General features: G+C 41.8%; 1 long non-coding RNA gene across 2 annotated transcripts; it reads left to right on the top strand.

Annotated features, from left to right (window-relative positions):
- Positions 1-91,798: 91,798 nt before the first annotated feature.
- LOC146862279 (uncharacterized) lies at positions 91,799-219,642 on the top strand. Of its 2 annotated transcripts, none has more exons than XR_014978407.1 (4): positions 91,799-91,859; positions 120,464-120,566; positions 213,599-213,687; positions 219,540-219,628. It is a non-coding gene; the product is annotated as an uncharacterized LOC146862279 (long non-coding RNA). The 2 variants fall into 2 exon arrangements; XR_014978408.1 differs by lacking the exon at positions 120,464-120,566 and adding an exon at positions 213,980-214,074 and having other exon boundaries at positions 91,802-91,859; positions 219,540-219,642.
- Positions 219,643-288,358: the final 68,716 nt, after the last annotated feature.

Genomic DNA, 288,358 nt, shown 5'->3' with positions numbered 1-288,358 from the left:
AACACGCCCTGGGGCGCGTTAAAGTTGGGGAATTAATTCCTCTTCAATCCTGAGGGTCCCTGGGTTCCAACTAGCCCACTAGGTACCTCCAGTAAGTGCCACAGAGCTGCGTTGCAGAGAGGTGTAAAAAGGAGCGTGGCCTGGACCACCTCTCTGCAACGCAGCCCTGTGGCGCTTACTGGAGGTACCTGGTGGGCTAGTTGGCCCCCAGGGACCCTCAGGATTGAAGAGGAATTAATTCCCCAACTTTAAACGCGCCCCAGGGCGTGTTTGCACACATGTCACCTCAGGCCCCTCCCCCTCCCTTCACCACTGTGCAAACGCACCCGGTGGCGCATTTTAAGTTGGGGAATTAAGTCCCTTGGAATCCTGAGGGTCCCTGGGGTCCATTCAGCCCATTAGGTACCTCCAGTAAGTGCCACAGAGCTGTGTTGGAGAGAGGTGTAAAACGGGGCATGGCCTGGACCACCTCTCTGCAGCGCAGGCTTGTGGCGCTTACTGGAGGTACCTGGTGGGCTAGTTGGCCACAGGGGCCCTCAGGATTGAAATGGGAATTAATTTCCTAACTGAAAACGCGCCACAGGGCGTGTTTCCACACATGTCACCTCAGGCATTGCCCCCTCCCTTCACCACTGTGCAAACGCACCCTGTGGCGCATTTTAAGTTGGGGGATTACGTCCCCTTGAATCCTGAGGGACCCTGGGGTCCAACTAGACCACCAGGTACCTCCAGTAAATGCCACAGAGCTGTGCTGCAGAGAAGTGTAAAAAGGGACGTGGCCTGGACCACCTCTCTGCCACGCAGCACAGTGGCGCTTACTGGAGGTACCTGGTGGGCTAGTTGCCCCCCAGGGATTCTCAGGATTGAAGAGGAATTAAGTCCACAACTTCAAACGCTCCACAGGGCGTGTTTGCACACATGTCACCTCAGGCCTTGCCCCCTCCCTTCACCACTGTGCAAACGCATCCCATGGCGCATTTTAAGTTGGGGGATTACGTCCCCTTGAATCCTGAGGGTCCCTGGGGTCTAACTAGCCCACTAGGTACCTCTAGTAAGTGCCACAGAGCTGCATTGCAAAGAGGTGTAAAAAGGGGCGTGGCATGGACCACCTCTCTGCAACGCAGCGCAGTGGCACTTACTGGGAGCACCTGGTGGGCTAGTTGGCCCCCAGGGACTCTCAGGATTGAAGAGGAATTACTTCCCCAACTTTAAACGCACCCCAGGGCGTGTTTGCACACATGTCACCTCAGACCCCTCCCCCTCCCTTCACCACTGTGCAAACGCACCCGGTGGCGCATTTTAAGTTGGAGAATTAAGTCCCTTGGAATCCTGAGGGTCCCTGGGGACCAACCAGCCCATTAGGTACCTCCAGTAAGTGCCACAGAGCTGTGTTGGAGAGAGGTGTAAAAAGGGACGTGGCCTGGACCACCTCTCTGCAACGCAGCACAGTGGCGCTTACTGAAGGTACCTGGTGGGCTAGTTGGCCCCCAGGGACTCTCAGGATTGAAGAGGAATTAAGTCCCCAACTTCAAACGCTCCACAGGGCGTGTTTGCACACATGTCACCTCAGGCCTTGCCCCCCCTCCCTTTACCACTGTGCAAACACACCCCGTGGCCCATTTTAAGTTAGGGGATTATGTCCCCTTGAATCCTGAGGGTCCCTGGGGTCCAACTAGCCCACTAGGTACCTCTAGTAAGTGCCACAGAGCTGCATTGCAAAGAGGTGTAAAAAGGGGCGTGGCCTGGACCACCTCTCTGCAACGCAGCGCAGTGGCGCTTACTGGAAGCACCTGGTGGGCTAGTTGGCCCCCAGGGACTCTCAGGATTGAAGAGGAATTAATTCCCCAACTTTATAACGCGCCCCAGGGCGTGTTTGCACACATGTCACCTCAGGCCCCGCCCCCTCCCTTCACCACTGTGCAAACACGCCCCGTGGCACGTTTTAAGTTAGGGGATAAAGTCCCCTTGAATCCTGAGGGTCCCTGGGGGCCAACTAGCCCACTAGGTACCTCCAGTAAGCACCACAGAGCTGTGTTGCAGAGAGGTGTAAAAAGGGGCGTGACCTGGACAACCTCTCTGCAACACAGGCCTGTGGCGCTTACTGAAGGTACCTGGTGGGCTAGTGGGCCCCCAGGGGCCCTCTAGATTGAAGGGGAATTAATTCCCCAACTTAAAATGCGCCACAGGGCGTGTTTGCACACGTCACCTCAGGCCCCACCCCCTCCCTTCACCACTGTGCCAACGCATCCCGTGGGGCATTTTAAGTTGGGGGATAAAGTCCCCTTGAATCCTGAGGGTCCCTGGGGTCCAACTAGCACATGAGGTACCTCCAGTAAGCGCCACAGAGCTGCATTGCAGAGAGGTATAAAAAGGGGCGTGGCCTGGACCACCTCTCTGCAACGCAGCGCAGTGGCGCTTACTGGAAGCACCTGGTGGGCTAGTTGGCCCCCAGGGACTCTCAGGATTGAAGAGGAATTAATTCCCCAACTTTAAACGCGCCCCAGGGCGTGTTTGCACACATGTCACCTCAGGCCCCTCCCTTCACCACTGTGCAAACGCACCCGGTGGCGCATTTTAAGTTGGGGAATTAAGTCCATTGGAATCCTGAGGGTCGCTGGGGCCCAACCAGCCCATTAGGTACCTCCAGTAAGTGCCACAGAGCTGTGTTGGAAAGAGGTGTAAAAAGGGGTGTGGCCTGGACCACCTCTCTGCAGTGCAGGCCTGTGGTGCTTACTGGAGGTACCTGGTGGGATAGTTGGCCCCCAGGGGCCCTCAGGATTGAAATGGGAATTAATTTCCTAACTGAAAATGCGCCACAGGGCGTGTTTCCACTCAAGTCACCTCAGGCCCCGCCCCCTGCCTTCACCACTGTGCAAACGCACCCTGTGGCGCGTTTTAAGTTGGGGGATAAAGTCCCCTTGAATCCTAAGGGACCCTGGGGTCCAACTAGACCACCAGGTACCTCCAGTAAATGCCACAGAGCTGCGTTGCAGAGAAGTGTAAAAAGGGACGTGGCCTGGACCACCTCTCTGCAACGCAGCACAGTGGCGCTTACTGGAGGTACCTGGTGGGCTAGTTGGCCCCCAGGGACTCTCAGGATTGAAAAGGAATTACGTCCCCAACTTCAAACGCTCCACAGGGCGTGTTTGCACACATGTCACCTCAGGCCTTTCCCCCTCCCTTCACCACTGTGCAAACGCACCCCGTGGTGCATTTTAAGTTGGGGGATTACGTCCCCTTGAATCCTGAGGGTCCCTGGGGTCCAACTAGCCCACTAGGTACCTCTAGTAAGTGCCACAGAGCTGCATTGCAAAGAGGTGTAAAAAGGGGCGTGGCCTGGACCACCTCTCTGCAACGCAGCGCAGTGGCGCTTACTGGAAGCACCTGGTGGGCTAGTTGGCCCTCAGGGGTCCTCCGGAGTGAAAGGGAATTAATTCCCCAAATTAAAATGCGCCACAGGGCGTGTTTGCACACATGTCCCCTCAGGCCCCGCCCCCTCCCTTCACCACTGTGCAAACACGCCCCGTGGCACGTTTTAAGTTAGGGGATAAAGACCCCTTGAATCCTGAGGGTCCCTGGGGTCCAACTAGCCCATGAGGTACCTCCAGTAAGCGCCACAGAGCTGCATTGCAGAGAGGTATAAAAAGGGGCGTGGCCTGGACCACCTCTCTTCAACGCAGGCCTGTGGCGCTTACTGGAGTTACCTGGGACCCCCAGTATTGAAGCGGAATTAAATCCCCAACTGAAAACCTGCCACAGGGCGCGTCTTTTTCTTAATTTTTTTTTTTAAGAAGGGGAGCTGTGTGGCCCCCCTTCCTTTCCTATTTTTTGGGCCCTGGGGACCACATATCCAGGGCCTGACCCTTATCTTTTTATTTTTTTTCCAAAATGGAAGGGGGCTGGGTGGCCCCCCTCCTCAGGCCATTTATGGCCCCTGGGACCCCAACCCCGGGGCCGTTCTTTGCGTGTTTTTTTAAAAAAATGTTTATTATTGGGGAGTGGGCCATGTGGCCTCCCTCCCGGGTCTCTCCTTGCCCTGGGGACCCAATTCCCGGGGCCTGGCCTCTCGTTGGGGACCATGGGGGGGGCCGGCATTGCTTTTTCACACGGGGAGCTGCTGACATGCAGCTCCCCGTGTGGAAAAGCAATCTGGTTTGGAGTTTGGAAGAGAGAGCAGGTTTCCTGCTCTCTCTTCCAAAATCCAAACCACAGTTTGCTATGGCAGGGCAGGAGGTGCGAGGCTCCCGCCCCTGCCATAGCAAACAGCAGTGTCCCAGGGGTGGGCTCCCCGGGACACTGCAGGAGCTGGCCCTGGGGGTGGCGGTCCTCAGGGCCATCATGGGCTCCAGGAGCCCATCCAATGCACAGCCCTGGGGAGGTGGTGGTTCTACCGAGTCACAAGATGGCTACCAACATTTTCTGGTTTGGAGTGTTGACAGCCAATTGGAATAAAGCTCGTGGTCGGGAGGGTCCGCCGATCCACCGCGGCCATAGATATCGAAACTTTTATTTGTTGATTTTCTCAGCAACTACTGAATGGATTTACACCATTTAACAAAAAGAGTTCTTTCTCAAACAAGGGCTACCTTTTTGCCAAATTTGGTGTAAATCCGTTCAGCAGTTCGGGCTGTAGCCGGGTCTAAAGTTTCCTATGGGAAATTGATTTTCCGACCTCTTTTTTTAAAATTTCTCAGGAACTACTGAACAGATTTACACCATTTAACACAAAGAGTTCTTTCTGAAACAAGGGCTACCTTTTTGACAAATTTGGTGTAATTCCATTCAGCAGTTCGGGCTGTAGCCGTGTCTAAAGTTTCCTATGGAAAATGACATGGAGAAAACACGTTTTGGAACCCCCCTTTTTTCACGGCCCCCGCTTGCCGAATCACCCCGAAGCTTTCAAGATAGGAGCTGACCGGAGCGCCTCACGAGTTTAGAAAATTTCGCAAAGATTCGTCAACCGGCACCAAAGTTATTGGGAAAATAAAAAACACTTTTCCTATGGAAACTAGGTCCTAACTATAACTACCTATTGGCAACTGCCAGTAGGTAATAGCTCTACATATATATATATATATATATATATATATATATATATATATATATATATATATATATATATATATATATATATATATATATATATATATATATATATATATATATATATATATATATATATATATATATATATATATATATATATATATATATATATATTCAGTGAAAAAACCAAAGGTTTCACACACGTTATAGTTAGGAATTAGCATTTAAAAAACCTTAGAAATTCAGTGAAAAAGCCATAGGTTTCACACATGTTATAGTTAGCTGGACATTTTACTCGTAAAAAACCAATGAAATTCCCCCGTTATAGTTAGTTCAGCTAACTATAACTCGCGCGCCCGCAATGAACTGCTGATGACGTCACATATTACATCACTCATGACATGGTCAGTGACATCACTCATGACATCACTGATGACATCTCAAATGACATCACTGATGACCTCACTGATGACATCATCCAGTGAATGTGTGTTTTTCTGAAAATTAAATATGTTTTATATATGTATATCTCAAGGTTGATGGAAGAATAAATGGGTATATTACTGTCTAAATGGATGATTTCTTTTTGAAAAATTGATTATGTAACTGACTGATTAAGTGTATCATAGTGAATACATGGCTTAGTGAGTAATGTTTAAATATATAAATATCTGTATCATTTTTTCACTTTGTGTATAAGTGGCTGCATGGGTTGGTGAGTAGCTACATGGGTGTCTATATAGGTTATTAGTTGGTTTTTTGAGTATCAGTCTGAGTGTCTGCATGGTTCGGTGGGGGGTATGACGTAGTGCATAGGTGCATGAATGAGTGACTCACTGTTTGTATGTGTTGAACAGAGCATGTGTGCAGGACTGCATGGGTGGATGAGTGTGTGTATGGGTGTGTTAGTGAGTGAATGACTGTCTCAATAGTGTCTTTATGAGTAACTACATATGTTTAAAACTAGTATATGTGACTATTGGTTTATATATGTGAGTATATGTGAGAGTGAGAGATTGAAAGAGTTCCTGTATGAATAAGTATGTATTTCCATAAGTGATTGTTTAAAAGACTAAGTATGTGTAAGTTTCCGTAGAAGTAAGTGTGGTGGTGTGTGTATAACTGTATATGCAAGTAAATGTATGTTTGATTCTTTATTAGCATGAGTGACTATGTGTGTGAGTAGCTCTATGGATGAGTGGCATTGTGTTACAGGATGTATAGGTGTATGAGTACATATGATAAGTGAGTACATGTATGAGTGACTGTATTGGACTGTTGGTGAATGAGTGGATGTGTATGTGGATCTTAGAATTACTGAAGAGGTTGTTGTAACTGTTATTGGTATGTCCATTGTTTTGTAAATTTTAGTCTCTATTTTTGAATGTGTGTATCAAAGGTTTTATTAGGGGAAGAGGAGGTCTGCCACTCTATCACAAGGATGATGTCATCAGTGAGGTCATCAGTGATGTCATTTGAGATGTCATCAGTGATGTCATGAGTGATGTCACTGACCATGTCATGAGTGATGTAATATGTGACGTCATCAGCAGTTCATTGCGGGCGCGCGAGTTATAGTTAGCTGAACTAACTATAACGGGGGAATTTCATTGGTTTTTTACGAGTAAAATGTCCAGCTAACTATAACATGTGTGAAACCTATGGTTTTTTCACTGAATTTCTAAGGTTTTTTAAATGCTAATTCCTAACTATAACGTGTGTGAAACCTTTGGTTTTTTCACTGAATTTCTAAGGTTTTTTAAATGCTAATTCCTAACTATAACGTGTGTGAAACCCATGGTTTTTTCAGTGAATTTGCAAGGTTTTTTAAATGCTAATTCCTAACTATAACGTGTGTGAAACCCATGGTTTTTTCAGTGAATTTGCAAGGTTTTTTAAATGCTAATTTTTTTTTTTCTTCTATTTTTTCTAACATATTTTTATTTTAATTTTCTTACCTTTTATAAAGACTATGATTAAATTTTTAAAATTCTTAAATATGTTTTTTTTAATATATTTTTTAAAATAAACATGTAAAATTTATTTGCAGTACTTTTTTTCTATTTTTTTTTTTATTTTTTTAGTACGCGTACCGTAAGCTCACGGTAAGCGTACGGTATACGCAACGTCCGTAATTTTCCTACGCTGCTTGCGTATAGTTACGCAATTTGCGTAGCCGCGCGTACTCCGCGTGGGACGCGTACGCGTGTACGCTACACGCGCACGTTACGCGGAAGTGCCGGGAGTGACTGTTATGCGCATGCGCGCAAGCGCGTGTCTTTTTTACGCGCATGCGCACTTTTGCCGTAAGCGTACCGTAAGCGTACCGTAAGCGTACGGTAGGTCATGTGATCATGAAACACAACTTTTGATTGGTTGAAACTACTTTCAGTTCTAGAACTCTCCTACACCACACCCATTCCCCTCATTTCTGCTTGTGATCCCTTGGGAGAAGGAGCTGGTTTGTCTTTGGGATACGATGGCAGAAGAGCAGAGCTCTTCTGAGAGTGAGGCTAGCACTAGCAGCACTGTCTTGAGGCAGAGATCGAGGAAACAAAAGCCCTCTTATGTATGGGATTATTTTACTTTTCCTGAAGGCCAGCAAAAGGTAAATGCACCCTTAGTGACTTGTAAGCTGTGTAAGCGTGTACTTTCTAGAGGTAATCCTAACAGGAAGTATTCCTTTGGGAATCACACCATGAAGAGACACCTCCAGGATGTACACAGAAGGACACATGGTCATCTTTTTGGAGGTAACTCTTCAGAAAGACAAGCCAGTACATCCACAGCAGCTCATCCTGAACCATCATCTGCAGGGCTGACTCCTTCTTCTGCAGGTCAGGTGAGCCCTTCATCTGTGGGGGGAGAATCTCCTTTTGCTGGCCCTCTGGAAATCAACCCTCGATTTCGGAAGGTTGATATTCGATGCACATTTTGTCAAGATCTAATTTGCTATAGGGAGACCAGTGTTTCCCTAGTGAACAACAAAATAGATCAACACATTTGTCGCTTTGAATAATTTTCCCATGCTTCCTTTCCTCTGTCCCTGCATGAACACAACGGTTCTTTTAAGAGCCAACCTTATCTTTCATCTTTTTTTTTACATATGTTTTTAAAAACTTTTTTTTATTTTTTTTTACCGTACGCGTACGGTGCGCGTACTTTTTTTTTTTTTTTTAAAAAAAAACACTAAAAATCAATAAACACATTACAAGGTCCTTGAGAGACTACAATTATTATTATTGACTTACCATACTCACTGAAAAAATATTTATTCATTTGTTTTTTTTAAAAATAGTTTTAAAAATGTTTGTAGTTTTCGAAAATTTTCTATATCTATCTGGAAAAAAAGAAAAAAGTATTAATATTTTTAAAACATTTTATAATACAGTACACATATTTACATTTTTTTCCATAAAATATTTTTGCCTTATTTTTGCTGTTTTCAGAATATATTGCATTTCACTATAAATTGTGAAAGCAATTGCATTCATCATTTTACAGCGGGCAAAAAAAAATAACAATCACAAAGATTGTATTAAAAAAGCCCTGATTCTTTTTTTACTTAAACTTAACATTATAGAAATGCATAATATTCTAAAAAAATATCATCTAATACCAATACTTATTTCTTTAAAATACCGTCTGATATGTTTGTTTCAGAAGTATAATCACAATATTATATCTCAAATAACTCCAAAATACATCTGATTTCATTTCCTTTAGACCAAATAGTAATTTTAAAATTCTTTTTTGATTAAATTTCCAATGGTAATCCAATAAAATTCTAAAGTTTTATTTGTACAGATCTCACCGATTCTCTGTAACAATTCCTTTATTGTATTTAAATATATTACTACATTTCTTTTCACAATAGTCACAAAACGAAATTTCTATGCCAATTTGAATGCACACTAACTGCTCTTTTTTTTGGGCAAGTGAAAATCACTTTTACAAACTGTCACATTATGAAACCACTTTTCAGATTTTTTAAAAAGCCCATGTCCAGACTGCTACACTACAGCAAGGGCAACCAGCCTTAGTGATGCTGAATGTATTTGCATTACAGACTGAAACCTGAAAACCCCACTCGCTTGTAAATACTGTGCATGACTATACATGGCAAGCACATGGGTGTGTGCTAAGACTCTGCTTCTTCCCCCAAAAATTCGCTCCCCCTTTCCATCTAATGCAACTGTGAAATCACCAGAGCAAGACGCAATAAATCTCTGCCTATAATTCCTCTCTGCACACAGAGTCATGTTTTCACATTAGTCCCAAAACGAAATTTCTTTGCCAATTTGAAAGCACACTTACTGCTCTTTTTTTTTTCGGGGCAAGTGAAAATCACTTTTACAGACTGACACATTATGAAACCACCATGTGTAACTACAACAAAAACAATTTCCATTTCTATTATTCATTTCTTAAGTTACCACATACATCCCCTCTCAAACTGTAAACTCACCTTTAAAATTAGTTAGTTGTGAAAGAAATGTGACACTCAAACAGCAGATTATCAGAGCCAGGATCTCTGTTGTGTTCACCTCTCTCCTCTCAGCAGAACCAGATAATGGCAAACTTTCCCTCTATTTTTCCACACATATACTTGTAAGTTTCAAATCTCAGTGCTTCCCCCTTTTTTTCAAATGTAATCACACATTTCTATTGGTTGAAAACCAACCCTTTTCCAAAAGTACCCTTCCCCCAACTTGACTTCTGCCTAGTACCCTTCCCCCAACTTGACTTCTGCCTGCTACCATAGCAACAGCTCATGGAACACTGCTGTGTTGAGTTAGGTCAGAAGTTCGCCAAACAATGTTTCAATTCCACAGAGCAAGAGTGCTTGACTTTTCAAACCTAACAGCAAATCCATAGTACTGTTCTTTGGTAACACATTTTTCTGTACCAATACAAAACATGCTTCTATTAATTTACACATACAGCCTAGTTTTTATTCTAGAATGGTATGAAACAGCCAATCAGTTCTTTTTTTTATAAAAAAAATATGTTTGCCTCCATTTCCAAACTGTCTTTCATTTCTTTTTACCATTCTACTGAATTTCACCTCCTGAGTGCATCCATTTCTCCTTTGAAGATGTTCACAGTGTGGATTGTAGGGCACAGCTATGTCTTCTGGAGTGAAAAGTATGCAGAGAAAACAGATATGGTGAGAGACCTTGCTTTGCCAAATGTAGACATTAAATGGATTGGTCAGAGAGGGTTAAAGTGGCACCAATTGATGCCATTGGTGAAATCCTTCATGCAAATCCAACACCCTGACCTCATAATAGTGCACTGTGGTGGCAATGACCTAGGCACTTTGACTGGGGTAGGTCTGGAAATGCTTATGAAGGACACCTTTGCACAACTGTTTTCACTTTTCCCTAAAACTGCCTTTGTCTTTTCTAACATATGCCAAAGGCAAAAATGGAACTGGTCCAATCATTTTTGTCTGCAGATTGACAAAGCAAGAAAGCACGTCAACAAATCTGTTTCTGCTTTCCTCCGTGACTATGGTATGGGTGCCATTTACCACAACAACTTGCGTTATGACATGCAAGACATTTATAGAGGAGATGGTGTGCACTTCAATGATGAAGGGAACAGAGTCTTCCTCTTGAACCTTAGACTCTGCATCGGTACTTACTTGTAGGTACCACTAAAAAAATGACTTCATAAACACAACAGCTCTTTTTAGAGCTCCCTAATTTCTAAACTCTTAAATCTGCTTTTCATTTATCTATTTTTATTTTTTTACCGTACGCTTACCGTAAGCTTACCGTACGCGTACCCCGTGATTTTTTTTAAAATCAATAAATGTTTTTTTTGTACTTTTCTGTCCTTCTTTGACCCCCTTACAAATGTTAGGGGGTCTGTAACTCTCCTCATTGCCCCCTTTCCTTGTTTTCACTCTTTTTTTTCAGAGTGAAATACACAAAATGGCGGCCGCCGCTTCCTGGTTTCGGCCGATTCGAATGTTTACTAAGATCTAACAGCCAATCAGAATCGCGCTCGCGCACGCCGCCGTACGCTTACCGTAAGCGTACGGTAAGCGTACCGTAAGCGGGCTCAGATATATATATTGATTTAAAGGCTATTTTCTCAGAATCTACTGAACAGATTTACACCAAACTACAAAAGGCACTTCCTTGACCTAGGGACTACCTCTCTGCCAAATTTTGAGTAATTCTGTTCAGCCGTTCGGGCTGTAGCTCGTTCTAAAGGTCCTATGGAAAAATGCATGGGGAAAACGCGTTTTGGGACCCCCCTTTTATCTCAGCCCCCGCTTGACGGATCCCCCCGAGACTTTCAGGGTAGGAGCGGAGCGTAGCGCCCCACCTATTTTGAGAAATTTGCGAGGATTCGTCGACCGGCGCCAAAGTTATTCAAAATAGAATGTTGAGGTTTTCCTATGGAAACGTGGTCCTAACTATAACTACCTACTGGCGACCGCCAGTAGGTAATATATATATATATATATATATATATATATATATATATTCAATGAAAAAACCATAGGTTTCACACACGTTATAGTTACGGATTAGTATTTAAAAAACCTTGCAAATTCACTTAAAAAACCATAGGTTTCACACATGTTATAGTTAGCTGGACATTTCACTCGTAAAAAACCAATGAAATTCCCCCGTTATAGTTAGTGCAGGCAACTATAACTCACGTGACCGCAATCCTCTGCTGATGACGTCAGATATTACATCACTGTATTTAGACACTTATTTACCCATGTCTTCTTCCATTAATGTTTAGCTATACATATATTACAAATATTTATTTTTCATAAAGACACATATGTCATCAGTGATGTAATATCTGACGTCATCAGCAGAGGATTGCGGTCGCGTGAGTTATAGTTGCCTGCAATAACTATAACGGGGGAATTTCATTGGTTTTACGAGTGAAATGTCCAGCTAACTATAACATGTGTGAAACCTATGGTTTTTTAAGTGAATTTGCAAGGTTTTTTAAATACTAATTCATAACTATAACGTGTGTGAAACCTATGTTTTTTTCAGTGAATTTGTAAGTTTTTTTAAATGCTAAGTTATGTATTTATTATTATTTTTTTTTCAGGTTTTTCACCGTGCGTGCACCGTGCGCGCACGGTGCCCTTCGCGCACCGTGCGCGCGCTGTGGGCGCTCGACCACCCACAGTTCGGCGTGCGCGCTCCGTGCGCGCACCTCGTGAGTTTTTAAAAAAGACAAAAAATTGTTTTTTTCGCCCTTGGGGGTCCTTCTGTGACCCCCTGACCAAGGCTAGGGGGTCAGGAACTGTCCACTCTGCCCCCTTTTCACGTTCTCCACCTTTTTTTTTCACTCCCTCAGACTGCGAGAGACAAAATGGCGGTCGACACTTCCTGGTTTCGACCGATTCGAATGTTTACCGACATCTAACAACCAATCAGAATTGCACTCGCGCACGGCAGGGTGCGCGCACAGTGCGCGCACGGTGCGCGCGTGTAGATATTGATATGCTTTTAAATGCTATTTTCTCAGGAAATACTGAACAGATTTACACCAGACCTGCAAAAGGCACTTCCTTGACCTTATGGCTACCGCTCTGCCAAATTTCACGTAATTCTGTTCAGCCGTTCGGGCTGTAGCTGCGACTAAAGGTCCTATGGAAAAATGCATGGGGAAAACGCGTTTTGGGTCCCCCCTTTTTCTTGGTTCCCGCTTGACGAATCACCCCGAGACTTTCAGGGTAGGAGCTGAACGGAGCGCCCCATTAGTTTTGAAAATTTCGCGAGGATTCGTCAACCAGCGCCAAAGTTATTCAAAATAGAATTTTGAGATTTCATATGGAAACTAGGTTGTAACTATAACTATCTACTGGCGACCGCCAGTAGATTATATATATATATATATATATTCACTGAAAAAACCATGGGTTTCACACACGTTATAGTTAGGAATTAGCATTTAAAAAACCTTAGAAATTCACTGAAAAAACCATAGGTTTCACACACGTTATAGTTAGGAATTAGCATTTAAAAAACCTTAGAAATTCAGTGAAAAAACCATAGGTTTCACACATGTTATAGTTAGCTGGACATTTTACTCGTAAAAAACCAATGAAATTGCCCCGTTATAGTTAGTTCAGCTAACTATAACTCACGCGCCCGCAATGCACTGCTGATGACGTCACATATTACATCACTCATGACATGGTCAGTGACATCACTCATGACATCACTGATGACATCTCAAATGACATCACTGATGACCTCACTGATGACATCATCCAGTGAATGTGTGTTTTTCTGAAAATTAAATATGTTTTATATATGTATATCTCAAGGTCGATGGAAGAATAAATGGGTATATAATGGTCTAAATGGATGATTTGTTTTTAAAAAATTGATTGTGTAACTGACTGATTAAGTGTATCTCTCACTTTGTGTATAAGTGGCTGCATGGGTTGGTGAGTAGCTACATGGGTGTCTATATAGGTTAGTAGTTGTTTTTTTGAGTATCAGTCTGAGTGTCTGTATGGTTCGGTGGGGGGTATTACGTAGTGCATAGGTGCATGAATGAGTGACTCACTGTTTGTATGTGTTGAAGACAGCATGTGTGCAGGACTGTATGGGTGGATGAGTGTGTGTATGGGTGTGTTAGTGAGTGAATGACTGTCCCAATAGTGTCTTCAGGAGTAACTACATATGTTTTAAACTAGTATATGTGACTATTGGTGTATATATGTGAGTATATGTGAGAGGGACAGATTGAAAGAGTTCCTGTATGAATAAGTATGTGTTTCTATAAGTGATTGTTTAAAAGACTAAGTATGTGTAAGTTTCCGTAGAAGTAAGTGTGGTGGTGTGTGTATAACTGTATATGCAGGTGAATGTATGTTTGATTCTTTATTAGCATGAGTGACTATGTGTGTGAGTAACTCTATGGATGAGTGGCATTATGTAACAGGATGTATAGGTGTATGAGTACATATGATGAGTGAGTACATGTATGAGTGACTGTATAGGACTGTTGGTGAATGAGTGGATGTGTATGTGGATCTTAGAATTACTGAAGAGGTTGTTGTAACTGGTATTGGTATGTCCATTGTTTTGAAAATTTTAGTCTCTATTTTTGAATGTGTGTATCAAAGCTTATATTAAGGTGAGAGGAGGTCTGCCACTCTATCACAAGGATGATGTCATCAGTGAGGTCATCAGTGATGTCATTTGAGATGTCATCAGTGATGTCATGAGTGATGTCACTGACCATGTCATGAGTGATGTAATATGTGACGTCATCAGCAGTGCATTGCGGGCGCGTGAGTTATAGTTAGCTGAACTAACTATAACGGGGCAATTTCATTGGTTTTTTACGAGTAAAATGTCCAGCTAACTATAACATGTGTGAAACCTATGGTTTTTTCACTGAATTTCTAAGGTTTTTTAAATGCTAATTCCTAACTATAACGTGTGTGAAACCTATGGTTTTTTCAGTGAATTTCTAAGGTTTTTTAAATGCTAATTCCTAACTATAACGTGTGTGAAACCCATGGCTTTTTCAGTGAATTTGCAAGGTTTTTTAAATGCTAATTCCTTACTATAACGTGTGTGTAACCCATGGTTTTTTCAGTGAATTTGCAAGGTTCTTTAAATGCTAATTTTTTTTTTTATTCTTCATTTTTTTCAAACATATTTTTAATTTAATTTTCTTTCATTATATAAAGACTATGCTTAAATTTTTAAAATCCTTCAATATTTTTTTTTAATATATTTTTTAAAATAAACGTAAAATTTATTACCAGATTTTTTTTTTTTTTTTTTTTTTTTTTTTTTTTAGTACGCGTACGGTAAGCTCACGGTAAGCGTACGGTTTACGCAACGTCCGTAATCTATCTACGCTGCTTGCGTATAGTTACGCAATTTGCGTAGCCGCACGTACTGCGCGTGGGACGCGTGCGCGCTTATGCCACACGCGCACGTTACGCGGAAGTGCCTGGGAGTGACTGTTATGCGCATGCGCGCAAGCGCGTGTCTTTTTTACGCGCACGCGTACTTTTTGCCGTAAGCGTACCGTAAGCGTACCGTAAGCGTACGGTAGGTCATGTGATCTTGAAACACAACTTTTGATTGGTTGAAACTACTTTCAGTTCTAGAACTCTCCTACACCACACCCATTCCCCTCATTTCTGCTTGTGATCCCTTGGGAGAAGGAGCTGGTTTGTCTTTGGGATACGATGGCAGAACAGCAGAGCTCTTCTGAGAGTGAGCCTAGCACCAGCAGCACTGTCTTGAGGCAGAGATCGAGGAAACAAAAGCCTTCTTATGTTTGGGATTATTTTACTTTTCCAGAAGGCCAGCAAAAGGTGAATGCACCCTTAGTTACTTGCTGTCTGTGTAAGCGTGTACTTTCTAGAGGTAATCCTAACAGGAAGTATTCCTTTGGGAATCACACCATGAAGAGGCACCTCCAGGATGTACACGGAAGGACACATGGTCATCTTTTTGGAGGTAACTCTTCAGAAAGACGAGCCAGTACATCCACAGCAGCTCAGCCTGGACCATCATCTGCAGGGCTGACTCCTTCTTCTGCAGGTCAGGTGAGCCCTTCATCTGTGGGGGGAGAATCTCCTTTTGCTGGCCCTCTGGAAATGAACCTTCGATTTCGGAAGGTTGATATTCATTGCACATTTTGTAAAGGTCTAATTTGTCATAGGGAGACCAGTGTTTCCCTAGTGAACAACAAAATAGATCAGCACATTTGTAGCTTTGAATGATTTTCCCATGCTTCCTTTCCTCTGTCCCTGCATGAACACAACGGTTCTTTTAAGAGCCAACCTTATCTTTCATCTTTTTTTTACATATGTTTTTTAAAACCTTTTTTTTTTTTTTTTACCGTACGCGTACGGTGCGCGTACCTTTTTTTTATTTTTTAAAAAAAACACTAAAAATCAATTATCACATTACAAGGTCCTTGAGAGACTACAATTATTATTATTGACTTACCATACTCACTCCAAAAAATATTTATTCATTTGTTTTTTTAAAAAATAGTTTTAAAAATGGTTGTAGTTTTCGAAAATTTTCTATATCGATCTGAAAAAAAAGAAAAAAGTATTAATATTTTTTTAACAATTTATAATACAGTATACATATTTACATTTTTTTCAAAAAAATATTTTTGCCTTATTTTTGCTGTTTTCAGAATATATTGCATTTCACTATAAATTGTGAAAGCAATTGCATTCATCATTTTACAGCGGGCAAAAAAAAATAACAATCTCAAAGATTGTATTAAAAAAGCCCAGAATCTCTTCTCACTTAAACTTATCATTACAGAAATGCATATTATTCTAAAAAAATATCATCTAAAAACAATACTTATTTCTTTAAAATACCGTCTGATATGTTTGTTTCAGAAGTATAATCACAATATTATATCTCAAATAACTCCAAAATACATCTGATTTCATTTCCTTTAGGCCAAATAGTATTTTTTTTTTTTTTTTTGGAATAAATTTCCAAGGGAAATCCATTAAAATTCTAAAGTTTAATCTGTCCAGATCTCACCGATTCTCTGTAACATTTTGGTTCACGAAAATTTTTTGAATAATTTATTTAGTCCACAATAGAATTGCTTACTTTTCCACATGGCCAAATAGTAATTTTTTAAATCATTTTTGAAAAAATTTCCAATGGCAGTCCAATAGCATTCCAAAATTTAAAATGTGCAGAAGTTACCGATTATCTATAAATTATTGGTTTTTCAAAATTGCATTAAAAATTTAAAAAGTCCACATTACAATTGGTTATCTTTCCTTTAGGCCAAATGATAATTATAAAAATATTTTTTCTACAAAATTGCAATGGTAATCCAGTAAAATGGTAAAATTATTTTGTCCAGATCTTGCCAAGTCTCTCTAAAATTTAGGTTTCAGGAAGATTAGATAGGAATTTGCTAAATCAAAAGGCAAACGTTGTTTGAAAATCAATTGGGAATCATTACACAGTGTCCAGCCTTTTCACATTTTAGATAAACTGTGTAATGTCCAGAAGTAACAGTAGGTCCATCATGGAAAATTATTGCAACAGTTACAAAAGTTTTTCCTGAAATTGATAATTGCTGTCCTGTAAACTTCTTTATTAAAGTATCCAATTTTGAACCATCAGCTCTACATCGTTGCATCATTAAAATTACATACTGTCCGTATTCCCTTAAAATTAATGATGAAAACATGTCAGAATTACACTCACCACATTTCATGCTATGATTAGCATCTTTAACTAATTTTGCAAAAGTGACTGTTTTACTCTCTGGCAATGTCAAATAAATAAACCTTTCATTATCAACAATAGAGCCACATATATTATAACAATTATCACAACTATGTTCCCATTTATAAGAGAGACCAAAAAAAATGTCAATGGGAACTCCTTCTTCTTCCACTACCTGAAGAAAATACATCAAAAATTCGTGTGCATCTTGCTGTTCATTTTGTGAAAACTGTGTTCGTCCTGAACATACATCTAAAAGTTTTCTAATGTCAGTAGCACTTTCTATTTGAGTTTTATCTTTACTCAGCTTTTGAAAAAGGAGACTCAGCTCTGAACAGAATCTTTTTCCCTGATTTACTATTATCTGCTCTTGCAAACTTTCCAGATAAAATGCAACATTCAGCACTACATTTGCGTAGCAGTTGACACCAGAGCTATTTTCAAAATGACATCCTACAACCTGTTCTTCATTTTCCTTTTTCTTTTTGCTTGCAATTACATCACTCCTCTTTTTTTTCCTCTTCTCTACATCTTCATTACAGATATTCTCATTTCTCCTTTTACGAGAAACTACACGTTTCTCCAACACAGGATACTGACCTAAATGAGGAGCATAGCTTCTTCTTAATCTATTATACTCCTTTACACAGTTTGTATCAGCACTAACTTTTGAGTCATCAAAGTCTATCATGAATAAACCTGATAATGTTTTGACTCGTGACAAAGCTACATATGCCATACCTTCTTTGAACACAGTTGAACCAATGTTCACAAATGCACAATCTACAGTCAATCCTTGAGACTTGTGGATAGTTACAGCATATGCTAGTGAAAACGGAAACTGCTTCCTACGTACATATAAGTCTTTCACAAGCATAAAACGAACTGTACAACGACAAATATCTTTAACTTCATCTATCTGATCAAATTTTATCTGTAAACATTCAATTCCTTCTTTTTTCTGATAATTAATAAAACCCACAACTCTTCCCATCGCTCCATTCACTAAGCCTTTCTCAACATCCAAATTTCTCCTTAAAAACACTCTACAGTTCATGCAAACGTATAGATTTTTTTCTAATCCTGCTGTTTTGGAGATGTTCTTCTCTAGTGAGTCCAATTTATTTTTCAGTTTGCCTGTTACTGTGACAGTAATTCTTCCATCCTCAATTTTGTCCACTGCTTCCAATTTCCTGATGTCTTCCTTTTCCAATTTCAAAAGCTCCTCATTAAATATTGAGCATTCACGTAGAGTTGGCATTAAGCAGATGACACTTTTGTTTTCTGCAATATTCTTGTATATTTTCTCTGCAACTATTTCTTCCTTTGGAAATAAATTATGTAGCAGCCGACTCTGTAATGCTTTTTTCCCAACTTCTGTGAGTAGTCCAATCCTGATATCTTTCAGAATACTTCCATATTCTTCATCGTTTGCTTGCCTCATATTAGTTGTAAGTTCCTTGTACTCAAAGAAGGACCAAATATTTGTATTTCCAATGCTTCCCAATGACTTCTTCGTGTCTTCATGTGTCACAGTATTAAACACTGGTTGTCCTTTAACTGGAGTAAGTTGCAAAAGATCCCCAAAAACTATGACGTGTTTTCCACCAAATAACACGTCATAGTCTGTCTTCAAAATTTGCTGCATTCTTAAATGCACAAAGGCAAGCATTAAGTTTGATACCATGCTCACCTCATCAATAATGAGAACTTGCATCTTCTTCAATACTCTTGAAACTTCCAAGGATGCTTCTCCAGTTAGCTTGTTGAATTGTATTTTGTTCTCATGCTCCACTGGTAACATTAGCAAACGATGTAAGGTGATTCCTTTTATGTTATATGCTGCTAACCCAGTTGGAGCAGTAACCACACAAGACAAAGTAGAATCCGTTTTTTGCTTTAGGTAGCTTCTGATGACTTTAATTAGGAAACTTTTTCCAGTGCCAGCTTGTCCGCTTACATACATCCTGATTGGATGAAATGATGTGCATGAGCACTCTTTTTTGATATGTAGAAATCCGTGATCAATTTTGTTTTTGATCTCTTCATAAATTTGTTGCTGCTCTTGATTCAGTTGTCTTTCCAAATTTTCTAAGTCTATAAATTCTTCTTGACCTTGATTCATAGCCGTTTCCACTTCATTCATGGCTATTGATGCTTCATTTTCAACGATTGGTTGTCCTAGGGGATCTTGACTGTATGTTCCTGAACTTTGGCTGTCCTGAGAACTGTCTCTAGCTATTTCTGCTGCAATTGTAGTTTCCTGTTCAATTTCTTCATTTAACATTTGCAGATAAGTTGAGAATGTACTGCATTGTATGCTGTCTTTGCAAGCATTAAAAGAATCTTCATAGCTCTGGAATTCTCCCAGTAGTTCATCCTCTGTACGCCATGGTTTAAACAACTGTAAAAGAGCCAAGTAGTAAAATTCTTTCTTGTCGGTAGTGTCGCAACTCAGCTTCCGGTGATTTATCAAACTTCCTTTGGTTTGCTTCACCAAACATCCTTCTTCACCAACAACTTTATATTTTCCACTGTTGATGTCTTCTGCAGCTTTCCGTGAATAAATGTAGTTCTGTAACACTTCATACAGACACATGTTCTCCAGATGATGACTTCTCTTGGGATAATATGTGTCCAACATGTTTGTTTTCAATATATCTGTACTTTCTGGGTCATTCTCAGCCAAATATTCAATTTCTCCAACAGATTTCAGTACCCGATTTCTCATTGCTGCAAGGCCTAAACTTGCCCAAATTATTCTTCTTGACTTCGAGTAGAGACTTGCAGAAGATAACCTATCTGAACATTCGTAGGATCCAATTTCTCGATGCGATAACATCTTCAAACTGAAACTGTACAGCTTCTTACTGACAGTCTTCTCGTGAGAAATCTCTTCCCACATTTCCTTCAATTCTGTTTTTTCTGATTTCGTAATGTAAGACGTTACATATCGAGCAACAGCAATGGAATTGTCAGCAACATACTGTATATCCATGTTAGCGTTCCACATGGATAAAATGACTGGGTTGTAGTCATTTATATTTTTTGATTCTTCTTTTCTTTTAAGGTTGTAGGTATTCTTAGGTGATTTTCTTGTGATACTATGTCTCACAGCTGACATAAAACTGTTGACTCTTCCATTTGAAAGAACAGGTCTAGGAAATCCAAATCGACATTTAGTGTAGTATTTTTCTTTGCTCTTGTATTTCCGTCGACAGTATTTTCCACACCGATGACTTTGGAAACGTAGAACTTGCTCCTTTAACTTGTTCTCTTCTGTGCTTTTAGGTATAGCACATGTTGCATATTCTTCAATGTAAGATAACACTGCTTCATCAGTATCTGTTCCAAACTTTGGGGCATCCTTGATCCACAGCAGCATATGAATATGAGGAGCACCTCTTGCCTGGTACTCTTTTCTCCAAAAGAAATCCACTACTTCTCCAAGGGGTGGATTTTTTTTATTGCAGATGAAGGACATCATAGCCTCGAATCTATGATTGAAATATCTGCAAACATTAACCGGATCCAATGAGCACAGTTCTCCTGCTGTCTTGTATTCGATGTTTTTAATGTTTGAATTGGCCTCTCGTAGAAAATCCAGTAAATCATCCCAAGCGTACTCGGCACAGCTTAGGGTAAGGAACCATGTTGGTGTTCCTAAATTGCGTAACATGCATTTTAGTTCACCATGGCGTCGGTACCAATATTCATTTGTCCCACGCTGACAAGCCATCAGATTGATCAGTTGTGTTTCCAAATGATCATCTCGGTGCTGCACTTTCTCCATAAAATCCTTAGCAGACACATTTTGTAAATGTACTCCACTTTTTAAAATGTGATTTACTGCATAAGACAGTGCAGACAAGTCGCTTTCAAATAAAAGATGGAACAAATAAGGAATACTTTGTCGAAATCTGGGATCTTCAGCATATAGTCTTGTAGTTCGATACTCTGAAGCTGGAATCTGTTCTGGACGTTCATCGTATCGTCCTCCTTTTCCTTTAGGAAACAGCTGGGGAAAACATCGAGCTTCCAAGCTCTCCTCCCATACACTCACGGGATTTCCTTTTGCTTTCTTCATCTGAAAGAGATCAAAATTGTCTCCCATAACTTCTTTCGAATGGAGAGGATGTATGCTAAAATGTTCATAAATTTCTTCTTCCTTTGACTTGTCCACTTTTTCAATTTGTCCAGTTGGTGTTTCTGTGTCTCCTTGTAAATCTTCTTCTTCTTCTTCTTCTTCTATATAAATTGATTCATACCATTTGTTATTTTTTTTCAAATACAAATTTGCTCTTTGTACTTTCCGCACATCTACCAGCTCCTGCCAAATCTTCTTATTCTTTGTAGGTACACCATTAACCAGAATAATTAATGGTTCAGTTTCCAAAGTATCCGCATCAATAGTTTCCATATTTTTTTTCAAATCCAAGGGCAAATACACCACTCTACCTTTTAAACCTCTCAGTAAATCTGAAGGAGGTAATTTACCAGTTTTGGGCTCCATACGTACTATGGTCTGGAACGGATGAACACATTGAATGAGTATAGACTCATATGTATTTAATTCAGAAAGTTCAGCAGGAATAGCATCCAATTCTAAATTATTATGTACAGCTCTGGTCGGCATTCTATTTTCCTCTAACTTGTTATAACAGTATTTACAAATACGCTGATCTTCACCCAATTCAAAACAATTTTCTAGAAATATATATGTGGCAAAATCCTTCCACTTATAATTATCTTCATTTTCACTCTTTCTGTAGAGATCAACATTCCTAGTTTGTTTTCTATAATGAGTTCTGCGGCAACAAATACAAGTAAAATTTGGTCTTTCATTAGAGACTATTGCAAATTTTGTTATGTGATCATTAAATGTGTTACTTACAGAGGGTTCTACATTGTCTTCCACTTCTGCCTCATTTACTGTGTCCTTCTCTGCACTGTTTTGTTCAGGACCAAAGTAACAAAACTGAATTTCATCAACAACCTTCTCTACATCTGATACCGTTCCTCGGAACAGAGCCCTATTCAATTCATTTAACTTTATTGCTGGACTTTTGGCAAAATACAACTGTCTCACAAACTTTCTCATTCCAGTATGATGAACAGCCAGCATCCTAAAATGATGGAAAACACTATTGCACACTTTTCTAGATAGACAAGCAAGAGAATGACCCTGCAAACCAGTATTCTCTCTCACTCTGCATGGATCCAGACTTTGAAGCACCTTAATCTTTTGTTTTACACTTTTTTTACTATATTCTCTTAGAAACTCTCGAAATCTGTCAATAGATTCCTGACGCACAGTGCAAATACTACTACAATTCCAAGTGTACACTGGGGCTTTAGGACGTCTCCCCATTGCCTCATCTGCCATCACTTGTACCTCATCTCTTGGAACCATTATCTCCTTCTCCATTATGCAACCATTTTTTACTTCGTATGAACGACCTCTGGTGTCAACTGCATGCAGCAAACTATTACTTTGAAAATAGCTCTCTTCATTAAAAAAAGGTTCACTACTTGAACTATGCATCCACTTTCCTAAAAACACTTTACAAAAGTTTGTTCTATTCACTACTCTTTTGCTTTTGCTTTGTGATTTCAGTACATTAACCATTTTATCTAATGTACGCATCCTATTCAAAATTAATATGAATAGTTTCCTTTTTAATTCTAATGCTTTTGCTGCAATGGCTTCAATTTCTTTTTTTCTCTTGTAATATTTAGCCTTTTGCTTATATTTCTTTATATCCTTTATCAAATTGGACATAACTCTTCTCTGAAACATTTTTCTACGTATCTCTTTAAATGCTGTTTTTCTGTTTATGTTAAACTTTTCAATTGCAGAAGGTATATTTGCATTAACAAAATTCTCTATTTTTTGCTGTTCTCTATGTTTTGTTACATTTTTCCGAGAACAGATATTTTGTACATTTTTCTTTGTTTTGAATATTTTGTTTAGAAATTGTTTTTTTTGCTTACCAGAAGATTTTTTCTTTTTCCCAACATCAGCATCTTCTACTAACTTTGGTCCTCCAGTTGTCTTCAAATATAGTTTTTTTTTTAGCGTTTTTTGAACTCGAGATTTTGTAGGCATCTTAAATTTTGTTCACTGTTCTTCAGCAATACCTGAAAAAAACTAAAAAAAAAATCTGTTATTGTATTTAAATATATTACTACATTTCTTTTCACAATAGTCACAAAACGAAATTTCTTTGCCAATTTGAATGCACACAAACTGCTCTTTTTTTTGGGCAAGTGAAAATCTCTTTTACAAACTGTCACATTATGAAACCACTTTTCAGATTTTATAAAAAGCCCATGTCCACAGTGCTACACTCCACCAAGGGCAACCAGCCTTAGTGATGCTGAATGTATTTGCATTACAGACTTAAACCAGAAAACCCCACTGGCTTGTAAATACTGTGCATGACTATACACGGCAAGGACATGGGTGTGTGCTAAGCCTCTGCTTCTTCCCCCAATAATTCGCTCCCCCTTTCCATCTAATGCAACTGTGAAATCACCAGAGCAAGACGCAATAAATCTCTGCCTATAATTCTTCTATGCACACAGAGTCATGTTTTCACATTAGTGCCAAAACGAAATTTCTTTGCCAATTTCAAAGCACACTTACTGCTCTTTTTTTTTCGGGCCAAGTGAAAATCTCTTTTTACAATTTGAAATCACTTTTACAGACTGACACATTATGAAACCACTATTTTTGATTTATTTAATTGCACGTGTCCAAGCTGTTTTTTTTTCAGACCACCACCATGTGCATTCTCTGTGACTGCCTACACTCCAGCAAGGGCAACCAGCCTTAGTGATGCTGAATGTATTTGCATTACAGACTTAAACCTGAAAACCCCACTGGCTTGTAAATACTGTGCATGACTATACACGGCAAGGACATGGGTGTGTGCTAAGCCTCTGCTTCTTCCCCCAATAATTCGCTCCCCCTTTCCATCTAATGCAACTGTGAAATCACCAGAGCAAGACGCAATAAATCTCTGCCTATAATTCTTCTATGCACACAGAGTCATGTTTTCACATTAGTGCCAAAACGAAATTTCTTTGCCAATTTCAAAGCACACTTACTGCTCTTTTTTTTTCGGGCCAAGTGAAAATCTCTTTTTACAATTTGAAATCACTTTTACAGACTGACACATTATGAAACCACTATTTTTGATTTATTTAATTGCACGTGTCCAAGCTGTTTTTTTTTCAGACCACCACCATGTGCATTCTCTGTGACTGCCTACACTCCAGCAAGGGCAACCAGCCTTAGTGATGCTGAATGTATTTGCATTACAGACTTAAACCTGAAAACCCCACTGGCTTGTAAATACTGTGCATGACTATACACGGCAAGGACATGGGTGTGTGCTAAGCCTCTGCTTCTTCCCCCAATAATTCGCTCCCCCTTTCCATCTAATGCAACTGTGAAATCACCAGAGCAAGACGCAATAAATCTCTGCCTATAATTCTTCTATGCACACAGAGTCATGTTTTCACATTAGTGCCAAAACGAAATTTCTTTGCCAAATTCAAAGCACACTTACTGCTCTTTTTTTTTCGGGCCAAGTGAAAATCTCTTTTTACAATTTGAAATCACTTTTACAGACTGACACATTATGAAACCACTATTTTTGATTTATTTAATTGCACGTGTCCAAGCTGTTTTTTTTTCAGACCACCACCATGTGCATTCTCTGTGACTGCCTACACTCCAGCAAGGGCAACCAGCCTTAGTGATGCTGAATGTATTTGCATTACAGACTTAAACCTGAAAACCCCACTGGCTTGTAAATACTGTGCATGACTATACACGGCAAGGACATGGGTGTGTGCTAAGCCTCTGCTTCTTCCCCCAATAATTCGCTCCCCCTTTCCATCTAATGCAACTGTGAAATCACCAGAGCAAGACGCAATAAATCTCTGCCTATAATTCTTCTATGCACACAGAGTCATGTTTTCACATTAGTGCCAAAACGAAATTTCTTTGCCAATTTCAAAGCACACTTACTGCTCTTTTTTTTTCGGGCCAAGTGAAAATCTCTTTTTACAATTTGAAATCACTTTTACAGACTGACACATTATGAAACCACTATTTTTGATTTATTTAATTGCACGTGTCCAAGCTGTTTTTTTTTCAGACCACCACCATGTGCATTCTCTGTGACTGCCTACACTCCAGCAAGGGCAACCAGCCTTAGTGATGCTGAATGTATTTGCATTACAGACTTAAACCTGAAAACCCCACTGGCTTGTAAATACTGTGCATGACTATACACGGCAAGGACATGGGTGTGTGCTAAGCCTCTGCTTCTTCCCCCAATAATTCGCTCCCCCTTTCCATCTAATGCAACTGTGAAATCACCAGAGCAAGACGCAATAAATCTCTGCCTATAATTCTTCTATGCACACAGAGTCATGTTTTCACATTAGTGCCAAAACGAAATTTCTTTGCCAATTTCAAAGCACACTTACTGCTCTTTTTTTTTCGGGCCAAGTGAAAATCTCTTTTTACAATTTGAAATCACTTTTACAGACTGACACATTATGAAACCACTATTTTTGATTTATTTAATTGCACGTGTCCAAGCTGTTTTTTTTTCAGACCACCACCATGTGCATTCTCTGTGACTGCCTACACTCCAGCAAGGGCAACCAGCCTTAGTGATGCTGAATGTATTTGCATTACAGACTTAAACCTGAAAACCCCACTGGCTTGTAAATACTGTGCATGACTATACACGGCAAGGACATGGGTGTGTGCTAAGCCTCTGCTTCTTCCCCCAATAATTCGCTCCCCCTTTCCATCTAATGCAACTGTGAAATCACCAGAGCAAGACGCAATAAATCTCTGCCTATAATTCTTCTATGCACACAGAGTCATGTTTTCACATTAGTGCCAAAACGAAATTTCTTTGCCAATTTCAAAGCACACTTACTGCTCTTTTTTTTTCGGGCCAAGTGAAAATCTCTTTTTACAATTTGAAATCACTTTTACAGACTGACACATTATGAAACCACTATTTTTGATTTATTTAATTGCACGTGTCCAAGCTGTTTTTTTTTCAGACCACCACCATGTGCATTCTCTGTGACTGCCTACACTCCAGCAAGGGCAACCAGCCTTAGTGATGCTGAATGTATTTGCATTACAGACTTAAACCTGAAAACCCCACTGGCTTGTAAATACTGTGCATGACTATACACGGCAAGGACATGGGTGTGTGCTAAGCCTCTGCTTCTTCCCCCAATAATTCGCTCCCCCTTTCCATCTAATGCAACTGTGAAATCACCAGAGCAAGACGCAATAAATCTCTGCCTATAATTCTTCTATGCACACAGAGTCATGTTTTCACATTAGTGCCAAAACGAAATTTCTTTGCCAATTTCAAAGCACACTTACTGCTCTTTTTTTTTCGGGCCAAGTGAAAATCTCTTTTTACAATTTGAAATCACTTTTACAGACTGACACATTATGAAACCACTATTTTTGATTTATTTAATTGCACGTGTCCAAGCTGTTTTTTTTTCAGACCACCACCATGTGCATTCTCTGTGACTGCCTACACTCCAGCAAGGGCAACCAGCCTTAGTGATGCTGAATGTATTTGCATTACAGACTTAAACCTGAAAACCCCACTGGCTTGTAAATACTGTGCATGACTATACACGGCAAGGACATGGGTGTGTGCTAAGCCTCTGCTTCTTCCCCCAATAATTCGCTCCCCCTTTCCATCTAATGCAACTGTGAAATCACCAGAGCAAGACGCAATAAATCTCTGCCTATAATTCTTCTATGCACACAGAGTCATGTTTTCACATTAGTGCCAAAACGAAATTTCTTTGCCAATTTCAAAGCACACTTACTGCTCTTTTTTTTTTTCGGGGCAAGTGTAAATCACTTTTACACACTGACACATTATGAAACCACCATGTGTAACTACAACAAAAACAATTCCCATTTCTATTATTCATTTCTTAAGTTACCACATACATCCCCTCTCAAACTGTAAACTCACCTTTAAAATTAGTTAGTTGTGAAAGAAATGTGACACTCAAACAGCAGATTATCAGAGCCAGGATCTCTGTTGTGTTCACCTCTCTCCTCTCAGCAGAACCAGATAATGGCAAACTTTCCCTCTATTTTTCCACACATATACATGTAAGTTTCAAATCTCAGTGCTTCCCCCTTTTTTTCACATGTATTCACACATTTCTATTGGTTGAAAACGAACCCTTTTCCAAAAGTACCCTTCCCCCAACTTGACTTCTGCCTAGTACCCTTCCCCCAACTTGACTTCTGCCTGCTACCATAGCAACAGCTCATGGAACACTGCTGTGTTCAGTTAGGTCAGAAGTTCGACACACAATGTTTCAATTCCACAGAGCAAGAGTGCTTGACTTTTCAAACCTAACAGCAAATCCATAGTACTGTTCTTTGGTTACACATTTTTTTGTACCAATACAAAACATGCTTCTATTAATTTTCACATACAGCCTAGTTTTTATTCTGGAATGGTATGAAACAGCCAATCAGTTCTTTTTGTTTTAAAAAAATATGTATGCCTCCATTTCCAAACTGTCTTTCTTTTCATATTGCCATTCTACTGAAAGACACCTCCTGAGTGCATCCAGTTCTCCTTTGAAGATGTTCACAGTGTGGATTGTAGGGCACAGCTATGTCTTCTGGAGTGAAAAGTTTGCAGAGAAAACAGATATGGTGAGAGACCTTGCTTTGCCAAATGTAGACATTAAATGGATTGGTCAGAGAGGGTTAAAGTGGCACCAATTGATGCCATTGGTGAAATCCTTCATTCAAATCCAACACCCTGACCTCATAATAGTGCACTGTGGTGGCAATGACCTAGGCACTTTGACTGGGGTAGGTCTGGAAATGCTTATGAAGGACACCTTTGCACAACTGTTTACACTTTTCCCTAAAACTGCCTTTGTGTTTTCCAACATATGCCAAAGGCAAAAATGGAACTGGTCCAATCATTTCTGTCCACAGATTGACAAAGCAAGAAAGCACGTCAACAAATCTGTTTCTGCTTTCCTCCGTGACTATGGTATGGGTGCCATTTACCACAACAACTTGCGTTATGACATGCAAGACATTTATAGAGGAGATGGTGTGCACTTCAATGATGAAGGGAACAGAGTCTTCCTCTTGAACCTTAGACTCTGCATCGGTACTTACTTGTAGGTACCACTAAAAAAATGACTTCATAAACACAACAGCTCTTTTTAGAGCTCCCTAATTTCTAAACTCTTAAATCTGCTTTTCATTTATTTATTTTTATTTTTTTTACCGTACGCTTACCGTAAGCTTACCATACGCGTACCCCGTGATTTTTTTTAAAATCAATAAATGTTTTTTTTGTACTTTTCTGACCTTCTTTGACCCCCTTACAATTGTTAGGGGGTCTGTAACTCTCCTCATTGCCCCCTTTCCTTGTTTTCACTCTTTTTTTTCAGAGTGAAATACACAAAATGGCGGCCGCCGCTTCCTGGTTTCGGCCGATTCGAATGTTTACTAAGATCTAAGAGCCAATCAGAATCGCGCTCGCGCACGCCACCGTACGCTTACCGTAAGCGTACGGTAAGCGTACCGTAAGCGGGCTCAGATATATATATTGATTTAAAGGCTATTTTCTCAGAATCTACTGAACAGATTTACACCAAACCTACAAAAGGCACTTCCTTGACCTAGGGACTACCTCTCTGCAAAATTTTGAGTAATTCTGTTCAGCCGTTCGGGCTGTAGCTCGTTCTAAAGGTCCTATGGAAAAATGCATGGGAAAAACGCGTTTTGGGACCCCCCTTTTATCTCAGCCCCCGCTTGACGGATCCCCCCGAGACTTTCAGGGTAGGAGCGGAGCGTAGCGCCCCACCTATTTTGAGAAATTCGCGAGGATTCGTCGACCGGCGCCAAAGTTATTCAAAATAGAATGTTGAGGTTTTCCTATGGAAACGTGGTCCTAACTATAACTACCTACTGGCGACCGCCAGTAGGTAATATATATATATATATATATATATATATATATACATATACATGTATATATATATATATATATTATTCTCCAAATTGCCCAAGCATACCTGGAAGCACTCAGCTGCTGTTGTGAAAACCGGAGGTTTTATTTTCAGTTCATGGCGGCCAGCAGTTTCATTCCGGCATTATAGTCTCTATGCCGACGCGTTTCGAGAAATTACATCTCTTCTTCATGGGCAAATGCATTGAAGTTATGACGGAAAGTCCAGCATGCCTTAAATTAGTATCCCGCCCTTAGTGGGTGTGGCTGGTGCCCAGGAGCATGCTGGAACTCGTAGTTCAGACCCTAAGTGGGCTCCGATAACTTCTTGACAAATGTAAATTTTATACCCTGAGTAGGGCTCCGGATGTGTCCCTGGCCATGTTAAGCCACAACAGTAGTGCCGCAACGGTGAGGAATCGTTCCCACCTCGGCTTCTCATATGGTTAGAGATGGTTCACTCCAACGCGGTCGCCAGTAGATAATTATAGTTAGGACCTATTTTCCATAGGAAATCCGCAACATTCTATTCCCAATAAGTCTGGCACCGGTTGACGAATCTTCGCGAAATTTTCCAAACTTTTGGCCAGCTCCGCTCCACTCCTACCCTTAAAGTTTCGTGTTGATTCGTCAAGCAAGAGATGAGAAAAAAGGGGGTCCCAAAACGCGTTTTCCCCATGCAATTTCCCATAGGATCTGTTGTTGCAGCTACAGCCCGAACCGCTGAACAGAATTACACCAAATTTGGCAAAGAAGTAGTCCTCAGTTCAGACTCGTGACTGTTGCATAAATGGTGTGAATCCGTTCAGTAGTTCCTGAGAAAATTAGAGTTAAAATTACCAGTATATCTATGGCCGGCGAGGATCCGCGGACCCTAACCGCACCGTAAACGCACCCTCCCCGAACCGAGCGCGCACCCTCCCGATCGCGCGCTGAATGCTAATTGGCTGTCGAGTGTCTGTCTACATCCGAAACCAGGAACTGTTCGCAGCCATTTTCTGTCTCGGTAGAAGCGAGGCTGAAGAAGCAAGGGGAATAAGTGTGTAAAACATATAAAGGGGGCAGAGTGGAAATACTCTGATCCTCTAGAGGTGTTTAGGGGGTCCCAGAAGGACCCCTGGGGCCCCGTTTAAAAAAAAAAACAGCGGAATGCGAGCATGGTGCACCCATTCTACCGCGTTTGGTGCACGGATCCTCCGGCGTTGGGTGCGCGGATCCAAGGAAAAAAATTTGAAAAATGACAAGAAATCATTGGTTGTATGACAACTTTCTACACTGAAATGTAGGGTGTATATTTCTGTTTTTTAAAGGCATGATTCTTATTGGTTAACAAAAACTGATTGTAAGGAACATTATATATGATAAGCTGATATGTTGAAAAGTCAAGCACACTTGCTATCTTGTTTAGCAACATTGTGTGCTGAACTTGTGACCTGTGTGCTCAGTGCAGTGTTCCATGATCTGTTTCTATGGTAACAGGCAGAAGGCAGATTGGGGGAAGGGTTGAAATGTATTTCATTTGGAAAGGGTTGAAATGTTTAACCAATAGAAATGTGTGTTTGCTTTTGAATTTATGTGTGAAGGATTGTGATTTGATGTTTGCATGTTTGTGTGTGGAAAATGAAAGGGAAACTTTTTCATTCTTTGTTTTTGCTGAGAGGTGCACAGTGCAGAGATTCTGTAAAAGAAAATCTGGTGTGTGACTGATATACTTCTTAATCTACAAAACAACTTGAAAGGTGAGTTATTTAATTGTGAGGGGATGTATGCAGATTATTTTGATTTTAATCAGACTGATGTATTTCTCCTGCTAATTTGTAGGGAGTACTTTTTTTCTCTACAATCGTATTGACAGTGTGTGTGCATGTAGAAACCATTCTGTGATAAGCATTTGTGTTTTTCATGTGTTTGCAGACAGATAACTGTGCTGTTTTTATATTTTGGTAGAATTAGAAACCAGTCATTATTTATGAATTTGTGAAATGAGTTATGTTTCTATATTAAAATGTAGTACTCCTTCTAGATGAAGAAATGTGTTTTGGTATAGTGCAAGGGATAGTGTTGTTTGTCTAGAATCACACAGTGAGTATGTGTGCACTTGGGAACCACTGTGAGAGAAGCATTTGTTAACATTGTGTATTTGCTGACAGATAACTGTTTTAAAACCTGTCATGTTGTCAAGTTTTAGTAGCATTAGAAGCCAGTCTTTGCTTATGCATTGATAACATAAGTCATGCTTTGACACTAATGTGCTGTACTTTCATATGTAGATTTTGTGTAGTCTCCTTACCCCTTGCACAGTAGTGAATGAGTTTTGGTAAGCTGCTAGGGATAGTGTTGCTTGTCTAGAATCACACTGTGAGTCTGTGTGCATTTGGGAACCACTGTGAGAGAAGTATGTGGTAATATCGTGTATTTGCTGACAGATAACTGTTTTAAAACCTGTCTTGTTGTCAAGTTTTAGTAGCATTAGAAGGCAGTTTTTGCTTATGCGTTGATTAAATGAGTTAGGCTTTGACACAAAAGTGCAGTCCTGAAATATGTAGATTGTGTGCAGTTCCCTTACCACTTCCACAGTAGTGAATGATTTTTGGTAAACTCCTAGGTATAGTGGTTGTTGTCTAGAATTACACTGTGAGTCTGTGTGCATTTGGGAACCACTGTGAGAGAAGCATTTGGTAACATTGTGTATTTGGTGACAGATAACTCTTTTAAAACCTGTCATGTTGTCAAGTTTTAGTAGCATTAGAAGCCAGTCTTTGCTTATGCATTGATAAAATGATTCATGCTTTTACACTAATGTGCTGTACTTTAATATGTAGATTGTGTGCAGTTCCCTTATCACTTCCACAGTAGTGAATGATTTTTGGTAAACTCCTAGGTATAGTGGTTGTTGTCCAGAATCACACTGTGAGTCTGTGTGCATTTGGGAACCACTGTGAGAGAAGCATTTGGTAACATTGTGTATTTTCTGGCAGATAACTCTTTTCTGTCAGTTCCCAAGTACTTATGCAGTGAGCCAGACACACATAGACTGATTCCAATGCCTATTCACTATGCATGCAGGCCTCTAACCACCTACACAGTTGTCTTTCACACCTTCAATTCCCCAGTCAGTATTCATACACTTCTAGCAAACACCCTGTCACTCACCCAGCGTGTCTCCTTATAGTACTGTAATCATTCAGTCAGTTAGCATGTAGTCTTTTAGTGAGGTAGGCTTTAGGGCATGAACTGCTTCAAAGTAGTATGCACTATGCATGTAGTGTTTTAACCATCGTCACACTTGTGGTTCAGGGCTATAGTTTCTTAGTCAGTTTTTATATCAAATGTGTTTGTACAGTAATGGAATAGTATACACTTGAAAGTTATTAATATACATTTATTTGTGATTCTTTTTTACAGATACAGAACAGGAGTGTTTCTTATCTGTTTGCACTCTTCTCGTGCAAGATTGTTTGGATGAAGGGTCCTTCGGTGTTTCATCATACTTGCCGTGCCGTACGAGTATTTCTTGTTAGGATCCCCTTGCAACAGAACTCTTTTACATATCTTGCACGTGACCAAGGTGGCAATGATCTTTGTTTGCCCCTCGGGAAAAGTAAAAAATTTCCACACCACTGAAGGAAAACGTTGTGGGCGTGGTGCGTCCTCCAAAAATTCATCCTTAGATTCAGGGAATATTTTAAAGCGACAACATTTAGAGTTTTTGTAAGTTAAACTTATAAAATGTTGTTAGCTGTAAGGATTTTATATATCTGTGATTTGTATCTTGTGGTATTTTGTTGAGAATAGCATGTTGAGTTTTTTTTAACAATCTTTTTGATTGTTTTTTTTTTTGCCCGCTGTTAAGTGATGAGTACGATTGAAATCACTATTTTTAGTGAAATTTAATATATTCTGAGAACAGCAAAAAAGGCAAACAAATTACTTTGTGGAAATTATGCTATGTTGCAAAAAATGTATTATTACATGTTATAATTTTTTTTTCTTTGCTTTCACAGATCCAAATTTAAAAATAAGCAATTTATATGAATTTAGATTGCAATGAAAATCTGAAAAAATGTATACCATTTTTTATTGCTATTACTGTGAAGGTAAGTTTAACTAAGTCTCAATATGCAGAATGAGGAGGTCTGCAAGAAGCTACAAAGTTGAAACACGTTTCTAAAAATAATCTGTTTATACCTATGTAGTTTTGAAATCTGACCATAATCAGATATCATGTAACCTGCAAAAAAAGAGATTTGAGGGGTTCATAATATTTCCCATTGTAGCTATTGAAGGACCGCAATTATTTCAATCATTCTTCTTTGAACATCTTTGCAGACAAAACTCTGTGCTTACCTTCTATCATTCGCAAGGAATTTTTAAACTGGAAATTTGTCACTTGTTGTAACATAGTTATTGCGCAAAACACTCTTTCATATTTACAAAGAGAGGAAAAGGCACTCTATGCACTTTTTATACTCCATGTAAATACAACCTCATCATGCACACCAGTTTGCGTTGAAAGGGTGTTCTATAAGTGTTATTGTGCATGATTGCACTGAATACTCATAGAACAAGACACATGTCTGGATTTGTCAGAAATCATAAAACTCGATTTGTTTGTGAATGCTGCACCATTCTAAAATTGGTGTAGGAAAGCACAACAAGGAGAATTGTTTTCATTTCTCCACATTTTTACATCTTCAATGCATGCTAAAATGCTCAGCATACATTGAAGGAGAAAAATGTCTTTACTGATTGTTTTTGTGCAGGAAGATGTGTCTTCCTGCACGAAAACAAACAGCACATGACACAGATATCCTTGCACTATGGTGCAAGGGTGCCTGTGTCACCACATGGCTGCAGTTAAAGCAGCCATGCAGAGAGAAGCATAGATTTGCAACATATTTATGTACATATGTTGCATCCCTGTGCATCGGAACTACTACAGCTCACTGTAGTTAATGAGGTTACTGTGTGATGCTGCAGCACTTCCTCATAGTTCTGCACTCATACATTCACCATAGGCTACTAATGCATTAGTTCAGTCAATTACGTACTACACATACATTCATCTAAACTTTCACAGACAAACAAAAAAATATAGCTCTTTTTTTAAACCAGGAAAGTTAGTTCTTAGAAGAACTTTTTTTTTCTTCTTTTTTGTTTTTTAAATTTTTTGTACTTTTTGGAACAATTTTGTTATTTTTTTGTTTTTTTCAAAATGAAAAAAAGACAACAGGAGGAACAAAACAGTCAACTTCTGCAAAAAAACAAAAAACACAAGTTTAGCACTTGTGGTTTTGCTGCGCTAGGCAGATTAGTTCAATTGACTGCTCACCGTAACAGTAGTTTGTTGCATTTAATGCAACTCATTTTTAGTTTTCCAAATTCTGGACGTATGTCCGGGTGAGTGCTCGATGGTGATGCTGCAGAAGTGCTTGCCACTGCTGGCTGAGGCTGCTGTCGGAGTCTTTTGCATTCCTGCTTGGCCAGGTTCATGGGATGCAGAGTCTTCAGGTGTTTTATAATACTCGCAGTCCCACAAGAGTATTTTTTTGATGGATCTTCTCTGGAAAGCACTCTTTGACATATTTTACATGTCACTTTAGTTGAATTAGTTTTATTTTGTCCTTCTGGGAAGGTAAAAAGTTTACACACCACAGAGGTGTATCTTTCTGTGCGTGGAGGTTCCACAACAAATTCCTCATCGGACGAATGGTCTGATTCTGATTGTGGCTGCTGTGCAGAAGCCATTGTCTTCAGAAAAATTGCAGCTGTGGAAATCTTCCCAAAAAAGTTTCTTCTAGTTCTAAGGTGTGAGATGTTCCTCCAAAGAAGCTCAAAGAAGAATGATTGAAACAGGTGGGGTCTTTCAATAGTTAGAATAGGAAGTGTAATGAACCAATCAAATCTCTTTTTTTGCAGGTCACATGGGATCCGCGCACCCTACGCTTACGCATCACGCACCCAGCATGCATTGGCGAAATTCAATTAAAAAGAAATATAGGATTAGATGTAAAAATATATTACTTTTAAGACTAGTTTAGAGTTTGTCTTCAATTAATATTCACATGAAATACATATATATATATATTTTTTTAAATGTTAAATATTTTGCCGGATCCGCGCACCCATCGCGTCATACACGCATATGACGCAACGCAGAAGCGCGCATGCATCGCGTTACGTACATCGTCCGTGTCGCGTATAGGCTTGGAGTCATGTACCTGTCGCATTGGAAACACGTACCCAACGCATACCGTGCGCGGATGCTTTCACGTAGGGATCGAGAACGGTGCGCATAGGGTGTGCGAATCGCACCTAGAAAAGCATTAATTCACACACTTGTACACCCACTCATTCTTCAACAGACCTTTCCCTATATATATTAAACATATTAAAACTGTACAGAAACACATACTCACTGGATGATGTCATGAGTGATGTCATTTGAGATGTCATCAGTGATGTCATGAGTGATGTCACTGACCATGTCATGAGTGATGTAATATGTGACATCATCAGCAGTGCATTGCGGGGGCGCGAGTTATAGTTAGCTGAACTAACTATAACGGGGGAATTTCTAGGGTTTTGTACGAGGGAAATGTCCAGCTAACTATAACGCCCCTAAAACCTATGGTTTTTTTCTGTGAATATATATATATATATATGTATATATATATATATATATATATATATATATCTATAAAGAAAGTCTTCTCCCTCGAAACGCGTTTCGAGTGCGCAGCACCCTTGGTCAGTGAACAAGGGTGCTGCGCACTCGAAACGTGTTTGACGAACGGCTGACTGAGGAATAAAAGCATTTATCCAACCGCACACGGCTTCGTTTTTCTTCCGTATACAGGGGAGAAGACTTTCTTTATTTGATAGAGACCGGCTTCCGTGCGGTCCATTGGCAACGAAGCAACTCTCGCTCAGGTGGAGGCACTTCATATACGGAAGACTCTAAGGCATATATATATATATATATATATATATATATATATATATATATATATATATATATCTCCTCGAAATCCAACTAATTCGGAAGAATCGTGCTGCTGGACCTTCCGAAAGCAGGAAACGGACACCAACTTGTGCTTAATTACTTTTATTACCCGCAGTAGATGCCGCCATGACGCGTTTCGGGCCTGTAAGCCCTTGATCACATGACATGCCTGTGGCTTTTTTTCTTTTTTTATACAGTGTTAGTGAACCATAGAGCATGAAGACAGACTATGCGATGATGTTGCCACCAAAATCATGACATAAGCATAATGCTTGCAAAACATGCGAACAAAAGGGCCAGTTATATGTTTAAATTCCAACACAATACTGCATGTCCGACATACTTGTTGAGTATAACATGATCCATTATTTGATGCTCAATACGTGCACATAATCAAACGTGACTTTACAAGGAATGCCTAATATGCATCTTGAATGTACCCAACTACATATATATATATATATATATATATATATATATATATATATATATATATATATATATATATATATATATATATATATATATATATATACATTTCATTGCAAGTATCCCATATGGTGAACTTTTGAGATTGAAAAGGATCTGTAGCACTGAAGAAGAATTTAACAAATTGCACATCAGATTCCCTGGAAAGGTTCAGACAAAGAGGGTATAGCGAAAAAAACACTTAAGGAAGCAACCCATAAAGCAACACTTAGATCCAGGGACTCTCTTCTGAACAAAAGTGGTGCCATACAAGGGATGAGCAAGGAAACCAATGAAAAACTAGACGCACCAAGGTTAATTACTACATATAGCCAACAACAGAGGCAAGTAAAGGAAATTATAAGTAAGAATTGGCCCATTTTATTAACTGATGGGGTACTGGCACCTTTTCTACCTACAGCACCCACTCTCACTTTTAGAAAAGCAAAATCGATGAGGACAGAACTTGTTAAAAATAGTCCAGAAACAGTTACCAACACAATATGGTTGAATCCTAAATTAGGCTTCTACAAGGGCTGTACATGTAGAGCCTGTAAATTTGGTAAAAACACTACTCACTATACTGTTCCCTTAAGTCCTCATCAAAGAGAGATAAGAGGCCATTTTACTTGCCGCACTGAATTTGCGATATATGTTCTTACTTGTACCTGCGGTTTAAACTATATAGGAAGCACTAAACTTGCAGTGCATATGCGTATCCTACAGCACCTTCGTGCTATTGTGAACAATGATATCAATTACCCTGTAGCACGTCATTTTAAGGCAATACACCACAATGATCTTAGTTGCCTTAAATACTATGTAGTAGCTGCCATCCCGGTACCTTCACGAGGTGGTAACAGAGAGCTCATGCTTAGGAAAATTGAAACACATTTGATTATGGAATTTGACAGCAAGGCCCCGAATGGACTTAATACTACAGAAGACCTGCATTATTATCTGTAAAATTTCTGAAGATTATGTTCCCATCGTTATTTGGTACAACGTATGTAATCATTATAACCAGATGAACTATCGAGACACATATCCATTTTAATTGGTAGTTTGTGAACGAGTAGGCTTCAGGTCTTATTCATCACCCTGTTCAATTACCATCTTATAATCACACAGATTGTTTTTACATGAAAAAAAAAATTTGTATAAAAAAAATCCCATAAAAATGAAACCTAGTTAGAAGTGTATTTTTTAGAAGTGTTTTTTAGATATATATTAATTTTAATATTATCTTTCATAACACTGGTATTTATTCAGCACATCATTTGCACTTTAGACTCGAGAGTAGGTCTCTCTAGTTCGTTATTTGCACATCATTTGCACTTTAGACTTGAGAGTAGGTCTCTCTAGTTCGTTATTTGCACAACATATAGGGCTGCAATGTATTAACTTGAAATGAATATAATGTCATAGTAATCTAGAGATATACAGTTAACAATTAGAGCTCCATAGTACATAAGCCTTCTTTATACTTGGCACGATTCTATTGGCAGTATTAGTATTACACATAGTTTAGCCGTGTTTCCTTCATACTAGTTGTTTTGAGTATTTTCTTGCATCGGGGATAAAAGAATCAGCTATGAGCAGTAATGTTTACCATACAATGCCATTGCATTTATGGTAATTATTTGGTACATTAGTGTATTAAGCCGGGTCTGGTGGCTCAGTGGACTAATGCGTCTGCTGCAGGGGCCTGTGTTCGACCTCATGGTCACAGGTTCAAATACCGGCGGGTCCACTCAGCCTTTCATCCATCTGAGGTCGATAAAATGAGTACCATTGAGTTGGGTAACAATAAACATCTGTTATTCAGCACCAAGATACCCGTAGTGGTGAACGTGCGCTTTACAAATACACGTTTTATGTTTGTTATTTGTATATCCATGTTTCGTTTCCCAAGACCATACACACAATTGTTATGATCTTACTTTATTTTAGAAACAAGTATAACTCTCTGACAACATATATGCCAATTTAAGATATTGTGCTCTCTATACAGTGCTAGATTCATGTTGACTATTTAATATATTCTCATGCCAATAGATATACTGCAAAAACTGTGCATTTACGCCGTTTTAGAAATACCTCTCAATGACATAATGTGATTTATATCTCTTATTTATAATTTATTGGTCATAATATTCTATTTATTCAATTTTAGAATTGTCACCTTTTTATTGCTATATCAAATAATATTCCAATGCAATAAATGTAGCATTATTTTGCACATTAGATGGTGTATACGCATAGTATGTCTTCTATGTTTATAGGGATCATGTGACACTAGTAGGTGGTATTTAAAAAACAATGGCAAACACATTTCCTCATGTGATCAAGGCTGCTGTGTCAGTCGAAATGCGTTATGACTACAATGTGAGCAATAAAGAATCTCGCCATACCAAAAAGAGGAGTTTGTGCTGTCTTTTCATCGCCCGTGTGGAAGTTGGAAATCGGCATTACAGTTTTATATATATATATATATATATATATATATATATATATATATATATATATATATATATATATATATATATATATATATATATATTTTTTTTTTTTACACAAGGATTGTTGCGAACTTCCGCTCTCCCTCCTATCGACGCCGGTGCCTGCCTCAGTCGCAACTCCGTTTTAAATATTTCAATGTGGATCAATCCAAGCCATCTCAATGAATAATCCAGCGGCACACCCAGGACAAAACAATAAGTTTTATTATTGTTTCAAGCGAACAGAACTACGCGTTTCGGCGAAGCCTTTGTCAAGTTGTTGACCCCTGCCCAAATTCCCTTAGAAATACAGGTCAAGGTTGATGGATAGTGAGAAAATACTATCGCGATCCAACACTTACATTTAGTACATTATCCTCATATTGATCAAAATAACGCATTGTAATATTCATGATCGTATTCAAAAATCCAACAATTAAAGGAAAATAATCAATTACCCTTTTCAAATACTCTCTCACTCAGAACTCGAACTCATATACCCCGAATGTACTAAATGATAGATAGTGAAAAAATACTTCCGAATTCGACAATTTCACTATTACAGTTGTGTGTGTTTACAATATTCACAATAATTCTGTAATTTCTAAAACATGTTGCTGATTATAAAACTAGGCATTGAATGATATTTCCTAAACTAATCCAACAATGAGAAATTCGTAATATTGTCAATTGATCATATTATACCATGTCTCGCTAGTGGCTCAATTTTATGCATACAACTAGGACGAGGAAAACCAAATACATGCCCATGACGTATATCTAATATATTATGTAGACATTCATCGTGAATCCTATACATATAGAATTAAATCGGACATGTCAAAATATCGATAATCCCTGCTAGATAAAGTGGGCATGGGTCCAAACTCAACCTGGTGTTAAGTGCATAAATATTTAACGGGTAATGTACCCCCACAATATTTGAGACAATTTCATTATGATGACAAATATGCCTATTTATGCACTTAACACCAGGTTGAGTTTGGACCCATGCCCACTTTATCTAGCAGGGATTATCGATATTTTGACATGTCCGATTTAATTCTATATGTATAGGATTCACGATGAATGTCTACATAATATATTAGATATACGTCATGGGCATGTATTTGGTTTTCCTCGTCCTAGTTGTATGCATAAAATTGAGCCACTAGCGAGACATGGTATAATATGATCAATTGACAATATTACGAATTTCTCATTGTTGGATTAGTTTAGGAAATATCATTCAATGCCTAGTTTTATAATCAGCAACATGTTTTAGAAATTACAGAATTATTGTGAATATTGTAAACACACACAACTGTAATAGTGAAATTGTCGAATTCGGAAGTATTTTTTCACTATCTATCATTTAGTACATTCGGGGTATATGAGTTCGAGTTCTGAGTGAGAGAGTATTTGAAAAGGGTAATTGATTATTTTCCTTTAATTGTTGGATTTTTGAATACGATCATGAATATTACAATGCGTTATTTTGATCAATATGAGGATAATGTACTAAATGTAAGTGTTGGATCGCGATAGTATTTTCTCACTATCCATCAACCTTGACCTGTATTTCTAAGGGAATTTGGGCAGGGGTCAACAACTTGACAAAGGCTTCGCCGAAACGCGTAGTTCTGTTCTTTTGAAACAATAATAAAACTTATTGTTTTGTCCTGGGTGTGCCGCTGGATTATTCATTGAGATGGCTTGGATTGATCCACATTGAAATATTTAAAACGGAGTTGCGACTGAGGCAGGCACCGGCGTCGATAGGAGGGAGAGCGGAAGTTCGCAACAATCCTTGTGTAAAAAACTGAATTGGAACTGCTCCCGCCGCTTCGAGAATCATCGCGTTACTAAGGGTAAGCGAGCATCTGTGGGAACAGGCGGGGAGGCATCGATAATTCGCACCGGAGGGTGGGTCTTGTGATAGTTTCCCTGTCCTGTTTTCCCTGATTGTGCTTACGCTACCTGAATAGTGACTAATTGGAAGCAGACGCAGCACCCACGTGGATATATCGCCTTGGATGCCGTAGGACACGTTTAATATTGACTTTCTATCTATCTAATTATGAATGAGTGGGAGACACTAAGAAGGAATGAGGCTTTATCCCTATTTGATGAAGGTCTAGATGACAGCACCATCCCATCTGCAACAGGCACTAGCGTTAATACAGCGGAATTTTCCTTAAAGCAAAAATTATTTCAACTGGAGAAATTATCAAAAAGAGAAATAAACAAATGGTGGGAAATCACCTCATTAACGAATTACATCGAAGTAAATAGAGTGCCTAGGGGACTCAGAATTGCCATAATTCCAACATATGAGAATCCGAATCCGGAACTGTTGAAGGAATGGTCAGCGTTTATGGCCAAAACATGCAAAGGCATGTTAGAGATGCTAGTAAAATACGCAAAAATTGATTTGGAGACTACAAGAAAAGAACTATCAGAACTTAGAAACGAACTGGAGAAATTGAACACTGATAAAATTGTCATTGATTTTCAAAAACAATTAATTGATAAACTAAAGACCTATGAAGATACCATAAAAGCCAAAAAACAGAGGAAATTCCTACGTGACAAAAAGGATTATGCTGATGGTCGTATCCTAACATATGCTAAACGTTTTGATTGGGCACAGAGGAATTTACAAACTATCCAACAGCAAAGGCAACAAGAACTGGTATCCACGGGCTCCAGCTCGGAATTAAGTTCGGACACAGAAGCTCAAAATATCCCTTTAGGAGTGCGTCCCCTAACCTTCTTGCACGAGTTTCAAATTTTGAAACAGAGGAAGGACCAGGAAGAAAGACCGCAAACCAAGAGAGGAAGGGGAAGAGGAAGAGGCGCAAAAAGAGGGAGAGGAGCAGGAACAAGAAAAGATTACGAGTAACAAACAGACGTGGAGGCAGAAATAAATCTATCTTCTTACCCACCAACTCAGATAATCAGACCAACAAATCAATAATTAACTTGTCTTCAAGAAATATCACAGCGGAAGAAGTTGCGTTACTACAACTAGGGCTATCCTTTTGCCCCACAACAGACATAAACTTTGTGGACACACGTATCGATCTGTTTCTATTTATACGCAAGCTAAAGCTAATGAAAATCTACAAAACCAACATCAAATCAAAAGCATCGAAAATGGGCGGTAGTCTAGGTGAAGAAGATTTCAATCTAAATGTGGAAGATGCAAATCTTATTCTGAATATACAGCAAATGGAAGATGATGTTACGGACCTATCAGTAAAAGAGAAAAGCAAAATACTTATGACGGCTGGCTGTAGACCGGATGCCGCATATTGCACAGATCTAAGACCAAAGTCCAAATTTAATCCCAACGTTCCACACGATAACATTGAAACTTTTAACCAAACTATGATTTGGGAAATCAATAAATTGAAGGAACAAGGAAAAAAGAGAAAAGGTGATAATTTGACAACAATCCAAAGGAAGGCCCTGAGAGCCCTCGCAAATGACAAAAGCATAATAATAAAACCCTCAGATAAGGGTGGTAACATAGTCGTTATGGACATTGCCCAGTATAATCAAGAAGCGTTTAGACAACTAAACGACGTTACATGCTATGAGGAAATAAACTGGGGGATCTATAAAGCATCTATCACCGAATACCACCTACTATTGGAGGGTTGGCGGAGGGATGGACTCCTATCTACGGAGGAGTGGTCTTTCTTGAAAATGGATAACCCACGTATTCCCTGCTTTTATCTATTACCAAAGGTCCACAAACATCCTACTAGACCACCTGGGAGACCAATCGTTTCATCGAATGGAGGACTATTGGAAAACACTGCGATTTATCTAGATCTCTTTCTTGCACCACATGTGAATAAACTACGATCATATTGTAGAGACAGTACGGATTTTCTACGTAGAATACATGACATCACATGGGAAAGTAACTATCATATGATAGCACTTGACGTGTGTTCTCTATACACATCTATAGATCAGCAAAAGGGTGTGGAGGCGTGCATGTATTTTTTGAAACAAAGACACATATCGTTATGGGAACATACCCAAATGTTGGAACAAATGATGCTTTTCTGTTTGGAGAAAAATATGTTTATTTTTGGTAAGACACTGTTTTGCCAAAAGACAGGTATGGCGATGGGAACATCTTTCGCGCCCAGCCTAGCGAATCTGTTTTTAGGGTGGTGGGAGGAGTGTATTGTATGGGTAGATGAGAATGAGCAATATGTACAACACATCCCAATCTGGATCAGGTATATTGATGACCTGTTCCTGATTTGGGATGGTCCTCTAGATCTAGCTAAGGAATTTATCGACAAATTGGGGGACAATAATCTGAATTTGTCCTTTACACATTCTATCAGTACTTCACATTGTGAATTTCTAGATATTGCTATTAATATTGAAAACAATCAAATTGTCACCACTCTGTTCCGTAAAGAAACATCAGGGAACACCCTATTACATGCAAATAGCAATCACCCCACACCACTCCGTAATAGCATTCCCTTTGGAGAGTTCCTTCGGGCTCGAAGGAACTGCAATACTGAAAGTGGTTTTGCAAAAGAAAAACACACAATGGAAAAAAGATTCGAACAAAGAGGCTATTTGCCGAAGGTGATCGCAATAGCTGCAAAAAAAGTTGAGAACATATCACGGAATGAGGCACTGTTCTCTTCACAGGGGAAAGGGGAGAAAGAGAAAGGGACTGTCATCCCCAGGCTAATTACCACCTACAACAGCAGGTCAAATACCCTAAGATATCTGATGAAGAAACACTGGGGACTACTTCAATCAGACCCCATCATTGGCACTGAGATAGGTCCCGTGCCATTGATAACATACAAAAAGTCTAAATCACTCAAAGATCAACTTGTACACAGCTATCAGAACACCGCTGAGAACACTACATGGCTGGGAAACGCCAGGGGCTTTAAGAAATGTGGCTCGTGTAAAGCATGTGAGCACAGCAAAAATCGAGACAACTATATCGCAGGAAAGAAGAGAAAAAAGATTAATAAATTTATAACCTGCACCAGTGACTATACCATTTATGTCCTGGAATGCCCCTGCGGTTTAAATTATGTGGGCAGCACGAAATTACAGCTTAAGACCCGCATTTTACAACATATGCGAGCGGTGACCAACATTGATCTGAATTACCCCGTAGCGAGGCATTACCAAGAGAAACACCAGAGTAATGCCAAATTGGTAAAGTTCTATGGCATTGACAGAATCTTACCCCTCCAAAGAGGGGGAGATCGCGAAAAACTTCTGAGAATCACTGAGTCGAAGTACATCATTGAACTCAACACCAAGATTCCCAATGGGATGAATTATGGGGAAGAATTGGCCACCCATATTGGGATTTAGTTGTTTCCTTCCTTGTACGTGTCCCGACTTTCATATAACATTTTTACACCTTTCTTTTAATACTGGAGGAATAGGCAAAGTATAATAATGACCTAAGATTACATTAGGTGGAGATATCTTAATTGTTTCTAGCTAGTTTTTGCTTCAGGATGGGTTGTCCGAATCCTCTGGTGACATTTAGTTTTATTTCATTGATTTGTTTTTTCTATCTTCACTGGGTGTAGGTATTGAAATAGATTTTAGCACGAACAGCTGATGGCCCTGCCCCGCGAACATTCCCTTTTTTTACCCGTTTACTAGTTAGTAGTAGGAAAAGGTATGAATTCTTCCTTTCACTTCTGATGTTATTTGTATATATCCATCTAATAATGAGAGCTGACTATATACATGTAGGCTATTATGAACTGGATGTAAATAATTCGTGTATAAAGTCGGGGTACATTACCCACTTAGGATAGGCATATTTGTCATCATAATGAAATTGTCTCAAATATTGTGGGGGTACATTACCCGTTAAATATTTATGCACTTAACACCAGGTTGAGTTTGGACCCATGCCCACTTTATCTAGCAGGGATTATCGATATTTTGACATGTCCGATTTAATTCTATATGTATAGGATTCACGATGAATGTCTACATAATATATTAGATATACGTCATGGGCATGTATTTGCTTTCCTCGTCCTAGTTGTATGCATAAAATTGAGCCACTAGCGAGACATGGTATAATATGATCAATTGACAATATTACAAATTTCTCATTGTTGGATTAGTTTAGGAAATATCATTCAATGCCTAGTTTTATAATCAGCAACATGTTTTAGAAATTACAGAATTATTGTGAATATTGTAAACACACACAACTGTAATAGTGAAATTGTCGAATTCGGAAGTATTTTTTCACTATCTATCATTTAGTACATTCGGGGTATATGAGTTCGAGTTCTGAGTGAGAGAGTATTTGAAAAGGGTAATTGATTATTTTCCTTTAATTGTTGGATTTTTGAATACGATCATGAATATTACAATGCGTTATTTTGATCAATATGAGGATAATGTACTAAATGTAAGTGTTGGATCGCGATAGTATTTTCTCACTATCCATCAACCTTGACCTGTATTTCTAAGGGAATTTGGGCAGGGGTCAACAACTTGACAAAGGCTTCGCCGAAACGCGTAGTTCTGTTCGCTTGAAACAATAATAAAACTTATTGTTTTGTCCTGGGTGTGCCGCTGGATTATTCATTGAGATGGCTTGGATTGATCCACATTGAAATATATATATATATATATATATATATATATATATATATATATATATATATATATATATATATATATATATATATATATATATATATGTATATTATCTACTGGCAGTCGCCAGTAGATAGTTATAGTTAGGATCGTGTTTCCATAGGAAATCTCAAAATTCTATTTTGAATAACTTTGGCGCCGGTTGACGAATCCTCGCGAAATTTTCAAAACTAATGGGGCGCTCCGTTCAGCTCCTACCCTGAAAGTCTCGGGGTGATTCGTCAAGCGGGGGCCGAGAAAAAGGGGGGTCCCAAAACGCGTTTTCCCCATGCATTTTCCCATAGGACCTTTAGACACAGCTACAGCCCGAACGGCTGAACAGAATTACTTTAAATTTGACAGAGAGGTAGCCATAAGGTCAAGGAAGTGCCTTTCGCATGTCTGGTGTAATTCTGTTCAGTATTTCCTGAGAAAATAGCATTTAAAAGCATATCAATATCTATACGCGCGCAGGGTGCGCGCACAGTGCAAGCCCTGTGTGCGCACCCTGCCGTGCGCGAGCGTAATTCTGATTGGTTGTTTGATGTCAGTAAACATTCGAATCGGTCGAAATCAGGAAGTGTCGGCCGCCATTTTGTCTGTCGCACTGAAAAGGAAAGGTGGAGACCATGAATAGGGGGCAGGGTAGGGAGTTCTTGACCCCCTAGCCATTGTAAGGGGGTCACAGTAGGAGCACGAAGGGGGAAAAAAAAGATTTTCCTTTCTTTTAAAAACATCGCGAGGTGCGCGCACTCTGCGCGCACCCGAAAAAAACCATTTAAAAAAATAGAAATAAAAATCACGTTTAAGTGTTTAGATATTAGGTGGCTCTAAAAAGAGCCCTTGTGTTTATTGAGTGTTTTTCGGTACCTACAAGTAAGTACCGATGCAGAGTCTAAAGTTCAAGAGGAAGACTCTGTTCCCTTCATCATTGAAATGTACACCGTCTCCTCTATAAATGTCTTGCATGTTGTAACGCAAGTTGTTGTGGTATATAGAACCCATACCATAGTCTCTGAGGAAAGCAGAAACAGACTTATTGACGTGCTTTCTTGCTTTGTCAATTTGCGGACAAAATTGGTTGGACCAGTTCCACTTTTGCCTTTGGCATATATTAGAATATACAAAGGCAGTTTGTGGAAAAAGTGACATCAATTGCAGAAAGGTGTCCTTAATAAGCATTTCCAGACCTACCCCAGTTAAAGTGCCTAGGTCATTACCACCACAGTGCACAATAATAAGGTTAGGCTGTGGGAGATGTAGAAAGGTTTTCACCAAAGGCATTAATTGGTGCCACTTTAACACTCTCTGACCAATCCATTTAATGTCTACATTTGGCAAAGCAAGGTCTTTGAAAAAACCTATTTTTTCTGCATACTTTTCACTCCAGAAGACATAGCTATGACCTACAATCCACACTGTGAACATCTTCCAAGGAGAACAGGATGCACTCAGGAGGTGTCTTACAGTAGAATGGCAATATGAAAAGAAAGACAGTTGAAAAATGGAGGCATACATACCTTTTTTTAATAAAAATAACTCATTGGCTGATTCAAACCATTTTACAGTCAAATCTAGGCTGTATGTTTACATTTTTAAAAGCATGTTTTGGATTGGTAGAGAAAAATGTGTTCTCACTGAACATTACTTTGGATTTGCTGTTAGGTTTGAAAAGTCAAGCACTCTTGCTCTTTGGATTTGAAACATTGTGTGCTGAACTTCTGACCTCTCTGCTCACACCTGTGTTCCATGAGCTGTTGCTATGGTAGCAGGCAGAAGTCATGTTGGGGGAAGGGATGATTTGGAAAGGGGTTGAAAGTTGCAACCAATAGAAATGTGTGATTCCATTTGAAAAAATGTGGGAAGGACTTTGATTTTACATTAACATGTATATGTGGGAAAAAAGAGAGGGAAAAATTGCCATTTACTGGTTGTGGAGAGAGGAGAGCGGTGTACAGCTCTGAGATTCTGGCTCTGATAATCTGCTGTTTGAGTGCCACATTTCTTTCTCAACTAATTAATTTTAAAGGTGAGTTATGAGTTTGAGAGGGGAAGTATGTGGTGTATTTTGATATAAATAATAGAATTGTCATTCTTGTTTTAAAGTTGTGTTTTACATTTTGTGATTTAGGAGAAATTTAACTGTCTTGAACTAGTAAGATATTATGGAGTATGTCTTCACTGTAAGTTAAGGTGTACTGGTATCACTGAGGAATACTGTTTTGTGCCTAGAATCACATCATGAGTATGTCTGCACACAGGATTTGTTGTCAGAGATTTAATTTGTGTTGCTCTTGTTCTGTTAGCCTTGCACTCGCAGAAAAGCAGCATTTTGTGTGCTTAAAGTGTGATGGTTAGCATTCAGCAGAAATTAGTTACTCACAAAAAAGAGGCAAATGCAAACACATTTGAAAATTGCATGGTACATTTTCCTACCACTTTAAAAGTGGTGTTTTACATTTTATGTTAAGGAAGATATTTAAGTGCCTTGAACATGTTAGATATTATGGAGTATGTCTTCACTATAAGTTAAGGTGTACTGGTATCACCCAGGAATACTGTTTTCTGCCTAGAATCACACCATGACACAGTGTGCACACAGGAATTGTTATCAGAGATTTAATTTGTGTTGGTCTTGCTCTATTACCCTTGCACTTGCAGGAAAGGGGCAGCTTGTTTTTTGTAATACATGGTCATGGTGTCAAGGAGGTGTTAGGACATGTGCTCTTTTCTGCTTGTCTAAAATATAAGAAAAAAGTGTCAGGCTGTCACAGTAATTTTCACTTACTCCACCACAGTACTAAATGTGCTTTCAAATTGCCAAAGAAAATATCGCTTTGTGCCTAGAATCACACCATGAGTCCGTGTGCACACAGGAATTGTTGTCAGAGATTTAATTTGTGTTGCTGTTGTTTTGTAAAACTTGCACTTTTAAGAAAGGGCAGTTTCTTTTTTTCAAGTGTGTTGCTTAGCACTCAGCAGAAATCACTATCTGAAAAGTGTGTGGCAAATGAAAATACATTTGAAAATAGCATGGTACTTTTTCCTACCAATTTAAAAGTTGTGTTTTACATTTCATGTTAAGAAAGATATGTAAGTGCCTTGAACTTGAAAGATATTATGGAGTATGTCTTCACCATAAGTTAAGGTGTACTGGTATGACCCAGGAATACTGTTTTCTGTCTAGAATCACACCATGAGACAACATGCACACAGGAATTGTACTCAGAGATTAAATTTGTGTTTCTGTTGTTCTGTAAAACTTGCACTTTCAGGAAAGGGCCTGGAATCACCCAGGAATACTGTTTTGTGCCTAGAATCACACCATGAGACACTGTGCACACAGGAATTGTTGTCAGAGATTTTATTTGTGTTGCTGTTGTTCTGTAAAACTTGCACTTTCAGGAAAGGGCCAGCTTGTTTTGCTCAAATGTGATGGTTAGCACTCAGCAGAAATCACTATCTCACAAATGAGAGGCAAATGGTAACACATTTCGAATCAACAGGGTAGATTGTCCTTACACTCCTGCAATGGGTGAGGTAGTTCCTACATGTACAAAACTCTAATTAACCTTTACCAAACATGTACTCTTACACACATATCTGCAGTCTTCATGCACTTGTAAAAGTCTCCATGCAGATCTCTCTTGCAACTGACAATACACAGTCTCCAGAAACACACTGTTTGCACACATGCAGCAGCTTCTCCTACACTCCCATGCATAATACTCAGCTCTGTATTGTATTTCAGATAGCAGTGTGTAACGCAAACACATTCAACGTCACCAAGGCTCATTTCCTTTGCTCTACTCTAATCACTCACCCTGTAACACATGCTGATGGTCTCAAGTAGCTATTAGGACATGTGCTCTTTTTTGCCTCTCTAAAATATAAGGGAAATGTGTCAGGCTGTCTCAGTAATTATCACTTGCTCCATCCACAGTACTAAATGTGCTTTCAAATTGCCAAATGAAATATCGTTTTCTGCCTAGAATCACAGCATGAGTCTGTGTGGACAGAGGAATTGTTGTCAGAAATTCTATTTGTGATGCTGTTGTTCTGTAAAACTTGCACTTTCAGGAAAGGGCCAGCTTGTTTTGTTCAAATGTGTTGGTTAGTACTCAGCAGAAATCACTATCAGAAAAATGAGAGGCAAATGGTAACACATTTCAAATCAACAGGGTAGATTGTCCTTCCACTCGTGCAATGGGTGAGGTAGTTTCTACATGTACAAAACTCGAATTAACCTTTACCAAACATGTACTCTTACACACATATCTGCAGTCTTCATGCACTTGTAAAAGTCTCCATGCAGATCTCTCTTGCAACTGACTATACACAGTTTTCAGAAACACACTGTTTGCACACATGCAGCAGCTTCTCCTACACTCCCATGCATAATACTCAGCTCTGTGTTGTGTTTCAGATAGCAGTGTGTAACGCACACAGATTGAACGTCACCAAGGCTCATTTCCTTTGCTCTACTCACTCACCCTGTAACACATGCTGATGGTCTCAAGTAGCTATTAGGACATGTGCTCTTTTTTGCCTCTCTAAAATATAAGGGAAATGTGTCAGGCTGTCTCAGTAGTTATCACTTGCTCCTCAACAGAAGTAAATGTGCTTTCAAATTGCCAATCAAATATCGTTTTCTGCCTAGAATCACACTATGAGTCTGTGTGCACACATGAATTGTTGTCAGAGATTTAATTCATGTTTCTCTTGTTTTGTAAGACTTGGACTCGTAGGAAAGCATCAGCTCATGTGATAGGATTTGAAAAGTTGAAAAAAAAAATTGTAATGAATTAAAATAACATAAAGGTATTTTTTTTAGTTTTTTGCAGGTATTGCTGAGCAACACTGAAAAAATATAAAGCTGCCTATAAAGTCAAGAAAGAGAAAAGAAAAGAAACAACAACTATATTTGAAGACGACTGGTAAAAAAAAAATAGGAGGCAAAGCGTGTGTTGGAAAACAGAAAAAGTCTTCTGGTAAGCAAACTAAAGAATTTTTAAAAAATATCTTCCAAAAAAAAAAAATTATCGAAAGATAAATTCAAACAGTGTTTCAAGTACAAAACAACAACAGAGTCGACAGCAAAAACAAAATGCTAATGTAGACTCAGAAGTAAGAAAGAGTGACTTAACACGGAAAACAGATTTTAAAAACATTCGTCGAAAAATGTTTCAGAGAAGAGTGATGTTAAATTTGCTAAAGGATGTGAAAAAATATAAGAAAAAAAACAAATTTTATAAGAAAAAGAAATTAATTGAAAGTATTGTTACCAAGGCATTAGAAATAAAAAAAAACTATTCATTTTAATTTTGAACAGGATGCGTAGATTAGATAAATTAGTCAATGCAATGAAGTCACAAAGCAAAGGAAAAGAGAAGTAAAAAAAAATAACTTTTATAAAGTGTTCTTAGGAGAATGGAAGCATAGTTCAAGTACTGAACCATTTTTTAATGAAGAGAGTTATCTTCAAAGTAATAGTTTGTTGCATGCAGTTGACACCAATGGAAGAGCATATGAAGTTAAGGATGGTTGTGTAATGGAAAAGGAGAAAATGGTTCCAAGAAATGAGGAAGAAGTGATGGCTGATGAGGTTATGGGGAGACGTCCTAAAGCCCCAGTGTACACTTGGAATTGTAGTAGTATTTGTACTGTGCGTCAGGAATCTATTGATAAATTACGTGACTTTTTAAGAGAATGTAGTAAAAAGAGTGTTAAACAGAAAATTAAGGTGCTTCAAAGACTAGATCCATGCAGAGTGAGAGAGAATACTGGTTTGCAAGGACATTCTCTGGCTTGTCTATCTAGGAAAGTGTGTCAAAGTGTTTTTCACCATTTTAGGATGCTTGCTGTTCATCATACTGAAATGAGAAAGTTTGTGAGAACATTGTATTTTGCTAAAAGTCCAGCACTAAAGTTGAATGAGTTGAATAATGCTCTGTTCCATGGATCTGTATCAGATGTAGTGAAGGTTACTGATGAGATTCAGTTTTGTTACTTTGGTCCAGAACAAGAAAGTGCAGAAAATGACACAGTTATTGATGAAAATGTAGAAGAGAATGTAGAACTTACTGTTAGTAAAAATTTTGAAGATGAAATTACAAAATTTGCTATAATCTCTAATGAAAGACCAAATATTACTTGTATTTGTTGCCGGAGAAGCCATTACAAAATTCAAACAAGGAATGTTGATCTGTATAAAAAAAGTGAAAATGAAGATAATTATAAGTGGAAAGATTTTGCAACATATATATTTCTGGAAAATTGTATTGATTTGGGTGAAGATCAGCGTATTTGTACATACTGTTATAGCAAGTTAGAAGAAAATAGAATGCCAGCAAGAGCTGTACATAATAAATTAGAATTGGTTGAAATTCCTTCAGAGCTTTCGGATTTAAATACGTATGAGTCTATACTTATTCAATGTGTCCATTCGTTTCAGACCATAGTGCGTATGGAGCCAAAAACAGGTAAATTACCTCCTTCGGATTTACAAAGAGGTTTAAAAGGAAGAGTTGTCTATTTGCCATTGGATTTGAAAAAAAATATGGAAACAATTGATGCAGATACTTTGGAAACTGAACCATTAGTTATTCTGGTTAATGGTGTACCTACGAAGAATAAGAAAATTTGGCAGGAGCTGGTGGATGTACGAAAAGTACAAAGAGCAAATTTGTATTTGAAAAAAAATAATAAATGGTATGAAGCCATTTATATGGATGAAGATGAAGAAGAAATACTAGAAGACACAGGAATACCAACTGGGCAAATTGAAAAAGTGGATAAGTCAAAAGAAGAAGAAATTTATGAACATTTCAGCATACATCCTCTTAATTCTAAAGAAGTTATGGGAAACGCTATTGATCTGTTTCAGATGAAGAAAGCAAAAGGAACTCCTGTGAGTGTATGGGAGGAGAGCTTGGAAGCTCGTTGTTTTCCCCAACTGTTTCCTACAGGAGAAGGTGGACGATATGATGAACGTCCAGTACAGATTCCTGCTTCGGAGTATCGGACTACAAGATTATATGCAGAAGATCCCAGATTTCGTCAAAGTATTCCTTATTTGTTCCATCTTTTATTTGAAAGTGACTTGTCTGCACTATCTTATGCAGTAAATCACATTTTAAAAACTGGAGTACATCTACATAATGTGTCAGCAAAGGACTTTCTCAACAAAGTGCAACAGCGAGATGATCATTTGGAATCTCAATTGATCAATTTGATGGCTTGTCAGCGTGGAACTAATGAATATTGGTACCGACGCCATGGAGAATTGAAGTGTATGTTACGGAATTTAGGAACTTCTACATGGTTCCTTACCCTGAGCTGTGCTGAGTACGCTTGGGATGATTTACTGGATTTTCTGCGAGAGGCAAATTCAAACATTGCAGACATCCAATACAAGACAGCAGGAGAATTGTGCTCATTAGATCCGGTTAATGTTTGCAGATATTTCAATCATAGATTTGAGGCTATGATGTCCTTCATCTGCAATAAAAAAAATCCACCTCTTGGAGAAGTTGTGGATTTCTTTTGGAGAAAAGAGTACCAAGCAAGAGGTGCTCCACATATTCATATGCTGTTGTGGATCAAGGATGCCCCAAAATTTGGAACAGATGCTGATGAAGCAGTTTTATCTTTCATTGAAGGATATGCAACATGTGCTATACCTAAAAGCACAGAAGAGAAAAACTTAAAAGAGAAAGTTTTACGTTTCCAAAGTCATCGGTGTGGAAAATACTGTCGACGAAAGTACAAGAGTAAAGATAAATTCTACACAAAATGTCGATTTGGATTTCCACGACCTGTTCTTTCAAAAGGAAGAGTAAACAGTTTTATGTCAGCTGTGCGACATACTCTTACAAGAAAATCGCCTAAGAATACCTACAACCTAAGAAGAAAAGAAGAGTCAAAATATATAAATGACTACAACCCAGTCATTTTATCCATGTGGAATGCTAACATGGATATACAGTATGTGGCTGACAATTCTATTGCTGTTGCTCGGTATGTCACATCTTACATCACTAAGGGGCATATGTATGAAAGCAAAAATTAGTCGCAAACGCTGCGATTCGCAAAAAACAGCGTTTGCGACTAATTTTTCGCTATTTCATATGTATGACACACTTCCAAACTGAAAAATAAGAAATCGCTAAATTAGCGATTTCTTAGGCTGCAAAACAAGAAAACTGCGAATTTCCTAGCGAATACCTAATTTGCGATTCCTTAGCGTTGCGAATATCGCTAACAAGAAATCGCTAGCTAAGAAATCGCAAACACATGTATGAAAAAATCGCAAATTGCGATTTCACGAAATTCGCTAATTAAGAAATCGCTATTAACACCAATTGCTTGCAGGTGGTAAACTGGTGCAAGGTACAAAAACCAGCCCACAATGCAACAAACACACCCACAATGGCTGCAATGTACGTGATAGCCAGGAGGCTGCGTATTCGGGCCCTTGCACACAGGAGAATGAGACAGGAACGTATCTTCAGGCTGCGCATCACCCTGTTACAGAACACTGAAGAGGAGATCTATGACAAGTACAGACTGCACCCACAGACCATAATGGACCTGATTGAGGAGCTGAAACCCCACTTGGAGCACCCTACTCGCAGGACACAAACAATTCCCACACATGTGCAGGTCCTGTGCTCCCTGCACCTCCTGGCGTCAGGGAGTTTTCAACGGGTCATAGCGGAGGTTGGTGGGGTGTCACAGAGTGCACTTTCGCGCTTCTTCCATGCCTTCCTAGATGCAATGCTACTGAGGCTCCCACATCACATTTACTTCCCCACCACCCAACAGGCATTACAACAAACGATACTGGACTTCTACCAGATTGCACGTTTCCCCCACGTCATCGGCTGCATTGACGGGACCCATGTGGCCATCACACCCCCAGCAGAAACTGAATATGTCTACAGGAATCGGAAATGCTACCATTCCCTCAACATACAGATTGTGTGCAACGCTAAGTATCACATCACCGACATCGTAGCCAAATACCCCGGCAGTACACATGACTCCTTCATCTTCCGACACAGTGGAATAGACAGACGTCTGAGTGCTGGAGAGTTTGGGGAGGCGTACCTGCTCGGTAAATACATTGCACACATCAATACATCCACTACATCAGTTGAGGGGGGGGACATTGACTCACCTATTGTGTTTTTTTCCATGCAGGTGACAGTGCCTATGCAGTGCGCGACTTCATCCTGACCCCATACCTGGATCCTGCAAATGCAAGTGAGAGGAGCTACAACAGGGCACACAGATCTACACGCTGTGTCATTGAGCGAACCTTCGGAATCCTGAAGAGCCGCTTCAGGTGCCTGCATAAAAGTGGAGGCGCACTGCAATACAGCCCTGAGACCTGCTGTAAAATCGTGGCAAGCTGTGCAATGCTACATAACATGGCAATGAGGAAAGGCACCACAATTGATGTGACCGATACAGACACATCGGATGACGAGCGCCCTGCTCCCCCTGCCAGACCAGCACCAGGAGTTGGGGCAGCTGCTGGACGCCAGAGACGGACTGAGATCACACAAAACTACTTTTAGGTGAGTATTGAGGAAATGAGACTACAAAGCCTGATGATGTGTCAAGTGTTTAATCACACTTAACATGAGAGAAATTGTAATTGTCCCCAGCACATGTTGTACACACAGTGCAGAGAAGGCACAAGAAATAGGGCAAACAGCCTTTTGCGGGTTAATGCACCCGTGTTGCAGTCAGTGTCCCCGCAGATGATCACCTCCGTCGGTGCCGTCCAGGGTGGTTGACCCCCATGGTGCGCCCTTGGCCTGCTACCTGTCTGCCACTGCGGCGTCTTTCACCTGGCAAGGTTGGAGTGATGCTGCTGCGACTCGATGTGTCCTCACTCTCAGCAGAGGCCATTAGTGCGCTGCCACCTGCATTGGCTGTCTGCAGCTGTTCCACAGCAGTGGTCACCTGCGCCAGCCCCCGTGCTATGTCCTGGCAGCAATGTGCCATGTCCACCTGCATGGTTACGCTTCTGCGTGTGAGTGCGCTGGTGGTGGTGCAGAGGCGGTTGACTGCCTTAGTATAATTGTGTAGCCGTGCATTGGCACGTCGTCCAGCCCTGTCATTGGCAGCTTGGGTGTCCCTCAAAGTGGCACAGAGCTCTCGTATTGCCGCTACCATGTTGCGATTGTCCTGATGTAGGCGGCCTAGCTGGCGATTCATTGACCGCATTGCCTTGCTTTGCAGGCGCTGTTCCTGCAACATGCACTGTTCCAAGCCGGAGAACACGGTGCCTTCTCCTTCTGTTGCAGTGCTGCTCCTGGGCCTTGACCTGGAAATGGCCTGTTCCCTTTGCCTTGGTGTTGGTGCGTCATGACGGGGCATGTCTGTCACACCCTGACTCCCCTCTCTCCTGTCGGTGTCATCGCCTGTTGCTGGGACTTCATCCTCAAATGGAGGCAGTGGGGGCACATGTGCGCGCTTCCTGCGCTGAATTGGCTGCTGCTCTGTCTCATAGCTGGAGTCCGCAGGGTCTGCAGGCTCCTCTCCCTCAGCGCTGTCTTCTTGTGGCATGGCGGGTGCTGTGGATGTAAGGGGGACTATATGAGTTTGTGTTACTGTCTGCATGTGGCACTCAATAAAGTTACAAATCTTTGACGGCTAACCTCTGACACATTTCTATTCAATGATCCCCAAAACACATATGTTGCATTTACTTGTGATGGTGTCATGGACACACAGTCAGACACAGTACTACGAGTACCATGATGCATTGCTGGGTGTGCTGTAAGACCTGGGCTGGATTGGCATGTTGGGAGTTAACTATGCGCATTTGGGGGAGTGTGCAAGGGATGGGGAGGAGTGCAGGGTGATTTGGCATGCATCTTACCTTGTCTGCTGGATGAGGGGTCGGAGCTGTCGATTGCAGCCACACCACCAACGCTCTCAGGCAGGAGGGTTGACTCCACGAGCTCCTCATGGGGGGTTGGCTGCTCTGCAGTGGATGGTCCTCCTCCAGTCTGAGTGGCATCCTTGAGTCTGGCTGCCACCCTCTTGTGGTAAATATTTAAATTACCTGTACTATTTTTTATGCGGTAAAGTCTAGTAAGAATAACTCAGTCAAAATAAGAGGCAGAATCCGTGGTATTAGAGGTTCTAAAAAGGACTTTATTCCTTACAAAGGAATTATAGTTCGAACCAGGCAATCTTATTCCATCACCACGAAGGTTCAGGAAGGGATAGGCAATACATTATTGGCAAGTAACAATATATATATAAAAAGCATTGCATTAAGACAGATGCAGGAGGCGTAACAGCTGATAATACAGATAAGAATACACATACGTAATGAAAATAGGCGTAAATACAGGCGTATACTCGAAACGTCATCTAAAATGATGTCACAAGTGGGTGGATCCATAAGAGAATCCTGCAGTGTCAGCAGAAATATTTGGCAGAGATGCGCGCGCAGCCGCATGACGTGTGATTGACGTACAACTAGAGGGTGAAGGGAACTTGACATTTGGCCCTACATGTGGAGACAGAAGTCTGAGGTGTCAGGACAACCTAGTCCTAAATCATATCTGATATCTTGTGTTTAAGGAACTATATTATCTGGAAGGAAAGGTCTTCTCGGACAGATCCTATTCTATACTGACTGTTAGTGCGTGTACAAGCGTCTATGTGTCTACATGCGATGCGAGGGGGCAGGAATCTTCCATAGTAACAGGGGCTATGAATTACTTGCAAAAAGACAGCGAGGCCGAGCCCTTTGCTCGGTAGCTGGAAGGATGTTTACCTAAACTACTAGACAGGAATGCATTGGATGAGGAGCGGAGCAGATAACTTGAAGGCTGAATACAGTTTTTGGCAGGCAACAGGCCGTGTCAGGCACCGTTAGCCGCGCAGGGAGTAAGACAAAGTTCATGGACACGGATGCAGGTCCAAGTTGGAGCATTTCAGAGGCAGAATCAGAAAAAGGCTTGATGGCAGAATTCAGGGCCTACTCGCCTGAACTACAAAACTAGAAAAGTGAACCACATAAAGTCGGTGGCCTTTCATACTTAGGAATGGAATATTCGACCCATTCATGGCGGATCTGAAAGAGGGCATGTTGACGTTGGACGCACATGTATTTGCGTCTTTATAGCTGGAACTGGAGGGAACATACATGTACTTATAGCATGTACATGGAGCCGTTGGGGTCTAAGATAGGGGACACAATTGACCATAAAAATTCATATTTCCACATTCCCTCCTTGTCCCCTACGGACCCTCATGAAATATCCATCTTCATCAATCCATCAATCTGTTCATATAGCATCATTTGTTCTTCTTTCTTCTTCCGGGATCTCGAATGAAAATTTGAAGGTGGGATACACGATGTGGCACATAGACCACAAATCGCTGGCCCACATTGTAGACACAAGCAGCAACTGAATAGTATGAGAAAGCCAATGCCTAGGAAGGATAGGATCCTCCATCCCCAGGCTGACAACACGCTCCAGAACCAACCGGACCAAGTCCAGGTGCCTGGATTCTGGTGTATCTGGCTTACGATCTTATGAAGTCGAGTTATGGCTTTATATACTGACGGCGCGTTTTCTGGTATGAAAACACAGCAACTTGATCCGATGACCCTACAAGCTCCGCCCCTATCGGCCAGAATGACGTCAAGGACAAGACGATTTTGGAGAACAACAATCCGCATCGCAGACTGCTCCTCTGTTAAGTTGCCCAAAGCGGAAGTAGTTTCATTCACTACTGCTTCAAGGGTTCTAGTTAATCTACGTATCAGCTTACTATTAGTGACTGTACCTATGTAGGGAAAGAAACCTTTATTGAAATCTGTGTATTTCTCCCATGCTGTTTCAGTGTAGTCGACAATCGGGAGATCTCTCTGCTGTCTATTGTGTACTAAATGGGTGTTCCTATGATAATCAGGCGGGGCTAGGAAAACAGGTGGCAGAAGGAATGCAATGTAACAGGTACCATCCCAATCTAGGGGTAGGCGTATGTATGCGGTGTGACCACAGATGAAGTAGGAGTGACGAGAAGCTTTAAATGTAGACTCGCCTTTATCACTGAATTCTATTACAGTGGTACATTTACTATGGCCCATGTGTATTGAACCATTCTTTCTTACACATAATTCGCCTCTAACTGGAAATACTGACATAGTGGGCAAGACTGATGTGGCTTCGGATTCAACATTCAGGATCATGAGATTAAGTGTAAAGTTACCTAATCCATATACTTCATTTTCTAGATCAGTTCCTGTTCTTTTGGGAAGTCCCTCCTTGTTAGGGTAGCAGACTTTAAGTAAAACTAGGTTCAGGTTTCCCCATACCCAATTGTCTTGATAAACTACTGTATTTGAATCTAGGGAATTAATCAAACTAAACCATGCTCCACAGGAGCCATTGTGTGTGAATGGATACGGAAAGAGGGGCAGAACTCCCTTGTATTTCTGATAGGGAGGAAGTCGGCCACATATCCAACAATTTGTAGTATTGCTGATCTGATGAGAATGATGTAACATACTAATGAAGGTGTTGTTGCGCAGCGCAAATCTATAGGACAACTCATGCGGGGGTAATTTGCTAAAAGAATGTTCGGCAGTAGCATTGAAAGCACGCTTGGAAATAGGGTAATACATGTGTAATAATATACTGGAAATAATAATCAGAAGACTTAGAAAAAACATAATTAACAATGTCACTATGCAGTGACTACGAAGTGATTTACAGTACGCATGTTTCTGTCTATTTCTCTCTCTATTTCGGTCTAGAGGGTACATGTCAGAGACAAATTCAACCGATTCACCTTGGAGAGGACTTAAACAATCAAATTGTCTGACTTGCTAGACCTTAGTTTCAGTTTATAGTTTTCACTCTTGGTTTTTTCAACCAGGGGTAGTTTTGAATCAGTCTGTGAGGGAATGCAGGGCTGAGGGTTCACGTCGGACGGTAGTCCATAAAATTTTTTGATGTGGCTCGAGTGCAACCACCCTTTACGTCCCTCAATCTTCACGGCTGTCCTTGTGGTCAATAAGACGAGCTTCGGCGACTGCCACCGAGGCTCCAACTGGCTCCTCCTGTCAAAATTCCTCACAAACACGAGGTCCCCCGGAACCACGTCGTGGGGCTTCACCTCAGTGTTGTCGGGAAAAGCTGCAGCTACCTGTGAACGACAAGATTGTAGTGCAGACATCAAGGAAGCCAGGTAATCTGTCAGCATATTACAGTCAACATCAGTGATTTTACGAGGTATAGGCGTCCCCCACATATTTGGTGGTCTGCCGAAGATCACCTCATACGGAGATAGCCCTGTTCGAGAATGTGCTACCATTCTCATGTAAAAGAGCACAACTGGTAAGGCTACTATCCAGTCGACACCTTTTTCTCTACATACTTTGGACAGTCTAATTTTCAGAGTTTGATTATGTCGTTCCACTAGACCTGCTGCCTCGGGATGTCGGACACAGTGGAATTTCCATTGGTAGCCTAACAGAAGTGAAACATGTTTCATTAGCTCGGATGAGAACGGCTGGCCATTATCTGAGTACACGATACGGGGCAAACCATACCGTGGGAAGAATTCTCGAACTAACTGTTTGGCAGTAGTCGGGGCAGTGTAATCTGAGACGGGATACGCCTCTGTCCACCGGGAAAGAGCGCATACAACTACGAGGACATATTTGAATCCTCGACAACGTTCCATCTGGATATAATCCATCTGGAGGACTTCAAAAGGGTGATCGGGGGGTTGAAATCCACCCTGGTCTACAGGTACGCCTTTTCCTGGATTGAACTGACAATAAATCATACAGGTACGTACTTTCTGTTTAGCTGCTGCTCGCAAGTGTTTATTGAACCAAATGTGTTGAATACTGTCTAGCATAGCTTTCTCTCCTAGGTGCGCTGGACTATGTATTGTGTTAATGATGACCTGAACCATTGAGTCGGGGAGAAACCATATAGATTTTCCCTTCGTCATCCATCCTTGATCCGTTTGGATCCCTCCTAATTCAGTCCATCTCTTTATTTCTTCTGGTGTAGCATGTGTCTGTATGTCAATTACATCAAGGGTGGGATCCTTAACTGTCATGCAGTGTGTTGGTGTCGGAACTATTGTCTTTGTCGTGTCAGTTGGATGAGTCTGATTCTGAGCAGTCTGTTTAGCTGTTCTGTCAGCTAGGTCGTTACCCTGAGAAATAATGTCCGTCACTTTCGTATGGGCTTTGCACTTCATGATAGATATTGAAGTAGGCAGATGTATTGCATCTAACAGAGCTTGAATAAGGGGACCGTGCTGGATGTGGGCACCGTGAGAAGTTAAATAACCTCTCTCTCGCCAAAGTACGCCGAAGTCATGGACGACTCCGAATGCATAACGTGAATCTGTGTATATGTTGACTTTCTTATTTTTGGCTTGAATACAGGCTTGTGTCAGAGCGATGAGCTCTGCTGCTTGAGCTGACAAGGTATCGATACAATTTGTTTCAATAATTTCAGTATCTGTTGTGACTGCATAAGCGGCCACTAACTCTCCTGTATTTGTTCTCATGCATGAACCATCTACATATAATGTCAGGTCTGGATCTGATAATGGAATATCTGTCAAGTCTTGTCTGGGTTTTGTCGTAATAGTAATAACTTCAATGCAATCATGTGCCAATGGGTCTGTTCCATTTAATGGCAAAAGTGTGGCAGGATTTAATGTACTACAACGTCTGATTTCTATGTGTGGCTGGAATAATGTTAATTCATAACCCGTCAGTCTTGCTATAGTCAAGTGTTGTGTTTGGGTCCGGTTCAGGAGAACCTCTACTGCGTGTGGTACTTGTACTGTCAATTGATGTCCTAACACTATGGCGTCGCTTTGTCTGATTGCTAAAGCTGTTGCTGCGACTGATTTCAGGCACGCAGGAAGAGCCTGAGCTACGGGATCTAATGTACTAGAAAAATAAGCACATGGCTTGTGTGATCCTGCTTGTTCCTGTGTGAGTACTGACAAAGCAGTACCTTCACGTTCTGTAACAAAAAGTGTAAAACGTTTGCTGTAACATGGCGTTGCTAAAACAGGTGCTTGGCATAAAGCTTTCTTTAAGTTTTCAAAAGCTTGTGTATGTTCCTGAGTCCAAGGGAGGACAGTCGGTGTCGCTGCCTCCTGTGTTGTCAACTGAATGAGTGGTTTAGCTAAAAATGCATATTGGGGGATCCACTGCCTACAGTACGAAGTGAGGCCTATGAAGGCCCGTACCTCCTTTTGTGTCTTGGGTGGTGGCATGTTTACAATTAACTGGATGCGATCAGGTGTGAGCTGTCTCCCCCATTTGGACAGCAAGTGCCCTAGGTACACAACTTGCTGGACACAGAATTGTAGTTTCGAAGGGGACACTTTGTGCCCCTTGTCGGCTAAGAAATGTAAAACCGTCAGTGATGCTTTTTCACATTCAGGTTCGCTTCGTGCGGTGATCAGCAGGTCATCGACGTATTGAAGCAGGGCAGTGTTAGCTGGCATGTGAATACTGTCAAGTTCTCTTTTCAGTGCTTGGCTATAGATGCTGGGGCTTTCTGTGAATCCTTGAGGTGCTCGTGTGAATTTAAAACTTCGTCCATTTAAACTGAATCCAAACAAATATTGGCTTTCCGGATCGATTGGGACGCTAAAGAAAGCGTTCTTAAGATCAATTACAGTAAAGAACGTTGCTTCTGAATCTATGGCCGTTAATAATGAAGAGATATCTGGGACCACGGGGTATTGTGGTACAATACATTTATTTAATTCTCGCAGATCAATAACTAATCGATATACTGGTGGTGCTTTTGGATCAGTTCGTTTAAGAATCGGAATTATCGGGGAATTACATATATTGGAGTCGGTTTCTACAACCACTCCTTGTGCGATGAGCTCGTCAATGATTTGCAGTAAAGCCACAACAGCATCTGGCGGTAATTTGTATTGTCGCATTCGTGGTAGTACCACTCCTGTTTTGAGTGTGACTCGATATGGTGTAATGTGCATACAACCTACATCAGTGGGGCCTTGTGCCCATAAATGTGCAGGTAGATTCTGTAACCGGTGATCCATGTCTCTAGACACGTAGTGACCCTTAAAGTCACGCAAAAAGAGTCGCACTCCTTCCGGAGAACAACATATTACAGCTCCTAGAGCCTTCAATGTTTTTATACCTAACAAGTTTTCTGGACATGATTTCGTAAGCAATAGATCTGTAGTCCGTGTTAATGGACCGACTGTAAATGCAAGTGGTTGTGATACTTCGTTAATAGTAGGCTTTCCTGAAAAACCAAGGGAAATATTTTGTGAGCCTGAGAGGGGTGCCCCTGGGACTTCGCTGTGACTGATAGTGGTTCTGCTTGCCCCTGTATCGAGTAGAAACTTTCTGTCTTTCCCTAATACTTGACTCTGTACGTAAGGACCCTCTTGATCTACGGGAACCTCGATAAGGGGTAGGCCGACTTCCCTCTCTAGGCTATTTCATGTGTAGCGTTGATACTCTGGATAGTCATTTTGTGCATACTGGTACATTTGTTGTGTCGTGTTTTGTATTGCAGCAATAGGCTGTGGCTGTTGTTGTGGTTCGGTCTGTTGTGCAGCTGGCAAAGGCTGTATATTCTGAGGTACTTGTTGTTGGATCTGATCCTGTCTAGGCGGACGTGGTCTCTCTTTTGTTATACCCGTAGAGATATTATGTTTCAAAACTGCGCAATCGTGTATATAATGACCTGGCTGTTTACAATAGTTGCATGTCCCTCTAACAGGACCTACTGAATCATTGGACTGTGTCATACCCTTTTTATGACCGTCAGCTGGAACTGACTGAGCAACAAGCATTTTCATTTTCGTGTCTTTCATACGTTTTTGTTCATGTTCTTGTTCTTCTCTAATTCTATTGTGATGATATTGTAACATTTGTAACATCTGTGACGGTGTGTTACCTTGCCAAGTACTCTCGAATTTTAATACTCTACTCTTAACTTGGGGCAGGGAATTTTCAACTAATTTTGTCACAAACAGATGTGGATACGACTCACTACTTGCTTTTATGCCACTATTAATACCAAAACATTTTTCAAATCGGGAATAGAAATCACTAGTGTCTTCATCTTGTTTTTGTTTACAGGCTGAGATTGCACCCCAATCTTCCTTTTTCGTAGTTAATAAACGTGGTAGTACCTGTACTAATAATCCTGGTAATGCTGTAGTCCTTTCCCCAAGCCCTGAACCTGCAGCTCGGGCCTTTTCTTCGTTTTCTAATGCTGTCCAATCTATCTTTTGGTCTCCCACCTCCCATTCCTTTTCTTTGAGTTTCTCATAAATACCGGCGGGTAATAGGACTTTTAATATTTTCATAATGTCAGGGTAAGTATACTCTCCCATGAGTAACATGTCTTTTATCTCACGGTGGAAACCTGCTGGGTCTTTGTCATGGCTAGGTACTACTTTCTTCATTTCTAATAATTCAATTTTAGTTATGGGCGCATACACAAACACGCGTTTAAAATTATTGTCCTCACCTCTTATTGGGTGCACTTCGCGTAAGGGATTCTGTCTGTCTATGTGATACGTTTTTCTTTCCAACTTGGGGGGAACTGAAACATGTTCTGGGCATACGAAGACAATGTACTGATGTCGATATTCTAGAATTTCTTTAATTAAATCAGTACCTGAACCTCTCCATTGATTCGTGAGTAATTCTATCAGTATATCAGGTAGGGGACCAGGATCGGAGTGTTGGCTTCTATATAATATAAGGAGGTGTTGTATCATGTATATGCCAGCTAAACGCTGTTCGTCTGGGGTAAGATTCAAAAACGTGTGTGCCAACGCATCATCACTGTATTTTTCAGAACTGTCAGCCCATTGTACCGCTGACCTGGCTAATTCTTGTTCATCCATAGAATCGAGCATATGATACCCCCTTCGATCTCGGAGTAATTTATCAGCAGCCTGGAATAAGTGTTCAGGGGACTTAGTATTTAACATAGGGGCTTGAAAATGTCTGTTATATTCTGGACGTATCGGACGTGTCGGGTCATTAAAGTATCTGGTATTGTTACAAGGTCTTCCCCTACCTACATAGGCTATCGTTTCTAATTGTCCTGTGGGCATTTCTGATTCTTCCTCCTCCTCTCCCTCTGATTCAGTTTTGTCTGCCTCCATTCTGGCTTTATGTGTTCGTTCCACTTCTTTGCGGATCTTTCGGCACATAGCTGCTATACATGTCTGTTTATCATGTTTTCCCTCGGATATATTCTGACCCCATCGGGTAAGTACTTGCATTTCATCCTGGTCTACCTCGGACCTATCTCTGTCTCTGATCAAGCAGTTTATGAAGAAACGTAACAGTTGTCTCTGTATATCCGCTTTCCGGTATTCCATGGCTTCGTCAATACTTTCAGGGCCTTGCCCTGTTTGGACGAAGCGATATATATTGTCTAAATGTTTAGTCATTCCTGGTAGCGTCGTTAAATATAGTGAAGCCCGTCGTATACGTAGTGATGATAGCAGCATTCTATCATTTTTACCGGGCACTGGATCATATCTACAATCTACAAGATGTTCCTTAAACATGTCGGACGTTGCTATTTGGGGTGTACGTTGGTTTGCTAAATCTCTAAGAGACGATTTACTTTGTGATGGTGGCGTGGCAAAAATTGCTGTCTCACCTTCTGAGGTGCTAGGCACAAAAGGATTTGTGGGGTGTAAGGTAGAGACTGTGGATGCAGGAAAAGCGGTGGAAACAGATGGACCTGTGGGATTGTGCGGAGGAGTTTGTTGTTGCGGATGTGGGGGCGGATGATCTCGGCGTTGAGCACCATCGACAGGTGGCGTGTGTGGTGGACCATTAACATATTCTGGAGCTACATCGTCTAAATAGGAGGAAAGGAAAATATCTTTTGCGGTCTTGGGATGTGCTTTAATCGGGAGTAATGGGGTTGGCAAATCTTTCGGTACTTCCGGGGTGGCCTTAGGTAAACCTTCGGCCAAAAGAGGATACATACCATTCATAAGAGTGTTTCGTTGTCTGTCTACTTGTTCTGTTTTTACTCGGATACCTTCCTCAACTAATACGTTTTCTCGGGCTCTATTTGAGTTCTCCCTACTTTTCTCTTCCAGTCTGAGCGCTTTCTCTGTGCGCCTATGCGATTCTTTACGCCATAACTCAATAGCGTCTTTCTGTGACTGTCTGGCTTTCTTTTTCCATAATTCTTCTTCTACTCTCATGATGCAATCTGCATCCCATGTCCCAGCTGCGGGCCACCTCTGACTTTCTGCTAGATCCTTGGTGTAGTCCACCCATAAGTCAAGATATAATACGGCATCTAGGCCATGTTTATGATACATAAAATACCCTGGAGTGTCCCTAGGTGGAATGGGAACAGCTTCTTCGAGTACTCCTTTTCTAGTTTTGATCTGTCTTAATTTTGAAAAGAACGGCATCTTTAAACCTTGCTACTTGATTCTTACTTGAACCGGACTTGAATACAATGAATACAATAAACACAATAATAAACACTCATTCATACCACAATTTTTGAACACCGTAAAACATTTAACATTTAACATTTAACTTTTAACGAACAATGATAATTAGAAGAAAACTAGTTACTGACATAATACTAATACTAGATGATATTGAATTATATACATGAACATACTGGATATACTGCTAAACAGTACAGATACACTGCTAAAACAGTGCAGACCGGATCTGTGTACCCAAACCCATCAGGACCGGCACGAATTAATGTGCACGTCTAACTGCCTCCCCAGCAACGGTACTCACCGGGTAGCACGGAACGGAAGGCCTCGGAACTGAACTGAACTGGACCGGACTGGACTCGACTCGACTCGGAACTTCGGAACCTGGTGGGCCTCTGTATACCTCGGATCTTGCTCTCTCAGCTAGGCTCTGGTCGGGATACTTCGCACTTCTCACCGCCTCGTCTGGGTGTTGATCGCAGCCTCAGTCACCCCCGCTTGGCCGGAGGGAGATACAGGAAATCCTGCGGGTACGCGTTTTTGTCCGTCCAGCTGTGGCAGGAGACCGGGCCTGCAACGCACCTCCGGCGCGTGAGATGAGAAAGTGTCCCTGTTCGGGCGCCAATTTATGTGGTAAATATTTAAATTACCTGTACTATTTTTTATGCGGTAAAGTCTAGTAAGAATAACTCAGTCAAAGGAATTATAGTTCGAACCAGGCAATCTTATTCCATCACCACGAAGGTTCAGGAAGGGATAGGCAATACATTATTGGCAAGTAACAATATATATATAAAAAGCATTGCATTAAGACAGATGCAGGAGGCGTAACAGCTGATAATACAGATAAGAATACACATACGTAATGAAAATAGGCGTAAATACAGGCGTATACTCGAAACGTCATCTAAAATGATGTCACAAGTGGGTGGATCCATAAGAGAATCCTGCAGTGTCAGCAGAAATATTTGGCAGAGATGCGCGCGCAGCCGCATGACGTGTGATTGACGTACAACTAGAGGGTGAAGGGAACTTGACATTTGGCCCTACATGTGGAGACAGAAGTCTGAGGTGTCAGGACAACCTAGTCCTAAATCATATCTGATATCTTGTGTTTAAGGAACTATATTATCTGGAAGGAAAGGTCTTCTCGGACAGATCCTATTCTATACTGACTGTTAGTGCGTGTACAAGCGTCTATGTGTCTACATGCGATGCGAGGGGGCAGGAATCTTCCATAGTAACATGGGCTATGAATTACTTGCAAAAAGACAGCGAGGCCGAGCCCTTTGCTCGGTAGCTGGAAGGATGTTTACCTAAACTACTAGACAGGAATGCATTGGATGAGGAGCGGAGCAGATAACTTGAAGGCTGAATACAGTTTTTGGCAGGCAACAGGCCGTGTCAGGCACCGTTAGCCGCGCAGGGAGTAAGACAAAGTTCATGGACACGGATGCAGGTCGAAGCTGGAGCATTTCAGAGGCAGAATCAGAAAAAGGCTTGATGGCAGAATTCAGGGCCTACTCGCCTGAACTACAAAACTAGAAAAGTGAACCACATAAAGTCGGTGGCCTTTCATACTTAGGAATGGAATATTCGACCCATTCATGGCGGATCTGAAAGAGGGCATGTTGACGTTGGACGCACATGTATTTGCGTCTTTATAGCTGGAACTGGAGGGAACATACATGTACTTATAGCATGTACATGGAGCCGTTGGGGTCTAAGATAGGGGACACAATTGACCATAAAAATTCATATTTCCACACTCTCCTTGGACCTCTGGCGCATATCATACCACCGCTTGCGCAGCTCCTCGATGGTGCGTGTGGTGACTCCAACAGCATTCACCTTGCTCTGTATTTCCAGCCAGATTTTCGTCTTCCTGGCCTCTGGGACTTTGAGTGCCTTCTTCCCAAACAGGAGCTCATGGCTGCAGACCATCTCCTCAATGAGGACCTCCTGCTCCTTTTCTGAAAACTTGTGTTTTCTCTTTCTTTTTTCTGCATCTTTGCCCTGCTGGTTTTGTTTGGGATCCATTGCTGGTTGCTGTCTCCAGGAAAGCCTCCTCACACTCCACAAGCAGCCTCTGGGTGTGGCTCAGGTGAGCAGGTGCAGGCAATCACTACAGTTTCCTGTTTGTGATGTCATCAGCCTGCACCAGGCTTGCAGATTCCCGTTTTTGCGATTTCTTATTTAGCGAATTTCGCTATTAAGAAATCGCAATACGGGATTCTGCGAATTATTTGCGATTTTTAAGGACTCGCAAATGATTAGCGATTTATTTTATACATCCCGTTTAGCGAATCTGATTTTGCGAATCGCAAAATCTCGCAAATTGCGATTCGCTAAAGGGGAGTTTGATACATATGCCCCTAAATCTGAGAAAACGGAATTGAAGGAAATGTGGGAAGAGATTTCTCACGAGAAGACTGTCAGTAAGAAGCTATACAGTTTCAGTTTAAAGATGTTATCGCATCGAGAAATTGGATCCTACGAATGCTCAGATAGGTTATCATCTGCAAGTCTGTACTCGAAATCCAGAAGAATAATTTGGGCAAGTTTAGGCCTTACAGGAATGCGAAATCGGGTACTGAAATCTATTCGAGAAATTGAGTATTTAGCAGAGTTCGAACCAGAAAGTACAGACATTTTAAGAACAAACATGTTGGACACATATTACCCACAAAGAAGTCATCACCTTGAGAACATGTGTCTCTATGAAGTGCTGCAGAACTTCATTTTTAAATGGAATGCACAGAAGATATCAACAATGGAAAATATAAAGTCAGTGGTGAGGAAGGATGTTTAGTGAAGCTAACAAAAGGAAGTTTGATAAATCACCGGAAGCTGAGTTGCGACACTCCTGACAAAAAGGAATTTTACTGCTTGGCACTTTTGCAGCTGTTTAAACCATGGCGTTCAGAGGACGAACTACTTGGAGAATTCCAGTTATGAAGATTCCTTCAATGCTAGCAAAGACAGCATAGAATGCAGTACTTTCACAACTTATGTTCAAATGTTAAATGAAGAAATTGAACAAGAAGCAACAATTGCAGCTGAAGTAGCTAGAGACAGTTCTCAAGACAGTCAAAGTTCTGGGACATTCAGTCAAGATCCTCTAGGACAACCAATCGTAGAAAATGAAGCAGCAATAGCCATGAATGAAGTGGAAACAGCTATGAATCAAGCTCAGGAAGATTTAGTAGACTTAACATATTTGGAGCAGCAACTGAATGAAGAACAAAAACAAATTTATGAAGAAGTCAGGAAAAAAATTGATCACGGATTACTACATGAAAAGAAAGAGTGCTCATGCACATCTTTCGAACCAATGAGAATGTATTTAAGTGGACAAGCAGGAACTGGAAAAAGTTTCTTAATTAATGTAATTAGAAGCTACCTACAGAAGAAAATGGATTCCATTTTGTCTTGTGTTGTTACTGCTCCAACTGGGTTAGCAGCAAATAACATAAAAGGAGTTACCTTACATCGTTTGCTAATGTTACCAGTAGAGCATGAGAACAAAATACAGTACCACAAACTAGCAGGAGAAGCATGCTTGGAAGTTTCAAGAGTATTGAAGAAATTGAAAGTACTCATTATTGATGAGGTAAGCATGGTATCAAACTTAATGCTTGCCTTTGTGCATTTAAGAATGCAGCAAATTCTGAAGACAGAGTATGACGTGTTATTTGGAGGAAAACACGTCATAGTTTTTGGGGATCTTTTGCAACTTACTCCAGTTAAAGGACAACCGGTATTCCATACTCTTACACATGAAGACATGAAAAAGTCGTTAGGAAGTATAGGCAATGTAAATATTTGGACATATTTTGAGTATAAGGAACTCATTACCAATATGAGGCAAGCCAATGATGAGGACTATGCAAGTATTCTGAAAGATATAAGAATTGGACTACTCACAGAACATGGCAGAAAAGCATTACAGAGTCGATTGCTGAGTAATTTGTTTACAACAGAAAAAATAGTTCCAGAGAAAATATACAAGAAAATTGTTGAAAAAAATACTGTAATCTGCTTAATGCCAACACTACATGAATGCTCTGTATTCAATCAAGAGCTTTTGAAATTGGAAAATGAAGAGATCATAAAACTGGAAGCTGTGGATAAAATTCAACATGAACGAATAACTATTATATTGACAGGCAAATTGGCTACTAAATTGGATTCTCTGGAGAAAAACATTTCAAAAACAGCTGGTTTGGAAAAGAATCTTTATGTGTGTATGAACTGTAGAGTAATTTTAAGACGCAATTTGGATGTAGAAAAAGGTTTAGTGAATGGAGCTATGGGTAAAGTTGTGGGTTTTGTAAAGTACCAGAAAAAAGATGGAATTGAATTCTTAAAAATAAAATTTGATCAGATTGAAGAGGTTAAAGTCATTAGTCGTTGTTCAGTTCGTTTTTTGCTAGTGAAAGACTTATATGTACGTAGGAAGCAGTTTCCGATTTCTCTAGCATATTCTGTAACTATTCACAAGTCTCAAGGATTAACTGTTGATAGTGCTTTTGTAACATTGGGTCTACTGTGTTCAAAGAAGGTATGGCATATGTTGCTTTGTCACGCGTGAAAAAATTATCTGGTTTATTCATGATAGACTTTCATGACTCAAAAGTAAGTGCTGATGCAAACTGTGTAAAGGAGTATAATAGATTAAGAAAAAGCTATGCTCCTCATTTAGGTCAGTATCCTGTGTTTGAAAAACGTGTTGTTTGTCAGAAAAGGAGATTTGAGAATATCTGTAATGAGTATGTACAGAAGCGAAAACAAAAAGATAGTGATGTGACTGCAAGCAAAAAGAAAAAGGACAGTGTGGAAGAGGTTGTTGGTTGTCATTTTGAAAATAGCTCTGGTGTCAACTGCTACGCAAATGTAGTGCTGAATGTTGTATTTTATCTTGAAACTTTGCAAGAGCAGATAATACTAAATCATGAAAAAAGATTCTGTTCTTTGCTGAGTCTCCTTTATGAGAAGCTGAGTAATGATAAAACTAAAATAGAAAGTGCTTCAGATGTTAGAAATCTTTTAGATGTATGTTCTGGATGTACACAGTTTACACAAAATGTACAGCAAGATGCACAGGAATTCTTGATGTATATCCTGATGGTACTGGAAGATGAAGGAGTAGAAGTAGAAAATTTGTTTGGTGTCTCTTATACATGGGAACATTGTTGTGATAACTGTATGAACACAAGCAGTAGTAATGTAGATTCTGAAAGGTTCATATATTTACCATTACCAGAAAGTAAAACAGTGACTTTTAGTAAATTAGTTAAAGATGCTAATCACAACATGAAATGTTCTAAATGTAAATCTGTAATGTTGTCAACATTATTTTTAAAGAAATATGGACAGTATGTAATTTTAATGGTACAATGTTGTAGAGCTGATGGAACAAAATTGGAAACTTTACTAGTTTGTTGGCAACCAATTATCTATATCTGGGAAAACTTTTGTAGCAGTTGCAATAATTTTTCATGATGGTCCTTCTATAACTTCTGGTCATTACACAGTTTATCTTAAATGTGAAAAAGGATGGACACTGTGTAATGATTCTCAATTGATTTTCAAGCAACGTTTGCCTTATGATTTACCCAATTGTTACTTAATTTTTCTGAAACCCAAATTTTAAATACTAACATCATCATCGGAAGAAAGCATTATTAAAATTTAAAAGGATTAAAATTGGATATTTCACTCAAAAGGGATTTTAAACTTACAATTTGGCCTCAAGGAAAGGTAAAACAAACAATTGTGGACTTCTTTGACAGATATTATTTTGGAAAATGTTCTTTTGCAACAAGGTTTACAGACGTTATTTCTTGAAAATTGTTATTGTTCTTAAAAGGTATTTTTGACATTTCTATTAAGGTATGTTTTAGTGAGGATACATTTGGGACTTTTTTAAACAATCTTTCAGATTGTTTTTTTTTGCCCGCTGTTAAAGGATGAATACAATTAATTTCACTATTTTCAGTGAAAATCAAAACATTCTGAAAAACAGCAAAAAAAGGGCAAAAAATTGCTTTGCTAAATATGAAAAAACATGTACTGTTTAATAAAGTGTATTGTTGAATATTAATACTTTTTTCTTTTTTTCAGAACTAGAAAGAAAATGTAGAAGATGTTTTTCAGTTTTCTTTGCAATTAAATAAAAACATTTATTTCTAAATAATTTACTTTGATGGTCAGGTAAGTTTAACATTTCTGTATGTGTCACTGCTTTCGTTTCATGCTTCCTTTTCTTCACCTCTCCTTACTCTGCTTTTCTCATTTCTCTTCTCAATCTCTCTTTCTGCTTTACTACTCTTTTGTAACTCCCTCACTCCTTCTCTACTACTCCCCTACCTTAACTATCTCCATCACTAATTTTTCATCCATGTTTCTTTCTCTGTATCCATATGTCTTAGTCTTTTTAACTGCCTTACTCCTTCTCAGTTGTTTGTTGTCTGTCTCTGTATTGTCACTCTCGGTTTGTCTGTTTTACCCTTAATTTCCTTAACATCTCTAGGGCACATTTACAAGCCACCTGCACCACCACTACGTCACTTTTCTTGACGTTCTAGTGGCGCAGGGTGCTTTTCCATATTTACAAGGAGAGGATAAGCCACTCTGTGTGTCTTTTCCTCTCCTTGTAAATACAGCCAATTCAAATGCAGCACTAAAATGAGCTATTATCTTTTTTGATAGGTTTAGGGTACCTATAGGTAAGTACTGATGCAGAGTTTAAAGTTTAATAGGAAGACTCTCTTCCCTTCATGTGTGAAATGTACACCATCTCTTTTTTAATTACTTTGCCATTCCCCTCTCTTTGTCAGGGAGTCCTTGAAGGTTTACTAAAGGTAAGAAAAATGATTTTTTTTTTTTTTAAATGTCATTGGGTGCACGCACCCCAAAAAAAAAAAAAGGCAAATAGATTCAAAAAACAAGTTTTTGTGTTTTGATTTTAGGTGGCTCTAAAAAGCGCCCTTGAGTTAATGTAGGGACAGAGGAAGAGAAAAACAAAAAAAAAAAAAGAAAACTATGGCCTAGTGCAAGGGTGCTCCTCAAATTTCCTCTGAATGAGATCAATACTGCTCTCACCCATAGTAATAAGAGTACCACAATCCATGCACCGTGTACTCATCCTCCCAAAACAAGGACGAATATCCAGAGGTGTGTTAGAAGGTGAAGGCACCATTGCAGAAGAAGTGCTCGCCTGAGCTGCCGAAGATGTGCTCGGCTGAGCTGCTGCAGATGTCGTCGGCTGAGCAGGTGGTGGGTTTGCTCCAGAAGCTTGACGAAAAGTCACAGGATGCATTGCCTCAACGTGCCTCATCATAGTGTGAATACTAAAAGAGTACTTCTTATTAGCATTCCCACGTGACAAGGTCCGCTGACACAGTGTGCAGGTGACCTTTGGTGCATTCACCTTCTTTTGTCCCTCAGGAAAAGTGAAAAACTGCCATATAAAGGAGTCTTTCTGCTTCCTCTGCCTCTGTCTCTCAAGAGTGTCCTGCTCACTCTCAGAAGGTGGCTGGTGCTCTGCCATTGTCTCACAAAAACAGAGTAGCTCCTTCTCCAAGGGAATCAGAACTAATAATGAGGGTAGTGGGTGTGGTTTTGGAAGAATCTGGAACTGAAAGTACTTTGAACCAATGAAAAGTGATGTTTCTTGATCACATGACTTGCCATGAGGGGATTGAGTGTGGTGTTGAAACAATATGAAACTGAAAGTAATGAAAACCAATTAAAAGTGGTGTTTTATTAATCACATAACCCGAGGTGCGTGCACGGAGCGAGCTCCGAGCGCGCACTATGCAATTACGCATGCGCGAACGCGCGCATGTGCATAAGTATTATGCGCGTACGTAACGCGTATATGCAGCACGCGCGCATGCGCAAACGTCAGCGCGCGTACTCTATGCGTATACGCGAGTGTAGCGCGTGGAGCACGTACGACGCACGCATGTGTACGTACGCATGCGTACTGGGTGCACGCTGTGAGAGCGTACTAAAACGTACGTATTCGTACGTATATAACGTACGCATGCGTACGCAAAAAACGTACGCATGCGTACTAGGTGCGCGCTTCGAGCGCGCACTAAAACGTATGTATGCGTACGTAGATAACGTACGCCTGCATACATGAAAAACGTACGCAAACGTACTAGGTGCGCGCTCTGAGCGCGCACCCTAAGAATTTATAGAAAAAAAAATAAATAAAGTGGACAAAACTTAATAGAATATATTAACTATGCTGTTCAACTTTATCCAAATTCAAAGTAAAAAAAAAATGACCCACACAAAATTAAAGGAAACAGATAATTTATAAATGTATACATAGGGAAATTTTTTAAAAAGAAATATATAAAAAATTTAATAATAAAAAAAAACAATTAGCATTTAAAAAACCTTTGAAATTCATTGAAAAAACCATAGGTTTCAAACACGTTATAGTTAGGAATTAGCATTTGAAAAACCTTGCAAATTCACTGAAAAAAACCATCGGTTTCACACACGTTATAGTTAGGAATTAGCATTTAAAAAACCTTTCAAATTCACTGAAAAAAAACATAGGTTTCACACATGTTATAGTTAGCTGGACATTTCACTCGTAAAAAACCAATGAAATTCCCCCGTTATAGTTAGTTCAGCTAACTATAACTCGCGCGCCCGCAATCCACTGCTGATGACGTCACATATTACATCACTCATGACATGGTCAGTGACATCATTCATGACATCACTGATGACATCTCAAATGACATCACTGATGACATCACTGATGATGTCATCCATGTGAAAAAATAGCACATCTTCTCACACCCTAATATAAACTTTGATACACCGACTCAAAATTTAAGAGTTCCATTCTCAAAACCATACATACTGCAATACCAATAGCTATATAGTTCACAAACAAAAGGAAGGTGCACTCAGTACAAGAGTCATTCAAATCACAAGTGTTATCCGTTGATATTTCAAATTTATTCCAAGTTTAATCGGCAAACAGCCAACGCGTTTCGTCCCTTTTGCCAGGGGACTTCTTCAGGGCTAAAGATCAAACGAGATAAGGCTAATTTCGCAACTGCAACTTAATAAAAGCCAAAACGTCCATTGACCGCGCAAAGTTCATCACAAATGTATCCCAATGTATTCATCAAAAATAAATGGCGGTATAGTAAGTGTCATCATAGGTAGGTTCTAAAATGTAAGAGGCTTCATGGAAATTGCACTCTCAATTCGTAATCATATGGAGAGCAGCATGATAACTGACCACTGGGATGGTCAGTTATCATGCTGCTCTCCATATGATTACGAATTGAGAGTGCAATTACCATGAAGCCTCTTACATTTTAGAACCTACCTATGATGACACTTACTATACCGCCATGTATTTTTGATCTTTAGCCCTGAAGAAGTCCCCTGGCAAAAGGGACGAAACGCGTTGGCTGTTTGCCGATTAAACTTGGAATAAATTTGAAATATCAACGGATAACACTTGTGATTCGAATAACTCTTGTACTGAGTGCACCTTCCTTTTGTTTGTGAACTTTCTGGATTATTATAGCATCTTTCAACGACGGATGCTGGAAGTGGACGCACCGTTTTTTGATATAACTATACTTGGGAATTTAAGTGCTCAACCTTTGTCTGTCGTTGGTGGCTTTTCTTTTTTGTGTAAACCAATAGCTATATACCCACTTATTAACTCTTAGGTCTACATACACCTCCACTCATTCACCTGTACAGTCACTCATACTTACAGTCACTCCATACAAGATTATCATATTCATTTATACACCTATATAGACACTCACACACTACCAATCATCCATAGAGGAACTCTCACACCTAGTCAGTCATGCAAATAATCACACTCCAATTTACTCACCTATGTGGTTATACACACTCAAGTTCACTTAGTCATAAAAAAGTACCACATTCTTACCCTCTTATAGAATCATTCATACAAGCACACACTCATCCATACAGTCACTTTCACAATCACACACTCTCATATCTACTCATTTATATACTGTTACACGCACATATACTGCCTTTTACATATGTAGTTAGTCATAAATGTACTACTGAGATATACATTCAATCCCTAACACACCCATACATACACTCGCTCAACCATACAGTCCATCACAGATGCACTCTTAAAACCATGCACCCATAGAATCACCCACTCACACATCTATGCACAGTCACACACAGCCTACCCACACTAACACTCAGCCACCCATACAGATACTCAGACAACCAATCAATAACCCATATAGTCACTCATATAGCTATTCACAAAACCATGCAGCCACTTATACACCACCAACAGACACATACAGACATTCACACAGTTTAGTCACTAGTCTGCAATAAGATACATTTAATGACTCACTTAAAGAGTCAGTTACGCACCTACAAAATCATCTATTCACACACTTATACAACCACTCATTCTTCAACAGGTCTTTCCCTATATATATTAAACATATTAAAATTGGTGAGAAACACACATTCACTGGATGATGTCATCAGTGATGTCATCAGTGATGTCATTTGAGATGTCATCAGTGATGTCATGAGTCATGTCACTGACCATGTCATGAGTGATGTAATATGTGACGTTATCAGCAGTGGATTGCGGGCGCGCGAGTTATAGTTAGCTGAACTAACTATAACGGGGGAATTTCATTGGTTTTTTATGAGTGAAATGTCCAGCTAACTATAACATGTGTGAAACCTATGGTTTTTTTCAGTGAATTTGAAAGGTTTTTTAAATGCTAATTCCTAACTATAACGTGTGTGAAACCTATGGTTTTTTTCAGTGAATTTGCAAGGTTTTTTAAATGCTAATTCCTAACTATAACGTGTGTGAAACCTATGATTTTTTCAGTGAATATATATATATATATACATATATTTTCACTGAAAAACCATAGGTTTCAGGCCCGTTATAGTTAGGAATTAGCATTTAAAAAACTTTAGAAATTCACTGAAAAAACCATAGGTTTCAGGGGTGTTATAGTTAGCTGGACTTTTCACTCGTACAAAACCATTGAAATTCCCCCGTTATAGTTAGTTCAGCTAACTATAACTCGCGCGCCCGCAATGCACTGCTGATGACGTCACATATTACATCACTCATGACATGGTCAGTGACATCACTCATGACATCACTGATGACATCTCAAATGACATCACTGATGACATCATCCTTGTGATAGAGTGGCAGACCTCCTCTCCCCCTAATATAACCTTTGATACACACATTCAAAAATAGAAACTAAAATTTTCAAAACAATGGACATACCAATATCAGTTACAACAACCTATTCAGTAATTCTAAGATCCACATACACATCCACTCATTCACCAACAGTCCTATACAGTCACTCATACATGTACTCACTCATCATATGTACTCATATACCTATACATCCTGTTACACAACGCCACTCTTCCATAGAGTTACTCACACACATAGTCACTCATGCTAATAAAGAATCAAACATCCATTTACTTGCATATACAGTTATACACACACCACCACACTTACTTCTACAGAAACTTACACATACTTAGTCTTTTAAAGAATCACTTATAGAAACACATACTTATTCATACAGGAACTCTTTCAATCTCTCACTCTCACATTTACTCACTTATATACATCAATAGTCACATATACTAGTTTAAAACATATGTAGTTACTCATAAAGACACTATTGAGACAGTCATTCACTCACTAACACACCCATGCACACTCTCATCCACCCATACAGTCCTGCACACATGCTGTCTTCAACACATACAAACAGTGAGTCACTCATTCATGCACCTATGCACTACGTAATACCCCCCACCGAACCATAGAGACACTCATACTGATACTCAAAAAACCAACTAATAACCTATATAGACACTCATGTAGCTACTCACCAACCCATGCAGCCACTTATACACAAAGTGAGAGACTGATACAGATATTTACATATTTAAACATTACTCACTAAGCCATGTATTCCCTAAGATACACTTAATCAGTCAGTTATACAATCAATTTTTCAAAAACAAATCATCCATTTAGACACTTAAATACCCATTTATTCTTCCATCGACCTTGAGATATACATATATAAAACATATGTAATTTTCAGAAAAACACACATTCACTGGATGATGTCATCAGTGATGTCATCAGTGATGTCATTTGAGATGTCATCAGTGATGTCATGAGTGATGTAATATGTGACGTCATTAGCACTGCATTGCGGGCGCGAGTTATAGTTAGCTGAACTAACTATAACGGGGGAATTTCAATGGTTTTGTACGAGTGAAAAGTCCAGCTAACTATAACGCCCCTGAAACCTATGGTTTTTTCAGTGAATTTCTAAGGTTTTTTTAAATGCTAATTCCTAACTATAACATGTCTGAAGCCTATGTTTTTTTAAGTGAATTTCAAAGGTTTTTTAAATGCTAATTTCTAACTATGCCTACAGAGATAGGACATGTGAAGAAAGAAGAAAAAACGCACAGAAAGAAAAAAAAGAAATGCAGAAAGAAGCAACAGAAGTCCTCAAAGACGAAGAAAAGTGCAGGAAGAAGGATAATGTGCAGAAAGAACAAACAGAAGAGCAGAAAGAAGCCTTGTTGCAAAATCATCCTGTACCCTCAACTTTTTCAGACGGATACTGGTGTTCACTGAGTCTGACTAACCAGTCCTAGAGCCAGTGCTATGTTAAAAGACACTCAGAATACAGTGAAAACACCTACATACACTAGGGAACACTATGCGTTGGGGTCCCCCTGTGATCAGCATGACCTCCTCTGTAAGCCCCTAGTATATAATAGGGCAGGGGATTAAAACTACCTCTTAAAACGCGCCACAGGGCGTGTTTGCACACGTCACCTCAGGCCCCGTCCCCTCATTTCCACACTGTGTAAACACGCCCTGTGGCCGGTTTAAGTTGGGAGATTAAGTCCCCTTGAATCCTGATGGTCCCTAGGGTCCAACTAGACTACTAGGTACCTCCGGTAAGCGCCACAGAGCTGCATTGCAGAGAGATGTAAAAAGGGGCACGGCCTAGACCACCTCTCTGCAACGCAGTGCAGTGGCGCTTACTGGAAGCACCTGGTGGGCTAGTTGGGCCCCAGGGTCCCTCAGGATTGAAGGGGAATTATTTCCCCAACTTAAAACGCGCCACAGGGCTTGTTTGCACATGTTAACTCAGGCCCTGTCCCCTCCCTTCACCACTGTGTAAACACGCCCTGTGGCCGTTTTTAGTTGTGAGATTAAGTTTATTTGAATCCTGAGGGTCCCTAGGGTCCAACTAGCCCACTAGGTACCTCCAGTAAGCGCCACAGAGCTGCATTGCAGAGAGGTGTAAAAAGTGGCACGGCCTGGACCACCTCTCTGCAACGCAGCTCAGTGGCTCTTACTGGAAGCACCTGGTGGGCTAGTTAGCCCCCAGGGGCCCTCAGGATTGAAGGGGAATTATTTCCCCAACTTAAAACGTGCCATAGGGCGTGTTTGCACACATCACCTCAGGCCCCGTCCCCTCCCTTTCCCACTGTGTAAACACGCCCTGTGGCCGTTTTTTAAGTTGGGAGATTAAGTCCCCTTGAATCCTGAGGATCCCTAGGGGCAAAATAGCCCACTAGGTACGTCCAGTAAGCGCCATTGCAGAGAGGTGTAAAAAGGGGCACGGCCTTTACCACCTCTCTGCAACGCAGAGCAGTGACGCTTACTGGAAGCACCTGGTGGGCTAGTTGGCCCCCAGGGTCCCTCAGGATTGAGAGGGAATTATTTCCCCAACTTAAAACGTGCAGCAGGGCGTGTTTGCACACGTCACCTCAGGCCCCGTCCCCTCCCTTCACCACTGTGTAAACGCACCCTGTGGCCGTTCTAAGTTGAGAGATTAAGTCCCCTTGAATCCTAAGGGTCCCTAGGATCAAACAAGCCCACTAGGTACCTCCAGTAAGCGCCACAGAGCTGCGTTGCATAGAGGTGTAAAAAGGGGCGTGGCCTCAGAACACCTGTCTGCAACCAGCTCCCTGGTGCATACTGGAGATACCGGTTTGGCTAGTTGGCCCTCAGGGACCCTCAGTATTGAAGGGGAATTAATTCCCCAACTTACAACTGGCCAGGGAGCGCGTTTGCAGAGTGTTGCAAGGAGGGGGTGTGGCTTCCGGCGTGATGCAGGTCTTTTATTTTTTTAATTTTTTTAAAAAGGAGGGCTCTGTGGCCCCCCTTCTTTTTCTAATTTACTGGCCCTGGGGACCCCATACCCCAGGGCCTGCACCCTAATTTTTTTTTAATTCTTTAGGAGGGGGCTGCGTTGCCCCCCTCCTCCGGCCACTTATGGCCCCGGGGACCCCATCCCCCGGGGCCAGCCTCTGTTTTTTATTATTTTAAAAAAATATATATATTTATAGAAACACCTAGGACATGCTGGACAAACCGTATGTACCTATCACCATGACGATTTGCGTGATATTAATTAAAAGGCGACTATGCATAGAATGAATCCACATGGAATGTATTTACACTGCTAGTGAAGCTCTGACGTGTCTAACACCCTACCGTGCCTAATCCCGGCGCCCCCGCCGGTGGGTACTCTCCAAGTAGACACCCTTGTTGTTTATTTATACAAACATGGGTAGCTATTGATGGGCACATTTAATATCCACGCACACCAAGCCATTCAAAGGGGATTCGACAAAAATTCAACCAAACTACGCAAGATACCCCCCTCACGGTTAATAAAACACACATCCACCGCCGGATGTGTAATACTTTTTATTTTACTCTCTGGAAAGGAGACGAACCTCACTTGAGAGTCACAGCGTGCTCCTGGCTGAGCCCAATGCTGTGTTACACCCACCAGTGCCCGCCAAGTGCCTCACACCTCTGTGTTGTATTCCACCAGCTACTGCGTATGCTATGACACTCTCTAGCCCATGTGCACTGTAACACCACCCCGTGAATATGTCATGCCACACTTGCCATCGCACGGGTTATATTGCCCCATCTAACGTGCCTTCCTCGATGCCTATGTTATAACGCACAGCGCTATGCCATACATATTACAATCTGGGATCCATATCTTTGTCACAGTGCATATGCAACATTACACTCCCCAGCACATATTTTATTTTACAACTTTAGAGACTAGTTAGGTTACACAACACTGCCCTGTGCATATTACACTCCAAGGCGCATATCGCATAGCACGCGCTCGTGCCTGTGCTATCTCACGCTCTCCAATGAATCTGTCATTGGGCACAATGTATTGCATATTATATTTCACGCCCCAGTTCATCTTATATCACACTTTTTGGTGCATAGTTTATATCATATACTATATCTAGTTTTCATTTTCAATCGTGCTCTCAGGACTATGTTCTATATAACACTGCATCCACCTACCCTTTTCACGGGCATTACATTTTGCAATGGGGTGGAGGGTCAGGGGGTGTTTCTGCCAAGTAAGCCAGAGTCACAGTCACACACGTCCTCTTCTTCCTGAATAAAAGTGAGATTATGCTGCATACTTGTTCATATTTTAAGTAGTTCGCACAGACACACATTTTAAAAACAATAAAGTTCCTAATACCCACCTTCTCTGAACAGTTAGCTTGCTGCCCCATCCACCTCCTCCCTATCCTCTGTTGTCTGAATCCATGGACTAGCCTCCTCCCTCCTGCCATGCATGGTCTGATGTGCTGCCACTGCCCTCCATTTAGCATGATGTACCAGTCCACTCCTCCTGCCCTCCATTGCCCAGTTCTATGGCCCATCATTGACCTCCTGCTTAGCCTCTGTGCTTAGCTTGCTGCCCCTATTCTCCTTCCCCCTGCCCTCCGATGTCTTTGTGCATGCCCCTGCTCCATCCTTTTTGCCCACCATGTTCCATGGACCTGCCACTCCTATCTACTCTGAGTGTTCTGTTGAGCTGCCACTCCCCTTACACCTGCCTAGCATTGTCAGATGACTGTAACCTGTCCCTACCACCTCCACCCTGCCTGTCCACATGCCATGCCCTATCCCCTTCCTCCCGTCCTCCATGGTCCATTTTACTGCCACACCCTTCTACCCTCCCTGGTCTGTTGTGCTGCAACTGCTCCTCCTGTCTGCCCCGCGCGGTCTGTTGTGAGGTCCCTTCCCCTGAACTCTCTTGTCCGAGCCCAGGTCCTGACCCTCCCTTCTATCCTCCATGGTCCTTTGTGCATGCCCCTGCACCCTCCTTCTTGCCCATCATAGCCATTGTGCTGCCACTAACCCTCCCGCTTGCCATGCATCCTCTTCTGTGCTGCCATGGCCCCTCCCACCTTCCCTGTGTGGTCAGCTAGCTGCCCCTGACCCCCTCCCACCTTCCCTCCATGGTCTGTGTGTATGCCATCATAGTCTCATTGTTGCTCTCCATGGTGTGTCTTGTTTCTAGTGCCCATCCTGCCTGACCTCCATGGTCATCTTGCTGCTCCTGCCCTGTCCCCTTGCCCCCAGCCCTCTGTTTCCATGTGCAGACCCCTATTCCCTCCCTCCTGGCTTGTCTAATCCATTGTAATGCCCCTGATCCGTCCCTCCTGCCCTTTATGGTCTGTTATGCTGCAGCTTTCTCTCCTGTCTGTCCATTATGGTCAGCTAGCTACCATTGCCTCTTTCCCCTCTGTTCTCTGTTGTCCATGTGCATGGTCCTGTCCCCTCCCTATTGCTTTCTATGGATTGTTGTGCTGCACTCCCGTCCCGCATGCACTGTGTGGTGTATTGTGCTGCTGCAAACCCTGATGCCTGCCCTGTAGGGTCAGTTAGGGGCACCTCTCCATGTCCCTCCTGTCCTCTGTTATCCGAGTCCATGTCCCTACCCCAATTCCTCCTGCCTACCATGATCCAGTGTACCATACTTGCGAACATTTTGAACTTGGTAAGAGGGAGATTTTGAAAAAAAACTGGGGTATTGATTTTCCACTTTGAGTTACATTGAAAAAGAGGAGATTGTAGACAGGAGACAGATCAAATAAAGCCCATTTGAGCTTAAAAACATTGGACGTTTCCTGGCTGAAACGGGTCTGTTGGCATGTATGGTTGTACTACCACTGCCTCTTCCTTCTGCCCACAATGGTCTATTATATTGCCACAGCCTCTCTTGCCAGTCCTGTATTGTTGGTGTGTTGCCCCTGTCCCCTTTCCACTGCCCTCCATAGTCTGTTGTGCTGCCACTGCCCTTCCTGCCTGCCCAGTGTGGTCAAATTGTTGCCTCTGCACTCTCCTACCTGCCTTCAATTTTCAGAGTCCGTGCCCCTGGCCTCTGCCTCTCAACAGTATCCCAATGAACAACTAGATTGCTAACATTCTATATTTATTACAAAAGTGTGGAACGCCTGACGTCATCTTAATGTAATCAAAACTGTACTACCTAGAGTATTTCCTTTAGAAATTACATATATGAGAGGGTCTTATTTGCATCAAAATTATGGTTAGTGCTCTAAAAAACTAAAATGAGGACATATTTCCTGAGTTTTCAAATAGCGTCAAAGAACTTTTAAATTATTTGTAATCTTTATGTTTTTTTATCCAGTTGACCACTTGATTAAATGTTGCACCTAGGGGAGAGGATGCGGTGTTACTTCTAGAGCTGCAGACTTTGCAACTGGGGAACCAGGTTGGAGTTTCTGCTTCAGCTCAACATTCTGTGATTCTGGTCAAATCACTTAATCTCCCCATGTCTACAAACAAAATGAATTTGATCTTGTGTGATGTAACCAATGCTCATGTAAAGCACTCCAATACCTGACAAGTCTGCACTATATGAAACTGCAAATACACAAAAAATAAGTGTTTTGCACAATTCTGTCATTGGGCTACATGTGGGCTACATCTGGGTGATATTTATGCTGCATTTGGGCTCTTTTGTCTCTGGTGGCCATCTTGGGAGATTTATTTGTTATGAAGTTTCCTAATTTCCTCATTTACTGCAGTCTCCTCAGTAGGAAATGCTTTCAGTTTTTTACTTTGATTCCATCAAGAAGGTATTCAGATATGTCACACATTTGCCATCAATTCTGAATGTTAGCACTCTAGTTGCTCATTAGATCACTGTAGTAAAGCTACTGCTCACCAGGGAAGTCTGCTGCTGGTATTCAAAGTACATGTTTCAGTCTGCATGTCAGAATCTTTTTATGAAATAGAAGAGAATTTGAGAAGTCAAAATGTGCCCTAATTTTTCTTTCTGCAGCACTAATCATAATTTCTATGGCAAAATGACCCCCTCATTTTGTTCCTTTGTAAATTAAATGTTTAAAGTGTTACCACTTTATTCCAATAAAGATGGCTTCAGGTGTGCCATACTTTTGTCATAAGTAAGACTGTTAGCGTTCTAGTTGTTTGTTAGAACACTCTGGGACATTCTGTCATTGGGCTATACTTGGGCTACATCTGGGTGATATTTGGGCTACATTTGGGCTCTTTTGTCTCTGGTGGCCATTTTGGGAGACTTATTTGTTATGATGTTTCCTAATTTGCTCATTTACTACAGTTTCCTCAGTAGGAAATACTTTCAGTTTTTTACTTTGATTCCATCAAGAAGGCATTCAGATGTGTCACACATTTGCCATAAATTCAGAATGTTAGCACTCTAGTTGCTTATTAGATCACTGTAGTAAAGCTACTGCTCACCAGGGAAGTCTGCTGCTGGTATTGAAAGTGCATGTTTCAGTCTGCATGTCAGAATTTTTAAATGAAATAGAAGAGGATTTGAGAAGTCACTCAAAATGTGCCCTAATTTTTCTTTCTGCAGCACTAATCATACTTTCTATGGCAAAATGAACCCCCTCATTTTGTTCCTTTTTAAATTAAATGCTTTAAGAGTTACCACTTTATTCCAACCAAGATGGCTTCAGGTGTGCCATACGTTTGTCATAAGTAGAACTGTTAGCGCTCTAGTTGTTCTTTAGAACACTCTGGGAAGCTGCAGTAGAACACATAGGAATCAACTGACAGTCTCTGCCCTTGTAGGATGTACATGTTTTACTGAGAATGTCAGACTTCATTCTCACATGACTGAGAAAGATATTGTGAATTTACAGAAAATATGCTCTCAGTTTAGCTTATAGATCACCTTCCAAACCTCTGTGGGAAAAGCATGAGAAAATAGTTTTCTCTCAAACATGATTCATGATATCACAGCAGAAGGCTTTTTCACATGGTAAAATCACCTTAGAACACACCACAATTCCTAAAATGAGTATGGTACCATCAACAAATGATTTATAATGTAACTAAAGTCTAAAAACCTTTTATTAACTGCAATGCTTTTTAATGAGGTGCTATCATGTATATTGGTCCCAAGATGGCTGCCAACACTTCTTGGATGAAGTGCTGACAGCCAATCAGATCTCACGATGAGATGTGTGGTTAGTCTCCGCCCAGATATATATGTGATTTTACTTTTGATTCTCTTAGGAACTACTGAACGGATTTTCACCATTTAAGCAAAAGGCACGAGTCTGAACTGAGGACTACCTCTTTGCCAAATTTGGTGTAATTCCGTTCTGCACTTCGGGCTGTAGCTGCGTCAACAGGTCCTGTGGGAAAATGCATGGGGAAAACGTGTTTTGGGACCCACCTTCTTTGTCGGCCCCCGCTTGACGAATCACCGTGAAATTTTCAGAATAGGAGCGGACCGGAGCTGGCCAAAAGTTTGGAAAATTTTGCGAAGATTCATCAATCGACGCCAACGTTATTCCAAATAGAATGATGCGGATTTCCTATGGAAAATAGGTCCTAACTATAACTACCTACTGGCGACTGCCAGTAGGTAATAGATAGATAGATAGATAGATAGATAGATAGATAGATAGATAGATAGATAGATAGATAGATAGATAGATAGATAGATAGATAGATAGATAGATAGATAGATAGATAGATAGATAGATAGATAGATAGATAGATAGATAGATAGATAGATAGATAGATAGATAGATAGATAGATAGATAGATAGATAGATAGATAGATAGACACACATGGTGGTCGCCAGTAGATAGTTATAGTTAGGACCGTGTTTCCATAGGAAATCTCAAAATTCTATGTTGAATAACTTTGGCGCCGGTTGACGAATCCTCGCGAAATTTTCAAAACTAATGGGGCGCTCCGCTCAGCTCCTACCCTGAAAGTCTCGGGGGGATTCGTCAAGCGGGGGCCGAGAAAAAAGGGGGGTACAGCCCGAACGGCTGAACAGAATTACTTGAAATTTGGCATAGAGGTAGTCCTCAGGTCAGGGATGTGCCTTTTGCATATATGGAGTCAATCTGTTCAGTAGTTCCTGAGAAAATTTAAGTTAAAGTACATAAATATCTATTGCCGCGCACCGTGTGCGCACCGTGCGCGTACCCTAACGTGCGCGAGCGTAATTCTGATTGGTGGTTACATGTCAGTCAACGTTCAAATCGGTTGAAATCAGGAAGTGTCGCCGCCATTTTGTTTGTTTTGAGTGCGAGAGTGAAAAAGGAAGGTGGCGAACGTGAAAAGGGGGCAGGGTAGAGAGTTCCTGACCCCCTAGCCTTTGTCAGGGCGTCCCTGAAGGACCCCGAAGGCAGAAAAAAAACATTTTAATTTTTTTTTTTTTAAATCGCGGGGTGCGCGCACGGTGCGCGCACGGTGAAAAACCATTAAAAAAAAACATTTTTAATACGTAGTTTATTGTAAAATAAATATATAAAAAGTATAATAATAAATACATAACTTAGCATTTAAAAAACCGTACACATTCACTGAAAAAACCATAGGTTTCACACACGTTATAGTTAGGAATTAGCATTTAAAAAACCTTGCAAATTCACTTAAAAAACCATAGGTTTCACACATGTTATAGTTAGGTGGACATTTCACTCGTAAAAAAACAATGAAATTCCCCCGTTATAGTTAGATGAGATAACTATAACTCGCGCGACCGCCACTCTATCACAAGGATGATGTCATCAGTGATGTCATGAGTGATGCCACTGACCATGTCATGAGTGATGTAATATGTGACGTCATGAGCAGAGGATTGCGGGCGCGTGAGTTATAGTTATCTCAACTAACTATAACGGGGGAATTTCATTGGTTTTTTTCCGAGTGAAATGTCCACCTAACTATAACATGTGTGAAACCTATGGTTTTTTAAGTGAATTTGCAAGGTTTTTTAAATGCTAATTCCTAACTATAACGTGTGTGAAACCTATGGTTTTTTCAGTGAATATATATATATTTCAAAATTTTAGAGCTTTGAGGAATTGTTCTTGTCTTATACTGCGGAGTAGGAGTTGAAAGTGGATTATTTTGGCCATTTAGTCAGTTTAAAGTTTAAGGCAGATGAGTATGTAGGACGTTAGTGTTTCTTAGCATAATAATACATATGAAATATAGCCTGGAAAGTATGTACCTCCAACCATGTTAAATTATTGAACCCCAGAAAGTAGTTGTTCATTCATTTCATTAGTTTATTTTGCTAACTGTGGCAGACTACATGAAAAGGGGTGTGCTTTTCACATTTCAAGGAAATGATAGCAACTAGGCTTTCTTTCTCCTATAGAGGATGACAAAGTGTTATGCCATCCTTTAGTGGCATTATTATTATGCTCCTTCATCTATGTAGGTCCAGAGTTAGGGTCATCAATCAACATGGAACATCAAAACACTTCTGTGACCTGGCCAAGACAGCCAATTATTTGTTGAACTAATTTTGCAAAAGTGCCATTTTTTTCCTGATTGTTGGAAAAATAATCAGATTGAATAATTGCTATGTAGAAATCGACTACTTGTTTAGGACGAATATAAGCTATTGAATTTACTTGTTTTAGCTTCCAATTGCAGTTTACTATCAGACATATTTATTCCCAAAACTGATTTTTTCTGTATTTTTCACCAGATTGCCAGGGTAAAATGAAAAAACATCCCTGAATTTAAGTGTCAGAGTAGATATTTTTATTATAAACACACAACAGAGAAGTAGGACTCGTAAAAGCAGTTCGCTGTGATCTATTGAGGTACCTGGGGAGATAACCAGGTGTCTAAAACTGCCATCACACACAGCAAACTGTGTCATGCTTCATCATAGGGCTGCTGGCACACCTCCGCGCTAGCCAACGCCTAGAGGTGGAGCAATAGGGACGCGACGCCTGCTAACGCACGCGTCTGACATGCTTACATGGCCCTTGGAGAGACGGCTTTAAACTTACTGTGACCGGTGAGTCCGGAGATCTACACGGCTACGGGAGGGACAACCTGGCAGCGAACAACTCACCTTTATGAAGTAAGTGTATGCATTCTGGGACTGAGGGGGGCTAGCCTTTCCCGGTTCCTACGGGGGTGCTCAGACCGATCGGAAAGGGCTTCCCCAAGGTGCCGTCTTTAATGTGAAATTGACATTGAATACTTCTACCCTTACGCTAATAGTTTCTTATTTGACTCTTACTCTAGCATTGCGGCTTTTACAGAAAGCATAGCCACATGACCACTCTCATTGTTACCCAATGAGCTGATGTATGTTTTTATCTACCCTAATGTGTCTCACAGCGTTTGACTATAGGGAGTTGTTCCCACTCCCCCGCCAGTTCGAGTGTTGAATTACAAAGAACTCGGTAAGATCAAACAAGTGTATGGTTTTGTTCACATTCTCTCCCCAGAAGTGATGGCTGGATTTCTTAAACTTGTTAGAGGGTACAGTTACCTGACATGTTGTTATATGGTGCAATGGTACCTAGTGGGACGTTTTTGGTATTTCCACTTGCGCTATGGGGCCAACATTAATTTTAATGGTCTATAGCGGGGCGATAACGCCGACTTCTTGATCGCTGTTTTTTACGGGTTCCAGTGCACTACCCAGGATGGTTGGTATTTCTGTTGTCACTATTATCACGATAACTAGCACTATGTCACCTGACACTTGCTTTTATGGATCTTATTGTAGGTTCCCCACTGAAATCATCCCAACATATTTGTAGGGAGTATTCCTTGAAAAAGGTTGCCTATTCCCTGCTCCTGAACAAAGGAGGTAGGGTTAGTACCCATGGGATCTTTTTTCCTTGTGAAGTCCTGAAGAAAGCCGGGGTAATGATTAAATGAATCCTTTTTCAGCTGAAACATGTCGACGTTTGTTTGCAGAGTGGAGGGGTAGGTGATTCATTATAGTTTACCATACCTCCATCCACTGACCTTTTCCTTTTTATTCTGGGCATGGAGTCCATAATTGAAGTTAGATAGAGGACATCCCTGATCCAGTTTTATATCACTATTTCTGAACCTTTATTCACTTTTTGATCCCTTTTTGTGTACCTCTTTTATGTGCTGTATTGTCTACCTGCTCCCTATTCCTCCACCTCCAGCGTTGGCTAGGGCGGAGATGTTCCAGCAGCCCTGTGATGAAGCATGACACAGCTTGCTGTGTGTGAGGGCAGTTTTAGACACCTGGTTATTTGCCCCGGTACCTCACTAGATCACAGCGTTCTAGTTTTACGAGTCGTACTTCTCTGTTGTGTGTTTATGCCATTATAGGAGGTCAAAGTGGGACATATATTCCTCCTACTCCTTCCTTTTTTTGTGTGGTAGACATTTTTATTACCATAAAAATTGCTTACTCGAAGCCAATCATGATTTTCCCAGGACTTTTGTTGTTTGTTTCTCTTTAATTAATGTAAAAAATGTTTTATATGTTCAATACTGTTTGTCTGATAGTAGACTGTAAACTAAAGGGATGTTAGTGTCATTACTTTTAGCACAGTGTAAAGTTGTATTAATGGATGAAACGTATCTTTAACTGCTACATCCATCATTCAGTGGTGAGTTCAAATTAAATACTATGAATTGGCATGCATTCTATATGTGTCACTTATATCTAAGTAATTAACGTATATATTTCAAGATGGGTGATACCCCGAAATGAAATAATATGATAATTATAACAAGGTTGAAGAATGCAGTGGGGGACTTTATTGTAGGTTGTCTACAATCTGCGGGGGTATGGCACCTCTGGGCACTCTAACCCTTCTTAATTCTATTCCACTAAATGGGACTGCCTTTGGGGGATACATTAAGGAAGTAAGTGTTGTGTCCATAATTGATTTGTTAAGGTGTCATATAATTCTAAAAATGTGAGGAGAAACAACTTACATATCAAGTGTTGGCGATCCATCATTATGTCACACTTCTGATGTATAATCTGTAACTATGCGGCACTGAGCACTATGTGCATGTCCCTTGTGTGGAATATTACAGGCAGGGCTTTTGCAATTAAAAGGTAAAAGCTATATGTATTCCTAAGGAAAACCGAAGTTCCAGAGACACATAGCACAGCAACTGAGGGGGCAAGATTGAAAATAAGGAGGACAGTTATTTAACACAAGGTATTCATCGTATGAAAAGAGGTTCTAATTTGAATATATATATATGGGGGTCCTTTTGAAAGGAGCTGTGATTGTTGATAGATACATCCTTGTTGAAAAGAGGATGGATGGTGAGAAATACAATCAGTGAGTGTTTATGCACCAAACACTGAGCATAATATATATTTTAACATTGTGTATGGAGCATGTGGTACATTTTACCATGATCTGGGGGAGGACGGGGGGATGTGAGAGAGACTTTAACTGTTAGATAGATACTAACTTATACGAGTCACACCCACAACTAGCAAGCAGGGGGGGGCTGGTGTCCACGGATGAGATGGGCGACGCCCTGCCAGCCTGGGTGATTAAACAAAGCCTGATGGAACACTGAGCAGTTAGCAATAAATTGTGCTGGCTGCTCATGACAAACGTGCAAATCTGTGGTTTTCTTTCAGGGGGTGGGGGAGGAGGGCCCTTGCTCTGCACATGCTTTTGGCTGGGCGAAGATTTCTTCAACCTGGAGCCAGAAAGCAGGACTGTGACGACACACTGGTGGGTGCAGCCTGTGTCTCACTGCCAGAATAACATTGTGATTTTAGGCGCTATTTGTTGGGGCACGGGAGGAGCTGGAGGCCCTCCATTCATTCCAATGGCTGTGGGTGTGGCAGTCCGACAGGTTTAGAAATGTGTGGGGATGGGGCAGTGGCCTTTGCCTCTTTCATGAGACCCAGCAACAGTTGCAACTTGCTTGTTGTTTTGCAAGTGATTGGTTTGCTGGGATCTGGGGGAGGAGTCCAAAGACCAAATCCAGTATTTTCCAGTTTCAGTTTAGCTTATGCCTGCACGCGATATCGTTGCTTGCCAAGCCGTCTCTGCAACTCTGCACTGCAGTGCTGGAGCTCGGCTCGAGAACGTTGAGGACAGTTGACAAAGGTAAGCGAGTGCGAGTGCAACCCACCCCCACAACAACCTCCTAATTATAGGGGCACTGGTTTTGTCACCTGCAATCGATGAGGCTCTGCCATGGTGGCATACAGGCCTGGTGGGATACATTGTTGGTTGGTTCAGCCTTTGAGGCCCTGCTGTGCCGTGGCGGTAGTTGGGGCCGGTGGGGGTGTGGCTTTCTTTGAGCAGCACAGTACTACTGCTTGAAATCAAGTCTGACACAGGACAGTGCAGAGTCGTGACTCGTGTCGCATCTCCCGTGCTTCCCACTCACACCGCTACCGGGTACTGCTGATTGCGCTACATTCCAGGTTACAAAGCGCTTCTTCGGCGAGTCACACAGGCCGAGGCTGCAATGTTTGGTGTTTATTGACAGTTACTGAAGCAATGTATTTGTGGGCCTCAAGGGATAACGTTGGAAATGCTGACCAGCCCGATCCCGACCTCTCAATCGATGTCAAAAGAGATGGGTTGGCCTTCTGTTGATGGGCAACACTTGCGTTTTTCTGGAAAAAAACAAACTTTATATTAGATCCCCCTAAACAAAAAAAAAGAAACAAATAATAGGAAATTGCTCCTGACTTGAAAATATAAAGCGAGCTTGTGGTCCCATCCACTTGGATGCTGACAGTAAGCAGCTTGGGGTTTTATAGGAAATTTAAGGTTCAGTTTGGTTGAGTGGGTAACGGAGCATCAATGGAACCATGCAATCACGGTGTTGCGCTCCTATGCCCCCCAAAAAGTTAAGGTAAGCCTGTGCTACTTAACCTCTGAGGTAATCACCGTGACAACTTTGTCCTTTGTTCCACAACTTGCTTCGGTGCTAAAACGCAGGGACATCTGTTTACGCCAATCTTGACGTATGTGTAAATGGGAAAGGTGCAACTGGGACACATAAGAATAGTGTCAGAAGCTGATTTTATTGCATTTTTGCTTTATTAATTTGTTTGCATAATGAGGTCACAAGAAGGTGCATGTTAATTTAAATCATTTTCACATGTGAATGTTGGATCTGGCCAAGGCACAAATCAGTCTCTTCACTTCTTATTACGAAGAAGCCATGCACCGCAAAATCAGTTAGCTCTATTGGTACAGGGTTCTTCCCGGACCGGGGTTTCTTTGTTCACACCTCCATTACACATTTGAAATAGTTTTTAATATTAAAAGTGTCATTTAGTTCGACAATTCTTCTGCAGTTAATATTCCTCTGTAATGAGGACGGACTGGGGCAAGCGTATTTGCTACATTCTATACTACACCTACAGTCAGTAATATAGTGCCACCAATGTTCCCCTTGTTAACTGCACCCGTGAAATTCTTCTATGGCATAGATCCTGGTGTCTAGGCCATTCAAGATAACTACTTAATTACATTATCTACACCAGGGTGAAAGGTGTAAAGAGACGGGGGAGGTGACGTCGCACAGCCCGATCTGCAGAGTTTGCCATGCGCCTGGAAATGAGGCGCATGGTCAGAGGAACGTCCGAAGAGGAGCCCTGCTTTCGCTGGAAGCTTCCACGCCACCTCAGCACGTGGGATTAGAGTGCATGACAGATCTCCAGGGATGGACCGCCGGCAATCCCACATGTTTACCTCGAATTCCAACAGGGTAGGATTGCAGCTCCCAGCACAGATCACATCGAGAGTCGAGACTCCCCAGTGTCCAGAACAGACACCGTGAGCCAGACATTCTCCAGATCACTCTGTAGGCCTCCAGCTCCAGTAGGCCACTAGTGCCCTGCCCCCATCTAGGGTGCTTCAGGGATTCGGCCGCAGGTGCAAAGGGCCTGGGTGAGCCAGCGGACAGTCTGAAAAAAGCCCTAAATGAGTGCTCGCAGTGCAGAGTAAAGAGGCAGAGATGTGTTACAGGTAGAAAACACTTAGAGGGCCTATTTCTATTGGTTGTGTGTGTTTGGCTTGGGGGCCATTTTGCAAGCAGACCAGTTAGAGGATTGGACACATTTTTGATATGTTTCTAATGTTTTCTTCTCACTTGTGCTTTAAAATGCTATATTTGGACCCCGTGTTTGCAACAATTTTCAGTAAATATGTGGTGTAAAAGACACCATTTGAATCCATTTTTTGAAAAAAATTCTTGCGGGTTTTTGCAGTTCTGGCTCAATCTCTTCAATCGCTCACTCGTTATACTGTGATACTATTTTTTGCTTCACCACTTTCAAAATCCACCAGATGCTACTGCTAGCAAGGTCGCCTGTTGCAAGAGAAGCAAAAGCCCTCATAGACTTTTCTAATAATTTGAACCTAGTAGACACAGTGAATGCACAGATGGGAGGATATACTATTTCCATTGAGCAGTGTATGTATGGCCTTCGTATTAGACTAGAAAGAATATTGTGACTGAAGCAACTGCATAGAAATATCAGATGAGTCGAATTCCTTAGTAGGGCGGTGTCTGACCTACACCCATTAGTACTGACATTCCACTGGTGTGAATTGAGCACCAAAACACCCACTTTGCACCTACAAGCATCAACTTTGAGTGACTTAGGGCCTGATTCAAAAAGGTAAACTCACACCTTTGTGTACGTTTATGTGTTTTTTTGTTGGTATTCACAAAGTACGATGCAATAGTAAGTTTACAACCATGAAGGCTCCGGAGTTGTAACATTTCCATTAACTCATAGTTTGTGAATAGCAAAAGAATTGTAAACTTACACAAACTGTGTGTGTATCTCTAGTGATTCAGGCCCTCTGTGTTCAGATGGACAATCAGACATATGGAAGATGCACGGTTGAAGCAGAAGCTTTTAAAGTAGTGGTCTGAGGACATTGTATTAAAATGGCCAATGGGTGAGACAAATGTTGAATAAGGAAATGACTGATCTCAAGTCTAATGTGAGAGAGCTCAAAAAGAGATTTATCAAAGTCCTCACATTGCTTAGAGAACTATTTCAGGAAAGGAAGAAATAAGGCACACCCCCTGAGAGGTGCTGATGCCTGGACTACTGGTAGTATCTGGTGTGCTTACAGTCGAGGGAAGGGTCGCCAGTTATGGTTATAGGAAGGGGGCTTTACGAGCTAAAAGAATTACACTAGGTGTTCACTGATTATTATTCACAGTTACACATGGAGAAAGATGAAGCTAGTCAAGATGAGCTGGAGAATTGCTTGGAAAAGCAGTCATCACCATGACACATTCATTTCCATGCTTCAATGGTCTTTCGCATAACTTTCCTGCAAGGTGCATAATGCCTGCCCCCTAACAAACCACACAGTGTTAGGGGAACTGCAGAACTCATTTGAGAGCATTAAATGCATCAGTGTTCCATGTGTAAAGATATGTGTCCCTCGTGGCCCCAGCCTTAATGGCGCTGTCAGAACAATACATTTGGCAACGAGACATCTATGGGGAAAATTTCTCTGCAGAGTCCGAGGAAACAGACATGAGGTTTTCATTTCACCTACTGCCCATCAGTAGCAGAGGAAACTGAACTCAACCTGGGAGAGAGGCTAGAGTTTATTACATAGCCGTGTCTATCAAAGTGTGTCCCGAGAGATCTGGCCGGATCAGAGAAGGCTTCTATTCAGTGCTGCTTGCAGGCGACATTTCTTCGAACTGAGAAGACAGCCAGCAGGCGAGGTGGCAGATTGACAGAGCGTCAGTGATGAGCTCTAATACTGTTTTCTTACAGGCAGACACCTCTGACACGAACACTTCCAGAAGCTCTTACTACTCGCTGTAATTTTAATTTAACGTGGAGCTGCCGCAAAGCTTTTTTTGAGTCTAATTGAAAAGGCAGCTTTGCAACTTCTTGGAACCGCATGAGGACAAGGTTAACGTTATAAGAATAGAAACATGTAGACAATCTCACAAGACAAACGAGAGACTTAAAAATGAAAGGCATTGCACCAGATTCACACAAAAAATGCTTAAATATTTCCTCATTAGATTTGAGAGATTATTTTCTTTTGTGAGAGTTGCAAAACTTCAAGAGGCGCTTTTGCACCTTGGCGTGGGATACCACAAATGTTGCCTTCCATCCTTCTGTTTTTGTTGACTTCCTTGTTGCTGTTTTTTTCGGACTATGCACACTTTACTCCTGCTAAGGTGTTTGTGATTTCTCATTTAAACATGGTAACATTGGTATACACCCAATTGGCCCATTTAATTTACTTTTAAGTCCCTAGTAAAGTGGCCTGTAAAATAAATGCTACTAGTGGGCCTGGAGCAACGATTGTGCCACCCACTTAAGTAAACTTTTGAATATGTCTCAGACCAGCCATTTGCCATTTCAACCTGGCAAAAGAAACATTTTGACAGGCCTAAACATTCCTTTCTAATACATATAAGTCAGCTCTAGGGTAAGCCTTAAACAACCCATAGGGTAGGGTGAAGTTTATTCAAAAAGTTGTACTTTTAAGTTTTACATATCCTGGTAGTGAAAAAACTCTTAAATTTGTTTTTCACTACTGTAAGTCCTTCCTCTGCCATAGGATAACATTGTGTTACCATATTACATTTAATAAGTGCTAACTTTCAGTTCGGAGCAAGCTGTAAGGTGAAGCAGGTGTCTAAAGAATGGCAATTTGAAACCCTCTTTAATGGTAAACTCTGATTTTAAGCCACAGTTATGAAAATAGCACTTTTAGAGAAGTTGGCATTTTCTTGTCTTAACTAATTTGGTGGCTGCAGCCTGTATGCCGGGTCACATGACTAGGTGTAGCTGTTGGTCTTTGAATATTGCTCTCAGACAGAGAGACAAAAGGGAATAGGTGTTGGCCAGAAGGCCATCTCTGACTTGACCACTCTTGCACATCACAATGTCTCTGCCTGAGCACATTCATAAACGGTTTGACATTAGTCTTTTGCGACCCCAGACAGGCCGGGGCTAGGGAGACAGGAAATTCCAAGCACCTCTGGGGGGTGTATACCTCTAGAAACTTCCTGTACTTCAACTTGGGCACCAGGAATAAATAATGCACACTCTTACCCAATTCATCAGTACATCTCTGCAAGAAAGACTGCTACTCTGTTGCCCTGTTGCCTGGCTGCACTGCTTCTTGAGTGAGAAAGCCTGCACCTACCTTTTGAACCCAGGACTACCAGAGTGATTTCAAAGGCTAGTTGGCTGGCCTCCTCATCAGAGCCTCAGGGACAGAAAGGGCCCAAACCTCTGTCTGCTGTGTATCCTACCCCCCATGTGTTGCCAGCCCAGCCCTGGCCCTTTGGAGGTGGGCCTATAGGTGCTCTGTCAGCCCAGCTCCAGTCCTGTGAACAAGAACCAAAGCAGCGTGACGTATCTCCTCACAGTTGCATCAGAACATCTGCTGTGTAGTGCATCCTTAAAGCAGGATCTCGCATTGCAGTCGGCAGCCTCATTGGAACCACCACAGCGTAATTCATACTCGATGCAGGCATTCACATCGTAAGCCCCTAGTCAGCAGCATCATCAGCGACTATGCAGGACTTTCACTGCAGCCCGGCAGCTTCCTCAGAATCGTCAGTTCATGACTCATCCTCGATGTAGGACTTTGCATTACAATCCCCTTGTCGACAGCATCCTCAATGACAAGGCAAGACTTCACATTGCAAAGCTGCAGCTTCCTCTGAACCATTGCTGTGTGATGCATCCTCGATACGGTATCTCGCAACACTAAGCAAACCAGGATTTTAAGGTACTTTGTTTAGCAGGCCTAACTTGGTCCCTGTAGCCACCCCTCACTTCATCACGGTCCGGCTGACCTTGTGACTTTGTCCTTGTCCGGGATGACCTGATAACCACAGTTGACGCTTTGTGCTTCTAGGCACTATTTTCATTTACAATTTAAAAAATCCATATCTTCACTTTTAATGATTGGATTTCTGTACTTTCAGTCTCAAATAATTTATTAAATGTTACTCTTTTGTACTAAATTGGTGTGGGACTTTTCTTGTGTTGTGCTTTCACTTTATTACTGTTTAAAGGACTTTCAGTCAGCCAATTACTCAAGCCTTCCTCTCTTGACACAAGACCTACCACACACAATGGGCACCCATAGACCAACTGGCTCTGCTTGACCTAGATGTAATGCCCACCCTAATGTGTCAATTGAAATCAAGTTCTCCGGACAACCCACTAAAACCTAACTCAATTTTTACATTTCAGGAGGGCATTACATCTGTCTTTCTAGAATTGTCCGACCTCTCCCTGAGTCCTGCAGAAGTACCAGCAGCATGAAATATATGCCAAGGTTATCTCTCTTTAAAAAAAGCTTTTGCTAAAGGCCATTCAGCCAAAAAACTATTTTCCCATTTTCCTTCTGCCATTTTTATCCTATGTTTGGAGAAACATGTATATAACCTCCAAACCAAATTTTGGGAACAAAACCAAATACTAGACTGCTTTCAAATGGTTTCAGATCATCACACAGCACTGAAACTGCTCCTTTAACAGCGACCAAAGCCCTCTGCAGCACTGCAGATGCTGGCAAATCCCCGGTTCTGATACTCCAAGATTTAAGTGCAGCCTTCAACACTGTCTCACACGCGATTGTTCAATCCCGCCTCTCTGAACTGGGAATACAGGGAAAAGCTTTGACCTGGTTGATCTCCTTCATAAAGGAGCGGTCTTTTCAAGTTATATCCCCCCCATTTTGCTTCACCCCAAAGAGCACTGGTGCATGAAACCCCCAGGGTTTGGCGCTCAGCCCTACCCTTTTTTGACATTTATGTCAGACCTCTGTCTGAGGTACTGAAATCCTTTGGAATTCCACTAGTGTTGTACGCTAATGACACTCAGCTAATTATTTCCTTGTCAGCAGAGTTGGCTGAAGAGACTGTTTCAATTTTAAAAACTGTTTAACTGCTGTTGTTGGATGGATGCACTCCTACAGTCCCTCTAGAGCACTATGCTCTGCAGATCTGAACCTGGCTCACATCCCGCATCACGCCAGAGCCAGAATTGGAGGCTGCTCCTTCCATGTTTTAGCTCCGACTTTATGGAACTCAATGCCACATGTCCATAGAAAGATTCAAAATCACTTACAATTCTGGAAAAAAGTTGAAGACCTGGCTGTTCTCAGCTTATCTGATGGTCTCACTTCCTTGCCACTACTTTGTCTCTCTCATGATTAGCACTGGGAGGCCCCTTCCAGGGACACCATGTGCTTTAGAAATCATTTAAAATTAACATAACATAACTTTACACATTATCGCCAAGCTACCAGAGGGCTAAACACAGATTAATTTGGGGTTTGCTTGTGTCTCACCCTGACAAAGATTGTGGTTGCTGCTTGAGCAGAGTTTCACCCCCCCAACCAGTAACCCAATTTCATACAATTACGCAATTGAAATCTATGTAAAACATAGATCTATAGGCATACGTTCATCTGCCTTACACTAGCTTAGATATTTCAAAATTCATTAAAGTGAATTTACACATTTCAGTTTTCTTCTCTTTTTTCAAAAACTGAGAAATGTATGAAAAACTGTAATAATGTATGAAGTGTATGAAAAGAGCCTTAATGTTGGTCAATGTGAAACATGTGTGCCAAAAAGTTCTGTTGCTAGAAACAACTACAGTTTTCCAATGTATAGTAATAATATAACGGCTTCAAAGAACAAACTCAAACAGAGCTCAACTTCGGTGCTATCATTTCCCTGCCTCATCCTCCCTAGCAGTATGGCATGTGACAACAAGAAATAAAAAAGCTTTGGCAAAGCAAAGAGGTCTTGCATGTTCAAAGGCCAATAGCTCAGGCCTTTACAGCTAGTTCCATTGTTGAATATTTTCCTTTTTGAGCATCAGCCACAAAAATAAAAGTAAGAAAAAAGCATGCTGTCTAAACAAGGCAGCCATGTGCTTGAAAAAAATAAATTAAGTAAAAAAAACCCTATAATTGCATAAAATGTTGCTAGAATAGTACTATGCTTCCTATTAAGGATATAGAGACTTAGAACACTTTTGGAAACCCTTTTCAGTTTTAATTCACATCATTCAAATATGCTTAGTGACGCAATAAAAACTAGTGTCTTTGAATTATTGTAAATAAATACATAGTTTGATACAACTATGACTTAAAAAAAAATTCAAGCGGATAACAGTGGAAAGAAATAATCATTGCCAAAGTAAAGTATTGGCTGATCAGCTATTGCACTGAAGTGCACTTGTTTCTATTTATGCACATGTTATTAGAAAAATGTTGTCACTCACATTGCAGGAGAGCCAGAGACTGAAGTGGGCTGATAGAGTGCCCCATGCTGTTTTTCTGTAATGGGTGGAATCAAAATGTGAATCACAGTGGAATGTCGAATAGATGAAGAGGGCTGACACCAAGCACATGTATGTATGTATGCATGTATGTATGTTTGTTTATATTTATGACTTTTAATTTATATTTGTGTATTGTCAATACACAAATATCAAATGACTGTGGAGGCTATCACTAGTGAGACACCAGCTCTATTCTCATCTGGGATATGTGTTATTTGCTGCTGTGGTGTTAATGTAATTTGAGACCAGTTATTGGGGAGATTCCTACTCTTTTGTTTAGTGATATAGTTCACATAGTTTCTGCTGTTTGATGTCAACTTTTTATTGAATCCTTCTCACAACAGCCACTCCCATGTGATATTTTTCACTGCTGATTGCGGTGTTATTGTGATATTTCCCCATGTTACTGGAAGGTTCTAAGCCAAACAAAAGACATGACTAAAATGCAGTACCTTCATAAGGAATTTTTGGACTTACTACACATTTTCAAGTAATTTAAGACTTTGTGATGCCAAACAAAACTTAATTATAAGTTAAACTTTCAAAGGGCAGATAAAGACATCTGCATATGGAAGCAAATGGTACCTGTTAGAAATGGGGTTTCTAGTTGGCTAGGGTATGCACTTAAGCCAGGCAGAACCCGCGACTCTAGTCAGAGCAAAGGAGTTACATGCTGGAGATAACCCCTGCTCACCCCCTTGGTATCTTGGCAGAGTAGTCAGGCTTATTCCAGAGGCAATGTGTAAGTGTTTGCACAACACACTGATACAGCAGTGACACACTAGGCACACCACAAAAGAAACTCCACACTAGGTTATATAAGAGTAGCTTTTGTATTATCCATAAAAACACATTAGAACACAATCATATATATATTACTGTGCCACTAGGCACTGGACATGACTAGCAGTACAGCATAGTAAACACTTGGGGCCCGATTCACAGAACTAACTTAACCTCTTCAGTGCCCATGACGAGATAGTCTCGTCATGGAGCACGGTCGCGCTGTGCCCATGACGAGACTATCTCGTTATGAACCCCACCCACTAATAAAACGCCCGGCACAGGAGGGGGAAAGGGCGTGGCACAGAAGGGGTTAAGACAAAATCCTAAACTTACTACTTTTGGTATTCACAGAAGGCATTTAGTAGTAGTAAAGTTAGGATTTTGTCTTAAGTCTGTCTTAAGTCTGTCCTAAATTTGTCTTAAATTTGTCTTAAGTCTGTCTTAAGTCTGTCTTAAGTCTGTCTTAAGTTTGTCTTAAGTCTGTCTTAAGTCTGTCTTAAGTCTGTCTTAAGTCTGTCCTACTACTTTTGGTATTCACAGAAGGCCTTTAGTAGTAGTAAAGTTAGGATTTTGTCTTAAGTCTGTCTTAAGTCTGTCCTAAGTTTGTCTTAAGTTTGTCTTAAGTCTGTCTTAAGTCTGTTCTAAGTTGGTCTTAAGTTTGTTTTAAGTCTGTCTTACGTCATCAGCCAGGATAGCTTGACTCCAGTGGCGTAGTGAGCACGGGTCCCACGTCTGGAGTCAAGTTATCCTGGCTGATGACGGCTGATAGCCAGAAACCGGTCCTAGGATGCTTGATTCCGGTCCAGGAAAGACATGGCTTGGCAGTTCGGGCTGGACTGTTCCCATGAGGCACAGGGTCAAGACTGATTTGCATATGGCCATGTCTGAACTGGGGTGGCGTAGTGGGCAAAAGAACGATGGATTTAACCCAGATCTCTTGACTGGGGGAGAATGTCTGCATTGTCAGCATTCCGTCCATCATTTGTTTGTTGTAACGCTTTTCGCCCTAAGTGGGATGGGTATTCCCAGACGTGGGACCCGTGCTCACTACGCCACTGGAGTCAAGCTATCCTGGCTGATGACGGCTGATAGCCAGAAACCGGTCCTAGGATGCTTGATTCCGGGCCAGGAAAGACATGGCTTGGCAGTTCGGGCTGGACTGTTCCCATGAGGCACAGGGTCAAGACTGATTTGCATATGGCCATGTCTGAACTGGGGTGGCGTAGTGGGCAAAAGAATGATGGATTTAACCCAGATCTCTTGACTGGGGGAGAATGTCTGCATTGTCAGCATTCCGTCCATCATTTGTTTGTTGTAACGCTTTTCGCCCTAAGTGGGATGGGTATTCCCAGACGTGGGACCCGTGCTCACTACGCCACTGGAGTCAAGCTATCCTGGCTGATGACGGCTGATAGCCAGAAACCGGTCCTAGGATGCTTGATTCCGGTCCAGGAAAGACATGGCTTGGCAGTTCGGGCTGGACTGTTCCCATGAGGCACAGGGTCAAGACTGATTTGCATATGGCCATGTCTGAACTGGGGTGGCGTAGTGGGCAAAAGAACGATGGATTTAACCCAGGTCTCTTGACTGGGGGAGAATGTCTGCATTGTCAGCATTCCGTCCATCATTTGTTTGTTGTAACGCTTTGTTCTTCCCACTGGCACAGGGTTCTGAGCCCAGTCCAAACCAGTTCTGAGGGCACTTAAAAATATCTTTACAAGTGCACAACCACCTTCATTGTTAGTGTAAGCCTTGGCTCCAGATACACCACAGGGGGTGGAGCCATCATTGTGGAAGGCAGGCACAACCCTATTCAGGTGCAGGTGCTACTCCTGCCACCACTCCAAATGCAGACCAGGCCTATTCAGGTGCCAGGAGAAACTCCTCCCGCAACTCTAAATTCATCCAAGGTCTATTCAGCCTAGCGCTGAGTCACCCAGGCAGGGCAGGACACACCTCAACCCCCCCAGGGACTGGCTGGAGTGAATGCTCATCCCTTCACTCCTTGTCAGTCAGAACCTAATGGTCAATATACAGCAGGCAGCCACAAAGAGACATAGCACACAGAAATCGCCACTTCTAAAAGTGGCATTTCTAAAATAGTAAAAATAAATCCACTCTCACCGATAAGCAAGATTTATCACTACTATTTCAAACATACCAAACTTGATCAGCTACCCCTCTCAGATCGGGAATTACCACTGAAGCACATATCAGGGAATCCCCAATGCATGCCTTTGAGAGGGCAGCCTCACAGCAGTGAGAAACCAAAATAGGCTGTTTGTCGCTACCAGGACATTACTCACAGTTAAGGGGCATGTCCTACCTTTTACCTACACTGCACCCTGCCCATAGGGCTAGCTAGGGCCTACGTTAGGGGTGACTTATATGTAGTAAAAGGGGAGTCGCAGACGTGGCAACCACTTTATATGCCATGTCACAGAGGCAGCAAGCTGCGCGCGCAGGCCCTGCAGTGGCAGAGGCCTGAGACGGGTTTGAAAGGCTACTTTGGTGGGTGGCCCAAGCAGCGCTGCAAGCCCACTAGTAGCATTTAATTTACAGGCCCTGGGTATATGGGTTACCACTGTACAAGTGACTTTCAGGTAAATTAAATATGCCAAACAGGTGTAGACCAATCTTACCACATTTACCATAGAGAGCACATGCACTTTAGCACTGATCATCAGTGATAAAGTGCCCAGAGTCATAAAACCACCAACAACAGGTCAGAAAAAATACAGGAGGAAGGCAACAAGTTCTGGGATGACCCTTCAAAAAGGGCCAAGTCCAACAGTACCAAATCAGTTTGAACAAACATTGCTAAAAACAATTCTTGTTGGGCTTGTACCCATATAATTTGTCCTTGCAATAACAGCATTTAATGTTTAACCAATGTTTAACCAGCCTGTTGCACCCATTGTAGGAAAGAAACATGAAGGGCAACTTGGTGGATGTTTAATGGACTAGTGCATAATATTAAAATAAGATGTGTGACGTAGTAAGTCAGATTGTACCTTTAAATGCATGATATTCAGAATTCCAAATAAATCCTATATCACAAATGCCATTTTCACTGCAAAAGAAAATCAAAGGTGTTTTACATGGCTTTCATCAATTCATTTTGTGAATTTAATAATTTTTTCAATAACTGATTTGATTTTAGTTTTGCAGAGTGAGCTGATACCCACTGATGTCCAGGCAATACGACTGTAAGAAAGCACATGGTGTGTTTTTAAAAGTTTACAAAATTTAAATAGTTGAGGCTCGGCGCAGGCAATTTCATATCTCTGTCCCTTTTTTCCTATTTTAATGGATCTCCAACTCTGGCTAGACAATGACAGAAGAAGGACAGAGAGGTAAAAAGAACACTATACCAAGTGATGTGAATTAAAGGTAAAAGGAAGATAGAGATAAGGTAAAGAGAGGTTTGTAGACAGCAGTGATAGAAGATATTTAGCGGCAGTGGGGGCAGGGGCCACGTGGGGGAGAAATTAAAAAAAATTAAACAATCACTTGCCTGTGTGCTGCCGGTGTCGCCTCTAGGTCCTCTCCGCCCGCCGCCCACTTTCCAGGACTCCAGGGCAGGAAGCAGAAACAGGAAGCACCCAGGCTTCCAGGCTCGCCTAAGCCAATCACAACACTGCAGTGCATTGTTGTGATTGATCTGATCTGAGCACTGTGGTTCGGTGCTCAGACTGGGACAGGGAGCCTGGGCATGTTTTCCACCTAGGCTGTAATGCAGCCTGGGTAGAGAACTTACAAAGTGAGCATGATGGATTTGCCGGCCCGAGACGGACGCCAAACCGTCATGGGCACTTAAGAGACTGCAAACCACTCCTCCTCCAGTTCCTCTGTGAGAGCCTAGCGTCGCCCTGCCCCTACCCAGCTGAGCAACAACGGAAAAAGAAAGTAATAATAACAATGAGCCATTCTCATTTATTTTTTTCCTTTTGACCTGCTCGGAGGAGCTGCCCCTGGTAGACTGGTGACGTAAAAAATAAAGGTGAGTTAGCTTGAAGTAATGATACAGGCAGGTAGAAAGAGAAAGCAATAGGCAGAGCAAAAGAGTTAGAGTGAAGGGTATGATTTTAGAGAATGGTAGAGAGGTGAGTGGAGAGATAGGGAGAAGAAATTTCAGGCAGAGGGAAAGAGGTGAGGTACAGTGTGGGATCAGGTTGGGAGAGATAAGGTAGAAAGAGGGGTGAAATAGAGAGAGTGGAGATAGACATGTAGAGAGGTATAGAGAGATGAGGTTGTGAAATATAGAAATATGTAAAACAGAGAGTGAGTGGTAATTTAAGGAGAGTAGCAGATGAGAAAGACAAGTCATGTAAAGAAAGTAATCAAACAGAAAAGGTAGACAATGGAGTAAAGAGGTGAAAGAGAGATTTAGGGCCTCATGTAGGTAGCCAAATACCGGTCGGTAACGGACGATTTTCGGTAATTATACCGTTACCGACCGGTATTTAGGCTTTTGGTATGTAGGGGGACAATTTCTGTATTCAGAATTTACCGAATCGGTAATAATTACCGAATCGGTAATTTTACCGATTCGGTAAATTCCGAATACAGAAATGAGATGTAGGGGGAGTGTGTGGGTGTTGTTATGAGTCGGTATTTACCACCAACTAATAGTTGGTGGTAAATAATGAATGGATGTGGAAATGCATTTCATAGCGCCTACAAGTGTGCAATGTGGCAGACATACATGCCCTTAGGGCATGTATGTGTGCCACATGTGCACACATGGCCGATTCAGGGGTGCAACAGGGTGTCAATGTGACACCCTGCCACCCTTGCATGTGTTCCCCCATTACCGAATCGGTATTTACCGATTCGGTAATGAGGCATACCTTCCCATCAATGGGAAGGTATGCCTCATTACCGAATCGGTAAATACCGATTCGGTAATTACCGAATTTTAACGAATCGGTAATTATTACCGACTCATTACCTACATAGCATTTACCACTTCATAAATACCGAATCGGTAAAATTCTGTATTTATGAAGTGGTAAATGCAAGCCCACCTACATATGGCCCGAGATGTATAAAGAAAAGAAGTGAAGTCAAGAGATAGAGATGAGTTGAAAAATAGAGGTGAGGTTGATGTTGAAGTAGAGAGATAGTGAGGTGGAGAGAGGTGGGTAAAGAGAGAGGTAGACACATAGAGGAGAGGTAGGGAAATGTTTGAAGAGAACGAGATGCAGTAGAGAGGGTGAAATAACAAGGATGCACAGAAATATAAGTGAGAGAAGGTAATGACAGGTAGAAAAATAGAGGAAGAAAAAGAGAACGAGCACAATCAAGAAAGGAGAAAGGTGGTAAGAAAGGTGAGGAACAGGAAACAGAGTCAAAAAGGACAGGAGAGGTGAGTTAAATTGAGACAGGTAGAGAGAAGGAGAGAGGGAGAGATGTGAGGTAGAGAGATGAGCTGGTGAGAGAGATGTGAGAAAGGTAAATAAGGTATCAAGAGAATTGAGGTAGAGACATGGAGAAGTAGATGAAGAATGAGCTAGAGAATTGAGGTAAAGGGACAGATGAGTATGAGAGACAAGTGAAGTAGTTGGAGGAGAGTTATAGGGAGATTAGTCAGAAACAGAGCAGTGAGGTACAAAGAGATGAGTGAGGTAGAGGCAGCTGAGGAAGATACAGTGCATTGAAGTGTAGAGGTAGGCACAGTGAGTGAAAGAGAAAGAAAGAGGCGAGATTGTTAGAGAGAGAGGTGATTTAGTTTGAGGAGTATTGGTAGAGGTGAGGTAGATGTAGGATGAGATAGAGACATTTGAGATAAAGAGAGGAGATGTGGTAAAGTGAAGAGAGGGACATGAGACAAAAAGATTATTTTTTAAATTTAATTGCAGCTTACTCCGTGAGAGTGCAAATGTTACGTTTGGACAAACGTCCCCAAAAAATTAAAATATCGCTTTCTCTTTATTAATTTTGTCTGTAGGCGAAACAAAAATATGTCATAATTTGTGCAATTGATTTATGTATTCTATTACTGTATTTGTGTGTATTGTTCTATGATTCAAATCATAGAATTTGCTTTGACCTAGCTTCTTCTAATGATTCAGTGGTAGTCTATAGACCCAAAAGTGGAAGAACCGCTGTTTTAGGGCGTTAAATATGCCCCTCATACGAGGTGGCCCTTAATTCCAGGCGGTCATTTTGGCTCTTGATTTACTAATACCTGGGTCTGGTATTACTGGGGAATTAGAAGTTATCTCCTAATAAGCACCAATGAAATTGAATAGGGAAATCGGCATAACTTTTAGATATCCTCAAGTTTTCCTAAATCCCTGGCTGTTTTCTAGTCAAATATCCACTGCATTCAGCAGGTGGATGGGTGCCCTGGATTAAGACCAAACGTGCTACATTAGTTTCTTAGCACACTGAATAACAAATATATATGTATATATTTAGCACCAATAAACCAAATAACGGATAGGGCACAATGAAAGAAAATTCATAGAACCTTTGATTTACTAATGTGAGTCTTTCAAGAAATCAGACCAGATTTACTAAGATTTTGCATCTGGATTGTGCCTTTTATTTGGCGCTGCCAGGACACAAAATCCATGTTGGAACTTACCAAACTGTGCAAATCAATATTCGCATGGCTTTGAGTGGGATTTTACCCCAAAAGGCCTTCTATTGCATCCACCCATGTAATTTAACGCAAACCCTCATTTACCTAAGTCAATAAATGTGGATTTGCGCCACAATAGTGCACCTACCCAAGGCTGGTGTAACAAGGAGAAATATCTTTATTTCTCTGCATAACGTCCTGCATGCAGCACACATGCAAAGATGAATAAGCATCTAAGACTAGTATATGTGCAGGAAGGTATCCCTTCCTGTGCAAAAGGTATTCTCACCACAACGCATGCACTGTCTCATCGTGGCACAAGGATGTCTGCATTGGTGCTAGGCAGCCAGAAGTGCACCAACGCCGTAAGAGAGAGCAGAATTGTGCCATATCTCAGACTTTCACCTGCTGCATTGCGTCAAAGTTTAGTAAATCTGGTCCAATATATTTCTTTGATTTGGAAATAAATCTTGTCCTTCATCAGCCTGTCTTTCGAATAGTAATGCTGTTTTCCTTCTGCTTATTATTCCCCTGCAGGAAGTCACCTCCAGTGTGTCATTCTAATGATGTTGAACGTATGCTGTCAAATCTTTGCTTTCATCAATAGTCAGTGGCTATGTATTATTGATTACCCATGTTTCTGATGCTCTTTATTCACAGCAAGGCAGTTCATATTTTATGTTAGGAAGGAACATCTCGTACTATTCATATTCTGATCTGTCAACATTGCTTCATCTCATATACCCACCAGATTACCCACTCGGAATGCTTGAATGGCAAGCAAAATGCACGTTTCAGATTCTCAAACTGTGGTAGGGGTCACAAAGAGACAAACCTCAAGTATGTCTGCCTTAATAGTCTTACTTTAAAAAAAAGTTTTTTTAATGAATCATTGGACCAATTTCTGATGCCATTTTTAGATTTACAACTCTCTAGTAGAAGATAATAATCCTAATAAATGGTAACTGCTCATTAAGGCAGAGTTTCCACCAGGTCTCTTGTACTGATATGTATACCAACAGAAGTGAGCCCCGCATAATATGTTTTAAAGGCAGTATATATTTTGGTAACAAATAATGTTAACATCGCTTTATACTTTAAAATAAAAAAAGGTATTTTAAACATATTTGTAGCGTAATGCTATCATAGACAAGCAGTTGGAGCACTTTGCAAAAATCACAAAGTACTAATTTTGAGAATTCAGAAGTTAGAGTAACTTTTAGCAATGGATAATGGAAAACATGGCTTCCGATTATTACCTTATAAGTACAAGCAATAAGTTTGTGATCAAAGTCTACGAAGAAGATAAAAATCTTAATTGCTTATTCGGGGTGTGGGAGTGAAGAGAGACATGACACAGCAACTGGTCAGAACAGGCGAGCAGGGTAAGATAATAAACAGGCAAAATATATAATTCAAAGGATGAAAACCATTCCATTATTAAGCCGTATGACAAGCTTTAGATGTGGGCTTGGTCAATTTCTTTTTGCAAGCTTAATTTCGCATAAATCCTGAATATTGGGGTTCACATATTTTGCATAATTTTAGTTGATCTTTCGCTAAAGTTTTTGCCTAATTTTAACCTGTGGAATACTGGGTCAACCAAACAAGGGGCATATTATCAAGCATGGCGTTAAAATTATCGCCGCTTTAGCGGCAGAAAACTGCAGCTAAAGCTGCGATAATGGGCTTGATAATATGCCACAGAGAATTCCAATAGAAGCCCATGTTGACACCAGAACATGGGCTTCTACTCCAAACAAAGAAACGGTTCAAATACTGTACCCTGAGGTGCAGGTCGCACCTCTCCTAATCAATCTCTCACCTGCCTCCCTATATATTAGGTTAAAAAAGAAAAGCTGTTTAGCTAAAACAGTGTGCAACCTTACAACCCCCACCGTTTCCCGGGGGTGATCCACTTGATCCAAAACTTGTTAGCCCACTGAAGGTCGCACCACCTTAACAAGTCCAAATAACAATGTCCATCCAGTGATGTTTATATTTTCAAATCTTGCTCTTTATTCTTCTTATAATGTAAAAGTTCATAGACAGCCAACGCGTTTCGTTCTTAAGAAAGAACTTCGTCAGGGCTGAAAAAAACATTTTAAAAACACATATGTAATTCCAACTACAATAAAAAGATTGTAAAATAAGCATAATACAATTGTATTGTGAATCAATCGCAAAGACCTGTTGACAGAAGTTATGGATAACATCCAACTAGTAGATTCCACATGTCCTGAATGGTACATTACAATTTATATAGGTTCAATTGCTAGATTGGTAATCCGTTCTATCTCATATATATATTTCTAATAGGGCAAGTCATATGGGGAGCATCTCATTGTATGATGTTAATTAAACATTTCAAAAGCACTCAATCAAGGTTCATAGACCAGTTAGTTTAAGAACATGGCTTTCTCTGAACACCTAGGTTCCATATCACTCTAAGATCATATAGTAAAAATTATCGTAAATGCACCTACCAATTGTTACTTTGAAGTGTAGAAAGCATTGATTGTGCACTGTATAGGACGGAACCATTGATTTTCTGGTCCTTATGAGTTTGTTAGGTATACTGATCCCTCCCTATTATACTTGCTCATCAAGACGAGTGTCACTGGGCTAGTGTGCCTGTAATATAATCACACCATGTCGAGAGGGGTCATAAGCAATCAAGGTCTTTTATTCTGACCTCATCCTATTCCCCATCACTGATTATTTCTTAGCCGCATATAATAAATAAATAAATAAATAAAGCAGCCTCAATTCAATTGGCACTGTATATCTTACTGCCATGGGATTCTCATCATTATGTAAAACTCGCTGGATTGTAGCACATGTTTATAATTGAAAACGTGTGTTACGCCTCGCATTTCCCCGAAATAAAGTGCACCTCCATATTTTCGGCACTGTAAATTATGAGGCTGTACCTCGTCATTAATGAACATTTGATAAAAAGCATTTATTGGGCCTCTTGCACCCGCAATTTTAACAAATGCAAGACATTAAGTCCTCCAATGTATGTGAGCCCCACGCTATACGCTCGTCATTAATAAACATTTGATAAAAAGCATTTATTGGGCCTCTCGCACCCGCAGTTTTAACAAATGCAAGACATTAAGTCCTCCAATGTCTGTGAGCCCCACGCTATACATGTCAAAGGGAAGGGCTTTCAAATTAACAGTCCCTACATGCTTTGATGCTGAGGTTACGCGTCCTTATATATAAGAAAGGACATGTTATTTTAAAACCCCTACCGAAGTACGAAATTACAAAATAGAAATGCTCCAAGAGGTCGTTTTAAACCCGCACGTCTTAATATATGCCATTAATAATATAGTTAAGACCAAAACCATGCGTGCGTTACAACTCCACGCGTGTCCGGGAATGGCGTCTCTAAATTAAATTAAATTAAAAGAAACCAACTAAAACATATCACTCCATAGTCCCAGCTTATCCGAAGGGCCAACATCTACCCCTTCTCACCTCCAAGCAATATACGCTATCGATCGTCTATCCGTCTCTGTCGGGTCTCCAATGAGGGCGCGCGTGCGTCTTTCCGTAATTTAAGTAAAAAATCACGTAGATCACATGGGCCTACGTTCGTTTTGGCAATCATGTAAGGGACCATCTCTAAATAGCAAAACCCAAAGGGTTCAGAAAAAGCCATGCACGAGAAAGATATTGTTGTTATATCAGAACCATTTGTGCCACACTTATTACGAGAGTTACATATTTTGTCCATTTTATAAATTTATAAGAATTCATTTTTCGGTCACACAAACCACTTTAATTATTATATAAATAGAGCAACTAATACCTCCAACCATTATATTTTAGGTTTGTCACAATCAAGGATCCCTAACACAAAGATCTATGTACATATTGCATTTTGAATAATAATGCTTTATGCGCAAAATGTGTCCAGACACTTGATAGTAATTGTCCAAGAACCCTTAGCGTGTACCTCTGATATGAGTATGAGTTACCTCCTACTTTGAAATGTAGTTGGCCATAGCTGGTACTCAAAGGCCAATACAGTCGAGTCATATATTCTTAATCATACAGATTGGTTCCAACGGGGGGGGGGGGGGGGGGGATTGCCTCCACCCATACCTGATTAATACGATTAGTATGTTTAATTTCAGTATGTTATGATACCATGGGATCCCAGATTGAATAAAGGGAAAGAAAAGGGGGTTATTAACAAACCTGCTGTACCAATCTCAACATACAGAGACCCCCTGCAAAGTGTGTATTATCGAAGTGTCAAGCATCCAACATTTTAAATCCTGAAATACTTGCTCCCTGGTGTTTGTGATTTGAGACCAACCGAAAATCAGTGGTCAACTACCGTTACTTTCATGAACAACCGATATCTTGATTATTACATTTAGGAACACCTTATCTTACAGGGTCATCCAATTTTGGACATTATATTGTCAAAGTGCCTGTTAGTTCAATGGGATCATAGCCTGATTTTATAAAAAATAGTGTAGTTCATCATCACTATTATGTCCCTTATCAGTGCTCCGTAGTCTGCAAATTCAACCCGCTTCATTGCGTCTTAATGCAGTCTCTCTATCCCCCCCCCCCGTGCTCTCATAGGAACATGATCAATGCCATGGAACCAAATTTCAGGTCTACCTCCATGTTGTTCGTTCATATGTAATGTCATTGGATATCTGGTATCCCGGTTACGAATGGCCCGTACATGTTCTTGAATTCTGTTTTTAAGGGGTCTGTTAGTGCTCCCCACATAAATCATGTCACAGCTACAGCCAATTACATATGTCACGTATGTTGTTTTACACGTGATAGTATGTCTAATGGTAAAGCTCCGTTGTGTGTTGTAACTGAACTCCTTAAGTTTGTTCTTTCCAAATTGACAAACATTACAGTTTGTGCACGTAAAGAAACCATTCAATGGTCCAGGTAACCAAGTGGCTCCAATGTTTTCCTTATAGGATACATAACTAGGGCAAAGCATTTCTCTCAATGTTTTGCCCCGTCTGTATGTGATCTTAGGTTTCTGGGTGACTACTTCCTTAACCCCAGGTACTTCATGGAGCAGAGGCCAATGTTTACAGAAAATTCTATATATATCCTGACTTTGCTTATTAAACCTAGTCACCAGTCCTATTGGGACCGATAGGTTCTTGGCCTTATTCTCAATAGAATTCATTTGGTTGGAACATGCCAACGTGCTTTCACGGGATTTGGCTAGGGTACGTTTTTCTGCATTGTTCAGAGTCGATTGTTTATATCCCCTTCGTTTGAACCTAAGTTTGGTATCTCTCAGGTTCTTCAAAAAGGATGTCCTGTAACTGCAATTTCTACGTATCCTGATCATTTCCCCATATGGGATACTGTTGATGGTAGCCTTTGGATGTGCGCTGGTCGCATGTAAAATGCTGTTGCTATTGGTTGGTTTGCGGTACAGAGTACTTTGAATCTTGTTGTCACAAGCCACAAATGTTAAATCCAGAAAGTCTATCCTCTCAGTAGAGTATGACATGGTTAGGGTCACATTGCATGCATTGGTATTTAAGAACTTAAAATAATCATCAAGTTCAGCCTTGGTGCCTTTCCAAATTACAATGATATCATCGATATACCTCCCCCAGAAAAGGATATTTTCCATCCAGGGGGAGGCATATCTACCCCAGGCATGTTCCTTTTCCCATAGTCCCATAAAAAGGCCCGCGTACGAAGGAGCAAATTTGGCTCCATTTCAAGTAGCATGTCATTGTGTTCAAACCATTCTGCCGATCTCGTGTTAACATGGGTGGAGGGACTATCTTTTGTCACCTTTGATGTGGTCAGCCTATACACATGCATTAAAAAAGAGATAGGCATACGGGCTGTAAAATACTTTCTTAACACGAGATCGGCAGAATGGTTTGAACACAATGACATGCTACTTGAAATGACGGAATTGATACTCTCAAAAAACTTTTTCTTACATGACAAGAAATGGTTCCATCAACTACAAGGTACCGCGATGGGAGCCAAATTTGCTCCTTCGTACGCGGGCCTTTTTATGGGACTATGGGAAAAGGAACATGCCTGGGGTAGATATGCCTCCCCCTGGATGGAAAATATCCTTTTCTGGGGGAGGTATATCGATGATATCATTGTAATTTGGAAAGGCACCAAGGCTGAACTTGATGATTATTTTAAGTTCTTAAATACCAATGCATGCAATGTGACCCTAACCATGTCATACTCTACTGAGAGGATAGACTGTCTGGATTTAACATTTGTGGCTTGTGACAACAAGATTCAAAGTACTCTGTACCGCAAACCAACCAATAGCAACAGCATTTTACATGCGACCAGCGCACATCCAAAGGCTACCATCAACAGTATCCCATATGGGGAAATGATCAGGATACGTAGAAATTGCAGTGACAGGACATCCTTTTTGAAGAACCTGAGAGATACCAAACTTAGGTTCAAACGAAGGGGATATAAACAATCGACTCTGAACAATGCAGAAAAACGTACCCTAGCCAAATCCCGTGAAAGCACGTTGGCATGTTCCAACCAAATGAATTCTATTGAGAATAAGGCCAAGAACCTATCGGTCCCAATAGGACTGGTGACTAGGTTTAATAAGCAAAGTCAGGATATATATAGAATTTTCTGTAAACATTGGCCTCTGCTCCATGAAATACCTGGGGTTAAGGAAGTAGTCACCCAGAAACCTAAGATCACATACAGACGGGGCAAAACATTGAGAGAAATGCTTTGCCCTAGTTATGTATCCTATAAGGAAAACATTGGAGCCACTTGGTTACCTGGACCATTGAATGGTTTCTTTACGTGCACAAACTGTAATGTTTGTCAATTTGGAAAGAACAAACTTAAGGACTTCAGTTACAACACACAACGGAGGTTTACCATTAGACATACTATTACGTGTAAAACAACATACGTGACATATGTAATTGGCTGTAGCTGTGACATGATTTATGTGGGGAGCACTATCAGACCCCTTAAAAACAGAATTCAAGAACATGTACGGGCCATTCGTAACCGGGATACCAGATATCCAATGACATTACATATGAACGAACAACATGGAGGTAGACCTGAAATTTGGTTCCATGGCATTGATCATGTTCCTATGAGAGCACGGGGGGGGGATAGAGAGACTGCATTAAGACGCAATGAAGCGGGTTGGATTTGCAGACTACGGAGCACTGATAAGGGACATAATAGTGATGATGAACTACACTATTTTTTATAAAATCAGGCTATGATCCCATTGAACTAACAGGCACTTTGACAATATAATGTCCAAAATTGGATGACCCTGTAAGATAAGGTGTTCCTAAATGTAATAATCAAGATATCGGTTGTTCATGAAAGTAACGGTAGTTGACCACTGATTTTCGGTTGGTCTCAAATCACAAACACCAGGGAGCAAGTATTTCAGGATTTAAAATGTTGGATGCTTGACACTTCGATAATACACACTTTGCAGGGGGTCTCTGTATGTTGAGATTGGTACAGCAGGTTTGTTAATAACCCCCTTTTCTTTCCCTTTATTCACTCTGGGATCCCATGGTATCATAACATACTGAAATTAAACATACTAATCGTATTAATCAGGTATGGGTGGAGGCAATCCCCCCCCCCCCCTGTTGGAACCAATCTGTATGATTAAGAATATATGACTCGACTGTATTGGCCTTTGAGTACCAGCTATGGCCAACTACATTTCAAAGTAGGAGGTAACTCATACTCATATCAGAGGTACACGCTAAGGGTTCTTGGACAATTACTATCAAGTGTCTGGACACATTTTGCGCATAAAGCATTATTATTCAAAATGCAATATGTACATAGATCTTTGTGTTAGGGATCCTTGATTGTGACAAACCTAAAATATAATGGTTGGAGGTATTAGTTGCTCTATTTATATAATAATTAAAGTGGTTTGTGTGACCGAAAAATGAATTCTTATAAATTTATAAAATGGACAAAATATGTAACTCTCGTAATAAGTGTGGCACAAATGGTTCTGATATAACAACAATATCTTTCTCGTGCATGGCTTTTTCTGAACCCTTTGGGTTTTGCTATTTAGAGATGGTCCCTTACATGATTGCCAAAACGAACGTAGGCCCATGTGATCTACGTGATTTTTTACTTAAATTACGGAAAGACGCACGCGCGCTCTCATTGGAGACCCGACAGAGACGGATAGACGATCGATAGCGTATATTGCTTGGAGGTGAGAAGGGGTAGATGTTGGCCCTTCGGATAAGCTGGGACTATGGAGTGATATGTTTTAGTTGGTTTCTTTTAATTTAATTTAATTTAGAGACGCCATTCCCGGACACGCGTGGAGTTGTAACGCACGCATGGTTTTGGTCTTAACTATATTATTAATGGCATATATTAAGACGTGCGGGTTTAAAACGACCTCTTGGAGCATTTCTATTTTGTAATTTCGTACTTCGGTAGGGGTTTTTAAATAACATGTCCTTTCTTATATATAAGGACGCGTAACCTCAGCATCAAAGCATGTAGGGACTGTTAATTTGAAAGCCCTGCCCTTTGACATGTATAGCGTGGGGCTCACAGACATTGGAGGACTTAATGTCTTGCATTTGTTAAAACTGCAGGTGCGAGAGGCCCAATAAATGCTTTTTATCAAATGTTTATTAATGACGAGCGTATAGCGTGGGGCTCACATACATTGGAGGACTTAATGTCTTGCATTTGTTAAAATTGCGGGTGCAAGAGGCCCAATAAATGCTTTTTATCAAATGTTCATTAATGACGAGGTACAGCCTCATAATTTACAGTGCCGAAAATATGGAGGTGCACTTTATTTCGGGGAAATGCGAGGCGTAACACACATTTTCAATTATAAACATGTGCTACAATCCAGCGAGTTTTACATAATGATGAGAATCCCATGGCAGTAAGATATACAGTGCCAATTGAATTGAGGCTGCTTTATTTATTTATTTATTTATTATATGCGGCTAAGAAATAATCAGTGATGGGGAATAGGATGAGGTCAGAATAAAAGACCTTGATTGCTTATGACCCCTCTCGACATGGTGTGATTATATTACAGGCACACTAGCCCAGTGACACTCGTCTTGATGAGCAAGTATAATAGGGAGGGATCAGTATACCTAACAAACTCATAAGGACCAGAAAATCAATGGTTCCGTCCTATACAGTGCACAATCAATGCTTTCTACACTTCAAAGTAACAATTGGTAGGTGCATTTACGATAATTTTTACAAAATGATCTTAGAGTGATATGGAACCTAGGTGTTCAGAGAAAGCCATGTTCTTAAACTAACTGGTCTATGAACCTTGATTGAGTGCTTTTGAAGTGTTTAATTAACATCATACAATGAGATGCTCCCCATATGACTTGCCCTATTAGAAATATATATATGAGATAGAACGGATTACCAATCTAGCAATTGAACCTATATAAATTGTAATGTACCATTCAGGACATGTGGAATCTACTAGTTGGATGTTATCCATAACTTCTGTCAACAGGTCTTTGCGATTGATTCACAATACAATTGTATTATGCTTATTTTACAATCTTTTTATTGTAGTTGGAATTACATATGTGTTTTTAAAATGTTTTTTTCAGCCCTGACGAAGTTCTTTCTTAAGAACGAAACGCGTTGGCTGTCTATGAACTTTTACATTATAAGAAGAATAAAGAGCAAGATTTGAAAATATAAACATCACTGGATGGACATTGTTATTTGGACTTGTTAAGGTGGTGCGACCTTCAGTGGGCTAACAGAACATGGGCTTCTAATGGAATTCTCAAAGGCATATTATCAAGCCCATTATCTTCCCTTTAGTCAGCGACGGCCCATATAGGGCGTGTTACTGGGGCGGTGACGTGGGGCAGAGGAGGGGCAGGATGGGGGGTTGCAAAATGCGGCATACGGCCGAATGTAGGTAAGTTATGAAAAAAATAAAGAAAAAGAATTTCGTTGCGCGCGCTGCATTGCATTTGGCGATGCTGTGCGAGCAACGAAATTAGTTTGTTTTTTTCGTAACTTACCTGCAATTGGCCGTATGCCACCCACCCTGCCCAAATGAGGTGTGGCTACTTCAGTTTGAAGTGCACATGTAGGTTTGGCCGGCTATCCTACTACGGTCAGCCTGACATGCTCAATTTAAACCTCTCCAACCCAGCTGCCTTTCAGAGCGCTGATGCAGCCTGCTCCAGGCAATCTAGACACTTCACTCATGCTGCTTCGGACTGAGAGCTGGAGAGATGTTAATTCACCAGATCATGTAAAATTACCCGACTGGCACTAAAGGATTAAATCGCCTGGCAACTTTCCCAGACTTTCACAACTCTTGCCCTTTTGGAGGTCAATTCATACCGACCTTTGCTGTCTTTAGAAGCCTAACTCACGCGCAGTGATTGACTTTTGCGCAGGGCTACATATTTACCCCTTCGTCCCGAGGAAGACCCGCCGTGACGCTTATTAAATTTTGCGCCTAACATTGGGTCGAAACGTCGACGAATACTATGAGTCTACACAACGTCTCAGTTCAAAAATCAATTCATACATGAACATGATGCGTATGTGATCAAACCTATGGACTCATTCATCAAAAATTACATCTGCTTAAGTGTTTTTGTTATATTAATTGTATTAAGTGTATCGTTTGTATTCACCTTTACATGTCACTTCTTCTTCACATTCCTTTCAATTGTATTGTGGTAGCCCAACTTATTCATTATTCTCTTTCTTAAAAAATATCGATTGAAAAGTATTGCTTGGGTGTTTTCATTTATTTTTTCTTTTTTTCCTAAATCATGGATACGTGTTACATATAACGTATTTAAATTATGAACAATCCAAAGCAATTGTAAATCCCCGACAGAACCATTGTATCCATATAATACATATACCGAGGTTCTGAGGGACACAGGGCTACCCCATTATTTTGTATAAATGTCACAGCATAAGAGCAGCATCTGGATTGGATAAGGTAGTTGGCTGTGTACGTCACCTCGCGCTCACAAGAGTCTGGAGCCAGGGACTGGAGAGCATTGAGGACGTGCTGCAGAATAAGGTAAGTAACTTTTATTTTTTCCTTATTAGATGTTTATATGATTGTGTTTTAGCATAATTTTTTAATGTCAGTGTGTAGGAAAGTGGGTTTTTGTTGCAGTATACCCCCACTTTTTGCATTGCTTTTGATGCAACTTTGATAGTAGAGTACTGGGTCCCTGCTAACCATATTCTGTGTACCAGTGTTCTTTCCCTAAACCTTTACCACAATTGACACCACTTCAGTTGCCCCTTTAAGTCCCTAGTAAGTGGTATCCCTGGTAACTCGGGAATGGGTACCCTCAGGGCTTCAGCACGAATTGTGCCACACTAAGGGACACCTCACCAAGTACATGCAAACTGTCACTGCACCCTGTTTGTCTTGGTGCAGACAAAAGTCGACACATCCTTGTGTGCCATGCCAATAGACACTGCATGAGATATAGGTATGACATCCCTCTAGGAGGTCTTAGCCCTAAGGCAGGGTGCACTATATCTCTTGTAAGGGCATATCTGCATGTGAAGAGATGCCCCTGGCAATATCCTTGTGTATTACTGGATATTGTAAGTGACCAGGGAAGCCATATTAAGTGTATGGACTTGACACTCATCATTACGAGTTCCCCAGCTCCCTGGTGGCTTCACTGAAATATGTGCAATCAGTGCGAACAGCATTTTGCACAGTGCACTACGCAGTTCACGTAGTTTGCATAGTGCGAAGTGCACTTCGCGTAGCTACGCGTAGCGCTACTACGCAAACTACGCCCATGGTTACTTGCGATCCATTCTCAACATGTAGCATCGACTTGTCAGTGTGGAAAGGATATTGAAAACGCGAACTGGAATCATGTGGCTCCAATATGGGAAGCTTCCTTTTAGGACAGATGTGTCCAGAGTTTTTCAGATTGATGACTAATTAATTTGGTGTCCAGGTAAGATTGCGTGGATAATTAAGTGTTCTGGTGTTCTGAGTCCTGAGGAGCACCCCAAAAACCAATATAAAGGGTTTCGAAATGCGTAAACAGTTTTTTTATCCAAAGAGTGTTTCACACACGACATCACTTTTGCTCCGAACAATCTATTTTTGAAGGACTGTTGATTTCTCTCTGAGCCCAGTATGGACACTTTGGTTTTGGCCCGCTATGAAATTATTATGATTTATACAATCAAAGAAGTTTTGTGGGCAATGTGAAAAATAACTTGAAACAAGAGAACCTAGGCTGTTTCAATATTGTTTCTCGTATAATTGTGACTGTTTTGTGATTTTTGTGAGAAGGATTAGTTATTTGTTCCTTCTTTAATTTTTGTATATGTTGTTGATGTCCTCTTTGTGTATTGATAAGTTTGTTCAAATTATGTTGGTAAATTGAGTTTTGAAAAGATTTTCCTGAAAAAAGTGTAGATCAAAAGAAACAGAAAAAAGTAATACATTTCTGATGATCATAACATATGTGTGTGATGCCAAGAGCGAATGATTATAGGAAAAGATATCAGTATTGGCATTTGTGTTGTTTCACTGAATCTGTAATGGTGGCAGTTTGTCATCCGAGACTGATTCTGGCTCTATGTTGATGTTATGAAGACCCTTCCTCATGGCTATGTTGTGGAGAATGGCACATGTTGCAATGATTTTACAACAGGTCTCTGGTCTGCAGAGTAGTGACCCACCAGGTTTGGTGAGACATCTGAATTGAGACTTGAGTATACCAAAGGTGTGTTCGATTATTGTTCACGTTGTCTTATGGGCCCAGTTGCACTGCCTTTTTGCTTCTGGTTCTTGGATGCAACTATGTTGTCAGTATCCAAGTGTGCAAGGCATATGCACTGTCTCATTAAATAGCATTAGATGGATAGACTATTGGGTAATTTCACAAACAAAGTATTGGACACTGTATGAATTGCGTTTGTAATTCTCACACCAGGTAAAAAGTCTTTGCCAAAATCGCCCTGAGACAGACGGTTATTTATTCCACCCTGATGGAAGATATAGGGGTCTTGTGTGCTGCCTGGGAATCTGGCTACAAGGTCAGTAATGAGGCATGCAGCATCACACACTACCTGAACATTGAGTGAATGTGTGCTTTTTCTGTTTCTATAAATAAATTCATTTGTAGAGGGGGACATATGCTGATATATGTGCCATCAACACAACCAATTACATTGGGAAACTCTACTACTTGATAAAAACATTAGTTTGGTATGTTGTAAATCTTAGGGAGTATTTCGAAAATAATATAGTGGTTCACTGCGCTAACCATAATGTCCAGACACCTGTGGAAAAACCTATAAAACACTCTGTGACACTCCCCCTGCCACTGCTATGACTCCCTGGTAACTGCTAGAAGCTAAAAGGTGTAGAGAACACAATACCTGCACATGTGGTGGGATTTCATTGCTTCTGACTGTTGGGGTCTGTATTTGAGGTTGTAACTCAGCAATTAAATCCATAATTACCTCACTACTTAGTCTGTACTTCGCATATATCTCCTCCTCAGTCTGTTTAAACAGGGTGACCCTCACCCTAAATATCCTCTCCTGTCTCCTTTGGCATCTCTGCCGACCAGCCAAAACCCTCATCCTCCCTGCCAAGATGTACTGAGCCACCATTCTGAAAGATGACTTTTGGATGTCTTTTTATAGTTTGCTTCTTGCTGCCACCTGATACACATTGATGGTAATTGCGTTTCCTAAATGGTCGTTTTGTGACTATTTGCAATTAGGAAATCTTTTGTACATAGTGTAAGAAATTTGCAATATCCTATTTAGGAATTCCCAAAATGTCATTTCTACATGATGGAAATCACAAATTGCACCACCGAAAATGCCTTCCTGACATCCAAAAATGGCATTTTACATGTCCTAACAGCTTGAAATAGAGAATTGCACAGTTAGGAAATGCAAAATGCCTTCATACATATGGGCCTAAGAGCAGTAGCAGCTCAGTGTCTAGCTGAGTGGATCAGGAACACTCCTGGGATCACACTGGTAGAACTATTTCCAGAATCAATTGTAAAACGTAAGAAGACATTAAGGGCCAGATGCACAATCATATTTTGCAGTCACAAATGAGAAATCAACCGCTTTGCGACCACAAAATTGGTCTGTCCCATGGTCTGCCCCATGTACAAACCCTTTTTTGCGAGTCGGTAACCTATTGCCGACTCGCAATATAGGGTTTGCGACTCACTACTAGGAAAGTGTGTGCCAAGGGCATCCCTTCCTAATAGCGAGTCTCACTTAAAAGTATGATTGTTTTGCGACAGCAATTGCAGATGCGAAACACTTGCAGTTAACCACCTACTTCAAGTAGGTGGTAAGCCACTAGCAAATGGGAAGGGGTCCCCAGGGGACCCATTCCCCTTTGTGAATTTGTGCAAAAATATTTTTTAAGGGCAGGCAGTGATCTCATGGACCACTGCCTACTCTTAAAAAAATGAAACAGAAACGTTTCATTTTTCTTTTCTAAATGCATCCCGTTTTCCTTTGAGGAAAAAGGGCTGCATTTTTTTTTTTTAAAAAGAGTTTTATTTAAAAATCAGTCACAGACATGGTGGTCTGCTGTACCTAGCAGTCCACCATCCCTGGGAGTGCTAGCCATTCCTAGGTCGCAATTTGCACCTACCTCATGAAAATTAATGAGGCAAGCAATTTGCGACCCCATTAGGAATTGCTAACAGTGTCTGAGATGCTGTTGTAAATTACAATTTGCGACTCACAAATTGTAAGGGTCGCACATCTGGCCCTAAGTACATTAAGTACTTTTAGGAACATTGTAATGATAGGCACCTGCAAAGTTGTCAACTGTACCTCTGTTGAAGAGGAAAATATATCAAATTAATGAAAAGAAGTTTGATGGAATGGACTTATTCAAGACCTGTAAGCTGTGTAGTTTTTCAAATGGGGGTAATACAGGTGTTGTTTTCCCTTCTATGAGACAAACTGCTGTTGTGAATTTGTGTAAGTACTTGGTGCGACATCTCATGTGCCTGCATGGTGGAAAAATATTGAGTTGTCAGCAGAATTGAACCATTGTTCTTTGCCTTTGTAGAATCAGATCTTGAGCATTTCCACAAAGCGAACAAGATTCTATTTTGTACTGCAAACCTCTGAACCATATGGGAAGTCTTCCAAGAACTTTTTCAAGATGCTTGATGACACAAATAGCAATATTAATGTAGTTCTAGTACTGCAAAAATATTAAATGGGAGGATTTAATCTCTTTAGCAGCCTATTGCAGTAATGCACGCAAATGCATTAATCTTTGTGAGTATGCAAGAACTTGTTCAATTTCGCTTCATGCCTAGTATGTGTTTTTCGCTGTGTCCATAAAGTGTTCAAATTGTGCTGAGATAAAGAAAAAAACTCTCAGCGAGCAGGGTGTAGATCATGGAGATGGGCAGGAAAAGAGCAATGGGAGAAGGAGTCAATAGGAAAGAAGGGGCAATGAACTAGTCGGAATGTGTTCGCCATGACTTCCAAGGGCAGTCACTGAGAAGCTTCATTAGTAGCTAATGGATGTGCCTTGTTTTCATTTTATTTTTATTGATGATATAATAGTGCATCTAATATTGGTATTTCAATTGCATTGCCGGAAGATTGGTTTAAGTTCAGTTTCAAGTACATTGTCCTACACAAACATTGACATCAAACAGGTTGGTTATTCTGAGAAGATGTAGGAAACCAGGAACCCCCATTGTTGTCCTAATGAAATGCCAGAGTCCAAGTTCAGGGCTTATTGAGCCATGGAACATGTCAACAGATTAACTTTAAGGTACAGAACTATCCATTTTGCTTTGATAGATGGAAACAGGAAGACAACAATAAAACAGTCCTCCTCTACCTTAACCAATGTTAACACGGGGGGGGCTTTCAGCAGCACATCAAACTAATTTTCAGACCTAGTTGGTTGAATCACATGTCATTTGAAGAAATGCTGAAAGTCCACCAAAGAGCTACATGCACAAACCACCACTACAGTGAGAGGTTGGTTATTTGGGTGAAGAGCCGGGCGATGGTTTAGCATGACAGTTCGGGTGATTGAGGGCGCTGCATCCTTTTACTCAAATCGTCTTTTAGGTTTGAATTGGTACGGGATATGAATATTTCTTGTACAATAAGACCTTCTCTGAAATTCACTTCCCCTCTTTTAGTGCCTTGTTTTTTGTTTGTACATGTTAAAAGAGAAGAGCAGGCATCAGACTGCACAATAAAGCAATATCTCCTCTCACTGCTTCTTCTTTCTGTATTAATGAATCCAACAAAAACACTGTTGTTAAAACCTGGGCTTATAAAAAAACATTAGAATTTCAGATTAGTTTGGTAGCACATAAGATTCATGAAGACGCCCTTGAGTTCTGTTCAGCCCATTTTCCTCAAATCACATTATTTTGTTCTAAAGATCCCGCTCTGCACATAACTTATATGTTTTTGTCAGCTATAAAGTGCTATATTGAATTTTAGAATCACTTGGATCCCTACTAAGAAATAAACTTTAGAGGTTTATTAACAGAGGCAAGGCATGTTTCCTTTTCTTAAGCAATGTCATTGGACAGCATTACTTAATGTACATTCAAAACAGCATATTACACCATTGGTGTGAATGTGGCTTACCCAGTAACCTCCAAGTCATAGCTTCGTATGACCAATCACATTTTGGTTATTTTCATAAATTGTTTTATTTGCCTTGTAATTGTTGTTTTATTTCAGTTCCATATAGAATTGTGTATAAAATTCAACTAAATACTATTTCAAAGCATTCATCTAATATTCATAACTCTTCAGTGTTAGACCTGAGGTGGTCTTCCCCCAACCTTTTTGCCTTCAACTCTACTATTTTTGCTAAATTAATTTTTGTTGACCGTAGGACTCTGGGAACTTTACCACTGCTAAGCAGCGCTAACGTGCTTGTGTTCACTCCCTAAAACATGGTACAATTAACTTACATCTGATTGGCATATTTAATTTGCTTAAAAGTCCCTAATAAAGTAATGTACCATGTTCCCAGGACCTGGAAAGTAGATGCTACCAGTGGGCCTCCAGCACGTTTTGTGCCTCCCACTTAAGCTGCCCTTTAAAACATGTCTCAGGCCTGCCTTTGCAGCCTACTATTTGTTTGATGCATTATTCACTTTTAACTTTCATAGCAAACATTCAAATAGAGTCAAAAAGACTATGGATGCACAATAGTTGTGATTAGTGTCTCCATATCATTCAAGCCAAGTTAGTGTTTGGGTTATATGTATTACACATTCCCACAATTCAGGATGTGCATATAGTAATAGTTTTCTATATTACAGACACACATTAACGCTTATAATGTATTTCATATTGAATACACTATACATAACATTCTAATGCAATGGCAAAAGTACAGTAAACAATGATATGACCTATTGACAAACTGTGTTTTGTAGCACGTTAAGTATTACTACACTTGTTCTACTAAACATACAACAAAATGCTATTCATAAACCTGCGTGGGAAGATCTCCATCTCTGCCTCTGCTATCTTTTATGTACAGAGATATCTAGGCCAAGTGTGGAGTATCTGCACAGGCAGGTATATATTTTTTGTATTAAATGTGTCAGGAACTGGTGAGTGGCTGGAATATTTATGACTACGTGCAAGTGGTTAAGTGAGGGCTAGTGTGGTTTTTAGGGCGGGACATGCACCACTTGCAAAACAGTAAGCCCATTGCTAATCACAAATTGTACTTCTTCAGTCACTACAGTGAAAAAGGACACAACATAGTCATGAAGGTACTCTAGCTCAGTGCAGGAGTATGTCTATAATCACACAATCATTGGTATTGCAACACCCTCCCATAGAAAATAAGGGAATTAGGGACTTAAAATAGAATCCCTTAGGAGATTATGTTAAAATACATTAATGTATGTGTACTTTTTTAGAAATAGCTATGAATGTAATGCAAAAAACCTATATAAATAAAAATAAATTTTATTTTATTTTAAAATAAGTAATCGCCTTTTTAATTGAACTTAAATGTAACATTATTTTTTTAAATATTGAAATTAGTTTATATTAATTGTGTACATACTTTTAAGTAAAGTAACATAAAGTTTAAGTATTTTTTAATAAATAATGAATAAATACAACCCCTTGTACTCTTAGTTATGAATTGTGGTAATGCCCTACTCCATGCCCTCTCCTACTCCACACTAACACCAATTAGGAACATCCTGTATGCTGCAACAAGCAACAGGTCTCACCCAGGGCCTGAAGAAATTTGATAATATCACCCTTAGACTGATGAAACTTCATTGGCTCCCCTTGCTTGCCTGCAACATGTTCAAAACCAGCTTAATGTACAAAGCTATCATGACCTGTGCCCCACCTACCTTAACAGACAAGCTCAATACTCTGGTGGCCATTGGTGCACCCAAAAACAATACAAGATCTGACCCTTCACGAAGTTTCTATATGCTGTAGTTATAGGCTGTGGTTAATGGCGTCTGTTTTAAATTGAACAGCATGGACCAGCAGGCCTTTTGCAATTAACGGGCCTTGCAAAGATCTTGCAAGGGAAGTTGGGAAGGTGCACAGTGAGAACTCCCTGTGTGTCCGTATAACTAAGTGGTCAGTTCATGAAGGGTCAGATCTTGTAGTGTTTTTGACTGTTTGAGTCGGGGGCGATCTGACTCCTTATTCCCCCTTTGCTCCTGTTGTGTGTAGGACCTTGGTGCACCCACAGCCAGGACACAATCAGACTGTAGACTAAGAAGTGTGTAAAGAAAACACAAGACAGCAAGCCTTTAAATCTGTGCACCCAAGATCAGGAACACCATCCCCGTATCCATCAGGACCACTCCAATGATGCTCCAAATTAGAAAAGAGTTATAGACTCATCACTTTCAAAATACTACAACATAATGAATTAAACATATACAACCAAGTTTCCTCTACTCTTGCTCATTTAGTTTAAGCATGTCTTTGATCATGGATAGCGCTCCACTGCCTTTTAACTAGGTTCACACTACACAAACACCATACTCATACATACGTTAACATATATATTTTATTTTAGGACACAATTTTTAATAAATGTTTAGCAAATATTTTAATATAATTTAACATGTTTAAATTCTTTAAACATTTAGCATTTTTTAATTTTCTTTCACATTTAGATTATAAATAAAATTAATGTAAATTAATATTGAACACAATTATTTTTGCTATTTCTTTTTAAATGTAATACACTTTTTAAGTTTTCCCTACACTATACTATAAGGAGGTTTCTGTCCAACTGCCAGAAATTTCTGCCTACATGTGGAACTTTACTAGTATTAACTTTACACTTGTAAAGTTCACTTCAGTCCATGGTATCAGGGAGTGGGGAGTAAATTTGCATGTGTGGGCTTACTGTTGTGTAAATGTACCCTTGTGACTAGGTACCCCTAGGTTTTTAAGTTAAAGCTTAGAATGTTATCAATGCTCTTTCGTATTATAAGCCAACTGATCCTACATATGCCAAATATATTGATCTATTTTTTAAAAAGTGAATACTAGTGATACGTAACGTGTTCATTTTGTTTTTATACACAGTGCTTATTCTGGTTGTTTCAAACGGCACCTCTAAGAATTACATGCAAATTGATACTTTAAGCCTTACAGTGTGCATGATAAATAGGCACTTAAAAAAAAGGTTAACATGACAATTTGATTTATTGCTAGCATTCGGTTAGGGCCATTGTTAGGAATCGGGTCTCAAGTTGCAGAGCTTTGCACCCTGTCCAAGTAGAGACTGCAATTCTAGTCATGGTAAATCAGACACACACTTAAATCAACCCATGCTCACCCTCCGGTAGCTTAGCACAGAGCAGTCAGGCTTAACTTAAGAGGCCATGTGTAAAGCAGTTGTGTATACATGGATACAGTAACACAGTGAAAACACCATAAAAAAGACTCCATAATGAGGAATGAAAATAGTACCTCTTTTACTCTTCAAAACAAGATAAAAATGATAAGAATCCAATTAAAACATCTCAAGTTCCGAATACTTCAAGAATGTACAATGTATGGTTACGCTGGGGAAATGAGAGTGATCCACGCCATGGATCGGGAGCAGACTTTCTCCCAGGGTCAGTTCAAAGCAATGCTTCCAAAGTTATTACAGTTGAAATACAATGACAAGTTTGTGGGAGACTGATCTACTCGCTCCGTTCTGCTGCCCGCGACAGTACAGGTGGGCGGTAGGGACCTCATATGTCCCGGAGTGCACAGTACCTTTCTCAGAGATTGCCGCGGTGCCGTCGGCCTTAAGATTGGGACCTGCGTTGCTGGAGTCTCCCCTTGCTAGATTTGATGTGATGATTGGAGTCATGTAGGGGAGTCATGTAGGGCAGACGCCCATCTTTACTTGATGCATGCAGAGTGCGTTAGGTTGCGCTGGACTGCCTTCGGGTGCTGCGACTTCGGTGAAGTCGAAAAACACAATAGTCTGCGCTTGAGCAGGAAGACACAGCAGTTCATAATCAATGCATCACACTGGTGCGTTTGGATGCCCAAAAGTGGCTGTCAACACTCTGCGAAGGCGCAGGACTGGTTGAGGGTAAGACAGATCCAGACTTTGGATTAGCAAAGCCTAGAAGCGGTCGTTTGTGCAAATAAAATCTTGGATGGGCCTGAGATTTCCTGAGCAGGGGGCAAGCCAACAAACCCTTGGAGTTACTTAGCTTGCAAAACTTTGTAGAGAGTAGGTTCAGTCCTTCTCACCGCCCAGGTCAGAGGCAGCAGGCCAACACAGCAGAGCAGGTAGCAAAGTGGCAGTCCCTCCTATAGCCCAGCAATCAGCAGGCAAACGCAGCAAAGCAGTTAGCAAAGTGGCAGTCCCTCCTGCAGCACAGCTTCTCACCTTGGCAGAGTCTCCTTAGGACCCCAAACTGAACCAGTGAGAGGGGGTCATAGACCCAATACTTATACCCAAATGTGTCCTTGAAGTGGAGGTGACTACAAAGCAAAGCCTTTGTAGTGCACAAGTCTCCTTTCAGCCCAGCTCTGTCTGACAGCCTATCTGTGGGTGTTGAATCAATGTTTTGTGTGAGGCCATGCCACCACCTATTTAGGTGTATGTGCAAGCTCCTCCCTCCCGCTTGCCCAGGAAGTCCCATAAGTATGCAGATGAATGCAACTGGGTGGCCTGTACTTGAGGCTATCTGGAGGAATGCACAAAGTGTAGCTGTTACCCCACCCCAGACGTGTATTGGAGACAGGCTGTAAGGCACACAAGAGAGCTAAGAGCAGAGAAATGTCCACTTGCTAAAAGTGGCATTTCTAAACTAGAAATATCAGATCCAACTTTACCACTAAAAAGGATTTGTCATTACCAATTCAATTATATAAAACGTAAAGCAGCTACTCATCTGCAATCAGGATTTACACTTTAAAAAGGGTTTTTGAGGAATTCCCAATGTTAACCTATGTGAGGAGCATGCCTCACAGTAGTGAAAACGAACTTGGGTGGTTGTCACTACCAGGACATGTAAAACAAAAAGGTACATGTCCTACCTTTAACTTACACAGCACCCTGCCCTTAGAGCTACCTAGGGCCTTCCTTAGGGGTGACTGATATGTAATACAAGGGGATTTTAAGGCTTGGCAAGTAGTTGGAAATCAAAACACACAAGCAAAATAACGATGGATTAAACCCAGATCTGTGACTGGGGGTGAATGTTTTGCCATTGTGCAACATTCCGTCCATCATATTGTGTGTTTTGCTGTTCACCCTATGTGGGAAGGGTATGCCCAGACGTGGGTCCCGTGCTCACTACGCCACTGGAGTCAAGCTATCCTGGCTGATGACGGCTGATAGCCAGAAACCGGTCCTAGGTTGCTTGATTTCGGTCCAGGTAAGACATGGCTTGGCAGTTCGGGCTGGACTGTTCCCATGAGGCACAGGGTCAAGACTGATTTGCATATGGCCATGTCTGCACTGGGGTGGCGTGGTGAGCAAAATAACGATGGATTAAACCCAGATCTGTGACTGGGGGTGAATGTTTTGCCATTGTGCAACATTCCGTCCATCATATTGTGTGTTTTAAGTAGTTGGAAATGTCAAGTCAAGGTGGCAGTAAAATGCACCCACAGGCTCTGCAGTGGCAGGCCTGAGTCAGGGTTGAAAAGCTCCTTCTGTGAGTGGAACAATCAGTGCAGCAGGCCCACAAGTAGCATTTGTTTTACAACCCCTGGGTATATGGTATACCACTTTAACAGGGACTTATAAGTGAACCAAATATACTAATCCTGGACAAAATAATTGTCATCACATTTTAGATAAGAGCACAGGCACTTTAGCACTGTTGAGCACTGGTAAAGAGCTCAGAGTCCTCAAACCAGAAAAACAAAGTCCAAAACAGGAGGTCAGAAAGCAAAAAAGTCAGGGGAAACGACGCCAAAAGATATCAACTCTTAATATTATGAAATTTTGTATGTGCCACAATTATTTGTTACATAGAACTTGAAAGCCTAATCTTGTCATCTTGAGTAGGTGGGACCAATACACCATTATTACGGCCGATGTACAAAAAACAGCAACACTGTCTGACCTTTTTCGGGGCTTCTCAGCAAGTGCAGAGGAATCTTCTTGGGTCCAAGACTAAGAGTAGTACATCATTGAACTTAGACCACTGACTGCCTGACTTTCATATCGAGCTACTAGAATGTGAAGCTACCGACTAGTGTCTTAGACAGGGTTATTTTTTGTACAGCAGAGGTGCAATTGCTTACTACAAGCTTTGTTAAGGTGGAAATGTTTGGTTAGATGACAACGAAGTTTCATTAGAGGGATAGAGACCGATGTAGCCCCCTTTTGCAAGTAAGAATATTAAATTAAGTTGATAAGTGACAAAGTTACTCTGTCAAGGGGTAGTTAGCTTTTGTCTGTTAAGGACTGGAGAAGAGTAGACCTTTCTGTCACAGATGGTAAGGTAACTAGCTTCTACATACTGTTATACAAAAGTTCTCAACACATATAGTTAGAAAACCACCCCAGCAGTTTTGCTGTTGTGTAGGGATGTAAATGTCAAGTGTAACTATGCTGCATGACTTAAAAAATCATTGCATCTAGTGCAGAAGGAGAAAATAGTAACTGTCTAATGGCAGAATGATAATCTGTGAGTTTGACTTTAAAAGAAAGAACTTAACCCAGTCTCTTAGTGGATCTCAGTTAAAACAAATGTTGAATTCTGTGCTTCGTAAGACATTACCTTCGATTTAGCCATTGTTACTAGCATCTCTTTGTCTCCATCAGGTTGCCTATCTCACAAAGTGCCAAATAAGAGGGAGTAAGTGACATGGTGGAACTTCAGTGGGATGCACTTTCTGTAGCCAAAATCAGCGGTCAGTACACCCTGTTACCGATAATGCACTGCCCCCATGGACCTGCCCTGGGAGAAACACATTCATGAAAGGCCACCAGGCTGTTTGATGCAGCCGTTTCATCTACCACAATGCAAAACAAGGTGCCCTGCTTTTAAAAGGAGGGCACAGAGATTCCCTTGCAGAGGTTGCAGTCAGAGACAGCACTGTCCTGAGGGGATGTTTGGATGTTCATCTGACCTTTTTCCTCCCACCTTGCATAGGTCACTCTTGGGGGAGGCACTGACTGTGTGCCTTCTCTTTGTGGTGCATAGTCAGTGTGCCCTCAGATGGACTTTTTGCCTCTGCACACACATCCTTTACACAACATTGAAGTAAAGCTCTTCAGTTCCAACTCAATTTTATGCAGGCCCCCAACTCCATTTTCAATAATGGAAATCGCCATCTTCTTATTCTTAGACAATGGAAGTCGCCGTCTTTCCCGATTTATGCAGAATCATTGTGATGTCTGCTATCTGACCTTTTCTTTCTATCAAATATGAAAGCATCAAATCAATCGACTAGTGGCATAGATATAACACCTGATGTGACAGTCGTCTGGGTCAAATGTCTACTTTTCACCGTCAAGTTTGAATAAGAACAAATACAGACTTATAGCCAAAACAGTGAAGTCTGAATTGGCATCCTTCTACCTTATATGTTCATAAGGAATCATCGGGGATGCACACCTTGATGGACATAATTTATGTCAGACGATCCTAAACTTATGTGAGAAATTCTAATTTCTGATAAGATTTCATATATTAGGATTGACACTTGACGACTTTTCAGGAGAGGTCCTTCGCCCAGATTATAGCATGAGATTCTGCCAGAAATGTTCTCACCTACTGCCAGCCCACTTTGCACTGTGCAGAAGGTATATCTCTCCTGAAGCTGATAAAACCGAATCCTGAAGGAAGACAGCAGCATGTTTTTCCCTTTGCAGGAAACACTTTCTTCACCCCTCTGATGATAAATACAACCTTTGCAGTCAACAAGGTATGAAGTACATCTCTTGTCTCTAAGAAACTCAAGACTACAAGTTGCTCTGCCTTCCATGCTCTCCTAGTGTAGCGCATAGAAGTAGATGTTAGGGTGTTAGGTTCTAGAAGGCATTTTAACCATGTTGAAAATGTTCATTTTATTCTCGTTGTTTATAACATGCCTTATTACTGGTTTTATAATACGCTGTGTAATTGTTTTTAGATGTACTGCGATACAGATTGTTTTTGTAGGAATATTTTTACTTAAAAGTGTTAATTCTTCTAGTGCAGTGTGCGATATTGTGGATAACGAAATAGGTGTGTTAATGTTACCACGGTGCCCCTGATCCCTTCATAGGGATTGTTAGAAACCCAAAAGTAATAACTCTATTCCAATAAAACATTGAGTAGGGAACTGCGGGGCTCCAATAATCTGTCTTTCACATTCATTGTTGGTGCATTGACACAAGTTCATCCGTGTCACCCGTAGGTAGGAAAGTGAGCCTTGTAGAGCTATGCCAGAGCTGTAGATTACACAATAGCACAGGCAGAGAAGCAAAGTGTTTCCCTCATTTGCACGAGGCCACACCCTGGACTAATAAGTAAATGCTCACTTAGAACTGTATCAGCACTATGTGTGTGCCAGCATGATCAGTTCACCACTGCGATAGCACAAAGTGACATCTGCGCCCCGTTCTGTAATAATAGAAGGCACACAGGCCTGTTGCACCCAGACCACCTTATGTAATTGAGCCCCAATTCCCACTTTTGCATTCCTTCATCCATGATAAATATGATTGCCCTTTTCAGAAGAGGCAGGGGGTAATTTGACAATCAGATGCAAGTAAATTTAGTGTTTCTATATAGGGAAGGTGTGCACAAGTTTGGGGTGGCATGGGAATGATCTCTACAGATTAGATTACTTTCAGAAATATTCCATCTTGGTTTTCAAGCAACTATAGCTGGTTGAAAGCTCAGAGATTTTAGATGCATCAGCTATTAATATTCCAGTGGTTTTATCATCAGAAGGCAACTAGCAAACGACCAGTGGGTTAAATAGCCAACACAGAAAAAGAAATATCAAGCGTAAAAAAATGTTGGCCTTAATCCCATTGCCCAGAAGAATACTAAAATAAACAAAGTTTGCAGGCATAAATTCCTGAGAGAAGCCTTTCTAGTCTGAAACAAAAATATTGGTACATTCAAGATACTGGCCAACAAAGTAAAACACGGGCTTAGGAAATAACAGTTTAGACGACCCTAGTCATTAACATTGAAATATCTAATAAAGTTGTGTAACACGTGTGCCATATGTGTCCATTACATATGCCAGAGGTGATTTTCTGCACTTAATTAATACTTTTGGGACCTGTAAGACTTTTCAAAGTGAGAAACGCTTCAGTAAAAAGTCACCCTTGAGTACATGTTCGCAGATTTCACTGATAAATATAGATAATGTGCCTCTTTTCATAATCAATTTTGTTTGAGCTTCATGTATTTGGAATAGAGAAAAATAACTTTACACATTCTGAGGCGACAAAAGAAAGAAATATCTGTCGACATTAACATTTTGGAAACATTTTCAATGCTATGCAAACTTTTTCATTTGCACATTTTTGTTAACTCTAAACGTCAGCTGTGGCTGTGTGGAAAATGTGATATTTACCATAAGGCAGCATTTTAGGGAAGGTGCTGTAGGGCAAGGGATTCTGAGAATTTAGGTTATTTTAACAAGTGCTTCGCAAATTCAGAAATCAGGCACACATAGCATGTACACGAAATTACGGATTCCGAGTCCTGTAGTAATTTCACACCAAGCTGCTGTACTTGCCTAAACAAATTTCGCCATATAATACCAGGCAATTATTGGTGAAAAAAATGATTTCGAGTTTTTCTGCTTGGAAAGTTTGAAAAGATGCTGCATTACTGAGTATTCTCACTTTCCTGATCTCAGTGACTTGGAATGTGATGGTAAAACTGCAAAATGGAAAAACACATATTGTGGTATGGAAACACACCAGGGCGGTTTTATTGCACCCACATACCACCTTCCTCATAATGAGGGCCCTAGCCTACTTCTGAGATACAAATGATGGAATAAGGGTTGAGTGACTAGGGCAGAGCACGGTAAACAAACTATGGACCTTATTTTGGCATTCACAGATTGGGTATTGAAAACATGGCAGCTGTCCGAAGAACCGTATTGAACGTGTAATTGGCTGTATAGCCTTTGTAAGACGAGCAACTGCCAGGTTTTTGACAGAATATCCTATCTGCCACTCTCTTAGGGGCATATCAGCAAAGCCCGGCGTTAATTATCGCTCAGCGCTCTTAGCGTGAGGATAATTATCGCTGGGTAACGTGGGTTTTTATCGCTGAGATAGCGTGCTATTAGCAACGCTTATCTCCGCAGCGATTAAAATCCTAGCGCTAACTGCCTAACGTGAGATTATCGCTGAAACCCAGCGATAATCTCACGTAATGTGGTGTTAGCTTGCTGATAGGGACTCACAAATTTAGCCATGATATTCACCCTCCATAGGATATCATGGCTAAGTCAGTCCTTAGCGACATTTCTCCTGTCATGTTAGGTCAGGAACGCCCACTTTGCATCTCATTAGAGATGCAAAGCTGGGCGTAAAGAATCCCCACGCTAAAGCAAGGATTCACGCGTTAGCGTGGCCTTGCTAATTAGGCGATAAAATTATCGCCGCTTTTCGGCCGAAAACGGCCGCATAAGCGCCGATAATTTTTTTATCGCTTGCTTGTAAATATGCCCCTTAATAAGGCCATGTGTTCTTTAAATCAGATTCCAATACTGCTAAAGACACTTTCAGATGTGATCTCTTGACTCCAGTTCTATGATATAACAACAGCTTATCTTATTTTGTGTTTGATGAAGTATCCAGAAGTTTATTCTCAAAGGAAAATAGACACCTTCCATTATTGTAATTATACTTAATTTGGAATTCAAGATTTGCCTGCATTGCTCATCTTTGGGGTCCTGGGCGATGGGGCATTCATAATGTTTGTTAAGAGAAAATGGTGGAATGGAATATGGTAAGCCATGACTACCAGCATCATGGATTTGGTACGCTGATGAAAGACCTTGCACTGCCAGGCAAATTTTGCTCCAAGTTTTTGCTTTGCCCTTCAAGTAGTGCACAAGGCTTCTCTGAAGTGACGGTACAACCAATTTCATAGTGAAAAGTGGCAATTGCTGTGGTTATAGCATGATGGGTGGAAGCATACCGTATGGAACAATGGCACAGATTTCTTCTCATTTAAGTCTGAGCGACTGTCACCATGCTAATTTGTTTAGAATTTTTTTAGTCCGTTTTAGCACAACATTTTCACTTTGCTCTAAGTGCACAGTGCACATTGTGTTGTTGTTATTGTGAGGTCATGACGTGTTCATTAGGCCTGGGCAAAATTTCCGTTCCGTTCGCGGAATTTGCGATAATTTGGCATTTCCGCGTTCCGCGGAGAGCGCGGAAATGTCAAAATTTCCGCATTCCGCAGCTTTGCGATAATTTGGTTCTTGCTCGCGCTGTAAAATAATACATTCTCGCGCGCGCGCGATCGCCTTACCTGAATCCCCGCGTTCGCCGACAAGTTTTCCCGATCCAGTCGCGTTCTCCATGAGATGTTGTATTGTTTTAGCCATTTGCGCTGTCTCGCGACAGTTCGCGTCCGCAGTGACGTCATGCGTCACGCGATCACGTCTTTTTTCTTGCGATCATGCACCGCGAGACAAGTGAAAACAAGATGGCCGCGCCCGCGAGCAACCGCAGGGGTAAGTTAGCGACCCGCAACCATGCAAAAAATATCGCGAGCGGGCGGGAAAAAAACTTCCGCATCTTCGCGATATTTCCGCTTCTTTGCGGAGATTTTTAACATTTTCGCGATAATTTGCGAAACTCCCTTTCGCAAATTCCGCCCACCCCTAGTGTTCATGTGCTCCAAAAATTTGCCATTTTTCAAGAACACTTGGAATGCAGCGAAAACGGAGCTTTTCCTGAAAGCGGTCTCCGTTCTGGTGGGAATAATATTCTGCACCATGGAAAACCATATAGCCCGTCCAGGAGGAACTGGTGTATCTCTATTGCCATTCACACCTTGAGAGGTCCCATTCACATCTTGAGAGATCCCATTCACATCTTGAGAGATCCCATTCACATCTTGAGAGATTCCATTCACATCTTGAGAGGTCTCATTCACATCTTGAGAGGTTCCATGTACATCTTGAGAGATCCCATTCACTTCTTGAGAGATCCCATTCACATCTTGAGAGATCCCATTCACTTCTTGAGAGATCCCATTCACATCTTGAGAGGTCCTATTCACATCTTGAGAGATCCCATTCACTTCTTGAGAGGTGCAAATACCTCCACTCAAACAAAAGAGTGCGCACATTCAGTTTGGCCGTTTGGGCAGACCTGTCCATAGACCTGAACAGTTACTGTTTAAAACCACTTAGGATGTCAGGACTGAACCTGCCCCAATTCACAACTATAAGTCGGCCATAAAATAACCTGTGATGACTATATATCTTTATTTCTGAGGATATTCTGAAGTGTCAGCAGAGATGAGGATCTGATCAGGACTGTCTGTAGTTGTCCTCTATTCGCGTCTAAGACAAAGCATGGATACTGAAGGAAGACGGCTCGTGTGCCCTGACTGTAAGAACATCTGATTGGCTACCCAGTGAGGAAAGGAGGTACTCTAAATGAGTAATACGCGTTAGGGACTGCTGATTAGGGCTTGTTCCAAAGTGACTCCTGAAAGACAGCCTGTCCAGTTACAAACACTGTTCTGAAAAATAGTGAGATGCCACATTCCTTAGCTCAAAACAAATGTTACTTTGCAAAATTCAAAATATAAAATGAAGCTGAAATTATGTAAAGACATGATTCACCAACTTTATGTTAATACAAAGTCTCATTTACCATCCCCATTGACAGAACTGAATGGATTCATTTAAAAACATACATAGCATTTACTCACTGCACTTATAATTGAAGCACAAACAGTCAGCTGAAAAACATTGTCCCAGGATGCTTGTTTCCGGTCCAGGGAAGACATGGCTTGGCAGTTCGGGCTGGACTGTTCCCATGAGGCACAGGGTCAGACTGATTTGCATATGGCCATGTCTGAACTGGGGTGGTGGAGTGAGCTAAAGAATGATGATGGATTAAACCCAGATCAGTTGACTGGGGGTGAGTGCTTGCAATTTTCAACACTCCGTCCATCATCCCCTTTGGTTTTGCTTTGTTTGCCCTAAGTTGGCAGGGTATTCCCAGACGTGGGTCCCTGGCGCACTTTGCCACTGGATTCAAGATAGCCTGGCTGATGAGGGTGGAACAAGCAGATGAACACGATAGATGTGACTCATTTATGGGAAACCTTTAGTGATGTAACAATCCAATTTGAACAAACACAATAGCATCCAGATAACTGCATATTTTTTATCCCCATGACAATAGTCTCTGTAATAAGGCCTTGATAATGAATTTAGGGTGGTATTTGAATTGAAACCTCTAAGACCATGGTGAGTCTCCACTTTGCTGTGTTATACCAATTAGGAAAAACATCAAAAGTGAACTGTCTTTAGGATTTTTTCCCTTTACAGAGGAACAAAGACACGTTTTGCAGGCAGAGGGTGACTGAAAATTGTCTTATCTCTTCAGCTATATGACATTGAGTCGCAATCGCTATGCTATACGATGCTATTTGTGGGGTGCCCCATCACCCAATGAGGGTATCCTGGTGCTGAGGGTGTGATACTGACCTCTGTGGGTATCTAGTGAGAATCCGATTTTCAGCTTCTTGCAAAAGTCTAGGAGAGAAGCGAGGTTCTTATGTGTAGAGGAAGGTCATTCCAGTCTTTTAGAATGATGTACAGAGAAGGCAGGTCCTCTGCTTCTTGCCTTGTGGATAAAAGGAATGTGTGATAGCGTGAGTCCTGGACATCTGAGGTGTCATGACAGTTGATGGAAATGGCTGTGATTCTTGAGGTTTTCATGTCCGGTATTGTGGAGAACTGTTTTATGTGTTGGTAGTCAGTGTAACTTTTTGAGGTGTGGTGTGATGTGTTTTCATTGGAGAACATTAAGGATGAGTTGAGCTGCTGTATTCTGTATATCTGTTTGTGAGATGGTTTAGGATTACAGGGTATAGTTAGTTCCTGTTGTCCAGTCTGTTGCTGATGAGGTCTTTGAAGACCATCTGCCTGGAGTAGGGGTGGGAGTTCTGCTCCACAGAATTCCACAGAGTGGCCCAAAATCTCAGCGGGATTCTGCAGAACTCCACAACCGGGCAGAAGTGCTTGTCTTCAGTATTTGGGCTGGTTTTTCACATGTCGGGATCACAATGCGTGCTTCTGCACTGCAAAACCAGTGCAAACGGTACCTCGTGGTTCACATGGGCGTGGCTATTTTGTTTTACCTGCTTTCCTGTTCTGTGCTTGTGCTTTGTCTGATTTTTTTTAATCAAAGTTAAATCTTTGCAATCCTCTGACTCTCCCACTCATCCACCCCTCATTTACCTTTATTTCATTAGTGTGTGTCTTTGTGTTTATTTATTATACATGTTGTCTATATTTCCTCTTCTTTCAAATGCTTTGAACAGTTTTTTGGTGTTCCCTTTACTTTCTAAGTTCTTCCTTTCTTCTTATAAATTCCTTCCTTTTCCAATTTCTTCTTTTTGACCCATCCATCACCATGGCAGAGCAGGGCATGGCAGGCAGCGGCTGCACCAGTGCCAAGGGGTGCAGCGTGCCCCATGTTCTCAGAGGCAGAGGTGACCACACTTGTTTTTTTCATGCAGTGCCACCTCCCCTACATGCTAACAGCAGGCATCGGATGGGGGTACGCCCTACAGGAGCATCAGCTGATGTGGAGTAGAGTGAGCTGGGGTGTGCGCCGGCACACTGGGGGTCCAACCCACCCAGCAGTAGTTAATGCACTGCTGGGCAGACATACTGGACCAAACGACAAGCAATAAGGCTTGGAAAACAAAAACCAAAACCAGGCCTATGGACATTGACTATACAAAATTACCCCTTGCCACATGGCATGGAGAGCAAAGACAAATGGAGGCCTATGACAAACACACTCAAGGGCCAGACAAAGGAGGCATGGTAACAGTGAAGAAAACACTACCATTAATTAAGCAATGCCAAAAACGAAAATTAACTGAGATATACAAATTTCCCAACAAAATACATTCTCACAAGGCATCAGTTATTACCCCACCTATACACTTTTTTCAGAAATATAATCTAAAATACCTAAAAAAAACACATTTTACATTTAATTGAATGTCATCCCTGTCCTAAATGATGTTTTAAACAACATATATCATAGAAACATTTGTTTGATGCACCCATGATTAGTACTGAGCCTACTGACTGGATGGCCCATTGGCAGACTAGGCCACATAGTAAAATTAATGAACATATTGCAAATACATTAACAAACATGGAGAAAACGTACTGAACTGCGCACGATTTTTCCTTAAAAAAATATAAAAAATTAAATGCAAAAAAATAACCAGGCCCCTACTGAAACTGCAAGCAACCCACTACAATAAATTGTAAAAATTTAAATAAAGTACAAATAATACTGGTGAGTGCCCTCAATCAAACAAACAACACCCTTATACAATAGTTTTTTGACTTACTTGTTTTTATTTTTTATTTAACTGAGTTTTATATAGAGCGAACGTGACCCGGAATTGGGTATCAGAGCGCTTTACATAGCACCAGTTGCGTTACATGAGGACACATTCATTTATGTTAGGTATGGGGAGATTAAGTGATTTGCCCAGAATCACAGGATGTTCAGCTGAGACTCGAACCCAGTTCACCAGATTCGAGGTCGACTGCCCTATCCAACTCCTCTCCCTACTTGTGGTAGCAAAAACACAAAGCGCCTGATTTAGAGCTCAGCGGATGGGTTACTCCATCACAACAGTGACGGATATTCTGTCTGCCAAAATATAAATCCCATTGGAGTAATCCATCCACAGAGATCTAAATTAAGCCCAAAGTCTTGAAATCCAATGGTATTTATGCATCAGACAAAGAGAGATATCCTTTCTGCTGCAAATCCAAATGAAAAGTGACCAGGAGATGGACAAAGCACTGGGAGGAGCCTGCTGGACATGCAAATGAAGTTGGAGTTTCTGGGGCACCTCCTATTTGAAAAGAAAAGTAAAATAAAAAAATGCTTCCGGCACTAAAAAGCAATCTGAGCAGTCTGTTGGAGTAGAATATCAACTCGAAAAAAATATTTCAAGGAGATTTAGCAGGTCGAGGTGCAGCCGTGGTCGCTCGCGCTCAGCAGCATCACGAAAAAGGCTACATCACGGCTGGAAGCCAAGCTAGCAGGTGCCAAATCTCATGCATGCTCACCAGCACGCTGCAATACAAGTCTTGTGAAAAAATTCCACCACATGCCAGATGTCGGAATTTAGCTGGAAGTTTGCACTAGTCGGGGAGCATGAAGTTCCAGCATTCGGCAAACTCCGCAAGTGGAGTGAATCTTTTCACCAACCCCTAGCTTGGAGTTGCAGAGGAGCCACTTTAAGATATTTTTCAGAATTTTCAGCAGGTGAAAAAGGATGTGGTGACTGCGTTGACCTTGGCTGACATGTCAAGTTTGTTGTTGATGATGATTTCAAGGTTTTTCTCTTGCAGAGTGGGTTGGAGTGAGCCCAAGGTCTGAGAGACAACAGGTGGAGTGCCAAAAGTAATATTTCCTTCCCAAAGATAACCACTTCCATTTTGTCAGTGTTGAGATTCAGGAAGTTGCCTCTCGTCAGGTTGGATACTTCAGTCATGCATGGCGTGAATCAGTGCCCTGTGTTCGCTGTCTTGTCCAATAGGGATAGGATGAGTTGTGTGTCATCTGAGTAAGATAGTACATCAACATTGTTTGCCCTGTCTGAGTGGTCATGTATATTTCGAAGATTGTGGGGTTTAGGGAGGAACCCTGTGGCACTCCACAGATGAGAACTCGTGTCCCTGCTGTTGACTGTCTGGGTACCTTCAGTGAGGAAGTTGTAGAGCTGCTGGAGTGCGTGCCCTGGAATGCTGGTCTTGTGTAAATTTTGGATTAGGACTGAGTGTGATACTGTGTTGAATGCTGCTGAGAGGTCCAGGAAGATGAAGGCTGTGGTCCCTTCTCTAATCCGGATATTCCTGATGTTGTAGTTGCTATGATGAGAGCTGTCTGGATTGCGGTGCTGGGTCTTAATCTTGATTCCTTGATATCGAGGAGTTAGTAATTGATGATTTGTTTTGTTATATGCCTCTTTTTTTCTATGATCCTGGTTTGGAAGGCAGGAATGATAAGGGATGGTACTTGGAGAGTGTGGTGGGGTCTGCCGAGGGATTTTTAAGCAGAGCATAGATGGCTGCCTGCTTCCAGGTCTCTAGAAAAGAATGTATGTTGATAGAGGTGTTGAGAATCTGGGTGAGGACTATGCTTATGGGTGTGAATTCTTTCTTCAATATGTGGTGAGGCAGGGTTCTGACGGGGCACCTGAGGGGAATGTCTTCATGGTTAAGGCTGTTTCCTCAGTGTTGATGTGGTTCTAGGTGGCCAGGGTGTGTTCGCATTCCATGAGTGGTAGACTTGTGACAAGGTGGCCGCCATCAGGCTGGTCCTTCAAAGCTCCTGTAAATGTTCTTCATCTTGTTTTCTAAGAATTCTGAGATATCATTGCATAGCTCCTGGGGTGATGCTGGTAGTGGCAGCTACAGGTGCGGCAATTTTCTTTGCAAGGGAAAAGATTTCCATGCTTCTGTTGAAGCTTGTGTTGTTGCGGTTTGCAAAGCATTTCCTTTTAGTGACTCAGATCTTTTGATGGTATGTCTGTAGGGCAGATTTATAAGCATCGTTGTCCTTGGTGTTATGGCTGAGGCTCCACTTTCTCTCCAGCTGCTTGCAATTTCATTTGGACATCCTGAGTTCTTCCATGTACCACCAAGCCTGAGATAATGATCTTGTATTTAAGTTTCTTTTGCAGGGGCAGCCTGTCTGCACATACAGTGATTCATTTGTGGAAGTTTGTAATATCTGCTGGTAGGTTGCCTGTTTGGTTGGGAAGGTTTTTCCATTGTCAGCGGGCTGGTCATGCAGTGATGGTTTCCCTGGGGCAAGGGATGTTGATCTTGAAGCTTAAAAGGGTGTGGTTTGACTAGGTGATAGTAGTGGGTGTTTCGATCAAATGACTGGGAAGGTTGGGCTAGACGAGGCCCAGAAAGTGTCCAGTGATGTGTGTGGGTCTTGTTATGCATTGGGTGAAGGTAAAGATCTTAAGACTATTCAGGAGGGCTGATGAATTGACATTGGATAGGTCTTCTACATGGTAGCTGTGGTCTCCTAGGAGGTTAAAGGCATTTGATTTGATTAGTAGATGTAGTAGGTTTTTGCTGATGTGACCTCGAAGTCCTGGTAGGTGGTAGATCAGGGTGCAGTGGAGGAGGTAGTTCTGAATTTGGAAGGTGATGTGCTCAATGTAGTTAGTATATGTGTCAATGAAGGCTGTGCATCTGTATGAGTCCTTCTAGATAATAGTGATCCCTCTTCTGCGGTTGTGTTTTCACTTCTCTGATGGTCTTGTAGTTGGTGAGGATGGCTGCTGTGATACCTGGGGCTAACGTTAGGGTGATAGGAGGTCTGATGGCAAGGTCTCAAGCAGCTCCCAGACAATTGTGGCATCTGCAAGTGAGCAAGTGTTGAGAAGGAGGCATGAGAATGTGATGCATTGTGTCGATGTGGGTCTGTTTGGGTGGTTAGGGGTGGGTGAGCTACAGAGTGTAGTGTGTGTTTGTGTGGTGGGTCATGCATGTGGTGGGTGGTGTAGGTGTGGTGGAAGAAGGAACAAGTGAAGGCTCCTTATGTGTCATGTGGTGCAGCACGGTGGCAGTGTGCAGAGCAGAAGCCCAAGTTAATGGCATGGAGGACTGCATTGGGGTAGTGGCGGGTCGGGACAGTACCAGCGTTCCTGGCACTGGGTGCACATCAGGTGCAGAAGGCTTGCCTTTGGTGCACCTACTGTTTGCCAGGGGCATGCTGTCTATGTGCATCCATGCTGCGACCACCATTAAATAGGTCCTGGGGGGAGGAGCGCAGGGGCGGGAAAGCAGGAGGCGGGAGAGTGGGAAATAGAGGATGAGTGGGCAAGCAGGAAGCAGCAGCATGTAACATAACAGAGAGAGAGAAAAGAGACAGAAAAACGGGCACAAGAAGTGAGAGTGAAGTTTGAGAAGACACAGCAAAAATATACTTGTGAGCATGGAAAGAATGAACGAGGTAAAAGAGGTGAAAATGGTGCACAGACTACATAAGAGCAAAACAGAGTGAGAGATCAAAGACGAAATGGGGCTAACAAGGGCAGAAGTAAAATCAAAGTGAGCAAGAGCAGACAGAGAGAACAGAGCAAGAGTGATCAAAGAGCAAAAACAGAGGTGAGAAAGATCAGCAGATATAAACAGGGCAAGAGAAATCAAAGAGTGAAAACAGAGCGAGAGAGATCAGAGAGTATAGACAGAGAGAGAAAAAGAGAAACAGATGTAAAAAAAAGAGAAGGAGAGACAGAGGCAGAAACAGAAAGCAAGCATAGCACCAAAACTAGCATCCAGGATGCAGGAGCCTTGGACAAGGATCCGGAGGATCTGGTCCACAAGGGCCTCCAACTGCTTTGGAGACCAGTGCAGGTAAGTGCAATAGGTTGAGTCCCATCAGCTGCTTAATGCAGTTACATGGAAAAAATATTTTAAGTTCTAATAAGTCCCTTTGTATCGCTATTTCAAAGTTGCTACCTATTTCTACTCAGCAGCCAACCCATATATTGTTTGACTCGGATTGTTCTGTGCCCACTAGGTGCCTTTTAGAAGCTCTTTCTAGATGTCCTATCTGAACAGCTGAGATCACTTCCTGCAGAACAGCTCATAAGTTGGTGCTACAATGAAGAATGGGATTTATTGGATCAAATGTTTGGGCACAATTGGAACAAGCTAGCATATTGACAATGTTTCAATTTTTAAAAAGTGGTTAACTTTTCCTGGGGTGCCTGAACTTTCTCAGCTTCCCACATCTTAGGTGATCACAGGTCACTCACTTTAATCTTTTTTATGATAACGTTGGCTGCTCCAGTTTACCATTGTCTCTTTTGGTCTTAAACAGTAGAACTTGCTTTCTTATTGATTATGAGGATGTGGCAGCTGTGATTTAAGAAAGACCATTCCCATGTACCTGTTGAAATCAAATATAGAGCTCTTGGCCCACCATTTGACGAGCATTTAGAATTGTGCGAGCCATTCAGTTTTACCATGTTCCTTGGTCAATTCAATTATTAATGTATTGTATTCAAAAGGGTATTCAAAGCAATACAAAATGCTATAGACCCATCTCGTTAATAGATTCTGTTGTCAAAGTAGCAGGAAAGGTAATTTTGAAAGGTCAACTGTGTATAATTGAGGTATAAACCCAAAACATTGAGCACTGAGCTGTTTTTAATCGACTAGGATAAACAAAAAGGCAGTCCCCATTACAAGAGTCTTCATCTTTGAGACACATAATCTTTCTCTTTGTATCCTGGAGCAATCAGTATTTAACAAGCAGTATCCATGGGGGGCATGATTGTTTACTATCACAAGACTTTATTTTGTTGTTTTGCCAAAATATGTCTATTTAGATCCTTGGGAGGCATATTTATTAAAGATTTGCATTGCTCTTGCTCCACGCAACATGGTGCAAGAGCGAGGCAACTCTTACGTTTGATTTATCAAGCCACACAAGGCCACCTTCTGTGGCTTGATAAATCTAGAATAAACAAAGCAGCGCAAATCACTGTGTTGGGTTACTCTGCCCCAGGGAGGCATTCCATGGGTGGAGCATGAGTGTTCCTACATATCCACCTATGGATATTTGCGCATTCCCAGATTTACCTTCAGTTGTAGACATGGGAATGTCTCAAAATTCTTCGCCTCCCCATGTGAGGCGCAAGGAGGGGAAATATCTTTATTTCTCCTCGTTAATTCCTTATTCTGTGTCAGACTAGACAGAAAAACTGGTCTTCGTAAACAATATCTCCCCATGGGACACCAACTGGTAGTCAACAGATCTAGGATGAACACCAACAACCAACGACTACGCCAGAAATCTAGGAATCATGCCTGGATCCACATCCTACATATGCTGCAAAAAAATCTTCACATGACTGCCACAGAACACCAGATGAACAGTCACACAAGCCCTCATCACAAGCATACTTGACTACGGCAAAGCACTCTACACCGGAATCTCCAAGAAGCTCCTGCACAGGCATCAGACCATTCAGAATGCCACTACAAGACAAATATTCAACCATCCACGCTGCATCCACTTCTGCCCTCGGAAAGCTCTTCCGACTCCCCATTCACAATCACAGCCAATTCAAACTCTGCACGCACACCTGGAAATCCCTAAATAACACTGGACCAGCACATCTGAACAGCAGTATACACTTTCATCAGACTGCCAGACACCTACGCTCAGCTTCACTCTGACTCACATAAACACCCTGCATTCACAAAAGCAGAGCAGTAGATTGGGCATTCTCCCACATTTATTTATCGTATATATATAGTGCACTATCACCTTGCAGGCATCCTGGCGCTAAGTATCAAAACTGTTAGATGTGGGCAGAAACAACAGAGCAAACAACATTGTTTTAGGAGCTAGCAAAAAGCCAGGTCTTTAAACTCCTCCTAAATGGAAGGAGGTCTTTCACCATTCTTAACTCCAACGGAAGCGCGTTCCACAGTCTGGCAGCTATCACACTGAAGGCTATACCTCCAGATCTAGATTTCTTGAATCTAGGTACTGTAACCAGTCTGGCAGATTCAGAACGCGAACATCTCCCTGGAATGTACCAAACAAATTTCCTCTGCAACGCGATAGGGCCTATCTCGTGCAAGGCCTTGAACACCAGGCAGAGAGATTTGAATTGGATTCTCTGTCTAATAGGGAGCCAATGCAACTCCGACAAGGCCCGGGACGAAGATGCTTAACTCAGCCAGCTTAGCTGCTGTAGACTGGATGCGCTGCAATCTGTCTAATAGATAGTTTGAAGAGCCCAGTAGCAGTGCATTACAGTAGTCCAGTCTACTTAATATAGTGCCCTGAACTACTAGAACTAGAGCCTGAGAAGGCATTAACAGCAGAATTTTTCGCAGCGTACGAATCATAGCGAAACAGCTTCCTACCAATTGGTTGACCTGAGCTTCCAACGTTAACTTGTTGTTAAATATAACGCCCAGGTTCCGCACCTTCTCCACTGGACGTAGAGTCTTAGGGAGATCCAAAGGCCAGAAATTCTCCGGCAACAACTGCGGGGCCTTCCCTGCAGAGAAATAAAGAACCTCAGTTTTACCAGCGTTAAATTGTAGGGAGTTTAATCTCAACCAGTGAGACATCGCCCTCAAACAATCATGAAACGCTTCTAATGAGGTCATGGAGAGAATTAGTTGCGTATCATCAGCATCATTTACAGTCATAATATTATATGCCTTAATGATGGCCATCAAAGAAAGCATATAAATATTAAAAAGGATCGGGCTAATTGCAGAGCCCTGGGGAACACCATACTTAATCTTAGAGAAGGAAGATTGATAAGGAGGCAGGGCCACTGCTTGACTCCTCCCAGCGAGAAAAGATTGAAGCCAGCAAAGAGCACACCCGGTCACCCCAATCTCTTCCAGCATCCTCGACAACATCGCATGGTTGACCGTATCGAACGCAGCAGACAAGTCAAGCAGAACAAGAGCTACTGACCAGCCCCTGTCTGCTTGCATTCGAAGCTCGTCCAATACGGTCACCAATGCCGTCTCCGTGCCATGCGCTGGCCGAAACCCAAATTGTACCTCCTCCAAGATCTTATTCTTCTGAAGATGTTGTGAGAGGTGCTTGCCCACCACTCTTTCTACAATTTTAGCCGGAAACGGACTTGCTGGGTCCAATGTGGACTTCTTCAGCAGAGGCATCACAAGTGCCTGCTTCCACTGCGAAGGAACCACACCACTGGAAAGAGACTGATTACAGATCAGCCTAAGTATGGGAAAGAGCTCCACTTCAAATTCCTTCCAGATTCTCGGTGGCAAAGGGTCCAAAGGTGAGCCTGACATAACCCCTAAAGTAGCCTTACCAAACTCTTCTACTGAGAGGATCGGAAATTCGGATAAAAAATTCCCACAATGCAGGCTCTCCGGGTGGGAAGGAATAGTTACACCCCCTACCCATGGTCCACTTCCAGCCCTAGAATGTACCGGACTCACTACCTCCTGACAGCAAGGAATTTCCCCCAAATTTGCAATAATCGTGTTAATTTTGTCATAAAAATAGCTTGCCAGGCTATCACATAATTCTTGCGAAGGGGGAGTCTGATTCTTGCCACACTCGGGGCTAGTCAGGGAGTAGAGAATTTTAAAAATGCACCTCGGTCGATTCTGAGCTTTTAATATAGTGCTAGAATAATAGTTAGCCTTAGTCACATTTAGCACCCAATCAACCGTTTCCAAATACTTTTATCCTTATCGTTATAGCTCCTCCTCCACTTCCTCTCTGCCTGCTTACACTCAAGTTTCAATTTTTTAAGGTTGTCGTTGAACCATAGTGCAGAAGCTCTTCCTACCTTCTTATGCACTTTAAGAGGGGCCGTTGAGTCTAGGACAGAAAAAATCTGTCCACAAAAGAAGGCATAATTCTCCTCCATTTGCCTGCCCTGCAAAAAACAGTCTTTCAGATCAAAGACCGAAACTTGACCTTTGTTTCTTAGAAGGGACTTCCAATCCCTACTAACATAGTTTGTAGCAGAACTCACTGCTTGGGCATTGTCACAAGGCATAGTAACCAAATATTTAACCAAAAAGTGATCTGTCCAAACCATTGGCAAAATACCCACAACAGAACTTGGTCCCCAGAAAAAATAAGATCAAGAATGTGACCGTCCTTATGAGTAGCCTCAATCACCCGTTGGTGAAGGCCCAAACCTATACATGACTGGAGGACATTTTTGTAACCGGAGTCCAAAGACCCATTCATCCACAAATTAAAGTCACCTAGCAGCACTACCCTGGCGTGGGTAGCGGCCAAGTTGGTAATGGCCTCTAACAATAACTGCTGTTGCCGCAAGCATAACGCCCCTGGAGGTCTATAACAGACCACCCTGGTTAGAATATAGCCCTTTGCATCTTTAATAACAATTCCAAATAGCTCGAATCCCTCAATTGTGTCAATCTCTAGAGCCACACAATTCCAAGAGTCTTTGTAAATTACCCCGACTCCTCCTCCTCTCCCCCTCAATCTAGGTTTGTGTAAGATTTTAAATCCAGGAGTGCAAGCCCAACCTGGCTCCACCTCACACGCAGGGTTGGTCCAAGTTTCAGTCATGAATAAAACATCTAGTTCTTGGAGTTCCAGTAACAACTGGATTTCTATGCAGTGTTTTGGGAGTGATCTCACATTAAGTAGTCCACAAATGAGGTCCTCTTGTCTCAAAAGTCAGAAATTGGAAGGGCAGTCTGTTCCAACATAAAAGTGCCCAGCCCCTCTGCCGCCACTCCCAGCCTACGCAACTCCAAACTGGAGTAGCTTACAATGCTACTACGTCCACCCAAGTCCAGCTTACCCCTGGCTCGAGCAGCATCGCTGGCGCTGAGCGCGACCTTAGCGCGGACGGGCGCAGACGGGCTTGCCTTAGGCGCGCCTTGGGCAAACCTTAGGCGCTCCCGCTGCACGCGTTCGCACCCGCGTTCCCTATATGCAGCTCGGGTCCGGAAAGCTAGAACGCTAACCCAACAAGATGGCGGTGCCCCTCACTCGGGAACCGAGCGCTAGGCTGAAGGAAAGGAACCCAATAAAGGTTCCAGTAATTGCAGTTCTGCCCGTTTTTAAAAACACACACTGTATACAATACACAATCCCACTCAAAACAAAGAACCACCTCCCACAGCACATCATATTCTAGACCTCACTTCTTGAGATCCTCAAGAAGCTGAAGGCCAGGCTCTTCAAATAACTCATTAGGGACAACAAGCTTACACACCAGTTTATTTGCCTGGATACCCTCATGGGTGATTTGTGTGCTGTACAAATCAACATAGCATAACAAAACGTAACATACATAACATAACATAACTCAACATAACACAACATAACATAACCTTGCTCATTCATCCCAAGTCTTGCTGCACTGCCAAATGGCTATGCCCAAAGAGACTGATCCATTGAACTAGGGCAATATACCTGGACGATACCGATATCTATTGTACCCAGACAAAAAAATGAATGAAATATACTTTGCATCTCATATTCATTTACTTGTCTAAGTATAGCAGGAGTTTATTGTGTAGAGGAACTGGGGACTAAGCCAAATTGACATGGATTGGTTAAAGAAACGTCTACCTCAGTCCCGCACTGTCACAGGAAGGGAGACAAGAGGAACATATTTTATCTATAATGCTAATTATGGTAGATTGCTAATCATAAATGCAGCCATAGCTTTCTAAATCACGGCTTTGCAGAGCTGGATAAGCATTGCAGCCTCAATTTCGGGAAGAATGCTTCACTTAAGATTGAGATTTTTTTTCGAATTGAATAAACTGATTTTCTTAGTCATTGCCAAAAACAGGAATACAAACAACGTTGCTAGGCACAATTTCCTAGATTAGACAAACACAGGGGGGAAAGCCATATGTCTTGTAACACCTGTTATGTTAGCAAGGGTTAGCTTTGTCATTTGGCAAGATTTCGACAAAGTGCAGATTTAGATACAACAGCTGATAAAAATCCAAACACAAACCCTTACAGCCTGAGAGTTACTGTGAGTAGGTATGATGTAAGCCCACTCGCTAAGCCAAAAATAAGGATAATGGAGAACATTTTGTGTGGTCTCCTAATTGCAGTGCCTTGGGGGTTCACAAAATGTGGCTCTGCTCATTATCCTATTTCTATCACATAAACAAAAATTAGACCTATAGTTATATCATAAAGCTTTTATATTCTTTGCATAAATGTCATATGTGCATTATAACATGTATAACAATTTGATTAAACACAGCTTTGGAATGCTGATTACGTCATTATGTCAATTATTTAGAGGACCAAAATTGACTGAAAAAAGTAGTGGATGTTCTTTGTGGTAAATTCAAGGGTTGGGGCAATTAAATGTAAATCATGCCTAAATAAGGGGAACATAAAACAAAGGGAATTTTGTAGCACATAAAGAAAACGAATAGCTGCAAGTGAGATGAGATAACACTGGCTGTATTTGATACAATAACAGGGTTAAGAATTCTCAGACATTGAGGCATTAGAACAGATTCTGCCTTGTTAATATAATCATTCCTGTTGTATGTGACTGCCAGTCTAAATACATGCTCGACTGTACTAAAGATAGCCATAATTGCCTGGGTATCAGCATCCTGTCCAGGATTATGGGAAACATACTTAGGAGATAAAAGACAAATTACTTTCTAGTCTACAACTTCGAAACTTAGAAGCCTGCTTGTTAAGGCAACATTCTTTATATAACAGAGAGAGAAAGTGCTCCCATGTGTGTGTATGCATGAGAGATTTAAGGAGAGAGAAGGAGATAGATAGAGTGAGAGGGAGAGAGAGAAACACAGAGAGAGAGAGAAAGCAGAGAGAGGCTGTAATGCTAGTAAGGAAACAGGTCTTGTGTCCCTAGTTAAATAGTGAAATACTGTCACAATTGTGGTGCAAAGGGTAAGCATAAACTAGCGGCGGCTCCTCCGCTAAGGCGGAGGAGTGTTACCTCACCGAAATAAAATGATAATACCGTAATGTTATTATCAGTTTATTTTACCACACTGGTTCAGTTGATTGGGGGACAGGGCGGGGCTGGGCTGTTCAGAGCTGGGAGAGGAGTGGTAGGAACTTTTTAATTGTGCATGACAGTTTGGCCGGCCATCTTGGGCTATCCAAACAGCCATGCGCACTTAGCAAGTTCTCCACCAGGCTGTATTGCACAGCCTGGGTGGAGAACATGCACAGCCTCCCAGTTCCTGTCTGAGTGCCGAACCACGGCAGTCAGACCAATCAAAATGCTGCTGTAAGGCAGAGTTGTGATTGACTAGGGGATTCATGGAGCCTGTGTGCTTCCTGCTGCCGGAGAAGAAAAGAGGATGGAGGAGAGGGGCGGTGGCCAGCCGTCAGGCCGTACTAAGGTTAGTACTTTTTGTTTTTTTATCCCCCACCTTCCCTGTTCGGTGGCAGCTGCTACTTGTAAAAACATGAGGGTAGAGGCAATAAGGAGCAGTAACCAATTTGCTCTGTTTTTTGGTATCAGCAATGAGCATGGGAGGTGAAACAGAAATTCTTCAACATTTTGTAAACAACCATAGAAATATGCATTTTAATTAAAATGTGCACATAACACCACTCTTTAATGAACTACCCATGCCCCAAGGTAACAATACCTTGCTCCCCCATAATGCATAGTTTTCTCATCAATAATTTAATTGCAAATGTTGCAGTGATATTATAAATGATGTCGTTGAAGATGTCGCGAGTGATTTAAAACATGGGGTAAATAGCAGTGCATGGCGAAGGTGCAAGTTATGTTTGCCTTAGGGCACAGGTTATAGTCACCAGAGCTAACCATAATTGGTGAATTTCAGTTGTTTTGTACGTTTAAAACATTACATTGTCATATAAATTATCATCTAACTATAATATTAATTCTTTCAGCAAATTTCTAAGGTTTTGTATGTAAAGTAAAATATAATAACAATTCCGAACTATAATTTCCCTTTTACCTTGTATTTTCAGTGAATTCTTAAGATTTTTCGAACCTAAAATAATGTTTTGTTACCATAGTGTAAAGCTAGCCCACCTGGAGGCAGCCAACTCCATACAATACACAGCCAACGACTTGGGTAGACTCCTCGGGACACAGTAATAGAGTTGGTTCATGGGAATGGGGTTTCCCAGTGCCCCCTACCTTTTAACTTAAGTTTGTCCCAAGGAGATGAGGTCTCAGGGGCCTCTTAGAGGCTTGGGGAGGGGAGGAATGTGCCCCCCTACATTACCTATTCACCACCTCCATCAGGTCCTGATCCACCCTGGGGGTATTTATTATATTGCATGGGAGCCGGTGCTTTGTTTTGAAATTTCCCAAAATATTTGGGGATCCTCTGCATTTAAATAAGAAAATACCCAGACGATATCCCTCTGAGAATCCAACACCAGGTCTATGGGGAACCTACCCTGCCCAATGATGTCTTTTTTTTGGTGTTTTTTAGGACTCTATGCTGAGTTCTGTGTCCTAAGATGTTGGCCGTCACTTCTTAGCTGATGTGGTGGCAGGCAATCAGATCTCAGCAGGAAAACTGTCGACTCTGTGTGTCCGCCATGAAGTGATATATACAACATTTTTGAGCATTAATTGCTCAAGATGCACTGAACAGATTTACACCAAATCACAAAAAGCTCTCTCTCTCTGGACCAAGATCTAGCTTTCTGCCAGATTTGGTGTAATTCCGTTCAGCAGTTTGGGCTGTAGCTGTGTCTAAAGTTCCTTTGGAAAAATGAATCAGGAAAAGGAGTTTTGGGACCCTCCCTTATTCTCACCCCCTATTTGACGGATCAATCTAAAACTTTCCATGTGCAAACTAGTTAAACAGTACCACTCTCTTTGCTAAGTTTTGTGGAGATTCACCGAATGGCACCAAAGTTATCAGCAACACAAACCGGCATTTCCTATGAAAACACAATACTAACTAGAACTACCCCAGCATTCATATATTTGTGTGTGTATATATACATATATACATAAATATGCATAAATATATATTATCTACTGGCGGTCGCCAGTAGATAGTTATAGTTAGGACCGAGTTTCCATAGGAAATCTCAAAATTCTATTTTGAATAACTTTGGCGCTGGTTGTTGAATCCTCGCGAAATTTTCAAAACTAATGGGGCGCTCCGCTCAGCTCCTACCCTGAAAGTCTCGGGGTGATTCGTCAAGCGGGGGCCGAGAAAAAAGGGGGGTCCCAAAATGTGGTTTCTCCATGCATTTTCCCATAGGACCTTTAGTCGAAGGTACAGTAGTTCCTGAGAAAATTGCAGTTAAAAGTACATAAATGTCTATAGCCGCGCACCGTGCGCGCACACTTACGTGCGCGAGCGTAATTCTGATTGGTGGTTACATGTCAGTCAACGTTCGAATCGGTCGAAATCAGGAAGTGTCGGCCGTCATTTTTGTTTGTTTTGGGTGCGACACTGAAAAAGGAAGGTGGCGAACGTGAAAAGGGGGCAGGGTAGAGAGTTCCTGACCCCCTAGCCTTTGTCAGGGGGTCCCTGAAGGACCCCGAAGGGTGAACAAAACATTTTTTTTTTTTTTTTTTTTTTAAATTGCGGGGTGAAAAACCTTTAAAAAATAAATATAAAAATATATACATAACTTAGCATTTAAAAAAACGTACAAATTCACTTAAAAAACCATAGGTTTCACACATGTGATAGTTAGGTGGACATTTCACTCGTAAAAAAACAATCAAATTCCCCCGTTATAGTTAGTTCAGATAACTATAACTCGCGCGACCGCCACTCTATCACAAGGATGATGTCATCAGTGATGTCATGAGTGATGCCACTGACCATGTCATGAGTGATGTAATATGTGACGTCATGAGCAATGGATTGCGGGCGCGCGAGTTATAGTTATCTGAACTAACTATAACGGGGGAATTTCATTGTTTTTTTACGAGTGAAATGTCCACCTAACTATAACATGTGTGAAAACCTTTTTAAGTGAATTTATATATATATATATATATATATATATATATATATATATATATATATATTCACTGAAAAAACCATAGGTTTCACACATGTTATAGTTAGCGGAAATTTTACTGATAAAAAACCAATGAAATTCCCCCGTTATAGTTAGTGCAGGCAACTATAACTCACGCGACCGCAATCCTCTGCTGATGCTAATACTGTATTTAGACACTTATTTGCCCATGTCTTCTTCCATACATTTTTAGCTATACATATATTACAAATATTTTTTTTTCCTAAAGACACATATGTCATCAGCAGAAGATTGCGGTCGCGTGAGTTATAGTTGCCTGCACTAACTATAACGGGGGAATTTCATTGGTTTTTTATCAGTAAAATTTCCGCTAACTATAACATGTGTGAAACCTATGGTTTTTTCAGTGAATTTGCAAGGTTTTTTAAATGCTAATTCCTAACTATAACGTGTGTGAAACCTATGGTTTTTTCAGTGAATTTGTACGGTTTTTTAAATGCTAAGTTACTTTACGCCATTCGTGGCGTGCGCGCCCACTTAACGCAGTTCGTTCCTTTTTGTTAAATTGTGTAAATCCGTTCAGTAGTTCCTGAGAAATTAAAAAAAATAGGTTGGAAAATCAATTTCCCACAGGAAACTTTAGACATGGCTACAGCCCAAACTGCTGAATGGAATTACACCAAATTTGTCAAAAAGGTAGGCCTTGTTTGAGAAAGAACTCTTTCTGTTAAATGCTGTAAATCCATTCAGTAGTTGCTGAGAAAATCTAAAAATAAAAGTTTTGATATCTATGGCCGCGGTGGATCCGCGGACCCTCCCGACCATAAGCTTTATTCTAATTGGCTGTCAACACTCCAAACCAGGAAGTGTTGGCAGCCATCTTGTGACTCGGTAGAACCGAGTCACAAGAAAACAGAACAAGAAAAGGGGGCAGGGTAGAAACACCCCGACCCCCTAGGCCTGCTTAGGGGGCCCACAAGGACCCCCGGGCCAAAAAAAGCATTTTTTTTTTAAATCGGCAAATTTCGCGGAGGATCTACGGATCCTGACACGAAAATAAAAAAAAACAAAGCGCGCGCTTCCGCGCTTCGTTATTATTAAGCCCCCGGGTGGGCCAAGTCCAGGGAGCAATGTTTATATTGTGATTGAGGGGCCCAAGGGGGCCCCCCAGCCCCGGGGACTGCCACCCCCAGGGCTTTTCTTGAATATTTGCAGGAGCACATGGCCCCCCCGCAGCCCCAGGGACCGCCACCTCCCCGTGGCACTAACTATGTACATTCAGGGGTCCGTTATGGACCCCCGAGCCCCGGGGACCACCACCTCCCCGGGGCTTTGCCAATTTTGGGCCCCCTCCAGGAGTCCTTGATGGCCCTTGGGACCACCAGCCCCCAGGGCCAGCTCCTTCAGTGTCCCGGGGAGCCCACCCCGGGACACTGCTGTTTGCAATAAAACCTGCTCTCTCTTCAATGAAGCAAAGCAGATTGCTTTTCCACATGGGGAGCTGCATGTCAGCAGGTGCCCATGTGGAAAAGCAATGCCGGCTCCTGCAGGACGATGGGAGCTGGTGGGACCATGGGGGCATGGGGCTCGCCCCACGGTCCCCGATGGATAGGGCCTGCCACGGGGGATGGGGTCTCCGGGGCTAGAAGTGGCCCGAGAGGGGGGCCACGTGGCCCCCCTCCCCAAAATTAAAAAATAAATAAAATAAAGGCCGGACCAGGGGGATGGGGACCCCGGGGCCAATAGAGGCATCAGGAGGGGGGCCACGCAGCCCCCTCCATAAAAAAAAGAAATATGTAGCCATGCCCCAGGGGATGGGGTCCCTGGGGCCGGAATTGGCCATGGGAGGGGGGCCCACGTTGCCCCCTTCCCATTCATGTCCCTGGGGGATGGGGTCCACAGGGCCCAAAATAGGGAAAAAAGGGGGGCCACACAGCCCCCTTCTAAAAAAAAAATAATAAAAAGACCCCGAACGTGCTGGAGGTTCAGCCCCCTTCCAGCAAGACTCTGCAAACGCGATTTAAATTGGGGAATTAATTCCCCTTCAATACTGGGGGTCCCTGGGGGTCAACTAGCGCACCAGTTACCTCCAGTAAGCGCCACAGGGCTGTGTTGCAGAGAGGTGGTCCAGGCCACGCCTCTTTTTACACCTCTCTGCAACGCAGCACTGTGGCGCTTACTGGAGGTACCTGGTGGGCTAGTTGGGCCCCAGGGACCCTCAGGATTCAAGGGGATGTAATCCCCCAACTTGAAACGCGTCACGGGGCGTGTTTGCACAGTGGTGAAGGGAGGGGAAGGGCCTGAGGTGACATATGTGCAAACACGCCCTGTGGCGCGTTTTAAGTTAAGGAATTAATTCCCCTTCAATCCTGTGGGCCCCTGGGGGCCAACTAGCCCACCAGGTACCTCTAGTGAGCACCACTGGGCTGCGTTGCAGAGAGGTGGTCCAGGCCACGCCCCTTTTTACACCTCTCTGTAATGCAGCTCTGTGGTGCTTACTGGAGGTACCTGGTGGGCTAGTTGGACCCCAGGGACCCTCAGGATTCAAGGGGACTTAATCCCCCAACTTAAAAAAGTGCCACGGGGTGCATTTGCACAGTGGTGAAGGGAGGGGGTGGGGCCTGAGGTGACATATGTGCAAATATGCCCTGTGGCGCGTTTTAAGTTAGGGAATTAATTCCCCTTCAATCCTGAGGGCCCCTGGGGGCCAACTAGCCCACCAGGGACATTCACCAAGCATTGGTACTTCTCGACCTATCGGCCGCATTCGACACGGTCGACCACACCATCTTGGTCGACCGTGTCGAACAGGCTGGCCTGAGAGGCTCGGCACTTAGATGGCTGAAGTCATTTATCTCGGAGCGTACCCAGGCAGTGAGATTGGGAACTTTTACAGCGCCCAAAATCAAAAATGAATGTGGAGTCCCCCAAGGCTCGTCCCTGTCCCCACTTTTGTTTAATTTGTACTTACGACCCTTGTTATTTTCATTAAAAAAGTTTAGCGCCTTAATTTTTAACTATGCAGATGATCTGCAACTGATCTTCTGTCTGGACTCCCCTGGCGCTGCCACCGAATTTCGGGAGGTCATGGTTCACATTCAGAGATGGATGGGCCTAAATCATCTGAAACTCAACCCAGGCAAAACTGAACTGATTTTGCCTGGGAAGAGTGAACTGCATTGGGGACCACACTTCTGGCCTCCAGAAATGGGAGATCCTCCAGCTAAATCCCAAACAGTTAAGAGCTTAGGTATCACTTTTAATGAAGATCTTTCGCTCAAAAGCCAGGTAGGGACTGTGGTATCTGCAAGTTTCTTCCAACTTTGCAAGATTAAGAAGATCGCCCACCTTTTAACCCACCCTGCTCTGATTCAGGTCATCATTGCTCTTGTGCTGTCCCGTTTGGATTATTCCAATAGTTTATATCTGGGCCTACCGGCGGGGCAGCTCAAGAGACTCCAACTGGTTCAGAACCAAGCGGCCAGGTTGATCTGTAAAATTCCTAAGTGGCAGTCTATTAGACCTGGACTGGCCAGTCTCCACTGGCTGCCTGTAGCGCAGAGAGCAGCATTTAAAGCGGGATGCATTATCTTCAGGGCTCTACAAGGTAAGGGCCCTGGATTCATTAGCTGCCTGCTGGTCAGTTACACTCCCTCCCGTGCTCTCCGTTCTGGCCAAAAGAATTTGTTAGTCGTGCCCCGGATCAGGAAACAACGCCAGGGAGGAGGATCTTTCCACTTCCTGGCTTCCTCCCTGTGGAACTCCTTGCCACTGCCACTAAGACTCCACGAAGATCTGTTAGCCTTTAGACAGGCTTTTAAGACTTGGCTCTTTAAGCAAGCTTATCCTTAGTTAAATTTTCTTTCTTTCTGTCACATGTTATGTTTGCTAGTCTTCCACAGCGCCATGAAGCCTACGGGCGTACGTGCGCTTAATAAATTTAATTTAACATAACATAACATAACAGGTACCTCCAGTAAGCACCACAAGGCTGCGTTGCAGAGAAGTGGTCCAGGCCACGCCCCTTTTTACACCTCTCTGCAATGCAGCTCTGTGGTGCTTACTGGAGGTACCTGGTGGGCTAGTTGGACCCTAGGGACCCTCAGGATTCAAGGGGACTTAATCCCCCAACATAAAAAGCACCACGGGGTGCATTTGCACAGTGGTGAAGTGTGGGGGTGGGGCCTGAGGTCACATATGTGGGAACACGCCCTGTGGTGCGTTTTAAGTTAGGGAATTAATTCCCCTTCAATCCTGAGGGCCCCTGGGGGCCAACTAACCCACCAGGTACCTCCAGTAAGCACCACAGAGCAGCATTGCAGAGAGGTGGTCCAGGCCACGCCCCTTTTTACACCTCTCTGCAACGCAGCTCTGTGGAGCTTACTGGAGGGACCTGGTGGGCTATTTGGACCCCAGGAACCCTTAGGATTCAAGGGGACTTAATTCCCCAACTTACAACACCCCACGGGGTGCGTTTGCACAGTGGTGAAGGGAGGGGGTGGGGCCTGAGGTGACATATGTGCAAACACGCCCTGTGGCGCGTTTTAAGTTAGGGAATTAATTCCCCTTCAATCCTGAGGGCCCCTGGGGGCCAACTAGCCCACCAGGTACCTCCCGTAAGCACCACAGGGCTGCGTTGCAGAGAGGCTGTCAAAGCCACGCTCCTTTTTACACCTCTCTGCAAAACAGCTCTGTGGCGCTTATGGAGGTACCTGGTGGGCTAGTTGGACCCCAGGGACCCTCAGGATTCAAGGGGACTTAATCCCTCAACTTGAAACGCCTCAAGGGGCGCGTTTGCACAGTGGTGAAGGGAGGGGGCGGGGCCTGTGGTGAAATATGTGCAAACATGCCCTGTGGCGCGTTTTAAGTTAGGGAAGTAATTCCCCTTCAATTCTGAGGGCCCCTGGGGGCCAACTAGCCCACCAGGTACCTCCAGTAAGCACTACAAGACTGCGCTGCAGAGAGGTGGTCCAGGCCACGCCCCTTTTTACACCTCTCTGCAATGCAGCTCTGTGGTGCTTACTGGAGGTACCTGGTGGGCTAGTTGGACCCTACGGACCCTCAGGATTCAAGGGGACTTAATCCCCCAACTTAAAACACGCCACGGGGTGCATTTGCACAGTGGTGAAGGGTGGGGGCGGGGCCTGAGGTCACATATGTGCAAACACGCCCTGTGGCATGTTTTAAGTTAGGGAATTAATTGGTTAGTTGGCCCCCAGGGGCTGAACTAACTATAACGGGGGAATTTCTATGGTTTTGTACGAGTGAAATGTCCCACTAACTATAACGCCCCTGAAACCTATGTTTTTTCAGGGAATTTCAAAGGTTTTTTTAAATGCTAATTTCTAACTATAACGCCCCTGAAACCTATGGTTTTCTCAGTGAATATATATATATATACATATATATATGAATCTATATATATTCACAGAAAAAACCATAGGTTTCAGGGGTGTTATAGGTAGCTGGACATTTCACTCGCTCAAAACCATAGAAATTCCTCCGTTATAGTTAGTTCTGCTAACTATAACTTGCACGCCCGCAATGCACTGCTGATGATGTCACATATTACATCCTTCATGACATGGTCAGTGACATCACTGATGACATCACTGATGACATCTCAAATGACATCACTGATGACATCACTGATGACATCATCCAGTGAACGTGGTTTAGTTTGAAATGTAAATATGTATTATATATATACCAATCTGTATTGAAGATTGAGTGGATATATAACTGTCTGGATGGAGGATTTAGTAGCTGTCTGACTGTCTGTCAGTGAGTAATTAAAAGTGTCTCACTTAATACATGGATTAGTAACTAAACTATGTGAATGTGTGCATCACTGTCTCTGTTGTTGTATAACATGCTGCATCAGTGATGTCACTGACCATGTCATCAATGATGTAATATGTGACATCATCAGCAGTGCATTGAGGGCGCGCGAGTTATAGTTAGCAGAACTAACTATAACGGAGGAATTTCTATGGTTTTGTACGAGTGAAATGTCCGGCTAACTATAACACTCCTGAAACCTATGGTTTTTTCAGTGAATTTCAAAGCTTTTTTAAATGTTAATTTCTAACTATAACGTCTCTGAAATCTATGGTTTTTTCAGTGAATTTCAAAGGTTTTTTAAATGCTAATTTTTAAGTGTAATAATAGTTATATCGAATTTTTTGTACTGCTTTTCTACAGTTTTTTAACTGTTTATTTATAAATATTTTATTTATTAAATAACATTATATATTCTGAAAATTGCACACAGAAAAAAAAATGAAAACTGAAATATTGTTTAATTTTTTGTTGTATTTTTATATCTTAATGTACTTATATTATTTTCTTTTTAATTTTTTTTTTCCAGATTTTTTGCAGAGTCGCGCACCCAAAGCGTACACATCACGGTGGGTGCGCGGATTCTAGCCGTCATTTTAGAAACGTCGTGAAGGATCCGCGTACGGTGTGCGACGGCTGCGTGTTTTTCAGTTACATCATATACATTTAATATTACGTGATGTGTGCGATTGGTATGCGACCAGTCCACGACTCATGCGCATTACGGTACGCGACGCTTGTCCGGTGGCGGGTCCCGCGTGATGTCATATACGTGCTGGGGCGCGCTGGGTGCGCGACTCCTGCGAAATTTTTTTATGTTCTAAAATGATTTGTATGTGTGTTTAATATACATATTAGGACAAGAGACTATCTAAGATATTCATAATAATAATATATTTGTACTTATAATAAACTTATATTATTTTTAAATATATTTTCGCGAAGTCACGTCGGGTGCGTGCTTCATGAGTGCAGAGTGCGTGGATCCCATGTGACCTAAAAAAAAAGATTTAATTGTTTCATAACATTTCCCACTGTAAGTATTGAAGGACCCCACCCATTTTAATCATTCTTGTTGGAGCATCTTTAGAGAGACATCTCTTTTCCTACAAGAACCCTTTTTGCTTGTTTTTTTTTGGTGTTTTTCAAAAAATATTTTAAAAAACGGCATCTGTTCAGCAGCAGCAGCAGCAGAAGGAAGTATCTTCTGAAGAAGAATTCTTGCAGGAGGCACCACGTCCACAGAGGCCGGAATCAGTCGTGTGTAAATTCTTCACTTTCCCACCTGGAGAGAAGAAAGTAAATGCAAGAAAGGTGACGTGCAAAATTTGTGACCGAGTCCTGTCAAGAGGCAGTGAAACAAAATACTCTTGTGGCACTGCTTCTATGTAGAAGCATCTCCGGACCACATATCCTCTCAATCTTGCTCGGGAGGAAATGAGGCGAGCTGCTTTGAACCCCTCACCTGCTGTGGCAAGTACATCTGGAGCATCCTCAGGAACACCTGCAATGGACATTAGGCAGGAATTCGCCTTTCTCGAGCAACACTGCGTGAAGTGTAAGAAACGTATATGCTTCGGTGAGCAGCGCAACGCAACCATCGTTGTTAATTTTTAGTTTTTTTTGTTTTTGGAATAAGTAATTCCAAATGTGTCCTGTTTTATTCGTTCTTTTTTTTGTTCAGTTTTTGAAAAAACACTAAAAAAATACAAAATTGTTCAAAAAAATAAATAAAAAATACAAAAGAAAAAAAGTTGTTATCAGAACTACCTTATCTGGTTAAAGAAAGAACTATAATTGCAAGGTAGTGTGTAAAAGTTTGGTTGAATATTTGTATACAGCATGATTGACTGAAAGAATGCATTAGTCGTGTATGGTGAATTTATAGGTGAAGATTTAAGAGGAAGTACTGCAGCGGGACACTGCAAGCTCTTTAGCTGCACTGCACTGTGGCACTTCCGAAGCAGAGGGATGTGACATATGTACATGAATATGTTTCAACTCAGTGCTTCCCTCTGCACTGCTGCACAAACTGCAGCCATGCGGTGACACAGGCAGCCTTGCACCATGGTGCAAGGATGTCTGTGTCGTGTGGAGATTGTTTTTGTGCAGGAAGGGACACCTTCCTGCACAAAAACAATCAGTAAAGGCATTTTCCTCTTTCAATATATGCTGCGGAATGTAGCATGCATTGAAAGAGGAAAAAATTAGGAGAAATGAAAACAATTCTCCTCGTTGCGTCTTGCTACACCAACTCTAGGATGGCGCAGCATTCACACACATCTCCAGATTTACGATTTCTCATAAATCTGGAGATGTGGCTTGTTCTATGGGTGTTGCGTGGGAACACCCACAGCAACACCTATGGGACGCCCCTTCAACACAAAGTTCTGTGTATGAAGGGGTCGTATTTACAAGGAGAGGAAAAACCACGCAGGGTGGCATTTCCTCTACTTGTAAATATGAAGGAATGCCTGGCGCCATCAATACGTTACAAAAAGTGACGTACTGGTGGCACAGGGTGCTTGTAAATCAACCCCATAAGTGCTTAGGTATTGGCAGACTGATACAATAAGAACATAGTGCTGGATGGGAGATTGGAGAATTGCATGAGACTGACAGGAGGTATCCTATGCTGCATGGGTACTACTTCAGTATTTAATGGAGTGGACCAGTTGTATGTATCTGCTTAGAGATTTGTAGGGATTATGCACAGAATATTTTATGTGTACTTGTGTTGGTGCCTAGGTCATTTTATAAGAATACCACTAGTAACTGGAATGATGACAGTGCTGCATAAGTGATAGGATAAGTAGATAGTGGTAGATAAGTGATTAAAGAAGTGCATGGGACAGAGAAGATGACCTACACTGCATGAGTACTAACTGGGTATTTAGAAGAGTGTATCAATAGTTTGTAGCTAGTTAGAGGTCTGCTTGGATAGTGCACACAATATTATAGATGTACTTGTGTTAGTAGCTAGGCCATTCCATAAGTTCATGACTAGTAACTAGAATAATTACAGTATTACAAACAGAGTGTATAGTAAATTTATAAGTGCTTACGTATTGGTGGAGTAATAGGATAAGTAGATAGTGATGGATGGGTGATTGGAGAAATGCATGGGACAGGCAGGAGGATTCCTACACTGCATATGTACTAGCTGGGTATTTAGAGGAGCGTATCAATAGTTTGAAGCTGGTTAGAGGTGTGCATGCATAGTGTACAAAATATTGTACCGCCACTTCTGTTTTTGACTACGCCATTCCTTAAGTATATGACTAGTAACTGGAGTAATTTCAGTGTTGCAAAGAAAGTGTGTGCTGAATTCATAAGTACTTAGGTATTGGTGAAGTGATAGGATACGTAGATAGTGCTGGATGGTTATATGGAGAAGTGCATGGGACAGACAGAAGGATTCCTAGACTGCATAGGTACTAACTGAGTATTTAAAAGACTGTATCAAAGCGATGTAGCTGATTAGAGGTCTGTATCCATAGTGAACAGAACATTGTAGCTGTACTAGTATTGGTGTGTCTATGGTTTCGAGAATGGTAGTCTGTATTTTAGGGTGTGAGGCGCATCAGATGATCATGTAGATGATGTCATTTGAGATGTCATCAGTGATATCATTACTGATGTCACTGACCATGTCATGAGTGATGTAATATGTGACATCATCAGCAGTGGATTACTTTAATCCAAAAAGCTGGCGGCCATATTGGCCTGATCACGATGTGAAAATTCAGGAATTGATACAATAAAGAAAAGAAAACAATTGTTAATATGCCCACAATGTCATTTCAGCATATCTTGCCCCGTGACTGCCATACCTGTATGTTCATCAACGTGACTTATTCACAATAAACATACTTAGAATTGCAAACATCAACATAAACAATGGTCTACACATTACTTTAAAGTGAAAGGCTATCGGCCATATTAATCTGGGCACGTTGCGTATTATAATGGTTCTTACACGAAAGAAAATGAAAAAAAGGGGTGTTAATATACACACACTATCGCTAAATAAAGTTCTAGCGATTATAGTTCCATTCCATTCACAGCTCATTTGAGATGTCATGAGTGATGTCATGAGTGATGTAACTGACCATGTCATGAATGATGTAATGTCTGAGGTCATTAGCAGTACATTGCGGGGGCGTAAGTTATAGTTAGCTCACGTAACTATAACTGTTGAATTTCACTGGTTGTGTATGAGTGAAATCTGAGTCTAACTATACCGTCCCTGTAATCTTTTTTTTTCAGCAAATTTCTAGGTTTTTTTTTAACGTTAAGTAAGATGCATATCACAGTGGATGGTGGGTGGTTGGAAGCAGGGCCTGGCATTGTGCTTCCCCCACCCAAGTTTGCTGCTCCTGCCTTCCCTCTTCCTAGCCATCCATTGTCCAAGTCCATGTCCCTGCTCCCTTATTATAGCCCTGTGTGGTTGGTGTTCGGCCACTGGCCTTCCCGCCTTCTCTGAACAGTTAGCTTGCTGCCCCATCCACCTCCTCCCTATCCTCTGTTGTCTGAATCCATGGACTAGCCTCCTCCCTCCTGCCATGCATGGTCTGATGTGCTGCCACTGCCCTCCATTTAGCATAATGTACCAGTCCACTCCTCCTGCCCTCCATTGCCCAATTCTATGCCCCATCATTGACCTCCTGCTTAGCCTCTGTGGTTAGCTTGCTGCCCCTATTCTTCTTTCCCCTGCCCTCCGATGTCTTTGTGCATCCCATGCTTCATCCTTTTTGCCCACCATGTTCCATGGACCTGCCACTCCTATCTACTCTGAGTGTTCTGTTAAGCTGCCACTCCTCTCCCACCTGCCTAGCATTGTCAGATGACTGTAACCTGTCCCTGCCACCTCCACTCTGCCTGTCCACATTCCATGCCCCTATCCCCTTCCTCCTTTCCTCCATGGTCCATTTTACTGCTACACCCTTCTGCCCTCCCTGGTCTGTTGTGCTGCAACTGTTCCTCCTGCCTGCCCCGCGTGGTCTGTTGTGAGGCCCCTTACCCTGAACTCTCTTGTCTGTGCCCAGGTCCTGACCCTCCCTTCTATCCTCCATGGTCCTTTGTGCATGCCCCTGCACCCTCCTTCTTGCCCATCATAGCCATTGTGCTGCCACTAACACTCCCGCTTGCCATGTATGGTCTTCTGTGCTGCCACGGCCCCTCCCACCTTCCCTGTGTGGTCAGCTAGCTGCCCCTGACCCCCTCCCACTTTCCCTCCATGGACTGTGTGTATGCCATCATAGTCTCACTGTTGCTTTCCATGGTGTGTCTTGCTTCTAGTGCCCAACCTGCCTGACCTCCATGGTCATCGTGCTGCTCCTGCCCTGCCCCCTTGCCCCCAGCCCTCTGTTTCCATGTGCAGACCCCTATTCTTTCCCTCCTGGCTTGTCTGTTCCATTGTAATGTCCCTGATCCATCCCTCCTGCCCTTTATGGTCTGTGATGCTGCAGCTTTCTCTCATGTCTGTCCATTATGGTCAGCTAGCTACCATTGCCTCTTTCCCCCTCTGTTCTCTGTTGTCCATGTGCATGGTCCTGTCCCCTCCCTATTGCTTTCTATGGATTGTTGTGCTGCACTCCCGTCCTGCATGCCCTGTGTGGTGTATTGTGCTGCTGCAAACCCTGATGCCTGCCCTGTAGGGTCAGTTTGGTGCACCTCTCCATGTCCCTCCTGTCCTCTGTTATCCGAGTCCATGTCCCTACCCCAATTCCTCCTGCCTTCCATGATCCAATGTACCATACTTGCTAACATTTTGAACTTGGTAAGAGGGAGATTTTGAAAAAAAACTGGGGTATTGATTTTCCCCTTTGACTTACATTGAAAAATAGGAGATTGTAGACAGGAGACAGATCTAATAAAGCCCATTTGTGCTTAAAAACATTGGATGTTTCCTGACTGAATCGGGTCTGTTGGCATGTATGGTTGTACTACCACTGCCTCTTCCTTCTGCCCACAATGGTCTATGATATTGCCACAGCCTCTCTTGCCAGACCTGTATTGTTGGTTTATTGCCCCTGCCCCCCTTTCCACTGCCCTCCATAGTCTGTTGTGCTGCCACTGCCCTTCCTGCCTGCCCAGTGTGGTCAAATTGTTGCCTCTGCACCCTCCTACCTGCTTTCAATTTTCAGAGTCCATGCCCCTGGCCTCTACCTCTCAACAGTATCCTAATGAACAACTAGATTGCTAACATTCTATATTTAATACAAAAGTGTGGAACGCCTGACGTCATCTTGATGTAATCAAAACTGTAATACCTAGAGCATTTCCTTTAGAAATTACATATATGAGAGGGTCTTATTTGCATCAAAATTATGGTTAGTGCTCTAAAAAACTAAAATGAGGACATATTTTCTGAGTTTTCAAATAGCGACAAAGCACTTTTAAATTATTTGTTATCGTTATGTTTTTTTATCAAGTTGACCACTTGATTAAATGTTGCACTTAGGGGAGAGGATGTGGTGTTACTTCCAGAGCTGCAGACTTTGCAACTGGGGAACCAGGTTGGAGTTTCTGGTTCAGCTCGACATTCTGTGATTCTGGTCAAATCACTTAATCTCCCCATGTCTACAACCAAAACAAATTTGTTCTTGTGTGATTTAACCAATTCTCATGTAAAGCACTCCAATACCTGACAAGTCTGCACTATATAAATCTGCAAAAACACAAAAAATAAAAAGTGTTTTGCACACTTCTGTCATTGAGCTACATGTGGGCTACATCTGGGGGATATTTGCGCTACATTTGGGCTCTTTTGTCTCTGGTGGCCATCTTGGGAGATTTATTTGTTATGAAGTTTCCTAATTTCCTCATTTACTGCAGTCTCCTCAGTAGGAAATGCTTTCAGTTTTTTACTTTGATTCCATCAAGAAGGTATTCAGATATGTCTTACATTTGCCATAAATTCTGAATGTTAGCACTCTAGTTGCTCATTAGATCACTATAGTAAAGCTACTGCTCACCACGGAAGTCTGCTGCTGGTATTAAAAGTGCATGTTTCAGTCTGCATGTCAGAATTGTTTTATGAAATAGAAGAGGATTTGAGAAGTCACTCAAAATGTGCTCTAGTTTTTCTTTCTTCAGCACTAATCATAATTTTTATGTTAAAATGAACCCCCTCATTGTGTTCCTTTTTAAATTAAATGTTTTAAGTGTTACCAGTTTATTCCAATCAAGATGGCTTCAGGTGTGCCATACTTTTGTCATAAGTAAGACAGTAAGTGCTCTAGTTGTTCTTAAGAACACTCTGGGACATTCTGTCATTGGGCTATACTTGGGCTACATCTGGGTGATAGTTGTGCTACATTTAGGCTCTTTTGTCTCTGGTGGCCATCTTGGGAGACTTATTTGTTATGAAATTTCCTAATTTCCTCATTTACTGCAGTCTCCTCAGTAGGAAATACTTTCAGTTTTTTACTTTGGTTCCATCAAAAAGGCATTCAGATGTCACACATTTGCCATAAATTCTGAATGTTAGCACTCTAGTTGCTCATTAGATCACTGTAGTAAAGCTACTGCTCACCAGGGAAGTCTGCTGCTGGTATTCAAAGTGCATGTTTCAGTCTGCATGTCAGAATTTTTTAATGAAATAGAAGAGGATTTGAGAAGTCACTCAAAACGTGCCCTAATTTTTCTTTCTGCAGCACTAATCATACTTTCTATGGCAAAATGAACCCCCTAATTTTGTTCCTTTTTAAAATAAATGTTTTAAGAGTAACCAGTTTATTCCAATCCAGATGGCTTCAGGTGTGCAATATGTTTGTCATAAGTAGGACTGTTAGCGCTCTAGTTGTTCTTTAGAACACTCTGGGAAGCTGCAGTAGAACACAAAGGAATCAACTGACAGTCTCTGCCCTTGTTGGATGTACGTGTTTTACTGAGAATGTCAGACTTCATTCTCACATGACTGAGAAACATAATGGGAATTTACAGAAAATCTGCTCTCAGTTTAGCTTATAGATCACCTTCCAAACCTCTGTGGGAAAAACATGAGAATTTTTTTTTCTCTCAAACATGATTCATGATATCCCAGCAGAAGTCTTTTTCACATGGTAAAATCACTAACCCTGGGCGTAGTTCGCATAGTCGCGCTACGCGCAGCTACACTAAGATGTTCTTGCACTACGTGAGCTACGCATGGTTACGTGAGCGTGCGTAGTTGCTTGGGGTGCCCGTTCGCGATGCGTTTTTCTTGTTCGGGAGCGCGATGTGTGTGTTCGGGCGCTGTTTGTGTGCTCAGGGAATAATATCTTGCGAACTTACCCACGCGGTCGCCTATGGGCGCGGCTGTCTTGTTTTTCAATTCTCCCGCCCACTCGCGATGCCTTATTTCCTGTTCCGGGTCGCGTAGAGCATGTTTGCGATGCACATGTCATGTTTGGGAGTGCATTTTACTTGTTCGCGACAATTATCGCGCAAACTTACGCGGTCGCGAATGGGCGCGGCCATCTTGTTTTTCACTCTATGCTATGGTTCTGGGCCTACTTTTCTATCCTCTCTTAATCTTTGGAATCCTTAGTTTTTTACACAGTTTTTCTGAGTTTTTTTTATTTATCATCTATCTGTCTCTGTCCCTAAGTTTATATTTTGCATTTTATTTCTACTTTTACTGTGTTTTTTTTACTTTATATTACTTCTTTCTTTAAGCTACTACTTCTTCCCCCTAACTTTCTTTTTTCCCTTCTAACTTTTCTTTTCCGCCTCCCACCCACCCCAGAACCATGGCCAAGGGCACTGCCACTAACGGCTCAAAGGGCAAGGTGCCTGCGCCCAAGAGCCGCCTTCCTTGTGGCAGAATGCACCCTGCAGGGGTGCAGGCCCGGCAGCTTTTTGGCGAGGCGGAGGTGGCCACCCTTGTTTTTTTTATCCAGCTCCACCTCCCCTTGACCTTGGCAGCAGGCGGCAGGCCCAGCTCCGGGTACCCTACCCAGGAGCGTCACAGTTGGTGGGCGAAGGTGCGCCAGGCAACGTTTCGGTGCTCAGGGGTCCGGCGCACCCATAACCAGTTGGCCCATCGGTGGTCTGACATCCTGGACCGAGAGCAGGACCTGTTGGACATGCTAAGTGTCGAGGTCGTTGGGCTTGGTGAGTAACTAATATATAGTAGTAAGAGTATTGTTGTGTATATATTTTTGACGAATAACAAGATTACTGCTGCTAACGTTGCTGGTAAATTACGTTTCAAAATCTTCTGTGATTGTAGGACTCAGGTGCTCGGCGCTACTCTTACTTGTTTGCAACTTTGAGCTAGCTTGGGCTGATTAATGTAAGAGTTTATTTTAGAGAACTGAAGTTAGGTAATACTATTGCTAGAGAGACTCTAGTCCTTCCATTGTCCTCCTATGAAATAGTGGTGGATGGATACTAGGTTTAGTTAGTATTAGTTCATCATTTTTTGAAGGTCTGCATGACGCCTCCTCTGTCACTGAGTGCTGCTTACCCCAGTCCTCCGTAGAACCTTTTGTAGTTTGTTTAGTGAGTGGTAGGCTTAGCAGGGTCAGTCATTAGCAGAAAAAGATCAGATGCAACCAACCCACAATTTTGTGTATGCACAAATTTATGCATGTGTCCTCCATCTCATCTATGCATTTTTGATGGCTAAAAAAAATGGAAATGCAGACTTAGTGAACAATTGGCCCGTCTGGAATAGGTGGTCTAGGTCAGGTGGTACTTAGGCTTCGTTATTATGTGGAATCAGAATGATTATGGAACACTGGAGTGTTCATAAATAAGTAGACGATCCGTAAATCCAGCAAGCAGCCCAGTAGTCGATCCAGCTGATTAGATAGGTCAATTTTATTGCAATTGTTGTTTCCTAAAATGTTTTTTGACTTTTAAAAAAAAAATGATTTATTTGTTTCACAGCACTCCTTAATGTTTGTCTCTTTCTTTATATCTTACATGAACATCAGCACCACCCAGGGGCAAGAAGACGGGGTCCGAGTCAGCGGGACAACAACCAGAGGACCGCTCCTCTACCGAGGCTCCTGCTGCTGGCCCCAGTAAGTCCTCCAGTGGTTAATATTAACAATTATATTTCCCTAACTTTTCTGCATCTTTTTTCCGAACTATTAATTATGGCTCCACTTTCTAATCCTATTTTTTACAAAAGCTTCTTTGACCTTGAATATCTGTTTCCAAATTCTGGTTATCCCTGCCTCTAAGTTCCTTCTATCTGCCTCTGCTATGACTCTCTGTACTACGACTACTATTAGTCCGTCTGTAGCTAAGCTTGCCCAGTTGGCCACTCTTTATTGAAGGTGTTCTTTGGAATAAAACTCATATTGACCAATAGCTCTAGCCACTGTTTCCTGTCCTTTGGGTTGTCCTCTTCTAGTCTTCTTAATCTTGAGGCTTTGACAATTCCCACCAACAAAATGCCCAACCGGATATTTGACTAGTATTTTGGATAGGATAGTACATACTACTACTGTTGTAGGGATTCTGCAGTGCCACATACAGAACTATGCACAAGAAAATAGGATGTTGGTGATGGGAGGTTGGACCTTACTCACACCTCAGTCAGAAGAACCCACAATCCCCTGACCGACTAGCTATAGTGTCTCATTAGGTCCCGACCCCCCACACGAAGATACACAATGATGATGAGACAACCCAGAACATAATAACACCCTTTTGCTCTCTCACTTGTGTAAGTCCACCCCACCACACCAAATACCACAGAGTCGATGTGTAAGTTCAAAATGTTTATTTTCAAATAAGTAACAAGCTCTGTACGTCGTTCTATGAAATTATTACTACAGTCAGCTTCAACAGCAAAAAGCATAAGATTAAAACAGTAAACATTTACAAGTGCATGATACAAGACAAAAGATCTGTGTGAATTCTGGAAGACGCCTCAACGTAGAACGTAGAAATACTGGTTACATCATGCATCATAAGCTCTGCAAATCTTTGGTTTGTAGAAGGGAATCTTCCGCCTATTATGAGAAAAATGGTGCGCGTTAGATAGTATACTGCAATAATGCAAGCATTTCGCAGCCATGGCAAAAAGTGTAACATGTACATGTGATAGCTCAGCAATATGGACTAACCGAACTCCATAACAAAGTGGCTTGTTTTTCAACCTCTTCACTTGTACGCAACCGTCATGTGGCCTCAAAGGCGTCTACTGCACAACAAGCTGCGAGGTATAATATGCGCAAAAAGAGTAGTAGACATGATGAATCTAAAAGGGTTATATGGCTTAGGCTAAATTTCCAAAGAGTAGAGTAGGACTAGATGACCCTAGGGACCATATAACACTACGAGTGTCTGTCTACTGACTCTACTCTAGTACCCAATTTGGACTAGTGATGATGTATGTTGTATTAACTTTTTTTTTCAATCTTCCTAGTGAAAACTAATCAAATAGGGGGAGGTGTACAGGCATCTAAAAATGTGTAATGTTTTTTCTAGGCATACTACCAACCACCAGTGCTGGCGGGGCCAGCGGCGATGGCGATGCGGCCATTCCGGAGGGGGCGGGAGACCAGGCGGCACCTGCAGGAACTACAGGGGGGAGCTAGCAGCAGTGGCAGGCCGTGCTAAGTAATATTCATTACTTCTTGACATTACTACTAGATGGAAGTGTGTTCACTTGACTCACTGTACTGTGAGACTTATTAAGTTGTAGTGAACATTATACAAAGGTTGAAGAAGACACCCTTTACTTAGCATTAGCAATGCATTAGCAATAGCATTAGCAGCGTGAGTTGAGTAACCAATGGCGTCTTCTATCTGACTCCAACTCAGCTATGAAGGATTTATGGAGAAGACTAAAACTCAGATCAGATGACCTTGATGGATGTGTTGAACAAAGAGGGAAAGAAGGGTTGAAGGAGGAAGGACGGGCGAGATGTAATATGACTGGCAGAGAAGGATATGTTGGAAGCATGCATAGGTGGCTGATAGGAATCAGATCAGATGCATGGGTTGTTGAAGGATGGGTGGAAGGTGAAAGAGGATGCCTGCCTGGGTGGGTGACACAGTATGGGTGGATACTAGATAGCAAGAATCATCAGCGGTGTTTGGTTCAAACTCAAAGCCAAGGCAAGCAAGGAAGGAGCGGACCCATGGGTGGTTGTTGGTGAAACCAACTAAGGTTTGTTAAGAGATATATAAAAAAGAATGATAGACATTTACTTTAATGGATGTATGCCTGGATGTACTATCATCAATAGACAGCATAGGTGGAGACTGTCACTGGAGAGTCTTACTTTGAAGAGAATGTAAAAGAAACTGCGCCAGAGTAGCAAAGCGGAGGGGAATATAAGTAGTATTTTCAGAATACAGTTGACTCACAGTAGCTTGCAAGCACATCTTATATATATATTATCAAGCGCCTTCCTCCGACTCCGAGGACCACTCCCTACCTATGTTAATGTATTTTCGATTTTGTCAGTCAGCCTGCAAAGGGTGGCCTATCTGTTGGTTACACAATCAATGAAAACAAAGTACCCTATGCAGTAGCGGTCGGTGGTGGGAGTGCTAGCGGGCGGTGACGTGGGGAGGGGCAGGGTGGGGGGGTAGTAAACTATGTATTACAGCCAAATACAGGTAAGTAAACATAAAAATAAATAAAACGATTTTCATTGTGCGCACTGCACAGCCAAATGTGATGTAGTGTGTGCAGCGAAAATTGTTTCATTTATTTATATGTATTGTTTACTACCCCCACCCTGCCCCTCCCCACATTATCGCCCAGCAGCACTCCTACCACCGAACGCTACTGATCTGATGTCGTGTTACCATCTATAATATAAGCAATGATCATTGGATCCGATAAATAATCTGCCTTTTTGTAGTACCCAGGGCAGGGTGAAAGTTAAATTGAGCAATTGCCCTCATGTAACAGTGAGAGTATGGCCAGTGCCACCCGTAATACAAAAATATGAGCTTCCTCACCTGCAGACAGTAGTAGTAAATAAAACTAACGCAAGTCTGCATCATGTGACTCGTATCTGTTTCTCTTAGGTGCAAGCTTAGCTGACTGAGCTGGCATGCCGGCTACAACAAGGTTATGTAATTTCGCTAAACTAGATATAAGAACAAGACGACTGGTGTGTACTGAAGTACATAGTGCTAGTATAATGCCTGAAACTCCCACAAATGTTAGAGTCCGAGGAAGTAGGAGGATAGATACTTTCCACAAATGTTATGTACTGTGCTTGCTAGTGATACTGTGCCACTATGTGTTGAATGAATTTTGTGTTACTGTTTTGCTAAGAGTATTGGTTACAACAATGTTCTTTTTCTTTCTTGATATAGATCCTCCTTCCCAACCAATACCTACGCGGAAGGAGTTGGCAGCCAGGGCCCAGCGCCATAAACTGGAGGCCATTTATGAGGACTACCGGGGGCTGGTGGCTCAGGCGGAGGAGGAGGCGGCTGCAGCTGCAGCCTCCTCCAATGCCCCGGGCCCCAGTCAGGCGCCGCCTCTAGTTTTACGGTGCCGTGGTCAGGCAGCCGCCCGCCGCCGTGCTTCAATATCAAGCACTGATGCCCGCCACTGCAGGGCATCAGTGCAGGCCATTTTGCCGCCAGATGCTCCTCCGGATGGCATGCTTGGAGGAGCATCTAGAGGAGCGGGTGAAGATCCTGGTAGACAAACATCTGAAAGCCCGCCGAATTTAGGACCTTGTTGAATTGCCCCTTTTTTAATTCCTTTTGTTGGTGTGTGGGTTTTAGGAGAAGGGTTTTTTTCTGGACATTTGGAACTTTTGGACATTGGTTGCGGTTAGGGAGGGGGGTGGGTCAGGTCAGAGTGGGATAGTTTATTTTTGTTAGGGTAATAAATTATATATTATTTACTTAAACATACAATGTTAATGTTTTGTGGGTGGGTTACTGTTTTACGAATTTATGTCACATGGTTGGTTTCCTTGCTGCTGCAGGCCCGCAGCCAGTGTTTGATTTAAAAGACCTGCCGATTTTGTAACACACAAACAGATAGATGCGGTACCCCTCACTGAGTTATTTTATTGGTCCTACTAGCACTGTCAGTCTCTCCTCCTAGTCCATTATACCTCCCACAAAACTTATCTTACCTGTGATTGATGATGATGAAGTTCGGCACAGCGATGGCTGCATGGTTGGTTTCACAAGTGAATGGAGAAGATGCCATGGTTGTGGTGGTAGTAGTTGACACTGGCACTAGCATTTGAAGAAAAAAAAGAGACAGTCACTTGCCTGAGAGAGACTGTGGGAGGAGTAGTAGAATGAAGTAAAGTACAGCATGGGTGGGCAAGCAGAAGAAGATCCTTGCCCTGCCTTGAAATTCAATTAGTGTTGCTTTCATCATATCTGCCCCAGCAAGCGTGTGATCAATTGTTGATGTACATTTAATGTAGTCACATCACACCTCAATATAAATCACACAGCCCGGGGGAAGAGGGATTGATGAATGGATGGGAAGGGGGGTTTGGGGAAAGGTTTGACAAAGAAAAACAGACAGTATGCATGGACACAACAAAAGTAAAACACAATCTTGGAAGACGACCATGATCCATTATCCAAGAAATCTATAAAGGGAGAAAAAGGAAATGCATGCATGATGATGAAGAGAACTTGATGGTTAATGAGTTGTACTTACTAGTTACTACTACACAATTAGACAGTACAGGGCAGAAATTATTAATATGAAATTTGCCTTGCATGTCTGCCCTCAGAGCGAACCAAATTACATGTTGTACCGGGCTTACTTTTATTTTTAAAGCTAGCAAAGAAAATGAAAAAATAGTTGTAGGGATCAATTACCAAACAAACCACAACACACAGTCGTAATGAATGAAGAGAAAAAAGGAATCAAATAAATTAAAAGACGAATGATGAATGATACTAAAGTTACTGTATTATCCTGGTCCAATTGTGGAGTTGCATCATTCTCGTCATTCATCTTGGTCCTCTCTTCCATAGAGACTCAGCACATCAATCTTGGGTACCACTGCCTGCCTGATGCGGATTGGTAAGGTAAGTGTGAGTTGTTTCTACCACTATAGCACAGGGTAAAGGCCAGCCTGTAAGTGTCGATGGAAAAACAAAAGGGGTATTGAAAAATAACTGAATTAAAAAAAATAAACTCAATTACCGTGGAGTGCAAGAAGAGAAGACAAGACTCTTGAGAGAACACTTTCAGACTGAGGCGGCTTGGATAAATCGTGTCTACTCTACAGCATTAAGCTACAACAACAACAGGACAGGAGCCAGGGCAGAACAGGCCCACCACGGCACAGGCCCGGCCCTTCACCCAACCTCCATTTACCTTAAATTTTGAGAAAGCCAGACAAAAGGCATATGCAGCAACCTAGCATTTTCCAAATCAAGTGACTAAATCAATGCGCCACTGTCACTCATACCACTACACTCTACTCCAGTCCACACCACTACACGGACATGTAGCCTAGGTCTGCTGTGCTTCTTGTTGAATTGTTGTGTTTACCTTTTATGCCAGTCCATGAAACGCAGTTATTCCATCAATTATCTCTGATCCAACTGACTGACTGTGTGCAAAGATAGTATGGTCATCATCATGACCGTGTGGTACGTGTTTTACAACACCAACTCAGACTGTAGTGACTCCGATTAAGTTTATAATATATTCCAAATCACAAATTGCAACAGATATTGGCCTGCACCTGCAGTAGTAGGAGTACAATGTGGTTATTAAACAACAAGGAAACATTGACTGTCACTTGAGTCACTTTTACTTTGTAGATAAACTAGTATAGTTCGACTTCATGCACATTCACTCGTAGTCAGCAAGCATCCAATGCAATGCATGACATCATTCATAATAATCATTACCTGTCTTGCTCTTCTCTTTGGCTGTCAGATCCGATGCCTAGCCTTCTGACAGTGATGAGTTTCGGCTCGGAAACAAAACAGAAGATAGCTGTAGTCACGTTTCACTTCCTATGGGGGACTGTTAGAGGCAACATGTATTGTACTATTCTCCATCTCCATCCAATGTCTGGCTTGCTTGAAATGTATTTAGGGAGAGTAAGGAAGATGGAGCAGGACTCTGAGGAGTGGACTGGACAGTTATGCACAGACGTGCAACTCCAATAGGGAAATAAAAAGAGGAGACGGTGTTGATGGATTTGTTGTGATTAGATTTGAACCAGAAAAACACATACACACACAAATAAAGGAAGGAAGAACAATTTGAAAGCCTAGTTGTCAGGAAAGAGGAGCTCGTCCTCAAACTCTGGTGGTTCGGACAGAAGTACGTCATGTAACCCACTACTTATGTCATCAAAGTCGCTCTCCTCTCACTGCTATGATTCACGTATTTTGTACTCTGGTGGTATAAAGGGCTGATTCATTTTGATCATGGTTAACCTCTCCACGCTTTTGGGTGAGAGACTGGTCCTTTTCACAGTAACAATGGCACCAGCAGAACTGAAAACACGCCCAGAAGAGACACTTGCAACAGGGCAAGCCACATACTTTATCACCAACCCGCTGAGTACTGGCCATTGGCGTCTTTTCCCATACCAATGCACCAATGGGCTTTGCTCCATGAAGACCTCTGTTGTGTCATCCAGATAGGCCTGGACCATCCGCTCAATGTTCAGGGGTGCTCCGATTTGCTTGGCCTCTTTTGCCTTTGCATCAGCAATGGACGTACAAAACCCTTTCCGTAGAAACCAATCACTTGCCGTTTTTTTAAATGTGGCTGATGATCCTGTTGGTGCTGTTGTTGATGTTATTGCTGGTAGTGTTGGTGACTGCTGGGAGGCAAACCCACTGCTCTCAGACTCTGAAGTAGAACTTGACTCTGGGTGCCCTGTAGTACTTTTTCTGGGCTGGGGTTGCAGGCCTCTAATTAAGAGCCGTTCATTTTCGAAGTCAGTGGCTTCCTCAGCTATCAAAGTTTTGTACTTGGCAACATCCACTTCTGAAAAAGGAATTACTTCATTACTGCTCAGCAATAATTTGTAACGTGGATCCAAAATTGAGGCAGTAATGTAATGTCGATGTGACACAATGTTATTTTGAATCCTTGTATTTTCAGATAAGCGAACGGCTAAGGTGTCCGCCAAATAATATACACCTACTTTGTCATCCACACCTGCGTACGTTTCAGACACCTCCTTCAGCCCTTGCTCTAGCATGCACAACAATGGGATAGCTTGACCCATAGTACAGTACTCCCTGCTGACTTCACGTGTGAAGACCTCAAAAGGAAGTAGCATTTCTGTCAGGCATTTAACGAGGTCCCATTGGGCCATCTCAACGGTCATGCCTTTCACAGTAGGATCTCCTGACCTTTTCATGACATAAGCATTGAGTGGTATGTACTGCTCAAACAGACGCTCAAGCAGGAAATAAGTTGAATTCCAACGTGTTGGCACCTTCTGGATGAATGCTTTGACTGGCATTTTATGCTCACGTTGAATGACCCTCAGCTGCTTCCGGGCTATAAAAGAATGGTTGAAATGTGTGCATATTCTTCTGCAGGTGGTCAGTAAGTTGCTGACTTTGCTTTCATTTTTCAGAAAGTCTTGAACAACAATGTTAATGCAGTGTGCCAAACACAGGACCCTGAAATAGCCATCATCTTTCATGGCCCTAACTACATTACTGCCATTGTCCGTGGCAACAAAACCAATGTTAAGCCCTCTTGGTCACAGCCACTCAAAGACCTTGCTGTTAAACTCATCAAAATGTTTGCAGCAGTATGAGATTGCTCCATAGCAAACATGGCTACAGTTGCATATTTGCGAGTGTCATTAAAAATCTCAGCAGTGTCAACAGATATCTTATCTTTAACACCTGAAAAAGAGACCCAGTGTGCAGTGATGCACATGTAATCAGTGGCTTGGCAACTGGTCCACATGTCTGTTGTCAGGTGGATACTCTGAACAGCACTCTGTTTTAAGGCTTTTCCAAGCAATTCCAGCACGTCGTGATGTAGTGCTGGAACAGCAACTCTGGCGAAATAGTAGCGGCTGGGAACCTTCCATTTTGGGCAGATGGTTGTCACAAATTCCAGAAAACCCCCCCTTTAACAAAAGAAAAAGGGAGAAGGTCCAGTGCTAACATTTTAGCCAGCTTCGCATTGTACAAAAGTGCTATTGGGTGGTTGCGCTCGTACTGCCCCTCCAGCCTAGTAAACATGCTAAGAATGGTAGACTGTGTGGTATTCCTTCCTGTTATGCTCAACGTCACACTTTTTTTAAAAGCAGTACTCCTTGGTGTCTCTGGCTGACTTTTACTCTTGTGCCACTGAGATGTTGCTGAGGATGTGGGCGTTACCACTGCAGTGCTGGGGACAGGGCTACTTTGTGTACCACTACCACAGAGAATGTCTCCCTCTTCTTCTTCTTCCTGTTCCACCGTGAGCGGACCTTCTTCTACTCGTTTATCCCCACCAACAGCAATGGTTCCAGTTTTTATGCGACAAAGGTACTCCTCCCAATGGATTGCGTGGTGTTTTTTCAGATGGGTCATTTGGCCTCCGGTACCATAGTTTGTACCAAGCTTACTACGACTAACAGAGGTATGACAAATGGAGCATATAGCAATGTTCTCCTCCTTTTCGCTAACCGTAAAGAAGTCCCACACTGGGGAGCTTAACTTTTGTCTCCTGCTGGAGGTGCCACTTCCAATGCCAGATGAACTGGAGGGTGTGTGTTGAATTTGACTCTGTGCAGTACCACTACCTACTTCTGCTGAGGTGGTGCTTGTGCTGGATGTAGGACGCTGCCGTCCCTTTACTAATGTAAATATGGAAGCTGGAGGTCGTGTTGGTGTTACTTGTGTTGGAGGTATGCGTGCTACATCCCTCGCAGCCATTTTGGATAGGGTAAAAATGTTGGTCTCCATCTCCTCTTGGCCGGGAGTGATGTTTGTGATGACTGGCTCATCATCATCAGCATCCTGCTCTTCTACATCAACCTCCATAAGTGTAAGGCTTTCTGGAACCTTCCTTTTCCCATTCCTGATCTTGGGACGTGTCTCCCTCTCAGACTCAGTTTGTGGCTTTCAAGTGGCATCTAAATCATCAGAAGGGGGGCTTAGCGAAGAACTTGATGGACTAACCCTCCTTTTCCTTGCTGGGAATTCGGAAGACAATGGAACTTCTGAAGGAGTGGCTTCCTCTTCTTCCTCTGCATGAGGCTCAATTTCCTGAACTGCCCCTACTTTGGGAGGAACAACAACTACTATTGTGGGCGGTGGTTGCGGCTGTTGTTGTTGACCACATATCTGCTGTGTTCCCTCCTGTGTTGATTGTGTACTACTTTGAGATAGCGATAAGTTTAGTTCAGGCTCAGCATCACTGCTTTCCACCATTAGGCTGGCTACCTCTTCCACACTCATCTGCTTGGGCCTCGGTTGGTGGGTTGGGCCCACTGATGCGGAGGTGCTGCCCCCAGCTTGGCCCCCGGACACCGCTGCTGTAGGCGTCATTTTTTGTGTTCAAAAAAAGGTTTTGGGCTGCACACCAGACTTAAGTGACACTTCCTTCTCCTTCTGTTCCTTCTTCTCAATGGCAACTTTCTTGGTACTGGAGGACCTGCTACCTGCTTTCTTTGGGGCATCTTCTTCAGATGTCAACAGCACTCAGTTGCACAAGTTGCAGAGATGGCTGGATAGGTCACTCACATGTCACGTCGTGTACAGCAGCAGGACGTTGGTCTGGCACCACAACGGGCGATGATGACACACCTCCTCCTCAATCTTTTGTGCACCTAAAAGCAAAGAAGCCAGAAGAACATCCGTCAAAAGATAGTACAATCAAACTAATATAATATATAACTTCTTAGTGGGTGGTGGGTGGTCACAATTATTACATTGTATTAAGTCAGTGAACAACAACAGTGTAGCCATTTATGAGACTTTGACAACAAGGCCAGGGCTCCTGGTGTACTACTGTACTGTGTACACTCAGGAAGAATAAGAATAGCCAAGAACAAAAACATAAATGTAGTGTAGCCTGTTTGCCCTAAATAAAAATTAGTGCATGACATGGGATAGATGCAGCATCATGGAGCAACAACAATGAACACATACACATAAAAAGGCATTTATTTACAACACCCAAAAAGTAAAACCCACATTTTGCTATTCAATCTATAGCCATCCATGCCATACATGATAATGAAATTCAACACACAACACAAAAACAGTTGTTTAACTTCCATGCACCCGTGATGATTGATGAGTAGTACCCCTGGGCCTACTGGCAGACTAGGCCACAAGCTTGGAGGCCTATGGAAAAAGTACAGTGGCTGGTCCCATAAAATGGCCGCCACCACATGGCCAGGCCACTCACAAAAACAAGAAAAGGTCAGGAATACAAGACAGACAATGCAGGCCTATGGCAAAAGCACAATGCCTGGCTTCACAAAATGGCCGCCACCCACATGGTCAGGCCACCCACCACAATAATAACAAAAAAGTGAATACAAAGGACAGGAACAGGAAGTTGGAGTCTCTGTGAAACTTACTTCCACTTTTGAATAAAAAAAAAAAAAGTGACTCTGTGCTCCAAACTACAACCAAATGACAACCTGAGGAGTTTTTTTAGCAAAATGCACAAAATCGTCGTTTCCGAGAAGGTTTTATGTTGCTCGCGAGATATTGTTTGCCAGATTGCAAATACTGCGTGTTCGGCATCGCGAACTGTACAAAAAGTCGTTATCACGTGCACGAACAAGCATATTGAGAGCGCGAAAAAGACAAAAACTGTAAGTCCGCATTGTTGCGCTGTGCAGAGTTGCCAAAAGTACGCGAGCTGAATTCTTAGGGTTACCTACTGGCTGAAAAGCCCTATTTCATTAACACACACTTCAAAAACCACATTTTGCAATTCAATCCAATGCCATCCATGGTGTTAAAATTCAACAGACAACACAAACAGTTTTTTTGCACCCATGATTTGATGATGACTACCTCTGGGCCTACTGGCAGACTAGGCCACAAGCTTGGAACAGATTGGCAAAAGCAAGCACACTGCCTGGATGGCGCCACAAAATGGCCGCTAGCCACCCACAACAACAAGAAATGGAAGACAGACAATGTAAACCTATGCCAAAAGCACTCTGCCTGTCTTCACAAAATGGCCACCACACACATGGCCAGGACACAACAGCAACAAGCATAAGCCAAGGGGAACAAAGAAAAGACATGCCGGCCTATTTGGAAAAAGAAGCACACTACTAAACTACCACTACTAAATTGCCACAAGCCACATGGGCACTCACAGTCACAACAGGCCATGGATATCTGAACAGGTGGTGAGTGACCACAATAGTATATCTATAGTACTTTTAGACTGGGGTAAGAAACATACAAACACCGAGGAATGCATCTCGGACATTCTTCCTGTCAGGCCTAATGGCATGAGAATTAAGTGGGTTGGTGTTGACCCTCCCAAAGTTCAAAAGGAAGTGGTTACAAACTGTAGGAAAGAAATTGCTTATTACCTCAGCGAAGAGGTCCGCCCCGATATTTTGTTAGACGCATTCTGTGATATAAATAGTTCAATCAAGAGCCTATTAACCAAAAGTATTAAAAGTTTAAAAAAAACTGGTTCGAGGTGGTTCGATTCAAAATGTACTCTTGCATTACAGATACTGAAAATGGCGCTGGGGACTAAACCTCGAAATCAATTGCATATACAAGAGTTAAGAGCTGAATATAAGCAAGCCATATTGGCTCAAAAAAAAGAGCTTCAAGTAGATGCTTGGGAAAAATTAAGTTTGGCAGCCAGTACCAATAATAGTAAACTTTTTTGGGAGACTGTAAATAGTCCCTTTTTAAAAGATAATTTACCCCAGAATTAATGTCCTATGTGAATTGCACAGAATGGATCGAACATTATACTACTATTTTTAACCCAGATAGGGTGTTTTCAACTGTACTCTCAAATGACGTTTTTACGTGGCCTACATTGCCCATGCTAATCGAGGTGAAAGAAGTACAGGAAGGGCTAGTTAATAGTAAGGGTGGAAAAGCACCAGGTCCGGACGGAGTGCCTATTGATTTATATAAGAACGAAATGGATTTATGGGCCCCAATCCTTACGAGGGTTTTTAATATTGCGGCTTTAGGGAATTTCCCAATATCTTGGGGTCAATCATTGATTATCCCACTTTATAAAAAGGGTTCCCCCTCTGAAGCATGCAATTATCGTCCAATATCTTTATTGGACTCTTCAATAAAGGTTATGAGCAGGGTACTCTTGAAAAGATTGGAAACATGGGCCTCGGACTATAAGATTTTATCTCCAGTCCAATATGGATTTAGGAAAGGCCTAGGTACCTAGAGCAATGTGTGAATCTTGATTTGCTAATTAATAAATACACATCAGTGAAAGGGGGTAATTTGTTTTTATGTTTTGCGGATTTAAGCAGCGCTTTTGACTTAGTGGACCATTCTCTTTTGTGGACCGTACTGCTTGAATCCGGAGCCCCGAAAGAGATAGTATTCTTTTTGGCACGAGTATATGAGAGACTATCTTGAAGTGTACGATATAGGCCAACTGGTGAACGAACCCCCTTTTTTGAAGTAAGAAGAGGTATCAGGCAGGGGTGTGTATTGGCCCCCCTTTTATTTTATTTTCTTTCTTTATTAATCAAATAGCCACGGATTTAAGTCAGATTTCAGTAGATGCACCTATGATAGACAAAAAGGCAGTACCAATATTACTATATGCCGATGATGCCGTTTTAATATCTCGTACTCCGATAGGCCTTCAACGGCTCATCAATAATTTTACAGATTTTATTAAGTGCAGAAAACTCCTAATTAACAAATCTAAAACCTTTTCACTGACATGTGGCAAGAAGTCGAACTCATCAAGGTCTTTTTATTTAGACGGTTTTAAAATTCATGCAGTTAAATCCTTTTGTTATTTAGGTATTACTTTTGCTGGAAACGGTAAATGGACTAATGAACACGAAAACATCAGATATAAAATGACCAGGAATACGAATGGCATATTTAGGTTTGCAGGCAAATTAGGGGATCGGAGGGTAAAGGACATGGTGAATATCTACAACGCAAGATGCATTTCCTCAGCTTTGTATGGGGCGGGAATATGGGGCCACTGTCCCGCTGACCAACTCCGAACAGATGAAAACAGTTTTCTTAAACGGCTGCTGATTGCACCTGCCTCAGCTTCCACTGAGATAATTCATCTTGAAACTGGTCTTAATTATATATCTGACTTGGCTGCATTACGCCCTTTACTTTTATGGCGTTCTATCTGGTCTAAGAGTGAAACAGAGTTCACACAGCTTATAATTAAGGACTGCCTAAAGTTGGACCTTTGTACCCGTATACCGTGGATAAGTTATATCAACCACTGGTATAACCTTTTGTTTGATTTTAATATCCTTGATGAGTCCGAATATCCAATAACATTATCTAAAAAAGAGATAAAAGATTCCTTTTTGTCTTATATGAGGGGGGAACGAGTTAAAAAATTAATTAGGACCCAAAGTACATTTGTGTTTTATAGACAACTTGAACTTAAATGTGGGCTTCAGGCGTACTTGACAGATGTGTCAAGACCTTCGCACAGATTTGTATTAACACGCCTTAGGCTGGGAATTGCTCACCATCTCGTAGTCTTCCCGGTTATGGGCAAGAGCTCCAAAGTGAAGTGCCCATGTGATAATATTTCTAAACAGAGTTGCTGCCATTTTTTATTATTTTGCAAATTTTATGTGTCATTTAGGAAATATTACCTAAAACCGATTTTTTTAAAATATCATACCCGACTAACTGTAAACGCTATGAAATTACTCTGTAAATTTGAGAGCCCAGATATTTGTTTTTATGTAGCTAATTTTATAATAAAATGTAGAGACGTCAGGAAGTCGATAGTACTATGAAATTCTGCTTTAAATTGTAAATTTGCACTCAAGCATATGTCACTTTATTGCGATTTTGCACAGTCTCATGTACTGCGACAGTTAGTCTAATTGATATTTGCACATTTGGATCTTGGCATTTGACACTTTATTGCACTTTGCACTTTGAAGTTAATTGGATAGGTCGAGGAATATTGGTAAATTTGTGTTCTTAATAATAATATATGGAGAGGAGTATTGTTTTTAATTTTACATTTTTATATGTGTTGATATAATTGTCTAGCTTATATGGTTGTGTTATACAAACCGAATAAAAGCTTTTGAACTGAACTGAACCCCTTGAATGCATACCAAGCCACAATGTTCTGAGGCACCGTTGAAGGTTTAGTGGCAGCAGACCCTAACCCCGAAAACCATAGTATATTCGTATAAGCCTACACTAGATCAGAAGGCACATAGCTGTAAAAAGGATAGGCTACTAGCCTTTCCACAAAGTGTTCACCATGCGTTCATCAATAAAGAATCAGGCATTTCAATTAAGGGTAGGTATAACTGGGGTTATTCTCGAGGGTGCGGCAGGATTTCTTTAGCATAATTATGCTTAGTTGTGTGCGGAGCGTAATCCAGCATTTAGCGCTATTATTTTATTGCAAAATGCACTCTCGCTTCTAAAATGGGCCAGAAGATGCACTAGGTATTGGTTACCCCGTTTAGTTTGCCCATTGGTGTGTGGGGGGAAGGCAGATGATAAGGCTACCTCTATTACTAACATATCATAGAGTGTTCTCCAAAATTTAGCTGTGAACTGAACCCTGCGATCTGAGATGATTTTAGTCAGTAGACCATGCAGTCTTACGATATGATCAATGAATATTTGACTAAATTCTGCGGTGGTGGGTATCTTTTTGAGGGGGATGAAATGTACCATTTTTGATTACATGTCAACAACTACTAAAATGGTAGTGAAGATATTGCTTGCTGGAAGGTCGTTTATAAAATACAGACTAATTGTGTACCAAGGAACTGGGGGTATAGGCAGAGGCTGTAATAAGCTGCAGTCACAGTGTGGTGTGAGTGTTCTTGTTTTTTGCACAAGCTGGGCAACCAGATACATATTCTTGTACATACTTCCTCATGTTGTTCCAGCAGAAGGCTTTTTGACAATTCCTTAGGGTTTTCATTATACCTAAGTGCCCTGCTAATGCTGTGTCATGATTCCATTGAATTACCTGAAGTCTTAATTCTATAGTAGGGATGTACAGTTTTTGAGCATGAAGTAACAGTTTACCTGTGACAGTATGGTTAGGTGTTTTGAGCTATTCTTCAGCCTTTAGTTGTATATATTCTTTATGTAGGGCCACCACAAAGGTGTCACTCGCGCTGACTGTGACTGTGACTACCATGCTCACCATATCCCATGGTTCAATTATATCAAGAAATGCTTTGGCGGGATGGGTAGAGTTGACCTATTTTCCAACCCGCAATCGGTGCATAAGAAGGATCTGAGCTGGGTAAAGGAGACCTTTTTTAATCAGAGGAACCTGGAACGGAAAGAATGTGAGCTGAGGGAATTTAGTGTTCATAGGTTTGTCGCTTTAGAAACTGTACAATATACTGATCCATATCTTTTAGGGCCTTTTAGTAATCACAATTGTTTATTATTAACTAGGTTTTGCCTTGATCTCTTCTACCTCCTGTTAGCTCAGCCACATCGGTGTAGCAGAGGTCAGAGTTTAACGCCCCTTGGCTGCAACAGTAAGTCTCCACGAGACATGCTTCACTTTTTAATGTTTTGTAATTCTTATAAGATTCCTCGGAGAAGTTTTATCATCCCCATCCTGAATTTACTGGTTTTCAGGCAGGTGCGACCAACTTTTATCTTTTTACAAATGTTATCTGGTAACACCGTTTTTTACGTTCTTAACTTTTTAAAATCAGCAGTGAGGCTTAGAGCCTGCTGCGACTGATTAATGTGTTTTTTTATGTGTTCCAGTGGATAGGGCTGAAGGGTTTTTGGTTGAGCTATGGTTCCTGCACTCATCTCTTTCATTTTTAAAGAATTAGTATACACCCATTTTTTAATATACTGTGCCTTTATTCTTATGTAGTGTACAAGTGATTTTTAAGTGTGAGCTGTCAGCTTTGTTACATTTTTGTATACTGTACTGTTTAGAATACTTTTATGGTTTTATGTAAAAACCAAATAAAGTGTATTTGATTGACTGATTGATCGACTGTGACTATCTTTTCTGGTGGAATGATAGTAGAGGAGTCTGATGTGGAATGGGAAAAGTGAGCATGACTCAGTCTAGAAAGAATATCAGACTGTAACTACTTGGTCCCTCGGCAACAGGTGATGATGAAATCGAACCCACTAAAGAAATGCAGCCATCGCATTTTACTGTGGGTGGGAGCCCTAACAGAGCTAAAGAATTGTCAATTTTTGTATGATCTGAGAATATTGTGACTGTATGTTTAGCCCCTTGAGGGTAATGCCTTCCTTTAATGAACACCAGTTTCATGGCCAGTTGTTTTCTCTCTCAGCCACCATATAGTTTTGCCCTGCTGGTAGAGGTTTTTTGGAATACAAGGCTATGGGATGCATGTCACCAATTCTTGGGTTCTTTTGAGTTAAATTTCTCCTACGGCTACCTGCGAAGCATTGGCTTTGAAGTAATAGGGCTGGTCTGGGTTGGGATGCTGAAGAATGAGTGCAGTGGTAATTGAGCTTTTAACAGTTGCAATGCCTAATTGCCTTCTGTAGACCACGTGAATGATTGCCAGTTTTTTAGCAGCTGTGTTATGGGCGCCAATTTCTCCGAAAAGTGCGGGATGAAACAGCAATCAAAATTGGCAAAGCCAAGTATCTGTTGAATTTCCTTGACATTTTTTGGAGTTGGCCGATTGGTAATGGCTTCTACCCTTTTGGGGTCTCGAATGATGCCTGTCGGAGATAAGTGATAACCCAGAAACTCTACTGACTGTACATGGAAGGAACATTTGTCTAATTTAACAAAAAAAGTGTTTTCCCTAAGGCGCTGCAAGATGGTGCGTACATGCTTTACACGTTCTTTTTCTGAGTTTGAGTAAATCAGAATGTAGTCTATGTAAATGATGGCACAAACATCTAAAACCTCCCTCAAGACCTTGTTGAAATGCTGCCAGAGCATTACGTAGCCCGAATAGCACTATAATCAAACAGACCGAACTTAGTCCTAACGGTGGTTTTCCATTCTTTGCCTTCTCGTAAACGGATTAAGTGATAAACTCCCTGTGAATCTAGTTTTTAGTAAATAGTGGAATTTCTGACCTTATCAAGTAGTACCGGAATTAACGGGAGAGGATAGCGGTTCTTAATAGTCACCTTATTGACCTTCCTATAATTCACACATGCCCTCAACTCCCCATCCTTCTTGCCTAGAATAAGAGTGGGGAAGACACAGGCAGCGTTGGCTTAGAAAACCAATCTCGAATAGTTAATACAAATATTTGGGTAGATATTGAGTTTTGGTTCTGTCAATGCGTAAACTCTACTGCAGGGCAGCGTTGTTCCCGGGAGGAGATCTATGCGGATATCAAAGACTCTGTGTGGGGGCATTTAGGTGGCTTTCAATGGGTCAAAAACATCTTCAAAGTCCTGGTATTCTTTGAGTAATTTAAGGTTTTCTGTTCCCTGGACCAAGGTGCAATGCAGAGTTATTCCCACCTCTGGAGCCTCTTGGTAGCTGGCAGTAGTGCAGATTGGTAAGTCCAAGGTTGCGGTGCGGTGTACCCAATCAATTTTTGGATTATGGTGTTCTAGCCCAGGTACTCCCAAAATTACCCCAAAGTTGGAAGTGTCTATTAGATCAAATGCAAGTTGTTCAGTATGTCAAAATATTTCACATTAAGGCTAGATCCACTGTCTGAAAACAAAATAGTCCAGAAGACAAGTCTGAACAATCTACAGCTCGCATAGGCTCAGGTTTTTCTTTGGGAACTTTTGTGAGCTTGAGCTTGGCAACTAGGGTCGTATCAGATAAATTGCCTGTGGCCCCAGAGTCAATAGGCATGGATAGTATGTGCCTCCTCTGTGATGATAGGATTACTGTAACTTGCATAGTCAGATGCCATGGAATTTGTGTTCCTACATTGGCCAGATATTGTGAGATCTGTACAGTTTTTCTCGATGAGATGATCTCCCTTCTGGTCGAGAGCCTTAGTTTTCTCTGTTCTTGATCAATCTCTACACTAGACGTTTCAATATCAATGGGGAGTGGATCACAGGTCCTGAAAGAACCAGGGTTATCAGCAGCAATGCTGTTAAGAAACCCTCAATCACGTGTTGATTCGTAGGTGGAAAGTGGCGGTATGTTCGATAATCCGCCTTTTGTTTGACAGCGTGACAGCATCATCATCGGGTTAATCGTATGCTTCCTCCACCCGGAGGAGATACCTCTGGTTATTTCAGTTGTGATCAGAGAATAGTGCTCAGTGAGTAGTGACATGTAAGGTGATAATCAAAGGAGTTAAAATAGACTCGAAACACCAGTTTGAAACTTTATTAAACCTGGGTACGAGTTCAGTTTAAAAAGGGGTGTATGTGTGTGCACAGATCAGATTATTTAGGTTCTGGTGAACTCTCATATTGTGTCCGAAAGTAAGGTCGACATGTTTCAGCCTTGTAACATGCCCCGGAGGGTCATATAGGCTTTCATCAGGAACTAGAGTGTGTGGGAGGCTCTATTATTTGGAAGGGACTCCCTCGTGAGGTGGGTGAATATAGTTCTTCACCAGCCAATCTGGGTTCAATTGGAACCTTAATTATTCTTTTTTCGAGGGTTACTTCTGGTGTGGTGAGTAGTGCACGCTCTTTTCGGTGGCGGTAAGTGACTTGTTCTGTCACTGCTTCTCTCAACCCGGTGCCAGAACAGAGAAGCAGTGACAGAACAAGTCACTTACCGCCGCCGAAAAGAGCGTGCACTACTCACCACACCAGAAGTAACCCTCGAAAAAAGAATAATTAGGGTTCCAATTGAACCCAGATTGTCTGGTGAAGAACTATATTCACCCACCTCACGAGGGAGTCCCTTCCAAATAATAGAGCCTCCCACACACTCTAGGTCCTGATGAAAGCCTATATCGAACATACCGCCACTTTCCACCTACGAATCAACACGTGATTGAGGGTTTCTTCACAGCATTGCTGCTGATAACCCTGGTTCTTTCAGGACCTGTGATCCACTCCCCATTGATATTGAAACGTCTAAGGTAAAGAAGCTGAGTGGGTCATACCCCCTCTTTCTCCCTCCTTTTGATTTATATAACCTCTACACTAGCCACAGCCTTTCTTTTTTGGTTTTGTAGAACACTCCCTGGTGAAATGACCAGCTTTGCCACAATAAAGACATAGGCTTAATTTGCAGCGATGTTCCTTTTCTTCATTAGATAGAAGAGTACTTATACCTTCTATATGCATAGGTTCAGTATCAAGATTCTTACTGACTGACTCCTTCTCAGTTTTGGGAACAATTACTCTGGTGTCACTATGAGATCGGTCACCATTTTGCTCGCTCAATCGGTGATCTAGCTTAACCACAATATCAATACATTCTGCACAATCGTTGGGCAGATCAACGATGTGTAAGAGGGAATCTTTAAGGTCATCTGTCAACCCTCGATAGTATAAGGATGTTCTTTTCTCTTCCAGCCAGGACGTTTCCGCCACCAGTCAACTGAAAGTAGTGATATAAGTCAGCAAGTCCGTACGCCTTTGTCATAGGTTTAATAATTCCATGTCACTTGCTTGGATAAAAACATGTTTTGCAAATAACTTAGTCATGGCAGCCTTAAAAACAGAATAGTTGTACAAAAGGGGATCATTTGTTTCTATTAAAGGAATTACCCAGTTAGCGGATACACTTCACAAATGAGAGATTACAAATGCTACTTTAATCGCGCCATTGGGGAACGCCTAAAGTAGGCAAAGGAAATGTAAATGCCATTGACTCATAAAGGCTGCAAATTTACTACTGTCGCCATGAAAGCGTTCTGGAGCTTATAAGGGCACAGGACAGGGTGTAGAGACAAATACATGAAGATTCTGGTCAGCGAACGCCCCTCTCTGGAATGGTTCTCCAAACAGAGGCTGAGTCAAAACTGGGCGACTCTCGTTGGGTTTAGTATCCCTCAATTGTGTGAAATGTGTCCTCTCTTGTTGCAACGCTTCCTTAAGTTTGGCATTTTCTACTTTTAACCTATTCAGATATAATTGCACCTGCTGCATTAACTCAGACAGATTGTTAGCGTCATTGAGGTCCCCTGATAAGACATGTGCTATATTGTCTGTGAATATTTGGTCTTGATTGGTCATGCACCACCTGAAAGGTATGTTAGGTGTGTGGCTTAGCCTTCTGTCGCAAGCCACCTACCTGGATCCCAGATGATTCCAATGGGGCGGCGGTGCTATTCCCTGAATCCATTTGAGACTTGCTCTCAATTTACAGAAGGAGACACTGCTCCGTTGGCAAGTCCCAGGGGGAAGGGGGTTGGGATGAAGAGAGCGTAGCAAGCATTCACACCAGTCTGACCAATGGTACCAGCAGATATGGCACCTATAAACAAACAAATAATAAGACTTTAGTCTGGTATAACTCTATCTCTTAAGGTATCACCTCACAAAAGCTTTTCAAATCTCAACCAACCTTTAGTTTTCTGGTTGTTTTGTTTTCATTTAGATTGTCCATGGAGGCTACTTTAGCAAAATTGTCAAACCTGTAGTGAGTATGATTTCAGCATCAAACCCACAAGCAAATTTGGACAGGGATATCTTCACCCAAGCCCGCTCTGGCAGGGCGTCTCTCCTTTTTTAGGTCTCGCTGAGTCAGCGCACAAGCGCTGCTCAGAGAGGCTTTAGTAGGTGAGTTTTCAAAGTGCTACTGGCTGGCCTAGCGCTTGCGTTCACGCGAGCGTGCATGCGTGCAGCCACCAGCCGCACGTCTTTCGCTTTGATCGCGATGTCGATCACTTTCGTTTTCATGTCTGCACGGCCGTTACTATGACGGGCGCGCAGCCAATGCTTCTTAATACTTCTGATAGCCAGCTTTGCAATTTATGATGCTGCCAGCGGACGGAACATTGTTTACTTGCCAAGTCCTGCGCTTTCTTTGCCTCTTTGAAATGTAATGTATTGTTAAGAAAAGAACGGGAAGAAATGACACTTTAAGTGATATTGGTTCACGCTGATTGTCCTCATTAAAAGCATAGTGATTCACACTATATTTTTCCAAAAGGTGACAGATATGATTTTCAACACCAGAGCTGTGAGCTGATAAAGCAAAACTTAGAAGTGTGCGTGTCTGTGTGCATGCCCTGCGTACTCCTCTATTTGTGGGAGTTGATTGCATAGCTCCCAACTTCCCTCAAGTGCACAGATGTCATCCGTTTTTTTAATAACTTTCTCAGTAGCCCTCCCAGTTCACACGCATTATTTCTAAAATGCTCCTCTGATGGTTCACATGTTCTTTTAGAGTTTTCCAGGCGGTAAATGAATCTTTTCCCGCCCCCAAATAAACTTTGCTCGTGTGTGCGTTGAGGAGGGTAGATGGTGTTCTAATTTCAGGTTTTCCTAAGTCCCATACTTGCCATTAAAGCTGCATAACTGGTTTCGTGACCCTCAGTGATGGAAACTCGAGAACCGGTGCTTGGCCAGGGCATTGTTATTGGCCCTGATACCAGGCTTTTGACTAGATGGAATCAGATAAACAATCCCTTTCTCTTTCTCTAGAAGAGGTGGAGAAAATGGGAATGGGAATGGACCTGTGATGACTCATAATGTTGGCCATATTGGGCTGCAGTTGGGCACAGTTTTGACTATAATGGGTTAACTATCCCTAAAACCAGCCAAGATATTGACCCCACGAATAACTTTTTGGCCACCAGATACTGCTGACCTTGTCAGCAAGCATTACATAGCCAATAGGTCTCGCTTTTGGGACCTTATAAGTATTTAGTTATGCAGCACAATATCCTTGGTGCAACAACAACTGTTGCATGGCAAAACACTTAAGGTCCCAAAGGCGAGACCTATTGGCTATGCCAATGCTTGTTTTTCTTGTTCTTTTTTCCACCCAGGTTTTTAGACAAATGCAGGACATTCTTTGTGCTGTGATCAAAGCGGGAGGATCGAGGAAGCTGGCAAGACAGAGTCGGGCTAAGCGAAGGGGAGGAGTTTGTGGGCGGTCTTTAAATAAGACTGCTTTAGAACATTTATAAGGGTCACATTCGAATTGTTTGTAACAAGGAACAGGTGCAGATAATTAACTTGATGTGGCCGCCTTCTAGAAGGTGCTTTAGAATGTTTACAAAGGTTGCGTTCTAATTGCTTAAAACAAGGAACAGGTGCAGATGATTAATTTTTATGAGGCTGTCTTCTAAAAGGTGTTTAAGAATGTTCGCAAAGGTTGCATTCTAATTTCTTATAGCAAGGAACAGGTGCAGGAGATTTATTTGATCAAGGCTTTCTTCCAGAAGGTTCACGTTAAGGTCATCTATGCCGGTTGATTGATGCTTCTTTTGGTGGATTCTCTGGATGTTTCCGTGGCGCATGAAACCTGACCTTGCATATGCATAGTAAAATATTTGTAAAAGCTATTAAGTCGCTTTAAACAAACCAGGGAATACCAGCTGGAGCTAGCTATTACCAACAGCATGTAAGATGGTCAAAAGTCAGGGTACAAGACTTTTATTCATTCATAACTGTTGGGAGGATTGATAGGAGTCATGCCAGTATATTGTGATATTCAAGAGAGGGAAGCTGTGGCAGGAATCCTGACAGTGGATGACTACTCAAAAACAGTCTCCTGTCCATATGGTCAGGTTGGCTTCTGTTGCCTGCTCTCCTGCTGCGTGATGGGCTTCAAGGCCTTCTCCCTAGTAAGTAAGTATTGTATTTATAAAGTGCATAAATGCCAAGGCGTCTTGGCGCTAGGGGTGACGTGTTGTAATTAACCAGGCTCAGTACCAGAGTTTATTTCGAGGGGAATAGCCAGGTCTTGACAATTTTCCTAAAGTGAAGCCTGTTTGGCTGTAGCCTAATAGTAATCTGCAGCTTGTTCCATAGTTTGGCTGCCCGATGGGATAGGCTTTTCCTTCCCCATCTGGCTTTTCAATTTTGGGAACCTGAACTATTCTGTACTGGCTGATCTAAGATTCCGTTGTGGGGAATACCAGAGAAATAGTTTTGGCATGTCCATGGCTCCCCCACGATACAACGCCTTATGTACCAGACAAAGAGCTTTAAATGTAGGGGTGGGCGGAATTTGCATCACTTTCGCAACTTATGGCGAAAATGTTAAAAATCTCCGCAAACACGCGGAAATATCGCGAAGATGCAGAAGTTTTTTTCCCGCCCGTTCGCGGTATTTTCTGCGTGGTCGCGGCTCGCCAACTTACCCATGCGGTTGCTCGCGGGCGCGGCCATCTTGTTTTCACTTGTCTCGCGGTGCATGATCGCGAGAAGAAAGACGTGATCGCGTGACGCATGACGTTACTGTGGGCGCGAACTGTCGCGTGACAGCGCAAATGGCTACCAACAATCCAACATCTCGTGGAGAACGCGACCGGATCGGGAAAACTTGTCGGCGAACGCGGGGATTCAGGTAAGGCGATCGCGCGCACGTGAGAATGTATTATTTTACAGAGCGAGCAAGAAACAAATAATTGCTAAGCTGCAAAATGCGGAAATTTTGACATTTTCGCGCTTTCTGCGGAACGCGAAAATACCAAATTATCGCAATTTCCGCGAACGGAACGGAATTTTGGCCCAGGCCTATTTAAATGCCATACGTTGTTGGATCAGGAGTCAATGGAGCTGCCTAATGCTAGTGAAATGGAGTGATATTTAGGGATATGAAGTAGTACTCGTGCTGCGGCATTCTGCAATGACTGCAGTTTGGCATTCTGATACCTGTCGATTCCCAAAAATAATGCATTACCATAGTTCATTTTTGAGAGGATTAAAGCTGCTTATACCGTTTCCCTGAGGTCCTGAGGAATAAAAGGCAAGATCCTACGCAGAACCTTCAATAGAAAGAAGCATGAGGAAGTCAGGTGATTGATCTGTCCTGCAAAGTTTAACTAGTTGTCAAACATTACTCTTAGGTTTCTTGCCTTAGTAGATGGAAGGGGGCAGTTACCTGCCTCAGTTGGCCACCACGTTTGATTCCATATTGATGGACCCTGCCCAAATGCCATGACCTCTGTTTTACCTGTGTTAAGCTTGAGGAAATTTAAATTCATCCAGCCCATAATACACTTCAGACAATTGTGGAAGCTAACAGCTGTAAATTCAACCCTCCACTGTGTTCTCTAATTAGTTTGGTCAGAGGGGTAACATAGATGTAAGACAAGGTTGGTGATATAACTGAGCCTTGTGGTACTCCACAAGGGAGGCAGAAGTTTTCTGATTTAAGATTGTCCCAACCGACCCTCTGCTCCCTGGATGCCATGAAGAGTAGGGTTAGAGCCATCTCTTTGATACCTATTGCTTTCAGCCACCGCATTAGCACTGCATGGTTAATGGTGTTGAATGCTGATGATAGGTCAAGTAGGATAAGGACGGCTCTTCCCCCCATCCAACTGTATGCCAATCTCCTCTGTGGCCATGATCAGGGCAGACTCTGTGGAGTGGTGAAGTCTGAAGCCGTGTTGAGTGGAATCTAGGAGGATATTGCAATCTAAGTAGTGGGTTAGTTCCATGTTAATTGATCTTTCTAAGATTTTAGCCGGTATTGGTAGACAAGATACTGGACGAGTGTGTTTCACCTCAGTGGGATCCAAGGAGGGTTTCTTCAAAATAGGCCTAATGCATGCCTTTTTCCAGGACTGGTGGAAAGTCCCGGTACTAATCACCTCATTTAGAATATGGGCTAAATGTGTACTGATCTTTTTGGAGACCAGGTGTAAAGTGGCAGGAGGACTTGGGTCAGTGGGAGAACCTAACTTGGTCAGTAATAATCGATTATTAACGTTCTCTATTGTTAGAGTTGAGAAACTAGACAAGCGATTGAGGGTAAGATTCTCCTCAGTGGTATTACCCTTGACCCTGAGTTCAGGTAGGTCGCCCCCCCTCTGCCGCCTTACGGTCCTCCTGTGACGTGGCCTGTGCCTGCCCCGCTGCCTGCTCTGCCGCTTCCTGCCCCCGTGCCACCGGTGCACTTTTACTGTATTGTGCGTCTCTTGAGCTTTTCACTGCATTACCGTAATAGCGTGTCCCCTTTTTCTTTTTGTATCACCGTATTATTGTGCCCCTTTTCACTGTACTTTGTGCCTTTGTTCCTCCACTTGCTGTTGCCCTAATTTGTACCCCTGCCCCCCGTTTTGCCTTCTGTTTCCCCCCTCCCACTCCCCTCCCTCGCATTCTCGCATTCTCCCGCTGCTGCGTCCCTGCGGCCCCGCCCCCCTGCAAGCCCATTCGCCGCCCGCTCCCGCCTCTCAGCTGCTTCTCCCTCCCACTGCCCTTCTTATGGAGGCCGCGAAGCGGTGAAGGGAGCGACCCTTGACCCTGAGTTCAGGTAGGTCGCCCCCCCCTCTGCCGCCTCACGGTCCTCCTGTGACGCGGCCTGTGCCTGCCCCGCTGCCTGCTCTGCCGCTTCCTGCCCCCGCGCCACCGGTACACTTTTACTGTATTGTGCGTCTCTTGGAGCTTTTCACTGCATTACCGTAATGGCGTGTCCCCTTTCTCTTTTTGTATCACCGTATTATTGTGCCCCTTTTCACTGTACTTTGTGCCTTTGTTCCTCCACTTGCTGTTGCCCTAATTTGTACCCCTGCCCCCCGTTTTGCCTTCTGTATCCCCCCTCCCGCTCCCCTCCCTCGCATTCTCACATTCTCCTGCCACTGCGTCCCTGCGGCCCGCCTCCCTGCAAGCCCATTCGCCGCCCCGCTCCCACCTCCCAGCTGCTCCTCCCTCCCACTGCCCTTCTTATGGAGGCCACGAAGCGGCCACGCAGCAGCCGTGCGCAGCGGGCGCGGCGCTGGCGCGCCTAAGGCGCGCCAAAGGCAAGCCCGTCTGCGCCCGTCCGCGCCTGGAACGCGCCCAGCACCATCACTGCCGCCCTCCACGCACTCAATGCCGGCCGAACACCCGCCTGCCATCAAGCCACCCCGAAACGCACCCAAGGACCCGTCACCTGCCAAGCCTGCAAATTCACCTGCCTCCGAACCTGCACCACGCACCCCAGACCAGGTGCCAACAACAACCACCTCAAGTGCATCCTGCTCAACACCCGCTCTGTCCACAAACACGCCGTCGAACTCTGGGACCTCCTCGACACTACAGCACCAGACGTCGCCTTCCTCACGGAAACCTGAATGAGCGGCGCCTCCTCAGCCCCCTACATCGCCATAGCCATCCCGGACGGCTACAAGATCACCCGGAAGGACCGCTCCAACCAAACCGGAGGAGGCATCGCCATCGTCTACAAGAACACAATCCGCATCACGACCAACTCCGAGGACACCCTCACCGCCGCCGAACACCTGCACTGCCAGATACACACCGACCCCTAAACCACCCTCCGAGGCACCCTCATCTACAGACCCCCGGGGCCACACACACAATTCAGCGAAGCCATCGCGGATTCATCAGCCCGCATGCCCTCGCCTCCTCTGACTACATCCTCCTGGGGGACCTGAACTTCCACCTGGAGAACAACAATGACAACAACTCCACCACCCTGCTAGACAGCCTCGCCAACCTCAGACTCAAGCAACTGGTAGACAGCCCCACCCACTACGCTTGCCACACGCTGGACCCCGTCTTCTCCTCCAGCAACCTCGTCACCTACAGCCACTCGACCGGACTACACTGGACCGACCACAGCTGCGTCCATTTCAACTACAGAAGGACCACGACCCACCACCACGTGCAACAGGCGCCCCGAAGATGCTGGAGCAAGATCACCTCCGACCAGCTTATGACTGCCCTCAGCCAAAACTCCCCTACCTATACCTCTGACACCTACGACGCAGCCAGCAACCTCGCACAATGGATCTCCAACTGCGCCGACAACCTGACACCACTGAAGAACCCTCGGAGCAAACCTGGCAGCAGGAAAGCCCCTTGGTTCACCGACGACCTCAAAGACTCAAAGAAATCCTGCCGCACCCTCGAGAAAGCCTGGCGCCACGAACAGACCGCAGACAACCTGACTGCCCTCAAGAACGCCACCCGAAAACACCACCAGCTGATCCGCGCAACCAAAAGGACATCGTTCAGCGAACGACTGGACAACAACACCCACAACAACAAGGAACTCTTTAACATCGTCAAAGAGCTCTCGAACCCCAGCGCCAGCAACAACGACATCACGCCTTCGCAAGACCTCTGCAACTCACTCGCCACGTTCTTCCACCGCAAGATAGTCAATATTCACGACAGCTTCGGCACCCAGCCCACATACCCCACCACTGCACCAACGCCCCCCACCACCAGCCTCCGCGCCTGGACCCCCGTCAGCACTGAAGACACCACCCACGTGATGAACACCATCTACTCTGGCTCCCCAGCCGACCCCTGCCCCCACCACATATTCAACAAAGCCGACTCCATCATCGCACCCCAACTCCGGAACATCATCAACAACTCTTTCGCATCCGCCACCTCCCCGGAGAGCTGGAAGCACGCAGAGATCAGTGCCCTCCTGAAGAAACCCACCACGGACCCCACAGACCTCAAGAACTTCCGGTCCATCTCGCTCCTCCCGTTCCCCGCAAAAGTCATCGAAAAGATCGTCAACAAACAACTGACCGCCTTCCTCGATACGAACAACTCCCTCGACCCATCGCAGTCCGGCTTCCGAGCGAACCACAGCATCGAGAACGCCCTCATCGCAGCCACCGACGACATCAGGACCCTGCTCGACAACGGGGAAACCGCCACCCTCATCCTCCTCGACCTATCGGCCGCGTTCGATACCGTCTGCCACCACACCCTAACAACCCGCCTCCACCACGCCGGGATCCAAGGAAAGGCCCTGGAATGGATCACCTCCTTCCTCTCCGACAGAACCCAGAGAGTCCGTCTCCCAACCTTCCGCGCCGCGGCCACCAAGATCATCTGCGGCGTACCCCAGGGCTCCTCGCTCAGCCCCACCCTCTTCAATGTCTACATGAGCCCCCTCGCAGCCATCGCTCGCAACCACAACCTCAACATCATCTCCTACTCTGACGACCCCCAGCTGATCCTCTCCCTCACCAATGACCCCGCCACCGCCAAAACCAGTCTCCAGGAAGGAATGAAAGATGTCGCGGAATGGATGAAGATCAGCCATCTGAAACTGAACTCAGACAAGACGGAGATCCTGATCCTCGGACCTTCCCCCTCCGCCTGGGATGACTCCTGGTGGCCCCCTGCCCTGGGCTCCGCCCCCAAGCCCACAGACCATGCACGCAACCTGGGCTTCATCCTTGACTCCTCTCTCACGATGACCAAGCAAGTCAACGCAGTCTCATCCTCATGCTTCAACACCCTTTGCATGGATCCCCACCGAAACCAGAAAGGCGGTCACCCAGGCCCTCGTCACCAGCCGGCTGGACTACGGGAATGCCCTCTACGCCGGAACCACAGTCAAGCTACAGAAAAGACTCCAACGCATACAGAACGCATCTGCACGACTCATCCTGGACATCCCCCGTCACTCCCACATCTCCGCCCACCTGAGAGACCTGCACTGGCTCCCCGTCAGCAAGAGGATCACGTTCAGGCTCCTCACCCACGCACACAAAGCTCTCCACAACAGCGGCCCTGAATACCTCAACAACCACCTTACATTCTACTCGCCATCTCGCCAGCTCCGCTCCGCCAGCCTCGCCCTCGCCTCCGTCCCACGGATTCGAAGATTCACCACCAGAGGAAGATCCTTCTCCTACCTGGCCGCCAAGACGTGGAACTCCCTCCCCACCCACCTTCGACTGACCTAGGACCACCTCTCCTTCAGGAAGCACCTCAAGACTTGGCTCTTAGAGCAGTAGCAGCCCCCCCCAGCACCTTGAGACCCGCTCGGGTGAGTAGCGCGCTCTACAAATTTCGTGATTGATTGATCGATTGATCATTATTGTCAGTCGAATTACGTGCTGTTCTAAGGAATTTGTTATAGACTGACTGTACTTTGGTTTGAACATTTTGCAATCTTATTACAGAAATGTAGGTCTGTTGTGAACTGGTTATCCTGCTGCCGTTTAGAAAGGACAGTAACCGTTTTTAAAAAGCTCCTTTGATGAGTTTCTGGCTGCATCTATTCGTATTGTAAAATAATCCATTTTTTTTTTTTATTGCTTCCTTGTATTCCTCAAGGATTAAATTATAGGCCGTTTTATGTTCCTTACTGTAGTCGACCCTCCATAACTGTTCGAGTTGTCTGCATTTGGACTTGATGTGTTTGAGATATAAGTTATACCAAGGTGCAGACGCCTGGCTTCTTCGCAGTTTCTTTGTTTTTTCTGGTGCCAGATGGTCTACTGTTGACGTGATCCAGTCATCAAATTTGTTAGCTGCCAAATTGATGACAGAGACATTCAAAGGGGGTTCCTATCAAGGACTTCTTCTAACTCTCTTTTTTGTATTCTGTGCCAGGGATGAGTTTTAACAAGAGATTGTCTATTCAAATGGGAACTGTTTCTTTCTGGGTTTATTACCTTAAAATAAATTGCTTTATGATCTGTCCGTGGTAGGGGAGGAATATTATCCAACATGATTCGTCCTATTGAAGGACTTCTTCAGGGCTACAAAACATAGACAATATACAATAATTTAAAAAACTTCTTAAAATATTAATGTTGGTTCGACCTAAATTGTTCACATACTATGGCTATACATCCATAACTCTTCTATTTACATATTTACATTATTGTTGAGCAGAGCAGTCAATTAATTATGAGGCCATGATCTTTTTATAGACTTAACTCCATAAATTCACATTTACATTATAAGAACATACATGCAACAGTTCATATTTACAATATTAAGTCATCTCACACTTAATTCATAAAAAAAGACAGTATGGGAAACGTATTATACAAGCACTGTCTTATGCTTACAACAAGGTTATATATTTTGTGCGTAAATGCACATATGTACATATAATTAATACCTTATCTGATAAAAGTTGAGAGAAGTTCATATATTTATGATCAGCAACATTGGGAGAAAAGATGCCTAGACATACCATTGGAATAAAACTGTCGAATAATACACAACCTTATATAACATCAATGTCTGATCAGCAGACTTACTTCAGTGCTTGTAATAACACCCTAATGGAATGAAAAGTATATTTAATAAACCAAAGCATTATATGATTACCTCATCAATTATCAATTCTATTGCATATGAGTTCCCTCTTCTCAGATTGAGCTGACCTTATGGTCCTTCTTCCAGGAGATAATGAGATATTATAATCATTTAATCATTTAAGAGTGAAAGCAATGGACAGGAAACAGACCTTGACTGTCAATATGGACAGATCAAAGAAAAATAAGAAAGGCATAGACTAAAAAAATAATGTGTTGTTTATCACACAGTATAATCAACACAGCAATCATATCTACAATGTGTTGAGAAAGAATTGGTCCATTTTGAGCACAGATACTAGCCTGACGAATATTATTCCAGGCAAACCGAAGGGCAATACAATCATACAAAAGCTCTGTCCAAGCTATGTAAGAAAGAGGGACACTGATCAGAGAGGGAGAACATGGCTACCGGTTAAACCGGGTGGTTTTCATGTTTGTGGTAACTGTTCAGTGTGTCGACTAGGAAGAAATAAATTCATAGGGTTTATGTCCAATACGAACAAAACTTACCAAATCATGTCTTTCATTAATTGCAATACCACGCACACAGTATATGTTATTGGCTGTGCGTGTGGAAAATTGTATGTAGGCAGTAGTATACGCTGTCTTAAGGTAAGGGTACAAGAACATGTCCGTGCAATAAAAAATATGGATGAAAGGTATCCAATTGCATCACACATAAAGGAAGAGCACCCTGACAACAGAGATATCTAGTTCCATGCCATAGAACATCTGATTAGTGGTGAGAGAGGAGGTAACAGAGAACTTTCTTTATGTCAGAGATAGGCAAAATGGATATATAAGTTATGTACAATGCAGAAGGGCCTGAATAGCAATTCAGAGATGCATTACTTTCTATAAAATGTCACCATGTAATCTAGGACTAGATATGCATTTATGTTTAGAGTATCTTTCTGGAAACTGTTTGTTTTTCTATTACACACATTGGATATCTCTGAGAGATTGGTGAAAAAAATTAATCAGATTGACATTATGTGATAACTGAATATGCTTGACAGCATTTACTGTCAGAATTTACATTCTTTTCTGAGCGAAATACTATGTGTGTGGTTTTGACACTGTAGTTCTGATTGACATAACCTTTTTAACTACCCTTGATGATGTATGACTTTCTGAATACTGAATATGGTATTGATACATACATGCATGCCTACCTACGTATGCTATATGCATGAGGGATCCCAAGCTATATTATAGCGTGACCCTTGGTTCACTTTGATGCTAATTGAGGGAGAACAGTTGTGAATTGTTTATATACTAGATGGGCTATTAGGCCTGTGTGGGAAAGCGGAAATGACAATTATGCCATTGGTTAAAAGTATGAACTATTAGGGTACCTCATTTGCACATATGAAGGACCATAGTATAAGATGGCCGAGTATCTGTTTAGTCGATGGTGCTGAATACGCATGTGCTTAAAAAAGCTAAACCTAAAAGAAATCTTTAAATAGCGCACATATGGAAATGGTCCGAGACACAATCATTCAGAAAATCTGTTTATGAGCATAGGATAGGCGAATTTATAATAGTGCCACCTTTCGATCTTGCTGGCAGCACTGACTACGCATGCGCTGGCATATGGTAGCGATATATTTGGCAGGGTCCTTTGTTTTCTTGAATTTTTGTCCTTTCTTACCGAGTAATAATAGGAATGACCTTTCCCTTTTCCTTCCCTTTGGATCGGGAAGATGTCCAACATTTAAGATAATGGCAGAAAACTCAAACGATAGCAATTGTTTGTGATCTTAGACTATCCTAGTGTATTCCTGCAAGAAAAACTACACTATAAGATGGCCGCCTTTCTATCTTCGCAGGTAGTGGGAGGATTATGCATGTGCGGGCAAGTGGAGATTAAACGCTTGGCTGGGACTGTTGCCCCCTTCATATATTTTTTTGCCTTTTGCTTGGTGTTTTTTCTTGCCGAGTATGAATAGGGATAATTGTAACATTTAACAAAATAGATAAATGACTCCTTGTGTTGCTGCGTCCAGATGTGGGTTTATTCTTAGTAATCAAGAATTAATGTACAGGATACAAGCAAGAATTTAATTCAGTAAAGGCCCCATTTAAGGCCCCACCGGGAGCAGCTGCCCTGCTGCTCAGCCTCAAATATAACTTACAGTAGAATCAAACATACACAAAAGGAACTCTAGGTGACATCACAGATGAAGGCTGAACAGCAGAGAACAAACACTAAAGAAGGACAGAGAGGGAGGAAAACAGGATGTAACACATCTCCTCCCTTGACAGAAATAAGAGCAAAGGAGAAACGAAGGAAAGAAGAAAAGTAGATGATAGAAAATGCAGCACATACAAAGTAAACCCTCTTCGCAAATTTAGTGGAAGAGAATAACACATCAAACGGGTGAAAGTACGAAAGGCAGTACTGTCACCTGAAAATGAAAGGAAATGGATAATAAATAAATGTGGTTAAGGACCACCACATAACAAAATCCACAAGAATGGAAGTGGATGGGTTCATCACCAGCAAACAAAAGAAACTGAACACTCCAAAAGATATAAGGGAAAAAAGGTTCAGATACAAGAATTAATAAATTAAATATGAACTCCTCTAAAACATTAGAGCACTTACGTGGTTCATATCAACAAAATTGAGGAACCTGCGACTCTTCATTACATTAAGTAATTTGAACTCCTCTAAAACATTAGAGCACTTACGTGGTTCATATCAATGAGCAACCTGTGGCTCGTAACTCCACTAATAAATTTGAACTCCTCTAAGCGATTGAGCACTTACACGGCTCTTCATAAAACTGAATCCCTCCAACAAATCCAAAAATTGAGAAGCACTATGACTCCTCACATAAAAATGATCACAACAAGGCTCTTCATAACAATGAGCACTACAGCGGCTCTCTGTATAACTGAACACCTCTAACTAATTAGAGCACTTACATGGTTCAACAATATTAATTATGAATAAAACTGAGCATGAATAGAACTGAGCACACTACGGCTCTTTATCATTAAACCTGAAAAGAATGGAGTGCCACAAAAATGAGCACCGATGTGGCTCCGCAAAAGTACACATCCAATAAGTCCAAACACTGGAACAACTAATCTTCAGAAAATTCAAAATGGAAATGAACACCTCAAGAACAATTTGAGCACAAATGTAGTTCAATACTATAAAATAAAATGTAACCCCTGCACGACTCCTCACAGTAAATATGTGAACCCCTCTAATGAAATAGAGCACTAAGAAATGTGGTTCTTCAAAAATAAAGAATAAACTGAGCATCAACATATCTCATCACCTTTAACTACAAAAAGAATGGAGCAATTTCAAAAGTGGTTCGAAAACGCATAGCAGTATCAAACGCTTCTGCAAATAATCACTGGAAATAAATAAAATTTGAGCACCCCAACAAATGTTGAGCCCATAAGTGGCTCAATCCAATAAAAGCAAACTAATCAAGCACATCACTGAACTCTAAAAACTAACTAAAATGCAATAACCGCAAAGGAATGACAATACCATACATTTGTAACATGTAGAAAGACGTAAAAGTAGCATAAACAGAACAAAAAGTAAAAAGATCATCAACAGTACACCCAGCAACATAGCTGATATGTGAAACAGAGCAGATTACAATATCTTTAACATAACAAACTAAAACAAAAAAAAGTAGTCACCGTAGTCATCTTCGGACGTTGAAATCCCACAGTCACAGTCATCATAGGTCAGCATATAATGGTCTCTTTCCCAGTCGCGTTGTGCCCTCTCAACCATGAAATTGAATAACTGCAGCTCCTCGATGATATCCTCATAATCATCACCATTGTGATTCTTTAACTATGTTCGGGTCAGCCATGTAAAATAAGAAGTACTCCTCCCCTCTGCTCCATAAGATGCGGTGCATAGAAGACGGCATAAACACATTTTGGTTGGCACTGTAGATGATACACTACTAGATACACTTGAGGTAGCAGTACGCCAACCCTAAAATGGCGGCACGTACATGACGCTGAGCCGGATGGCTCACTGCACGTCTTGAGAGCAGAGCAGGCAGGACACAGGAAGATGCACACGGCGAAGGCACAGGAGGCTGCGTGCGGGGAAGCAAGGCTCGTGGTGAGCACGATAATGGAAACAGGTACGGTGCACGAGCTCTGTTTATAGTTTGAACCGCAACAAAACAGTTCAAACCACCCCATAGCAGAAGCGCGACGTGTCAATTAGGGAAGTGAAATGATAACGTTTCATTGCGCCTTTTTCTTTTTTTTTAAACAAAATTCCTCCGGGAGCACATAGACACCTATCCTCATGTATGTGGAGACAGTTTCCTCAGTTGCAGAGCTGCATTTCTCCTTACATAAGAGTGAAACTTCTTGATAAGGCAGTCCCCAGTTTAAACACATTCTCAAACAGTGGTAGCAATGGCAGATTCACCATAGGGGCACATCAACACAATAGGAGCACGCATAGAACCGAACTCCTCAGTTGCACTGCCAATACTGGAATTCCCAACTGCTCATAGCACTCCAAAAGTGGCACTCATAGCACTCCAACCAGTCTGATGACAGCACCTTCAAACCCTTTTAGACACATAGCAGGCAGATTCCGAGTTAATCAGATCAAATCACCTCCTTTTGTAAGATGTGTATAAGGCGGAGAGTCTCAAAATCAAGCTGCAAATTCCATGTAATAGCAGATTTCAAGCAGCAGGTCACAACTTAACATCCAACGTTTAGGCATACTTTAACATGTCCCAAGCCCATACCAACGCTCAACTTACTTCTGGCTGTCTGATGTTGTAGACACCGGTTAGGCAATCAAGGGGTTGGGCATGAGGTTTAGTTAGTTTCTTTTGCAGTATCTTTTGATCACGCGTGGTTTCTTACCTTAAATCATCGCCAGTGTAACATTTAACAAAATAAATAGATGAGTCCTTGTGTTGCTGCGTCCAGATGTGGGGTTTTTCTTAGTAATCAAGAATTAATGTACAGGTTACAAGCAAGAATGTAATTCAGTAAAGGTCCCAGTTAAGGCCCCACCGGGAGCATCTGCCCTTCTGCTCAGCCTCAGATATAACTGACAGTAGAATCAAACATACACAAAAGGAACTCTAGGTGACATCACAGATGCAGGAGAGCAGCAGAGAACAAACACTAAAGAAGTACAAAGAGAGAGGAAAAACACGATGTAACAATAATCTTTCCCTCTGTTTTTCTTTTAATCTGCCGGATGTCAGATATGTAAAATAAGGACTCGGGGCATATGTAGCAAACGATCTTGTATTCGCAAATGCTGCGATTCGCAAAAAAACAGCGTTTGCGAATACAAAATCGCAAAACGCGATGTATGAGCATTTTCGCATCGCATTATTAAGGAATCGCTAATTTTGCGATTCCTTAATTTTGCGTAAGCATTTAAGGAATCGCAAATTGCGATTCCTTAAATGCTATGTAACAAGCACCCAAGTTGTGCGATTTCTCCTTAAGAAATCGCAAATTACCACCAACTTGAAGTTGGTGGTAATTTGCGACTTCTTTGAATAATGCACTTTTTGGCATTTTTCAAAGTGCCATGTGGCGCACATACATGCCCTTAGGGCATGTATGTGCACCATACGCGCACAAATCCTCATTTCAGGGGTGCATCAGGGTGTCCTTATGACACCCTTGCACCCTTGAAATTATTCTTAATTTACGATTCTCTAATTGCGAATCGCAAATTGAGAATGACTTCCGATTCATTCCTATGGGCCTCCTGGCCCATAGGAATGAATGGGAAGGTATTCCTTAATTGCGATTTCGGAATTAGAGAAGGAATAACAAGAAATCGCAAAATGTTTGTGAATTTTTATTTTTTATTTTTTTTTATTTATAAAACCTTTATTTCTTCAAGAATCTGGACACAGCTATTCAGCCGACAACCCGGAGGTTCGGCAGCTTCGGTAGGAGAGAACAAAGAAACGTCCACAGTGCATTGAAGGAGCAGTGAAAATGTTCCATTTTTAAATAATTACAAACACACAACAAACCCCAGCAAGGCAACAACACTGAATACCCACGGTGTTAGCCCCTCAGGGGGGAGCCGGACCCCAATCGTCTAACAGTTACAGTACTGTGAAAAGAGGAAAACGGGGGGAAAGCAGAGGCCCAAGAAGTCAATTAACCATCACATCTGCATACTAAGCTGGAAAGAAGATCAAGAAGAAAGCTGTTCCTCGGGGGGATCCAGATCAGGGGCAAGACATATTCCCCCCCTGTATTGATTCCACCTCCCCCAGATGGCATGCCACTTCCGAGGGCAGCCTCTAGCGCAATAGACTGTCTTCTCCCTGAGCATACTCCAGTCCATATTTTCTTTCCACGCGGTTAACGTGGGGGGCCCCGCGGAACCACACAAGCGCGCGATATCCCTCTTAGCAACCATGTTACCCAGAGTCACCCACTGGGTCTGCGCCTCATCATGATCAGTGGGCCCCCAGACATTCAGGAGACAACACCGCGCTTCCGGCTGCATGGCAATGCCCGTCACCTCCCCCATCACCGCATGGACTCGCCTCCAAAATTCCGTGATGACACCACATTCCCAAATGATATGGAGGAAAGTACCCACCATACCACATCCCCTCCTGCATAGGCCTTCCTCAGAGAATCCCATATGAACCAGTCGCGGCCCCGTCACATACACTCGATGCAATATCTTGAGCTGCACCAGCCTCAGACGCGACGGGATCGCAACCTCCTTAGGAGAGGAAACAGCAGACTGCCAGTCCTCATCATCCAACTCGAGTCCGTCCCTGGTCCACTGGTCCCGCAGCCCCAGAAGCATATCAGCCCGAACATTTATCAGTTTCTTGTAGATGAGCGAGATCGTGCTCTCTGGCATATGGCCATCAAGGATCCGGTCCTCCAAAGGAGAGGACTCAGGCACCCTCTCACCCTCCACAAGGACTGACCGCAACTCATACTCTTTCTGCAACTCTTCAAAGGACTTCACCCTCCCCTTAATCAGCACATCTCCAACCCTGGAGATGCCGATCAAGTCCCATTTATCAAACCCTTTCGTATGCCAAAGCCTACCCAACCTTTCAGATTCAAACAACGGGGTAGCTAGGGTGAGCCTATCCTTCCAGCCCAGAGAGTCAGTCGCCATCTTCCATACACGCACCGCCACCCCAGTGGGCCCCGTGAGGGACGAGTCGAGGGACCGCGAATACAATGCCCTAAGATAGTTCCCACCACGCAGCAACCATCTGTCCATGGCATAACCAGGGCTGAGAGCCGGGCCATAAAGACCATGGTTAATCGCGGACAACTGGGTGGCCCAGTAATAGCGTCGGATGTCTGGAAGAGCGATACCCCCGTCATACCATGGAAGCGTCAATTTAGCAATCGCTATCCGCGGCCGCCCATCCCACAACAACGTTCGTTGGAGGCTTTCGACCTCCCGAAAGTACCTGGCCGGCACCCAATCCAGAGTATTCTGCAATGCGTAGAGGAACCGAGGAAGGGACATCATTTTGAACAAGGCAGCGCGCCCGACGAGGGAGAGCGGCAACCTCCGCCAGCCCTCAACATCCCGCCGCAGGCGCGCCAGGGGGGGAAGCAGGTTTCTCTCATACCGCAAAGCAGGGTCCATGGAGATAAAGATCCCCAGATACATGAAGCCCTGCTGAGCAATCTGGATCGAACAAGTTCGCGGGACCGGTGGAACCTCACCACTAAGGACGTATAAATACGATTTACTCCAGTTGATGACGAGACCCGAGTTCCTACCGAAAGATGTAAGAACGTCACAAACCACTATGAATGAATTCTTGGGCGAGGCAAGATACAACAGGATGTCGTCAGCATATAGCGAAATGCGGTCCTCGTGTTCGGGCGACCAGCGAAGGCCACGTATGTCCGGGTGCCATCGTATCCACGCCGCCAGCGGTTCAAGGGCAAGGGCGAACAGCAGAGGCGACAGGGGGCAGCCCTGCCGAGTCCCCCTCCCAAGCCGGAACGGAGTCGATGCCCGGCCATTTACCACCACACTCGCAAGGGGTCCCTCATACAGCAACCTCACCCAACTCACAAAACCAGGGCCAAAGCCGAACTTGGCTAGCACAGCCCACAAATACGCCCATTCCACCGTATCAAAGGCCATCGTGGCATCAAGAGACGCCACAATAGCCGGTTCTCGCAGCGTGCCAGCCCTGGCGATCACACCATGAAGGCGCCTAAGGTTTAACGCGGTGTTGCGATGCGGAATAAAACCGGATTGATCCGGGTGAATCAAGTTTCCAAGTACCCTGACCAATCGGCCCGCCAGGATTTTAGCCAGAATCTTCGGCTCGGCGTTGAGGAGTGAGATGGGCCTATATGAGGCACACTTATCTCGGGGTTTACCATCTTTGTGTATCACAACAATTGTCGCCAGCCTCTGGTCCAACGGGAGGGTCCCACTCCCCCGCGCCTCCACGAACATGGCGCGCAGGTGAGGGGCTACCCTATCCGGGAACAGCTTATACAGGTCAATCGGCAAGCCATTCGGGCCCGAGGCCTTGCCCGGGTTCAGCGCGCGAATAGCTCCCGCCACCTCATCGACCGTTATCTCTCCATCAAGATCATCTCTATCTACATCAGAGAGACAGGGCAGAGCGATATCCCTCAAGAGGTCACGCGAGTCCTCGGGCGGCCTATCCGACACTGAGGCATAAACCTGACAGAAATAGTCCGAGAAAGACTGTACAATCCCCTCAGGTTCCACAATCACCTCTCCCCCCTCTCCCGTCAACTCCGGCACTACTCTATTAACCCTTTCTTTTTTATCCAGCCAAGCTAAGAGCTTCCCGGCCTTGTCACCAACATCATACAGGCGGCCCTGCTGTTCCCTACTGAGGGTCTTAGCGGCATTTGTCACAAGGTCCTTATACTCGGCTTGCTTCAAGCTCAGCTCATGCAGTGAGGCCGCTGTTACCTCCTCCTCTAACGCTCCCTCCAAAGCCCCGATCTCCTCCTCCACTTGCATAACCTCGCCATCTCTCCGCCGCTTGGCCGCCACTACAAGTGAGAGGGCCTCCCCTCGCAGCACGGTCTTAAATGCTTCCCACAACGACACAGCCGAGTCCACGGACCCATGATTGTCCTTGAAGAAATTATCCACTGTCTTCACCAGTGCGCTGCGCATCTTGGAATCTCGAAAGTACCAGGGGTTAATAGGAGCCACCCTTCCCCCTCCCTCGCGGCTTATATCCAGCCTGACCCACACTGGCGAATGGTCCGATATGCCACGCGCCATGTGCCTGACCTCAGACACCAGTGGGGCGTGCGCAGCCAAAGTGAGCAGGTAGTCAATCCTAGAGAGGCTACCATGCGCCCCGGAGTGGAAGGTGTATTGACGCTGTGTGGGGTGCCGGAGCCTCCAGCAATCTATCAGGCCGAGTGTGTCTAGTAAGTCTGGGAGCCACTTCTGAGCCCCCCCCAGTGTCTCTGGGCGGGTACCTATCCAGCAGCCCAGAGCCGACAGCATTGAAATCCCCCCCCACCACTAGCATTCCTCCCGGGAGGTCCAGCAAGGCCCTACCCAGATCTGTAAACGTGGAGGCCTGCAGGGCTGGAGGGACATAAACCGAAACCAAAAGCAAAGTTCTACCTTCCCACCTCCCCGCCACCGCCACAAACCTCCCCCTATCGTCAACAATTGTGGAGTCCACCTCAAATGGTAGCGAGGCCCTGACTAGGATGCCCACACCCCTGGACCCGGAGGAAAATCCCGAATGAGCTATGAATTTATAACCCTTCCTATTAAGAGCATAACACGTATTACCTATGAGGTGTGTCTCCTGCAGTAGGGCAACATCTGGCATTGACCGTTTCAAGTGTTGCAAAACTATCCCGCGCTTAATGCGATCTCCCAAACCATTAACATTCCAGCTAATAACACTTAAACCTCTACCCCCCATCCCCAAACACAAAGAGGCCCACCCCCCACCCGAAGAGCCACCATGGAACAATCCAGAGAATGATCATTATGCCTTGCAGAAACAAACCCCCCAACAACAAACCCAAAATCCCAACCATCCCCCCCACCCTGCACCCCTGCTGCAGCTTACAAAGCCCCCCCAACTTGCAGTGTGCCTGTCGCCCTACCAAATCTACAAAAAGTACCCTAAGGGAGGAAAGAGCTCCCCTCGTCCTCCCGCAACCCTCCGCATTTACTGCACTCTATTCAAGTCATCAGATAAAGTCAAATCGAGTCAGACCAGCTCTGAAAACATCACCCTTGCCCATCCCGGCCACTGTCCCCATCCGCGGCAGTGTCCTCTCCCGCCCGTCGTCGGGGCAAAGCGTCCAGCCATTCATCGGCCATGGCGAGAGACTCAAAAAAGAATGTCCGGTCTTCGGACACCACACGTAATCTGGCAGGGAAGAGCATGGCATACTTCAGATCCCTCTCCCGAAGGCGCCTCTTCACCCCCAGAAAGCCCTGTCTCTGCCTCTGCACCTGCTGGGTGAAATCAGGATAGAAATTCACCGACGCGTTCTGGAAGGGGACCGGGCCCGTTACCCTCGATGCTTGCAGGATAGCGTCCCGATCTCGAAAATGAAAGAGCCGGGCGACGATCGGCCTCGGCGGGGCTCCCACCCTAGGCTTCCCACCCGGCACTCTGTGGGCCCTTTCAACCGCGAAGAACTTCCCAAGACCCTTAGGCTGCAGGTGGTTAAGCACCAAATCCTCCACGAGCAGGTCAACCGAAGCCTCATCCGAGGACTCCGGGACCCCGATAACGCGCACGTTGTTGCGCCTGGCCCGGCTCTCAAAGTCCTCCAGCCGACGGGCGGCGAGATCACTCTCGGTCCTCAGCTTACGAACCTCGGTCTGCAGTTCCGAAACCTCATCGGCGAGGCCCGTGGTCTTGAGGTCCAGGGTTTTAACCCGTTCGTTGGTGTTGCCCAAATCTGCGCGAATCAGGTTAACGTCCACCAAGATGGTATCCACTTTATGCGCCAGGGCATCAAATTGTCTCCCAATCGAGGTCTGCATCCCCTCGAGCGCCCCCATGACATCCTGCAGCGAGAGCTCCGGGGCCAAGGGCGAGACCTCCTTCTGGGTATCCGGCGACTGGCTCGACCCACTCGGTGACCCCTTCTGCAGAGCATAGCGGTCCATATTATTAGCTTGAGAATAGGCTCCCCGCCTGGTAGACTTAGGCTTCAGCCGATCCACCTCTGCTTTGCCCGACATGGTTGGCACCAAGCAGTTCGGTTCCGATAAGACGGCCCCCTCTCAGCAAGAGGAATCAGGAGTGATCAGGTCTGCAGTGGGCCGCCAGAGTAGCATGTAGAGCGTCCAAAGGAAAATAAAGCCACCAAGGGCTCTCCAGGGGCAGGGCAGACAAAGGGAGAGAAAGTGAAAGTGAAAGGACGGGGACCTCCATCCGACAGTTCACACCTCGCCTGGCCGCTGTTGTTCAACTAGAGGTCGGGCATCCTGCCAACTCCAGCCCCTGGCATCCCTCGGAGATAGGCCGCAATCTTCCGCCATGCATAACTCCGGTTCCCGGTGGGCGATCCGACCTCGGGTAGCATCAATCGCCTCCCTGACAAGTCATCTACACGATGCCATGCATGCAGACAGGATTAGAGACAGGATAGTCGGCGGAGGGCGCGAGGGTCTCGGGAGCTCAGAGCTCACGCGGCCATCTTGGTCGAGCGCTAGGCTCCTCCCCCCGTGAATTTTTAAATACATCCTGTTTTGCGATTCCCAAATAGCGATTCTCAATCTATTTGAGAATCGCAATAACGGATTTTAATACATATGCCCCATAATATTTAAACAACAGTAACTGTGTGTGATCCGATCAGAAGGACTACATTTCAAGATGGCTGGTCGTTTGGTCCGCTTATTTTGCTGAGTACACATGTGCGGACATGGAGGGAAAATTTAAAAGCCGGGCTTGAATGAGACTCGGCTTGGCGGTGTTGGATGCAAAGACACGGACGCGTTGCCGGTGATACTTTTTCAAAGATGAGCGGAATATGGGTACTATTGAAATGCTTGTTAAGTTGCTTTGTGATTTGAATAAGTAAATTAAGGGATACATCTATGGGCGTGTGATCATGACGTATGCCTTCGGTTTAATTATGCAATTAAATTTAAATGATATATGGAATACCTCTTTTTTCTGGCTAACTTTTGGCAGGAGTGGGTTTGGGAGGAGTCCCCCTGCCGGAAGGCATCTGCACTATCAGTGTGGTGTTGCAGTTATTGCAGTGGTAACTCACTTGCTGCGCAACTGTTCGGTGGTACTTCAATTAAATGTATGTTTGTACAACCGTGACCTAAGGCTTGTAACTGTTGGTATGAGTGAGTGTGGAAGGAATACCGTTGCCGAAAGGCATATGCGCTAATTATGTGTTGTTGCCGCCATGGCAGTGCAAATATAAATACTGTGTGACTGTTTGGGGCAACATTTGATTAAGACAAAATGCATATTAATTTGTATTTGGACATTCTTGGCCCAAAACTAGGCATTGGGGTAGAATACAATACTGGTTCTAGATAACAGAGAGGCTTAGGAGTGCGGCCATTTTTCTTCTAACAAGCATCTCATTTATGACAAAAAATTGGAGTGGCTATGCGATTTAAGGGGATGTATGTTGTTACAACGCACACTTTTACAACGCATGCACTTACAACGCATTTTTTACAACGCAACATCCATTACAACGCATTCCATTACATAGCATGACACTACAACGCATTTTTAAAAACTACCTTTACAACGCATTCCATTACATCGCATACTACCTTTACAACGCATACCATTACAACGCATAATATTAAATTGCATTTAAGGTAAGTATTAGATAGTATAGGGGTAAAAATTACTTTTCTAACTCCAGGGGGTGCAACAGTAAGGTAAGTGTTGGATAGTATAGGGGTAAAAATTACTATTCTAACTCCAGGGGGTGCAACAGTAGGGAAAGTGTTGGATAGTATAGGGGTAAAAATCACTATTCTAACTCCAGGGGGTGCAACAGTAGGGAAAGTGTTGGATAGTATAGGGGTAAAAATTACTATTCTAACTCCAGGGGGTGCAACAGTAGGGTAAGTGTTGGATAGTATAGGGGTAAAAATTACTATTCTAACTCCAGGGGGTGCAACAGTAGGGTAAGTGTTGGATAGTGTAGTGTAATATTATGCGTTGTAATGGTATGCGTTGTAAAGGTAGTATGCGATGTAATAGAATGCGTTGTAAAGGTAGGTTTTAAAAATGTGTTGTAGTGTCATGCTATGTAATGGAATGCGTTGTAATGGATGTTGCGTTGTAAAAAATGCGTTGTAAGTGTAGTGCGTTGTAAAAGTTGCGTTGTAAATGTTGTTCCCCGATTTAAGGTGCTGGGAACAGTTGACACACTGTGATTTGATTCGACTATTATCATGTTTGGATGAAATGTTTTGATCCGAACATGAAGTTCTGATGTCTGAAGTTTTAAGGAAATATGACAGTGTAACCTAGATGATGCATGATGACCGAGTAGCACTCCATCGAATAGGATGGAAGTAATGAGGTGTTTCTTATTTAAATGCTTTGGCCCCATTTTGTATATTGTAATTCATTTGATAATTTGAAAGGGAGCGGTCTCTCTCCTTTTTATAGCAAGCACCGTGATGAAGATGGGTGCCCCTCAAACTTAATTAAATTTAGCATAACGTTAAAAGCGAAATGGATGAATGACTAACGGGATACAGATCTTGATATAAAATAGTTTTAAACTAGGTTTTTGGTTATTATAATCTGTATTTACATATGTTTTGAACGGATAATTACAAACTGTGATTTTTATGTTTATGTTAGAGTGATGGGTCAACATTAACCGCATACTGTCCAAGGAACTTACCTTTTACTATTATCCTGACTAAAGACTCCAGGCAAAGGATGCAAAGGTATGATTGCCCAGACTGTAGCTTTTCGATTTTATATGCCATTTCAAGATGATCATTCAGTGATAATTTTAAGATTTCTATGGAATATATAGGATCTAATGGTCCATAGACTTGCAATTGTAATAATTGAAAGTGAGAACATGTCATTGAATAGGCAGGTTCTCTGCCTGAAAACAACTATGGCACTTTCTGGATGAATAATAAGGCTGAAGGAATAGCATTATTGTCTATTGAATACTTTAAATCTTATATGTATATCTATATATATATATACCTTTATTCTATCTTGCAGCTGCTGACGCTGCTATTTCATTAACGGAATCTCATAAGGGTTTAACAAGACAAGTGCTTCTTTTGACTGAGGATCCCAATACCGTAGGGACACAGGTATGGCCCCTTTGAGCATGATGCCTGTAAGTTTTAAAATAGGGTCCATAAATAAACAGAACAGCGATTAAATGATTATAATATCTCATTATCTCCTAGAAGAAGGACCATAAGGTCAGCTCAATCTGAGAAGAGGGGACTCATATGTAATAAAACGGATAATTGATGAGGTAATCATATAATGCTTTGGTTTATTAAATATACGTTTCATTCCATCAGGGTGTCTGGCAAGCACTGAAGTAATATTCAAAAAAAGGAGTTTAAGAGGGACAAATCAACCAGGCCACCCTCCACTCAGTCAATAATACACACTACAAGACCTGGAGATATCAAGCACTATTTCAAAATGAATGGGATTGGGAGAGGGGCAATATAAACAATTATTATACCCTCAAAAATAGTTCATATCATGAACTATCAATACCATCCCAAGTGCCTCAAAATTTGACATTTAAAACAACCCAACATGTGCAAAATCTTCCATCAAAAGCATAAACCAGAAAAAATGTGTGGAGAATGAGAAAGCATCTCACGTGCGCAACACCAGAGGAGCTGCTGGCTGGTACTCGCCAGTGTGCTCACGAGTTTCTCATCATCGATGTCTTTCTCATGAAAATAATGTGAAAAAGAAATGTGTAAAGGGTTGTATGAAAAAAGTACACCAGGGAAGGTATATTAGGCAGCCCAAAAACCAATTAGAAAGAAAAAAGTTCTTAGAAAAAAGACCCGTGTGGTCTTACAGATAAGATTAGGTATGACCCACGTCTGTATTTTGACCCGTTTTATTCCACTCTGTGAGTCACCCCAAGGTTAAAAACACGGTCATGTTCAATAACCACATTTATGAATGGCCAACATGTTTCATTGCCTACTTAACTTTGCGGCAAATTCATCAGGGCGTCATGGAACTGCGATCACCTCCCTGGGATAGATCTGTTAAGAAACAGAAATCGCTGCGTATATGCAGAGAACATAAAAACACATGTCAGGTTGACAGAAACACGAAGGAACCACATTATACCCCCCTTCAAGCCAAAACGACACACCATTTCACAGGGGACATTACCTCGTGAAAGCCAAGGGCCCATGTACCAGCTCTCACGAAGTCAATGTTTTTAAATGAGCACTGTCAGTTGCTCTAATGGTCCTAATGCCCACACACATCCGTTATTTTGTGGTGCTTAGACCGTCATCTGTCGAGACAAATCAGATACTTTAGGAGGTGCCCACATGTCAAAAGTCATGCAAGCTCGCTCGTGACACTAAGTCTTATCTTAGATTAAAACCTGTCACTACCCAAAAGTCTACTCATAAAAGATAGTTGGCAAGCATCTATTTCACCCACTTCATCCTGGTTATCCCAGTTAGCTCGTAATTAATAGTGCTCTCTCACTATCATTACACACTGATGCCTCTCATACTCTCAGTCATAAAATTTCCAATGCGCCTCTACTGTTATAAAATGGTCTGCCAGGGGTCGCCGTGTGGTTGAGGAACTCTATTTACCGAAGTTCACCCTGGTTATCCCGGTTAACTCAACATATTAATGCTCTCTTGCTGTAATTGCGTATTATCACCCCGCATCCAATATTAATTCTAACCAGCCCAGACTCACCGTACGGTTGACGAGCTCACGCCGTAACTCATTCCCGGAACAACCCGGGAAATGCGCGGCCGAGATTTAAGCCGGCGGCGCAACACTAGTACTTCCGGGTTAGGGCTGATAACCCGGATCATTACGTGAAAGGCAAGGACGCGTCCATCAAGGCGGCCATCTTGTAGTGGCCAGATTTAAGACTAAATGCATCCACAGTGCGTTAGTCTTTCACCCAGGCAAAGGTATATTTAAGGGAAACGGCATTCGGAATAGAATGCAATGCAATGCATAGAGGTAGCACTCACTCGGAATTACTTTGCCTATAAGGATGATATGTTCCTACAAATATCTGGGACTTCTATGGGTGCTACCTTCGCACCGAGTCTGGCCTGCATCTACGTGGGCCAGTTCGAAGAGCATCATCTATACCATCCATCTAATCCCTTCCAGGGGCACATCAGCCTCTGGAAGCGGTATATTGATGATGTCTTTTGTATATGGACTGGTACACGTAGCCATCTGTGTGAGTTCTTGGAATGGCTCAATAATCGGGACAAATGTTTGAAGTTCACATGGAGCATGAGCACCGAGAAGGTAACATACTTAGATTTGGACATCACTGTGACTGGTGACAGGTTAACTTCGACTGTTCATCAGAAACCTACCAACAAAAATTCCCTCTTGCATTACCAATCTTTCCATCCAAGAGCGTTGAGGGATAATCTCCCAGTGGGACAGTTTCTGCGTTACCGCAGAAACTGTTCCTCGAGTGTTGACTTTTTGAAACAGTCTGAGGCCCTCACTGAGAAACTGGTGCAAAGGGCATATCCAAGAAAAATTGTCAACAGAGCTCGCAAGAGGGCATATAACACCCCACGTGAAGCACTGTTGGAAAGGAATTCGAGGGAGAGCTCTGATTGTCTACCCATAGTGCTTACCTTTGACCCTCTTGCGACGAAAATTCGCCAGGCCATTAGAAAGCATTGGTCCTTATTATCCACCAGCGATTACAAAATGCCCGCCCCCCGGTTTGCGTTCAGGAGAGCTCAGAACTTTAAAGACAGGCTCGTCCATACAAGGCCTCAATCACAAGTGACCAACACATCCATCCCCCCGGGACATTACCCGTGTGGAGGCTGCTCTGTCTGTGAACTAGACAGGATGGACGAACTTGGTACTTAAACAAGTTCAGTAATTGCAACTCATCAAATACGATTTACAGGCTTACTTGCCCATGTGGGCTTCACTACATTGGCCTCACCACAAGAAAAATCAAGGTGAGGATACAAGAGCATCTCAGTACCATCAAGAACGGCAAATTAACTACGAAATTGGTTCAACATTACAAGGACCACCAGCACAACTACAAGGCTGTTAAATGGTTGGTGTTGGAAAGAGTGATGGGCAATGTAAATCAGATCGAGAATACCCTTGCAGTGAAGGAAGCTCGCTGGATTTATTCCGAAAAGGTCGATCAAGTTGGCCTGAATGATCAAATCGAGTGGAATAAGATTTCCAGACGATGAAAACAGGGGTCACACACTTATGTAGGTTCTGACATTTTGATATATACACTCCTTGTATGTACTGGTTGCCAGCTTCCTTTAAACATCTGTCCCCATGTGGCTTGACATATTCTATGTGAGGATCTCTATTGGGCCTTTGGGACTGTGATATTCATCAGTGAGTAATGTTTAGCAAAAAATAATTAAGAAAAATTTTCTATTCTCCACATCCGATTCCTGGTAATGGTGTTTGATTTATACATCTGTACAAGTTTTTTAAAAATTCTATTCCGAATGCCGTTTCCCTTAAATATACCTTTGCCTGGGTGAAAGACTAACGCACTGTGGATGCATTTAGTCTTAAATCTGGCCACTACAAGATGGCCGCCTTGATGGACGCGTCCTTGCCTTTCACGTAATGATCCGGGTTATCAGCCCTAACCCGGAAGTACTAGTGTTGCGCCGCCGGCTTAAATCTCGGCCGCGCATTTCCCGGGTTGTTCCGGGAATGAGTTACGGCGTGAGCTCGTCAACCGTACGGTGAGTCTGGGCTGGTTAGAATTAATATTGGATGCGGGGTGATAATACGCAATTACAGCAAGAGAGCATTAATATGTTGAGTTAACCGGGATAACCAGGGTGAACTTCGGTAAATAGAGTTCCTCAACCACACGGCGACCCCTGGCAGACCATTTTATAACAGTAGAGGCGCATTGGAAATTTTATGACTGAGAGTATGAGAGGCATCAGTGTGTAATGATAGTGAGAGAGCACTATTAATTACGAGCTAACTGGGATAACCAGGATGAAGTGGGTGAAATAGATGCTTGCCAACTATCTTTTATGAGTAGACTTTTGGGTAGTGACAGGTTTTAATCTAAGATAAGACTTAGTGTCACGAGCGAGCTTGCATGACTTTTGACATGTGGGCACCTCCTAAAGTATCTGATTTGTCTCGACAGATGACGGTCTAAGCACCACAAAATAACGGATGTGTGTGGGCATTAGGACCATTAGAGCAACTGACAGTGCTCATTTAAAAACATTGACTTCGTGAGAGCTGGTACATGGGCCCTTGGCTTTCACGAGGTAATGTCCCCTGTGAAATGGTGTGTCGTTTTGGCTTGAAGGGGGGTATAATGTGGTTCCTTCGTGTTTCTGTCAACCTGACATGTGTTTTTATGTTCTCTGCATATACGCAGCGATTTCTGTTTCTTAACAGATCTATCCCAGGGAGGTGATCGCAGTTCCATGACGCCCTGATGAATTTGCCGCAAAGTTAAGTAGGCAATGAAACATGTTGGCCATTCATAAATGTGGTTATTGAACATGACCGTGTTTTTAACCTTGGGGTGACTCACAGAGTGGAATAAAACGGGTCAAAATACAGACGTGGGTCATACCTAATCTTATCTGTAAGACCACACGGGTCTTTTTTCTAAGAACTTTTTTCTTTCTAATTGGTTTTTGGGCTGCCTAATATACCTTCCCTGGTGTACTTTTTTCATACAACCCTTTACACATTTCTTTTTCACATTATTTTCATGAGAAAGACATCGATGATGAGAAACTCGTGAGCACACTGGCGAGTACCAGCCAGCAGCTCCTCTGGTGTTGCGCACGTGAGATGCTTTCTCATTCTCCACACATTTTTTCTGGTTTATGCTTTTGATGGAAGATTTTGCACATGTTGGGTTGTTTTAAATGTCAAATTTTGAGGCACTTGGGATGGTATTGATAGTTCATGATATGAACTATTTTTGAGGGTATAATAATTGTTTATATTGACCCTCTCCCAATCCCATTCATTTTGAAATAGTGCTTGATATCTCCAGGTCTTGTAGTGTGTATTAAGCACTGAAGTAAGTCTGCTGATCAGACATTGATGTTATATAAGGTTGTGTATTATTCAACAGTTTTATTCCAATGGTATGTCTAGGCATCTTTTCTTCCAATGTTGCGGATCATAAATATATGAACTTCTCTTAACTTTTATCAGATAAGGTATTAATTATTGTGCATATACGAACAAAATATATAATCTTGTTGTAAGCATAAGACAGTGCTTATATAATAAGTTTCCCATACTGTATTTTGTTATGAATTAAGTGTAAGATGACTTAATATTGTAAATAAGAACTGTTGTACGTATGTTCTTATAATGTAAATGTGAACTTATGGAGTTGAGTCTATAAAAAGATCATGGCCTCATAATTAATTGACTGCCCTGCTCAACAATAATGTAAATATGTAAATAGAAGAGTTATGGATGTGTAGCCATAGTGTGTGAACAATTTAGGTTACACCAACATTAATATTTTAAGAAGTTTTTTAAATTATTGTATATTGTCTATGTTTTGTAGACCTGAAGAAGTCCTTCAATAGGACGAAACGCGTTGGCTACTGTGAAGAGAAGAATATAAAGATTCAAAGAATAAAGAATTGTGTGAACTACTTCGCTTGATGGAACTAATTTCTTGTGTTTAATGTGTGCGGATCAAATTATCTTTGCAAATGTCTGTTGTGGAAAGTTTTTTCTCATCATAGGAAACTAAAAGGGTCCTGTTTCCTTTGATCAATGCACCATATGTTAACACATATTCCCATAATATAAATAAGTGCGGTATTATATCCTAGACCCTTTTTTGTAAATCATTTTATTATCCAAAATGGTGTTAGGATTATTGGTAAAAATCCCATCCAAGGTATGGCCGGCCTTATAGGTGGATTCAGAGATAATTTGGGTCAGACCGTATACTGGAAGATTGTCCAGCAACATGGCAGTATCTGCTTTATTATTGGATTCTAGGTGGAAATTGAAATCCCCCAGAATTGTAAAAGTAGGAAAGTCGCAGGATTCAAAAAGAGTCTGGAGTGAGTGGGTAAAAGTAGACCTTAACCTCTGCAGCCGATAGAGAAGTAGGCCTGGGAAGGTGAGAGAGTTGTTAATTTTAATATTAAAAATCAATGCCTCAGCTTCCAATTGTTGGGTAGGCTCAATTTTTACATTAAAGTAAGAAAGATATAGAATGGCAATGCCCCCCTTTTCCCTTTCCTTTCTAAGCATGCTACTTGATATCCTGCTGGTAGGGCGATATTCCAGTCGGGTTTAGATGTATCATTAGCCCAAGTTTCCTTAACAAAACCAGATCTGGGTTTGAGAGCTGCATCATGCATTCAAATTCATATTTATGCTTTATCAGGGATCTGGTATTCAGCATACACTGTAATGAGCCTGCAGTAAAACGCTGAGGGGTAATTCCACCTATAGGGAGGTCAGTTTTCCTGGTGTCTAAGTAAATTGGAGGTGACAGGGTGGATCCTAGCTCTTCAGCTATATTGTAATTATTTCTTTAATTATAGGGTTTGTATGTTTGCTCAATATGTTCCTAACTGTGAAACCACAGGAATTGCATTTGGATGGCCCTTTATCCCCATATCCTGTAAATACAGCCGGGTTACAGCACTCACCGGTATCATACTTAAGTAGCTGGTCCCTTGTGTAGATTTGGGGGGGAAACGGGCAGGGGTCATGGCGCTGGGCGCGCTCTGGCAACTGACAGGCGCAGACGGGCTTGCCTTTGGCACGCCGCCAGCGTGCCTGCTGCAAGCATCCGCTGCGCGGTCGCGTCAGCTTGTGTTTTAAACTATACTAGTGGGAACAACTAGTGCGCCGACCTTCGTCCAAGCGGGCCCGCTCCTACATACGGGAACTGCGGTCATGCACGGAGTCAGCAAGTCAGATACAGGTAACTTTAAAATTAGTTAAAACAAGTAAAAGCAAAGTGCAAAGTGCGAGCAGCAACCAGTACAATTCAAAAAATTGGCAGAGATCAAAGATCAAGAGATCAGCTTTACTGAGGCAACTGGACACGTCACACGCTGCACGGTCACACCAGCTTGTGTTTTAAGCTCTACTGGCGGGAAAAACTAGTCACCAAGTCAGATACAGGTAACTTTAAAACTAGTTAAAAAAATAAAAGCAAAGTGCGAACGGCAACCAGTACAAATAATTCTTTAGAAACTGGCATAGATCAAAGATCAAGCATCAGCATTACTGAGGCAATAGGACACGTCACACCAGTGGCAGGCAAGTGCTCTGGAAGCCACTTACTAGAGGACCACAGCACATGCTTGAAGGACTCCCAAGGGTAGGAGTTGTAATACTGTCAGGGTCCTGGTGGTCATGGCACCAACACCTGTTCCCCCATATTTAAGTGGGGTGTGAGATTTTTTGTAAATAGTACAGCACTGCTTGTGTTCTCCCAGAGACCAGAGAAGCACACATTTTGCCTGGGAATGATTCTCTGATTCACACTGACATCTGATGATACTGTTATGTTTCATATAGGTACCCTAATATAGGCCCAGGTAATATCATACACCCTTCACCTACATTACCTCCCTTACACAGTAACAAACCTTTTAGGATTGAACCTTCACCTAGTTCTAGTCTTGGGCGCAGAAGGAGGGTTTCTCCCCGAACAATAGTGTCCTATAACTTCATCAACAGACTCACACAGTATGAATTAATATTCATAAGGGTTCTTGGAAACCTGGCTGGGGCTACACCACCTGCATAATATCTACATACAAGATTCATCCCATATGTCATTCTCAAATCCAACAATGGCTAACACAAGAAACAAGGGACAGTGTGGCCAGTGGTGAATGTGTCCAGATCTACGGCATGGGGTGTGCACAGTCATTATGTGTGCTAGGTCCTGATTGGCTATGTATTCCTAACTCATGTGGCGTCTGACTTTATGGTGTTTTTAGGAGCGTGCATACCCGCTCTGGCCATATGTGCTTTATTGGGGCAATCTCCCCTGACTATTGTAATATCTGTTAAATTGATCAAGAGTTTCCTGCCCAGAATGTTTGCCTGCCAGCAATGCACCCTCCCACCTGTGACCTATCAATCAGCAATTCCAGGGCCTAGGTCTCATGACCTGCCTAATTGCATATTTGCGAGTCAAGGTTGATGTAGAATTCCCAACAGACGAATCTGTTAATAAAAACAATATTTCATTTTCATCGATGTGTGCATCGTTTTCCATTTGAACATTTTCAGGACAGTTGGAGTCATTCTGGTTTCTGAAGGAATGCTATTCCAGATCCTGGGGAAATAGACAGAAAAGGGTTGCCTTCTATCTCTAGCTGGTGGTGCCTTGGCTCCTTGTATTGTGCTGTCTGTTTTAGGTCTTTGCTTTCCTGCCTAGTTAAGCAACAGGTTTGCTTATTATGGCTTTCTATATGATGAAACCGTTCTAGAAGAGGATGCAAGCCTCGAGGGGGAGCAAATGTAGGGGCATATCATCAAGGGGAAGCGATAAAATTATCGCCGCTTTAGCGTCCGTTTTCAGGCGAAAAGCGACGATAATTTTATCGCACTATCAGCAAAAACATGCAAGCGTGTTTCTATGCCTCTGCACCCGTTTCCCTAACGCCCAGCTTTGCAACGCCAATGATATGCAAAGTGGGCGTACCCTACAAAAATAACGTGAATAATGTCGCAAACAAACATAGCTTCTATTATCAATTCAGTCGCTAACCTGCGTAGCGATGAGAAAAGTAGCGCTTATCGCAGGTTTCATTACACCTGCTTTCATTCTTACTTAGCCATATTGTCCTATGGGAGGTGGATTGTTTGCATAAGCTCACCCTGCCCTATTTACAAGGATTCTCCTATCGCTGTGCGATTATCGCTGGATTTCCAGCGATAATCGGACATTTCGCAGCTATTGCTGGATTATATATCGCATTGGAGATAAGCTTTGCGGATAGCGTGCTTAGCGATAATTATCGCCGGCTGTTGCTGATATGCCCCGTAGTTCCTTCAGTGCTAGAGATTTGAGGCATACTCAGCATCTAGGATGCATTTTAGAAGGGAGTCAGAAAAGCCAGTATGCACAGCATTGCATCCATTCCATTGGTGCTAGAAACATTTGTTCAGAGAAGGTGCTCCCCAAGCGCATAAACTCACTAAAGTTTTAGGGGTTCTAAAAAATTCTTCTGTTATTGAACAAGAGCATGCAGCAGTGGGGAGCCTGTGTTTGCGCGAGGAAAGGAGGTGGATGAGATAGTAGTCTAGGAATTTGCGAAAATGTGGTTCAGTGATGTATTATAAGGAAATATTCTTAAATATTTGAAGGAAGTGCAAATTTGTATTCACAAAAATAGACGTTTAAAGGAGACAATTACTAAACCAGGGGGATTTTAGCCATATCTGCACACAAGGAAAAAAAAAAATGAGTATTTGTTTTTCTCAATGTACTTTGAGATTTACCTGCCACCACATTCAAGGTTTACAAGACCCAAGTAAAAATTAGCCTCATTTTTTAAAATGTGTAAACTTTTTGTAAAAGCTACTTTTTAGAGGTGCCTTTCATGTGTCTCATTTGTTCATTCTTTATATAACTTGGGATGTGCAAAATTCTCGAAATTTGCTTTTGCGAAATTATGCAGAACTTCTGCAAAATTACACCTTACACGAAATGCAATTCCGCCTTTTAGCGCCATATTATATGTCAAAATGAAGGCTGAAAAATAGTGTGAAAAATCAAAAGCACTGCAAACAACGGCTTCTCATGTTCTCTAGTCCCTGTCTATTTATGGTAATTTTATACCGTGGATGGCATGTTCACTGTGAATTTTTAAAATGAATGTTGTGGAATTATGCGAAGTGGCATTATGGCATAATAGCAGGAATTTGAAATTCCTGAAACTATGCAAATTATTCCAGTGTAATTTTTGCTCATGCCTACATGGGACCTGATCTCAAGGGTGACAAGAGCTACTTGGGAAATACATTCTCTTTGAAGGCACAAAACATAAACTAAAACCAAAGGAAATGATGGACGGAGTGTTGAACATTGCAAGCACTCACCCCCAGTCAACTGATCTAGGTTTAATCCATCACCGTTCTTTAACCCACTCTGCCACCCCAGTTCAGACATGGCCATATGCAAATCAGCATTCACGCCACTGGATTCAAGCAAGCCTGGCTGAAGACGGCTGAAATGCCAGAAACCGGTCCTAGGAAGCTTGTTTCCGGTCCAGGGAAGGCATGGCTTGGCAGTTCGGGCTGGACTGTTCCCATGAGGCACAGGGTCAGACTGATTTGCATATGGCCATGTCTGAACTGGGGTGGCAGAGTGGGCTAAAGAACGGTGATGGCTTAAACCCAGATCAGTTGACTGGGGGTGAGTGCTTGCAATGTTCAACACTCCGTCCATCATTTCCTTTGGTTTTACAAAACATAAACTCCCATATACATGTCAAGCAAATGCAATGAATGCAATGAATTGTCGAAAGTTATTCTCTGTGCTTTTCTTAACACTACATGAAATGAAAACTGATTGAAAGGCTTAATTGTTTTCTATTATTTTTCCAATCAGACTCCAGGTCTGGGGGTCCTCTAGCTAGCACCTGCTGCAACCCTAATTTCGGCACTCCTGACTGTGTCCCTCCAGATGGGGCGAATCGTAAGCAAATCAGTCTTGGCCCTCGTCCAATAGAAACAGTTAAAACTGATCTGCCAAGCCATATTCCCTTTAAACATGAAAGGCCAGACTGGTTTCAGTCTTTTTGCGCTTTATCAAAGAACACTTCTTAGATCTGATGGGACAGTGAGCGTGGGTTATATTGTTTTAGGTGAAAAACTGGTTTAGGGTAAGTTAAAGTATGTGGCTGAACTGAAACGTGATGTGTGCATGTGTGCCAGTTGTTACACTGACATGATGATGTATTCTCTAAAGGAGCTGTGGTTTCAGAATGAGGTATTGATGGGATGTTAGTCCATCCAGGTGTGAGAGGACCAACTCATACTCTGTTATTTTGATGCTTCTGAAAGGAAGGATTTCAATTTTTTTTCAAAATGGCGATTCATCATCATGCTGCCCTTTGTTCTTCTACTGAAGTGTTCTTTGAATTCGAGGCCTGTGTCAAGGGTGAACCTGGATGATTTTGCAAAGCATGTGAACTGTAAGGGGAAGTCGCATAAGTTTAAAGCTGAAAACCACATGTGCTTTATCAGACCTATTAGAAAACAGAAGGAATCTTGTCTTTGCTAAGTTGGGTTTCACAAAGGCAGTTGATATCCATTTCTGGATTAGCTAGAGGCAGTTTTAGAGGTGCTGAACATCAATGGAAGAGGAGACTTTAATATAGAGTCGAATGGCCTCAGTGTATTCAAAATTGAAGGCAGTAGTAGTGGACCCAAATGGGAAAATTACTGCACCTCGTACAGAGACTTAAATATATCCGATTATTAGTGAGAATGACTTACATTAGAATCATTTATATGAAGAAGAGGTGTCTACGCAGTTCTTGCACCCTACTACCGGAGGTGACAGTCCTAATGTAAACAAAGTGACCACTTAATAGAACTACAACACTAACACCCTCATTAATAGTTGTTATAACCACATCTATAATGGGTATTCATTAATCAGAACACAGTATCCCATCCAATTTAACAGTCCTTTTGGAGGGACAAACAAATACTTTTCCCACGGATGCCAATGATAAGATCCAATGAATTTTCACTGTTGGTTTTTTCTGTGCAACATCACTACCAGCAAGAGATCTGCCAACAAGTGTTTCGTCTTTTTAAGACTTTTTCAAGGCTGGAAATACAGGTATACTACATATTGTTGATGTTTGTATACAGATTGTAACTGCTGTAGGAGTCCATTTTCATGTGTTGAGAGGTTTCGCCGCCCCCCCCATGCTCCAGAAAATGCTTGATTTAGTACATCAAACAATAAGGGTGACCCCTTAAACTATAATGAGAAACAACCCCCCTATCCCTCCCTCTTCCCCTTCCCTGGTGATGGTGGTCACTCTGAAGTTATTTGTCAGATCTTCAGACAAGTCTTAAGAGTAAGGTGATAAGAGCTCGGCAACTGCTCCTCATTGGAACACTACCGCTCCCTCTGGCTCTATCTAGTTATTCCCTCCAACCCTCATTAGAACTGAAAGAGATGCATGGCTCGTATCGAAGGGGGCATACCGCCGAGGGCAGGCCACAGGACAAAAAGGTTATCAAAGGGCCCCATTTATACTCAAAATTCTTGTACTCATCTCTGAAAATGTTTGCCAGCCTTTCCATAGCGAGAATTCTCCATAGGCGTGCGTGCCACAGTGATATCGCAGGTGTGTCTTTTTTCTTCGAGGCTGCCGCTACTGTGATTTTTGCCACCCCCAAGCATGCCCACATTATTGCCTTATCAGCTTTAGTCTGATGCTCAAGATCGGGATCCCTAATGCCCAGCAGTGCTCCCTCTATGGTTGTCGGGATGGGGTACCCCAACATGTCTTTCATATGTGAAAGTATTCCCTCCCAAAAGGCACGGATACCGGGGCAGTCCCACCAAATGTGACAGAAGTCCCCTTGCAGGCCACAGCCCCGCCAACAGAAATCTGAGGTGTCTGGAAAGATCCGTTTGAGTTTAGTGGGATAGAGGTACCAGTCTAGCAGTGTCTTATAGTGTGTCTCCCTCAGAGCCACAGAGTGGTTGTGCCGAGAGAGGTCTCCCCATATGTGTTTCCACTCCTCTGAGGTATCCCTTCCTAACACCTGTTCCCAGAAAGATATGTATCATGCCCATCGGGCGTGTATCGTAGCTAATAGCATGGCATAAAGTGAGGAGATTGCTCCTTTCATGGTGCCCACCCTCCAAACCAGTTTCTTTATTAGTGTATGTTCTCTGGTGGCTGCATCTCTTATTTGTGGGAGGGAAACCCAAGCTGGAGATAATGGTAGTGTTTACTATCTTGGACCTGGAAGTCCCTTTTGCAACTTTTGAATGTCAGCACATCAAAGTTGTGGAACAGGTGTGAAATCGTAAGGCAGCCCCCTTCTCTCCAACGGTCAAAGGGTCCCTCACTCAGTGCAGGTGGGAAGGCAGGGTTGAAGTGAATCGGGGTGTACGGGGATGGGAAAGAGGTCCAGCCCTCCTTTTTCGTGATCTCGTCCCAGACTCTGAGCGTGGTACATGTAGGGGTGCTAAGATATGCATTTGCTGGCCTATCTTTTTTCTGTTTCCACAGGACGTCCTAAATTGTTCTGCCCACTATCGCCTTGTCCATATGGAGCCAGAGCTTGTCGGATTCCCTCATGGACCATTCTACTACCACCCATAACTGTGCCACCTGATAATAAAGCACAAAATCTTGTAATGCCACCCCCCTTCTTTCTTTGGGCATCGTAGGACATGAAAGGGGAGACGCGCCCTCCCCCCTGCCAGATGAATTTAGTAATGAGCGAGTGTAGCCGGGGCAAAAGATCACGATCTAGATCAATAGGGAGCGCCTGGAATAAATACAGGAATTTTGGTAATACTGTCATTTTGAGGACGTTTATCCGACCCTGCCAAGAGATGTACAAGGGTCTCCATCTCTTAAGGTTGTGTTGAAGTTGCGACATCAAAGCGGGGTTGTTGGCCTTGTATAGACCTTCTACTCTGAGTGTTAGTTGGATGCCCAGATATAAGAGTGAACATTTAGCCCACTGAAGGGAGGTCTGACTTTGTAGTCTTGTTGCCTCGCCCTCAGGGAGGGTGAGGTTTAGTATGGAGGATTTGGAAAGGTTAACTTTAAAACCTGCCACTGCTTCGAATTTCCCCAATTCCTCCTGCATAGCCTGAAGTGAGGAGCGTGGCTCCGTGAGTGTAAGTAGTATGTCATCATCAAAGAGTGATGCTTTGTGTTCTGTACCCCTAAACCTTATTCCCTTACTCTCCTTGTTAGCTCGTAGTTGAACGGCCAAGGGTTTGATGCTATGGGCAAATAAAATAGGGAAATCCGGCATCCCTGCTGCGTGCCTCTACTAAGGGCAAAGGGGAGTGATGAGTAACCATTGACCTGTACCCTGGAGCACGGGAGATAGTAGTTGGCCTTGGCCATATTAAGAAATCTACCCCCAAAGCCAAACTTCTGCATGGTAAGGAAGAGAAACGACCCATCCACCCCGTCGAAGGCTTTTTCAGCATCGAGCCCAACCAAGATTGCCGGGAGTTTGAATTTGAAAGCTTTCTCATTTAGATGTATGGTTCTTCGAATGTTATTATGGGTCTGCCTTCCCTTTATAAAGCCTGATTGATCAGGGTGGATCAGTGTGGGCATTAGGTCTACAATCCCGGGGGCCAAAATTGCTAAATACATTTTTGCACCTAGATTAAGTAGGGCAATGGGCCTATAAGAGGCACAGTTCTTTGGAAAAAGGGATATCACCACTTCCGCCATTGAGGACGAAACCTTAGCTTCCTGCGCTATCGCCTTAAACAGCTCAGTGAGGTGGGGGATGAGCTCAGTCGCATAACATTTATAAAACTGTGCCGTCAGGCCCTGGGCTTTGTGAGGTTTAAGTTTGGCGATAGCCTGTCCGACTTCCTCTGCCTTAATCGGACGTTTAATCACTCACTTTCCATTGGGGGGAGATGAGGGAGCTACAAAGAGTCTAATTAGAGTTGTTACTGGGTTGTATCTGGAGATGTGCCTAGGTACAGGTCCCCAAACAATCTACCAAAGATATTGGCTTTTATTTCATCTGAGTGGGTGAGGTGACCGCCCCCATCTCGAATACCTCATGTATTCGCATTCCCTTTTTTCTCGTAGCCACCTAGCTAAGTGGGACCCCACTTTGTCTCCAAGAGCATACGATTTCTGTTGCAGTTTTAATAGTGTATATTCGGCTCTGTTAGTAGAAATGGATCTCAGTTTGCCTCTTAGTGTGGTAAGCTGTCGCTGCAGGGCGCGCGTTGGCGTTACCTTGTGGGCTTTCTCTACCGTCTCTAATTCCCCCGCGAGCGCTATTCTTTCCTTCGCTCTCTGTTCTGGGCTGCATTAAGTTGGATGCATTTGCCCCTTAGAGCTGCCTTGAATGCGTCCCAATTATTCTTGGGTGAAGTAGCCTGTGGGAGGTTTAGTTCAAAGTATGCATTAATGGAAGCCCTCAATTCATCACATATGTCCCGGGTGATCGATATCGGAAAATACCATCTAGAGGTTCCTGATTTTGCACAACCCCAAGTTAGGATAATGGACACTAGGCTATGATCAGAGAAAGTGATTGGGAGGATCCGTGCCACCCGCAGTGAACCCAGTAGTGCCTGACTGACAAAGATATAGTCTATCATAGAGAAGGACTGGTGAACGTGTGAGAAGAAGGCATAGTCTTTGGTAGTAGGATGTAGTGTTCGCCACGCATCGCGTAAGCCTAACGTGTGTATTTTCTGTTCAACCCCTTTGGTGAAGCTATTGGTAGCCACCCTTTGAGAATGGGAACTGTCCAAATCTGCGTGCCAGGTCAAATTAAAATCTCCTAGGAGAACCACTGGGCCTTCTGCAAACTCACTAATCAAGTCTAACGTGGAAGATAGGAATGTTGTTTTCCCCGAGTTGGGTGTGTAGATAGAAATAAACGTTCATAGGATGCCCCGTAGCCTCCCCTTTACCATAATTACTCTCCCATCCCGGTCAGCCTTTATAGCTTCGGGTTGGAACTTTGCCGTGCTACGGAAGTGGAGAGCAACTCCCTTTTATTTGGTGTTAGAAGACGATTTATAGATTAAGGGTAGCTTTTGTGGTGAAGCCTTAGCTCCTCTGTCTTTTTGAGGTGCGTTTCTTGCAAGGCCACTACCTCAAACTGGTTGTCATTAAGATATTTCCCAATGTTTTGCCACTTGTGTGGTGAGTTCAGGCCTTTACCGTTCCATGAAGCTATGGAAACCATTGGGAAAAGTGACCCCACTCCCCATCCCTTCTGTCTCTCCCTCGCGAGCTCTCTCCATGTTTTCGCGCCCTACCCTCCAGAATTTCTCGAGCCTCGAATGGGCCCAACACAGCTGAAAGCCTGACCCTCGAGTATACATAGGTCGACTGAACTCCCACACCATCACCAGGAACCCTCCCCCCAAAAAAGAAAACCCCCAACCCCAGCTCTGGGCTGAGGAGCCAACAGGCTCCCCGCTCGGTTCTTCTCTAAAAAGAAGAGAACTATTCTGGGTGGTACGGACAAGGCCCGAACCCCCGGCTGCCGTGTATTGAATACCTAAAGAACCTTCGGATAATGTCTATTACCAGAAGCAGACTGGCGCGTCATGAAGTTACCCAGGCGTGGATGCTCGTCCACCCTGCTGCGCTATGACCCAAATAACACGTGTCCCCACGTAGAGCCGCTGCAATGTTTATCTGTGGTCTTCTGCGTGCACTGACAGTCCACCTTTCCAGTGTCCTCATTTTTGGATTGTCTTGCTTTTCGAGACGATGTGCCAGGGCTGGGTTTCTTTTTGGGTCATTCCTGTTCCTTTCAAAGAGTCTGAGCCGCTTTCTTCCTCTGGGATCGGAAGACCCAAAATTCGCAGTCCTTCTGTCAGGTCCGAGACGTGACGTGATTTGTTCTTGTGCGCGAAAGCTAGCCCAAAGGGAAAAGTTCACCGGTATCGCACATTATCTTCTCCTAGTTTGGCGGTGATTGGACGTAGCAGTTGCCTTCGTGCTAGGGTGGAGGGTGCCAGGTCCTGAAAGAGTGCACACTTGTAGCCCTGGAACGAGGTCTCTCCTTTTTTCCTCGCGGCGCTCAAGATGGCTTCTTTTATTTTGAAGGAGTTCATCTTGACAAGCACATCCCGAGTGCATCTGTGCCCACCCGCTTGTAGGGCCCCTACTCATTGAGCCCGTTCTATCTTAAGTTTCATCTGGCGACAGCTCAGAATCTCAGTGAATAGGCCCTCCACGAAGGCTTCTAGGTCTGGTCCCTCTGCTCCTTCTTCCAGATCCCGAATTCGGATGTTCTCCCTCCGGGACCTATTTTCTAAATCTTCTACCTTTAAAAGCACTTGGTGCAACTGGGTCTGGAGATTCTGCTGCGTTTCCTGAGCGAGCGTCTAATTCCTGTGTCTGTTCCTCCACTTCTAGAACCCTGGAACATACCGCATCTACATTATGTTGGAGTGTCGTCATCTTCTCAGTGAGATCGGCCTTCAATTGATCTATGGAGGATCGTAGATCTTACTTGTTCTCTAAACAGAGTTCTGATTTAAAGTCCCTAAGGGAAGCCACTAGATCTTCCCTGGTGAGCGCCATCCTGTATGACTGATCTCCCTTGGTGGGAGAAAGGCCCTTTTCTGTGGCTACGAAATAGCTGGAGACCTTATAAGACGCTTCTTTTGGTGGCATATGGGCAACAAAATGCACCGTCTTGGAACCGGCCCTGTTTTGTCCCTCTGTGTAGTGGCCTCTTGAATGCAGCATTTGTGAGCTCAGGGGGAGTCAGGCCTTTGGTGTGGTAGACACTGCAGAGGCCATCTTAAGGACAGGTGCTATGTGTCCTGTTGCTTCAGCCAGCCTGGGGAGACCAGACCTCCTTTCCTCTCCCCAGGGTGCTTGCTGTTGGGAAAGTGGCTTCACTCACTCAGCATCTGCAGGCATGGATATGTAGCTGGTGCAGCGGCCGCCGGGACCCTCCACCACTCGGGTGCCATCTTGGGGTCAGGCAAGGCCTCCCTGCTCAGTCCTCCCAAAGGTCCCTCTGTTGCATGCGATGCAGCTTTACTCTTCGACCGGGAGGGCCCTTCATAGCTGCCTGACCCGCACTCGATGTCACTGGCGCTGAGTCCTGCTTACTTCCGGTCCCTGGCTATGTTGACAGAGCGTGGTGCTCACCCGCCGAGAAACCATGCGCCCAACCGCGCCGATAAAGTCTTTGTGCGCGATGGGCGCGTGCTGCTGAGCCACGCTCGGCTCCATCGTATTCCACCAAAACGGGTCGTGTAGCGGCGATTCACTTCGTTGGGGACCAAGGACTCCAGCGCGCCGATGGGCAGTCAGGCCGCCACTGCATTCTCGCCGTTAGCGTACCATCACGTCATCTTGAGTCCGCCTGCGTCGCTCGGCCCCGCGGCCAGTCCAACCCTCACGCGCCTCTTCCTTCTGTTTTTGGCAACTTACGGTGCCCCTGGTCGGCACAGGACTCCGCTTGTCCTGCCCACAGGCGTCCTGGTACTCTAAGCACTCTGTGAGTAGCTCATGGCAGTCTCGGGGCCCCGAAGTTGATGCGGCTCACGTCCGCTCAGCCATCTTACTTGGCCACGGCCGTGTAAAATATTTTTAAGTTATATTTCAGGTGTGGGCTGTTGGGTTTTTAGTGACAAAGGGTGGGAAGTTAATTAATTGTAATTAATTAATAATTAGTCATTTCTTATTGATTGTTTTATTAATAATTAATTATGGAAATTGTGAAATTATTATAACTTTTAAGATATATTTTAGGTCTGATTTTTGGGGTTTTAGGGATTGAGGGTCGGAACTTAATTGAGAAAAAAATGTATTGATAATTAATTTCTAATTTGTGATTAATTACTCAATTGATAATTATGTAGATTGTGAAATGATCATATTTGTTGAGTTATATTTCAGGTGTAGGTTGCTTAGTTTGTAGAGGTATAGGGTGGGCCGTTATTTTTGTAATGATAATAATATATATATATGTACTTGTATTTGTTAATTAAAAAAAAAAATATATATTACATAAATTATAGTTATTATTTTTTATAATAGTTTTACATTATATATGTGTATATAAACATCCATATATATGTGTTGGTTTGAATTAGTAAATATTTATATATATTTTTAAATATTATTTAAAAATGTATAATTTACATTACATTAATTTTACATCTTAAAATACGTAACATGTACTGATTTAAACTACATATATATTTAAAAATTATATTTTGGTATATGTAATTTCGATATTAGTGTAAAACAATATTTTTTTGATATTTTTGTACTTGTAGATAAAAAACGGTATTTTTGACACAATATTTTGGTATCATGAGATTTATGGTTTTGATATTCTGTCACTGAACCTTACAGGTGCTTTGACAGGGATACCAGGTGATAGATATGCACAGCATTTTGAAATGGCAAAAAAGTGATAACGGGGGATTTAAAAAAGAATTAGCTGTTTTAACTAAAAGTGTACAATGTAAAACATATACATCTTTTTTCCCCACTAAAAATAAATTACTTTCGTCTAAAGCTACATTATGTTCACCTCACAACATGACACGAAAGTAAGCACTGTTATTGGATACAGTGTAAAAAAAGAAAGGCAATGTAATAGTAGAACATCGAGTATATTTTCTCTATAAAAGTCTTGTCACACCTCCTTTGCGCCTCCTCAAACTCTTCTAATCCCATTGGTTTCGCAGGTCCACTATAAAAATTAAAAAGCAGCACAATTACACAGCGCTTGCAAAGTTCACAATGCATCTGTCTTGAATTTCCGCACATAATAGCTGACTTCATGCTACTCTGATTCATACACGCTTCCCATGTAATATTATTTTCTGCACTTTTGTTGAGACAATATTCTGGCAAGGCCAGCGCTGTTTTGTATTTCTTTTTCTCTCTGTGCTCCTTCATTTTTCATGCTTCCCATTACACTCGCATGCCTGGACAGATGAGATAAGATTATGGCGTTGAGCCTAATGTTTTATTTTTGTTGAATGCTTAGGTCATTGTCCTGTGTGCACAGGGCTGAGCTGGTCAAACGTTGAGCAACAGTTTCACCGGATGGACTGGCTCTGAATCCTCAGCCCAACCCCCCAGAAAGCAGTGCTCAGAGTGTGTCACATTATTTTCACAGGCACAAACCAGGATTGATGCAGTGAAGAAAACATACTCCTTTTTACAGTATCTGACCCTGACTTATTAGAAAATTTCACAAATTGCTCGGTAGGAAACATCAATACTGTTCGTGCCAATATATTTGTAAAATTGTGCTGACAAGAGAGAAAAATTGTTTTAACTCTTCAAAAAATAAATCTTGGTGGGAATCCTTCAGACTGTTCCCAAACTCCACTGAAGTAGGCCAGGCTTTCTCTCAGAGATTCAATGCACTATTAAGTAATTTTAGCTCCTTTTCTAAGGCGCTTCACAAAGCAAGAAAGAAGAAATGATAAAGTACAAGATGATAAAAATGAGGTATGTACATTTACAATAGGGTTGCATACCGTCACCATCAGCTATGGTAGACTCCATCAATAGTTATCTGAAGACATAATGAGTAGAAACAGAGCCGAGAGAAATCAGAAACTTATTCAAAAAGTAAGCGTCAAAAGTGCGAAGGAATTCAAGCATAAAAAAGCATAAGGGGTTTGAGAAACAGAAACAATTGGTAGCCGAAATCAGGTGACGTGTTGGGGTGTACAGTACAATCAAAGAAGATAGGAATGATGAAGCAAGTGAGTGCAGTATTACAACATTGGCATGGGCAAGAAAAAAGGTTAAGTGAACCCACTAACAGTATTGCTATTAATTTCTGGGTGAGTGTATAGCTGTCACAAAGACCTGATTAGGAGGTCAATTTCCTTAATGATCTCTTGAATTCTAATTCTAATTTCTAGAGCAGCAGTAACAAGTGGTTCTAGTTCTAGTTCGAGACATGACATGGGAGCAGGAGGAGAATGGCACTACAGTGCAATTTCCTACAGCTATGGTACCATGCGCTCTGACTGAGAAAGCAATGAGAGTGTTGTCTTTTACAACTATGAATGTCCAATCTGTCACAGGGGCTCAATTTGATTCACCCAATAGAACAGTAGTGATCAAGTAGTGATCAAAGAGCCTCCTAAAGCTATTAATACTGGTATTTTGAAAATCGAATTTGATGAAATGTTACAGGGAAAAATGTATTTGAACAGTCTGTTGACATGCAATGCTGATGTCATGAGGTATTTGATTAAAGGAGCAGTCTGATGTCCATATGGAGCACATGATAAGCAAGAGGAGTTAGCTGATGAACGTGAAGTGGCATTAGCATAATAAAAAATGCTAAACTCTATTATAAAATAGATCTGACTCATGATGAAATGAAATAAATTGGTTTTAATTACACTAACAGCTCAAATAAAGGAGTTGATTGAAAAAACAAGGGAATGGAGGGACCTGAAGAAATATTGGTAAAGATGGAAGAAAGGCACATTGAGTAAAAAAAAAAGCACTGGGAGTGGAAGGTAGAGCGAGGGGTACAGTAAGTGACTCAGAAGATGGGACAGGAATGGTTTCAGAGTTTCCCTTGAGGGAAGTGCATCAAGCAATCTTTTACATGTCCCATGGACAAGGGTTGAGCTTTATGCTTACAATACAAGTTTTCCTAACTGAAATAGGAACTGGAGAAGAGGTGCACAGGTTGGCAAACATATTGTTCGAGATTGTGGTCCCTAGCGATTTGTGGGCAGAATCTAAGGCAGTGGTTGTTCTAAAGAGTACAGAGGTTCCTTATGTGATCAAGATTTAAACTGTAGTATCAATCATAGGTTTGAAATCAAAACAATAGGGCTGATTACGATGGCGATGAGACCGCTGTCTCACAGCCATCGAAACCACCTTCACCGCCCGCCACATTAGGATGGAGGGAGGTGAGATGGTAGTCAAAAACACTGATTGCCACGCATCTGACTGGCTCCTTGAGCTTGTCGGTACGGCGGAGGGCCTCGCAATTTCTGCAATGGTGGCACTGCCTACCAGGCACCGCTGTAGGGATTACAATGTCCCTCCCCGCCTGCATTTTCATGGTGGTTCACCTGCCATGGAAAGACTGGTGGAAAGGGACATTGGGGGGCCGTGGTACCCCCCTACATGTCCCTGCACCATGTGGCAGGCACCGCATGGTGCCTGCCATGTAGTGCAGGGATATGTCAAGAGACCCCTTTTTTTTGTTGTTGAGTGTGCTGCAGTCAGCAGCACCCACCACAATACAAAAGATAGGCATTGTGACTGTTGTGGTGGCGGTTGCATTATAATGCCTATGTTGGGACCGCCAACAGTCTGCCGGGATTTCCCGATTTCCGATAGGGTGGCGGGTGGACTTATGTCCGCCCGTCATCGTAATCAGCCCCAATGTATTGATATTAAAAATTAGAAATACATGTTTCATTAACAACCAGAACAGTGGAATGTAAGTCAAACGTGATGTGTGCTCAGACAAAAAAACTGAAACATGCAACTTAGTGCAATCTATGTATCACAATCAAAGTAACCACAATATAGCCCAACACATTCTCTTTTTTTTTTTTTTTTTTTTATTGAGCAGAGCAAGAAGGTACCAAAATACACGTTTTCAATCAGAACATTTAGATCACAACAACTGGAGAAACCATTGATATAAGTATGTTGGCAGACTACTTGCTAAACAGCATACAGGGTATTATGTATTCTTGTGTTTTATATGCTATATCATACCATTCCGTTGTATATTAACAAACTGATGAATAAGGTGTAAATGCAAAATGAGACTACGAGATCACATGTGTCTCAGATATAATATAAAATTCATCTTAAATCACTTAAGAGGCGAATTAAGTTCTTGATTTAAAGTGCAAATGCAATAGCAGCCGGTAATTTACTTTAGCAAAATAAAGTACTATTAACATCAAATCTACATTTTCATGATTGAACCCCAGAAACAAACTGATGAATAAAGTGCAAATGCAAAATGAGGCTATGAAATCGCATGTGTCTCAAATGTGATATAAAATTCATCTTGAGTCACTTAAGACACAAATTAAGTTTTTGACTAAAGTGCAAATGCAATAGCAGCCGATAATTTACTTTAGCAAAATACAGTACTATTAACATCAAATACAAGTATTATCACCATATAAAGTGCAAATATGATAGCAGCAGAACTTCACTTAGAAGACAACCACAGTATTTCAATCATAAAATACAGCATATAAGGTTAACAAGATAAAGTGCAAATACAAATAGCAGCCAATAAATAGGATACTAAAAAACACCTTAAACATAAATCAACATTTTCATGATTGAGCCCCAGAAATTGTACGTTGCTAATCATATAAAATTTGTATAAGTAGAAAATCATTACCCCAATCCAGTTGGGGATCAGTAGTGATTTATGATTTAAACTGCCACATTAAACACCAATAGAAAAAAAAATATATATATATATAATACTCTTCGAAAATTAAAAAAAGCCTGCGACAAGTCTACGACCTATCCTTGAGTAGGAGTAATTCTTCAAATCTTTTCCAATTTTTCTCATATTTCCTTATGCCGCCTACTCGCTTGGCATATGCCTCTTCAAATTTCCAAATCCTTTTCATTTTATTAAACCAATTTAAATGATTTGGAATCTCCTTAGATTTCCAATTTTGAAGTATCAAGGAACGGGCCACCATACAAGATATAGCTAAAAAAACCTTATCAGAGCCAGATAAGTTGGCCTCGTCCCTTGAATGCCCAAATAATGCGGTTTCCACCTGGGGAGAAACACTCATGCCTATAACTACTCCCATATCGTTAAAAATCTCCCCCCAGAACTGCTCCAATTGCGGACAGGTAAAAAAATATGTTGCCAGCCTCCTTCCTCCTCCTGATGGCAACGAAAACACTTATTAAGATGATCAGGATATCGTTTCTGAATCATAGCCGGGGTCCAATAAGCGAGCCATTTTGAAAGAAAGGACATTCTTTTAAAATTAGCAGCGCATAGGGATCTGTGACCTAAAAGACATATTTTTTCCCATTCCTTAGGAGTAAATCTGCATCCAGTATCCCTAGCTATTTTTTCAATGTGGCAGACTGTCCCCTTTGCCTGTTCATCCTTCCGCAATACAGAATACCATTTCCCAAGTCCCGAAAGCTTGGAATCATAAAGGTCTACCATGGTATTATTTGGAGTATTCAAAATGCCCTCAATACTGGAAATAAAATGAACTATCCGCATATATTCGAGGAATGTGGGCTTTCTACAACCTTCTGCCCTAACCATAATTTCTTGCCAAGATACTATTTTATTATGGATAATAAAACATTTAAGTTGAGAGAACCCACACTCTGCCCATATCTCAATATGTCTTAGTTGCAGGTGAAGGCCAAGGCTGTTACACTCACCCAGACCCAAATATTGAAAGCCTGAGGAGCTATTTTTTTTAAAAACTGCTTGAAGCCTAAACTGAACTTCTCGTAGAGACTTGTCGCGGGTTTTCTTTGGTAATTTAGCTGTTTTTAAAAAAGCGGGCGTTTGCGTTCCCCCTTTTACTACCATTTTATCAAAAAGAAAACTATCATAGATGCACTTATAATATATTAGGTCCACCACTAAATTCAATAAAGCTGCCTGATAATATGTCCGTACTTGCGGGAATGCTAGACACCCTTGATTTATGGGCAACTGAACTGTAGCCAATTTTACTCTGGGAACCTTTTTTGCCCAAATAAATTCCCTAAACAGTATATCTAACTCATTAAAATAAGATTGATTAAGACGAATAGGGACATTTAAGAATAGGAAAATCAGTAGGGGAAGAATGGACATCTTGACCAAAGAAACTCTCCCTATAATAGTAAGGGGGAGTGCAGACCATTGTTCAAGGGAGCTTTTTATCTTCTGCTTAGTTCTAAGATAATTTAGTTCAAATAATTTCTGATACTGGTTAGTAACATAAATACCCAAATATCTTATCGGGTCAGTTTTCATGGCCTGGACCCTCAAATTGTTAGGAAAGACGTTGGGATCAATATTAAGAGCCAGTATCTCGGTCTTTTTTTCATTTATTTTGTATCCACCAATTTGTTGAAACAGAAAAAACTCTTTAAAGGCTAGCTCTAAATTCTCTTTCGTCGGGGTTAAATATAGAATGATGTCGTCAGCGAACAACTTAACTTTTGACATCCCTGGTATAGGAGAAAAAATAGCAGCATTATTACGAATTTTTAAAACCAAGGGTTCAATAAAAAAGGTAAAAAGTAGCGGGGAAAGCGGGCAACCATGCCCGGTTCCCCGTTTTATTGTAATTTCCCCTATTTGTTCCTGATTAATAACCACCTTTGCGCTAGCACTATGATAAATATTCTTTAGCATATTAATAATCTGTTGTGGAAAACCAATACGACTTAAAGTTAAAAACAATGTTTGCCAGTTCACAAGATCAAAGGCTTTTTCAGCGTCAACCATAATTATTGCGGCAGGAATTTGGTTGGTATTAAAAAAAATCTAAGGCATGAATTAAAAATTGGGTATTAGTGGCCATAGATCGACCTGCTATAAAACCTGTCTGATCCTTATGGATTATTTCTTGAGCAGCAGGAAGGAAGCGCTGAGCCCAGACTTTCATCAAAATCTTGTAATCGGAATTAAGTAGACTGATTGGCCTAAAAGAGTTGACATCTAATGGATTCTTATCTTTTTTCACAAAGGATATTATTATAGACTCCTTAAATTCAGTTGATACAGTTCCACCCGTTCTAATATCATTAAAAAGTTTCTTTAAGGGAGATACCAGTTCTTTAATAAAAACCTTATAAAATTCGATGGGAAATCCATCCTGTCCACATGCCTTACCCCCTGCCATAGAATTAATTGCACTTTTAATTTCTTCTTCCGTTATTTCATCGTCTAATTCTTTAATTCTGGCCTCTGAAAGTCTGGGAAGATCAACATCCATCAAGTACTTCCGAATTTGTTTGTTGTTAACTGGATACTCTGTTGAATAGAGCTGTCCGTAGTGATGGAGGAAAACCCGTGAGACGTTATCCCTATCTGATACAACTAGTTCTGTGACCGGGTCCCTGATGGAGGTGATTAGGGAGGATTCCATTTTTTTCCTGGTAGAATTGGCTAGCAGCTTCCCCATTAACTGACTCTCTTCATACATTTTTTGCTGGTAAATTTTAGAATGGCATACTTCCTCAAGGATGAAAAAATCTCTTAGTTCCCTACTAGCTCTATTGAAGGAGTTGGGGGAATGTTGTAGCATTAAGGCGTATTCTTGCTCCACCTTATTCTGAAGGTTCTCAATTTGCAGCCTCCGGGTTTTGGACTGCCCGGCCATGATAGCTATTATTTGGGCCCGGGCCGCAGCCTTAAAACCTCCCCAGACACCGAAGGGGGTGGCGGTATTATCGTTAACCTCAAAATATTGTACAATACACTCCCTAAATCCAGTAATCCAATCTGCGTTTTGGAGGAGGAGGCGATCCATCTGCCACCTTGATCGTTCCTTATCTCTCCCCCCCAATAGCAAGGAAACCCCAACAAGCGCATGGTCAGAAAAGGAGTTACTACTAATCCATGCATTTGTCACCTGTATAGACCTTGATGTTAATAGATAATCTAGTCGAGAGGCCGAAGAAAAACGGTGGGAGTAGAACGTAAAGGATTCCATTTCTTGATGGAGATCCCGCCAAGAATCTACAAGCCCAAACTGTTCCATAATTGCCACCATCATTTTTTTGGTATTAGGCTTCGACTGTCTTTTGTTTTTATTAGTGAAATCCTTTCTAATATCCATAATATAGTTAAAATCCCCCCCTAGAACTAATCAGCTTTTCGTGGATCTGGGTTAGAGGTAAGACATCATCAGATAGAGGGCCATAATAGTTGATAAAATTTATTATCCGACCTCTAATTTTTGTTGTTACCCAGATCCATCTCCCTAAAATATCTCTATATACTTGAAGAAACTCCCAATCCATTCTATTAGAGAAATAGATTGCTACCCCCCCCCATTGCTGCCCCTGAAGAGGCGAAAAAAGCCTTTGAGAATTTTTTGGGAATAAACAAATTGGGGGAATTAGATTTAAGATGGGTTTCCTGAAGAAAGAGGACGTGGGGGTCCAAAAAAGCGGCCCATCTTATAAGTGCAAGAGTTAAGCACACAGGGGTAACCCTATAACCCAAGGAACCTGGGCTTCATCAATATATAAGAACAATGGTTCCGTAGGGAGAAAAAATTATTTACAATTGGAATAGATCAATTAAACAAAACACACAGCAAACGATGATCTAGCAAACAATTAATCCTAAACAATGAATAATAATTCAAAAAACGTAATAATTTATTTTTTGTATTTCAAGTGAATTTCAAATCATTCATCAACTCCTTTGGGTATGTACAAAAAATCAAAAAGGCTGTATATACAATAATATTTACAAGAAAGCGACGCAGTGACAAAGTGAATAAGGTGACTTGGTGTGATAGTGAAAATGTGAATATTTACAATATATGTATGTGATTATCAATAAAATACACAGAAAGTTTTGCAAAGATTTTTTGCAAAAAAAGTCCTCAGCTGAATTCTGGATAGATAGTAACCCTTGTAAGGCACCGGTCCTAATTTTTCGTGTATACAAGGAGTTCCAATTAGTACGGGACTGTGGAACCGTCAACGTTTCGACCCTATACCACCAGTTGTTCTATACAGTCATAGCGGGTCTTCTTCAGGACATGGGAGGTGTATAACAGCCTAATTGTAGGTGATATGGCAAATGTCCAACAGTTGGTGGCGTGCTCCGGTCTGACTGCCCGAGATTAAGAATATATTCAAACATCAGTCGAAATCGCATCCTGATAACCGTGCCTCCCGCAGCGCAGAGTATCTACCTGGAAGTCAGTGATTCACACCTGGCTCATTAATCTGAATGAAAAAGAAGAAAATTACCAAATAACTAGACAAAGACGAACCTAGATCTTCTACAACACTGGTAGTCTCTTCTGACTGAAATTGAGCGGCAACTACGGCATACTGTTGGACATTTGCCATATCACCTACAATTAGGCTGTTATACACCTCCCAAGTCCTGAAGAAGACCCGCTATGACTGTATAGAACAACTGGTGGTATAGGGTCGAAACGTTGACGGTTCCACAGTCCCGTACTAATTGGAACTCCTTGTATACACGAAAAATTAGGACCGGTGCCTTACAAGGGTTACTATCTATCCAGAATTCAGCTGAGGACTTTTTTTGCAAAAAATCTTTGCAAAACTTTCTGTGTATTTTATTGATAATCACATACATATATTGTAAATATTCACATTTTCACTATCACACCAAGTCACCTTATTCACTTTGTCACTGCGTCGCTTTCTTGTAAATATTATTGTATATACAGCCTTTTTGATTTTTTGTACATACCCAAAGGAGTTGATGAATGATTTGAAATTCACTTGAAATACAAAAAATAAATTATTACGTTTTTTGAATTATTATTCGCTGCATCTTATAAGTGCACCATATTTCTTTTTATTTAATATCCCATTGGTGTTTAACGACAGAATCTTACAACTACCAGTTGCCATACTTCTGTGCTCTATAAATCAATCCTGGCCTTCTTACTACTGCTCTTTTTCCTGCTAACCCCCAACTACCCACCACCCTGATAGACCCACCCCCAGAAATGTGGAAAAGCCCCCCCCTGCACCACGCAGGCCACATCTCCCACCTCCCACAATTGTTCCTGGGTGTCATGTTGTTACACCCCTTTGGGCGATCGTGGTCGCACTCCCCTACCCCCCCCCCCCCTCCTGTCCCCTGATTAGAACAAACCAAACATTACGAGATAGAAAAAAAGAGAAAGAAAAAGATAGAAAAAAGAAGAAAGAAAAAGGAGGAACATTTTTTTAGAATACATTTCTTATCAGGGAAAAACCAACACCAGCTTGAATAAATCTAGGATCACGCTTCATACGAGGGACCAGATATCCCCTTTAAACAAATCTGGGCCTCCTCAATATCCGAAAACATAAAAAATCTCCCCTTCACCAACACCTTTAATTTAGATTGCTGAACGATAGAGGCCTGGGCCCCATGAGCTTTAAAGAGATGTAGCATCTTGACGAACTCTTTTCTTCTTCGAGCTGCAACAGCTGACATATCAGAAAAGATTCTACATTTCTGTGTCTCGTTAATGGGAACTTGACGCTGTTGGATAGCTTTTGCCAACACCTTCTCTTTAATTCTATAGTCAGTAAAGTTGAGAAGAATTGTTCTCGGATAAGGAGAATTTGGAAAAGGTTGGGCTGGAATACGATGTGCCCTAGTGATAGACAGATCTCCTTCATAGTCTGGCAACACTTGCTGCTTGATAAACGTGTTTACCCAGAGGAGAGTCTGGCATCCCTCAATCCCTTCAGGCACCCCCACTAGGCGCAGGTTAGATCTCCTAGAATGACTTTCCAGTTCCTCAACCTTATTCTCAAGATATTTTTTCTTCTTGTCCGCTTCCTTTGAGTCAGCCATCACCGTCACCAGTTGATCTTCAATGGTGGAGATTCTGGCCTCTGCTTCAGAGACTCTAGAGGGGAGACCCGTAATAGCCTCTTCAATTTTATCTAGCCTCTGATTAAGGGTGTTGATCTCGATTTGCTGAAGCTTTTTCATTTCCCTTATCTCCTCTAAAATTAAATTCAGCATATCTCGGATATCAATTTGAAAATTTTCGGATTTCTCCGAGCCAAATTTCGCGAACGGTAAAGTATCAACGCTAGATGCTGGTAGAGTTAAGAATGATTCTTGTCATTTCGGAAAGCGATCCAATAATAGCGGCGCAGAAGCCAGTGGGTTATCCGGAGTACGTCCCAATTCTGGGGGATCTGGCGGATCCGGTAAGTCATTAATCGGCATTGGAGTAGCTACCTGTCCACCTGACCCAATCCTCCCTATGGGACACGGTTCAAAACTTTTTGATTTTGACGAATTTGGGAGCTCAAGGCCAGATGTGACTACCCCCCTGTCATTGGAATCCACTCCGGCCGCTGGAGAGGGCACGCCGGGATCAATAGATTGTTGAAGTGTAGGGGAGTGAGACGGTAGTAAAGTCTGTTTTTTGGTAAATAAAGGACATTTTTTCACCTCCTTTAACACTTTCCCCCCAGTGCAGAGGTCTTGGTTACTCTGACCCGGCAAGATACCCCCTTCCAGGCTAATATTCAATTGTTCCGCTTGCGTCTCCTGTTGCAAGGTTTGACTATCGACAGCCGCGGTAAAGGATATATCCTCATCTGAGGTGACAGGCGAACTGCAGCTGTCCGGTGAAGAAGGCACAGCTCCCCTGTCGCTTTTTCTGACTGCTTGGCACGCAATCTTGGTGAGAGCGCGACGGGTTTTCTTCACTTTCTGTGCTTCAGATCTGGCCGCTTTGAAACTTGCCGCACCCTCCCTCTGAGGTCTCACCATTTTCCTCTAAAAGCCAAGGGGGCTAACTCCCTCCCCGCCCGGCAAGATCTCTAAACTGAGGAAACTGAAAACACACCCCTGTGTAAATGTAAATGTTTATCTGCCAGTACAGTCCAGCTCTCTAGCCAGCAACCCCCTTTTATTCCTGTACTTGCGTCTCAAACGACGGGGCCTGAGCGCGCTCAGGGTATGCTCAGCTGCTCACCTATACAGAGTCCATCCAGGCCCCTGGCAGCTGAGAGTTCCAACGCGGTCAAGAGGAGGTCCAAAAAGGCAGCAGGTTCATATTCCTGCCAAGCAGCGTCCTCCCTGGTTTATTTCATCAATTCGTCCGTTCTTTTTCTTCCCTTAATCCTCCCTAGGCGACAGGAGCAAGAAAACGCCAATCTCCCGCTCACATCGTCACATCAACTCGACTCGACGCGTTCTCGGCAGGCAGCAGGCATCCGCCATCGGCATCCAGCGAGGGGGAGAGGGAGGGACCACGAACGCAGCTTAGCAGCGTGGAGGCATGGCTCCCCGACGCTGCATTCTCCCCAGGGGGAGAGGGAGGGACCACGAACGCAGCTTAGCAGCGTGGAGGCGTCGCTCCCCGACGCTGCATTCTCCCCAGCCCAACACATTGTCCATGATTTAAATGCAGAGTAGGGTTTGAATGCAAAGTCGACAACATTTCAATCCTTTGTAAATAGTGGGATAATCCTCAGGACAAGCAGAAATGTGTGCCTGAGATGCTACAAAATGCCATGGCTTAGGGGGAAGTCTTAGTAAAATGTAAGCATCTAAACTGCAGGCAGTTCAGGAAGAGAAGAATCCCGATGGTGGTGAGTCCTGGGAAGTTCTGGAAGGAATCCAGTCAGGATAAAAAATAGGCCCCAAGGGGTATAGAAATATACAAACCGAGAATCATTACCATGTGGGCAGGGATGCTCAAGAAGTCTGGAAATATGATTTGTGGAAAAGTGTGGAAAGAAAAGGTGCAGTTTAAAGAAGAAAAGGCCTGAAGAGTATGAGATGGAGAACATCAAAGATTGTGTCTATAACCAACTGAAGGTGGCAGAGGAGAACTCCAGAAAGAGGAAGAAAGTGGTGCTGACTGAATGATTTCCTGAATAACAGGAAAGTTATTTTGTTTTAGAGATTACAGAATAATCAGAGGGCTTGAACTTAGGAATCGTTTTTAAAGTCTATATTTTTGTGCAAATAAGATAAATAATAATGACTAATAATGATTTTTATGTTGGATCCAATACACACATGATGAATGTTTATTAACATGAATTAGTTTTGCCACTTTTAGGTGAAAGCTCCATTTTGGATATAATAGATGCTGTTTCTGTCATTCACTCCTGTATTCATCACCTTCCAAAAAGTTCCCCTGTGCATTTTCTCTCACTATTGTCTCTGCCAAAGAGAAGACAGCTTATGTAATGATTTTCTCACTGCTATGAATACAAGGCTGTTAGACCTGGCTTCTTTGGCATGGTTTTCCCTGACGTTTTGCCTTCAGACCTCCTGTTTTTACTTTTTTTGCTGACTTTGTTTTTGCTAGCTTTAGGACGCTGGGCACTTTACCACTGCTCACCAGTGCTATAGTGCATGTGCTCTATACTTAAAACATGGTATGTTTGGCTTATCGACAATTCGCATAATTAGGTTACCTATAAGTTAATAAAGTGGATTACATGTGCTCAGGGTCTGTAAATTAAATGCTACTAGTGAGCCTTCAGCACTTATTGTGCCACCCACTCGAGTAGCCCTTTAAACATGTCTCAGGATTGCCACTGCAGAGCCAGAGTGTGCATGTTTTATACTGCCATGTACACCTGGCTAGTTAACCTGCTTACTAGGCCCAAATCTTCCTTTTTATGACATATAGGTCACCTCTAAGGTAGGTTCTGGACATGGGCAGGGTGCAAGGTGTGCCTGTCCTGGTAGTGAAATACTTTAAAATTCGTTTTTACAAGCGCAAGGCCTATCTCTCCCATAGAATAATATTGGGATTGCCTTATTACAAGTGTAATTTCTAATTAGGAAGAGATAGAATCCCCAAATTTGGTGTCTCTGAAATCACAATTTAAAATCACAGCTTATGGTGAAGTTGGATTTTAAATTACAATTCTGAAACTGCCACTGGAATCAAGCTATCCTGGCTGAAGAGGGGTGAAACCCCGAAACCGGTCCTAGGATGCTTGGTTCCAGTCCAGGGAGGACCTGGCTTGGCAGTTCGGGCTGGACTGTTCCCATGAGGCACAGGGTCAAGACTGATTTGCATATGGCTGGGTTCAAACTGGAATGGCATGGTGAGCAAAAAAATGCTGGATTTAGGCCCAGATCTCTGTACTGGGGTGAATGTATGACATTGTTCTGCATTCGGTCCATCAACTGTTGTTTTTGCCTTTTAGAAAGTTGGCATTTACTTACTGTAACCATGTGGTGCCTTCTGCCTGTCTCTCAATATACATCTGGGGTGGGTGACAGCTGGCTCTGTAGATTGTCTCTAGAAGGGCACACACAAAGGGAGCTTAGATGTGACTGTTGAGCCATCCACATCCTGATGGGACATCCTGGGAAGTATGAGAGAGAGGAGCTGACACTTACACCCGGAAGGGCTTTGTCCTGTCCCAACACAAAGGGTTTCATACCCTCCTCTAGTTAGTCTGGAGTCAGGGCAGGAAAGAATGGGACTTGTGCACTTCAAAGGTATCTCTTTGAAGTCTCCCCCTTTTCACGTCTTCAAAAACCCAAATGGGTATTAGTACAGGACCTCTGTTACCACCATCTCAGAACACTTCTGGAACGAAGGACATTCTACAATGAAGGCGGCCTGCTGTGCTGCTGGAGGGACTGCCACTTTGCTGATCTGCTTTGTTGTGTTGGCCTGCTGCCCTCTTGTCTGGGAGTCAGAAGGACTGGACTTGCATCTCTTCATCCCAGAACCTAAGTATCTCTTAGAGCTTGTTGCCTTGCCTCCTGTTTTCTGAAGTTTCAGAGATAGAAACTATTAGAGCACTATGTGAGTCCCCTCGTAAGGTACTCTCGTCCAGCATTCCTTCGGTTCCTTGGGATCTTAAAATTTGGAATCTCAACGTTAGGTCTCTGATCAAACACCATTCCGCAATCCATGATCTTATCTCAGCGGAGGCTCCTGATATTTTCTTCATGACCGAAACTTGGCTGCACGATGAGACCGTTGTGGAAGTGAATTTAGCAATCCCTTCAGATTATTCTATTTTTACCCACAATCGTAATTCCAGAGGAGGGGGTATTGCAGTGGTAGTTAAACCATGCTACCCTTGTATCTGGAAGAAGTTAGTTATGGATGGTTGCGAGAGTGCGCATTTTTGTATTATGGTAAACCATCACCTTACCTTCTCTGGGCTTCTGATTTACAGGCCCCCTGGTAATGACCTTGCCTTCAGACAAGCTCTTCCTGAAATAGTGAGCTCTCTTGCGGTTGGATCGGCCAATTTTACTGTCCTTGGCGATCTCAACCTCCATTTTGACCTCTGCCACACCCCTGCTATTAGTAGTACTCTTGCAGATTTAGAGGCGCTGCAGTTAAGTCAGGTGGTCGCCCTCCCCACGCATGTGGGTGGACATATACTGGACCCTATCTTTACTAACCTGCCAGTGACTAATGTTTTGCCGCCAATTCCGGTAGCCTGGTCAGACCATTTTTTAGTAGAATTAAACCTTGTGATCAGAAACCCCCTTCCTAAAACTCTTGTTAGACCCATTTTTAAACGTCCTTGGAAGAAACTTAAGCTTGAGGATTTTCTTCGGGTTCCTAGCGAATACCCGCTGGGCCCTTTTAACGACGTTGAATCCGGCTATGATCTCTTTTGTGATTGGATCACCCGGGCACTTGACTCTCTGATCCCTGCTACGTGGAGTAAAAGCCGGTCTTCTGAACCCAGTCCATGGTATGATAGCGCACTATCGCTCTTAAAAATATCATGTAAACAAGCGGAAAGAGACTGACGTAAATCCTATGATGTAGAGAAAAAAATACTGTATCTCGCTAAAACTAAAAGCTACCATAGAGCTATATGTAGAGCTCGTGCGGCCTATTACTCCCAGGAGTTTAAACGCAGCCCTAATCCTGCGAAGTTGATTTTTAAAGTTCTTAAAGATCTTACCGCTAAAAGAGCCTCAGCAGCTGAGATATGCTCAGTGTCCCATTGTGAAGAGCTTGCCACCTTTTTTTGGGAAAAGGTACATACTATCTATCGTTCTTTTCCTACTATTATCCCTCAGTGTGAGGACCTGAGGCTGAATTCTACTGCTAATGTGGTTTTGGCCACACTTTCTGGAATCTCTGAGGTAGAGTTTGATAGGCTGACGGCTAAAGTTAAATTTGGGTCCCCTGCCGACCCGCTTAGACCTGCGCAGCTCAGAGAATCGGCTGCTTTATGTTTCCCCCTGTGCGCCAACTTAGCAATCTTTCGTTGTCCTCAGGGACGGTACCTAATAAGTGGAAACAAGCCTATGTCACTCCTATCTTGAAGAAACCCGCCTTGGACCCCCTTAAATTGGAGAACTATCGCCCAATCTCCCTTCTCCCATGGGCCGCCAAGGTTGCGGAGGCCTATGTTAATGGAATCTTGACTCAACACCTCCAGACTGCTAATATCCTGGATTCCTCCCAGAATGGATTTTGGGCAAGCCACAGCACGGAGACTGCTCTCCTTGCGATGACGGAACATCTGTGCTCCGTGCTTGATGCCGGTCAAACTGCGGCACTGGTGTTACTTGACCTTAGTGCCGCGTTTGACACGGTCTCACACGCGATACTATTGCAGCGACTGGGTGAAGCAGGTGTCTCTGGCGTGGCACTGGAATGGTTTCGGTCATTTTTAGCAGGTCGTTCATTCCGGTCGCTACACCTCCATTTGAGTCTAGACCCTATTTCATCGAGCAGGGAGTGCCTCAGGGGTCGGCTCTTAGCCCCACGATGTTCAATCTTTACGTGCAGCCGCTGGCTGCGGTCGCCAAGCAATGGGGCCTGACTATGGTTTCCTATGTGGACGACACGCAGCTGGCGGTTGCACTTAATGGGGTTTCCGACTCTGAGGCACTAAGGTTTAGGGAGGGTTTGTCAGCAGTGGCTGGCTGGATGACGGCCAATTGTTTACAACTCAGTGCCAAGAAAACGGAGGTCCTTATTGTCGGTAAGCTGAGCAACCTCTGGGGTACTCAGTGGTGGCCCCCAGAGTTGGGTTCAGCCCCTATCCCGGTACCCGAGGTTAAAAATTTGGGTATCTGGCTAGACCCCGCCCTCAGCTTCTGTGGACACACTAAAAAAGTGGCTGCCACTTGCTTTGGTATCCTGCGTGGGCTTAGGCCAGCCCTTAAATTTTTTAACGCCCCCACTAGACAGCTGATAATTCAGGCCACTATATTCTCCCAGCTCGATTATGCGAGTTCGCTTCTGCTGGGGGCCAATCAGGCGGAAGTTACCCGGATGCAGCGCATACAGAACGCGGCGGCCAGAGCCTTGGTGGGCTTACCTAGGTTTTGCTCTGCTAAGGAAACCATCCGGAAACTTCATTGGCTGCCCATGGCTCAAAGGATTGAGTTTAAGACATTATGTCTTTCCTTCAAGATTCTTAAGTTGCCTTTTCCCCCGATTTTAGAGCATCTTCTTACCCCCTATGTCCCCTCCCGCCCTCTGGGGTCATTGGGTCAAAATCTAGCAGTAGTTCCACGGTTCAAACGCTGCAGAGCGGGAGGGCGCTCCTTCCGCTATTTGGCGGCTAGGCTCTGGAACTCATTACCTGCTCACATTCGTGCCTTGGATGATTTGCTTATGTTCAGGAGGGCTATTAAAACCCATCTTTTCCCCCCTGGATCTTAATTTCTGTTTTGGACTTTCTTATCCTGCCCGTTGCTTCCTCTTTTTTTTCTGATTTTCTTCTTTTTCTGTTCTATGTATCCTTTTCTGCTAGTCAGAGCGCCGGGACGCCCCTTTGCTGGGGCAGCTGTGCGCTATAGAAGCATGATTAACATAACATAACATATCAAAGACTTCTTTCTTCAAACTGCAAACAACACCTTTACTCTGGCTGCTGTAAGTTCGGCTCTTCCAAGTGGTGCCAATCCAGTCCTGGGCCCTTGAAAGAGAGCTTAAAGTGCTGCATCTGCCAGATCCCATGCATCGTCAACGTCGTGTTGATTGGAAGCAAAGCATCGACACCTTTGCAGGAACCAGATTGATGTATTGCACTTGGAAGCGCCACACCACCTTCAGATCGACGCATTGCCTATAGAGTGTGGAGACACCTGGTGCATCGCATTTGGAACTGTTGCACCTCGGAACCGGCACATCACTCAACGAACAGATGCATCACCATCATTGCATGGATAAATCCGGCGCATCACCCCAACTTCGTGAGGATCACCGATGCATCTCGTTGTTTGCGACCCATAGTTTTGCTCAGTGGGCCCTGTGTGGGTTCTGTATCTGGCCCGCGCTCCATCACGATTGGCCTGAACTTTTGACTTTGTCCTGGTCCAGCACAACCAATTAACTCTGTAAGAGCTGACTGCTTCTAAGCGCTAATTTAGCATTTTATTCAGAATGCAGCACCCATAGAAAGAGGAAAGAATGAGGGGAAGTAGAGATATTTCTCCTTGTTGCACCTCACTTCGGAGGCATTCGTATTTAACACTTTCCCAGGTTTACAGCATCAAAATCCATAGGAGATGCATGGGAAAACCCACAGCAACACCTATGGAACGCCTCCCAGGCACAGAGTAAGGTGATGCAGCAATTTGTGCTGCGTTTCCTTACTCAAGATGTATGAGGCCACTCAAATCCATTGAGAGTGGCTTTGAGTGGCTTCACAAATCGGATTGAGAGCCCTGCGTCATGCATGTACCATTTTACGTGGTGCAAAGGTGACGCATTGCTCTTATAAATAAGCCCCCATGTGTCACACATATAACAGTTGATTGTCACTCTAGGTAGACTGAAACCATGGCATTTCATACATAAAAAATATGAAACTTGAGAGCTGTGGTTACTCGTTTTGATCCAAAGAAGCAGCTCCACCAGCTGAACTGATTTAAAAAAAGATCATTCCCTGCGTCATATGTGTTTGTGGAGTGCCTACACATGATACAATTGTGATCTCATTGATACATGTGTGACTCTTATAAGAAGATACACCATGCCTCTGGTGTTCTTCTACTGCTGCTTGGTATGTGGTGAAGGGGCGGGTTGAGGAAGTGGATTTGACATAGAGAGCCCATAATATGTGAAAATTGTGTCAAGTTCCACGAATATTTCACTATGAAATCATCAAATCGCTGACGTGTATCATTGACTACAGCTGGTGCCAGGCTCAGCAAGCTCATTTTCCAAGGGTGCTGGGCAAACGCAAATGTCTTCGTAAATTATAATTCCTTCCATTCTTTTCTCAAGGGCACCAAATATGCGAAGTCCCGGGCAAATGCTCAACAGATGTTTGCAGGTGGAGATTAATGATGGGTCAGAACATAATCCTCTCTTATTGCACCCCAGACAGTTTTTCATCTACCCATCCACCCTTCACAAGTAATTGATATTAATGGAGTTGCAAACAAACAGACAACATGGGTGAGATTTATTTTCTACAACAGCTAAAGGTTTTAAAGTGCAATATGATGTTTTAGTCTAATTCATCCCATCTGTCATACAGACTATTACAAACCAGAAACTCCTGCTGCTAGTCTATTTAGCGCTTTTATTTGAGGTGCATTAGTGACAAGGCACCAAGTTTACTTTAAACCCCCATTTTAAACTCTTATGACAAACGGAAATGTTTAATGTAAGTGTTCACTCTCCTTTCCTGCATCTTTTCGTTTCTAACCTGGAGGTAGTATTCGACTTTATTTCACACAATGCTCAGTTTATTTGTAGAATGGTTTAGTATTTATTATCAAAGCGTAAGTGGTTAATCTAGTTACCAATGTGTGCATTTGGTTCGAAGGTAGCAAAATAAAATTTACCCCAAAAATGAGTCAATCGGTCGATCATATTTTATATAGGCGACTGCCTTGAAAAACATATATCCTACATATACACAAATAGATATTATAACTTTAACTATACAACACCTCAGTTAGATTAAAAAAATCTCAAACGCTATTACCAAGTACTGGCAAATCCAAAATGCATTACCTGGTAATCTGATGTAATGGTTATTTTAATGTTTTTGTTGCAAGTGTATGAAACAAAAAGGAAAATAAAACATGCTGGCACCTAAATGAGGAGCAGCATAGGTGCTGCCAAGCAACCAGTGTCTCTTAGACAGGAACATAAACCAGTTTTAGTTTTAATGCACATCACAGGAAAGAAATGTGTTTAATGGTGAAAAGAAAGGATGATATTGGTTTTAAATTACAGTAACTTGAAGACATAGTTGAAAGATATTAGTCAAACAAAATAAAAAGGTTAAACAATGGAATGCATAAGTATGCTTAACATACATTTTATTGGTTGTTTCACAAACTTAACACATATTCCTCAATGTTGCGTGTGCAGTTTATGAAGATATTATATTTTTAGGAGCAACAGCAGAGCAGATTTAATGTTGAACATTTTCAAAATAACTTCCTGACCAAAGTGTTCTTCATGTTGGTTGATCATTAGCAAATCGACTTTTGACTTATTGACATTGCTGTAAAATTGTGCACATTGTTTAACCAGCAGGGTTAAACATCCCTTTTGAGAATACCATACTATTCAGAAAGTTGTTATAATATTCCATCTAAATCTTCTGGGGCAAGTTCTAAATTGAAATCACCCACAACCACCACAGTGATAACTGGATGGATGCAGATCAGATTAAAAATGTTCCTTTCCTTACTCAATGGAAGTTACTGAACTTAATCGTTAACAAAGGTTATTTACTTCAATGTATTGCTGCCTGAATATAATTCTATCAATAAATAGCATTTTAACTTTTATGACAGTTTTGTCACTTATGAAGATATTAGAGTCAATACTGCACCCGAAGGATGACCCTCTTTGTTACTAACAGTAGTTTTATCCACAGATATAAACTCCTATTAACCATGAAATCCAACATATTGCCTGTAACACTAAAAACATGTCCTACACCAGGCTCTCCAAACCAGATTAATTGTACATATGAGACACGTCATACATATTCCATATTTGGAAAACTCCTTTCCACAGCCCGCTACCATGAAAGACTTGCACTTTCTTTTCTTAGCAAGTTAATTGGATATGTTGCGGAAGCAACACTGCATGCTATTTCTATAGAGAGGGATAATTACTGAAGAAACCCTCAACCACTGAGTCAGCTACTTTTCTAATTTCCTAAATCATTAATTACTGGCCAGTATTCTTCATTCTACAAGGAGAGCTTGGTAGCTTTTTTTCGTCCTTTATCTTTTAAAAAACCCAAACATTTGCATTTGATCTGATTCATGGAAACTGCCTAAAAATGCTCATGACACTTGCTGCCTAATGTAGGCTTTGATTTCCTATGCCTGTTTCTCTTGGTGGTTAATGTCCAGATATAGTAACACATTACTATTCCTAATTGATAAGAAGTATTCTTTAGATTTACCATTCAGTTTAAAGCCATTGCAGTGATCTTAATCATTAATATTTGTTTCAGTTTTAGGACTCTATTTAATGTTCGGTGGGCCGGCTACTCCATCACAAACATGACGGATATCCTGTTCACTGTATTACAAGGGCCATAGGATATAATGCATTTTTTAATTGGCAGATGGGACATCTGTCATTTTTGTGATGAAGCAACCCATCCATCAAACTCTAAATCAGCCCCTTAGTCTATTGCAACCCTCTCAACTATCTAGAGTAAAGATACGAACCACAGCTTACAATATAAATCATTCTGACAGGTTGACAACTCTACCTCAAGAAATATTGCTAAATGAAAAACATGCTGTTTGTTAATATCAATTGTGCCTCAAGATAACATGCATGGCATTCAGCAATGCAATAATCATTTTAATATTGTAAAGAAATATCTCCTTGAAACAGCATTATCAACCAATCTGACACTCATATCAACTGAGTGGTTCTCATGTATTTCTACTGGGCTAGGAACCCCTAATTCTAAATTAGTTGATAAATCAATGCTGTTAGGCTCATATTCCATCACATTATGTGACTGAATAAGCAGAACAGGAGAGAATCACAAGCAATCAACATTGACTATTTTAGGACTCGCTGCACATTTCATCTGAGACTTTTATCATACACAATCAACACTCGATCCACAATTTCAGAGCCCTTCATGGAAGACAATTGTGATATTCTTAAACGTATGCAGTGTTTGTTGACAACATTTCACAGCAAGGTGGTAAGGTAGGAGTTTCCATCAGAGGTAGATACTATGCTATACCTATATTAATATGATTTTTTGAATATGGATTGAGTTGAAGTGGTGAGAATAAAATTGCAGCCTATCATCATGGTATACTGAATTTAAAAGACTGAGGTGATGGTTATAGGTATCTGCCCACTATTAAGTCCCCTTTCAGAGGGCCACGGAGCAAGCTGAGGGTACTGGACCCAACCATTAGGGTTTGTGGTCTTTTACTCTTGTGGTTGCAGGGCCGGACCTACTATGAGTCCTGATTAACTGGACCAAGTGCTACTCCTTTCAGTACTTGACTCTCAGTGATAGCACAGGCTGAGCAGTCCAAGCCTTTTAAAGGGAGCGGTAGATCAGAGAAAAAGATAGGCCAAGTTTCAAAGTGTAAACAGCAAACACTATAAGCTGATTGTCTAGCCAAGTACTTGCTTTTATTATAAAAAGTAGTCTTTTTATTTAAGCACACAAAGCTTAGATGTAACACAATAAATAATATCCACAGTCTCTTAAACTCAGCGCACTAGTGTCAATGTGGGTGGAACCCCAGAGTCCCTCATTCCCTCTTAGTGGTACTGGTTATTCTCCATTTAATTATGGAAGGACTTTCAGATACAGCCCACGCTAGTCCCCACACAACAAAGTCGAAGTTTGGCCTTAGGAGTCAACTTCAGCAGTGCTACATGCAAGTTCATGCAAGTCACAAGCAGGCCTGATGGCCTTGAACAGTCTTACATAAACTGGTAGCAGCCAGCAATTGTGGGAGAACCAGGGCATGGCTCCAAGGACTCCAGGCTCCCAATGCTGAGAACCGGCGACATCTTGTGGTCTTTCCTCAATGACACATCTGACCTCCTCAGTCTCAGGATGGCCTTTATCAGTGTCAGATGTCATCTTTGAAGCTTTTTTGGCAATGAATATGTGTTGTTCACAGACGCCTTGGTATGATGATCCAGGGCATCAGCGCTGCCTTCATGGTGGCCCTTCCAGGAACACGGGGTCACCAATTTAATTTGCAAAAGGACAAAGGCTCTAGTTTCACAGTACCCTATTCCAGGACACTGGGTTGCTGACTTCGCAAAAACAGACGAGCAGCCCACACTCTGGTTGCGTTACTGACCAGGTCCGGGTGTCTCAGACTTCTCTCACTGAGATCCACTCGAATCTCCACTTTGTTTCCAGGCGCTGTCCTCCTCCTCACAGGGTTAGCTGAACATAGCAGGCGGGGAGAAGGCTGGGGTTCTGGTGGTATTTATTTCCTGTGTGATGACCTCTCACTTAGCATGCAGACTACTATACCTTGGTCCTGAGTCCTTGTTCCAGCAGCTAGATGTGTTGGTGCTCTTCCCTCCCGTTGAACAAATTTGGGGTTCAGGCTCCCGTCTTTATAATCCAACTGTAGACACTAATGCTGTTTAGTGTCTGGTCATTTAATATTCCTGTTGTGGGTGTCAACTTCTTTGAAATTCCATCTCACCTGTTCTGTTCTTTGTCAAAGGGACAGACTGCCACTGCAGATGTGGCTTTGATTTTGATTGACCCAAAACACTGGCCAGGGAAGTTGCTGGCAATCACACCTCTGAAGTATGTCTCATAAAGGTTCATATGCTTAAGTTGTTCTCTATTCCTCTGGTGTGTGTGTGATTCCACCCCAGTCCTCAGGAATGTCAGCAATCCACACTTCTTGTTTAGGAGTTACAGTCCTCACATCCATTAGCCACTCCAGGCAAAGGGTTTCCAAAATGAAACCCACAGTTGAATCGGTGGGCACCACTCCACTGAAATAGGTAAAGAGGCCTGTTCACATTACCGATTCTTTCTAAACACAAAACATGCATGCTGCCACCACCACGCTCATTTCGGTTAACTCCTGGCAAGGGCAGTAGCCCTCTACCAATATGACAGTAGCATTGGTGCACTCCACCTGATCGAAATGTCTACAGTAGCATGAGACAGGCCTAGGTCACGGTGCACACACATAATCAGTGTTCACCCTGGACCAAAAATAAGTACTAGGGCTCCAGATATCCATGCAGCCAGAGCACCCATGGCAGTGGGCACTTACAGGGGACTTTTCCACATCAACACTCACTCGGGCACTGCTTCTCCCATATCTCAGAGTAAAATGAAGGGTACCACCTACTATAAGTTTAAAGTCAGCTCAAGCACAGTTTAAAAACATTTAGCAGCAGGCATAATTGCTTGCGTCTTCATTCCAAGCTATCAAAGTACTGGTATCAATTGGAACAGCTCTGATCCCTATGTAAAGTTTCTGTCCAACCAGGAGCACCTTCCCTGCCTTTCATAGTCAAAAAATTGCCCATCTGTAGCACTTAGATTGCTCTTAAGTTACATTTGCATCCAAGATATCATAGCACACTGGAACTAGGACTGAGGACCATACATAGGGCCTAAAGAACCAATGGTCCTCTTGCCACCATTAATGTACAGAACAAAGCAAAAAGAAGCAAGAGCTTCATCAACCCTGAAAGTCAGACCAGATGCTGACTCCCAGCACAATACACAAAACAGAGCCCTCAGCATTTCCTCATTAACTCCTCCTGGTTACGAACAGTTTACTAGCATTTTGTATAAAACAACCTTCACAGAAGAACCTCAGATTGTGTCCTGGAGAAGACCTGAGTAAGAAATCACAAAGATCAAAGTTGCAAAGTTTTACAGAATAGTCAAAAAGTCAATGAATCATTCTAAGAATCAAATGAGCAGCAAAATCAATAACGGTCGATCAGCATCCCTAGTAGAATGAAGGAAAGCTCAAAATAGTCTGGCTCACTCCCAGAATCAAGGGGTTCTTATTCACATTTCTTGCATAGAAAATTAGCTAAAGGTGCAGATTCAGCATGATATGGCAAATGCTGAAAAAATCTGAGGTTTCAACTCAAACACATAATGCTAACACTAACCCATTTCTATGTAAACTTCCAGCAAACTCAGCAGCACATCCTCATATAAAGTTCGGTTAAAATTTCAGTAAAACATTTTCAACAATGGGCCATACACCAGTACAAGAGTGCTAACCCAACAGTAGAAGTAAAGTGAAAAAGTCCTTGGACAATGGCACATTTAATAACAGCTTTTGAAAGACAGAAAGGTCCTTCATGTTACAGGCACATTTTGGAAAAACACTAGATGATATAATTCTCTATTTGTTTAGGGAAGCCTGTGAGGAGAGAAGAGACGAAGAGGGAATGCTGATAGGAGGGGTGAATGCAGAAGCGAAGAAACAGAGAGTGAAACGACATCCATTTAGCCAATATGTCAGTGTTCACTATAATGTGACCTAACTAAAACATGCTAATAAACACATTTCAATGTCATATATATATAAAACTTGTTTCGACTGCACACAGTTTCATTGTCCATGACTACAATTCACCATAAAAATCCTTATACTCTTTATTATTTGCAATGTGGAAAATATAAACCCAAAAATAACTCCCACACATTCATAACACGAAATTCCGGAAATTATGCAAATTACGCTGACATAATTTAAATTATGCCCAGGCCTAGTAGAATAATAGTTGGGTGAGTATTTTTTGTGGAGGAAAAGGCTGTAGTGAGCATTCGAAAATTTTTGATTTTGCCACATAAATCTGAAGTTTTTCGTCAAACTAAGATTCTAGAGGAACCATTTTCGCCCATTTCGCCCAAGATCATGCTTAAAAAAGAGCTAAAAACGACTTTAATACCCTAAATGAGTACTACACGAAAGTTACATTATTTTAAAAACGGTAAAAAATAGACATTTTCTGGCGCTAATTTTCATTTCATTTCTAAAGCAACCGGAATTTTCAGAAGGCCAGCAGAGAATAGGGAGCCTGGGAATAAAAATGAGGCAGAAGGTAAGGCGAAGAGCAGAACATGGGGGTGGTCAGGGCTTTGTCTAGAAATTACAAGTACCAGAGAGGTTACCGCTTTTCAAACAATCATATAGAGTGACAGAACCTTAGTCACAGTTGTAAATTTAAAAATTCGTTCTTTACCTTGGACTATCTAAAAATAGCAGAGACCCCACTCAGGGAGTCGACACTCTGCTCCTTTAAAAATGTTTAAAAGAAAGCCCTTACAAGATGATCTTTATAGTGCAAAGTAGGGTTTAAGATTTCGTAAACTAGTTCCTTAACTTGTTTGTCCAAGGCTCCTGGCCAGTGCCTAAAGTTTTAAACTAATAGTCAACACGAAGAGCCAGAAAGTTGTCTTCAGCTGCATTTTACGAGCAACTCTGCTGCCCGTGCACAGATGGATGTTTGACAAAGGACATGGGGGCATATTATCAAGAAACGGCGTTAAAATTATCGCCGCTTTAGCGGCAGACAACTGTCGCTAAAGCGGCGATAATTGGCTTGATAATATGCCCTTGAGAATTCCCATAGAAGCCCATGTTCTGGTGTCAACATGGGCTTCTATGGGAATTCTCTGCGGCATATTATCAAGCCCATTATCGCCGCTTTAGCGGCAGTTTGCTGCCGCTAAAGCGGCGATAATGTTAACGCCGTGCTTGATAATATGCCCCATGATTCTTAAAGATGCCTCTCTTGCCAAGTCTGTGAACAAACATAGGGGCATATTTAAAAGAAACTGGCGGAACTCGGTGTTACAACATAATTGGTAACGCCATGCTCTGACAGTTCCAAAATGCAAGGATGCGCCGTATTCATAAGTATGCAGCGCACCCCTGCGTTACCCATGGTCCTGGTTACCCTGGTGGTGGTTAAAAAAGCTGCATAGCACCAGCGCAGGCACTCAAGCTGCATTTTGCTAGGGTGCCTGCGCAGCAGGGGCAATTGTTTATGTGCAGGAAGGGGCACCTTCCAGCACATAAACAATCTTTACAGGCGATTTGCTCTCTGTGTGCTGCATTCACAGCACACGAGGAAAGAGCAAAATACGAGAGGAAAAAAAAAAATTCTCCTCCTATCACTTGCTTCAGACCAGATATTCCCTGGATGTATTTTTGGCACTGCCCCATACATTGTAAATATGGGGCAGCATCAAAAAGCAATGGGTGTTGCAGCGGAACCCCTACTGCAACACCCATTGGAAGCATGTAAATAAGGCCAAGGAGTTAACGCCACCAGAGTGTCAGGAAAAAGTAATGTTTGGTGGAGTTCACTCCTTGTAAATATGCCCCATAGTACGTTGGGTATAGCGTTACTTCACTTGCTGGCCTTGGAAGTAGAAACAATTACACCACCTTTTCAAAAGAGAAGCTGGCCCCAAATTAGTATGACAAAAGACAGAACCTAGTGGTGTGAAACCAGTGTGGTCTCATGTAAGTAACCTAGCCAAGAAGCACATGAGCCTGGGAACCCAGAAGGACCAGTAGAGATATGAAAGGGGAGCAAATGCGGACAGTCTGTATTGCCCTGACCTACTTCATACCGTTATTGACATTGTGGAAACCAGTGCCACTCCTTCTGCCAATCCAAGACTAATGTACCTTTTACTTCGCTGGGTACTCTGATTCAAACCCCCTCTCATTGTTGTTTACAGTAGATGCTCCAGGTCCCGTGGATGCCACCGCCCAAACATTTTGATGCGATCAGCCATGCAGGAAAACTCATACCACCAGTGTACCCCAGGGAGTTGTAGGGTATCTTAGGTTTCAATTCCTTTTTAAAAACAGTATTCCATGTGATTGAACTACTTTGACTTTAGGGAACAGTTGACTCTACAGAAGGTAGGTATTGTTTTCTCTGCCACTGACTGCAGGAACGTATTTGCCGTGTTAACAAGACACTGTAATGTTAACTACTGAACAATACAGCTGGACACTCTAAATCTATTTTTGCTGTTATGACATAATTGATGACAAGACTGCTTATGGCAGGGGCACGAGGTATAGTGACTTTAGGGCTCAAGTTATAGTTACTTGAGATAACTAGAACAGGTGAACTTCAGTGTTTTTTTAGTTGAAGACATTACATTGTCACCGAAATTCTCACCTAACTATACAATTAATTCCTACATTCTATAGCATCACTTTAACCATTTATGTTTTCAAGTGAATATATATATATATACAATGTAACGGTATTTACACCGAAAGGTTTATACACTCTACATAAGAGCCACTAAACAATGCAATTTACTTTGAGCACTGTCACTTTAACATTCATGGTGAAAAAATGAGAAAAAAAGAAAAAAGAACTAAAAAAATTGTATTTAAACAGTCATGTGACTTCTAAACGCATCATGTGATCAAGGCTCTACGGAGTTGAAACGCGTTATGGCTGACTTACCTCGGGAATAATAAAATTTGATTGCATGCACAGAGATGTGGTCCGTGCTCCATTCTTCGTTATATTGAAGCGCCAAGCAGCAGTGGAGTTCCTTTGATGTATATATATATGTTATCCAGTCAAGAGACAATGGGATCTGGCGCTACCAAAGACGTCTCCTATATCCAAAGTTTTGGTATTGAACAAGTTGCTCCAAAAACTACTTTCAAACAAACATCAACCTTTGTACCAGTGACTTCTTACGATTCTATAGACATCTTTGAGGAATCAGTGAAGAAAGACCTCATGAAATTGAGACTCTCAGAATCTACGAACTTATCTAACAATCTTACCTTGAAACAAAGGACTGCCCTTTCACAATTAATGGATGATCCAAATCTAATTTGTAAACCCTCTGACAAAGGAGGGAACATGGTGTTAATGACAAGAAAGTTTTATGTAGAGGAGGCAATGAGATTACTCTCAGACAGATCATGTTATTCTCCAATTGCTAAATCTGAGTATATTGCAAGTATCAATGAATATCATATATTGATTCAAAAATGGTTTGATCGACATATGCTCAATTATGAGGAATTCAAATATTTAACATGCCCATATCCCACTACAGCTACTTTCTACCATCTGCCCAAAATTCATAAAAACTTTGACAGACCGCCAGGCCTTCCTATCGTATCATCCATTGGGTCATTAACAGAGCATATGTCCCAATATATTGACTTTTTCTTGAGAGAGTTTGTGTTAACATTATCCTCGTATATCAAAGATACGACACATTTCATCAGCAACATTGCTAATATACCTTGGGAATCTGACATGCTCATGATTGTCTTGGACATTACAAGCCTTTATACAATCATCAAGCATGAGCATGGTGTGCAGGCAGTAGAATACTTTTTAAAAGAGAGATCTCTCCAATTCGCTGAGCACAACATTATGCTCACTGAATTTATTCTGTTCTGCCTTAATAATAAAATTTTTATGTTTGACAAACAACATTATCGACAGATCCAGGGTACAGCCATGGGCACCTGCTTCGCCCCCAGCTATGCGAATTTATTCGTAGGCTGGTGGGAGAGGCAGGTGGCCTGGGCTGATATATATGAACATTGGACCAAAAATATTATTCTATGGTATAGGTACATAGATGACTTGTTTATTTTGTGGAAGGGACCTAAGGATGAAGCTGAAAAATACATCGCAGCACTAAACATAAATACCCTGAATCTTCATCTAACTGGACAATTTAGCACGCAACAAGTCCCCTTCTTGGATCTTAAAGTTTTTGTCCAAGATGGGAGAATTTGTACAACCCTCTTTAGAAAAGAGACTGCAGGGAATTCAGTACTAGAAGCACAGAGTAGCCACCAAAAATCTTTAAAAAACAGCATCCCTTATGGTGAATTATTACGTTTAAAAAGAAACTGTTCCCGTGAGGTTGACTTTCAAAATGAAGCATCAACTGCCATTGAAAGATTTCGATCACGTGGCTATTGTCCTAACCTACTCATGAAAACCTTAAGTAAGGTTAACAAAATTTCGAGACAATCCCTATTAGATACAAACCGTGCTAATGCCAAAACAAAATCAGATATCTGTAGGTTCATTACAACTTTCTCTAATGAGACAAACACTTTGAGAAAGATCCTATGTCGTAATTGGCACATTTTGAAAACAGATGGAGTAATAGGTGACCTTCTACCATCCTACCCACAAATAACCTTCAGAAGATGTAGATCTCTAAAAGATAAACTGGTGAATAGTCTCTATGAACCTATCCCTTTTGTCCAACCCATTAGCAGAGTTGCTGGTTTCTTTCCTTGTCTGAAATGTAAGGCGTGCAGGAACAGTAAAAAGGTATCTTCGTATAATGTCCCTGGTATGAAGAAACCAAGATCAATTAACAAACTGTTGACTTGTAACACGCCATTTTGCATTTACTGTCTTACATGTCCTTGCCCAAAGCAATATATCGGCAGTACGATCCACCCCACAAAAAAACGTATCCTAGAACATGCCAGAGCAATTGAAAAACAAGACTCCTCATACCCTGTAGCGAGACATTTCGCACAATACCACAACAGTGACAGAAATCTATTGTCATTTTTTTGCCTTGATCATGTCCCAGTCAGTGACCGGATGGGAAATCGGGAATTGAGATTGAGGAGATTAGAATCTCGCTTTATCATTGACCTCCAAACTACTACACCCTATGGTTTGAATACAGAGGAGGAACTGTCATGTCATCTAGGAAAACGTTGAAATACTTTTTGATATTTGGGGACCGAGATACTACAGTGATTTCTGCTTCACTGTGATGAATAGGCTACTGTTTACTTAATGCCCATACAGGGCTCAATTATGTTTCAAATGTTTGAAATGAACTGCATATATTTATCTTTGCTGCATGCAGAATTCCGAACTGTTAATTATTGTGGGTTGACTTGACTCATCTAGAGTAACAATTTGCCTAAAATTGACCGCCTATCGATGTATTTACATTGTTTGTTCCTAAATGCTTTTTTCACTTGCATTGATGAATTTCAGGACTGTATTTAATTTATGATGTAGTACATATTAATTTATTTTCTTTAAGTGAACACAGTCCGATACTTAATTTAATTCGCAGTCTTTTCACTCTGTTTTTGATTTAGTGAACCGGAACTAGATTGTATGAACCGGATATAATATCGCTCACGTAAACTGCACCGTGTAACTCAGTCGAAAAAGGCGCGAATGCCGAAACGCGTCCTGCTGTTACTGCTGCCATCTCGAGAAATAATGCAATAAATTAATCGCATCGAGAAATCTTGCTGAGTGCGGTCTCCTTCATTCTTTGAGTGGAGTTCTTGGAGCTGAATATATATAAATATATATATATATTCAATGAAAAAACCATAGGTTTCACACACGTTATAGTGAGGAATTAGCATTTAAAAAACCTTGCAAATTCACTGAAAAAACCATAGGTTTCACACACGTTATAGTTAGGAATTAGCATTTAAAAAACCTTGCAAATTCACTGAAAAAAACAGAGGTTTCACACACGTTATAGTTAGCTGGTCATTTTACTCGTAAAAAAACAATGAAATTCCCCCGTTATAGTTAGTTCAGCTAACTATAACTCGCGCGCCCGCAATCCACTGCTGATGACGTCACATATTACATCACTCATGACATGGTCAGTGACATCACTCATGACATCACTGATGACATCTCAAATGACATCACTGATGACATCACTGATGACATCATCCAGTGAGTATGTGTTTTGGAAAAATGTCAATATGTTTAATATATATAGGAAAAGGCCTGTTTAAGAATGAGTGGGTGTACAGTGTGTAAATGGATGATTTTCTGTGGTGCATAACATGATTCTTTAAGTTAGTCATTAAATGTATCTTACTGCAGACTAGTGACTAAACTGTGTAAATGTGTGTATGTGTCTGTATGTTGGTGTATAAGTGGCTGCATGGTTTTGAGAACAGCTATATGAGTCTCTATATGGGTAATTGATTGGTTGTCTGAGTATCTGTATGGGTTCATGAGTGTTTGTGTGGGTAGGGAGTGTGTCACTCTATGCATAGATGTGTGAGTGGGTGATTCTATGGGTGCATGGTTTTAAGACTGCATCTGTGATGGACTGTATGGTTGAGTGAGTGTTTGTTTGGGTGTGTTAGGGATTGAATGTATATCTCAGTAGTACATTTGTAACTTACTACATATGTGAAAGGCAGTATATGTGCGTGTAAGAGTATATAAGTGAGTAGATATGAGAGTGTGTGATTGTGAAAGTGACTGTATGGATGAGAGTGTGCTTGTATCAATGATTCTATAAGAGTGTAAGAATGTGATACTAATTTTATGAGTAAGTGAACTTGAGTGTGTTTCACTGCATAGGTGAGAAAATGGGAGTGTGATTATTTGCATGACTGAGTAGGTGTAACAGTAGGTCTATGGATACTTGTTAGTGTGTGAGTTTCTATATAAGTGTTTAAATGTATATTATAGTTTTGTACGGAGTGACTGTAAGTATGAGTGACTGTACAGGTGAGCAAGTGGAGGTATATGAAGACCAAAGAGTTAATAAGTGGGTATGTAATGATTGCTATTGCAGTATATATGGTTTTGAGAATGGAACTCTCAAATTTTTAGTTAGTGTATTAATGGTAATATTAGGGTGTGTGAAGATGTGGTAATTTTTCACATGGATGACGTCATCAGTGATGTCATCAGTGATGTCATTTGAGATGTCATCAGTGATGTCATGAGTGATGTCACTGACCATGTCATGAGTGATGTAATATGTGACGTCATCAGCAGTGGATTGCGGGCGCGCGAGTTATAGTTAGCTGAACTAACTATAACGGGGGAATTTCATTGGTTTTTTACGAGTAAAATGACCAGCTAACTATAACGTGTGTGAAACCTCTGTTTTTTTTCAGTGAATTTGCAAGGTTTTTTAAATGCTAATTCCTAACTATAACGTGTGTGAAACCTATGGTTTTTTCATTGAATTTCAAAGGTTTTGTAAATGCTAATTTTTGTATTTTTTAATTATATTTTTTAAATATTTCTTTTTCAAAAATTTCCCTATGTATACATTTATATATTATCTGTATCCTTTAATTTGGTGTGGCTCATTTTTTTTTTTTACTTTCAATTAGGATAAAGTTGAACAGCATAGTTAATATCTTCTATTAAGTTATGTCCACTTTTTTTTTTTTTTTATATAAATTCTTAGGGTGCGCGCTCAGAGCGCGCACCTAGTACGTTTGCGTACGCTTTTCATGAATTCCGGCGTACGTTATTTACGTACGCATACATACGTTTTAGTGCGCGCTCGGAGCGCGCACCCAGTACGCATGCATACGTACGCATGCGTGCGTGCGTCGTACGTGCTCCACGCGGTACACTTCCATATACGCGTAGAGTACGTGCGCTGACGTTCGCGCATACGTGCGTGCTGCGTATGCGAGTTACGTACGCGCATAGTACGTATGCGCATGCGCGCGTACGCGTTCGCGCATGCGTAATTGCACCGTGCGCGCTCGGAGCTTGCTCAGTGCGCGCACCTCGGGTTATGTGAATAATAAAACAACACTTTTAATTGGTTTTCATTACTTTCAGTTTCAGATTGTTTCAACACCACACCCAATCCCCTCATGGCAAGTCATGTGATCAAGAAACATCACTTTTCATTGGTTCAAAGTACTTTTAGTTCCAGATTCTTCCAAAATCACACCCACCCCCCTCATTGTTAGTTCTGATTCCCTAGGAGAAGGAGCTAATCTGTTTTTGAGATACAATGGCAGAGCAGCAGCCATCTTCTGAGAGTGAACAGGACACTCTTGAGAGACAGAGGCAGAGGAAGCAGAAATACTCCTTCATATGGCAGTTTTTCACTTTTCCAGAGGGACAAAAGAAGGTGAATGCACCAAAGGTCACCTGCAAACTGTGTCAGCGCGTCTTGTCACGTGGGAATGCTAACAAGAAGTACTCTTTTAGTATTCATACTATAATGAGGCACGTTGAGGCAATGCATCCAGTGACTTTTCGTCGAGCTTCTGGAGCAAACCCTCCACCTGCTCAGCCGACGACATCTGCAGCAGCTCAGCCGAGCACATCTTCGGCAGCTCAGGCGAGCACTTCTTCTGCAATGGTGCCTTCACCTTCTTCCACACCTCTGGATATTCGTCCTTGTTTTGGGAGGATGAGTACACACTGCATGGATTGTGGTCTTCTTATTTCTTTGGGTGAGAGCAGTATTGATCTCATTCAAAGAAAATTTGAAGAGCATCTTTGCGAAAGGCCATAATTTTCTTATTTTTTTTTTTCGTTTTTCTCTTCCTCTGTCCCTACATTAACTCAAGGGCTCTTTTTAGAGCCACCTAAAATCAAAACACAAAAACTTGTTTTTTAGAATCTATTTTAAAAACCAATGGGTTTTTAAAAAAAAAAAAATCATTTTTTTCACCTTTAGTAAACCTTCAGGGACTTCCTGACAAAGAGAGGGGAGTGGCAAAGTAATTAAAAAAGAGATGGTGTACATTTCACAGATGAAGGGAAGAGAGTCTTCCTATTAAACTTTAAACTCTGCATCAGTATTTATGTATAGGTACCCAAAAAAGATAATAGCTCATTTTAGTGCTGCATTAGAATTGCCTGTATTTACAAGGAGAGGAAAAGACACACAAAGAGGCTTATCCTCTCCTTGTAAATATGGAAAAGCACCCTGCGCCACTAGTTCGTCAAGAAAATTGACGTAGTGGTGGCGCAGAAGGCTTGTAAATGTGCCCCAGAGATGTTAAGGAAATTAAGGGTAAAACAGACAAACCAAGAGTGACAGATACAGACACAGAGAGCAAACAACTGAGAAGGAGTAAGGCAGTTAAAAAGACTAAGACATATGCATACAGAAAAAGAAACATGGATGAAAAATTAGTGATGGAGGTAGTAAAGGTAGGGGAGTAGTAGACAAGGAGTGAGGGAGTTACAAAAGAGTAGTAAAGCAGGAAGAGAGAGTGAGAAGAGAAATGAGAAAAGTAGAGTAAGGAGAGGTGAAGAAAAGGAAGCATGAAACGAAACCAGTGACACATACAGATATGTTAAACTTACCTGACCATCAAAATAAATAATTTAGAATTAAATGTTTTCATTTAATTGCAAAGATAACTGAATTACATCTTCTAAATTTTCTTTCTAGTTCTGAAAAAAAGAAAAAAAGTATTAATATTCAACAACACACTTTATTAAACAGTACATGTTTTTTCATATTTAGCAAAGCAATGTTTTGCCCTTTTTTTGCTGTTTTCAGAATGTTTTGATTTTCACTGAAAAGAGTGAAATCAATTGTATTCATCATTTAACAGCGGGCAAAAAAAAAAACAATCTGAAAGATTGTTTAAAAAAGCCCCAAATGTATCCTCACTAAAACATACCTTAATAGAAATGTCAAAAATACCTTTTAAGAACAATAACAATTTTCAAGAAATAACGTCTGTAAACCTTGTTACAAAAGAACATTTTCCAAAATAATATCTGTCAAAGAAGTCCACAAATGTTTGTTTTACCTTTCCTTGAGGCCAAATGGTAAGTTTAAAATCTCTTTTGAGCGAAATATCCAATTTTAAGCCTTTTAAATTTTAATAATGCTTTCTTTCGATGATGATGTTAGTATTTAAAATTTGGGTTTCAGAAAAATTAGGTAAGAATTGGGTAAATCATAAGGCAAACGTTGCTTGAAAATCAATTGAGAATCATTACACAGTGTCCATCTTTTTTCACATTTAAGATAAACTGTGTAATGACCAGAAGTTATAGAAGGAACATCATGAAAAATTATTGCAACTGCTACAAAAGTTTTTCCAGATATAGATACTTGGTTGCCAACAAACTTCTTTAGTAAAGTTTCCAATTTTGTTCCATCAGCTCTACAACGTTGTACCATTAAAATTACATGCTGTCCATATTTCTTTAAAAATAACGTTGACAACATTTCAGATTTACATTTAGAACATTCCATGTTGGATTAGCATCTTTAACTAATTTACTAAAAGTCACTGTTTTACTCTCTGGTAATGGTAAATATATGAACCTTTCAGAATCAACATTAGTATTGCTTGTGTTCATACAGTTATCACAACAATGTTCCCATTTATAAGAGACACCAAATACATTTTCTACTTCTACACCTTCATCTTCTAGTACCATCAGGATATACATCAAGAATTCCTGCTGGACATTTTGTGTAAACTGTGTACGTCCAGAACATACATCTAAAAGATTTCTAACATCAGAAGCACTTTCTATTTTAGTTTTATCATTACTCAGCTTCTCATAAAGGAGACTCAGCAAAGAACAGAATCTTTTTTCATGATTTAGTATTATCTGCTCTTGCAAAAAGATAAAATACAACATTCAGCACTACATTTGCGTAGCAGTTGACACCAGAGCTATTTTCAAAATGACAACCAACAACCTCTTCCACACTGTCCTTTTTCTTTTTGCTTGCAGTCACATCACTATCTTTTTGTTTTCTCTTCTGTACATCCTCATTACAGATATTCTCAAATCTCCTTTTCCGACAAACAACACGTTTTTCAAACACAGTATACTGACCTAAATGAGGAGCATAGCTTCTTCTTAATCTATTATACTCCTTTACACAGTTTGCATCAGCACTAACCTTTGAGTCATCAAAGTCTATCATGAATAACCCAGATATTTTTTTCACGCGTGACAAAGCAACATATGCCATACCTTCTTTAAACACAGTAGATCCAATGTTTACAAAAGCACTATCAACATTTAATCCTTGAGATTTGTGAATAGTTACAGCATATGCTAGAGAAAACGGAAACTGCTTCCTACGTACATATAAGTCTTTCACAAGCAAGAAACGAACTGAACAACGACAAATGTCTTTAACCTCTTGTATCTGATCAAATTTTATTTTTAAACATTCAATTCCAACTTTTTTCTGGTAATTAACAAAACCCACAACTCTTCCCATAGCTCCATTCACTAAACCTTTCTCTACATCCAAATTACGTCTTAAAATTACTCTACAGTTCATACACACATAAAGATTCTTTTCCAAACCAGCTGTTTTTGAAATGTTTTTCTCCAGAGAATCCAATTTAGTACCCAATTTGCCTGTCAATATAATAGTTATTCGTTCATGTTCTATTTAATCCACAGCTTCCAGTTTTATGATCTCTTCATTTTCCAATTTCAAAAGTTCTTGATTGAATACAGAGCATTCATGTAGTGTTGGCATTAAGCAGATTACAGTATTTTTTTCCGCAATTTTCTTGTATATGTTCTCTGGAACTATTTGTTCTGTTGGAAACAAATTACATAGCAATCGACTCTGTAATGCTTTTCTGCCATGTTCTGTGAGTAGTCCAATTCTTATATCTTTCAGAATACTTGCATAGTCCTCATCATTGGCTTGCCTCATATTGGTAATGAGTTCCTTATACTCAAAAAATGTCCAAATATTTACATTGCCTATACTTCCTAACGACTTTTTCGTGTCTTCATGTGTAAGAGTATGGAATACCGGTTGTCCTTTAACTGGAGTAAGTTGCAAAAGATCTCCAAAAACTATGACGTGTTTTCCTCCAAATAACACGTCAAAGTCTGTCTTCAGAATTTGCTGCATTCTTAAATGCACAAAGGCAAGCATTAAGTTTGATACCATGCTAACCTCATCAATAATGAGTACTTTCATTTTCTTCAATACTCTTGAAACTTCCAAGCATGCTTCTCCTGCTAGTTTGTGGTACTGTATTTTGTTCTCGTGCTCTACTGGTAACATTAGCAAACGATGTAAGGTAACTCCTTTGATGTTATACGCTGCTAACCCAGTTGGAGCAGTAACAACACAAGACAAAATGGATTCCATTTTCTTCTGTAGGTAGCTTCTAATTACATTAATTAAGAAACTTTTTCCAGTTCCTGCTTGTCCACTTACATACATTCTCATTGGTTCAAAAGATGTGCATGAGCACTCTTTATTTTCATGTAGTAATCCGTGATCAATTTTTTCATAAATTTGTTTTTGTTCTTCATTCAGTTGCTCCTCCAAATATGTTAAGTCTACTAAATCTTCCTGAGCTTGATTCATAGCTGTTTCCACTTCGTTCATAGCTATTGCTGCTTCATTTTCGACGATCGGTTGTCCTAGAGGATCTTGACTGAATGTCCCAGAAATTTGACTGTCTTGAGAACTGTCTCTAGCTACTTCAGCTGCAATTGTTGCTTCTTGTTCAATTTCTTCATTTAACATTTGAACATAAGTTGTGAAAGTACTGCATTCTATGCTGTCTTTGCTAGCATTGAAGGAATCTTCATAGCTCTGAAATTCTCCAAGTAGTTCGTCCTCTGAACGCCATGGTTTAAACAGCTGCAAAAGTGGCAAGTAGTAAAATTCCTTTTTATCAGGAGTGTCACAACTCAGCTTCCGGTGATTTATCAAACTTCCTTTTGTTTGCTTCACCAAACATCCTTCCTCACCAATGACTTTATATTTTCCATTGTTGATATCTTCTGTGGCATTCCGTTTACAAATAAAGTTCTGCAGCACTTCATAGAGACACATGTTCTCAAGGTGATGACTTCTTTGTGGATAATATGTGTCCAATATGTTTGTTCTTAAAATGTCTGTACTTTCTGGTTCGAACTCTGCTAAATATTCAATTTCTCGAATAGATTTCAGTACCCGATTTCGCATTCCTGCAAGACCTAAACTTGCCCAAATTATTCTTAAGGATTTTGAGTACAGACTTGCAGATGATAACCTATCTGAGCATTCGTAGGATCCAATTTCTCGATGCGATAACATCTTTAAACTGAAACTGTATAGCTTCTTACTGACAGTCTTCTCGTGAGAAATCTCTTCCCACATTTCCTTCAATTCCGTTTTCTCAGATTTAGTGATGTAAGATGTGACATAGCGAGCAACAGCAATAGAACTGTCAGCCACATACTGTATATCCATGTTAGCATTCCACATGGATAAAATGACTGGGTTGTAGTCATTTATATATTTTGACTCTTCTTTTCTTCTTAGATTGTAGGTATTTTTAGGTGATTTTCTTGTAATAGTATGTCGCACAGCTGACATAAAACTGTTTACTCTTCCTTTTGAAAGAACAGGTCGTGGAAATCCAAATCGACATTTTGTGTAGAATTTATCTTTACTCTTGTACTTTCCTCGACAGTATTTTCCACACCGATGACTTTGGAAACGTAAAACTTGCTCTTTTAAATGTTTCTCTTCTGTGCTTTTAGGTATAGCACATGTTGCATATCCTTCGATGAAACTTAAAACTGCATCATCAGAATCTGTTCCAAATTTTGGGGCATCCTTGATCCACAACAGCATATGAATATGAGGAGCACCTCTGGCTTGGTACTCTTTTCTCCAAAAGAAATCCACAACTTCTCCAAGAGGTGGATTTTTTTTATTGCAGATGAAGGACATCATAGCCTCAAATCTATGATTGAAATATCTGCAAACATTAACTGGATCCAATGAGCACAATTCTCCTGCTGTCTTGTATTGGATGTTTTCAATATTTGAACTTGCCTCTCGAAGAAAATCCAGAAGATCATCCCAAGCGTACTCAGCACAGCTTAGGGTAAGGAACCATGTAGGAGTTCCTAAATTCCGTAACATACACTTCAATTCTCCATGGCGTCGGTACCAATATTCATTAGTCCCACGCTGACAAGCCATCAAATTGATCAATTGAGATTCCAAATGATCATCTCGCTGTTGCACTTTGTTCATAAAATCCTTTGCAGTCACATTACGTAGATGTACTCCAGTTTTCAAAATGTGATTTACTGCATAAGATAGTGCTGACAAGTCACTTTCAAACAAAAGATGGAACAAATAAGGAATACTTTGACGAAATCTAGGATCTTCTGCATATAATCTTGTAGTCCGATACTCCGAAGCAGGAATCTGTACTGGACGTTCATCATATCGTCCTCCTTCTCCTGTAGGAAACAGCTGTGGAAAACAACAAGCTTCCAAGCTCTCTTCCCATACACTCACGGGAGTTCCTTGTGCTTTCTTCATCTGAAACAGATCAATAGCGTTTCCCATAACTTCTTTAGAATGAAGAGGATGTATGCTGAAATGTTCATGAATTTCTTCTTCTTTTGACTTATCCACTTTTTCAAGTTGCCCAGTTGGTATTCCTGTGTCTTCTAGTATTTCTTCTTCATCTTCATCCATATAAATGGCTTCATACCATTTATTATTTTTTTTCAAATACAAATTTGCTCTTTGTACTTTTCGTACATCCACCAGCTCCTGCCAAATTTTCTTATTCTTTGTAGGTACACCATTAACCAGAATAACTAATGGTTCAGTTTCCAAAGTATCTGCATCAATTGTTTCCATATTTTTTTTCAAATCCAATGGCAAATAGACAACTCTTCCTTTTAAACCTCTTTGTAAATCCGAAGGAGGTAGTTTACCAGTTTTTGGCTCCATACGCACTATGGTCTGAAATGAATGGACACATTGAATGAGTATAGACTCATACGTATTTAAATCAGAAAGTTCTGGAGGAATATCAACCAATTCTAAATTATTATGTACAGCTCTAGCTGGCATTCTATTTTCTTCTAACTTGTTATAACAGTATTTACAAATATGCTGATCTTCACCCAAATCAAAACAATTTTCCAGAAATATATATGTTGCAAAATCTTTCCACTTATAATTATCTTCATTTTCACTTTTTTTATAGAGATCAACATTCCTTGTTTGAATTTTATAATGGCTTCTCCAGCAACAAATACAAGTCATATTTGGTCTTTCATTAGAGATAATAGTAAATTTTGTCATTTCATCTTCAAAATTTTTACTAACAGTGAGTTCTACATTCTCTTCCACATTTTCATCAATCACTGTGTCATTTGCTACACTTTCTTGCTCTGGACTAACTCTGCTCTGGAGTAACAAAACTAAATTTCATCAGTAACCTTCACTACATCTGATACAGATCCACGGAACAGAGCATTATTCAACTCATTTAACTTTAGTGCTGGACTTTTAGCAAAATACAATGTTCTCACAAACTTTCTCATTTCAGTATGATGAACACCCAGCATCCTAAAATGGTGAAAAACACTTTGACACACTTTCCTAGATAGACAAGCCAGAGAATGTCCTTGCAAACCAGTATTCTCTCTCACTCTGCATGGATCTAGTCTTTGAAGCACCTTAATCTTCTGTTTAACACTCTTTTTACTATATTCTCTTAGAAAGTCACGTAATTTGTCAATAGATTCCTGACGCACAGTACAAATACTACTACAATTCCAAGTGTACACTGGGGCTTTCGGACGTCTCCCCATAACCTCATCAGCCATCACTTGTTCCTCATTTCTTGGAACCATTTTCTCCTTTTCCATTACACAACCATCCTTAACTTCATATGCTCTACCATTGGTGTCAACTGCATGCAACAAACTATTACTTTGAACATAACTCTCTTCATTAAAAAATGGTTCAGTACTTGAACTATGCTTCCATTCTCCTAAGAACACTTTACAAAAGTTTTTTTTTTACTTCTCTTTTCCTTTTGCTTTGTGACTTCATTGCATTGACTAATTTATCTAATCTACGCATCCTGTTCAAAATTAAAATGAATAGTTTTTTATTTATTTCTAATACCTTGGTAACAATACTTTCAATTAATTTCTTTTTCTTATAAAATTTGGTATTTTTCTTATATTTTTTCACATCCTTCAGCAAATTTAACATCACTCTTCTCTGAAACATTTTTCGACGAATGTTTTTAAAATCTATTTTCCGTGTTAAGTCACTCTTCCTAACTTCTGAGTCTATATTAGCATTTTGTTTTTGCTGTCGACTCTGTTGTAGTTTTGTACTTGAAACACTGTCATCATTTTTTTTTTTTTGTAAGATATTTTTTAAAAATTCTTTAGTTTGCTTACCAGAAGACTTTTTCTGTTTTCCAACACACGCTTCGCCTCCTATTTGTTTTTTACCGGTCGTCTTCAAATATAGTTGTTGTTTCTTTTCTTTTCTTTTTCTTGACTTTATGGGCATCTTTATATTTTTTCACTGTTGCTCAGCAATACCTGCAAAAAACAAAAAAAAAATACCTTTATGTAATTTTAATTCATTTCAATTTTTTTTTTCAACTTTTCAAATCCTATCACATGAGCTGATCCTTTCCTACGAGTCCAAGTCTTACAAAATAGGAGAAACATGAATTAAATCTCTGACAATAATTCCTGTGTGCACACAGACTCATGGTGTGATTCTAGGCAGAAAACGATATTTGATTGGCAATTTGAAAGCACATGTACTTCTGTTGAGGAGCAAATGATAATTGCTGTGACAGCCTGACACATTTTTCTTATATTTTAGAGAAGTAGAAAAGAGCACATGTCCTTACAGCTATTTGACACCATGACCATGTGTTACAGGGTGAGTGATTAGACTACAGCAAAGGAAATGAGCCTTGATGACGTTGAATGTGTTTGCTATGTGTTTGCATTTGCCTCACATTTTTGAGATACTGATTTCTGCTGAGTGCTAATCAACACATTTGAAGAAAACAAGCTGGCCCTTTCCTGAATATGCAAGTTTTACAGAACAACAGCAACACAAATTGGAACGCTGACAACAATTCCTGTGTGCACAGCGATATTTCCTTTGGCAATTTGAAAGCACATTTAGTACTGTGGTAGAGCAAGTGATAATTACTGTGACAGCCTGACACATTTTTCTTATAGTTTACACAGACAGAAAAGAGCACATGTTCTAACAGCTCCTTGAGACCATGACCATGTGTTACAGGGTGAGTGATTAGACTAGAGCAAAGGAAATGAGCCTTGGTGACATTGAATCTGTTTGCGTTACACACTACTATCCAAAACACCACACACAGCTGACTATTATACATGGGAGTGTACGAGAAGCTGCTGCGTGTGTGCAAAGAGTGTGTTTCTGGAAACTGTGTATTGTCAGCTGCAAGAGAGATCTGCATGGAGACTTCCACAACTGCATGAAGAGTGCAGACATGTGTATAAGACTACATGTGTGGTAAGGGTTAATTAGACTTTTCAACATGTAGGAACCACCTCAGCCATTGCAAGAATTGATGAAAAATCTACCATGCTATTTTCAAATGTGTTTGCATTTGCCTCACATTTTTGAGATACTGATTTCTGCTGAGTGCTAATCAACACATTTGAAGAAAACAAGCTGGCCCTTTCCTGAATATGCAAGTTTTACAGAACAACAGCAACACAAATTGGAACGCTGACAACAATTCCTGTGTGCACACAGAGTCATGGTGTGATTCTAGGCAGAAAGCGATATTTCCTTTGGCAATTTGAAAGTACATTTAGTACTGTGGTAGAGCAAGTGATATTTACTGTGACAGCCTGACACATTTTTCTTATAGTTTACACAGACAGAAAGGAGCACATGTTCTAACAGCTCCTTGAGACCATGACCATGTGTTACAGGGTGAGTGATTAGACTAGAGCAAAGGAAATGAGCCTTGGTGACATTGAATCTGTTTGCGTTACACACTACTATCTAAAACACCACACACAGCTGACTATTATACATGGGAGTGTACGAGAAGCTGCTGCGTGTGTGCAAAGAGTGTGTTTCTGGAAACTGTGTATTGTCAGCTGCAAGAGAGATCTGCATGGAGACTTCCACAACTGCATGAAGAGTGCAGACATGTGTATAAGACTACATGTGTGGTAAGGGTTAATTAGACTTTTCAACATGTAGGAACCACCTCAGCCATTGCAAGAATTGATGAAAAATCTACCATGCTATTTTCAAATGTGTTTGCATTTGCCTCACATTTTTGAGATACTGATTTCTGCTGAGTGCTAATCAACACATTTGAAGAAAACAAGCTGGCCCTTTCCTGAATATGCAAGTTTTACAGAACAACAGCAACACAAATTGGAACGCTGACAACAATTCCTGTGTGCACACAGAGTCATGGTGTGATTCTAGGCAGAAAGCGATATTTCCTTTGGCAATTTGAAAGCACATTTAGTACTGTGGTAGAGCAAGTGATAATTACTGTGACAGCCTGACACATTTTTCTTATAGTTTACACAGACAGAAAGGAGCACATGTTCTAACAGCTCCTTGAGACCATGACCATGTGTTACAGGGTGAGTGATTAGACTAGAGCAAAGGAAATGAGCCTTGGTGACATTGAATCTGTTTGCGTTACACACTACTATCTAAAACACCACACACAGCTGACTATTATACATGGGAGTGTACGAGAAGCTGCTGCGTGTGTGCAAAGAGTGTGTTTCTGGAAACTGTGTATTGTCAGCTGCAAGAGAGATCTGCATGGAGACTTCCACAACTACATGAAGAGTGCAGACATGTGTATAAGACTACATGTGTGGTAAGGGTTAATTAGACTTTTCAACATGTAGGAACCACCTCAGCCATTGCAAGAATTGATACAAAATCTACCATGCTATTTTCAAATGTGTTTGCATTTGTCTCACATTTTTGAGATACTGATTTCTGCTAAGTGCTAACCAACACATTTGAAGAAAACAAGCTGGCCCTTTCCTGAATGTGCAAGTTTTACAGAACAACAGCAACACAAATTGGAACGCTGACAACAATTCCTGTGTGCACACAGAGTCATGGTGTGATTCTAGGCAGAAAGCAATATTTCCTTTGGCAATTTGAAAGCACATTTAGTACTATGGTAGAGCAAGTGATAATTACTGTGACAGCCTGACACATTGTTCTTATAGTTTACACAGACAGAAAGGAACACATGTTCTAACAGCTCCTTGAGACCATGACCATGTGTTACAGGGTGAGGGCCCGATTCACAGAACTAACTTAAGACAAAATCCTAAACTTACTACCATTTTGGTATTCACAGAAGGCACTTACTCATTTTGGTATTCACAGAAGGCACTTACTCATTTCGGTATTCACAGAAGTTAGGAGTCCTAACTTTAGGACTCCTAAATGCCTTCTGTGAATACCGAAAGTCTTAAAATTAGGATTTTTCTCGGTTTAGTAGTAGTATAGTTAGGACTCCTAACTTTAGGACTCCTAAATGCCTTCTGTGAATACCGAAAGTCTTAAAATTAGGATTTTACTCAATTTAGTAGTCCTAAGTTTAGGACTTCTAACTTTAGGAATCCTAAATGCCTTCTGTGAATACCGAACGCCTTAAAATTAGGATTTTTCTCAGTTTAGGAGTCCTAAGGTTAGGACTCCTAACTTTACAACTACTAAACTGAGAAAAATCCTAATTTTAAGGCTTTCGGTATTCACAGAAGGCATTTAGGATTCCTAAAGTTAGGAGTCCTAAATTTAGGACTACTAAATTGAGAAAAATCCTAATTTTAAGACTTTCGGTATTCACAGAAAGCATTTAGGAGTCCTAAAGTTAGGAGTCCTAACTATACTACTACTAAACTGAGAAAAATCGTAATTTTAAGACTTTCGGTATTCACAGAAGGCATTTAGGAGTCCTAAACTTAGGCCCCCAGTGATTAGACTAGAGCAAAGGAAATGAGCCTTGGTGACATTGAATCTGTTTGCGTTACACACTACTATCTAAAACACCACACACAGCTGACTATTATACATGGGAGTGTACGAGAAGCTGCTGCGTGTGTGCAAAGAGCGTGTTTCTGGAAACTGTGTATTGTCAGCTGCAAGAGAGATCTGCATGGAGACTTCCACAACTGCATGAAGAGTGCAGACATGTGTATAAGACTACATGTGTGGTAAGGGTTAATTAGACTTTTCAACATGTAGGAACCACCCCAGCCATTGCAAGAATTGATGAAAAATCTACCATGCTATTTGCAAATGTGTTTGCATTTGTCTCACATTTTTGAGATACTGATTTCTGCTGAGTGCTAACCAACACATTTGAAGAAAACAAGCTGGCCCTTTCCTGAATGTGCAAGTTTTACAGAACAACAGCAACACAAATTGGAACGCTGACAACAATTCCTGTGTGCACACAGAGTCATGGTGTGATTCTAGGCAGAAAGCGATATTTCCTTTGGCAATTTGAAAGCACATATAGTACTGTGGTAGAGCAAGTGATAATTACTGTGACAGCCTGACACATTTTTCTTATGGTTTACACAGACAGAAAGGAGCACATGTCCTAACAGCTCCTTGAGGCCATGACCATGTGTTACAAAAAACAAGCTGCCCCTTTCCTGCGAGTGCAAGGGTAATAGAGCAAGACCAACACAAATCAAATCTCTGATAACATTTCCTGTGTGCTCACTGTCTCATGGTGTGATTCTAGGTAGAAAACAGTATTCCTGGGTGATACCAGTAAACTTTAACTTATAGTGAAGACATACTCCATAATATATAACATGTTCAAGCCACTTAAATATCTTCCTTAACATAAAATGAAAAAACACAACTTTTAAAGTAGTAGGAAAATGTGCCATACTATTTTCAAATGTGTTTGCATTTGCCTCTCATTTGTGAGTAACTGATTTCTGCTGAATGCTAACCATCACACTTTAAGTTAACAAACTACCCCTTTTCTGCGAGTGCAAGGCTAACAGAACAAAAGCAACACAAATTAAATCTCTGACAACAAATCCTGTGTGCAGACAGACTCATGATGTGATTCTAGGCACAAAACAATATTCCTCACTGATACCACTACACCTTAACTTACAGTGAATACATACTCCATAATATCTTACAAGATCAAAACAGTTAAATATCTCCTAAACCACAAAATGTAAAACTCTACTTTAAAAGAAAAATGACATTTCTATTATTTATATCAAAATACACCACATACTTCCCCTCTCAAACTCATAACTCACCTTTAAAATTAATTAGTTGAAAAATAAATGTGGCACTCAAACAGCAGATTATCAGAGCCAGAATCTCAGAGCTGTACACCTCTCTCCTCTCAGCAGAACCAGTAAATGGCAATGTTTCCCTCTCTTTTTTCACACATATACATGTTCATTTCAAATCACAGTCCTTCCCACATTTTTTCAAATGGAATCACACATTTCTATTGGTTGCAACTTTCAACCCCTTTTCCAAATCATCCCATCCCCCAACATGACTTCTGCCTGCTACCATAGCAACAGGTCATGGAACACTGGTGTGAGCAGAGAGGTCAGTAGTTCACCACACAATGTTTCAAATCCAAAGAGCAAGAGTGCTTGACTTTTCAAACCTAACAGCAAATCCAAAGTAATGTTCTGTGGGAACACATTTTTCTGAGCCAATACAAAACATGCTTCTAAAAATGTACACATACAGCCTAGTTTTAACTGTAAAATGATTTGAAACAGCCAATGAGTTATTTTTATTAAAAAAAAATATGTATGCCTCCATTTTACAACTGTCTTTCATTTCATATTGCCATTCTACTAAAAGACACCTCCTGAGTGCATCCACATCTCCTTGAAAGATGTTCACAGTGCGGATTGTAGGTCACAGCTATGTCTTCTGGAGTGAAAAGTATGCAGAAAAAAGAGGTATGGTGAGAGATCTTGCTTTGCCAAATGTAGACATTAAATGGATTGGTCAGAGAGGGTTAAAGTGGCACCAATTAATGCCTTTGGTGAAAACCTTTCTACATCTCCCACAGCCTAACCTTATTATTGTGCACTGTGGTGGAAATGACCTAGGCACTTTAACTGGGGTAGGTCTGGAAATGCTTGTTAAGGACACCTTTGTGCAATTGATGTCACTTTTTCCACAAACTACCTTTGTATATTCTAATATATGCCAAAGGCAAAAGTGGAACTGGTCCAACCAACATTGTCCGCAGATTGACAAAGCAAGAAAGCACGTCAATAAGTCTGTTTCTGCTTTCCTCAGAGACTATGGTATGGGTTCTATATACCACAACAACTTGCGTTACAACATGCAAGACATTTATAGAGGAGACAGTGTACATTTCAATGATGAAGGGAACAGAGTCTTCCTCTTGAACTTTAGACTCTGCATCGGTACTTACTTGTAGGTACCGAAAAACACTCAATAAACACAAGGGCTATTTTTAGAGCCACCTAATATCTAAACACTTAAACTTGATTTTTAATTCTATTTTTTTGATGTTTTTTTTCGGGTGCGCGCTGGGTGCGCGCACCTCGCGGTGTTTTAAAAAAAATTAAAATCTATTTTTTTTGCCCTTCGTGGTCCTACTGTGACCCCCTTACAATGGATAGGGGGTCAAGAACTCCCTACCCTGCCCCCTATTCATGGTCTCCACCTTTCCTTTTCAGTGCGACAGACAAAATGGCGGCCGACACTTCCTGATTTCGACCGATTCGAATGTTTACTGACATCTAACAACCAATCAGAATTACGCTCGCGCACGGCAGGGTGCGCGCACAGGGCTTGCTCAGTGCGTGCCCGGTACGCGCGTATAGATATTGATATGCTTTTAAATGCTATTTTCTCAGGAAATACTGAACAGATTTACACCAGACCTGCAAAAGGCACTTCCTTGACCTTATGGATACCTCTCTGCCAAATTTCAAGTAATTCTGTTCAGCCGTTCGGGCTGTAGCTGTGTCTAAAGGTCCTATGGGAAAATGCATGGGGAAAACGCGTTTTGGGACCCCCCCTTTTTCTCGGCCCCCGCTTGACGAATCACCCCGAGACTTTCAGGGTAGGAGCTGAACGGAGCACCCCATTAGTTTTGAAAATTTCGCGAGGATTCGTCAACCGGCTCCAAAGTTATTCAAAATAAAATTTTGAGATTTCCTATGGAAACACGGTCCTAACTATAACTATCTACTGGCGACCGCCAGTAGATAATATATATATATATATTTTCCAAGGAAATGTCCGCTGAACGGCGCACGCCTGCACACAATGCCGGTGCCTGCCGTGATAGCGGTAACCACAAATTTGAAAGTAAATCAATCCGATAGGAATGAGGCGGCACACCGTCCTGATGTTTAGGTATTTAATCGCTCACCAACAACAACGCGTTTCAGCCGTAAAACGGCCTTTGTCAAGTTGCAAAAGCGTTACCAAATAGGCATTTTTAAACAATCAACGTCATGATAGACATGGACGAGTTACTTCGTAAGTATCGCACAAAAGTCAAACACAAAGCATATAATCAAAACACTTATTTTCGTTTTTTCAACCATAATTCTCAATTTAAAGGTAAAAAGTGAGACATAGTGAAAAGAAAATTAAAAGTGAAAGAATAATAACTTTCATTCTAAATGCATGATTGTATTGTTAACATCCTCCATATTATGTATGTCAGATCATGGAAATAGAAAAGGGTTGTAACGCAAAATTGCGAACATATAGGCATAGACGAGTTACTTCGTGAGTATCGTATAAGAAACAACCATAAAGCATACAAATAATCGAAGATGCTATTTTTCAATTTCATTAACCATGGTTCTTCATTTAGAAATGAAGAAATACAATGCATTGCCATTGAAATAGTCCCACCATTTCCGATTCCACACATGATAGACTTGAGTTCGATGCATGATCACATAACGGGAACGCTTTGTAAATAAATTTCTATATTTTGAAAAAAATATATGAATAGAGTGTAAAGAATAAAGGAAAGGACATATGCAAAAAGAGGTATTGGTCTCATATTGCCCTTAAATAATAATAGCATCACTTTTCTGCATGGCTAAGGAGGATTCAAAATCTACTCCTGTAGGTATAGACTGTGATAGATAAGACCCTAATGGGATGAAATGTAGGACAAATGCGCAAATATGTACTATTACAGTAACAAAACCAAGCCACAGAAAACGATATCATAATACCAGGCATAACAATCAAGGATCCTCAATGCTACTCCTAACCAATGTGAATGTGTATCCCAAGGTGACATATTAAGTGTGAATCCAATATAACGAAACATAATTTAAGCAATATAGAAAAATGATAAAATCACTTAGGGACATACAGTTGGGTTACAGAGTAAATCCAGTCTGAGCTATTGGCCAATATGAGTGTTCAGTTCTTCCTCTCTGTTTAATCTATAAGGGGCCCTGGTATTCAGGTCAATTATGTACCTTGATTCCAAGGTACGCAATTGTTGCTCTCTGTCACCACCACGTATATGTTTCATTACTCTATCAATTTCACAAAACTTTAGTAATGTGTTATTGCTGTTATGTACATTGTAGAAATGTCGTGCTATGGGGTAGTTAAAATCCAAATTGGTTATGGCCCTTAAATGTTCAAGAATGCACTTTTTTAATTAATGTTTAGTACTACCAACATAACGCATATTACACGGACATTCCAAAAGATATACTAAATGGTCCGTGGTGCACGTAATGAATTTTCTGATGGATTTCTCCCTGCCATCTTGCATCTTGTAACTTTTGCAGCTAACAGTATTTCTACAGGCTTTGCAGGAATTACACTTGTGGAAGCCATCCTTAGCCTGTAACCAAGTTTGGGTCGATTCCATTTGTTGATAACTTTTTACCAATTTGTCTTTGAGAGATGGGGGTCATCTATAAGTCATTAATGGGACTTTCCCCACTTTGTCTCCAATGACTGGATCAGCTTTGATGAGGCCCCAGTGTTTAGTCATCAGAGCTTTCAAATTGCCAGATTTCACACTGTATGTTGTTATCATAAGGGGATCACTAATGTTCTCCTCCCTATTCGGGTTGGTTTCCTTTTTGCGAAATAAGACCTCACTGTGTTCAATAGCTCCCAATTTATCAGTGGCTTGTTTCAGAATGTTATCACTATACCCACGTTGTTTGAATCTCATGACCATAGTGTTTTTCTCAGCATTGAACCCCCTATCTGTATTGCAATTTCTACGGGCTCTTAAGATCTCTCCGTAGGGAATACTATTGATCAATGAAGGGGGGTGATGACTGCGAGCATGTAACAGTGCATTTCCTGATGTTTCTTTTCTGAAAAGAGCAGTGGTCAATCTATTGTTAATGTTATCAATGGTGACTTTTACATCAAGGAAATCGCATGAGGTTTGACTAATTGAATGAGTAAAGCTTAAATTCAGATCATTGACAGATAATGCATCAGTGAACTCCCTGGCCAAGTCTACACCTCCGTCCCAAATGATAAATAAATCATCGATGTATCTTAGCCATAGGGGAACATGATCAGTGAATTTTTCAAATGCATCGCTCCAGACCACCTGCTCCTCCCACCAGCCCAGGAAAAGGTTCGCCAGGCTTGGGGCGAAGCAGGTGCCCATCGCAGTGCCAGATCTTTGTCTGTACAGTGTGGTATCAAATAAGAAAATATTTTCCTGTGAACAGAAAAGCATCATCTCTTTGAGCATTAGTGAATTATTTAACATTTCCAAAGGTTGACGTTGCAAATAATACATACAGGCTTGGACTCCCTTCTGTTATATATATATATATATATATATATATATATATATATATATATATATATATATATATATATATATATATATATATATATATATATATATATATATATATATATATATATATATATATATATATTCCAGTTCCACCAAGTGTATCGCATACACGTATGCACTCCTTCCCCAATGATACACAAACAGTGTCTTTTGTAAATCCCAAGATTTAATTCAGTGCATGAAAGCCAAATAAATACCCAACGCGTTTCGACGACCGTATCGTCTTGGTCACGGGTAACCGACTGTTTAACATTCAACAGTTTAAATACATAAAAAAAGAAACAAACAAACATCGGAGCTGCGTTCAAAACATCAACAGCAAAAGCGGATAGCAGTTTGTATCTATCACTATCCAGCTACATGGCGGCCATCTTAGAACGGTAAATGAAGACCAAACATAATGGTACCCTGATCTGATTATGCGATAAAGTAATGCATACAGAGGAAAGAAAACGCTTGTTGCTTAACAAAATTCGAGCAAGTGCATGAATTCAAAACATGATCAATGTTACTTATATTGTGGCTGCTCCTCAACAACCGTTACTCTTATAGAAATTTACTTTTGATAACGTTTTGCAATAAAGTTTTCTTCATTTTTTGAATATCTTCTTCTCACACTTAGGTACCAAATTAATATATCTCAAGTGAGAAAAGATTAGGTATCTCTTTTCTCAGAATTAAACCCAAGTGGGTAAAAAAAAAATATTTTCAAAAGATTAGTGAAAAAATTAAATTAATGGAAAGAGGAACATTTCTAATCCCAAACATGATAAAAGGATAAATTAGCATGATAAACAAAATCTAGGAAAAGTACTACGCCCAAGTGGGCCTTAAATAAATTTCATTGCTTCTATTCCTGACTCATTATTCTTGATAGTAGCCTCTTTCCTCCTTCTATATTCACAATTAAAGTAATGGGTATTCTCAATCGATCTTCTTCTTGGACCACCTGGACATCACAAAATAGAAATAGCAAAACAGACATAGCTGTCAATCCATAAAATGCTTCCACATCATAACTGCATAGCACCGATGTTAATAAAGGATCGTGACAGAATCCACCCAAAGAGAAAAGAACAGAGCCAACCCATACGTGCAACCACTTATATCTTAAATTCCTCATAAATATATGAGGTTATTTTTAGCTTTAGCATAATAAAAGGTATGGCAAAACGAGGAAGGGAAGAAAGATATGACAGTAAGATTCAGAGCATTAACAAAGAAGCTGGAAACAGAGATCGTTTGAGAGAAAGCATGATTAGCTAAAATAAGCTCAATGAGCATGCTAAGTATTACATTTAATCCCCCAAATGCCACGACAGTTCTTCTTCAGAGTTTAACCCTACTGGAATCTTCGTATTTAGTTCCATAATATACCTGGATTCAAGTTGACGCAACTTACGAATTCTATCACCACCTCTCTTAGAAGGGAGGATTCTGTCAATAACAAAAAATCTTAACAGGTTCCGATTGCTCTTATGGAACTCTTCGAAGTGTCTGGCAATGGGGTATAGCTTGTCCTTGTTCTGGATTGCCCTCATATGTTCCAAAATCCGTTTCTTAGCAGCAAATATAGTGCTGCCAACATACTTTTTAGGGCATGGACATATCAAGACGTAAACACAATAATCTGACAGACATGTCAGATGTTTCTCGATACGTCTGTTAGTGTCAGAAACTGGATAATGTACAGTTTTGACATTGGAACTGGTTTTACAGGCCTTGCAGGACATACACGTAAAAAAACCCTGTATATCCATATATATACCTTTAGTGCAAGGTACCTCATTGCTACATAGTCTGTCCTTAAGGGAATTTGATTTTCTATAGGTGATGTTGATAGCATCCCCTAAAACGTCATCCAAAGTAGATTCCGTCTTCAGGATCTCCCAATGTCTATTAAGACATTGCCTGACCGCATAGGAACTGGAATTAAACGTACTGATAAATCTAACAACCTGCTCATCATTCTCCTTAGTTGCTGCTTTAGGTTTTAGCAATTCAGTCTGTGTAAACTGGATTGCCTTTAGATGTGCTTCTTGTATCACATTGGTTGTATAGCCTCTTTCCAAGAACCTTTTGGTCATGCAGTCACTTTCATGCTTAAAGTCTGCCTCCGTACTGCAATTTCTCCGAGCCCGGAGAAATTCCCCGTACGGAATGCTGCGAATCAATGTTTTTGGATGACTGCTTTCTGCATGTAGCAGAGTGTTACCTGCAGAAGGTTTGCGATAAAGTCTAGAACAGAGTCTATTGTCTACTGCTTCAATTTCCAAATCCAAGAACTGAATTTTATGATTACTTATGGTGCCCTCAAATTTCAGATTTTTAGTGTTCGTGTTCAAAATGGAGATGAAATTTTCAGCTAGTTCACGAGATCCCTCCCAGATGATGAATAAGTCATCAATATACCGCAGCCATACTTTTACATGGCTGCGGTATAACTCTTGGGTTCTGGACACCTGCTGCTCCCAGTGGCCCATAAAAAGGTTAGCAAAACTGGGAGCAAAGCAGGTGCCCATAGCTGTGCCCTGTTTCTGTCTAAAAAAGTTTTCATTAAAGACAAAAAAGTTATTTTCAAGACAAAATTTCATCATGCTTAAAATCATTTCATTGTGCTCCAGAAAAGAGACAGAGCGGTTACCCAAAAAAATGAAAGTGACTGCGTGACCAAAAGGTTCTTGGAAAGAGGCTATACAACCAATGTGATACAAGAAGCACATCTAAAGGCAATCCAGTTTACACAGACTGAATTTCTAAAACCTAAAGCAGCAACTAAGGAGAATGATGAGCAGGTTGTTAGATTTATCAGTACGTTTAATTCCAGTTCCTATGCGGTCAGGCAATGTCTTAATAGACATTGGGAGATCCTGAAGACGGAATCTACTTTGGATGACGTTTTAGGGGATGCTATCAACATCACCTATAGAAAATCAAATTCCCTTAAGGACAGACTATGTAGCAATGAGGTACCTTGCACTAAAGGTATATATATGGATATACAGGGTTTTTTTACGTGTATGTCCTGCAAGGCCTGTAAAACCAGTTCCAATGTCAAAACTGTACATTATCCAGTTTCTGACACTAACAGACGTATCGAGAAACATCTGACATGTCTGTCAGATTATTGTGTTTACGTCTTGATATGTCCATGCCCTAAAAAGTATGTTGGCAGCACTATGTTTGCTGCTAAGAAACGGATTTTGGAACATATGAGGGCAATCCAGAACAAGGACAAGCTATCCCCCATTGCCAGACACTTCGAAGAGTTCCATAAGAGCAATCGGAACCTGTTAAGATTTTTTGTTATTGACAGAATCCTCCCTTCTAAGAGAGGTGGTGATAGAATTCGTAAGTTGCGTCAACTTGAATCCAGGTATATTATGGAACTAAATACGAAGATTCCAGTAGGGTTAAACTCTGAAGAAGAACTGTCGTGGCATTTGGGGGATTAAATGTATTACTTAGCATGCTCATTGAGTTTATTTTAGCTAATCATGCTTTCTCTCAAACGATCTCTGTTTCCAGCTTCTTTGTTAATGCTCTGAATCTTACTGTCATATCTTTATTCCCTTCCTCGTTTTGCCATACCTTTTATTATGCTAAAGCTAAAAATAACCTCATATATTCATGAGGAATTTAAGATATAAGTGGTTGCACGTATGGGTTGGCTCTGTTCTTTTCTCTTTGGGTGGATTCTGTCACGATCCTTTATTAACATCGGTGCTATGCAGTTATGATGTGGAAGCATTTTATGGATTGACAGCTATGTCTGTTTTGCTATTTCTATTTTGTGATGTCCAGGTGGTCCAAGAAGAAGATCGATTGAGAATACCCATTACTTTAATTGTGAATATAGAAGGAGGAAAGAGGCTACTATCAAGAATAATGAGTCAGGAATAGAAGCAATGAAATTTATTTAAGGCCCACTTGGGCGTAGTACTTTTCCTAGATTTTGTTTATCATGCTAATTTATCCTTTTATCATGTTTGGGATTAGAAATGTTCCTCTTTCCATTAATTTAATTTTTTCACTAATCTTTTGAAAATATTTTTTTTTTTTACCCACTTGGGTTTAATTCTGAGAAAAGAGATACCTAATCTTTTCTCACTTGAGATATATTAATTTGGTACCTAAGTGTGAGAAGAAGATATTCAAAAAATGAAGAAAACTTTATTGCAAAACTTTATCAAAAGTAAATTTCTATAAGAGTAACGGTTGTTGAGGAGCAGCCACAATATAAGTAACATTGATCATGTTTTGAATTCATGCACTTGCTCGAATTTTGTTAAGCAACAAGCGTTTTCTTTCCTCTGTATGCATTACTTTATCGCATAATCAGATCAGGGTACCATTATGTTTGGTCTTCATTTACCGTTCTAAGATGGCCGCCATGTAGCTGGATAGTGATAGATACAAACTGCTATCCGCTTTTGCTGTTGATGTTTTGAACGCAGCTCCGATGTTTGTTTGTTTCTTTTTTTATGTATTTAAACTGTTGAATGGTAAACAGTCGGTTACCCGTGACCAAGACGATACGGTCGTCGAAACGCATTGGGTATTTATTTGGCTTTCATGCACTGAATTAAATCTTGGGATTTA

Source organism: Triturus cristatus, chromosome 2_2, assembly GCF_964204655.1.
Source record: "Triturus cristatus chromosome 2_2, aTriCri1.1, whole genome shotgun sequence".
In the NCBI taxonomy this organism is placed as follows: domain Eukaryota; kingdom Metazoa; phylum Chordata; class Amphibia; order Caudata; family Salamandridae; genus Triturus; species Triturus cristatus.
Note: the sequence above shows the minus strand (reverse complement) of the source record. Positions and strands in the feature narration are given on the sequence as shown.